The sequence below is a fragment of the Zootoca vivipara genome, chromosome 2 (genome assembly GCF_965207765.1).
Source record: "Zootoca vivipara chromosome 2, rZooViv2.hap1.1, whole genome shotgun sequence".
Classification (NCBI taxonomy): domain Eukaryota; kingdom Metazoa; phylum Chordata; class Lepidosauria; order Squamata; family Lacertidae; genus Zootoca; species Zootoca vivipara.
Window position 1 is genome coordinate 86514029 of NC_142584.1, and position 285847 is coordinate 86799875.

Genomic DNA, 285847 nt, shown 5'->3' on the forward strand with positions numbered 1-285847 from the left:
CATGTCCCAGTTTGGTCCTAACTCCCGGTCCTAAACTCCCAGCCCTGTTAGGCACAACTCCACGCTGACTCTGCCAGTTGCATGCTTACTGTAAGTGTTTGTAGTTCGATTCATCATTGCATTAAATGGGGGCCTACCTGTAAAGCTTATGCCAGATCTATTTCTTGAGCCACACCAGGGTTACACAATACTCCAGGCTAAGTACATTTAAGGGCTCATCCACACTTATGACTCCTCCAAATTGACCGATTGAGCTTTAAGAGCGGGTTTTCACTGGGAAGGCTCCAGGGCGGAAAAGAAAAGCTCAGATAAAGAGCTTTTAAATGTGGACCTGGGCCTGGAAAGAGCCAGGGGCAGATCTACTATGAAACTAATGAGGCTTAAGCTTCAGGGCTCCTAATCCCAGAAGGGCCCTGTAAGTGACTTTAGGCCACCTTGCATTTTTTTTTTTTTAAAAAAAATGCTTTTTAAGGTGCATCTCACATTTTCTTACTTTTCATGCACCACATACCCTGTTTCCCGGAAAATAAGACATACCCATAAAATAAGTCGTAGTAGGATTTCTAAGCATTTGTGCAATATAAGCCATACCCCGAAAATAAGACATAGTGATAGGCGCAGAAAATAAGACATAGTGATAGACCAGTGATTTTGACATGTGAGATAACCCAGTACAGCAAATTTAATCAAAATCTATGATGTAGTTGGTGATTTTTAAAAATGTGATCTGTAGTGGAACAAATGCCTGTTGTCTTTGTCCATTGAGTTTTCTTGGCAGGGATACTGGACTGGCTTGCCAGTTCCTTCTCCAGGTGGATCACGTTTAGTCAAAACTCTCCACTATGACCTGTCCATCTTGGGTGGCCCTGCATGGCATAGCTCATAGCTTCTCTGAGTTATTCAAGCCCCTTCGCCACGACAAGGCATTGATCCATGAAGGGGTAATGTGGTTGCTGACCTTGAGCCAGACATCTTGGAGAGTGAAGTCAAATGGGCCTTAGAAAGCACTGCTAATAACAAGGCCAGTGGAAGTGATGATATTCCAGCTGAACTATTTAAAATTTTAAAAGATGATGCTGTTAAGGTGCTACACCCAATATGCCAGCAAGTTTGGAAAACTCGGCAATGGCCAGAGGATTGGAGAAGATCAGTCTACATCCCAATCCCAAAGAAGGGCAGTGCCAAAGAATGCTCCAACTACCGCACAATTGCCCTCATTTCACACGCTAGCACGACAAGGTTGTATATTGTCTCCCTACTTATTTAACTTATATGCAGAATTGATCATGCGAAAGGCTGGACTAGATGAATTCCAAGCCGGAATTAAGATTGCTGGAAGAAATATCAACAACCTCAGATATGCAGATGACACAACCTTGATGGCAGAAAGTGAGGAGGAATTAAAGAACCTTTTAACGAGGGTGAAAGAGGAGAGCGCAAAATATGGTCTGAAGCTCAACATCAAAAAAACCAAGATCATGGCCACTGGTCCCATCACCTCCTGGCAAATAGAAGGGGAAGAAATGGAGGCAGTGAGAGATTTTACTTTCTTGGGCTCCTTGATCACTGCAGATGGTGACAGCAGACACGAAATTAAAAGGCACCTGCTTCTTGGGAGAAAAGCAATGACAAACCTAGACAGCATCTTAAAAAGCAGAGACATTACCTTGCCAACAAAGGTCCGTATAGTTAAAGCTATGGTTTTCCCAGTAGTGATGTATGGAAGTGAGAGCTGGACCATAAAGAAGGCTGATCGCCGAAGAATTGATGCTTTTGAATTATGGTGCTGGAGGAGACTCTTGAGAGTCCCATGGACTGCAAGAAGATCAAACCTCTCCATTCTGAAGGAAATCAGCCCTGAGTGTTCACTGGAAGGACAGATCGTGAAGCTGAGGCTCCAATACTTTGGCCACCTCATGAGAAGAGAAGACTCCCTGGAAAAAACCCTGATGTTGGGAAAGATTGAGGGCACAAGGAGAAGGGGACGACAGAGGACGAGATGGTTGGACAGTGTTCTCGAAGCTACGAACATGAGTTTGACCAAACTGCGGGAGGCAGTGCAAGACAGGAATGCCTGGCGTGCTATGGTCCATGGGGTCACGAAGAGTCGGACACGACTAAACGACTAAACAACAACAAGTGGAACAAATCCACTGAAGAAGGCAGCAGTGGTTACCCAGACCTCACTGCTGGTTGCGAAGCCCCCCCCCCCCAAAAAAAATGTAGGTCCGCCACTCAGCGGAGCAAAGCTTAAGTGTAGATAAGCTGTGTCTGTAACCAAGGAAGAAACTCTAAAACCTGTCCATCAAATAAACATATCCTAAGACAGAGCCAGTGTGGTATAGTGGTTAAGAGCGATAGACTTGTAATCTGGGGAACCGGGTTCGCGTCTCTGCTCCTCCACATGCAGCTGCTGGGTGACCTTGGGCTAGCCACACTTCTCTAAAATCTCTCAGCCCCACCCACCTCACAGGGTGTCTGTTGTGGGGAAGGAGGGGGAAGGAGATCATTAGCCGCTTTGAGACTCCTTCAGCTAGTGATAGAGCAGGATATCAAATCCAAACTCTTCTTCTTCTTCTTAGGATTTATAGGAGTCCCAGGGCTCTGAACACAGCACTAACACTTAGGGTTTTTGTGAAGAGCGATGCCTCAGTTACTTTCAGAGAGGTAGCTGTTCTGCTCTGTGGCAGCACAAACAAGGAAAGTTCTTGAAACACCTCATGCCATCATAAATTGTTTAAAGCTTTCACATATTACAGTCCACTTCAGATGCATGAAATGAGATGTCGTCTGACGAAGCAGACTTCACTCCACCAAAGCTTTTGCCATCATAAATTTGTTAGCCTTTGAGATGCTAAAAACACATTAATTACTGAAAATATATGGACTGCCAACCACTCAGAGCAGCTTCACGGGTCAACATGGAGCAGACACAGTGGTAGTGGAGAAGTACGTTGCTCTCCTCACCACCAAGTAGGCTCAAAAATGAGCAGCAGCTTCCGCTTACTTGGTTTTCTGTCCCTTAAACTCCAGCCATTTCCCCATACATTTAGTTGCCTCCAGCTCCTCTGAGGAACAAGTCAGATACTACAGTCTGGGTGACGTCATCAACATATGCAGTTGCAGGCTCTGCTCTCTATAGTCCTGAAATTTCATTTCCTCAGAGACCCACTGAAGGCCTAGTCTGAGCATTTCTTAGAAGGCTGTTAGGCTTCTAATTTTAATTAAAAACAGGTTATGCAGCTGGGCGAATGGACATGGAGGTATTTTAGATACCGTGTTTCTCACATTTTAAGGCGTCCCTATAAAATAAGACATGGCACGATTTTCTGGAGGCAATAAAATATAAGGCATCCCCCAAAAATAAGACATGCTGAGTGGGAGCAGTGGTGGGAGCAGGTCTGCATGGCGCTTTTGCAGCGTGCGCCTCGCCGAGCGCTGCTGTTTCTCCCGGGTCCCGCTCAGTCGGGACTCTGCGCGGTGCGCGCTACTGTCCTTGCCGGCTCCCGCTGAGTCGGGGCTCGGCACAGCGCACGCAGCTGTCTTTGCCGGCTCTTTCTTGAATGAATCCCCCACCCCAAATTCGACCAAGCCCAGAACAGCCTGCCAATCACACCAACGTGCAACCAACGTCGCTTGCTCCCAGCGGCCGTGAAGGGGCGGGGCTCCGCTCGTGAGCAGGCCGGGGGGAGGGTGAGAACAGAAGCGGCCATTGGGTGAGAGGCGTTTCGCGCCTGAAATGGCCGCCGCCGCCGAACAATGGACGAGCCTATGGCGGGAGCAGGGCCCACCGCGGCCGGTCCTGTCGCCATGGGTGGGGAAAATGAGGCTGAAAGCCGGCAAGGCCCCGCGGACCGGGCCGACGGAGAGTCGCGGCTCAACCTGTTGGACACTTGCGGGGTGTGCGGCCAGAACATCCAGAGCCGGCGGCCCAAGCTGCTGCCGTGCCTCCACTCGTTCTGTGTGCGCTGCCTACCCCCTCCGCATCGCTACCTCATGCTGCCGCCTTCCGCTGCACCTTCGCTGGGCGCTGGCGGCCCCAAAGACCCGCCGCTGCCTCCGCCATTGCCTTTGCTTCAGCCTTCCCCGGCCCCCTCGTCGCCCGTCGCCACGCCGCCCTCGCCGCTGCACTGCAACCCGGGTAAGGAAGCCCGCGCGGCGGCCGTGTAACGACTGGGGGGTGAGGAGGAGAAGAGCTCGTAGTTATCTCAGAGAGGGAAAGCCCCGACCCAGCGGGAGCCGGCAAGGGCAGCAGCGCGCGCCGCACCGAGCCCGACCCAGCAAAACTCTGAAAGCTTAATACCAGTAAAAAATTAAAAAGCTTAACAAAAAAAATAAGACATCCCCTGAAAATAAGCCATGGCAGGTTTTTTTGGAGTAAAAATAAATATAAGACATGACTTAAAATGTGAGAAACACGGTAGTACCTGTTTTAAATATATTTCAAACTCAAGGTTTTGTTTGCTTAATAAATTATTTCAACAAAACATTTAATAAACTATTACAACGAAACATTAAATACAGTTTCCCATGTCAATTGTCAGATAATAGTACACATAGAAGAGAATAACACATCAATAAACCATACAAAATGTATAGTGGCGTCGGGGGGGGGGGGGACGGCAATCAAATCACAAGCAGAATCCCACCCCTCCCAGATTCGACTGATGTACCTAATTCAGAGACTTATGTTGCCTACTTTACTTCCTGAATAAAAAACCCCACAGATGCCTTTATCATTTTATGGGGGAAAGTCCATTTTAGAATGGAGTTTGTTGTACCATTGACTCCATTCATAGTGGGTGTCTATATGCACAGCCTGAAGGACAGCTCAGTCTGCAGAGCATGAGAGTTGTAACCTCAAAGTCATGGGTTTGAGCCCCACATGGGGCAAAACAATTCCTGCATTTCAGGGGATTGGCTTAGATGACCCTTGTGGTCCTTTCCAACACTACAATTCTATGATTCTAAAAAAAAAAAGAGTGTTCTACATTGCTGAGAGCCCCTTTGTCCTCTGCAGTACTTAGCGATGGGGCATTTGCACTGTTAAGGCTTGTTCATGTATGAGTTCATGTGTACCCCTGGGCTTCTCTACAGTTAATGTTGGCTGAATATTTAAAATCACACTGTTGAAAAGGATGTTCTGTATGTGGCATTAGATCTGCAAAGATCCATACACATACACTCGTGCATGTGTGAACCAGCCGTGGATATTTTTCCACCTGCAGCAAAATTGCCGATCTCTGGAAACAGAGAAGAGGCAGGGAGAAGCTGAAATTCTGCCTTTCTCAACAAGTTAAGTACATTGCTTTGACCTACTCAACTGTACAGTATATCATTCCTATTAACTACCTAGAAGCTTCAGCTGTAACGTCGCACAGACTACTGGGGGGTAAGCAGACACCATCCTCCACTGCTAAAAGATGTGCCCTTGTAGAACAACCCTTGATTGAGTTTTGTTAATTAGTCCCGTGTCATTCTTTCCTTAGGACTGGAAGATTGCCACATAATTTCAGCTTAGCTCTATTTCACCCAAACGGCATTTATCATTGTTCTAATTAACAAGGGCAAAGGAGGAAATGAATGCATCACAGCCGGGGCCACACTCAGGTTTCAAGGAAGCCTTTAGCAGGAGTAAAGACAATGCAGGACAAAAATCAAATACTTCATTTTGCAAGGACTTTACACCTTAGTTTACCCAAAGCGGCAGCCGGGGGGGGAGGGGGCCTTTGTTCAACTCTCTGGGCAGTCAACCAACCTGGCAGGGTGAAACTTAGAGATGAGAAACTTGAGTTCAACTTTACTTCTATAATGAAACTGTGTAGCTCTGGGCACCCTCTCATCTCTTGGTTATGAGGTTATGGTGATGCTTCTTGTATAGGAACCAGAGGTGCCAGCTTGCAAGAGCAATTGGGAGGCCAATGTTGCACGGGCAATGTCAGGAGGTTGTGAGGAGCTGAATGCAGAAATAGCGTGGCTTCAATGGCTGGCAGCTCCTCCTCCTCCGCCTCCTTCTGGAGCCCCCCACTGGCAAGGGGCTGCCTGGACTCCCCCTTCCCCTCTGCGGCAGGAGGAGGAGCCGCCCTACCAATTCTCCGGGGTGTGTGGGGGGGTGTCCCCCTCCCCCAAAATGGCTTGGCCTCCCTGAGTCGGCACCCCTAATAGGAACACCTTTTATACCGTAGATATAACACCCTCCTAACAGTACAGTGGTACCTCTGGTTAAAAACCTAATTCGTTTCAGAGGTCTGTTCTTAACCTGAAACTGCTCTTAACCTGAAGCACCACTTTAGCTAATGGGGCCTCCTGCTGCCGCCGCGCCGCCAGAGCACAATTTCTGTTCTCATCCTGAAGCAAAGTTCTTAACCTGAGGTACTATTTCTGGGTTAGCGAAGTATGTAACCTGAAGCGTTTGTAACCTGAAGCATTTGTAACCCGAGGTACCACTGTACAGTGGATTCTCGCTCCCTCTTGCTCACTAGCCATGAGGGCAGCTCCAAGGATTTGGGCACACGTGATTTTCATGTATATGTGGAACTCTTGGAAACGAACCCCAGCATAAGATGTGATTGTACTGCCTACAGAATGGTTGCGACGTCACAGCAAAATTAAACATGGAGTCAGAGCAAGCTGACCTTGTTCAACTTACTTTTGTTGTGGCAAATGAACCCCGTGAATACTTGACTACGTGAAAAGGGGAAAGCTTGTAACTTGCTTCTTGCTGGCCAGGGCGGCTGTCTTTGTTCCACTGGCCAGCTTTCTCCAGGATGCCCTGCTTCTTGTCTGCCCTGGCATCTTTGCCCTTCAGTGGGCTGCTTCCTTCAGTTTCACAGGCACGCTGGCTGGCCTCCATCCAAGAGTTTGGCCAACATCGCCGCAACAGCATGTGCTTGTATGCAAGCTTGCGCCTACGAAACTGGGTTCTAGCACTTTTAACACACTGCAGATTCTCATCAGAGGAATGTAAGCTCTCGTGCTGTCATAATACAAGTCACTGCGGAAACATCCGATCCAGCACTTTCTGCTTCAATTTGCAGCTTTGGGAAAAGTTTAATATTTCAGACCTCCATGGCAGGAAGCTGGGCCCTTTCCAGCGTTCCCCACACTGTCAAGTTTCGACACTGTTGAGAAGTAGCTCCTAATCACAACTAAGGCGCTTGCAGCATTGAGCAAGGCAAACAGATGGGAGTCCTTCATTTGGCATCCAAGACTTAACGTTTGCTGGATTTTGCCTTAGGTTTTTTGCTCACAGCTTTTGGTTTCTCCTCCTTAGCATCTGTTGAAAAGACTGGGGATGGGGAGCAGGGAGAGAGGAGAGAAACACAGATGAGTTCATTTTCTTTTGTTTACAAGAGAAACAGTGCCATATTAGGCTATTTAATCTCCCTCCCACCCCTCTATCAGCCAGTAGGCCTAATTTGTCAATCAAAACCGTAACACACTGATGCAGAGCTAGACTTGCCTCCAGTAGTTTAGATGGGCAGTCTTTCGTGCAAAATCAAGGAGGTTAATGGGCCATCGGATCTTGGGAACTTAACACAGTCAAGTATCGGTGTCTGAATAATTTAGAACTGGAGCCTGATGAGACCAATTCAGTAAGCCTCTCATAACCCAGTAGGGTAACACTCCCCGTCCCCCCAAAAGAGCCAATTCAGTGTCTGGGAGTACATCAGTCAGAACTTAAGCTGCCTGGTTGAGAGAGTGGCCAAGAACATGTTTTATTGGCTGCCACTGATTTAACAACTAAGCCTGTTCTAGGAAGAGAGAGATTTGGTAATTGTTGTGCACTAGAACCCCCTGAAATGTGTCAGATGTGGGGCTTGAAAGTTGTTTGAAAGCTGCAGCTCGTCCAGATTTCTGGAGTTAGCTAAGGAGAACACAAAACAGCCAATCTTAATGTGAGTAAATAAACCCTAAAAAGCCCTTAATGGTTTGATTCTGGGATACCTGGGTGAGCATATTCCCCCCATATATCCCTTCCTATTCATTAAGATCTAGCACAGATAATGTTCAAATATTTCCATCTTCTATCAGGTTGGTGGTCATCATAAAGAGGGCTTTCTCTGCCGTGGCTAGGACTGGTCGATGGGCACTAGGAGCTTACACACATTTCCCTTTCCTCTGCTCTTTCCAGGCACAGTCCATGATTTAATGCTCTCTGTCTGAGCAACCCCTCCTGCCCCTACAAGCTTTCCCCATGAAAACCTGCTCTTTAAGGCTGAATTGGAGCAAACCGCAATCAGCAGAAAACTCTGGTTGCCTTTTGTTGCGCTTCAGCTTTAAAGAGCAGGTTTTTGCAGAGAACACTCCGGAGCAACAACAACAAAGTGGGGCTTTCAGACCCAGAGCTTTAAAGCACAGAACTTGTGCCAGGAAAAAGTGGAGCAAAGGATAAGTGTAGATAAGCCCTAGAATGAGAAAAGATGAATTCAGTCCAAGAAAAAACAGTCCATAACATCCCCCTGCTTGGGAAGAGGGAGCAAAATGGTGGGTTTAACAGCTGCATGGATCCCTTTATATTATGTTGATCCTACCACCATTCTCTGAAGTCAGAGAAAGCCAAAATCATTTGCCCTTGTTTTGCCACATGGCTAGAAATTTGGTGGCACTGAAGAGCAGTTGCTCTCTGTATTACAGAAATCATAGGCAGATTGGGGAGGCTAGTGCTCAAAACACAGAGACAGATTTTGGGATAAAGGGAGCAGAAATGCATAGGGTTGTTTCTATTCTGCAGTTGATGCCCGGTACGTAAGGCAGCACCCGGAGAATATTAGTCTTTTAGTAATAGAAAGTAAAATAAAAGTCAAGAGCTTAGGACTCTAAAAATGAAACATCAGAAACAGCGACTGTAAGGCAGGTACTTAAGGCAGGTCTGAATTTTCCTGTCCAGTTCTTTGTCCATGCATAGGACAAGTAAAGGCATAAAAGGGCCAGATAAAGAATTCAGTTTGAATCCAGCTGACACCAGATTACTTTTTTTCATTGGTTCAGGCTCCATCTCCAGCACTATGTCACATTGGGTGCCTGCGTATTCAAGGCAGCCTTGGCAGGATGGACCTTGTAGCTCCTTAGAATGCCAATAAGAAGTTTTGGTGCCTCGCCCGATCCACAAACCTAGCAAAGCATCATATTCAGTCATTTTCACTAGTCTTTGCCAAGGCTATTATTCACACAAGATCAATACTCCAGGGACAAACGGAAGAGAAACAGGGTTCTCTGGCAGATGTCTTTTGCCTTGAACTACTGCGCAACTGGCAAAGCAGTCTCCATCACTGCAGCTTCATCCTTGGAAAAGACTTGTTGACTTCTACAGAGCCACAGCAGCTCTGCCAAAACAATAATGGCAGCACTAACTGGACCACTTTCTCAAGACTTTTTACTTGCCTAGCCCAGCTTCCATGGCAGTAACTCATGCCAGTGCCTTCTTGCCTACCTTAATAGAATTAGCCTTTCTTATCATAAAATAAAATTGCACAAACAGACCTTTTTGCTTTCAGAGCAAGTTTGCTTTCTTCCCTTCCTCTTTCCTCACTTTCCTCTTAATGCTTCTGATTAGCATCTTAATTGAGAGGGCTGCAGTGGCAGCTGCTAATTATTCTCCTTCAAGTCAGTGTGCCAGCGTGATTACGAACAGGTGGCATTGGGGCTGAATTTAGTTTGCCAGCTCACTTGCAAACAGGAGTGTGGGTGAGGAAGGAGGGAAAGGATAATTAGAGAACTCAACAATAAAAGAGAATTCTTAAGGGGCTTGTTCTAGTCACCACCTTTAAACCGGAACAAACTGTACCAGGAATTACCTTGCAGGGCCACTGCTGCTGTCGCCGCCCCTCTTCTGAGAGCATCTCCGCATCAACCATATGTAGCATGGGGCGGGGGCTTTTATCTGTGCTGGACAAAGTTTCACCTGCTAGATTTCTGTGTGGTGGCTGTAGTTAAAGTCACCAGAAACTTTTCTTTTCTTTTTCAACTGATAGGTGTGTGTTTTCATATCAGGGTGCTTCAGTGTCAGGAAAACTGGCACCTGATTAATTAGAACAAGTCACTAGCCTACTTCAAGCCTTCTTCAACCTGGTATGCTCCGGATATTATTGGCTCCCACCAGCCCCAGACAGCATGCCCAATGGTCAGGAATGATGGGAGTTATAGTCCAAAACAAAGGAGCAATCAAGTTAAGAAGGGTGCCTTCTCAAAGCCTGGTAAATGTTTGCCCGGCTGTGGGAAGGAGGCATGAGGGCTCTCACAGAGTCCTAGAGGCCTCTAACTTCCTTCACGAAGCCGGACATGCTCTTACCGAGCTTTGTGAAGGACCCTGCCAGAGCCTCACAACTCCTTCCTAAAGCCCACTTAAGTCAGTGCTGTGGAGGCAATGCATACCATAGCAGCTTTTAAAGGGAAATTCCCTTATGCTGAATAGGCTTCCTCGCGAGAAAAGGGAAAACTTGACAGCTATGGCCTTTACATTGGTGTGTCTCTTCCTTTCCAGACACTCCCAGTCCACTCTGCCTCCCACTGGGTTTTCATCCCAAGTGTCAGAATTCCACAGCCAGTGAGCATGCTCAGTCCTCATTGGGCTGCTTCGGGGCTCCCCCTCCCTCTTGAGTTTTTCCCTTTTTTTTCTTCTTTTTAAAAATTGTACTTCTGCAAAGCTCAGAGTGATGCTGAACCTGTTGACATCTCCTTCTTGAACATCACTGAGACAAATGAATTAGGATATGGAGTGTGGTTGTTTTCCACACTCACACACACAAACAAACCCCAGTGTATTCATCTAAATGTGTGGCTGCTCTAGAGAACATTTTGAATCTGAACTCTTTCCGTCTGAAATGGATGTGATAATAGGTGCAGCTCACATGAACCAAGTATTCATTGAAAGATGGGCTGCCTGTCCCTTTAACAGTTCTGGGCACCAGGAGGCCATGCAGCTGTGTTGTCCCTCCTCCTGTTCCACAATTTCAAGGATCTCTTTGGACACTCCGCTCCTTCCCCATCTGTAGCTGGAAGGATTTTGCTTCCGCCCCACAGCTAGCAGAGGGGAAAGGGGTAGACCAGGCATCCCCAAACTTTGGCCCTCCAGATGTTTTGGACTACAATTCCCATCTTCCCAGACCACTGGTCCTGTTAACTAGGGATCATGGGAGTTGTAGGCCAAAACATCTGGAGGGCCAAAGTTTGGGGGTGCCTGGGGTAGACGAAGAGGCGACTACCACAGAACTATTAAAGGGACAGGCAACCTAAATGTTGTCTGCACGCAATAGCGGCATGTAAACAAGGCCTTGGGGATATGTAAGATACATGGGATATTAAAATCCCTTCACAAACCTGATTTTAATCTCTCAGAGTTACGTCTGTGGCATTTTCAGAAAGCGCTCTGAGACGTTACAGTATGGATTACCGCAAGCGACTAGCAGTAAGGTGGCATGTGGAAATTCAAATGTGTGGCATTTTGCATTCTAATTGGAATCTGTTTTATAGTGTAATTAGTTTTAATGGCACTGTTTCCTGATCAAGTGCTTTGAATGGAGGTGAGGGAAATGCAAGAATACATAAATAATTAGGACTGCAAGTCCTATGTGCATTTACTTGGGAGTGAGCCCTGTTGAACAGAGTTGGACATACTGCCAAATAAACCAAATAAAGCAGGGGTGGGGAACCTCAGGCCCAGGGCTGAATCTGGCCCTTGAGATTCTCCACAGGCTTTGCCCCCTCTATAGACCACACCTCTCACTGGGCCTAGTCCCTCCGGCTTACACACCCTCTTCGAGTGCTTTTGCTTGACTGGCATGTGTCCCTCAGAAGGTTGGTCAAGAGGGAATGCGGCCCTCCAGTTTAAGAAGTTTCCCACTCTTGTAATAAACAACAGCAGCATCAGAAAGTGGTGCATTAATTGGGTTGAGGAGGATTTATTACATAACAGACTATGATAACAACATCCCCGCCCAGTGTTACCATGTTGTCTTGGGAAATCATAGAGTAGCCGTGAAATCTGGGGGACCTATTAGGGCAGCTGCTGTAAGAGATCCAAACCAGAGGCACTCCCTTCTTGCTGGAATGTGTACTCACAGCAGGCTTTGCATATGCGAGTGATTCTCGGTTTTGTTGGGTCATGGGAGCCTTGTGGGTGGATTGTCAAGCTGCCAGAGAGTGCATGGAGATAGCAGAACAAGTAGGAAGAGAAGAAACTTCTGGGTCACCAGGAATTTCCTAAATAACATAGACAGAATTCCTCCACTTGTGAGTTCCCATTGAGTATCAACCACTGGTTGGAGTAAGGTTGCCAGATGTATCCTGCTTTAAAGGATCTTTCTATCCAGAACTTATTGGTCCTGCTGTAAGTTCATGCTTTTGTAGCATGTAATGAACACCCCATATTGTGAACTCCACACAGTTCCAAAGCAGCCTCTTATATTGAAAAGTTTGATCTGGCAGCCTTGGGTGTAAGGATTGTTCTGGAAATGTACTGTATGTAAAAACTGAGCAGAGATGGCAAAAGTATATATACTGGGGGAGAAGAGCAACTGCCTGTCTCTTTGCGTGCTCCTTCCCATCTTCATGCTCTCTGTGAACCTAATTCAAACCCTTCTTAGAAACACATGCAATGGAGTCCCTTTGCTAGCAGTGGCAATGCAATCCACAAAACAGCACTTAGGAAATGTAAATTCAAACAGAATCCAAAAGCCTGTTTGATACAGAACAGAGAATGTTTGCATCCCTCTCCTCTCTCTCTCTCTCTCTCTCTCTCTCTCTCTCTCACACACACACACACACACACACACACACAGAACCATAGCTGAAGATGTAATGAGTGTTCATCTTACATGGCCCTTAGATTCTGTTTCGACAAACCATACCAGACTTCCTCAGATTATGAGAAGCAGATGGCTCAAGTTGCTAGCAGAAGTCACGTTCTGAGAAGACAGGAGTCTGAGGCTGCTTGGCCCATGATACTTTACTGCCTGAAGTGGAGCACTACATAAGTCGTCATCCCCCACACTGGAGCAAACAATTATTTTATTTTTAATCACTCTGCACCGTTTAGATATCAGTTACTGCCTTCATCTATATCCTTTTAAATTCTGTCACCTGAAACTGCCTGCTTCAGCTTGCCGCACGGTAGTCCTGGTTTGGCTTATTAACTACCCTTTTAAACATAAAAAACATGATTCCATGCAACTATGGTACCTGTTCCCTCCTCATGCAGTAGTTATATATAATAGTTTGTTCCTTACATAGTAGTTCCATGAACCCCTTATAGAGGGTATGAGCCGATAACCGCCTGGTCACCTACCATCATAGGCTCAGATTGTATATATGTGTGGATAAACCATATAGCATAAAGACACCACAGTCTCCGGTGTGCCTCATTTTTCGAAGGAAACACATAGGGTAAAGTGCAGCTGAGCTGCTGGAATCTCACCCTGCTGTGGAGATTCGGGCAGTGTGTAATAATATGTTTGGTGGACACCCTCCTAAAGGACAGCAGGGTGTCTAACACGGCACCTAAGAAACTGTTCCATTAGCCAGAGCTTCTCAGCCTCCAAGCACTTAGCTGGAAGAGCTCCAATTGAGGGTTGATCGGTGGTCCCTGAGCCAATAGAGTGGTCTGAACTGGTAAATGATTGCCTTGTAACATCCACAACCCAGGTGGGAAAATAGAGAATGGGGAGGAAATAAAGGATCTTTTTTTTGGGGGGGGAATAGAAGCAGAGAGAAGCAGAGGGAGAAACTAGCACTAACACACAATTAGAGAACAACCCAACAATAAACGGGGAGGAGGGCACACAAAGACAAAAGCTAGAACTGAAAAGGAAACACACACTCATAGCAAAGATGCTCAGAATTGGGATTCCCCCCCCCCCACAGTGATAAAAAGGTCCAGGCGGTCACAGCCACAGGCAGGAAGATCTGTAGTGTGGGATGAATTAAAACGCTGCAGGGTTTTTCCTATCCAGTGGGAGGCATCATCCTCAATACTGAATGTCCTCCAGCCTAATCTGGCAAATATTTTGTTCAGAACTGTGGCTCATAAACAGCCTCACTCTTTTCTGTTGCAAGAGAAGACTGTGATTTTTCTTAGCCTGGGCCTCTGGATTCTGAAATGAGGAGCAAAACAGAAAAGTGGTTGCTATAGTGACTAGGCCTTGTCCAAGCTAGGTCACAATAGACCACAGTGTGAAGAAGGTTTAAAGTTGGATACTTCTAGTGGCTCTGAGTCCAGAGTGTACCCTGATAAGACCCTGGAATCATATCAGTTTCTCCCCCACCCCAAAGGGAGGGCCATTAGCACAGGGGGAGAAATGGCTCCTAAGAAGCAGCGAACCAATAGTTCCCCTGAACCGAAATCATCAGGGGGAGGAAATTTACCACAGGTATTGGAAACCATGCTAAAACACAGGAGATGCTTCAGTTTTAAAACTGGGAATGAAGAGGTTGGAAACTCTAGTATTGGAAGCCGAACAGAGAAAATCATAAGGAGCTTTCTGGAAGCCACACAGTGAATTCAAACATCTGGATGCACTAAGAGAGATGCGAGAATTGGGAGATGCAGCAGTCTGAAGAAGCAAAGTGGCAGCTAGAAACTGCCAAGTACAGCATCCACAGCCAGCAGCATCTTTGGATGAGGACAGAGATAACATTTGTAGAGCAGTGGGGCTGTACTAGAAGCACCCACAGTGAGTTCAATACAAACATACCTTTTCTATTTAAGGCTTGGCCTCGTTAAAAATACAAATTGTGATTTTGCAGAGGAAAGTCAGTGGTGAATAAACAGCACCAAATGCTTAGCTGGTAAACCTTAGCTGTTGTGATGTCACCTAGATATTTTCCTCCACCCACCAGTAGTTTTGCAATTATTATTTTTAATGGCATTTTAAAATTTACATGTAAATGTAACATTTTAAAATAAGGCAAAAGATGAACATGCAGATAAAAATGGCATTTATTTTAGAAATAACAAGGAGGGTGGCCTGCATGAAACAAGGAGGAAATAAGACTGACAGCTGGGCCAGAATTCAACTTGATAGAATGTACATAGGCCATTTAGATCAGGCATAGGCAACCTTAGCTCTCCATATGTTTTGGAACTACAACTAAAAAAAAGCATGATAAATGCAAGAGCGTTCAAGTTTTCCCCACTTTTCCTTTGGAAAAGGATGGATGAAATTCAGGAAAGCATATGTCTTATTTGAGGTATAAAATAGAGGAAGCGGTAGCTTGGAGAAGGTTTGAGGAAGAGAGAAGGGTTATCACCACCTAAGGTTCCATAAGGCCATAAGAAAAGTTATGTTAGATCAAACCAGAAATCCATTTAAGCAACATCCTATTTCCAACAAGGGTGAGCTAGATGTTTTAGGTTCCCTACAAACAGCAGCACAACTCCAGGGTTTATGCCTACTACATGTACTGTAACCTCTGGACATTCAGGTCATCACTGTTAGACCTACTCTCTATGGTTTTGCCTGTTTCCCTTTTGTCTCATCCCTCATGTATTGGAGCAATTTAACATGGCTGTCAAACAAAGTTGGAGATGACCTAATTTTCTCAGGAATTGAAATACTGAATTCCAGAAGAACAACCGATCTGCAGAGTAAGGGAAATCTGGCTTGTTTTTGAGGGTTGCTTCCTTAATAGTGCCAGCTGGGAATGAACAGCACAGGCTTGGAAAATGTCCACATGGCAGGGCACTACATGATCAGCCACGACACACAGTACAGAGAGGTGGCACCGACAAACTATTTAATGGAAGCCATTCCAGCTTCTTTGGTGTGACGAAAGCAACAAAAAAAAATTTTTATTAAAAAAAAGGGGTGCATGAGCTTTCATATGTAGACAGACAAATTAAGTGGGTGGATGACATAAGAGAATGCAGGAAAGCAAATGCAGGTCACCTGATAAAATAAATCAGAATAGTGGTAGATAGTTCAGGAATAACAAAGAAGAAGAAGAAGAAGAAGAAGAAGAAGAAGAAGAAGAAGAAGAAGAAGAAGAAGAAGAAGAAGAAGAAGAAGAAGAAGAAGAAGAAGAAGAAGAAGAAAGGAGGAGGAGGAGGAGGAGGAGGAGGAGGAGGAGGAGGAGGAGGAGGAGGAGGAGGAGGAGTAGTTTGGATTTGATATCCCACTTTATCACTACCTGAAGGAGTCTCTAAGCAGCTAACATTCTCCTCTCCCTTCCTCTCAGTGGGGCTGAGAGACTTCAAAGAAGTGTGACTAGCCCAAGGTCACCCAGCAGCTGCATGTGGAGGAGCGGAGACACGAACCCGGTTCCCCAGATTACGAGTCTACCGCTCTTAATGGGTCAGAACAGACCATGAAACTCTTGGGCCAGCCAATATCTCTTAGCCTAACCCACAAGACAGGATTGTGGAGGGGAGAATGGGAGCATGGAAGAAATCTGTGCAACAACGTGAGCTTCTAGGAGGAAGGGATGCTCCTCTTAATTATTAAATAATTATTTTATGCCTAGATGAATGTAAGGCAGCAGCTGAAGAACCAGCTCTGGGACCTTGGTATCTCTACTCTCCTTGGTTTAATTATGTGGCAGACTGGTGGTGACTGCTACTCTTAGTCCTAATATAGTCCTAATTTTGCAATGTACGGTAGTTGCCCAGACAAGTAATGTGCACAAAAATGCATACACCAAGGTAAAGTATACACTAAAACTCACATACCATGTTTCCTCGAAAATAAGACACTCTCTTATATTTATTTTTCCTCAAGAAGACACACTATGGCTTATTTTCAGGGGATGTCTTATTTTTTTAATTACACATCCAGCCTCGTGTCTTCCTTGGCACCCTCCAGAACTGCGCCTATCACTACGTCTTATTTTCGGGGTATGGCTTATATTGCGCAAATGCTTAGAAATCCTGCTATGGCTTATTTTATGGGTATGTCTTCTTTTCGGGGAAACAAGGTAGTAGTGAAAATAATATGCATAACTATATTAGAGGAAATTGCTTTGCATAGATGAATAGATAGATAGATAGATAGATAGATAGATGGCAAAATTGCAAACAAAACCACGTGTGTTAGGACAAAATGGCTAATGAATTTTGGCATTTTTCTCTGCTCTGCATTTTAAAAGCCTTTTGCATTAGGGGTAGGAGAGTCCTATGCCTTGGGCTGTATGCGGCGAACTCTTCATTCTAGTTTTTCTGGCACTGTATTTCCTCTTTGGAGAATTTTAAGTAAGGAGTCTGCATTTAGCTCTGCTATTTACAGCATGGATCCCAGCAGTTATAGATAAATCCGTAAGACTGTCGGAAAACTCAATTTAATGCCCTGGGTGATTAATTGTGAAAATTAATCAATCAAAGTTTAAATGCCACCCCACCCCCCATATATTTCATAATACACCTTTCTACGAATAAAATTTGAGATAAAATATTTCCAGGCAATACTGAAAAGTATTCGGTTCACCTCCATTCCTCCTAGAAATTACCCCTCTTATGTGCGAAACAGTAATTAGGTGCCAGCTTAAGTAAAGAGAGCTTAACATGTAGAAATGTCAGTAAAATTAATGAGAGGGGCTGCCCTTGCAAATAGTTCCTTATTGCAGATTTAATTTTTGTGCTTCTTGCTACCTTCCCCTATCACTCCCCGCAAAGCTGCCTAGGATTAAAAACCAGAGAGAGGATCATCATGTTGCACAGAAGTAGTCTCCAGCATTGATAATGCAGAAGAGAGAGAAAGAGACTTTTTTATTTTTTTTATAAAAAAAACTGAGCTAAAAATAAAGTTTCAAATACTTCAGTACAATTACACTATGCCATCTTGCGGCTCCTCAAACATATGTCAAAATCTCAGTCCATATGCTCAGTTGGTTTGCTTGTTATAGAGTGAGGAATAGCTAGCTGCCCATTAATCCTCTCAAGAGGGAGTGTTGGCCAAGAACTTCCGACTTGGGCAGCCGCCAAATGGTATTGCAGCTGAAAACAAGAAAGGTGCCCGCTGGAGACTGGTAAGAAACTCAAGGTCAGAAGCTGTGTGGTCTGTGTGGGGAAATGGGAAGGGAGAGGAAAGGAGAAAAACGAGGCCACGTGACAATCTGTATATGCTACCATGGAAACGTCTCACGCAGCACGAAGAAGACATTGCAAAGTCTCTGCTGACTAAGATTCTCCTAGTCTAGGCCTTTTCTTGAATCATTTACGTGTGGTGCCTGGAGGCAACAAAACAAAGAAGATAGGTGGGAAAACAAATACCATTCTGTCTCCCAGTCTCTCCCCCCCCCAATACTTTATTTAAAATTTGACAATAACAAACAATAACATCTGACCTCTCTCTTGCAAGGATTACCAAGGCTCAACCACTCATACAGGCTTAGGATAATTATGACTATCTTCTAGATGGGCAGGCTGCAGGCCTCTAATCTGAAAGGCTGTCAGATGACAGGCCTTTATTTTAGAATATCCTTCTCTTTTTTGAAAAGCTGTCCAGTCCAAGATTGACTTTAGATAAAGAATCATGAAATGGGACAGCAAGAGTCTTGACGTTGCCCTTCAACAGTTGGCAGAACCTAATCAGCACGCTGAACTAGCAACACAAATTGACTTCCCCATTCCAGTAAGAGGCACCGTATTTCTAGTTAAATTATAGGAATTATGTCTAAATCAGTGTCTTTACAAATGCAATTACCATTTCCAAATTTTATGCAAATTGGTATTCTTTGCTGTCCTCTTTTTTTGGGGAAGCGAATCCTCCTTTCTGGCAATGCAAAACTGGACACCCAATACAGGCTTCTGCTGCAAAATTTTAACGGTTTCTTCCAGTGCGCTCACACAGCCTGCTTGCATAGCTGCCAAGTCTCCCATTTTTCGCGGGAAACCCCCGGATTTTAATCCGTTTCCCGCTGTTATCCCAAATAGAAAAAAATCCCGGAAATCTCCCGGATTTCCTACCTTGCCTTTTTTGGCCACTGCCCCCATTGTTCTCCAGCATTCATGTATATCCATCCATTGCACGCAAACTCTTGTCCGCTGCATCCCTGCCTTCTGTCCCAGAAGTCCTTGAACCCCTCAGGTGGTCTCTTGTTTTCAGACAACCCCCTGGTGGGGACCTGCATGAAGTGTTTGGCTGTTCCCTTTAATCACAAGATACATTTTTGCTTTGTTTTTACATAGGCTGTTTTCTCTCCTGTCTGCCTTTCTTTTTCCGCTCTTTTCCCTTGAACGGTCTCGTCTCCTGTCTATCTTTCACCCCCTATCTCCCCTTCTACAGTTTCCTCTTCCTTCTGCCTTTTGTACTCTCTCCCTCTTTCTGGCTTGCCACTGCGGTGGTTGTGCCCCAGACCATTCCATCCTATTCCCCTGCCTCTTCCCCCTCCCTCGTTGTCTTCACTGGGGCAGCACAAATCCCCTTTGTAGCTTACCTCTTTCCCCCCTGCACCATCCATCTTCTTCCCTCATAGCTCTCTCCTCGCCCTCCAAAGTGTTCTGGTTTCATTGTATTTTCTGTCTTCCTCCCCTGTTGCTCCTGTCCACTTCCCCACTGAAATCTGGGTCAGGCACTCCCACGTTGCATCGTTTCAACTGCTGGATATTCTCTGCCTCCACCCAGCTTGAGACAACCCTACACAGCTTGTAACACCTCTGTGTTACTTTGGAAGGCCTGAGGAGCCACCCTGAGGTGAAACCCGTCCACATGGCTTCCGTTCACAACTTCTCTTGCCCACAGGCACTTCTGACCCCTGAGAAGCCTTTCTGGAGGATTAGGAGACCTTCCTGAACAATGTGGGACAGGGTGCTGAATTATTACAAAAGACGGGAATAGAAGATTTTCCTTCCTTGAACTTGTTAACTTGGAACCCAAACCAAGGCACAATTGAACCCCCACCCCCAGCTTCGCCCTGTGGCCCACCTCACGTTATTCATGAGGTCCTCCAGAAAGGGAGGGACCATCGTTCAGTGCTAGAGCATCTACTTTCCATGAAGAAGGTCCCAAGTTCAATCCACAGCATCTCCTGGCAGGACTGGGAGAGGACCCTGTCTGAAACCCTGGAGAGCCACAGCCAATCAGTGTGGGCAAGATTGAGCTAGATGGACCAATGGTCTGACTACAGCAGCTTCCTGTGTTCCTAAGCTTTCTGTGAGCTGCTACAAGGACAGAGTGGAAAGGAAACTTTCCTTCTGCTAATTTTTCTTAGGATCCATTGTTTTTATTGTTTTCTATCATCTATCCTGGGAATGTCACTTGGCTCTGAAGGTGTTGGTTATAATTTTTTAGGAAGAAACAAAGGCAAATGCAGTACATGCCTGAAGTGAAATGTAAATCCTGCCTGCTATGATTTGCACTGACAGCATGTGGGCACTGGCATTGTGGTATACCACAGTTTTATTGCATTGAAAGTTGAAGCAATCTGAAGGCCAACCCACTTCATGCTACAAAAGAGATGTCCTGCTTTTCCTATTTGCCCAAACTCCCAGTTCACAAAAGTGAGTTTCAAATTATACATTTTTCTTTGATTAGGCTTCCGTAAATTAAGCTTTGATAAGTCTCTCTACATAATAAGAAATGAGCAACAACAGCGACGATGAAAACAAAACAGGTCTCTTCGCTACGCATGAATGTTCAGCTGTTCATTCTATACAAATCTCAGAAAAGAATCTAGGAGGAAAATGGAAAATTTTACCATGGCAATGCATCCACCAGGACAGCCAATTGGCCCCAGACAACCTTATGTACACTGGCCATATGACGGAAGACGGAAATCGGGTGCAAATGCTGCACCAAGCAGGTAAGTCAATTTGCAGGGAATATATGGTTATAGAGGCAGGCATATTAGGGCCATGAACTCATGCGACATCGCAGCCGTGGGCCTGAGTTGATTTGCGCCACAAATATATATACAGGCTCATTTCTCTGATAGCAGCTGTCAGAAAATGGAAGACTCCATTCTGCCCGGCCAGGTGAGTTGCAGGTGGCATGCTGCGGAGAGTGATAAAGACGGCAGGGGTGAAAAGAATGTGGTCATGCAAATGAAACAGTCTGAAGCCCGAGGTTTCCTTGGTAGATCTATGAAGGGGAAACCTGGCTTGTGGAGACGGTGGAAGTCTCTGTCTTAGTGCCTGCAGACGTGTCTTCCTCAGCCAACGGATTCTTTCCACAACAGAGAGTGCTGATCATACAGTTACGGAACTGTAAACAAACAAACAAACAAAATCAGCATGTGGAGCTTATGCCAATACATCACTGACGTATCTGGGCATCAGGAAAGGCCATTCAGACCAGTGTTTCCTGAATTTGGAACTCCAGCTGTATTTGGACTACAATTCCCATCACCCCTGGCCACTGGTCTCACTAGCTAGGGATGATGGGAGTTGTAGTCCAAAAACAGCTAGAAAGAGACCCAAGTTTGGGAAACCCTGATTTAGACAATGGCTACACAAATCATCTAAAGTTGAATTCACTGTACCTTACATTGTTCTTCTGTCACTGTAATCCTACATTAAAAAAAAAAAGCTTTGTCTTGCCCCTCTCTGTCTAATCACATAGTGAAAGCTATACTGTATTTTAAAGCAAGTGAAAACCCCCTGGGACCCATATGTTGATTCCCTGGCACAACGCAGCTCCCAGGGAAGTAATTGATAATACTGTAATTCATAGTCTGAGAAATGCTTAGGCTTAGTCCTGTTGCCGTAAATGCTTCACAAATGGTGAGAGTCATTAGGAGCTTGCTGTTTTAATTTTTAAAAATGGGTGAGAAGGGGGACAGGCTTTTTGGCAACCAACAGAGAGCAAGTATCATCCTTGAGATAATGTGAGAACATCCTCTCCAGTCCCTTGCAGCACGGTTCTATTTTAAAACAGATGATTAGGGATTTTTTCACATTAACCATCAGCACCTGCATCAAGACGCATTATATTCGGGCACATTAATAAGAAGCAAAACGCAGTAAAGATAAATTTAGCACATGAGCTAAAGAGCCTGGTTCAAATCTCAGCTCAGCAACACAATCACTTAGGGGAAGCCACCGTCTCTCAGCGTCCCTCCACTTCACATTTGTAATACGGGGGTAATAAAAATGGCCTACCTTGCAGGGTTTGCCACACGAATTATTAAGCTAATGTATATAAGGAAGCACTTTAAGCACTTAGGGAGAGTGCCATAAACTCTTCAAGTATTGTTATATTGTTGGAAAGCCAGGGCAACGTTGCCAAGTTACCTGTCTGTTCATTAAGATGTAAATCACTGGGTTGTAGATAGCAGAGCTCTTGGCAAAGAAGGCTGGGATGGTCATAAACACAGGGCCGAAGTCTGACCCTTGGTGAGTGAAGATGTAGAAAGCAACACTGGCGTAGGGCACCCAGCAAACAAGGAAGGAAATGACCATGATGACAACCATGCGGGTGACTTCTTTCTCGGCTTTCTGGGTAGTGGCAGACTCCTGCTGCTGAGCCGCTGCCTAAAAGCATGACAACAGAGGGTGGTCAAGACTAGGCAACAGGACTATTTGGGAATGAGCAGCTAATCACCGGAACAGAAACTAGCAGCATTCCAGTGCAGTGGGGGGGTGATATAGCTCTGGGTGGGCTTGTTTAGTTGCTGTAGTTAAAAGGTTCTGGGCCTCCATTCTGTTACATCCCAAAGAATAACAGTTGGTTCCCTTCGTTGTGAAGCTGGTGCCCAATCCTTTTTCAGAAGCAAGGGACATTCTAAAACTCTATTACAATATGTTGAATTGTTAAGGCCGGCATTGGAGGGAAGAGCAGGCAGCAGGGATGTGAAAAAACTGCATGGGGTTTCTTAGTTGTTGAAAATCGCAGTTTGATTCCCCGCCCCCAATATTTATTTATATTCTGTTTTGTAACCAGGTGCATGGGCAGCATTGAGAAGGGCTTACAGCATTTAAGGAGAACTAAAGCTTTCTTTAGCCATCTCACCCCTTGCTTTTTCCTGCAAGACCAATTGCAGTAGTTAACAGTCGTCAACAGGTTTACCACTCCTATCAGCCAATCACCCATTCCCACCACCCTTCTGAGTAATACCCCCACACACCCTCTGACTATACATAAGGGTCTGGTGACTTCTGTTTCAGTGTATCTGAAGAAGTGTGCATGCACATGAAACCTCATACCTATGACAAACTTAGTTGGTCTCTAAGGTGCTACTGGAAGGAATTTTTTTTATTTTTTGTTTCGACTACGTCAGACCAACACGGCTACCTACCTGTAGCTAAGTAAAGGACACGGGTGGCGCTGTGGTCTAAACCACTGAGTCTAGGGCTTGCTGATTGGAAGGTCGGCAGTTTGAATCCCCACAACAGGGTGAGCTCCCGTTGCTCTGTCCCAGCTCCTGCCAACCCAGCAGTTCAAAAGCATGTCAAAGGCAAGTAGATAAATAGGTACCACTCCAGCGGGAAGGTAAATGGCGTTTCCATGCGCTGCTCTGGTTCACCAGAAGCAGCTTAGTCATGCTGGCCACATGACCTGGAAGCTGTCTGCGGACAAATGCTGGCTCCCTCGGCCTATAGACCGAGATGAGCGCCACAATCCCAGAGTCGTCCGTGACTGGACCTTTACCTTTAAGTAAACTATATATGCAACATTCCGCAATTATTGCTGTGGTTATGTTTCAGAAGTGAACTAAAGGTACAAAGTCAAAAACTTGGATTATCCTGACACCTCCATTGTGGAGTCTCCTTGCACTGGGCTGGGAATGATGAAGTCAGGAGAAATGTTTTCAGCCTTGACAGGTTTGTGCTGGGGAAGGGAGAAGAGTTTTATCTTTTTGTAGGGTCACCCACCTGTTTTACGGTGCAGACAAGGCGACCGTAGCAGAAGAATATGATAGTCAAAGGTGTGACAAAGTGCACCATAAACATGTAGATGACAAAGGATTCATTGTGAACTTCCGGGTTCGGTGTATAATAATCAACTCCACACGAGCACTGCATCCCTTCTGGGATATACCTGCAGTTAAACCAAAAGAGTTAGTGGGTGGGATTGTAGTCTATTGTGTGTGCCCCACTTCCACAAGTGTTGAGAATCTCCAGCCATAGCAGCTACCTAGGTCTGGTTTAATTTGGAAGAAGAGAACACAGTCGCAGTGGGTTTTTATTTTGTAATTTTTGGGTTTGTAAACAGAGCATAGCTTTGGGGTAAACATCTTAACACTCCAATAGCTTTAAATTGTAGCATTCATTCATTCAATGCTTTAACAGTATAAATAAACTTCAACTTGTGCAAATTTCAGTTGCCAGGATGCTCACTGGAGGAAGATGGTTTCAGCATACTACAATGGTCTTTGCCCCTACTGCATTGGCTGCCAATTAGTTTCTGGGTCCAATTAAAGTGCTGGTTTTGACTTTGGCAAAGTATGCCTTTGCCAAAATGGCTCTCACCTTCCAGAAGTATCTCCAGTCAGTGTGGGCCATTTATCTGTCATTTCCCCCAACAAATAACACCCCTCACCTCTGATCATTAAGGAATGCTAACTAGTTGTTCGGGCCCCATTATCCCTCTCCTATTCAAACCCCCCCCCCCTAATTTACAGCAGTCTGTATTACTGCAAGGAATTTGATGCATACCTACCTTGACCATCCAAGGAGAGGAGGACCAGCACATGCCAAGGCCATGATCCAAGTGAAACTCACCCCTATGATGGCATGGGTCCCACTAAAACGGAAATTGCTCATGGGCTTGCAGACCACCACGTATCTTTCAACAGCCAGGACAACCAGAGACCACAGGCCTATCTCACCTGTAAGAGAACATAAGAAGCATCTGTCAACAAGGTGGGGGGGGGGGAGAGAGAGGGGGGGGAGAAGATGAGAAGGAGAGGGAGAGATGGAAAAGCCACCCCCTCAAGCAACTCAACAGGTTCCTCTTTTTCTTGTGATTCTTCATATATTATTGGACTCCAATTCTCATCCACTCCAGTCAGCATGACCAAAGGCTGGGCATGATAGTTGTTGTGCAAAATGATTGGAGGGCATCGGGTTCCACCTCCCTGTCCTATGGTCTGCTCAGCACCATACTACATGTCTGATCAGATCCCTCTTTAGTTCCCTCATTCTTCAGGTTCACACAAGACTGTGGCAAATTCATGCACTTAAGCTCAGAGGATGAGAGAGCTGAACCCTCTTCATGCCTATCATTGATCAATTCATTTGTAACATTTTTATACTTGTTGTTGTTGTTTAGTCGTTTAGTCGTATCCGACTCTTTGTGACCCCATGGACCATAGCACGCCAGGCACTCCTGTCTTCCACTGCCTCCCGCAGTTTGGTCAAACTCATGTTTGTAGCTTCGAGAACACTGTCCAACCATCTCGTCCTCTGTCGTCCCCTTCTCCTTGTGCCCTCCATCTTTCCCAACATCAGGGTCTTTTCCAGGGAGTCTTCTCTTCTCATGAGGTGGCCAAAGTATTGGAGCCTCAGCTTCACGATATGTCCTTCCAGTGAGCACTCAGGGCTGATTTCCTTCAGAATGGATAGGTTTGATCTTCTTGCAGTCCATGATGGGACTCTCAAGAGTCTCATCCAATATTTCACTCACATAGCTTACATCCCTATAGCTCCTTTCCTCAAGTGCTTCTCTCTCAATCAGGTACACTTTCCAGCAGAGTCCAGGGGAGGAAAAGGGGGCACCGGGGGCCAGATTATATAGGGAGGAAAGTGTTGAGGAAGATGTTGCTTTCCTCTCTCGTGACATTAGACTTCCACCACTTGTTTTGTATGTGATGTAGGCAAATCTGAGTTTGTTCTATTCACTCATTTACTAATATATTTTATTTAAAACAAGCATGCCTCATGCTTCAACACAGCTGCCCAAGGTGACTCACAACAGAGTTATTGAATCCATTATATGTAGTAACGATTCAAAGCCCAACAAAACAGATCAAAACACAGGCTACATGAAAAAAAACCCAGCATGACGAAAACCAACACAGCTCTGCTGCCTTAAGCACCATTCCACATTTGTTTTGATCCTTTCTTAAAGGATGCTGTGGCATCCCACCGTTCTGCTCCTGGCATTTTTCAGCCCTTGGAGAGCAGGCTGAATGCAGGATACACCTCCCAGTGAGGGACGCTTGAGAGGTAAGGACCTGAGTCACATAATTCTTGATCAAAAGTTTATTTTCTCTGCTGCCTGCCTGTAGCCAAACAATAACCTGGGAATAGCCACATATTTGAAGCTTCACTTTTTTTACAAACCTCAATGAAATGAATGGGCTTGTAGGGAAACGGCACTGGGTGGACCTTGCCCACAGCAAGACACTTTGAAAGTGAATAGTGAAGGGAATAAAACTTGCATTTTTGCCCTCCTTGATAATGGATAAAGACCGCCTAAAGAGACTTGAGCCAATTTGGTCGTGTTTGTTTGCTTTTTGCTGGTTTATTTTATTTCAAATTTAGGTCTTCTCTACCCTAAGGACTCTATGTCAAGTGGAAAACCAAGTAGAAATAAAATAAAAGATAACATCACATAATCAAAATGACCGAGAGATGATGATTGAAACTGACTTGAGCACAGAAAGAGGTTTTGGTCTACATTTTGTTAACAACTTAATTCCGTTCCTGATTTACACGTGGAATAAAAGATGCCTTAGCTAAAGCCCTGCCATTTCAGCTAAGGTGTGAGATCTTACAAGATACCATCTCCGGAGGCTCTCGGCATGTCTTCCACCAAAACCATGAGAAAAATCAAGACTGCAAACTTTATAAAACAGGGGAAGTAGGCATAGTGCTCAGAACCATATACAGGTGAAACTCGGAAAATTAGAATATCATCGAAAAGTGCATTTATTTCAGTAATACAACTTATTATTTTTTCTTTTTCTTTTTACAAATGCTTTCTTTTGGAAATTCCACAGTAATAAAACAAATAGTTACAATAATACAAAAAAAAACATCGCTATTACTTTTCATTAATTACATTCCATTTATAATTGACCCGCCTAATGACAAACAATTACAATTACAACAAATAAAGGCATCTATCTCATATATTGGTTTCACCTTTTAAGTTGCATTACTGAAATAAATGCACTTTTCGACGATATTCTAATTTACTGAGTTTCACCTGTATCACATTGCACTTTTGAAGTTGAACCTAGTTTTAACCATTTGCCAGCATGATCAGAAGCTTGGTTTCCCATCCATTCTATTAACATTATTCCAGCATGGTTAACTTAGCTCAGGTATGCAACACAAGAAGGCTATGTAGAATTTCTGAATAGTACTAGCTTTTGGAATTCTGTTGAAGAATGAAGAATGAAGTCATGTTATAATCTAGCTGAGATTTCTGCATTGCAGGGGTTGGACTAGATGACCAGGGGTCTCTTCCACCTATACACTTCTGTAAGATCTTAAATAGGAACTTATGTCTACAGTGAATTCATTGTGGCACGATACTTGAAGGAAAACTTAAAACAGACCTACCGCCCATTGTAGCAAAGAAGCCTTCAATGTTGCACCCTACCGTTCCAAAAATGAAATATCCATTCATAGATGTGTACATGGTAGTGGTGAAGCCTATTAAGACCATGAAGAGATTGGCTATGGCCAAATTTAAAAGGATGTAGTTCAGAGGAGTTCTGAGTTTCTTGTGCTGGACTGTGACAAAGAGAGTCAGGAAGTTGATTGGGAATCCCAGAAGAATCAGAAGAAACATGTAGGCTGCCAACGCAGAGAACTTCCATGGTTCTGCCAAATAGTACTGAGGATACACATATGGATTCCGAACAACACCAGTCTTGTTGGACATGGGGACATAAAAATTTTCACCTTCTGTTCCATTCATGGTGGCAGCTCTGTAGGTATTTGCCTTCTTCAACAAGTATAGATCTCTGTATTTCTCTATAAATCTCCTCCTTTGCTGGACTGTTCCAAGCTAAGCTAGCACTGTTCCTTTTATAAAACACCACCACAGGTAAGCCCTGCGTTATTGATGTCAGCACAATTTAGACTTGGGTCAACATTAATCATAATAATCCACGCTAAGATTGGAACTGATAATTCTCTGCTGGGGTGACGCTCAGGTAGTCCTTGTGTTACAAAGCTGCTGGAAGAACAGGTGTGTGTGTGTGTGTGTGTGTGTGTGTGTGTGTGTGTGTGTGTGTTTGACAGAGTTCTTAGATATAACACAAAGATGTCAAATAGGATAAAGGAAATAACCAGTTACCTGCTTGGCTTCAAGAGGCTGCTCTCTGCCTTTTACTTCAGCTGGAGAAGTATCGTTTCTGGAAAACCAGGTTTCCTTTGGAAGGAAGTTCCAGGGACATAGCTGCATGCCTTTGCTGATCGTATCTGTGTAGCTAGCCTAGGAAGACTTTTTCTGCTTCTGAATGTAATCTCAGTTATACAGCCCTTAAGGCAATAGCAATAGGTCTATTTATACAATAGACAACTGAGTTGAATCCACTTCAAAGTTGGTTTAAATGCAATAGATTCCCCGAAAGAATCCTTGGAATCATGCAAATGCTCAGATTGCTTTTGTTACACATTCCCAGTCCCTTACATTCCTCAAGCTCCTGTGTGCATGCAGGAGCTGTGGCCGGGAAATGGGAATGAAACTGTTCCACACTTGTGCCACAGAAACACCTTGCATTTCAATATGCATGCACACTATCCATCATTTATAATGTGCCTCCCAACCATATCCGAAATAGAAAGCCCCTGTAGAAACCCAAATGCAGAACTATCAATAAAACCACGTAATAAAAATCGGCATTAAAACATCATAACAATAAACAGTCGTAAAAATCAGCAGTAAAGTTGCAGCACTGAAATAATAAAGCCGTGCTTTGTACATAAATTGACAGGGCACAATCTACTTGCATGGTGGGTGAAGTACCCTTGGATGGGTGCTCTATAGTATTTTATACTGGTTCCTTTCTAGTGCCACAATTCTAAGTTTAAATAAAATGCACGTATTAACAGTAGGAACAAGAGTTAATTTATTGGTAAACACTTTCATGTCATGATTTGAACCAATGCACTCTGATTTCTTCAGCAGACAACTGATTCCCCCCAAGAAAGACTCAAAATGCAAGGTCATGGCTTTGTCCTCCGCAAGAGACCACAGGACCATGTGTGGGACAGGAAGCTTGCAGACCTGACTTCCCACTTTGATGGAAGGGGGTGTCTAATTGGGAAACTGTGTACAGGAATGCTCCCCCTGCTACATAGCTGGTCCAAGGGCATGGGATCTGCTATGTGCACATGACCCAGATACCTAATACTTAGCTGTTACATAGATCTGGCATTGTGGGATTAAAGGTTTTATCTTTCAGATGGGCAAACGGACTATATTAAGATTGAATAAGCCATTGCTGAGGTGGACAGAGCTCGCTGCCAAAACTGCATCATGCCAGGACTCCGCCCCAGTCGTCCTTAAGGAATCCTTATATGGCTGGAATATGGAGAGGTTGAGTAAGGCTTTGGTGGGACATTTGCTAACGGTGGAACGATTAACCATAGCAAAACACTGGAGAGATCTAACAGGTACAACAATGGAGTATTGTGTTGATGGGGAAACCGACTCAAAAACTTAGGAATGCTTTGAGGTCAATCAAAGACAATAAAGTTTGTTAACAAAACCAATAGAATCTAAATTGTAAATGCACAATGGCTTATTTACACAGAATATGGTTTATTATCACATCATTACAACTTTCCTTAACTCACTGCACTATGTCTGCAATATTGTCACTACTATGCAGAATAACTGTAGCTTCTGTATGAAGGCCTAGTCAATCAATCAATCAATCAATCAATCATCAATCTTTATTGCGGCCAAAGACCAGACAGATGAGGGCCTATTAATTTTCTTTAGCTTTTCACTTCTAAGAGCTTTTTTTTGTAATGAGAGCAGTAGATATTTGTTTGGCTATATGGTTTGAAAGGCAAGTATTTTCTTTTAAGTGCACCACCCACATCCACAAAGTGGGAAAGGGGAAATAAAGCAAATCAGACTGACTAAGGATGCTTTTATTAGATTGCTCGTTTGGTCCATATATGAATAATGATGATGAGTGGTGCCAAAGTTAATATTTTAACATCTATGAGCTACCACTACAGATTTTAAAAAGCTCTTTTTAGATTAAGCATGACATATTTATATATTATCAGAACTTCTGACAGTCCGAGCAGTTATGAAGATCCAAAAGACACCTTTGATGTTATATGGCAAGTCTGGCGCCAAAACATGTCAAGGCTCCATGTATATTTATGACAGCACTGTCTAAACTTTGCAATGTCTTGCCTTACTGATTTTTCAAAGGCTATCGCTGGTCTTGGACCCCTGAACTGTGTGAGATTTCAAGAGAGCAGTCTTGCCAGCAGGCACACAGTCCGACTGACTCTTGGATCTCCTGACTTGGGCAGACCAGGTCTGCCTATCATCCTGTGATCCTTGCCTCCCTCTGGCATACTCCTGACAGATCATAATGGAAGGATGTGTTTGATACTGTTTTAACATTTTGATATTTGCTGCCCTAGTTTCCTTCGGGATGAGGGGGTGGAATAGAAATTTAATAAATATCAAATCAAACAAGATCTCAGTATTACGTTTGTCTCATTCAGATGCTCTTTTTTTTGCGTTAGTTTCCAGTGTTCCCTGCTCCTTCCCTTCCAAATGTTGAAGCATCTCTGTTCACCTGCCTTTGGCTTGTTGCCTCATTACTCTCATCTTTCCCCTTCCCCTCCTGAACAACCTTTAGTAATTTGCCTTTTATTTTACTTTATCAATAAAACCTCATTTTTTTGGAAGAGCTCTGGCCTAGTCTCTGGTCTGAAGAACTGACCAGTACAATTCCCAATTTGCTGACCAGCCCACATGGCTGTAGCTTTGGCTACTGCCGATGCTCACAGCTGGAATATGCAGCACCTGTTAAAAAACATGTATTGTTGATTGACACTTGAAATTTATTCAATCTTGCTACAGTTACCTTAGCTGCTGGACCATCATCCCCTAGCATGCTGGCTGAGGCTGATGGAAGTTGGAGTCCAACAACGTCTAGAGCACCGCAGGCTTCCCATCTTTGCTTTATAACCATCAGTGTGTCTTCGACAATGTCTGTATTGAAGTTCAGTGTTTCAGCTAATGGAAGCAGCTTAACTATTTGGGGACACAACTCATTCTTCCGTCTGAGTCATATTTACAAATGTCACATTATTGTTTGCTTCTAATCATCAGAGTGTCTTCAAACTACACACACACACACACACACACACACACACACACACACACCAAAGTTCAGCTCTGTAAATGATGTCAAAGTACTTAAATCCTTTTGGCTTCTATTTCATCCCCCACATCTCAAGATGTCGTTTGCTTAATGTTTTCATAATTAGGGTGCCTACAGATGTGGCAAATGTCAGGTCTTTGGGTCACGCTGAAGGACCCTAATGATTCTGATACCTCAAAATAAATGACAGCTTTTGTCACTTGAATTCTATGGAACTCCCACTACAATAATTCTTTTCTAAATAACAGGAAGCATTTGGCAGTAAATAAGACCTTGAAAAAGAAATGTCCTTTGTGTAAGTACAGTTATTTTGTCAAAATTGTGGAAGCCCATTTTTCATAATAGCAGTTCAGAGAGAGACAGAGAACAAATACGGGGGGAAAGGACACAGGTTTCTTTTAAAAAGAGATGTTTTATTGAAAATCGTCATAAAACCCAAATGCTAAGGAGCCAATCCAGAACTAGTGCTAGCAGGTGCAAAACTAGCATATTTTCTTCAGGCAGAATCTCACCCTAAAAGGTTAGCAGTGACAAATTGACAGGCTGTTGTGAAAATGTCAAGAATACATTCTAGCATTACGCAAGGGGGGCTGCTTAATAGAAAAAATATAGCTCCATAGATCCTCTCTTCTGTTTAACTCTGTAGCCGTACAAATCACCCACCAGTCATACAAATTCTGCAGTTACACTTGTTAAAAATAAATATATATGTATACATTTCTCTTGGGGCTAAAACAAAACTTGGCATGTGCCAGTTTCATATACAAAGAGTAAGAAAGCAGGAATATCATATATAATTTTCTTTTTTATACTCTGCCATCAAACAAGCTGTTAAGAAAGCCTAATGGACCTCAGGAACACTTTACAGAAACCAAGCAGCAGGATGCATGAGCGTCTGCTTTCCCTCACTGGCTGGAGTCATCTGTCTTCCTCCGACAATATGGGCAACAGTTATGTTGCAGCACCAGGAGTTCGTAATCTTCTGAATGAAACATCTGTAAATGAAGGTTGCAGATGTCAGGTGTGACTCAATTTAAGCCACAGTGTAGGAAGAAACTGAGTGGACGGGACTGCTCTAAGAGCATTTTTGGTGCCTTCTCCATTTGCATTAACATGCACGTAAACTACAACACTCTTATGACTCTGGTAACATCAGCCATATCCCCAGGAGCTCATTCACCTGCACATTCTCCCACATAACATATGTCAACAATGCACGTCTAATGTTTCCATTGAGCAGGCATGTCAGTCTCTATGAAAGACAATAAAGGGAGGCAAGTCTGACATCAAAAACTAGCAAAAACGATTGACTGGTTAGACGTGTATCTTCTGGGCACCCAAATCAGGATTAACATCCGCTGTCATATAACCTCATTGTTGTATAACCTGATTTGCAGATAAACCAGAAAGAACACACAATAAAGAGTGGAGGCTGTATAATGTGTGCTTAAGTTTTGTGCAAGCAAATCAAGGCAAATGCTCAATAAACAGGTCATCTGGAGGAGCCCTGAATACAGTCAGAAAAAGAGGAGGCAACCCCCAAACAGAAGTGCAATTTATGATCCACTTTGGTACAACTTGGCTGCTTCATTTAGGTCTCCCAAAGGCTTCACAGCAGCCACAAAGTGATGCTTTGCCTTGCCACTTATGTAGTAAATTTAATTTTAAGGCTTTTAACTTAATTTTTAAACATTAAAATTAATTAGTGCCACAGGTATATTTACAATTAAGCAGCAGTGTATGAGGGAGGGCTTTTTTTAAAAAAAAATCCTGTACTATTTTATTTGGTGGAACAACTGCATATTTATCAGACTCTCCTGAAGTAAAATATTGCCCTTACCTGAAAGCAGAAAGGACACATGGTAATGGGATTATCTGGTAGCAGGGACCGGAAGTACTGCCACTGTAACGGCTTGGGCCAGCGTTTAACCAACACATCTCTCCTGCTCATTGACCCGAGAACTGCGCGGTTCACGACCACAGGGACAAATTCCGACCCCCCTTGCTGCAGGAAACAAGTGATTGAGAAAAGGAAAAACATGTTTGAACTTGGTAGATCACTGGAAAGGCAATGCTTTCCCCCCCCTCCCCCCAGGAAGTATGAGGTTCTTTTGGGGGGAAATAATCTGCATATATTAAAACAGCAATAGCACTGAGTTATCAGTTTCTTTTCAGTTCTGTATTTAGTCCTGGAAATATTCCTAGTCCTGGAGAGCTTGCACGTGTCCTCTTGCAACGCAGTGCTGGGAAGCACTGAATCACAGAATTATAGAATTGTAGAGTTGGAAGGGAATTCAGGATCATCTAGTCCAACCCCCTGCAATGCAAGAATCTCAAGTAGATCATACATGACAGATGGCCATTCAACCTCTGCTTTAAAATCCTCCAATGCAGGAGTCCACAACCCTCCTGAGGGAGTCAGTTCCACTGTCAAACAGCTCTTACTGCCGAAGTTATTTAATATTTTTGTATCTTTATTTTATATCTAATTATGATTTATGTGGAAATTGTTCAATTTGGTTGTGTACTCTTTGTATATTATATTTATTGTTTATGACTACTTTTGTTAGGTCTGTAATTATGTATTTTTTCATCTTGTAAGCCGCCCGTTTCTCTAACAAACAGTAACGAACGTTTGCCTGCAGGGTGTCCAGCCGCCTCTACAGCCTTTCACTGAAGTTCACCTCTCCAAATTTTAAAGAAAAAAATAATTGGGGTAGATATTTCTAAAATAAATCAATAATCTTATGTGATTGGGGTTTGTTTGGTTTAAAAACAACAACAACCAGGAATGAAATCTGCAGAGGCATAGTGGATATATCTCCTTGAACATGGCAATCCTATTGAGGCTTCCTGGGTAGGAGGGAGGAGAATTCAAGGCAGAAGAAATGGCAGTTCCTCAGCTCTGCTGGGCTTGTGCACATGTGTGCACTTTCTTCTTCTTCTTTGCTGGGTTCTTAAATAAAATAAAACCTGAAATAACTGTGCCAACTCTTGGCCTGACATACTGTAGGTTTTCCTCCCATTCCAGGTGCATGGTCAGAGAGTAAGTGGGTTTTGGATCTCTGATCTGCTCCTGGCATGCCTCTGGAGTGCTCCCTTTTTGCCCTTACCTCACTCAGCTACAGCAGTGGACCTTGCCAGCAGCCCACCAGGGAAACCTCTAGCAGTGAACCTCCCTGTGAGACAATGGAGAGGAAGGATTGCCATATCCAGTGGCCTCCCAGCCACCCTTCTTGGCGGCTCAGGATGGCTCCTTCAATGAATTTTAATGAGTTTTCTTGCAATTTTGGCCATTTGACTCAAATAAGCAATTCTCAGCTGGGTCTTACACTCCACCAGTTGAGGGATTAAGAAACAGAATCATAGAATCATAGAGTTGGAAGAGACCACAAGGGTCATCCAGTCCAACCCCCTGCCAAGCAGGAAACACCATCAAAGCATTCCTGACAGATGGCTGTCAAGACTCCGCTTAAAGACCTCCAAAGGAGACACCACCACACTCCTTGGCAGCAAGTTCCACTGTCAAACAGCTCTTACTGTCAGGAATTTCTTCCTAATGTTTAGGTGGAATCTTCTTTCTTGTAGCTTGAATCCATTGCTCTGTGTCCGCTTCTCTGGAGCAGCAGAAAACACCCTTTCTCCCTCCTCTCTATGACATCCTTTTATATATTTGAACATGGCTATCATATCATCCCTTAACCTTCTCTTCTCCAGGCTAAACATACCCAGCTCCCTAAGCCGTTCCTCATAAGGCATCGTTTCCAGGCCTTTGACCATTTTGGTTGCCCTCCTCTGGACACGTTCCAGCTTGTCAGTATCCTTCTTGAACTGTGGTGCCCAGAACTGGACACAGTACTCCAGGTAAGGTCTGACCAGAGCAGAATACAGTGGTACTATTACTTCCCTTGATCTAGATGCTATACTCCTATTGATGCAGCCCAGAATTGCATTGGCTTTTTTAGCTGCTGCATCATACTGTTGACTCATGTCAAGTTTGTGGTCTACCAAGACTCCTAGTCAAGGGAAAGCTGTATCTGGTGGAGTAAGGTAGAGAAAGTTTATGGGAAATTACAAAATATTTACAGATGGAATGAAGATGTGACACGAAGAGAACATTTGCTGGTAGGAAATCCATACTAGGTGCTCTTTGCAGCACAAAGCAAAACAAAAAACAAAGGTGAAGAGATTTGGGGGAAAGACATTTTCTAACCTCAAAGCTCAGTTTTGCTGTAAATGGGTCATCCTCTTCGATCTCATCTGCTTTGTAAAGAAGTCTCATTGTCTGCACATCTAGGAACATTTGTTAGGGAAGAATTACACAGAAGTCGGGAGTGCAAAGGGAGAGCACCTGTGGGGTGTTCGGATTTCTATTCTCCGCATGTCCAATGGTGAAAAACTCATACATTATGATAGAAACCCTGGCTTATGATCAAAACTGCATATAAGTCTTGATCAGGATGCAGAAGGCTTGCCTCACTGTGTTCGAGAGCAGCAGATTATGGAAAACAAACACGCACAAGTTATTCCATAGTTAGTCCTTTGAACAAGGATGCTTAATAGGCTAACTCTCAACCTTTCTCCCAACATGCATTCAAAGTGTTATTCTAATTATTTCCCATTCCCAGTTTTCTTCTGTATACTGCTACACACAGCATCCTGCCTCAACATGGATCTCAATCTCTCTGGCTTCATGCCTTTATACGGCAGCCAGTAGAATGAGACTCCCAAAGTGAATGGCCCGTTAAAATGGCAAGTTCTGGCAATGCTATCAATAATGGTGGAGTTCAAAGAAAGCCCGGTCTTGTCTTGCTTGGCTGGAGGCTGGAGGCTTGAAAAATAAAAAAGTAGTTTCTTTAAAGTCTGTTAGGGAAACAATTATTTTAAGTCCTAACAGTTTGATGTGATTGTTCAAACAAAAAGGATTTAAAATATATTAAATTTGCACAGTGGGGTTTTTTTCCCTGTTGCGGGGGCTGGATAGGCTCAGCCCAGTGCAGGCATGGAAACTTCTCCAATGTAACAGATGTTAATCTAGGACTGCAGCAGAGCACTGATACTCATTTACCTTAACCTTTATCTGTGCATGTAAACCTGAACACTGTGTAGCATGCTAAATAACCGAGTATCAGAGGTGAAAGCACTGTAGCTAAAAATATCTTTTTAAAGAAGTGCATGAGGTTGGGGAGAGGGAAGGAAGTGGGGAGCGGGGAGGGAGACTAAGGATTTGTACTGTTCTATTGTAATACAGTGGTACCTCGGTTTATGAACACAATTGGTTCCGGAAGTCTGTTCATAAACTGAAGCGTTCATAAACTGAAGCGAACTTTCCCATTGAAAGTAATGGAAAGTGAATTAATCCGTTCCAGACGGTCCACGGAGTAAGCGTTCATAAACTGAAGCAAACTTTCCCATTGAAAGTAATGGAAAGTGGATTAATCCGTTCCAGACGGGTCCGCGGAGTACTTAAACTGAAGCGTTCATAAACTGAAGCATGGGTGTAATTGGTTCCGGAAGTCTGTTCATAAACTGAAGCGTTCATAAACTGAAGCAAACTTTCCCATTGAAAGTAATGGAAAATGAATTAATCCGTTCCAGATGGGTCTGCGGCGTTCATAAACCGAAAATTCATAAACCGAGGTGTTCATAAACCGAGGTTCCACTGTACAGTAATGTGTAAACCCTAATAAACTATGTGGATTTAAAAAAAATAAAAATAAAAATTACAGTGTTACTATTTAGTTGTTCCAAACAAAACCTGGTATAGCACAAATGGTATACAGGCTCCAAGCTACTTTGGTTGTTTTGCTGCTGTAGGGAGCTAAGCTTTGGTTTGGCTTAGTGTGTCATCTGAACTTGGACTCGCATTTCGCGCTCTCTCCACAAATCGCAAGCTGTAAACCAAAGGACAACCCTTGGTTACAGCTTGTGGTTTGTCTGAAGAGAGTTAATCTATGACTTGAGGTTCAGAAAGCATACTAAGCCAAACCATGGTTTAGCTCAGAAAAGCACAAAGGCTAAATGATCAAGGAAGACCAAAGTGGCCACAATCTCTTCTCTGGAAGCCCACTATGCTCTCTTATGCTAAGACATGGTTTGGCTTAGCGTTACGTGTGAAAAAGGGAAGCGATATTTCCAAGAGTGAAAGGATACCATCACTCATCTGCTCTTGCCATTTATTGTCTCTTTTGTTGAGTCTCGGCACTTCTAGATCTATCAAAGCAACAGCTTCTTCATCAGTGATCCCCTCCTCTAAATAGAACTCAACCAGGTGTAAGACATCTGAAAAGGACAGAGGTGAAAACGAGACTTAGAAAATCCACAATGCCTGCTGCTTCCATTCAAGAGATAAGACATTGTTGTTACACACACACACACACACACACACACACACACACACACACACACACACAAATCTGTTAATAAAGAGCAGGCATCCCCAAACTGTGGCCCTCCAGATGTTTTGGCCTACAACTCCCATGATCCCTAGCTAACAGGACCAGTGGTCGGGGAAGATGGGAATTGGTAGTCCAAAACATCTGGAGGCCCGAAGTTTGGGGATGCCTGGTAAAGAGATTCATATAATTGGAAACCCACCTGAGGAAACACACACACACACACACACACTAGAAACAGGCACTGCACTGCCAAATACTCCTGTAAGAATGCAGAATCACAACAAATTAAGACTCCACAGATATCAGACATTTTTATCAGGAGAGCGGTAACATTTCAACGCACCATAAGAAGAAGCAGCGAAGACAAAGGGTTGCCTACAGTTAATACAGACGTTCCCCAGGTTGTTCAGCAATGGGTTGTGGGTGGAGCACCTGTAACACAGAGGCACAAGCTCCTGCAAAGAAGCACACAGAGGTTACTGCAAGCAAAAGAGCCCAGCTGAACATGTTGGGCAGAATCGTGAGAACAGTGGGGAGCCAGTCTGAGAACTCCTAATAAACCCTTCCCTAGCACCTCCTTATGCCCCCACCCACTCAAAAGATCTGCTTCAGAAAAATCAGGGGGCCTTCCAATGCAGCCTCGAAAACAAGGAACTGGGTTGAAGAGGGTAAATCCCCCAAGCCTGATGCTGGTGACGAAGAACTTAGATGCACCTGCAGGATTCTAGATTCCAGCTACTGAATCTGACCAGTTATCACTACAGTTATAGTATATATTTATTTTCACATCAAGCCAAAATGAGTACGTATATTGAAAGGTTCAGAATGGAAACATGTATCCTTAATCCTAAAATGACATCTTAAATTAAAAATATATCCCATGGATTCTGGAAAACATGCTCAGACTCTGGTGAACTTTCAGAAGAGAAAAATTTCCAGAGCAGACAGCAAATACTAACAAGGCTATAAGCATGTGCCATCATGCTTCTTGTTTGATGTGCTGAAGAGACCGTTAAGAACCATCCTTAGTAGATAGCAGCAATCAAGACATAATAAAGTAGAGGAGTTCATCTTTAATACAGAGGGCCCAGGCTGTTCAGGCCAAGCTTAGCTGAGTTTCAGTCTAGTTGAGAGACAGACACCTTTGGCAGGAAAACTTCTAAGTGAGTTACAACAAAGTGTAAAATCTCATGTCTGATATAAAGCACAGAAGTGAAATTATTCACCTTCTCTCCAAAAGCAGAAAAAGAAGGGCAGACACGCACACACACACCCTTTTTTAAACGACAAAATATCAGTGAGTAATGGAACTGAATGCCTCACAATGTGTCAGGATTTAGAAAGCAATCTAGGGGTAGCCATAGTGGTGCCTTCCAGGTGTTGCTGGACTACAACTCCCATCATCCCTGACCACTGACCAGGCTGGCTGAGGTTGACTGAAGCTGGCGTCCAACAACATCTGGATGGCAGCACATTTGCTACCACGGCATGAATACAAGGAGGAGATATATCTATTAATGGCTACTAGCCACATTCATCTGTAAAATATTGTATACATATGACTGTGTGTGAACTTCCCTGAAGCAGTCTGGCTATCCAATGTTGGCAGCCAAAAAACGATGCTGTATGAACCACTAGATGATCAGATCCACATGAGAATTCTCATTTTCTTAAGTTTCTTTACACAAAAAAAAGGGGGGGGAGAACAGAACCAAACATAAAATAGTGAAATTGGGGCCTTTAAACTTTCATAAATATTCTTCCAGTGTATGACTGCTTGAGTCATTAGATATTCCATTTTCAAACGTTGCAGCGTTAGATGAGTCCTATGCAACACACAACTCATTGCCAGAAAGATGTGAACAAAGGTTACTGAAACAGGTTTTTTGGCTCAGAGTCTTGATGAAACATGGGACCTTTGATTCATTCACTTCATGTCCTTTTAAATTGCACAATTACTTCAGGCAGCTATATGGATCTCCAGGGCCTTATTGTGTTTATATTATTTCAGGTGGCCAGATGGAGTGCATTTTTTCCTGTTCATTTAAGGTTAAGCATTTGCACCATACAATTTATTTTGATTTGCACGCCCCTTTAGATAGAATTTTATAGAACATTGGCGAGACTCAGACAATGAGTAAAAAGAGGAAGGCAAGCTTTTAAAAACATGATTTACAAAGAGTAACGAGTCCCAAGTGCTGGAAAAGGGGGGAACCTGACGAATGGGGTAGGCCCAAACATAAGAGACCAACTGTGAACAGTCCCAGAGAGAAGAAAGAAACTAAAGGCTTATAGGAATACATGAAAACAGAGCCCCTTAAGACTGCAACCTTGGAGTAAGCCCTACTAAGCTCAATGAACTTACTTCTGACTAGACATGATTGCACTGTTAGATGGACACTGTTCTGTTCCATTTGGAACGCTTAGGTGTTTTATTCTTGAACCACTTCTATCTGTTTTTATATTTGTATACTGTATCATTGCTATCCACCCAGGGAACTTATGGTGAAGGGCCGGCAAGATTATAAATAATGTTGTAAGTAAAATAAATAAGGTGAAGCATGCCACAGAGTGGTGGGAATAAGCAGCGCAACAGTAACAGCCAGGATACCGTAGCATGTGGAGATTAAGTGGGTGAGGCAGTTTCTTGAATGACATACGGTACATTTGAACAAGCAAAGCACCTATCTTCATTTTAATAAGGAGACGACATATAACATCATATTTTTTCTGCAGAAGCAGTGCATTTACTCACAACGCCTCTCAGATGATGTACACGTGCCAGTGTGGTCTCTTGTGTCATGTCAAATATGGGGGGGAAATGGGGAAAATACAAAATGGGAACTTACTTCACTGTCATGAAAAGGCTTGGACCGGATTGTCAGGCTTCCCAACTCAATTGATTTCTGAAATCTAGCTGGGATCTGCAGCCCCTGCAACTTGTCATAGGCATGACGAGCCAATTTATAAGCCCCCAGAGCTTTGCTCTGCTTTGCCAGGGCAAATAATGTATTGCTGTAATCAAATTAAGGAACAAAACATACATATGGCAAGCAGGAAAAAACCACATCATTGGTTTCAATCAGAGAAGCAATGTGCTTAAGCACAACCAAAGCCAGGGCTTGGAAGAGGCCTCCGCTGGAGAAGTCTGTTTACATAAGCATGTTTACATAAACAAAATGCGAAACAACTGCTAGATGGCTGAAAGGGATGGTGTTTTGAAAGAGAAATCCCATCAATATGAAGGGTGCTTATTTTAAATTAGTGATATTTGCACAGAGAAGAAGGGACACAGAGATAGATTTTCTTAAAGAACCTCCTTTTTTGTTGTTGGTCAAAATGCCTCTACCTTGCAACATAAATTACTGCATGCAAAAGGAAGCCAGCAGACAAGCATCACTACAGTCTGTTTTTCATACCAAAGTCCATTACAAAAAACAAGGCTGCTTCCTTCCAGTTGAAAGCTGATTAGACAGCCAGTGGGGCCAAATCTGCTGTCTAGATAAACTAAATGCATTTGACAGGAATTAACAGGCCTCAATTCAAATATTTTTACTTAAGCTGGGTTAACTGGACTTCACTGAACAGAAAAGAGCAAGAATGAAGGGGCAAGTTATGAGGCAAGCTTCAAGAAACTAAGCCACCCTAAAACCTTGGCCATCCTCTTATTGTAATGAAGCCTGCTTATCTTAGAAACTCAAAAATCCCAGGGAAAACACACCATGCAGCTTAAGCTTGATGTAATAATAATAATAATAATAATAATAATAATAATAATAATAATAATTATTTATTTATACCCCGCCCATCTGGCTGGGTTGCCCCAGCCACTCTGGGCGGCTTCCAACAGAAAAATGAAATAAAATAATCTATTAAACATTAAAAGCCTCCCTAAACAGGGCTGCCATCCTGAATTCAAGCTGGTCATAAATGTGGTCTGCGGAGACCAGGACCAAGCTACCAGAAAAGCAATTCTGGATAGAAATGAAGTTTCATATTTGGAGCCATGCCTAAATGAGGATTGTCAAGAGCCAGTCAAATCCATTTAGCTCAGCGCTGTCAACAATGTCAGTCGTGGCTCTCCAAGATTTCAAAAAGGAGTCTCTCCTAGACCTATCTGGAGATGCCAAGGATTGAACATGGGGCCTTTTGCATGTAAAGGAGATGCTCTGTCGCTAAGGCATGGTCCCTTTCCAAAGGAAGTGATAGGAAACAAGTTGTCCCACACATTCATCCATGGAGAGGTGGGAGGAAAGGCTCAGTTACATTCTAAACACGTGCCTGGACTTTGCATGCCTTGAACTAAACTGTACGGCCAGTCGAGAGACTCCTTATGGCAAGTGCAACATATCTACAGCCTTCACAATGACAAACCCCAGAAAGGTAACCATGCTGCAGCAAAGACAATGGTGAGTCGTGTGGCAACGTGAAGACTAACCACATTGTTGTGGCATAAGCTTCCCTGGGTCAGATCCAACTTCATCTGCCCAAGTGAAGGGCTAATTTTCTAAGCAACAGATTCAACAGGTTCACAGATGTTTCCAAAGCTATGCAGGAAGTGTTTTATGCTTCCAAGTGTTTAAAGAGGGTTGGGGGTTCAAACATCATACAGAGGATGGAATAGCAACATACTGTATTGATATTCTGTGTAATGCAGCTCTGAGAGAGCAAGGATCACATATATTTTTGCAGCACGCCAGTAACCGACAACACCAATGAGCCTTCTGCTTGGCCTGTCAGCTCTTGAATTTGGATTTTGCCTTTTAAAGGATACACTTTAGAAATTCCCAAAGGTGTTTCCTTGGTCAGGCTATGAAGTAAAAACCGAGACACATTAAAGAGTGTTTCAGGCAAGTAGTAATTGAAGGGTTCTTCCTGCAATGTTTAAAAAAAGAGAAAGAAAAAAGGTTAAGCTAATAAGGAAATGCACAGAATTAAGCATTAGTTGATCGCTATCTTGCCTCACACTGCTTTCCTTTATTCAGAAAGCAACAACACTTGAAGAATCCAAACAGATTAGATCTAATCTCATCTTTAAAGAAAGAGGCCACAAAGATAAGAGACACAGGGGACAATCTTATACCAGCCTCTCCATGAGAGGATATGCTGGGTAAGACACAAGAGGCCTAAGAAACACATTGCATCAGTTAACAGTCTTTTGAACGGTTTCAAAGGACAAAGAGTGAACTAACTGTGAAGCTCCATGTGAAAATCTTACAGTGCATTTGTGGATGAAGTGATAGGCATGATAAAGTTCTGCCAAGTGCTGGAAGTGGTGAAACTTCTGTAACATTTCAGTCTTCTGCTGCTCGTTGTCTGAGGGAGGGAAAGGCAGCATCAATATAAAACCTCTGATCAGTTGCCAACCTGCAGTGAGAGACTTACTCAAGAAAGATCACAGACCCATCCTGCTTATTGCCTTAACACCCCTAAGAGATTAGCACCACTGAGCAAGTGTGCCTCAAAGTATAGCTTATGTAGTTTGGTGAGCTTTATATGTCATTTTGGGCTTTAAAAGCAGGAAAATTAAGAAGACAAATGCATACCAGGGGCCATAGCTAATAGTGGAGCATATTTCTAGCAACACCATCTGCAGAAGCTATAACTAAAGGGAATAACATTTTCCATGTTTACATTTAGACTGAACAAGCATTTTTGGAATAATTTATACATTATCACCACTGCTGTAAAGGTTTACTTGGATGGCAGTCCCATTGTGTTCCATAGGGCTTTAAAAGGTAAAGGTAAAGGGGCCCCTGACCATCAGGTCCAGTCGGGTCCGACTCTGGGGTTGCGACGCTCATCTCGCTCTATAGCCCGAGGGAGCCGGCGTTTGTCCGCAGACAGCTTCCGGACTAAGCTGCTTCTGGCGAACCAGAGCAGCGCACAGAAACGCCGTTTACCTTCCCGCCGGAGCGGTCCCTATTTACTTTGCACTTTGATGTGTTTTCGAACTGCTAGGTGGGCAGGAGCTGGGACCGAGCAACGGGAGCTCACCCTGTTGCAGGGATTTGAACCGTCGACCTTCTGATCAGCAAGCCCTAGACTCTGCGGTTTAACCCACAGCGCCACCTGGGTCCCATAGGGCTTACTTCCATGTAAGTGTGCACAGGAAGGGCAGCGACTTTATTCTGTGAACAGTATTTTAAGAGTAGCTACTGGCAAAATGATACCAATGTTTGTACAGTGTTGATAAAAAAAATGCCTGCTCCGCCTTAATTTTGGGTCACACAAAGCTAGGGACAGACAGCATCTTAAGGTAGTGGGAATAATGAATATGGAGCCAAAACCAGCGGTCAGACTGACATGTTCCTGGGCAAATTGCTCTTTCCTGGTGTAAACCCTACTCTGTGAAACGGGAACAATTAGCTGCCTGCTTTATAAGATCACCTTATGCAATAATAATAATAATAATAATAATAATAATAATAATAATAATATTTTTTATTTATACCCTGCCCTCCCCAGCCAAGGCCGGGCTCAGAGCAGCTAACACCAAATATAAAACAACTAGTTAAAATACAATTCAACAACAAGACTAAATACATTAATATTAAAATTGTAAAAATTAGAAATTAGAAATTAAAAATGCAGCCTCATACAAAAGGGAAAAAGAAAGGGAAAATGGAGGAGGGAATCAGGTTGGCTCCAGGCCAAATGCCAGGCAGAACAACTCTGTCTTACAGGCCCTGCGGAAAGAAATCAGGTCCCGCAGGGCCCTAGTCTCAGGAGACAGAGCGTTGCACCAGGTCGGGGCCAGTGTTGAGAAGGCCCTGGTTCTAGTTGAGGCTAATCTGATTTCCTTCGGGCCCGGGACCTCTAGGGTGTTACTATTTATGGACCTTAAGGTCCTCCGCGGGGCATACCAGGAGAGACGGTCCCGTAAGTACAAGGGTCCTAGGCCGTGAAGGGCTTTAAAGAAATAGTTCAAGCTATTTTGTATGCAAAGGCTGCAATCCCAAGAGTACTCAGCAGGAAACTCAGTGGGACCTATCCTCAGTTAAACATGTTTGAGTTGGGTGTTGAGGCTGTGCTCCTCAGCACAGTTATCTACACATTAAATCCCCCCAAGCAAAGGATTGCTAACAGTGAGGTGTAAAGATTCATAAATGGTTTCTGAAACCTCCTCTCTTCTCCAGTAAAACTGACCAAGAGCATTTAAACTGAGAAACCTCTCCAGCGGCCCTAGTTTTGGAGCTTGCCCAACAGAGCCCTGGGCCCATGGCTCAGCTTCCCCAATGCTATTGCCAGAACAAGCATCACATTCTAGAGGAACTAATGAATGTCAACTTCTCTACCCTGTGAAAAGCCTTTCACTTTTAAAGACCAGTAGTTCTGAACTTTAGCCTTCTGGCCACCCATTGAGCAGCATGCTAAGGAATGATGTACGGCACATGTCATCAGCTGCAATGAGCCTTCCTAAATGAAGACCAAAACCCCAGCCCAAAACTTGTCCCCATATTTTGTGCCTGGGATATCGGAAGGGAAAGCATATGGATGGGGAAAAGAATCAAGTCCACAACAGCACCTCTCCTGACACTGACCTGTCAAGATGTTAAGATCTTTAAAGGTGGGGCCCTTACTGATGCTCTGATACCAAGGGATTGCACATTTAGCAGTAACATGGCATAGGGCCTTTTTGACATTGGCATCTGAGTTGTGGAATACTCTCAGCTTGGAGATTCCAGCTGACACCAACCGTAGTTTCTTTTTGGAAGCAACCCCAAAGGATTATGTTTCCACAGGCATCTGCATGATATCAACCCATGGAAATTTTGCTGGAACTTTATTGTTTTAACAGGAACTTTAATCATATTCATACTGTTGTATTTCCTGCTCTTGCTGTGTTTGTGGTATGATTCTAAACCACACCCTGGGATCAGTATATATAAAAAAGGGGCAGGAGACAAACATTTTAAATAAACGAACATTTTTTTAAGGTTCCCAAAGGAGGAATACCAGAAGAGCAAAAAGCCCGTGGAAGTGCAGGACTGTCGACAAGCCCTCCACCTTGAAATGAATAGGTGGGCATGACCAACCCCATGCTGTTCATTCAATCAGACTGAGCTTGGGCTTCCCCTAGCAGAGGTGTGTGCCTCCATGTTTTGAGAAACTGAAGTTACCTAGTTTCCTTAGAAGACATAGCTTGAGCTAGAGCTAAGAATGAGGTTTCTCTTCTCAGCCATACATGAAAAGATAAGATCATAATATGTGCAATATAACAAAACTCAAAAGTCTTGTACAACGCAATTCACAATGAGTTTCCAGTTAAGCCATCAGAGTTTGAGAGATGTTCTGCCTTCAGGCATGAACAGATTACATGTAAACTTGCTTGTATTTCCTTACCTTGAGCGATATCTAAACACTGCATGGATAGCATCCAGTAATAATATCCTGCATCATTGAATCGGCTTTCTACCACAGCGTTGCGAGTTAATTGTTCCAACACTTTTACGGCCTCGGTTTGCCTGCCAGCCTTGTGGAATGCTGCAAAGGGGGCCAAAATAAAGAAGATTTTACAAAGTGATTAAACCAATTAACTTGATTAAAATTAAGAACAGAGCCCACAACTAAACAAAGGAGCAGATGAAAGGGATTACACCCTAGTATTCTTCTCCATGTTTGTGGGGAAGTTAATGTAGCATTAGATACTTCAAAAATGTACTTTGTGGCTTTTGTGGTGTCTCGGGCTTCTTTCATGGACTTTGTGGGCACAACCCACCAAGAACTGCTGCTGCACAACTCCCATTTATTTCAAGGTTGCCTTCGTATGGTTTCTGAAAAGACCCATTGAAACCAATGAGATTGTGCAGCAGCACTAAATGGACTGAAAAGCAGTGAAGTGAGGAAAAATGTTATTGGGTGTTTTATCTAGCTAAGGGGCCAATCAAATTTATTTGTGTCTCAATAGCTGCAAAATAATTCTGATCAAAAGAAAGCCTACACATAAGAGATTTAATTCACACATGTGACAGCAGAGTCCTGATCCTTTCCTAACTGTTGCTTCCTGTTCATGGCTGAGAAACCCTGTCACTTAAAACACACACATCAACTTCCAAAGCAAGAAAGCCATTTGCCATTTAAAACCCGGTCCTTGCACCCAAGTTCAAAATGCAAAGTGCAAATAAGCTCAAAATATAAAGAGTCACTAGCTGAAATTAAAACTTGGTCCAGATTCTACTCAGTAATTATATGCTTTACAAAAGCTCAAAACAGAAATTTGAATGAGCTTTGAGGGCTAATTCACACTCTTACGTTATCTGTTAATGGTCTTGTTCCCATGTGCAACTTATACAACAGAACTGCTTATGAAAGGTAATACACAGAATTTGCTGCTCTACAAACTGCATTCTCATAGATTTTCATATCTGACTCATCACCGCCCTATGACTAGAGAAGCAATCCTCATGTGTTCCACTGATGAAGGACATGATGAAGGCTCATTATTACTTTTTTTGTTACTAAAGACTAGGTATGAATTTGCAAGACTGCCAAATGCTTTTCTAGCTCTCCTGAGGGCTGCTGCCATTCCAGTTACTGTATTCAGGCTGAGATAATCCTTTCCCCAATACCAGTACATGCCTTTTTAAAAAACAACAACAACAAAAACAGAATATATATGTGTCAAGTTATTATCAAGGACTGTCGGAACAGAAAGTGAGTAGAAACACTAGATGTAGAATCTACTTTTTTGTCTACTCTTTTTACTGAACTTATAATTTATTAAATTTGTTGCTAGTGTTAGTGACAACAAGAAGCTTGCCCAACAACTAAAGTAAAAATTGAATAAGATCCATTTAAGAGTCTTCTTTTGCTTTTAATGCAAATTTTAGCATCACTTTCAAAGAGACAGTGCTCCAATTTTTGTTCCTTGGAACTTTCCCAGGGCATGTTGAGTGCTATCAATATTTTAACACACACACACACACACACACACACACACACACACACACACACAGGCGTCCTACCTTTTTGGGCTTCTTCAAATCTATCATTTTCTGCCAGCCACTGAGCGTAAGGAACATAGACCTCATCCTTAAATCCAGGGTGCTTTTCACACAAAGCAAATGCCTAAGGACAGGAAAAAAATCATTCTTAACATGCTTGCTGAGAAACATAGCTGAACATAAATGATTTTCCAATTCACAAATACATCTGAGGAACTGTTCCTGATGGCAAATAAACAATGAAATCAAAGTGAAGTGGTTTGCCACATGTGGGTCTGGGGTTTCAGACCTGGTTTGCATTACAGTCAAGAACTGGTGCCTTGTGACAGAAATTTATCAACAGCACGCCATTTCAATAAGTAATGCTCCCCCCAGACAATTGAAAATGAATTCTGTAATCCAACCTTCCCCAACCTGGTGCCCTCCAGATACTTTGGGCTATGACTTCCATCATCTCTATCTGCCACTGAACAGAGAGGCCTATTCCTGAGTAAAAATGGGCTGCATAGATCCACTCAGATTTTGGGAAACTGCTTTAGTTCAGTCATACCAGAAAATCCTAAGGGCGGCTTTGCAGTTCCACACAACAGGGAGAGACGGCAAAAGGGTAGTGCGCTGTGTTAAGTTGAATGCCATCTCCCACGAACCATTCTCTCTTCCCCTCTGCTAACCTCTTTTTCTTGTGGCAAAATGAACCCCATGTGGCACAAAGATGTCACAGATCAGCATCTGAGGTAAATAGCTCACTGTAATTGAGGTATTCCTCAGGTGACAGGCTTCTCATGCAATTGGTTTATTTCTCCTCAAGTAGCAAGGTTACTCTGAAATGCATGATGGAACATTGACATGCACGCAACTTATATAAAAAGGAGAAATTTTGTTTATGCAATTGAAAAGATTTGAGGCCAAGGATATATCCAGGATGCAGATACCCAGGGGATGAAAAAAGAGTTGTACTTACCTCATCCCACTGCTGAGTTTCCACATGGAGCTGTATCAAGGCCTTCAAGTCCCCAATCTTTGTATAGGTTTCCGCTGCGTAGCCATGGTTAAATAGCTTTTTGAAATAGTAGGCACATTTTGTCAAAGGCTCGCGCTCAGCTTTATCCAGCTTCCGAGCAATATCAATCAATCTAGATGCAGAAGAAGAAGACCCATCAGCGGCTATAAACCTCTTAGTACTTGCTACCTCTTAAAAACATATGCATGCCATTTGTTGTCCAGAGTTCTAAGTATGAAGGCAAAGCACTTTTGCTTACATGTAGAGTCCAGCAAGTTCGTTGCCAAACTATAAACCTGCGTGTTCACCAGAAAGGACTCCTGGACTGCGAGCAAAAGCTTCCAGCTACAAAACTGCAACTTCTAGTGTGCATGGCACAGCCTTGCTACAGTTTGCAGCCTTGATGCCTTGATGCAGACTCTGGAATCCTATTAAAATCCTAAGAAATTCATATTTCATGCATGCTTTATCTTCAGCAGTGTTTTCTTAAGACTCCGAAACCAACATCCGACAAATCAGAGTAATTATAGATAACCTTGAAGAATGTCCTTATAATTGTTTTTGTAATTTTAATTTTTCATACCATGGTTTTGAATTCTTTTATCTGTTGCTACTCATTTGATATGCTCAGAGCCGCTTGGAACGCAATTTTGTGTAAAAGCAACCATACACAAAAGTACAAACGAATGAATGAATGCTTTGAAAACAGGGTTGCTGAACATGTAAATCACATCAGTACACAGGCACCATGATCTTCAACTATCTTCAGTTACAGATTTGTACTACAACTAGCACAACTGAGCCCCTAAGAAATTCAGGGGCGCTCTGCATCTCTCACTAGTTACAGACCCCATTCCCACTATGCCAATATAGGATTTCCCTCCCTCAACAGGTGCAACCCATAGAGTGAGCACAACCAGAAAAATTTCAGCAATATTTCTGCTGAAAGATGGCAGCATATAGCTCTGAAAAAACAAATCAAGACATACACATCAACCCAGCCCTGATCTCCGCTGATTTCTATGGCCTTCATGTGCTCGCCGGCAGTAATGTACATCTCCACAGCTGATTTGGGTTCATTGATGTTCTTGGCCCAGTCTGCTTGTTTTGTAATTAGCATCTTCGTATCTTTGGGATCTCCGGAGCCAAGGAATTCCTGAGAAAAGTGCAGGAGATGACAATCATGATGCTTCCTGTAGCATTCACTGTGCCAACTGCCCGTTCCAAATACCCATTTCCCTACCAACTCACTTTTCAATATACTCTGGTAACTTAATTGCAGTTTACATCACATGAGGAGTAAAAAAAAAGAAGAAGAAATTACTAAATCAACTGATTAGATTTAGGCATGACTGGTATTACAAAATACACAAGAACTCTCATAGTTTGAACACAGAAAAAAACAGAATGTCTGCAGAAAATTCTCTGGAGGAAAAACCAATGAAATATCAGTTTTTGCCCGCTTTCCATGACTTGCCAAGAACAACGTCTGTAAATAAAGTTAAAAGACAAGTGACAGTTTTCTCTAAACAGGTCAGTCTTACAATTTAAGAGGTCCTAAAGCCAATGGATTCAATTATGAAATCTAGTCAAAAACCATAATGGCAAATTTGGCTTACTCAACAGCTCTTAAGGAAAGGATTAGCAAACGTGTGAGACTAGAATGTGATAGTTGACCCAAACACTTCATTAAACACAACATTGCTTTTTACTGGTGTTCTCCTACGAGGGGCTCAGGAGACAGAGTGCTGGATTCTGACAAGGAAGGTCTCTCATCAAAGAGCCAGGAAACATGGTCTGCACACCTCATACTCCCGATTCAGTTTTTGGCATCTCCGTGGAGGGGCAACCGCCTGTGATTCTGTAAGTCACCAGGAGTTTCTACTCTCTCTCCCAGGTTCTACATTTACAAAATGGCAACCAAAGAGGCCTAAATTGCTAGACTGTTTTGAAAAATATGTATTACAAAGACCGTAAATCACTCTGATTTTTTAGAGAGATGTAACGTATTTGACACAAACCCCAGGTGTTACTAAAATACTTATGACACAGTAAAGGACAAGGGCCTGTGGCTGGGTACCTGTTGTGCTAGTTTATTGTTTGCTGCATGAAAAGGGCTGTGAATCTGACACATATCTAGCATACAACCCTATTAGTTGATACAGGATGGCTACAACCTATTGGGGTGTGTGTGGAGGGAACAGAGAAACACAGAAAAGAAACTGATCAGTTAGAAGGGCGCAAAAAGTGACAGAAATCCTATTGCTTGAAGCAGAGTAAGCACATACTTAGAATGGGACACAACTGCAATCAAGCCTGCAGGGAATCACATTGTGTTGGGTGAAATAGTGTCATAAGTCATCCTAGCACATCCCTGCAGCAGATTTGTGTTAATGTAATACAAGGGAGAAATATCCAGTTGCTAGATTGTACCACACTACAGCACTCTAAGGTAGAGCAGAACTAGGCAGAGATCAGACACAAAGTGGAATGAAGTAACAACTCTGAATTAGCTGTTCATGTGACTGGTATACAGCATCATTACAGCGATCGTGAGCCCAGAACAGCCATTTATGGAACATTCAATTCAATTCTGCTTAAGAACATCCTGCTGTTCTGTGGGGTCCAGTTAAAAATAAGAGCATTTTGTTTTATTTGACTGCGAAGAAGCCGAACCAAGAAATGAGACAGTGTTTGTTTTGTGTAATTGCGTTCTTTAGCTTAGATCACTGAAATAAATTAGAAGCAGAAAGTTCAGTTTCCTGAACTGCAATTAATTACTTGTGAGTTGACAGTAATGTGTGATTTGGTATACTGATAAGAAGTCTAAGGTCCCATATGAACATGATCTCCAGAGCTGTCCCCACAGAATAGGATTCCCCCCCCCCCAACTACAAACTGTCCAGGGTCGGTTGAAACTATCAAGGCTCAAGAGTCAGGTTCTGCAAATGTCTAGTAGCCTGAGGGTAGCAGGCAAAAAATAAGAATCTGCATACTCTTTTAAAAAGCAGTACTGGCAAACCAAAGTTCAACCACTGAATTAAATTGACTCTTTTGTCCATGAAGTTAACTTCATTACATGCAAATATGTGTAATGAAGCTCTGGCAGCTGTGTGATTTTTTTTTTTAAAAAAAAGGAACAGCAGATTTGAGGAGGGATTTGGAGTGGGGGAGAGACTGAGAGGATGGGGAAAGAGTTAAGTAATCCCTTATTGCTTCTTCATTCAGAGCTGCTATTTCTTTAACTTTAAATAAACAGACTGAAAACCCAACTTTCAGGGCTTAATGTGTGTAATATGTCATTAGCTTCTATATGAAGCTCTCCTACCCTGAAAAGATTTCATTTTACTCTAAGCTGGTTCAGCATTGTGAAAATTCATATTAGCATGATGACAAATTTCTACTCTATGAATTAGATTTATGCTTCAGAGGATTTTAAACACAAACCGATATTAAGACCTTGCAATTTTTAGTCTAACTTGCTAGAGAAAGGCAGTGTTGCTCAAACATTGACAATACCATCTGCATTTCAGATGACCTTTCGCCCCCACAGAAAAGAAATTTAGAAATATGTGCGCCAAGGCAAAGCTTATGTCCAGTAATGGATGGAGCAAGTCTGTAACGAGTGATTAATGAGACTATAAAGCGTACTGATTTTCAAGGTTTCTGATAAGAAAAATACCGCAGAAGACGTTAAAAGTCTGCAACATAAAACTTATGAAAGTGCATGTAAAACTGTCACATTCTTCATATTGTGTACAACTTATTTCTACATGGGAATTTGATTTGCAGACATATACAAAAACAACTTCAGGGTTCATTTACAGGATCAAAGGAATCAAAGATTATTTCAGAGGCTGTTAACTGGTATTGTGAAACTTGTTGAGATATAATGGGAATCCCAGTTTTTAAACCACACTCTTGCACAGTAATGCAGCACAATACCACCATGTAGGTTCCTAAGACCATACCAAGAACCCTGTTGGATCAAGTCAAAGGCCCACCTAGTCCAGCATCCTGTTCTCACAGGGGCCAACTAGATGCCCATGGGAAGCCTGGAAGCAGAACCTGAGTTCAATAGCACTCTCCCCGCTTGAGATTCCCAGCAACTAGTATCCAGAGGGACACTGCCTCCAACACTGGAGGAGGTAGTACACAACTATCATGGCTAGAAGCCATTGACAGCTCTATCCTCCAAGAATGTCTCTAACCCGTTTTTGAAACTGCCCAAATGGGTGGTCATCAATACATCCTGTGGGAGTGAATTCCATAGTTTAACTACGTGCTGTGTGGAAAAGTTCCTGAGAGGTTTAGTTACTTAGGTCAGTGATATTTACCAGGAGTTTCCAGAAAAGAAGAACCAAAGAAAATGCACGCGCCAAAAGGAAACTGCTTGATTCTTGGACGCCAGAGCCAGTTTAAATAAACACCCCATAAATCACATCCATGTACCTTTGCATAGTCAAACATGCGCAAGTCAGTGTACATATCAAGAGCCAGGTTCTCATGTCCACTTCTTTTGTACAGCTTGGCTGCTTCGTGGAACTTTCCTTGGTATGCATAAACATCGGCTAGAAACAAGTCATTGTTGCTCTCTCCACGCTTCTTCCTCTCCTTAAAAAAATAATAATAAAGGACAGGAAATGTTTTAGCAAACATAATCAGGCAGGAAACAAGATTGGCTAGAGCCACTGAAAATATTAAGCTGTGATTCACAAAGCTTTTAAACTGGATTACTGACACATAAACTGATTTAGCCCTGCTAACATCAATAGCACCATTAGTAAGCTTTCTATGTTAAGTCTCTCTCCAGCCCCGCCCATTCAATAGTACAGTAAAAAACAGAACATATCCCATTATAATACCGTATATAATTTAACTGAACATGAAAGTCAAGGCAAGCTCACACCTTAATGCAGTACCTAAGAACATCATAAAATGAGCCTGTTGGAGCAGGCTAATGGTCACATAGCATCCTGTTCCAACAGTGGCCAACTAGATGCCTGTGGGAAGCTTGCAAGTGAGACATGAGCACAACAGCCCACCTGAAATTCCCAGCAACTGGTATTCAAAGGCATAAGGCTTATGACACAGCAGTAAAGCACAGCCATTGAGGCTGCTAGCTGTTTATAGCCTTGTATTCTGTGAATTGGTCTAATCTTCTTTTAAAGCCATTCAAGTTGGTGCCCCTCACTGCCTCCTGGGAGAGTGCTAACCGTCATTTAACCATGGTCCGGGTGAAGAAGTATTTTATCTGTCTTGAAATTTCCAAGATGTTCCTAATGATATATTCCTATTATAAACCTATTTACCCCAAATTTCATTTCTAAAAATACTTTTAGTTCTCATAAAACTTCAGAACGAAAGGTCTCCAAATAAAGGAAACTCAAATTCATCATGTTTCTCATTCCTTATTATTTCTAATACAGGTTATATCATGAGGCAAACAGCTGCCTAAGATGTGGATTTCAGGAATAATAATAATTATTATTATTATAATTTATTTGTACCCTGCCCATCAAACATTAAAAACTTCCCTAAACAGGGCTGCCTTCAGATGTTTTCTAAAAGTCAGGTAGTTGTTTATTTCCTTGACATCTGATGGGAGGGTGTTCCACAAGAAGGGCGCCACTACCGAGAAGGCCCTCAGCCTGGTTCTGTTACCTCACTTCTCGCAGTGAGGGAACTGCCAGGATACTAGGTGACATCCAGCCAAGTCGTACTTGGAGGAGACCCATTGAAACCAATGGGCTCAAATTACTTAGGCAGTTTTCGGTGTGGATGTACACTGCGGATGACCAACCTTGAGTATCACCCACAGACTGGTGGAAAGGCTAAAGACAAAAAGGTTAATGACAGCTCTTTTGCAAAAGAAACTTTTGTACATCTCAGAATAAACATTTTGAAACATGTTCAAAGAACCACAGTTTAGCACTATCATGTGTTCCACCTCAAGAGAGCATGATGATAAATTTATCACATACAAGCAGTAGGCACATGCAGGTTTCCCAATGATAACCAAGATCTGAGAGGTGAGATCAATTCTACCTTGGCATGATATGGTGACAAATCCTATGCAGCACATGTCAAACCTTGTTCCTACCAATGCTTACTGCAATGTTGCTCTTGTCTACAGTCCAAGGCAAATGCAACTTCAAAAGGAATAGGATTCCATGGATACATTGCAATATATCAACACTTTCAGCATATTTGTGATGTTTGGTGTCTACCAACCAGACAAAAAAGGCTTATAAGGAAATGGCTGGAACCATCTAGAGCTCTTTCAGATAATAGTGCTGTCACATAAAGAGTCACATGAAGGACTGAGTTGAAACTTACTCAAATGAAATGGTGCCAGTCACTGAGGCAAAGAATGTAGTCTCTTTCAAACACAATGATTCATGATCAAAAAATTCTTGAGGAACTCACCAGCAAAGAGCACAGTACAAAAGGCAGCTAGATACTGAGCAAATCAGTACTGGAATAATCAGTACAGCAAAACACAAGTTGCTTTCATGCTTTTTATTATGGCTACAGAAGGACTCTCGGCCCCATTCTCCCGAAGGCAGCGGAGAGCGAGTGGATCACCAAGAAATAAAAGCAAATGTCATATCAGATGAAATGTTTCCCTGAGCTATAAATGTCTGAGACTGCGCTAGGATAACCCTCAATTATACAACTCAAGGAGTTAATAAATTGTTACCCAGCACCAATTGATAACTTGTAATTTAATGAAAGACTAAATACAGTGGGAAAGTGATCAGCCAAAGGTGCTGATCTACCAAACTTGTATTCTCACTGCCCTCCTGCGTGTCAATGAGAAATTATCCATTTGCAGTTGTTAAGAAGGCTCAACAGTTTCCACCTCCACTGTTCACATTGTATTCTTAGCATTTCTGAGTTAAGATCAGTTCATCATTATGGGTATCTTTTCCCAGGACAACCAATGAAGCCCCTTGGTGTGTCTTAAAATCAATGGCTGTACTGGTTTATGCATGAGAGAGATAACACAAAGAAACTAAGAAGTTGATCGAGATTGCCCAAAGCTCTGATACAAGCATGTTTGTCAATATGGCTTAAAATAACCATACTACTAAGAGGTCCACTATGGCAACTACATGAAGTAGACTTTGTTTTTAGCCTTTTCTGTTTTATCTGTGTTTTTGTATTTTTATCTGTAAGCTGCCTTGAGTCCCAATCTGGGGAAAAGGCAGGATATACCGTAAATAAAAATGATGATGATGATGATGGTGATACAGACATGCAAAATTGCTATGTAAAACAGTTTCCATGGCATGATAAATGTGAGTGTAAGAAGCAGGGCATTTGGTCAATGAAGTTTACAAATGTGACATTTGCAGCAAACCCTACTGATCCATGACTGGACTCTTCAGTCTACAGTGGAAATTGAAATGCAAATTAGTCTAAAAGGATCCTGCCAGTTGACTGCCTTACAAAGACAGATACATACATATGAAATGTTTGAATTTCAGGTGGCGCATTAGGATCCTGTTGTTCTGCAGAAGCCCCTTTGAAAATAATGCAAATTATGCCAGGGTCTTTGGATTATAAGGGACATGGGTGGCGCTCTTGGGCTTGCCGATCGGAAGGTCGGTGGTTCGAATCCCCGCAATGGGGTGAGCTCCCATTGTTCGGTCCCAGCTCCTGCCAACCTAGCAGTTTGAAAGCATGCCAGGGCAAGTAGATAGGTATTGCTGTGGCAGGAAGGTAAACGGCATTTCCGGGCGCTCTGGTTTCCGTCACAGTGTTCCGTTGAGCCAGAAGCAGCTTGGTCATGCTGGCCACATGACCCAGAAAGCTGTCTGTGGAAAAACGCTGGCTCCCTTGGCCTGAAAGCGAGATGAGTGCCGTACCCCATAGTCGCCTTTGACTGGACATAACTGTCCAGGAGTCATTTACCTTTACATTTTATCTACCTTTGAAGTGTGCATTTGAATTCATTGAAAAATCTCTGTTTTAACTTTTTAAAATATGTGAAAACAATTGTTAGGAGCAGTGCTATTTTTCTAGAAAAAGAAAAAGAGCTCACCATGAACGCCTCCCTTGCTCTCTTATAATGGCAATGGCGTCCACCTGAGAGGTGCCGCAACTGAGTTCTGGCTGAAAAAACGCCCCGGTTAGGAGCCCAGGTGATGTTTCTGAAGTGCCCTAGTTTGTGCCTGCAATTGTCCTCAACCTTTCTACCAAATTTAGCTATCCACTCCCTTTCTGCCCTGCTCACTTATTGCCCCATGAGTCCTGTCCTTCCTCTTTCTCCAGTACCTGCCAGGAAAGAAATACAAACTGAACACATTTGAAGAATGTGTATTATTTACATTTGTACTACTTGCTGACATGTGTGATTCTTGGCAAAGCTCTTACAACTTTGACAAGGTTATGGAAGGCACACAAAACGAATACAGAGACACGAGAATGAAAGGGAATTTCAAGTGTCTGGTAGCCTTTGATTTTATAGTATAATGCAGAGTTAATAACCAAGGTTGTAAACATCAGAAAGTAGTGGTGTTGCTTTTATTTCTATTTTAAAAATTAATGGTCACCATCTGCACTATCAGTTTGTTGTTATGGTGATCAACAGCATGGAAATGCCTATATTTTTTAATTAAGTACTTTGCATTTTTAATTTAATAGTTTCTAGTTAAGAAACATGGCACTGAGCATAACTTTTAAAAAAAAGTTGTTTCTGACAGACAGCTAAGAATAAATTTTAATGAAGAACTTTCAAAGTCACTACAATGGAATAAAAATATCCTTCAATGGGATGGCTACATCTACAATGAACTCTCCAACATGTCTCCCTCCCAGTGAAAAAAAATCTACATCTTCAGGAAGGACTAACCTTAATTGGTTGCCAGCTATCATTATCATATTATATTATCCCTGCCCATCTGATGAATGTTGTATTAGTGGAAATAAAACCACTTTCCTGTCATGGAAGGATGCTTTCTTGGAGGAAATGTGCACATTGTGTATGTGTGTGTGTGTGTGTGTGTGTGTGTGTGTGTGTGTGTGTGTGTTCACACTCATGCATATGCCTACACACAAGTGCTGTCAGAATCCAAACAATATCAGTGGCTGTTATAAGAATACCACATACTTTAAAAAGCAATGGCCTTAATAATATTACACAAATATTCTCAAAAATCTAAAAAGAATGACTTGGCAGACCACCTAGGTTTACCTCTCTAGCTGTTCAAAGTAGCACTTTGTCTTTCAATCCTGTCAGAACCAGCAGCGGGATCGAAAGATATTTGTGTTATTTAAGAAGCACAGTGTGCCACTTGCAAGCCTTTTATTCCTTAGTATTTTTGGCATTTACATCACTTATGCTGAAAGGTGGCCTGGCTATGTGCAAGAATTTAATAACTTGGTATCTTAGAACAAAGACTAAAATATACCACTCAATATGGTTCCTTTTGCATATCCCTCTTTGGAAAGGGGCATTTGCCACCCTACTCTTCTTCCCTTCGCTTCCCTTCCCTCTCCTCTAATCCTCCACAAACATCATTTGGAGATAGAAATGGACCCACGATTTACTTCAATTACCCACTAAACAATTTCAAACCCCATTCTCTCTGGCCTATTTCTCAGTATTCTACAAAGCAGCAATATTTAATTTGGAAAGCTGTCACTTTGTCCATTCCCACCCCCCCTCACCTCTCTTAACAGAATCAATCTCCAGGCATACCGAGCTGATCGTTCACAGGAACAGAAATACAGCCCTCCCCACTTGAGAAAAACTGGATATAGAGATTAAGAATTGGTCTGTAAAGAATCCTAACCAGAATGCTAAAAAGAAAGCGAATAAATAAATAATGAAAAACAGTGGGCCGTCCCTGCAAGGCCTTCCGCTTGCACAACTGAACTCCTCCTTCCTCTTCTTTCCCTGTGTCCTCCAGTTCCCACCTGGCTCACAATATGCCCTGGATGGTGAGGAAAATGCCAGGACAGAATTGAGGGACATTTGAAGGGAGGAGAGGGAGGTGATGTTCCACTTAACTGGAATTCCATTCAGGATTGGCACCATTTCCTTAGTAACTTAGGTACTTTATGGATGAAAATAATAACTGCTAGCAATGAATACTGCTGCGGCTTGTCAAGGGTTCAGTGCCTATCACCTAAACAGAAACAAATTATTACGAGAGGCGGAAAAAAACATGAATGTGATTGGTGGAACCAATTGACCGGCAGATAGCAGGCGTTAAGGATGCCATTTTCTGAACTCTTGCTGCATTTGCAGAGATCATGGTTTGGCATTAGCTAGAACTCTAAACCAAGTCACAGAGGCTGATTCCATTCTAAAGGTGTCCTGGAAATATTTGAAACAAGCAATGTAACACCCAGACTTGCTGAATGCTTAAATGTTACAAAGTCAGTAGCCCAGTTCAGATGCTGAATCCCCAGCTTGCTAAACCATAGTTTGTTGTTGTTGTTGTTGTTTAGTCGTTTAGTCGTGTCCGACTCTTCGTGACCCCATGGACCATAGCACGCCAGGCACTCCTGTCTTGCACTGCCTCCCGTAGTTTGGTCAAACTCATGTTCGTAGCTTCGAGAACACTGTCCAACCATCTTGTCCTCTGTCGTCCCCTTCTCCTAGTGCCCTCAATCTTTCCCAACATCAGGGTCTTTTCCAAGGATTCTTCTCTTCTCATGAGGTGGCCAAAGTATTGGAGCCTCAGCTTCACGATCTGTCCTTCCAGGGAGCACTCAGGGCTGATTTCCTTAAGAATTGATAGGTTTGATCTTCTAGCAGTCCATGGGACTCTCAAGAGTCTCCTCCAGCACCATAATTCAAAAGCATCAATTCTTCGGCGATCAGCCTTCTTTATGGTCCAGCTCTCACTTCCATACATCACTACTGGGAAAACCATAGCTTTAACTATACGGACCTTCGTCGGCAAGGTGATGTCTCTGCTTTTTAAGATGCTGTCTAGGTTTGTCATTGCTTTTCTCCCAAGAAGCAGGCGTCTTTTAATTTCGTGACTGCTGTCACCATCTGCAGTGATCAAGGAGCCCAAGAAAGTAAAATCTCTCACTGCCTCCATTTCTTCCCCTTCTATTTGCCAGGAGGTGATGGGACCAGTGGCCATGATCTTGGTTTTTTTGATGTTGAGCTTCAGACCATATTTTGCGCTCTCCTCTTTCACCCTCATTAAAAGGTTCTTTAATTCCTCCTCACTTTCTGCCATCAAGGTTGTGTCATCTGCATATCTGAGGTTGTTGATATTTCTTCCGGCAATCTTAATTCCTGCTTGGGATTCATCTAGTCCAGCCTTTCGCATGATGAATTCTGCATATAAGTTAAATAAGCAGGGAGACAATATACAACCTTGTCGTACTCCTTTCCCAATTTTGAACCAATCAGTTGTTCCATATCCAGTTCTAACTGTAGCTTCTTGTCCCACATAGAGATTTCTCAGGAGACAGATGAGGTGATCAGGCACTCCCATTTCTTTAAGAACTTGCCATAGTTTGCTGTGGTCGACACAGTCAAAGGCTTTTGCATAGTCAATGAAGCAGAAGTAGACGTTTTTCTGGAACTCTCTAGCTTTCTCCATAATCCAGCGCATGTTTGCTATTTGGTCTCTGGTTCCTCTGCCCTTTCGAAATCCAGCTTGCACTTCTGGGAGTTCTCGGTCCACATACTGCCTAAGCCTGCCTTGTAGAATTTTAAGCATGACCTTGCTAGCGTGTGAAATGAGCGCAATTGTGCGGTAGTTGGAGCATTCTTTGGCACTGCCCTTCTTTGGAATTGGGACGTAGACTGATCTTCTCCAATCCTCTGGCCATTGCTGAGTTTTCCAAACTTGCTGGCATATTGGGTGTAGCACCTTAACAGCATCATCTTTTAAAATTTTAAATAGTTCAGCTGGAATATCATCACTTATCATCACTAGTTTAGTAGCCAGGAATGAGCAATGAGAATGCATGTTGCCCTTGCCTCCACCCTTCCTTGGCATGTACATACTCATTTAAGCGATTAACTATTCTTGCCGAAACAGGGAACTGTGGATTAATACTAGCATATGAAGCAGGATCTTAAACCACATGCAACACTAAGCCATAGTTTAGTGTTGCATAGATAAGCCTCGATGAGCCTGAGCAAAGCATCAGTGTTGTGTTCACACAAACAGGAGGATGGCTACTGAGTTTACTTTCAGTCTCAAGGAATCTTGAGCTTGGTGTTTCCTGCAACCCAGGAAACCTGGTTCAAAACAATCAGCGGTTAATTAAACTGGACAGGTTCATAATCCACGGTTTGAAGCTGACTTGCTTAGCAACTAAACATTGTTTGTTTTAAACCAGGTTTCCTCATCTGCATGTAAAAATAAGCCAAGGTTCTTTGGAACTGAAAGTAAACTCAGCAGAATTCCTCCTCTCAGCAGCAGAGAGGAAGGGCTATTGAGCAAGGCTCATGCCGACCACAGGCTCCCTGAGGCTCGTCCATTTAGCAATAAAGAATGGTCTAGCACTATGTTTGTAGTTGGTTTAAGATCCTGGTTTGTAAACTGGCATTCCTCATTTTGGACAAAGCATTTAATTGCAGTTTAATTAAACCAGAATGTTTGCACTGGGGAAATAAGGAGGGAAGAAGCAAGGAAAGAAAGAGTGTGCAATCCTGTTGTTCGTTCCCAGGGATAAACTAGGGCAGCCCACAACAGAAATTACTTCATTCTGTCTACACTGATAGAGTTTTGCCTGCTTTCTATGCTGAAGAAACACATTGCTCACAGCTTTCCCAACATCATGTACTTTTACTGTAACTGGACGACCTAAAGAGAAACCAAGCAATATCCAAAGAAGTGTTTCAGTCAGTGAGGAAGCAAGTCTAGAATGAAATTCAGTCCACTTGTTCTGCACCTAAAGAGATATGCAAACACACCAAGTTGCATGTGAGTATATACAATTTTATTACATGTGGTTGTTGCTCCCTGCTCCTCAAATGTGCAAAAAACCGGCCTAGCAATTCCAAACCACGTGCAATTGCCCCACTTCAAGATCACAAAACCTAGCTGTACTAAAATCTATCAAATGGCTGTTGAAAGTTATGCTTATACCATCTGGATTAAAAAGAAAAATTAATTTGACAAGAACATAATGAAAAACAGGATTTGGCAAATGTTTCTCTCCAATTAGTGGCATGTTATTTATGAGGAGAAGGTTTAAAGTTATAGCATGCATATAGAATGCCAAATTACGAAGGAACGTAGGGTGCTGCCTTGTAACAAGTCAGACCATTGGTCTATCTAGCTTTCCAGTGTTCCAGGACAGGGACATTCCCAGCCCTACCAGGAAATGCCAAGGACTGTACCAGAGACTTCCCATGTGCGGAAGCAGCTGCTCTACCACTGAACTACAGCTCTTCTCTCTAAACTACCCACATTAAGCTAAACAACAGTGCACATATAGCCACTGTGGACTTACATTTTGAAGCACAGGGAATTACAAGATAGGGACTAATCTGTCATCCATCTCATGGGGTATCTAACATGAGGCAGGAGAGCCCGTTTTTGCTTCCACCTCTCTACAATTAATTTAGTGCTGAAGCCTTACAGCCCACCTTTTTTGTTGATTGTCAGTGTTTCGAATCAACAGAATAGCATCTTCTATTCTCTCCCTGCCTCCCAAGCTTTTCCTTCCTTAATGTAGCTCCCTCATGCATCTTGAGGATTTATCCTACAGGATACAGAATCTCCCCCCCCCCCATGTATCTTAAGGGTCTGTCTGACCGACAACCCTGCAAAGTATACCCCCTACTGCATTTTATCTTTTGAATAATCCTGCAAATTCATTGCCAGAGGACTAAAACAAATCTCAAAGGATAAAGGGTAGGGACAAATGACTAATTCTACAGATTCAGACTCATTTGAGAAGCCATTGCTCCACATCTCCCTTTACTTTAATGAGAGAAAGGCTAGATATATGCTCCAATGCAGAAGGCTGGATATATTTGTCATTTCCTGCCCTGAAGGGTCTTTCACAGCACCCTAATTGAATTCTATCAATTCTATCAATCAGTTTCTTCTATCAGAAGCATAGAAGCGAAACTGACAATGGCTGCTCAGCTGGAACTTGGGGTGGCGGTTGCAGCCCGGTGCGGCTGAGGCCCACTCCTGGAGCCATCCACACTGTGGCACTACTATTGGAGGACACCAGAGCCTCCCCCTGTGCCTTCACAGCTTAGCAGGACTTGCCCATTAGAATGGGCCAGAGTGACGGCTGGGGGGCAGGCTTGCAAATACTGGCAGCATCCAGAACCTCCCAGCTCAATTCAGCTTCCTGCTATCGAAAGTGGAGAAGTGAAACGGTCAAAGCTTTTTCACAACACTCTGAAAAGGGGGAGCACATAGCCTTCAAATGGAAAAAAAACAAACCCACACCTAAAACAAAATTAGCTTGATAGAATGGGAGGAGGCAGATTTACTGTTCTATGAATCATACAGCAGAGCAACAAATTAAAATGGTGCTGGGAGACAGTAACATCAAGTATCTTTAGATACACCAAGCATCTATATTCTGCACAAAAAGGGGGCACTACAGGTGCTGTATCAAGAAGTATTCAAAAAACACTGTGATTTGGGAGGTTAGGATAATGCAGCATCTCTGCAAATGACATGAAATGTCTGAATCTGGCACATTTATGGAAGATAAATCCATCAGTGGCTATTATCCATGCTAATTAAGTGGACCGTCCAAGTAAGCGGCAGCAGACCTTTGAAAACCAGTTGCTGGAGAGTTGATGCCCAGCTTGTGAGCTTCCTGAAATTGTCTGGGAAAATAGGGTGCTTGGCTGGAAGGAGCTTTGGTCTGAAGGAGCCAGCAGGGCTCTTCCCATGTGAAATGATTAGTAAAATATACCTTTACTGCATAAAACTGCAACTGAGTGGGAATTATTTAAAAGCACTATATGTGACCCTGGGACCCTGCTCTCTCTCTTTTCATTGGATCTGCCACAAGCAAGATAGCATACTGACCTAGCTTCAAAATAAGCCTAACACACTAACAGGGGACATTTACACAAGAAAGGTCTAAAATAGTTGCAACCATTTCAGTAGCCATTCTCAAACCTAGACTTTGCCATCCCCATCTCTACACACGAAAGTGATCTGCACAATTCGAGGTCCCTTGCCATTCATTTTCAGGCATCATAACTAACCCAGAGATCATGTACAGCAACAGGACAGATGGCGGGCTGATTCAATAACGCAAATACACTTTTGCTCTTTCGTAGTTTGTAAAAAGAATTATAACTGAGGCATTATTTCCTGCATCCAATGTCATCCATGACAGTAGTAAACTTCCTTAAAGCACCGTGATAGAACAAGGACATTTTTGCCACCAGTGGCTGCAGAGAGCAGACTGCATCCCTACACAAGAGACAGGAACCCCAATTAACATCTACATGAAGGATTCCCTTTAGACTTTTCATTGTAGACCCACATGTTTTACATTACTACGACATCCTACAGGAAGGTCAGAGTGGTGATAGATTTGCTTTTCCTTTAGATTCTTCTTAGTAATTATTCTATAATTAAAAAATCTATCAAGTCATGGGCTAGGAATTTGAACAGGTTAAGAGCGCAACATGAAAGTTGCAAGCCCCAAATTTTACTCCCATCTGTCACTGATTTGTCATGTGACCTTGGGCAAGTCACAGTGCCTCTGTGCCAGTTGCCTGGTCTGGAAAATGGAGATAAAAATAATTACCTATCTCAAGAGGGTGATGTAAGACTTAAATTAATTCCTATTTATAAAATACTTTGAAACAAGCCACAGGAATCTACAGCATTATAATTGAATAGTCAAGCCGTTCCCCATTTTTTCATTAAGTTTCTGTCATAAGAGTGGATCAAAGTCAATACATATCAATCATCACTCCAAATCAAAAATACTCAGCATTTTTTTTACTCTCAATAGATTCATTGTCCATTTAACATTCTGTTGTGTGGATACTGCACTAAGTAAGCTTTCCCCTTATTTTACATTTTGCATCCCCCTCTTTTTTCCTTTACCTCAATGCTGCTTATCAGTTCTAGATATTGAAGGTCTCGCACTCTGGTAAATGCCTATCGAAACAAAGAAACAAAAATGCATCAGCAATGTCCTAATATTTTGTAGGCAGTCAACAGGTATAATATGTTCCACATATACTTAGTTATGGTTACTTACTGTGTATACTAGACAAAAATTGATTACTGTGTACCACAAGTGGCAGTGAATTAGATTACTGTTTATACTTTTTGCATGAGCTAAATAAGGAGTTTTAAACAGAATATCTGATATGAACATACTGCATGCTGTGCAAAGCGTTGAGTTACACAGAGTCAGGGTTGAGACAAGGACATTTTAAAAATGCAGCTCTGTAATAAACTTAGCCTCATGTGTATAGATACGATATTAATTCAAGTGAAGGGGGAAATGTATTTGTGCAGGGTATAGCCTTTATTAAGAATGGGACCCCATGTGTCATGTACTCTTGGGACAAAACAACACACAAATCTGGCAGCAAAAAGAAGATGGAACTGCCTTAGTCATCACCATTGAGGATAAATTATAACCAATCTATAATAAGCAGGTATCATTAAAAAAAAAATAAGAACGTACAGCAGGTACTAAGATTGCATTGGCCAGAAACTGGAAAACAACAGGTCATACTTTAAAACAGGTCAGACCACTAATCTACTTTGTATTCAAAAGACGGAAGTATTGTAGGATCTCTTGAATGCACTAATTAAGTATGGGCATAGCCATGGAAAGATAATTGGTCTAACACTTGATCCCAAATGTATTAACTGGAAGCAAGTACCACTGAAATCAATGGGAATTTCTTGTGTGTAGTGACCACAATTCAGTGGGGCCCAAAAATAAACACACACCATCAGAGCTTTCCTTCCAGTTTTTGTTGCAGGAGGGCAGAGAGCCAAACACCTATCCAGCCCCTGCTATGGAACGGGGGTGGGGCGTGGGGAGGCAAAAATGAATAAATTAATACATTGCTGGGAATCCTAACAACACAGGCAGTTCCCGTTCACTGATCCTTTAGCTCATAGCTAAAGTTTAGGGGTCAAGGTACAAGGCCACAATCCTTAGCCCAATTAACACTTGCCAATGAAGTCGATTGGCATCTTCCCTTGCTGTTTCTCTTCAGTTGAAGATGAATTTCAGCAAGCTTTTATTGTATGTAGCTGATATACTGCTTTCATGTTCATGTTTGAATTGCTGCCCTTTGGTTACTTATCCTATATTACGGTCTTTAAAAAACTGTAATTTCTAAATATTGTAAGCAGCCATGAGTGGCACTTTTGCACCATAAAGGTGAGATATTGCAAATTCTTTAAGGGTTTTTTTTTTTTTACAATCAAGTGATGTACAAACTTTATGCATGCGGGCACACATACACACTTACTTTAAAACAAGCAAGCTTTTGACAAAGTCCATCACCAAGGATTCTTGAATGAACTTAGCCATTATAAGAAGTCTTATGGGTCAGTAACTGGTTAAAGAACAGGAAGCAGAGGATGTGGGATGGGCAGTTCTCACCATAGCTGCCAAGTTTTCCCTTTTCTCGCGAGGAAGCCTATTCAGCATAAGGGAAAATCCCTTAAAAAAAGGGATAACTTGGCAGCTATGGTTCTCACAATGGGTTCCCCAAGGTTAAAGTATTGGGATCAGTGGGATCAGTGCTAGGGGTAAGAAATGAGGTGGCCAAGTTTGCTGTCAAAAAAACCTATTCAGGATTGCAAACACAAAAAGGTGTGCCAAGAGCTCCAAAACGGATCTTTGACAAAGGCAAGAAGCAAACTAGAGGATCATGGGAGTAGCCTATTTCTAAATAGTTTGCTCCTGCCTTAACCAGAAGGTGCAGTCTAAACCTATGCTACCAGCCTTGCTAGCCAAAGGGAAATCTGGGTGATCCAGCTAACTTTAGACTACCGGTAACTTCTAGCCCAGGGATCAGCAAACTTTTTCAGCAGGGGACCGGTCCACTGTCCCTCAGACCTTGTGGGGGGCCGGACTATATTTTGGAAAAAATATGAATGAATTCCTATGCCCCACAAATAACCCAGAGATGCATTTCAAATAAAAGGACACATTCTACTCATGTAAAAACACCAGGCAGGCCCCACAAATAACCCAGAGATGCATTTTAAATAAAAGGACACTTTCTACTCATGTAAAAACATGCTGATTCCCGGACTGTCTGAGGGCCGGATTTAGGAGGTGATTGGGCTGCATCTGGCCCCCGGGCCTTAGTATGGGGACCCTGTTCTAGCCTTTCCTTTCTTGGAAAGGTGTCTATGGATGTAGTATTAAAGTGACTCTGGGCATTATGAATGAGATTCTCATTCCTTGACCTATTTCAATCTGATTTCAAATAGAGATACAGGACAAAGTCAGTTTTTGTAACTCTGGTGGAGAATCTGCTTCTGGAATATGTAATAATAATATCACTTTATTTAATATTATGGCAAGTTCTTCCTGAGTGAATGGAGCCACAGAGAATAATTTTAGGTGAAGCCAGTTTAGCAGCTTGGACACAAAGTTCTACAGATGTCAGTACTGTCTCCTATGTTGTTTAACAGCTATAAGAAACGAATGGAGGACACCACCTGATGCTTTAGAACAGGCATGCTCTGCATTTCACTAATAAACATCTACCGGTAGGAGTAGCTATCTTCAACTTAGATTAGTGCCCACAGTCAAATGGATGAGGCTCAACAACAGATGTTGAATGCAGACAAGAGGATGTTAATGTTTGTAATATGGATGCTCTTGGGGATATGATCTACTTGTGATTCATGGGACACTGGATCAGGTGTGCAATTTGTGGAAGCACCTGCATCCAAACATAGCACAGGGGGAAATGTAGTAGCTATGGCTAGGAGGTTCCTTTGTCAGCTAAACTGAGACACCTCCAGCATCGCTTCCTAAGAAACTGGAATTTAGCCACTGTCAGCCATGCCATTACAATAATGAGGGTTGACTAGGGTCAAGCACACTGCATGGGGCTCCCTTTAAAAATGGTTTTTAAGAAAAATGTATTTCAGTTCTTATCTTTCATCTTTATCTTTTTAATCTGTATGGGCTGCCTTGTGCACTGATAGGATAGCACATAAATTAAGAGGAGAAAAGTTCAATTAAAAAAAATCTCAAACCCTGTAGCATTTAATAATATAATCTGTGACATTTAAGAATATAATCTCAACAAACTAAGTAAGTCACAGCTATTTACATTTCTATAAACTGCTCAAATAAATGCAGTGATGGCTCCTCATTTATACAGATATTTAATCTAAAACAAATATATTGTGCTTACACAAGGATAGTTGTGTCTCTCATTTTATGTATTCAGGAAGCTGCTTTTCTTCATGCTAATCTGTTCTAATACTTAGTGGACAGGTTACTTAACATCTTCAAGATGGTAAAAACAACCTCCCTTTAAACTACTAGATCTAATACCCTTTCTTTGACCAAGTAACAGGATAAAAATGCTTTAAGAAATAAGAAGCATATATTGCGTTTTAGTCAGTGGTCGCATTCTAGGAAACACTCCTGCTTGCACAAGGCAAGGCTTTTGTTTTTCATCAATTGTCACTACAGCCCCGCCCCCATTGATAAAGCTGCTCTTGAGGGTCAGGTGAATCCTCTGGAACAGAATAGGATATGGTAAGGAGAGTTGCAGTAGGTGATGGTGGTATCAGTGAAAATCAGATGCCTCACCTCTAGGAACAGAAACATCTTTCACTATGGGACAAAATCTACTATTAATGAAAATTGTATCTAAACTCTGCTATCAAAACTCTGTGAAAATGATAATTAAGAAAGGAGGACACACATTTGAACAACTTGGTATTTAAGCAATACCTAGTCCTAATTTCAAAACGACCCCCTTTATTTAATAGAAGGTTGTTGAAGCAGAAAGACAAATGATGAAGAATGGTCCCAGGGCATGGTCTGAAGGGACACACCACAGCAACCATGTTGGAAGTGAAGTAGATCTGGTCAGTGCCTGAATGGGAGATCCTCTGGAAACTCCATGTACTCAACCTTGAATTCCATGACGGGACAAAGGTGGGCAATATATTTAATCAGCAAGTACATTTTCCCACGCTACATCAGAAATAACTTGAAAACAGGTTAAGTACAAATGTTAGGAAACACAATGTTACCTAGTCCTAACGGCAAGGGACTTTACATTAGAAGGAGAAGAGAAAGAAAATGTGCTATCGCTTATTAGGTTTGTTTACAATGTCCAAGGCCAAGCCCATGCAACTCCACACAGCCAGGATGAGAAGACACATGTGCTCCAGATGTTAAGAGAGTGCACACTGTCTGGAACATGTGAAGTATGTATACCCCCCCCCCCCCATAAACAAACACAGGAGGGCATTTATAAAGGCATTTATAAAGCTTTTCTGAATGAGAGAGAAATAGAATAAATGTCCATATTCAAAGCTAAAGCAGTTCATAAAAGAGAAAAGAAGACTGGCAAAGAAATTTGTAACTTTTTTTTTTTAAGCAGGCAGGCTTATTACGTTACAACAAAATAAATCTTTGCTGCCACATAGTGGTCAACACAGCCAAGGATGGGTGAATATGGGTGATTTTTTTCTACCCATAGAGAAAAGTGCTGTTCTAATTAAACTTACATTTAAATCATTACCTATCACTGGAATCCAGTTGGAATTTAACGATTCCTCATGCATTTAAAAGCCTGAGTAGTAAAATGTATGTGCTAACCCCTAGTCCATTAGATTTTCCGCATTCTGAACAGAAATAGAAGAGAACAAATGACATGTTTTCATCATTGTCAGGGATGCTGGTGGCTACCCTCGAGTAACGACGCTCCACACCGTCGTGTCTTTAAGACTTTTATTGGTGCATACTTATTTACAGTGCAAGAGATAAGAGAAACATGACTGTTCAGTCTTCATCAGAATCTCGCAATGGCGCTTTCCGGCTACGCGCCCAGCAAAGTAGTTTGGGAGCTGACACACCTCAAATCAGGCGTTGGGGGAAAAGGGCGCCTGTCCGATGCTCCTCCGCTGGCCATTTCCTGTATAGGAGCTCTACCCGTGTTTCTCCGAAAATAAGACACCATCTTATATTTATTTTTCCTCAAAAAACAAAACACTATGGCTTATTTTCAGGGGGTGTCTTATTTTTTTCCTCCTCCTCCTCCTCCTGCCGCGGCCGGCATTGCTGCTGCACCTATCACTATGTCTTATTTTCAGGGTATGGCTTATATTCCTTGAATGCTTAAAAATCCTGCTACGGCTTATTTTATGGCTATGTCTTATTTTCGGAGAAACATGGTAGGCTGCAGCTCTTGGATGCTGCCGGAGCCCTGTACCGACCTGCTCACTTCCTCCTGCCCTTCACTGGACCCACTGCTGGAGCTCTGACTGGTTGAAGAGCTGGACTTTATGATGGGGGGCTGTTCTCTGTAACTCTGCCCCCTTACAATCATGAATAATTTTTTTTAAGCACACAGCTCACAGTTCCTAGTGATACAGCTGGGTATGTATGTACAATTAGTCTACTCTAACTGCATGCTAATACAAATTGCAGAAGATTCAGATATGAAGCTGAAACACTTTACCTTTTTGGCAGTTTCAAATTCGAGTCCTTCTAAAGCCTCCATAGCCAGCTCTTTCCAATCTGTGTCAGTTACTCCTAAGCAAGCAATCTTATAGGCTTCTTTGAACATTTTTCTTTCCAAGTATTGATACATGGGTGCTGACTGCAAATTGAAAAACCAAAGTAAAGCATTAAGATATTAGTGCGGTTTCCTACACTTGATAAACTTCCTATCATATCACAGCGGCCATAACTATAGGGCAAACCTGCATTTCCCACTAAGATGCTATAAAGAAAATTTCAGACGCGGTAGAATACAATAAAATAATGTAGCCCCAATAATGTAGCCCTGGTGCCTCAATTTGGAAATTTGAATTCTATCATTTGCTGGATCAGGAACTGAAAGACATGCATCTGATTCAAATGTCCACTCGACTACAAACCAAATAATGAATGCCACCCATCTAAATGGCACTGCTTTCCATAGGTTTCATGTCTGAATGTGCATCTCCATCCACATTATGACAGAATAAATCACATATAAATACCATTTTAAGTGTGACTAGCTGGATCAGTGTTCTTTTTCTAAGAGCAGTATTCACTAAAGAAAGCTATTCAACAGATGTTTACCAAGAATTTTATACAAAACATCTCATGTGTAGGGAATTCCAAAACACATCCCCTGGCTAACTTGTTCTGTTGCCAAACTGCTCTTGCAGATAGCATTCTGTTTTCTCTCTGTCAAAGCAACAGAATGCAATTACTCCATCACCATTTACGGCAGCCTTTTAAATGTTTGAAAATTATTCCCACTTCATGATCCCCTTTAATATCCCTTTCCTTAAGGCTACGTTTGCACCCATCTATAATTTAAAAGATATTTTCAAGCAACTTCATTCTCCTTGTGCTAAAACAAATACATTCTTTAGTTGCTGGTGGGAAATCCATGTTACAAAGCAAGTGCTAACGTTCTCTGTGCTAATAAATAAATGAAAATGCATTCAACATTTTCTCCTGCCTCTTGTATTCTATGCTGTTTCATCTCTGCTAAACTTTTCTGCCTTCTCCAGCATGCTAATTTAATTGTGAAATGCAAATGTACACATCTATTTCTGTAATCATCTAGTTGAAAGATTCCTGCATGGGTCTAACCCAGCGGTCAGCAAACTTTTTCAGCAGGGGGCCAGACCACTGTCCCTCAGACCATGTGGTGGGCCGGAATATTTTTTTGGGGGGGGGGGGAATGAACGAATTCCTATGCCCCACAAATAACCTAGAGATGCATTTTAAATACAGAAAAAGGACACATTCTACTCATGTAAAAACACGCTGATTTCCAGACCGTCCGCAGGCCGGATTTAGAAGGCGATTGGGCCGGATCCGGCCCCCGGGCCTTAATTTGCCTACCCATGTTCTAACCAGTGCCAAACAACTGTATTTTTCCAATCCATTTCTGGCTGACAAGACAACCCAAATGGTAAAGAGTCTGGTGGCACCTTAAATGCCAGCAAATATATTACACATTTGCATTCGTGAACTAGGTACAGATACATGATGCGTTACCCCAAATTATAGATATACAAGTGAAACTCGGAAAATTAGAATATCGTCAAAAAGTGCATTTATTTCAGTAATGCAACTTAAAAGGTGAAACCAATATACTATATGAGATAGATGCATGACATGCAAAGCAAGATATGTCAAGCCTTTCCTTGTTGTAATTGTAATTATTTGTCGTGAGGCGGGTCAATTATAAATGGAATGTAATTAATAAAATGTAATAGTGATGTTTATTTTTGTAAAATAAAAAAATTCCTTCAGTAGCACCTTAAAGACCAACTAAGTTTTTATTTTGGTATGAGCTTTCGTGTGCATGCACACTTCTTTATTTTTGTATTATTGTAACTATTTGTTTTATTACTGTGGAATTTCCAAAATAAAGCATTTGTAAAAATTAAAAGAAAAATAAAAAATAATAAGTTGCATTACTGAAATAAATGCAAGCAAGCAAAGCAAGCAAGCAAAGATGTTTATTCGGCTGTACGCCCATCATAAAACACAACACAACAAAACAAATAAATAAAAACCGCAGACTCGTACAAACCACAGATAATATAACACAATTCACACCTCACAAGGACAAATATTAACAATTCAAAAACATATCTTGAAGGTTTAAGATTGAGATTAAAAAATTAGGCGCTAAACTAAAATCAATATCTGATGTCATTTTAAAAAAATTCTTGTTGTTGTTGTTTAGTCGTTTAGTCGTGTCCGACTCTTCATGACCCCATGGACCATAGCACGCCAGGCACTCCTGTCTTGCACTGCCTCCCGCAGTTTGGTCAAACTCATGTTCGTAGCTTCGAGAACACTGTCCAACCATCTTGTCCTCTGTCGTCCCCTTCTCCTAGTGCCCTCAATCTTTCCCAACATCAGGGTCTTTTCCAAGGATTCTTCTCTTCTCATGAGGTGGCCAAAGTATTGGAGCCTCAGCTTCACGATCTGTCCTTCCAGGGAGCACTCAGGGCTGATTTCCTTAAGAATGGATAGGTTTGATCTTCTAGCAGTCCATGGGACTCTCAAGAGTCTCCTCCAGCACCATAATTCAAAAGCATCAATTCTTCGGCGATCAGCCTTCCTTATGGTCCAGCTCTCACTTCCATACATCACTACTGGGAAAACCATAGCTTTAACTATACGGACCTTTGTCGGCAAGGTGATGTCTCTGCTTTTTAAGATGCTGTCTAGATTTGTCATTGCTTTTCTCCCAAGAAGCAGGCGTCTTTTAATTTCGTGACTGCTGTCACCATCTGCAGTGATCAAGGAGCCCAAGAAAGTAAAATCTCTCACTGCCTCCATTTCTTCCCCTTCTATTTGCCAGGAGGTGATGGGACCGGTGGCCATGATCTTGGTTTTTTTGATGTTGAGCTTCAGACCATATTTTGCGCTCTCCTCTTTCACCCTCATTAAAAGAATTAAAAAAATTCTTATAACTATCAATAATCAGCTAACATTCCATTCCGTCTCTTGTACGAGAGGACGGCTGTTAGGAATTTAGCAACCTGTAGAGTAATATAAGGGTCCACAACTTGAAGAACCCAGGCTAGCTGAAGGTCAACTGGATTGTCAGCCATAGGCTGGATTATGGAGTTTAATATACTAGCACGAGCCGAACTGTACATAGGGCAGATAAACATAACATGGTGTAAAGATTCAGTTGATTTCATTTCGCAAGCACACATTGAAGAGACTTGGCTCTTAGTAAATCTATGTCTCAGCACGTTAGTTGGAAAAACATTGAACCTAGCTTTAATGAAGGCATATTGATGAGACGCGGCCGTAAGCGTTGTTAAGTAGAACGGAGCACGGTAAATAGGGGTTATGCCGATATTTAACGGCGAGCAGACTCCCCCGCCAGCTAAACAATTTTGGTATAGCTCCGCATCATCCAACCTTTGGTTTATACACCTTTTTGCTGCATTTAGATCCAGTTTGAGCAATTCAGAGGGAGAGATCTCATAGGACAGCAATAAATGCACTTTTTGGTGATATTCTAATTTTCCGAGTTCCACCTGTATATTAGGAGTGGGGGACCCTTTTCAAGTCAAAGGTTGCATTGCCTCAGACGGAACCTCTTAGGGGCCACATTCCAGGGGTGGATGGGGCCATAAACAAAAGTGGGTGGGACATCAGATGAGTACAGCAGGCTACATTTCAGCCATGCAAAAGTCACCCATCTAGACATTACGGAGACATTACGGTATTTCAATTCAAGGATTCATTCAAGCCAGTCACAGAGCAGAACCAGTGAGGGGTGTGGCCTGGGGAGTGTCCTAAGAACCTTCGATGGTCATATTTGGTCCTGAGGCCAGTGTTCCCCACCCCTGGTGTACATGTATACTAAGGTAAGATTCAAAGAAGTGAGGTAAGAAGAAATGCAGAAAAGGATCTAATTAACAGGGCTCATTCACATTCACGGCTCTTGATGACACAGACTTCTTACCATTACTAAGCCAAGTAGCACATTGAGGGAGCAATGCTATGTACATGGAACTAAGGGAAAGCAAGCTAATGTAAATTAAGCCACAGTAAAGTTACACCGTATCCAAACTCAGCTAAGCAGCACGGCTGATCTGCTTATGTCTGGCAGAGGAAAAAGAAGTCTATAAACTAATGTTCTGTGGCCACGTCTTGTGATTGAGCTAAGTGGCCTTAGGATTCAGCCTGGGTCCCCTCTCCCTGGTCTCACCCCCACCAAGGCTCCAGAATGCCCCTTTTGCAGGACTTACACCAGACTTGGTTCTGCCAGCTGAGCATGCTATACCTGAGTATCTTCAGCTGAGCTTGGGTTGGAAACTTAACCCTGACTAAGCTGGACCTCTGCTGCACCCTAAACTACTCATTCCACTGGATCTTGCCACAGGATTGTCCCCTTAAGGTGCTAAAATCCTTTGTCTCAGTTCAATCCACAAGTGACATGATCGGACCTCTTAAGGTAAAGGTAAAGGTAAAGGGACCCCTGACCATTAGGTCCAGTCATGACCGACTCTGGGGTTGTGGCGCTCATCTCGCTTTATTGGCCGAGGAAGCTGGCGTACAGCTTCCAGGTCATGTGGCCAGCATGACAAAGCCACTTCTGGCGAACCAGAGCAGCACACGGAAACACCGTTTACCTTCCCGCCGGAGCGGTACCTATCTATCTACTTGCACTTTGACGTGCTTTCGAACTGCTAGGTGGGCAGGAGCTGGGACCGAGCAACGGGAGCTCACCCCATCGCGGGGATTCGAACCACCGACCTTCTGGTCAGCAAGCCCTAGGCTCTGTGGTTTAACCCATAGCACCACCCGCATCCCATATCAGACCTCTTAGCAGACTGTAATTCAGTAATTTTACTTTGCAGTCTCTGTTTTAAGTTCCTTTTCTTCAGGATGGCCACTTCAAGGGCATGTACATTGTCCCAGAATGCTGAAATGTCAGATTCATGTTGATTTATTCTTTTGTGCTCAATTTTTCCCTTTGCGTAGAAACTTGCCTAAATGGCATTTGCAACAATGCTGGCAAAGGTCCAGTTTATGATCAGTCATGAACCTCACATCCTCCTCTGCATGTCTACCATCTTTTGTATTTTTATATTTTTTCTCTATACACAATTAAAGTGTAAATAGAATTTTTGCTGAACTTTATAGTACACTCAGTCGAGATGATTTTCATTTCTAATCCTATCCTCCTATCCTATACTCCAAAATATAGATGGACACAAAGCGAAGACGTAATTGTGACAACTTTGTTGTCTGCTCTTATTCAAGTCATTATTTAAAAGGGTGGCCACCAGCTCCAAGCCAAAGCTCTATACAACCCCCTCAGTTTCTTTTCCTTTAAATGTAAGCCAAGTGGAAAACAAGTGCATTCCAAAATCCTTTAATTTTAAGTGGCATTTGCTAGATCTTTGATCATGTAAATGCAAAACAGCTAAATTTAAACCCCAGTTCTGCATTCTTTCTGCTAATGTTAGTCAGTTGTGAATGGACACAAAGTGCAAAATCAAGCACAAATTCCACCATCATACTTTTTAAAATTTTAAACAATACAAAGAAAGGCATTTCCAAAGAAGTCCCTACAAACTTAACGGTCTGGTTTGTGTCTCGCCTTAATAGGTTGAGATGTGCATGTACCTCAGGCCTGCCCACATTGTTCTCATGTTACCCCTTTTCCTTCTTAGCATGCCACAATTAACTCAGGAATTTTTCAGTTAATTATTTCCCTTTTTGTTCAGATCAAGAAACTATGGTTGCCAGGATACAAACAAGCAAGGATCTTAACCCAACATCAAACCGCGAGTTAAGACCATGACTTGTTTAAATTCTGGTAACCATAGTTTCCCCGCTTCAGGTAATGGATAACTATGATAAGCTGAAGACTTTTGAGTTAATTGCAGTGCACCAAGGAGGACGAAAGGCATGTCATAAGGGTGAAGTATATACTCACAAGGCTTAAGCATAGGTTTACTTATTGTAATAAATAAATAAATATTGTATTGTAATAAATACATCTGAACTTGGCCATTAAGTGAACTATTCCTGTAATCCAACACTGTGCAAGCAACCTTCCATTTGCGCAACCAGATTTTCCTTTCCTCTCTTCCCAATACCTGCAGTCCCCACAAACTTCTGGAACAGACTTTGGGGGTGCACAGAAGGTTGCAATGGGGATAAGTGGAAATCCTGCTGCAGAGGTCTGTTCCGCTGGTGGACTGACACCATTGGCTTTTACTTATTATACTAAATACTTCAGTGGCTCTATTGCTAGTACTTTCTATCATGCCCAAACAATTGAGAACACGGTTTTCTTAGGGACAAATCACATTTGTTGTTGATCTAAAATGTTTGAACAACACAACTGGTATCTGATGAAGTGTGCATGCACACGAAAGCTCATACCAAAATAAAAACTTAGTTGGTCTTTAAGGTGCTACTGAAGGAAATTTTTATTTTGTTACAACTGGTAATTGAACAAGTCACAAGCATTTGGCTGGAACTTCACCAAAACGAAAGAAAAAACAGAGAGAGAAAGTTACCTATAACTATAGTAATAGGATAGGAGAAACAGCAGAATAAAGTGAAAGCATGCCATGGAATAATACGTAATTGCAGTTGGTAATGCCAAATTTTACTAGTAGTTTTCTTGTCTACCTGTTTTTATTCTGTATTGTTGTGTCAAATGATTAACACAATAAACTTTCACCTACCTCTCATAGGACAGGGGAAACTATCTCTTTCTCCTCCAACCATAAAACTACAGACATTATTCATGAAAGGAAGGCCAAATGCTGGCGGAGAAATATTTTAAACAGAAAGTAGACATGTTTCAGGAGCACTTAAGATAATGCTAATGTGCTAATGCTAACATCAGCAACGAAAAGAATTAATGAACAAGATTAAAGATTACCTGGGGAACTTCAACAGCAGTCATGGAAAAAACATGGAGACAGAAAATTTTGGAACCATTGTATCCCACAACGAAGCCCTGAAGTTTCTGCTGATGGACAGGAAAGTTACTAGCTTTGATGTTGAGATATCCACCACCAGAGAAACAGAGCATGTCCTCACACTGTGTGTTCCAAGCCACACTGTTAGCGTTGGGTTCCTAGAGGATGATCAAACAACATGCAATACAAAAAAAAATGAATGGTCTTCATTTATGGTACATGATCATGCTTGAAGAAGGCCTGACGGGTCAACTTGGACTTCCTAGTGGGTCACTATTGATCCACTGGCCAGAGGTCCCCCATCCTCTTTTTAGTAGCTAAAAAGGTAAAGGGGCCCCTGACCATCAGGTCCAGTCGTGTCCGACTCTGGGATTGCGGCGCTCATCTCGCTCTATAGGCCAAGGGAGCCGGCGTTTCTCCACAGACAGCTTCCGGGTCATGTGGCCAGCATGACAAAGCTGCTTCTGGCGAACCAGAGCAGCGCACGGAAACGCCGTTTACCTTCCCGCCGGAGCGGTCCCTATTTATCTACTTGCACTTTTATGTGCTTTCGAACTGCTAGGTGGGCAGGAGCTGGGACCGAGCAACGGGAGCTCACCCCGTTGCAGGGATTCGAACCGCCAACCTTCTGATCAGCAAGCCCTAGGCTCTGTGGTTTAACCCAGAGCGCCACCTGGGTCTAACAACTCCTAATAACTATCCAAGCAGTCTCCTTTCTCATCCTTTTGGGAAACCTTTCTCTAAGCTACAGGGTGAGAAAGGAGCAGCCTGATAGAGCTATTTCTCTGATTTAGCTCTTTGCAATCATGTGGCTAGGGATAGACAAAGGAAGGGAAGGGATAGAGTTTCCAAATGTTTACCTGAAAGAGTAACTCTTTGGTGTTAATATCATACACTAGACAGGTGTCATTTTCATCAACCACTGCCAGCTTGTTTCGAGATGCACTCATATCCAAGCAGCGCACAGCTGTGGATTGTTTCAGCAAGACAATTGCAAAAGGATTGTCTACAAATATCTTTAGAATCTGGATGTGATTAAATTCAGAGGGTTAATAAAATACTTCTTAAAAGCAATACTATTCTTATTTGTCAGTCTCATGTGCTGGAGAATAAAAACTCCGGAGAATAATTAGTTTAGCAAATTTAAAGCAGACTGTTCGCTTTTGCCAATATTACTTCCTTGATTATAAATAATAATAAAAAATGAGGCAAGATGATGGCTAGGTTTAGGGTCACAAGAATCAGAAGCAAAAATTAACTTCACACTTTGATTCTCCTTCCCCAAATATACCAAAATGGCATTTAATATAATGAGGCCTAAAAGCAGAAACAGCTTTCTAGGTGGGGTGCATTAGTTTCCCAACAGGTGGGTCACTGTTGCAAAGTGGCAGGAAGGTTGATGTGGTGGGAACACACCTCAGAGCCAATCTGGCACAGTGCAACTGCACCCTGCCAATATCCCTGCCACTTTGCCTCTTCCCCTCTCCCCACTGGTAAGCAACAGCAACCAGCTTACCAGGAAGCTAGTGCAGTAACTTCATCCAAAGGAAAGAAGTGGCAAAGGAAGCTTTTGATTAACTGCCGCTTTCTGAGAACATGTAATTATTGGTAACCATCAAAAACAGAACGTGCAAAAAAACCAAATAACATGTCACTTAAAGAGCAGCCAAAGACACTAAGAAGCAAATATACAATTTCAGCCTATTGACTGGGCCCTTTAGCATCTAAATCATCTCCTTAATGTGTACAAATTTCACAAAATCCTATGAATCACAAAAAGTCACCTGGCCATTCTTTAGTCCCACTAAAAGTCCTTCTCGGCCTGGAGGTCCACCAATTACTTTTATGTACCGAATGAGAGACTCCATCAGCCACTCCCTTTCTTTTGTACCACTGAATGAGAGGCACTGGAGCCTTTTCTCCTAAAAAAGGGAAGAACATGTTACATTCTCATTTAAGTAATTCTCATATCTCTCAGCCTAACAGTGATGTACACATGCCAGGCCTTTTTAACGCTAGGCATTCAAGGTACAGATATCAGTCTGATTTTCAACTCATCAACCCCCCTTACATTGCAACAGGTGAGGAAAGTTTTACACGGGGGTGTAGTGAGTGGGGCCTTACGCCTGGGCGCATGATTCTGAGGGGCGCAAACCAAGCATGCCCCCCTGGGATCCCCATCCCACCCTGCCTGCCGCCAGGGGTCTCTGAGCCCCAGAGCCTGGCCTCACCACCGTGTCCCCCTCGTTGAATGGCTGCCTGGGCCAGCGTCGGGGGGATTTGCCTGCCAAGGGCCACATCAGCCAGCCGGGCTGCTCCCTGGGTGGGCGAGCAAGTGGCACGGCGTGGCTCCGCTTGGCTCTGGTGGCGAGGACAAGGTGGTGTGGAGGGCTCCGCGAACCCTCTGTATCCCTGGCACCAGCAAACAATACAACAACGCTGTTTTTACAGTATCTACAATTCTTCAAGGATTGGAAGTAAACATTAGAAATGTTTACAACCACAGATTATAATCTAATTATTCAAGACTGCATCAAAGCAGGACAGAATCCTCAGGTAAGACAAAAATAACTACCAGACAGCATTTAAAGGATAGCCACAGATTATTTTACCATCTAGATTGTTGTATTGAGTGTCTGCAGCAAACCATTTTAGTGTCTCCAAGAACAACTGTGTCAAAAGCAAGGACAGATTATTTCCTGGCTACATTTTATTCACATTCTGATAGCAACCAAATAAAAGGGATAATACTGCTATGGTTAAGGGTTGGAATCTAACCCCCAACGAAATGTTGATGTTTCTTTTAAATACCACATTTTGGGCAAGCTATGTATGTATTACATCTGGGATGGGACAGGTGAAAAAAAATATATGCACCAGCCATCTCTGAAATAAACTAGCTCATTATGGATGATTTCAGCCCAAGAAACCCTTATTAGTAAAAAATATTTCAATATGTGTATATAGTTCATTTTAAAGTATATATTTATTAATTACCTGGCATAAAATAATGTGCTCAGAACACACAACCAATAAGTTGCATTCAAACTTTTTTGCTATCTTTTCCTTCACACGATAATGCATGTCTGAAGAATCATCAGAATATAGCTCATAAATCTGGATTTTCTCTGGCAACTGGATTGCTAATCTGTTTTTGTATATCGCAATTTTCTTGACAAGCTCTCTGTTTTTAATGCGAACTGGAACGAAAGAAAAGAAAATAGTAAACTGATTTGCAGGGTTAAGTTAAAGTGCTTTAAATCCTACTGCAGCATTTATTTAGATTCATACGACACAAGACAGATATCTGGTGCCGATTATTAGAAGCCACTTATTACTAGTACTCATTCTTTTTACTAGTTTAAAAAGGTGTCGCTAATGTGACACTTGTAGGTACCACTGTGCCCACTAGTATTCCTATGGTGCCCATAAAAGGTTTCAACAACTATCCACCATCAATGAGAAACTGCTTCTTTTCCTGCTCTGTCTCTGGGTGCAATGAATCAGCCTGTTTGAATGCACATCCTTACAGATGCCCACATTTCATAATAGATGCTAGGATTGGACATCCACCCTCTCATCAGTTTCAAACAAAGGAGAGGTGCAAAGAACTTCTCTTTGTGAACAAGTGCTGTAGTGGCTAATGTAAGTGTCTTTCCCTCAATGTTGCAATGGATGGGCTGGTTTGGGGGCAGGAATATGCCCACATCCAGGGCCGGATTTAGGTTTGATAAGGCCCTAAGCTACTGAAGGTAATAGGGCCCTTTATATATGGTTACCAGATTTTTTTCAATGAATCCGGGGACACTTTTTTGCTGAGAGCTCTACGTAAAACATTTTCAGGCAAACTTTATTTATCTAGAAAACCACTTCTAGATTGTTGTTCAGCCCTAAAAAGGGCTCACAAAAATGTTTAGCACTGGAGAATTTGAAACATTATGATAATTTAACAGAACTAAGAGCAAGGATTAAAAGTAGAGAGAGTAGGAAACTTCATTAAAAGCCAGAGTGAGTATCTCAGGAATAGCACTAGTCTAACTTCTTTTGGGAAGTAATATTTAAGCTGAGCAGCCACCACAAAGAAGGCCCTGCCTTGACCACTTTTGGTGCCAAATAAAAAAGCAGGGCCTCCATTGATTGTTGTAACCTTCATACTCATGGTATAAAACAGCAGATCAATGTTTTCCATTTAAATACACTTTGTACTGTCAAATGTGCAGACAGCAATTAAGCTGTATCTATCCACCCAAGTTGAGAGACATGCCCCTCAAAAGCTACCTTTTTGCTCTGTGATGAGGTGCTGGACAATAACATCGGTCATACTGTCCCTGTAAGCATAGCGGTCCTTATAAAGGCCATGGACTGTGCTGAAAATCAGCTGATAAAATGAAATTGTTCCATCCTCGCATCCTACTGCCTGAAGAGAAAGCAAAAGATCACCAGAAGTCGAAAACCATATGGTTATGTATCTGAACCATCTGAAAAGGTGGCAACCTTCTTAGATTACTTGACCTTTTTAAAAGATCATTGTACCAAGTAAGAGGCAGATTTTGCCTTTCAAATAGACAAATCTGAACACGTAAGAGAAAAATGAAATGGAAAATGGTAGGAGACATTGGAGGCATTATTCATCTGTTATATGCCCCAATGTGCATGTTAGTTTTAAATCAGTATTATTAAAGTTAAGGCAAAATGCCAGAGAGCTCAGTGAATTTTCCTAGCACAAACCTGTTCTTAATCGTTACGTTATCTGGCTGTTAACTACATTTGTGGGAGACCTTAATCCACATGCCTTCCATTCGCCACCCACAGGAGAATGCAACAAATATGTCTGCCAAAAACAGGTGTCGTACGGCAACACCAGCTGTGAACAGCTGTGTTGTCCTGTTGACTGTATTCTCAGATTTGCCTCTCTTTGTAACGCATGAAATGGTCCCTGGGACACATGTTGTTCTAAGAACTGTAAAAAGCCACCTTCATGCCATTTGTTTTGCATGACAGTTGTACCTTGGAAGCTGAACGGAATACATTCTGAAAGTCCGTTCGACTTCCAAAACGTTTGACTTCCAAGCAGGGGTGTACGAAGTGGGGGGCAGAGGGGGCGGGCCATCCCAGGTGCCACTCTGGGTGTGGGTGTGGGTGTCAAGATGGCCCCTGCCTCCTCCCAGCTGTAGAGTGGTGTCCGTATGGGCTGCAGCTCCCATGCGCCATCCGCTGCTCTCGTGCGCCATCCATACGGGCTGAAAAAGAACTTTCGCAAACCGGAACACTCACTTCCGGGATTGCGGTGTTCAGGAGCCAAAACGTTCAACCGCTATGGTATTTGTCAACCAAGGTACGACTGTATGTCTCATGACTAACTTATCCCTCACATTTGATGGTTTTGGAACCAAGGAGCGTGGGAACAAAATCATGACCCCAAAGTGGGGGGGTCCCCTTGCAGTTCCACATGTGCAAGGGCTTTTACCAATTCACTCTTACCACGTAATTGGAATCTGGCTTCGCTTTACACGTCCACACCCACGTGTTCTGTTCCCCTATGGTGCCAAGGCGCACACCATCTTTCGTGTAGAGGGAGACTTGTTTGTCGGAGCCTCCAATTAAAATGTATTCTCCTTTTGAAAAATAGCTAACACAGCAGGGGTCAAAGTTCAGGACTCTGTCTTTTCCAATCTAGAACAATATGAAAGAAGACATCAGATATATATTTTTTTAAAGTTCATAGGTAACACAGTAATTAAATACATGTTCCTATTAAATCTGTCACATATCGCTGTTTGATCTCACAGGCTTTCCTTTTCCTTCCTTAATTAATGCTTTTAGGTTACAATCGGTCTTTAGCTCTGGTAGCAGGTGGCAAGTCTACCTCATATACCAGTTTTGTTCTTCAAACCAGTCAATGGAACCTGGTCAGGATACTCCCGTTCAGCAGTCCTTGGCTCTGAAGCACACGGCAATATTGACAAATGGCGCCACTCAGCACAGCTGTGGAGCTACCCTAATGCATACCTGGGAAACAGTACAGCTTGTACTGGCTAATGATCAAGGAGACAATGCTTTTTATCTCCTTAGCAACTTGCAAATCCAAGCCATGAGCTGCTAATGATTTATATAGAAAAATATAAATGCTTTACTGTACAAAGGGCCAGCAGGCAGGCCTATAATTTTAAAGTCACACCTTACTGGATAAGGGGAACTTTAAACTCAGTTCTTTCCCAGGAAGAAAATAAAAAGTGTACTTTCCAAGGCATTGTATTAATATAACACTTACTTGCTTGCCACTGAGCTGATAAAAGGAAAGCCTTTGTCCCCAATCTGCCACAGCTAAGATGTCATTGTGTTCATCTCTACCAAGCACAAAAGGAGAAGCCAATTATGATAGTTATAAACAGTTCTGATGAACTGCAAAGCAACAGATAGCCCCTAGTGTTCTCTGCTATGGCTGTCTGCTGTATAAACAGAGTTTTCTAATCCCTTTCCAACCAACCATCTGCCCCCAATTGCTCAGATGATGCAAAGGCAAAGAGGTCTGTGTTGTGTGGATGTGTGTAGTTTTTGAGAGAGATCACGAGGAGGGGTTCTTCAAACCCTTCCTGATTATCTCCTCCTCCCTCAGCTTAGCTGATACTACTGCGCAGCAATGAAGACAGGTGCATGGTCACACCTATTTTGGCTGCACTCACAAGTGGCATGCAGCACCTGGAAGGTTGGCTGGGTGGGGCTGTGACTCCTCAGTCTGGAAAGGAGTCTCCACCCCACCTTACCTAAAACTTGGAACCTTACCTAAAACTTGCTTGGAAATTAAGCAAAGAGTCTGCTGGTTTCTCTTTAAGGTTTCCAGACTCAAAGGAGAGCAGGGCAATTAAAGGCACAGAAGTCCTGTCCTCTATTGAGTCTGGCAACCCTACTCTTGACCCTCATTCTTATATATGTAGAGCTCCCTTTCAATTGCACAACTGCACACAAGTACAAAAGAAAAAAAACCCCAAATATACCTCTTATCCAGGCATCCCCAAACTGCGGCCCTCCAGATGCTTTGGCCTACAACTCCCATGATCCCTAGCTAAGAGGACCAATGGTCAGGGATGATGGGAATTGTAATCCAAAACATCTGGAGGGCCGAAGTTTGGGGATACCTGCTCTTATCCCACCATCTACAGAAGGCTGTTTTCCTTCAAAATGATCCTTGGCAAACTGCTGTTCAAACCCTTCTATTAAAATAAATTAAAATTCTGTCTATTAAAATAAATGCTATTTGGCCATAAGCCGTAGGAGTCAATCTATTCAAGTGGAAAAAATGCCAGTTTCTGATTAGCCGGGGGGGGGGGACCACGAGGGGCAACACTGTCGACCTGCATTAACTGTCCCTTTCAACAATTACCTGGAACTCCAGGAATCTCTTCAGACAACATCTGTGTGGCCTACAGATCCCTAGAGTCAAGTTGTGCTATACAAACATGGAAATTTTTGAAAACTTGAGTTCGAGAAAACATTCAACCTCTGTTGAAGACTGCCAGAACTTATGCTGAGAAATGTTGGATACTATCCTTAAGAGTCAAGAAATGGAGAAATTTGTTGGAAGGGAGAAGTATGGACAAACACTGTGAGGTCGCTTTAAGGGAACCTCAGGTGGTCACAAAATAGCCTGGTGAGCTGCTATCATCCAGTTTCCAGCAGGGCCCTTCCCTATCATCCAACAGTCTTCACAGGAGCCTCTATCTGCCCTGATGGGGGTTCCACTTTGCCTTGAGCGGAGTGGAGAAAAAAGAAATAGTCTGGTGAGTCACTATAATCCAGCTCCCAGTAATGGTCCCTCCCTTCTCTATCACCACAAAGTGCCCTGACGGGGAGCAGAGAGAAGCAATTACAGCTTTGTCTAAGTGGCTGTCTTTTCCATGTTATTACAACTTATTTTAAAAATTAACACCCAATGCTTATTGTTGTAGCAATCTCACATAAACTGCTTTGTGAAGTCCACCTGAAAAGCAGAATATAAATGCCACAAATATATAAATAAAATACTGTTCTGTTTATATACTGTGAACCAATAACTATAAACTGATAATGAGATAGAAACAAGCTAAGATTTAAATATACGTCTATGTTCATAGTATAGTCTTATATCTCTGGTTTTTCACTCACGAGCTGGCATTCCTAGGGCTCTCATCTTCCTCATGTTCTTCTTCCTCTGCCTCACTACCCTGACTACTGCATGTGATGGACTTCAGAACTGGTATATCCTCTAAACAGGCGTGACCTGCCTCCTCCTCCTCTTCGCTCTCTCTAGAACTCCAGAGATTCTCCCATCGACTGCAAATATCAATTGTTCATTCACATGACCTACTGCTACAAAACTCAAATTTCAAAACAGATTAGCCCAAGACCAGCTCTCCTGATGTTAAAAACACTTATCCCAGGTAGTTTTTGAAACTTTTCTTCCCCAGATTTACTAAAAGGGACAGCAAAACTTTTCTTCCCCAGATTTACTAAAAGGGACTCTTCAGTGCAAACTCCTTTAGTTGTCAGGCCTAGGAAAACATGACCCTCTGTGGGATAGAGAAGGATAAGGTTGAAGAAAATACCAGTAATTTGTCGTTCTTCAATGAAGTTGAATGTTGGAAGATTCAGGACAGGCAAAAGAAAGGACTTCTTTGCCCAGCACATAGTTAAAGTATGGAATTCACTTCCAAAGGATGCAGCAATAGCCACCAAATTTGGACTGCTTTAAAAGGGGATTGGACAAATTCATGGAGGATAAGACTATCCATAGCTACTAGTCATGATGGCTGTGTAACATCTTCAGTATTGGAGATTGTGTGCCTCTGAACACCCACTGCTAGAGAGCATGATGAGCAGGGAGAGGGCTATTGGACTTGTGCTACTTGGAAGCTTCCCAGAGGCATCTGGTTGGCTACTGTGAGAACAAGATGCTGGATTAGGCCTTTGGTTCTGGTTCAGTAGGGTTCTTCTTATATATGTTCTCAAAATACAGCTGTTTCCAAATACAGTCGTACCTTGGAAGTCGAACGGAATCTGTTCCGGAAGTCCGTTCAACTTCAAAAACGTTTGAAAACCAAAGCATGGCTTCTGATTGGCTGCAGGAAGCTCCTGCAGCCAATCGGAAGTGCCGGAAGCCCCGTCGGACGTTCGGCTTTCAAAAATAGTTTGCAAACCGGAACACTTACTTCCAGGTTTGTGGCGTTCGGGAGCAAAACGTTCGAGAACTGAGCTGTTCAAAAACCATGGTATGACTGTACTGAAATATGCAACAGTAGAAAACAGGGTATTAACTTCATATGAACCCTTAAACTGCTTATAATACTCTTTCGATGTATGCAGGTACATATACCAAGGAGCTAGAATTTGCTGCAGCTCCCTCTTGTGTGTACAAACAATGGTAAACGTGCAGTTGCTAACAAATAACATTTGATGCAACAGTCAATCCCTGCATATTCTAAATATACACCTCCTTCCCAACTTTGTATTACAAGCTCTAAAATTAACCAAACACATGCTTCTGAGATTATTATCTCTCAGGACACCTATGCAAATATTACCATAAACATTCATCAAAGCATTAAAGATCTTCCAGGAGCATTCTAAGAGCACTGGGTAGCTTTGGGGGGCTAGATTAAGTTTGAGGGTCAGAGTTTTATTATGCTTCCAGCTGTTTAATTTATATGAGATGGATTTTACATTTGCTTAAAAATCCAGTACATTATTTGAGTATATTGAATCTTTGACCCAGAGGGTTACACATAAGCAACAAACATCATTAAAAAGCCTTTAAATACATAAAATATATTTATATTTTATTAGAGTCTCAACAATCCAAGAATGCATTAAGCATTCTTCATTCCAAAGTCAACCTCCAACCCACATCTCAAGCAGACGAAGAGGGAGCTGATCAGTTACCATGTGCTTTATTTCTGTGGGCTTTTTTAAAGATTCAGGAACAGTTAATTGTAGCAACTACAGCAAGTAGCAATTTCTTTTAAATTGAAGAAAACTTAAGAATTTTTGTAGATATTGCCAAGAAAATGAAAGCATTAAACCAGTCTTCCGAGCTTCATAAAAATGATTTCTTATTAATGTTTATATAACTACTGTTAAAAGTCAAATGCACAGACTAGTGTGCAGACACGATCAAAGACAAACAACATAGGGAAAGGAACATTTACCTCGATGGATTCCAAGAAATGGACCACACAGGAGATAAAGATCCACCTGGTCGTTCAATTTTGACTTTTTCTTCACCATTTTTATTTCTTATGCTGACCACGCCATTGTACATCCCCAAAGCAAGGTACTGGCCATCATTAGTCCAACTGAGAAAGGGGAAGAATCATAACAGAGCAGTTTGAAAAAAATTCTCCTCTCCTCAACATTTGAGAGAGTCAAGAGGCCTATAGAAATTATACATTTTACTTAAGAGGTGGGCATAAAAGGCTCAAGAGGACACAAGGTACTCCCTGAACTCTTCCACTGCACTGACAAATATGGCTTTAAAGTATACATTTGCCCAACTGAACTGCAGCTACTTGTCGAGAAGGGGAGGACATGTTAATTAAGAATATGGAGCAGCAGCAGCATAAGGCAACCTCTGTTTAACTGAATAGTCATTTTGAAAGGTCGGCTTCCAGTTCCGCTCTGCCTTAATGGACGCAGCCCCCATGACAGAGGGAGATCATTAGCAAAGGAAATGGAATGTGGGGGGGCAGGGAGGCGCTGAATGCCAAAGCACTTTGCCTGCCGAAAACCCTCCAACGCCGCCATTAAGAAGCAGAGGTTCTCTTGTTAATTAGAGCTTAATTGGACTAAAGTACAGGCACACACTAGAAGAGATGAGATGACAAACTGCGGAACAAACCAATTGCAAGGACTTTAAGGTTTGAACTTGAGATAAGACTTCATTCGGTGCAAAAGATGGGGGGAGTCTACGGTTTATTTATTTAAAGTTTTATTCTCTACATTTATGATTCGGCAACCCCCCTCTCAATGTTAGTTCAAATAATATTTTTACAAGGGAGGATGGAAGAAATTGGATTATAAATACGAAATATAACATCAAACGGAACTGTGTGTAAAAAAAGGAAAAGGGGAGGGAAGCTCTATTTTGCAAAAGGTTTACGATGGAAACTTAAGAGCTGACTCTTCCCCATCCTTTCTTATTTACAAAATGAACTGAATAACGCTAAGAGGACTTGGAATTTAATTTAATTGGAAGAATAATTGCTCATATGTCTTCAGTTGGAAGGAAGGATGAAAGGAATCTGTGAACTGCCAAGGAACTGATACAGTTCCTTATTGAGTCATCTGCAGCTTGACAGACCACTCTTCCCAGGCTGGGAGGGAAAATGGTGACAAAGAGTTATTTACTGGGACAGAGTGACTTTTGCAGATGTTGTTAAAGTTGCAAAACAATGAAGCATGGGGCAAAGCGATGGAGAAAATTCTGGAATGACAATGGGATATCAGCTCCGTCCAAAGCATGATGGATAACAGCAACAACCGGGGGAAAGCAAGACATAACATCTTACAAGGAAAGGAAGAAACACCACAAACAGAATAACTGCAACACACAGGAAGAACAAGGATATAGTTTGAGTTCCTCATTTGTAGTTTTACAAATCATTTAAGGTGTCAACACAAATAGAAGTTATTAATATTGCAGTTGTTGTATAAGGGATTATTATTATGACCAGACTGTTATTGAAATTAATAAGATTTTGGAAAACAGAAATAAAGAAAATAATCAAACCATCAAATCTAGCATGCGGGAGCCACTTTATCTAAATTATATAATTTGGTATTTGAACGATTCGTATTAAAAATTGTATTATAAATTGGTATTGTTATAATGAGGCTATTATTGGACTGTAATTGAAAACTAATAAAAAATTATTATAAGATTATTTCGAAAGGTCTTCCACAAAATGTTAATGCCAACATATTCTTTATCTGAGAAAGCAAGCTATTCATACATATTTGTAGTGTTCTGTTCAATTTTGTACTGTTTTACGTGCTTTATAATTTAATGCTTTTATACGTTTCTTTAATTGCTTACTCTTTTGTTCCAACCCATCCTGGAACCTTAGCTTATAATTAAATGTATAATAAAATTCTACAAACCCATCAGAGGACAATTTTGCTGTCCATTCTATTGTCAATTTGTTTCAGTTTTGTTTTTACCTCTATTGCATGTTGCCTTGAGTTCTCAATCTTTCGTGTGGTAACTCATTAGATGTTTTAATATTTGCAATTACAAAATAACTACATTTGAGCGCAGTATTTACATACCTACAGCAGGTGATCTTATTGCTAACTTTATGTTTATTGACTGACTTCTGTTCAGGAGACCACAGACCTTGAAAATAACAACAGCATAGTGTTACCATCCAATTCATTCATCATTATAAGAAAACATTCACACCAACAACGAAGAGGGAATGTGAAAGAGAAGAGCTCCTATATCTTAACAAAATACAACTCCCCAAAGTCCTTCCCCTTGCCACATCTTATCTCTGCCAGCTTATGTGCTGCGTAACGGCTTTACATGATGATGATGATAATTTATTATTTATACCCCGCCCATCTGGCTGGGCTTCCCCAGCCACTCTGGGCGGCTTCCAACAGACATTAAAATACAATAATCTATTAACCATTAAAAGCTTCCCTAAACAAGGCTGCCTTCAGATGTCTCCTAAAAGTCTGCACCATCTGACCGCAGTGCCAAGGGACCACAGCGCAATGACAAAGCACATGCTTTGCACCAGAAGGTTCCACATCTAATAAGTTATCTCTTTGGTCAAAAGCATTCTACGTGGTAGATTATTTGAAACCAACTGTTGTATCTAAGTCTAGACCTAGCCAGAGTAGTTCCAATGAAATTAATGAGCATGATGAACACAGGTCTGTTAAAATCAACGGTTCTACTGGATCAGGCCAATGGCCCATCTAGTCCAGCATCCTGCTCTCATAGTGGCCAAGACTACCTGAGATCTGCCTGAGATCAGGGTCAGATAGACAGTCTGAGCTGTTGTACAGCAACTTCCTGTGGTCCTTGAACTGCTGGTACAGCACACATTGCATTTCTATCTGATCGATTCCTGACTGCTATGCGAAGTCATAGGATTTGGCCTGAAGAAACTAAGGATGAGGAAGACGTACCAAAATCACTGGAGGAGCAAGATGCCAATTGGTGAGTGACAGGATTGTAGGATACACTTTGTATGGAATCATTGTGCCTAAAACAAATTAACCAGAAACAAAATAAAAGTGGTTAGGCATAATAAACAAATAACTTTGGATATTTATTTTTTTAAGCCTCAATCAGGAGCTCAATGCAAATCAAACCAAAATCCAACAGGCTTTAAAAATAGTTCAGGTGCAATATGGTTATTTGAAAATATAAAGTGATTCAAGCATTGCGTGGGGTGAGGGGAAGAATAGAGAGATACTTCTATCATGATTCTCAATACTGCACCAGTGCTGGTTCAAAAGTCAGAGACCAGAGTCTCTTAAGCAAAACCATACCCCCACAGGCCTGCCTGGTTACCAAGACCCCATTCAGAGAACATTATTTGAGTGGTCCCCCTACCTTCAGAAAAGAGATGAGTGGCAGACCATGAAAAGAGCCTTTTCAGTTGTGGCATCCCAGTTCTAGAATGCTCAGTGGAAGTGCATTTGACTGGCATTGACTCTGCTGTCCTCTTGGTGGCACGGGAATACATTTTTATTTGCCCAAGCCTTTCTATGCTGGGTGTTAGTATAATGCTCTGATCTCAGCTCTCTTTCTGTTGGTACTATTTTACACAGTTCTTATTTATTCCTTGTTCTTTTAGCTTTTGCTATGTTAGCTGCTTTGAGAATTTTTACCTTATGAGTAAAATAAAAGTTTCTTAAATACATAAGACAAGGAAACAGTAATAGGCTGTTAATAACTAAAGCTTTACCTAGAACATATCAGCCCAGCAACTTATATTGTTATCCTTTAATGCTGAATAGAAGCACTTCAGGAAGTTATCTTGAAGAAGGAGTTACCTCTCCCCCCCCCCTCCTGTCCCCAGTAACATAATGTTTATTATGCAGAATTTACAGAAACAGTGCTGGGCCAATCTGCTTCTGTGATGTAAGTGAACAAGGAAAATAGGAGCACAATATCAGATCCAGAATGCATATGTACTATAACAGGCACGTCCAACAGGTAGATTGTGATCTACCAGTAGATCACTGGATGTCTGTGGTAGATCACAGCTAGATCACTGGCACCCCTAAAAAAAAGCTCACCCAAAATTTTCCTCCTCCCTAAAAAAAGCTGAACTATGACCTGAAGCCCTAAACAAAAATGGGCCTCCCTCCCTCTTAAAAGAAGCTCAACAAGTTTGCCCTAAACCCGAAAAAACAGGGCTTCCCTTCCTTACAAAAACTCAACAGCTTTGACCTGAACCCCCCAAAAGGGGGTAGATCACTCCCAGTTTTTAACTCTGTGAGTAGATTACAGTCTCTCGGGAGTTGGCCACCTCTGTACTACAGTGGTGCCTCGCTAGACAAAATTAATTCGTTCCACGGGTCTTTTCTTATAGCGAAAAATTTGTCTAGTGAATCCCCATAGGAATGCATTGAATATTTTTTGAATTTTCTTTTGCCCATAGGAACGCATTAATTGAATTTCAATGCATTCCTATGGGAAACCGCGATTCGCTAGACGAATCTTTCGTAAAACGCATTCGTCTAGCGAGGCAAGCTCCGCTCAAAAAATCCTTTCGTTAAGCGGAAATTTAGTTAAGCAGGGCATTCGTTAAGCGAGGCACCACTGTATAAGATTCAGAAGTGCAATAACTGGAGCGAAACCCTTTTGAGAGCGATGCAGTGAGAACAGTCCTCGCAACCTGTTCTCTCATTCTCCCATTAATCTGGTGAAGTGATGTAATGTCCTTTCTCTTTGCATGATTAGCTTCTTAACTGTGTTCATATTCCTTCTACTATTATTAATAATAGTGGCTGGAGTCCATACACAAAACTGATATTTAAGGCATGCAAAATAATCATGACGCAATCCACTTACGTGTACTTCAGGATACCTTCTAACTTTGAAGTCCAGATGATCACAGTTTTGTCTGCAGCTCCTGATGCAAAGCGCTTTCCTAGGGAATGTTATGGAAACTCACATAAGTTTATTGCAACTGGTAATCTAAAGCACACAGAAAAGCAATGACACTCTTTACTATTAGTTGAGTGCCTTCAGGTGAGCAAGAATCAAACCTGTATCTACAAATGTTTGCATACACTCTGGTCCGACATGAAACTCAGTACAGTATGGACTGTACTGATATTGTCTGGTAATACAAATTTTCTTCTTTAAAAATATTTATGAATAATAGACTGGATATAAATGCAAATGGCACTCTGTTCCTATGAAACCTGATCAAATGCTAATGGTTTGAAAAAATCCAGAAGGTTTAAGTTACCATCCTTGGCATAAGCTACACAGTACACTGTATCTTTATGTGCCTTCAAGGGCTGGATTAATGTTCCATCCGAAGTGTCATATACCTGTAGAGATAAAGTAAAGAGATAAGTCTAAGAATTAGGTGCACAAATTAACGCTATAGCCTTAGACAAACCAAGGCAGCTTCCTATGTTTCTCAGTCCAGATACAGGCTCTCTTCTGTTTATTCATTTTTTAAAAGTGGCAGTTACATGACTTCTAAAACATAACTCCAACAAATAATTTTCTTAATGGACTGACACATAGAAGCCAGCATTATAACAGGACAAACAGCCTAACCCTATTCTTTTCATATCCAGTGTGATTACAAATAAAGGCCACTGGGGATCCTGGGTTTGGTAAAGCAGAGTAGGGCTGGGCAGGTCTGTTCTGTTTCTTCTAGATACTGTACAAGAGTAAATTCCTGTGTTACAGCTTCTAGCCAGCGCCAGGCTGAGCTGACATTAGGATCAGTAAATCTGCTCCATGGGGCTTAGAAAGAAATGAAAGGTATCAAAAGGACAATCTAGCCCTGAAAAGTTATGAGAAAGTCTTATTTCAGCAAGCTCTGAATACCATTGTACCAACCCCTCCAAACCAATTTTCATAGTGCACACAGCAACCTCTTATCCAAGGAGTGTAGAGACTAGCCTTACATTTAATAAATCTCCTGACTATCATAAGCAAGACAAAATTCCATGGAGGTAAGTGCATGAAACTCCATACACCAGGAATGGGGAACCTGCAACCCTCCAGATATTGTTGAGCTATGCTTCCATCAGCCTCAGCTAGCATGGTCACTGGCCAAGGACAATGAAAGTTGTAGTCCAACAATATCCAGAGGTTCTCCTTCCCTGCCATACAGGTAAGCGAGCAGGCTGGCAGAGAAGAAATGAGTCTCTTTGTCCCACCTCTGCCAGTCTGCTTAGCTTCCATGTTAGTCACAAAAGAAGGGAAGTCCATCCCTCTTCCACAAACTCTTGCTAGGTGGCTTTTTTTTCTAGCAGAGGCTAGTACCCTGTATTTCCATACTGACCTGGAGAAGGGAACTTCCCCCTTCTCCATAGCCAGCATGTAAATTCAGGCCACCAGCCTTCACACATGAAAAACAAAAGCCACGGGCTAGTATCTTTATGGGCTTATTTGCAAGGCTGGTGTAGACCTACCTTTACTTAACTTCTTACATCATGTACTTAGAAACCATTCATAAATCCACACCAAGAAATTAGAGGCAAACTTTACAAATAAAGATGACAAACATTAGGAAATTGGGGGGGAAAGCATCTATGAAATATGCAGACAGATAATTTGGTGTATCTACTTAAAATAGCTTTGAGACTTCTTCCAGCTCAGCTTAATTTATCAAAACAAAGACAAGAGCCTTCTCTGTTTAAACATGTTAAATAGCTAAAAAAAAATAGCATTTAACATAGTCAAATTACATCACAGTTGTAAGATTTTTTTAAAAAATGTGTTACATTAAATAGAGAAGGGATAAGAGTTCTTTCAATAGATTACCATATGTGTTATAGTAAATAATAAAGAAATGAGTTCTTTTGATAAATTAATCTACCAATATTTCAAGATGTTAATTAACAAATGAGCGTAGGTGGGTGTTGTTTTTTTAAAAAAAGAAAACCTCATACCAGTAATCTGTTTCCTGCTGCAATTATTAGTTGAGTTCCATCAGGCTTAAAAGCAAGGTCATATATACTGTGAAAACAAAGGAAAGTTTTAAATGGCACACCAAACTCCTCGTATCCCCAATATTTTCCCATAGGGTACATAAAAAACAAGATCTCTAGATGTAGATCACCACACTACAGAATGAATATTTTAAAAAGAATTCAATTTGTGGGTGTAGGTTCAGAATTATATTCATATACCACAATTGTCATTTGTACATTTCCTCAATCAAACCATTTTCAAGACATTTCATATCTGCCAAATCAAAAGGCTGCAATTTACATACTCAAAGCATGGTACATCAAAACACTGACTTTATTCATTTAGCTATCTATGTTAAATGTACATATTCTAGACAAAACTGGGGATTATTCACCCACACAGTCAATAGTAAAAAAAATTAACATTTCAGCCAAACACTTGTTTTTATGGCTGTTGTAATTATTGTATATTATCTATTTATGTATCTTTTATTATTGCTTTATTTCATTGTTCTCTGCTGTGGTACTGAAGCATCCAATGAAATGTGAGTTATAATTACTTAGTAAGAATAAGAATTCAGAAAAGGGCAACCAAAATGATGAAGGGTCCCCAAAGGGAAAGGTTGCAGTATTTGGAACTTTTCAAGTTTCCAGAAAAGGTGATAAGTGACATGATAGACGTTTACACAATTACACATGGTATAAGGACAGTGGCTAGATACAGTACAGTATATGGTTTTTTCTCACACTCTTATACCCCTAGAAATCATGCTCAAGCTGAATTTTGGAAGATTCGTAACAGATGGAAGAGTGTGTGTTTTAATGCAGTGCAGTTAAACTATGACACTTGTTTCCACAGGGAGCAGTGATGGCCACCAACTTGGATGGCTTTAAAAGAGAATTAGACAAATTCATGGAGGACATGGCTTAGGCTATCAATGGTGACTGGCCAAGATGGCTACGTTCTACCTCCAATATCAGAAGCAATATGCCTCTGACTCTGAGTTGCTGGAAATCACAGGTGGGGAGAGTGCTGTTGCTGTCATGTCCTGCTGCAAAGGCGTCCGGTTGGCCACTGTGAGGAAAAGGTGGTGGATTACGGGAGGACAACGGTCTGACCCAGCAGTAATGGTGCTGGTGTGGCGATCAGGTGAGTCCCAACCCACCAGCTGAAGACCAATGTCACAAAGTGTACACAGATAGTACAAAAATAAATAAATACACCTCAATTAAACCAAAGCACAGTGGTACCTCGACTTACGAATGCATTGACTTCCGAAGGTTTTGACTTCCAAAGTCCGCTAAGCCGGAAGTATTTTCGCTGTGCAAAATCGCGCTTTGCACATGCTCAAAATGGACGCTTCGACTTACGAAGGATTCGACTTCCGAAGAGCGCCGTGGAACGGATCGCCTTCATAAGTCGAGGTACCACTGCATTTGAATTTTAATTATACTGTACTACCTACGGGGTTAGGGAAAAAAACGAACCTGCATCAACTGTTTATTTTGTTAAAGTGTCCTCATGAAAGCTTTACCCACCTGCCCAGTACAAGAACTGAGGCAGCGAGTAAAACAACCAGTATAGGCCATTGTGGACAATCTGGGATTTTTAATATTATTTATTTATTTATTACCATCTGGCTGGGTTCCAGTCCTACCGATGGAGCACCTAAGAACATCAGCTCAGCGGGGAAGATCTAAAGTTACATCAGCGGACACAACAAGACCGTCGAGGGGACCGAGAAGCCTCCTCTCCGCCTGAAAACAAGCTCCTTTGGGCAACAAATGCAGGTAAAGCACCTCCGGCTCTGGAAGGCGCACCCCCCCCCCGGTGAAACCTGCCAGGGTCCAGCTTTGTGTCCCTTCCACCAAAAGGGGAAACCCACGCGCTCCCTTTCTGCTGCAAAAGCATTATCTTAAAGAGCTTTATGGCTTCCAGTTTAAACGTGGAAGCATCTTTCTAAGTTGTTTTTGCTGCTCTAAGTTGTTTTTGCTGCTCATTTCCCTAGCGTTGCAGTTGGTTGCATTAACACATTTGCCTTCCGAAACGGAGTGGGTACGCTGCGGGGGGTTATGCAGCGCGCAGCTCAGAAAGAGTGGGATAAAATTGCATGCCGTCACCATGACGATTCGCTTACTGCTGGGGATGCTGGAAGGGAGAGCGAACCGAGGAGGCCTTTTTTATTTGCTGGAGGTCGAAGCCCCCACTTCATTCCTTCCTCTCCCCCACCGACCCGCTGCACCCTCCAGCCTTGTCAGAGGGAGGCGCCTCTTCTTACCACTGCTCGGCCTTATCTCTCCAGGTCAGCGCAGCTCGCATGTTTTCCCCTCCGGCGCATCCCCTTCGCGATCTCCCTGCCTGCCCCTCCCCCAGCGCCCAACTCCCACTTTCATTTATTTATTTATTTGTGTACATAGGACGCCGGGCTGCAACCCAAGGCAACACGCATGCGCAGTTTCCACGCGCCGCCCCCCTCCCCTCATTTTTTCCTTCCTTTTGCGAAGCGCCCTGCTTGTGCGCACGCGCAAAGTGCCTCTTGCGCATGTCTGAACTCTCCGCCAAGTTCCTCCCCGCCCCCCCGCCCCAACCATAGTTTCTAAGGCGCCCGGGGGAGGACGCGCAATATTAATATTAGGGGCGGGTGGAGAGAGGAGGAGCTTATGTCGAAAGTGCGCGTGCGCAAAAGCCCACTAAGGTTTCCTCGCGCTGCTCGCGAGGTTTGATCCCGGCGCGAAGCGGAGAGAGCGATCTCTTGGTTACTGTCATTGTGCAGGTTGGCGGCGCGCGTGTTAGGAATGCGCACGCGCCGTACGAGCAGGCGTGGGAGAATTTGCCGCCTTACAAGAGAGGGGAGGAAAGATGTCCTTGGCGCTAGTTCAAGGGGCAACGGGGCAGCCTGACGGCAGGTAAGGACTTAACGCCGGAAGGAGTGGCAAGGGCGGGGATTTTGAAACGTCCCCCTCGGCCATTTGCTTTGATCCTCCTTTGCAAGCAACTATTTTCACCCTCACCATCATCACCTTTCATTTGCATGCAGTGATGTCACAGCAGTTTGACAAATGGCACGCCTGCGTTCTGCTGTCTTGACATGACGGTCTTCTGTCTGACTGAGGGCTATGGCAATACTGCAAACCGGAATAAAGCCATAATTAACTTGTGCCGTTCCTGCCTTCCCACTGCTTTGCGTGCTCCCACCAAATGAGGAGGAAAGGTGGGCTGCTGCCTCCGAGGAGGCCTTCTCAGTGATGGCACCCTAGCTGTAGAAAATCCTCCCCAGAAAGGCTTGCCTGGCACCCTCTTCGTTTCCGGCACCAGTGGAGACCTCCTTATTCACCCAGACCTTTTAGGCAATTGGTGTTTCAAGCCAAAAAACAAAACCAGGGTTCTCCGTTGCTTAAGTTGTACCTTGTTTTTCTACATTTAGGTGCAAAATTTATTGCATCTTACTCTGCCAGAAATAAACCAGTTTTGGAACAACCGAAAAGGAAATATGGGGGAGATAAAAAAAAAGAACAGTTAAAATGATTGAGAGGTTAGAATGTTTATTTAAGGAAAGATTACAAAAAGGTGAAGCTTGTTTGATATTCTGATAATTCACTTTCAGTGTTACAGGTAATAGGCACATGACTGAAGATGCAAACAAAGAGAAAGGGCATCTTATAACAGCAGGAGGGGGATGTGTTGATCCCAAGGAGGAAGATACAGAGACCATCACAGAAAGTCTAGCGTGGTGCAAAGAGTCTGAAGCAACTGTATCTTTCCTGGCTCCTCTATGTCACAAAGCTGTTCCTGAAGGATGGGAAAGGATAATAAAGCAAAGACAGTCTGGCAAAACAAAAGGAAGATATGACATCTATTTTGTCAGGTACAGTAATGCTGATTGTAAATCTTGACATTGTACATCTTATGTCATCCAAATGATATTTTGGTGCACTGAGAGCCATAGAGTCATAATTATGTTTATAATAGGTAAAGGGGGACCCCTGACCATTAGGTCCAGTCGTGACCGACTGTGGGGTTGCAGTGCTCATCTCGCGTTATTGGCCGAGGGAGCCGTGTACAGCTTCCGGGTCATGTGGCCAGCATGACAAAGCTGCCTCTGGCGAACCAGAGCAGCACACGGAAACGCCGTTTACCTTCCTGCTGTAGTGGTACCTATTTATCTACTTGCACTTTGACGTGCTTTCGAATTGCTAGGTTGGCAGGAGCTGGGACTGAGCAACGGGAGCTCACCCCGTTGCGGGGATTCGAACCGCCAACCTTCTGATCGGCAAGCCCTAGGCTCTGTGGTTTAACCCACAGCGCCACCCGCATCCCTGTTTATCCCTGCATTATAATCACTTGCTCTTTGCCTCTCATCCGACTCAAAGTCTGCATTGTTGTAACCTGCCCCTGCTCCCATAGCTCTCCAGAGGCAGAGGGCATTGGACAGCTTTTTTCCAAGCAGTTTACCAAAGAATAATAGTGTTCAGCTGAGCAACAACTTCAAATCCTCCAGATAGCCTTCCCTCCTTCCTTCCTTCCTTTAAGATTAGAAACACATATCCAGTCAGGACACAGTTTTGTGTTCCCCTTTACTACTCCAACCAAGCGTCATGCTGATGGATTCTATGCTAAATAATGCATCTGTGTTTATAATATTTTCAAATACTAAGTTTGTCTTTATTTAAAATATGTGTATCTCATATTTCAGTTGCAATTCCCAAGGCAGCTGTACTTGCACCACTGTTTAACTGTAAACACATTTATAACAGCTTACAAATAGTTTAAGTATTGCAGCTTCAACTTTGATTTTCCAAAATATATGTATTTCTTTGAAAAATGTATAGTCTGTCTTTCCACAATATAATCTACAGGGTGGCTACAGTTGACAACTTGTATCCAACCCTTTCCATGTGAGAGTGGAATAAAAGTACACTCCTAAAATGGGACTTCACCATCCTCTCTGTCTCCCTGCTGACCCCTGCATGCCCTCAGAACCTGCTCTGACCCTCCAGAGCTGATTTTGGTGGTGCAGTTGCTGCAGTGGAGAGAAGAAGCAGGTGCAACATTCTGTTGTGCAACATTGCATTCCACTCAACGTTGCCCTTTGACTGCTTTTTACATGATGGTCTTTTTCCCTTTTAGTCCCCAAGGAATGAAGGTCAGATCCAGACGTGCACTTTTGGATTACTTTAAAAAGAACGGAGAGACTGTTCTTAAATTAGAGGACTTTGATTTTTCTGTCTCTGTTCGGGAGAGTATCCAATCAAGCACAAGGGCTCTGGGGTCAGAAGGACAAAACTGCATCACTAGCAGCCAGACTCTAGATCTTGGACCGCAGAGCAGTGAAGAAAAGCAAAATAAGATTTTGGAATTTCAAGCCAGTGCTGGTGAGCCCGATTTGCAGGATGGGTCCACTGCAGAGGACCCCTCAAAGGATTCATGTTTCAAAGCCCAAGAGAGGAGTGCTGCTGAGAGGAAGACTCCGATTAAGAAAGCTAAATGCGGTTCAGAAATGGGGAATCTGGATGATGCCTATAACACAAGACAGAGGAAACGACCCCCAAAAAGTCAAAGGGCAGAAACTGTTAAAAATCCCAGAAGAAAAAAAGATATATGCATTTTTAATAGTGTTCATAAAGTGTGCCAGAGAGGCTCAAGAAAAAGAAAAACATGCTTAAAGGACGAGCTGCTGGTTTCTGAACCAAAAGTGGATTTGCACGTTGCACCGGTAGCCGCTGTCTTGGAACACAAGTCAAGCACAGACGTTTTAAAATGTGATGAGGATTCCACCAGCGTAGTTTCTGTAGCAGTTGATGAAAACTTTTCAGAATTGGAAACCCAGAGAAACAGGGTGCCTTCAGGGAGCCAAGAGTTAAACATTGCTTCCAATATGGATGTTACTGACTCGCAGACCAGTGACGAGAGCCATTTCACATCAGTAAAAGGTATATTCTTCAGAGTGGAGCTCTTTTCTAAATTTCCTAAGGAGATAATCATAGGCCAGTGGTACAAATGAACTTTCTTTGCCTCATGCTCTATGCTTTTGGTGTGGCTAGTATTGTCTACCTGAGTGTGTTCACATGATTTTGCTGAATGTGACCGTCTAAGCACCTCTGTCTGGTCCTTGGGACTCTCTGCAGTCTGCCGTCCCCTGTCAGTGTCCCTGCATCCTCGGGTGCTTTTGCCTGGCTAGAATGTTTCCCTTTTTCCTTGAACCATAATAAATGCCTCTTGCTTGCCTGGATATGTCAGCTTCAAATCATGGCTTAATATCCTGGTTCTGAAGTCATTAACCATAGCTCCCTGTTCAGAAAAAAATGGGAAATCATAGTTAATGGAAGACTTCTTGATTTGTTCCCACTTGAAAAGGTGGTATTCTACTAACTCGTCCTATCAGTGCAAGGATTACTGCTAGAGTGACAGAAATCCCCCCCTCCAGTGTGTGCCCCATGTCACATTGCAATTGCAGATATTCTTGAGCTGATGGAACCCTGACTTAACACTACATTGGTTAAAGCCCAAAGGAAGAAGCAAATGGGCTTTGTGCACCACCAGAAGACTTATTCACATCTTTGCTTATTAAGCTGAGAAACGATCTTCCAAACATTGCCAGTGTAGTAGCTGGGATAGACTACAGTAGGCTCCCAATCCACCACTCTTTAATGATAGAATATCCTCTGTAAGAGAATGGCACATACAAAGATATAGTGCAGTACTTCGTTTTATACGAATTTGCAATGAATTATACATCTGCGTTTGTTTTTTACTTTGCTTTTCAACATTTTAGAGAACCATTTTCGAAGACCTCAAGTGGAGAGAAGGAAAACCAGCCCATATTTTTCTAGTAAATTCATTCAAGGAGGTAAAAAAACACTTTCTATGGAAATGCCTTGTGGGGGATTACAAGATTTAGCAATATAATTTGCACACCAATCCTACCCATATTTAAAGGTAAAGGTAAAGGGTACCCCTGACCGTTAAGGTCCAGCCACAGACAACTCTGGGGTTGCAGCACTCATCTTGCTCTATAGGCCAAGGGACCTGGCGTTTGTTCACAGACAGCTTCTGAGTCATGTGGCCAGCATGACTAAGCCACTTCTGGCGAACCAGAGCAGCATACGGAATCGCCGTTTACCTTCCCGCCGGAGCAGTACCTATTTATCTACTTGCACTGCATGCTTTCGAACTGCTAGGTTGGGAGGAGCTGGGACCTAACAACGGGAGCTCACCCTGTCGCAGGGACCTTCTGATCGCCAAGCCCTAGGCTCAGTGGTTTAGACCAAAGCACCACCCACGTCCCATATTTGGTCAGAAGTAAATCCAATGTATTTCTCACTTGCATAGCTAAGAGTACACACATTTACTTTGAAATAAGCCCACTTAACGTATTGGGACTTGGTTCCAAATAAAAGTGCTTTAGATTGTGATATAATTTATGTGAGGTTAGAAGAGATTACACAGCAACTATCGATAATTCTTACTCCTTTCCATGTAGTGGGTCAAATTAATGGGTCAGATTATTAGCAGCTTTTGGTTTATATGAGCACTTCATAAATGTTTGGAATTGGGAGAGTAAATTATATCTGAATAGTAAGGTATCCAATCAAAAAAGCTAACTGTGAGCCTAGGAAACTATGGTTTCTCACTATGTGAATAAGCCACTGTGAGACACTCTGCCTTGTGTGTTCTCTCTTTTTGTGCACCAGAGGCTATCTGAAGCTTCTTCCAATGTTAACCAAACCCTAGTTCCTCATTACAGTGAGACTTGGGGGAATTGTAGTTGTTTAAAACTCTTGCTTCAGAACACACTACAATCAAACTATGGTGACTGATATTGTAGAAGCCAACTTTAATAAGTGGGATTTAAACAAACCACAATTCCCAGTAAGGATTGCAGCCTTAGTTGGGCAAATGAAGATTAAGGCTTGCAACATGGACAGGCGTCTCTTAGATATTGTTCACTGCAGCTGATCCCACTGGGGCTCTTGAAAGAGCTCTTTCTCTACCAGTCTCCTTATAGCTGGAAGAGGCAGTCAAAACGATCCTCTTTCTGCTTTTGGCTATAGACACAGGCGGATTTAAGGAAAACAATGTATTTAAATAAAAGAGAGGCCATTGAATTTCACATTTTGATTCTCTGTATAGCTCCAAGCCCACCTAGAAGGAAGGCCTTTCGGAAATGGACTCCACCTCGTTCTCCTTTTAATTTGGTCCAAGAAACACTCTTTCATGATCCATGGAAACTTCTCATTGGAACTATATTTCTGAATAAGACCTCAGGTACAAGACTTATGTTCTCCCCTGCCCCCCGCCCAGCCCCTCACTTGCAAACACACCAGTGTTGAGCTGCTTTCCAGTTATACAGTCCCACACTGCTGCTAGGGAGCATTCATGAATCTCTTATGTGGGCAGAACTGATTACTTCAGTTTTTCCTGTGGGGGGCTGGCTAGGTGGTAAATGGCTCTGCTTGATTCACACACATTCCCCAGGAAGAGAGAAAAGGGCCAGTGTTGACCTTGACCTATGTGAAGTGGAAAAGGGGCTACTAAAATGATGACACCGTTTTTTGCAAGAGGGATTCCAACACATACTGGAACATTGGGTTTCTGCAGTTCTGTCATCCTAGTGCAACAAATACATTAAAAACACTGTTTTGTGGTTAGGAAAAGGATGGGAAATGCACTGAAAAGCATGGGATGAAATAATGACTAGTGGGAAGACATATGATGCAAATCAGTATGAATGTTTGTTGTTGTGTAGCTGCCCTTTAAACAAATCAGAATGAATGCTCAGTAAAGACTGCAGATAGTTTATCTTCATCTTAAGCTTTATGCATGCAAATCAGGATGAATGCTCAATAAGCAGATTGACTAGAATAAACCTAAATTTTGCCATTTGCTGAATGTATTATACAAGTTTGGGATCATGCACACCTTTAAAAATTGAAATGACACATCTTCTGTGTCAGTACTGAAACACAAAATATATTTCTGTGCCACGGGAGTTCTTCACACAACTCTTAATTTTCTCCTGTGGAAGTCATTTGATTGTAATGTGTAGTAAACACGTGTGTCTGTTTTGCAATACATACATGTGGCCAGAAGACACGTTGGCAGCAGGATTCATGCTAAGTGTGGAAGATTACGTGAAGCTGCTCGTTTGTCTTGTTACTTTTAGTAGCTGTTTCATGCGGTTAGACGTTATCTGTATTAGCAATTCAGCATATTTGCCTATGCCAGCTTTGCAAAGAAATTCAGTAGAAACCCTACTGTTCACTGTCTTACATCTGACTAGGTAAGATGGCCATCCCTGTGCTGTGGGAATTTTTCAAGAAATATCCTTCACCTGAAATAGCAAGAGCTGCAAACTGGAAGGAAATGTCAGAGTTGCTTAAACCTCTTGGCCTTTATGAACTCAGAGCAAAGACCATCATCAAATTTTCAGGTAGCAACTCTTGGCATGAAATGTGTGTTATAGCTTGTTTTAAAAAGAGTACATTATCTCCATAAAATCCTAATTATGGCCCTGCAGAGTAGATCAGTGTTGTTATTCTCATATTACAGATGGGAAGCCATGGCTGAGAGAGGGTGGCATATTAAAGGCCGCTTAGTGAATTCATGACTAAGACAAGATCTGGAGACTTTCCAGCTGCCCCTGAGCTCGAACATTAGAGGCTACGATCCAGAGGAATGAAAACACACATGCCCTGCGCATGAAACTGCATTTCTATTTTATTCTTTTACTAGTAGTTTCTTTTTCCAAGGTTGTCTCTATATAAGCTTGGATGTTCTTCAGATCCTTAGAACTAACACAAAATATATTTGAGAGATTTGGCATCAGTATTTTTTTTAACACTGCAATCCTATTCAGGTTTATATTCTACTGTGTTATGTGAGACTACCTCCTCAGTAAGTAGGTATAGATTTGGTACCTTGAAGGAACATTTGGAGGGGGAAGATTGGAGAACACTGTTGACTTCTCCCCTTTGAAAACCGCCCAAATTGAATTGCTGAACTACCCAAGCACAAAACTTCTTTTAAAGCAGTTTTGAGATGCTACCAAATGAGGACGTGGGGAAGCTTGGGGGGGGGGTATTTAAGCATTTATACGTTTGCTTTCTGCTGTAAAAAGGCTGCTGATCTTATTGACTGCCATTTAGATAACTGTTTAGAGAGCTACATCTGTGACACTACATTTTAATGTCTTCTATGCTGTGTCTTGCAGTTTAGAAAACAGAAACTCTAAACTTTATCTTTTATTTATAGATGCCATTCTAATCACTTCCGTCAGCATCAATGTAGCATGCTAGTAATACCTTGCTGTGATTCCTTGTACAGTATTATCAGCCTGCCAGGTGTTCTGTACCCAACACAGTGTGTCAGTTTGCAGCAGCCCTTAATAAACTACAGTGCCCAGAATACTTTGAAATAAAAAATGTGTTTCAAGGGTGCTTTAAAGGTGTAGTGCGTACATAGCCTAAGTCATGTTTTCACAAATTTTAAAGGTGAATTTAATGAATCCAGTCTTGGATCTTTTATTGTACTTTTTTTGTTGTTCCATAGATGAATACTTGGTCAAACAGTGGAGGTATCCTATTGAGTTGCATGGGATTGGAAAATATGGAAACGACTCTTACAGGATCTTTTGCATCAATGAGTGGAAAGAGGTAACTGATGCTGACATTTTCTTAAATCAATGAAAGATTATAAAGTATTCTACTTTTGATTTTTGTAATCCTTGTTGAATGAATAACATCTGATACCCTTTTCAATGTGTTGTGGGAGTGGATGGATGGGGTTATTGGTTTGTTGTTGTTGTTGTTATTATTATGTATTTTGTGGTTTTTATCTCTTATTGTGAACCGCGCTGGCAGAGCGTGCCTCTCCGCAAAGCTGAGATGGCTCTGCTTCACTTCTGTCCCTCTCATGTAAATGAGCCTGAACCAGAACTGCACAAAGCAAGTGGGTACAGTCATCCAGCCCTGTGATCTGCATTGCAGCAATAGTCTCAGAAACAGCATTGTGATGGGGTGGGTGTGCAGAGTCCCATGTATCCTTCCTGCTGCACTGCCATTGGGCTGCGCTCATGCCTTGCAGGCATCAGAGTAGAGGAGAAAGCTGGACTATCCCCAACCATTTCACCCTTCACTGTGAAGATTCAGAGTTGCCTTGTATTGTAGTAGCAAACACAATTGCAGCGTGAGCATATTCCTATTGACCCAAAAGTAAGCCCAAAGCTGTTCAGTGGGACTTATTTCCAAGTAAATTTACATGAAATTATGACAATGAGCCAAAGAATAGTTTCCATTTGTGTGCTTGAGACTCTGAGCTTAATGCAAATTTTGTATTTCTTAATTAAAATGGTTAACATCCTGATTCTTTTTCAGGTACAGCCACAAGACCATAAGCTGAATGTATATCATGCCTGGCTGTGGGAAAATCATGATAAACTGAATATTAATTAATGTATAGCTCTGTGTAGGTATAATATCTACTGGGTTTTTTTTTAAATATCAAACTCAATCATCTCTCTTGGTTACTATAAATGTAAACACTTTAATATATATGTTTGTATATTGGACACTGTGTATTAAATTTTAGCATTGGTTTATGTACATAATCCTGCAGACCTTTTGTAATTAAAGTTGAATAAGACTTGTGTTAATATTAAGTGTTTATTGTTTCTAAATTATTCAGTCCTTCAACACTGCAAATACCAAACAACCTTAGTAACTTTACTAGAATGCAACATAATTGCAGAATAATCCTCCAATTTGTTCTACAATAGATGCAGTTCTGTATTGTTTTTACTGAAGTTCCTATAGCATATAATATTAGATTGTTACAAATTCAATATATAGGAACTTCTCTGAACGTCACCGACTAAGTCATAATTGGAGTAGACCCACTGAAATAAATGGAGCTAAGCCATGGTTTTATATCTACCCATTTAACCATAAGAAATAATTTCAACTGATTCTTAAATAAATCCTTATTTGTAACAATAAAACACATTATTAGCAAACTCTTTCCTCCTATTTCCTCCCAATTCTCTCAATTAATAGGTCCTGCCCAGGACAAACTTCTTAAGCACAGATTTCTAGCTAATTGAATACTGCACAACACATAGTTTGGTTTAGGATTATGTCCAAATCCCTCACTCATGGTTTGTCCTGCTTCAAATAAACCACTTAGCTGTAAACAAGGTTTGTTCTTAGCCATAGCTCATGGTTTGTCTGGGGTGACAAACCAGAAACCCAGGTTTGGGCATAATACCAAGGCAAACCATAGCTTAGTGCTGGGCAGTATGGTGGCAGCAAGACTGAGAGAGGAATGCAGTACTTGCTATTTTTGCTCCAGGAATCCACATTTGCTGAGCTGTGCTTAGGCGTGGATTGCAAACTGCTTGGGAAATGGACTTCTGGTCTCACAAACAAGGCTTCATTTTGCTCACAGGCTTTCTTGCTCCCCAAAATATGCTCCTGGAGGAGCACAGAAGACCATGGGGGCAAGGAGGGGAAAGAAATTATGTTTGATGGTACAACATTGAATCTCACGTGTTGTTGTTTTTTGCCTGCCTTTTATTTATGGTGGGGCCATTTTTGCTCACTGATAATCAAACATTGTTCAAAGAAAAATCACAAAGAATCTTGGTCCACAAAGACTAATTTACTCTTGCATAAGCTATCATGGGTCATAGCTCACTGCATTTTTGAAGGTTCCATGCCATGAAGGGGTATAACATAATAAATTAATCCTTAAGAAGCTTCAAGACTCTTGGGCACATTTTCTGCAGCAAATGAACATGGCAAAGAAAACTGCAAAGAGCAGTGTTTGTTAGAGTGAAAACATCTAATTTCCTTAAATAAAAGTAAGTGGCCTTAATAGAAAATATAGTTCCAAATGGCTGATTGTGGCAACCTGCTGATTCTGTGAGTTCACCCTATCTGTATTTGAAAGCAATAATAAAAAGAGGAAAAATAAAATTACAAGAGAATAAAATAATCATATAAAACTTGGAAAAGAATGAGTGCCATAAAATATATTTCATAGTGGAATACAAAGTTTTCATTGGTACTTAACATACGAAATATTCATGAATGTTGCCAAAGAAACATATTTAGTGGGACTGTCCCAGCAATGAGATGGTTTGTTTTTTATATAGCCAAACAATTTCATGATGGGCAGTGTTCATGCTCTAGAATTTAGGAGCTGCAGGATGAATAGTGAAGTAGACAGGGGTGCAAACTTGGAATAAAATATGGGGAGGGGGGAGGCCTGCCCCGCAAAATTGGATCACATGACATGGCACAAACACTTTGAATGGCACTGCCCATCAACTGGAGGTGGGTGGGCTCCCTCAAATATTTTAGGGGGGGCGAAGACCCGTCAGCTCCTAAGAGTTGGCTCCTATGGAAATAGGGTTGCCATACGTCTGGAATTTGCCGGTTATATACGGAATACCGCTGTCTCTAACGGCATCCTGGTGGAATTGGATTGGATGCCCAGGAAACTTCGGGTGTGCGGCAGCCCATGCCGATTTTCCATAAAAATAGCTCAGAAACGGCAGGGGGTGGGGGTGGGGAGTTAAAAAAAAAGTTCAACAACTTTGCCCAAGAAAGCTCCGGATTTTCACTGTTTGAAATATGGCAACCGACTATGAAAAAGTCGCTCTGGGAAGCTTACTCTTGCTCGGCCAGCTGCATAGACGCGGAAGTACAGAAACCGATTTAAGTGTTAACTTGTGCTTCACCTTGAGAGCTACGCGCATTCCCCGCTGACTTCAGTGGGATTTTGCCTGCCTTTTTTTTTGCGGGCAAACCAAAAGCCTGCGCCACGTCCACTCTCCTTCCCGCTTTACGGGCCACGTCTCGAGAATCCCCTATCCAGGCGCAAGAGCGACGCCGAGCCATTCATTGCCGCGCAGGATTGGCGCGAGCTGCTTCCCAGGGTTGCCGACACAACGTTCGGGCCGGCGTCTCTCGGCCAATCAGCTGCCGGCGGCCGCGGCTGTTGCCTTGGCGCCCGCCAAAATGCAACTCTTGCCTTGTGCTCTAACGCATATGCGTAAGAAAGAACAACGCGGACCTTGCCCTTTTGCTACCAGGGCCGCTTGAGGGCTACAGGAGAGAAAGAAGGGGTTCGTCCTCTGCTTCTTCTTTCCTCTCTGCCGATCTGAGATGAGAAGAAGGCTTTTTTTCTGAGTTTCTTCTGAAAAACCCACCGGACGAGTTTTTCGTTAAGGAGGCGTCCGATTGTACACCGAAATGTCGACCAAAATGGACCAGATGAGCTGGTCCTCGCCAACATCAGGCGCTCGGCGTGGATCGCGGCAATTTAGCATTTCATCGCAACAACCTCGGCTAAGTGTCCTTTCTTCGCCCAAGAGGTTTGTAGACTGCTACATGAGGCCTTGCGGAGCCCGTTTCGCACAGATAACTCTTTATAAACAACTAGTTCAGTAGGGGTTTTTTGGACGTGAATTCAGTAGTGCAGTACTTAGGAACTGTTAGTGTTTATTGGAGATGGCCAATGGGGTGCCCTCACGATGGGCCCAAAGTTGTCAACTAAAAGGTATCTAAGCAAGTTACATAGAAAAACTCATACATAAATAAATTATAAAACAGAACAGGGAAGCATTCATATAAAACATCAACATTCCTTACAGCATATAAAAGACAATAACCCCCCCCCCAAGAGGTTGTTCTTTGCTTGTAAAGAAATAGGGGTAGACTAATTTTAGTATTGTAAAATCTGGTTTGTTTTTCCTTATGAAAGAAGGGTGTGTAGATATGTAAAAAACCTTTAAAACTGGCAATCTTAACTATCTGGTACAATTTACCAAGTAGTTCTTTCTTTCTTTCTCACGAGCATAGTGTGGGATTTGGCTTTTAAGTTGCTTCCTGCTATTATACAATGGCACTGAGTGAGCAACTGAAAGAGGCATTCTTTCTGTACTGTACACTGATGTTTCCCAGAGCATGATAGCTGAGACACAGGGCCACAATCACCCAGCAGGCAACCCAAGCTGAGGTGTCAGACTTTGAAGACACCTGTTCTGGGTTGTCTTCTCAACTATCCGCTCATTGGGCGAAACAAGTAACACATGTAGTTCCTATGCCATGAATAAATGCAGTCCTTCCCCATGAATTTATTGTTCTATATACGACAGTAATGCGCCATGCACGCAAATTGCACATTGAAGTAATGAAATGTGGTGCCCAGCTTATGGATGCTGGGGGGGGGGGGCAATTAGGTATGAGAGCCCTTTAAGAAATCTGCAAGCTCCAGCCCCCTGTAGTTTTTGTCAAATTACTGTCCCCCTCTCCATCCCTTTCTAAAAACAATAGTGGGTGAGGCCATCACATAAAGTAAGCAATCCCGTCCTCCTCCCCCCGCCGCCGCCGCCACACACATATATTAATCTGAACACTGGTTACATGCAATATTTTTTTTAATAAACAAACAAGCACGTTTTGTTATACGCCAAACAGTTTATCTAGTATGTGTTCAGTAAGAGAAAGAACTGCCCAGCCATAGAGACACTCCAGCCCCTTCTGTTTCTTCATTTTTTTTATTTTATTATTTTTTTCTGTTTGTTCATTAGCCATTACTATGGTGTGTCTCAGAGAGAGCCTGTAATTGTGCCCTTGTGTAACTGTGATTGAATGGTCAGATCAAACACAGTGCAGAAAGAGCAGAATTATCCATTCCTGGTGGAGGTCTAATGGAAAGAGACTTATCTTTGAGGGGGAGGGATATAAAACAAGCTTTCGTTTTATTGGGGTAAATTTAACTTCCTCATCCCTTCGTTCAGCGAAGGCGAAGCTATGTCAAATGAAGCATCGTGCGAAGACTCCCCCGCCGAAAACCTGGACTGGGTTTTAGATCACTGCTTTCAACAGTTCAAGATCAGAGAGGCTTATCCACATTTTTTCCTCAAAGTGAAAGCAAGCAGATTCGGGCCCCCCAGATCTCGACGTCGCATTCTCATCGCCCCTCCTATGGGTGAAATGGCGGTTCGCGGGCCCAGGCCTCACCCGCCTGAACTTCCCGCTCCAGAGCAGAAACCTGTGGACTCAGGAAAACCTCCAGAGGTTGAAGATAAAACCGCTCTGAAAGAGGAGGCAGACCTGCAAGAGCTGGAAGCTTGGATCATGGGAAGAATAGAACTGCAGAATCTGCTGAACTGTGTGGACCTTGAGGAGTGGCTTATGAGGAAAGAGCCCATCAGTGAGCAGGAACAAAATGTGCTGAGGAGGATACAAGAATACAAGGAAGCATTGAAGACTAAAGTGCAAGCCAAGTTGTGGGAAGATGACACCCTTGAGGTAAGTGGTGGAGGCTGGTCCTTTTGGGGCTAGTGTGGCAGGGCACCCCCCCCCCATCTTTGCCTGCCCTCAGCTAGCCCCCACCTGCCTGCCTTCTTACTTACAGTTAGCCCAGGATGTTGGCTCCGACTGCCTGATTCCCTCTCCTTCTGTTTTAGGTGTGACCAATGTATGTGCTGTCACACACACAATGCCAAACCCGGAAGTAACCCAGAAACGTCATAAAGACGTCACTAAAAGGGTAGTACTGGGTGTTTGGAGACTTTTTCAGTGGGTTTGCAGTTTTACGCAAGAGCGCAATGATCCGGAACGCACCCCCTCCCCGGGGCCGGGTAAATTAGGGATTGCCTGTGTGACAGAGTGTTGGAACTTATTAGGAACTTGCAAGTTCATAGTGCCACAGAGAGCCACAGCTGGCCTCAACAACTCAGCTGTTTTGAGATTTAAGGCAGTTTTGCTCCCTGTGTGCTATCTCGTAGAATTCTCTAGGGAGTTTCAGTTTTGAATAGGGGGAGAAATACATAATTTGTTGATGGGTTGGGATAAATATTCTACTTATAAGGTTTCTGCCTGTGTCTTAGCAGCTCAGCAGATCGGACAAATTTGACTGACTGACTGATTTAAGGTACTGAAGACCGTAAAGACCCGAAATGGAGGTTTTCATTTCCCCCATCTCAGCTATTACTCTTTCACAATATCCATTAACAAAAATAGAACAATGTAACAAATATAACAACAAGGTCATACACACACACACACACACACACACACACACACACACATACATATGAAAGGTTAAAAACCTTTGCACCAGGAAGGATATTGGGGGGGGGGGAGAGAGCGAGTCTCTGTTGCCAAGCAGCTAACCTTAACCCTCTCCTGCCACAATCCCATCAAGCATAGATCCTGATTAGGGCAGGATGAGGACAGGGATGTGCAGCCAATGGGCATTTTGTTAAGGTACAGTCATACATCGGTTTAAGTACGCCTCGGTTTGAGTACTTTCAGGTTAAGTACTCTGCAGACCCGTCTGGAATGGATTAATCCACTTTCCATTACTTTCAATGGGAACGTTCGCTTCAGGTTAAGTACGCTTCAGGTTAAGTACAGACTTCCGGAACCAATTGTGTACTTAAACCGAGGTACCACTGTAATGCAATATGCATGGACATGTGTATCTGGAAGCAAAAGTAGACACAGTTTTTTTACAGTGTATCCTCTTCAATGGGATGTGAATGTATATATACAGACAGCGACTGTTTTAGGTGCGTCCAATATGTGTGTGACCGTGCATGCATGCATCGCGCCAAACCTGGAAGTGACCCGGAAGCGTCAGGAAAAGGGCAGGGTGGGGCGGGGTGTTTGCAGACTTTTTCAATGGTGGTTCTTCAAATATACTCAATTTCACTTAAATGTGCAGTGCCTTGCAACAAACCCCATGTTAATTGGGAATTGCCTGCCACATTCTGCCTCAACTCATCACCCGCAACTCCACAAACTGCATTTGGCTCAGGGGAACAGGCTTGTTTTGCAATCCTGGCCAGTAAGAAAACTTGCAGCATGACAGGGAGTTCAGCTTGCTCACCTGATCAAAAGGGACACTTAACTGTTCCCTCTTTTCAGAGTCAATGGGAATTGTTTTTCTTGCCGTCAACATCAACACATCGCCAGCTCTTATTGGCTACATGGCTTCATAATGTTGTGTTCATTGTGATGACTGATTGGCTGGTTCTTTTGTGTTCCTATGACCAATGAGAACGTTTCTTCTTCGCAGGAAGAAAGTTTTACATGTCTTTTTCCATCCCTGCCCAATGTTTTTCAGAATGTGATACCGAAGCCACCACACAAGATTGTCGTCCCTCGTATCCACGCTCCTTTCCCCAAGTCGCTCATGACGCTGCAAAACCTTCTGCACAAGCAGAAACTCAAGCTGGTGGACCTCTTTAAGAAATCAGACATCACCAAGACGATGAGGTTCAAGAGAGACGACTTCATTAAAATAATCCAAGAAGTAAGTGGCAAAGACTACTTATAAACCATGTCCATGTTTAGACAGAGAGATTGGGTAGATGTTCCTGGGTGGGGATTTTCGGTTGTTGCTTCCCAGCCATGGGAATCACACATTCAACCCTTTTTCGCACACTTGATTCCTTTTACGTTGAAGGATGTGTGCACAGCTTCTATATGCTTATGCTCCTAGCCAGGGCACAGGCATCCTCTTGCACAGCAACTACTGTACATCATTTCACTTGCTGCTAACAGGGGCACACACAGTACGGATGCTGAAGGATTTCAGTGGGTCAGCATTTGAATATAACGGGTTCTGAATTCTCCTTCCCGGGCGAATACGCTGATCGAAATGAAATCACCCTTTCGGTTTTCGCACTTTGCTGATATGGTTCTCGGCACAAAAACTATATCAAAAAATATACATTAAAATTAAGCACATACACTGGTGCCTCGCTAGACGAATTTAATTCGTTCCACGGGTCAATTCTTATAACGAAAAATTTGTCTAGCGAATCCCATAGGAATGCATTGAATTTTATTTTATTTTATTTTTTGCCCATAGGAACGCATTAATTGAATTCCAGTGCATTCCTATGGGAAACCGCAATTCGCTAGACGAATTTTTCGTAATGCGAATTCATGTAGCGAGGCAACCTCTGCTCGAAAAATCCTTTCGTTAAGCGAAAAATTCGTCTTGCAGGGCGTTCATCTAGCGAGGCACCACTGTACTAGGTTAAAATGCATACTTAATGTGTATTTTTAGGATATAATGCATTTCAAACGTGCATATTTTGTGAAGAACGTACAAAGATAAGGCAGATGATTGCAATAAGGAGTGACTCTTTCTCTTCAGTTTGGTGGTCACATATCTTCAATCTTACTGTGATTGGACCTGATGATTACAGTTTTGATTTTATACTTGTTTACAGACCAACATTCCTCTCAGTACAACTGACCTGGAAGAGGTGGTCACCTACCTCATGATGTCAAAGAAAGTGAATTATATAAGCAATGATGACCTGGTTCAGTGTCAGAAAATATGGACAGATAACATAAGAGACCAATGGAGGCAGCCTAAAGAATCAAAGCCAGGTAAACAAACAAGCAAAAGTGTTAGGACATGGTTCTGTTGTCTTGACGTCGCTAACGGGGGATGAAGTTTTCAGCTTCAGTTGCTGGTGGTTGTAATAAAGGTTATCACAGGAATTCCTTGTACAAAAAAATTAAGTTGGGACTCCAGTGTGTATCGTAGCAATTTATCCTGCACCTCCAAGGATTTCTAAGAGCCTTGCTAACCCAAGCTGATTACAGATGGGAATGAAAGGCATGTTTGGCCTACATGTTTGAAAGGTGTGTTTGAATCATATCTGAATAACTTTTCATCTCCAGCAGCAATGGTCTTGCGGCGTCAGTATTCACGTAAAATAATTGAGTGGCATGACTGGGCCAACCCAGGGCCGGTGCTAGGGTTTTTTGCGCCCTAGGCGAGATCACCTTCTCCCCCCCCCCAATTTCCCAGATGAAATAAAAAAATAGGGGAAAAAATAAAAAAAATAGAAAATAGAAAAAATAAAAAGTAGAAAAAATAAAATAAAAAGAGAGTTCCTTGGTTGTTGGTGAGGGGAAGGGGTAAAAAGCAGTCTCTTTACCTTGTCAGCTAGCAGCCTTCCCTGTTTCTGGCGCGGCCTTCCCCTGCTTCCTCTGGAGCCCAATCTCGGCGTGCTAGCTGCTGGAGGAGTAGGCCCGGCTTGAGCGAGCGAGCAGGGAGGGCCCCGTCCCTAGGCCCGGGCTGGGTGGCGCAAGGCGCCAGGGCGCCTGGCCATCAGGGGCACGGAAGGAGCGCCGAACTCAGCGGCTTCAGGTGGGCGGCGGGCAGGCTGGCCAGCGCCCCCTCCATTTTGGCACCCTAGGCAGCTGCCTAGTTCGCCTTAATGGATGCGCCGGCCCTGGGCCATCCAGCAAACCATGCCAGCGGGGGGTGGGGAGGCCACCCTCAGTTTTCAGTCCATGCTTTCGCTCTTCTTCAAAAGATACTCTGCTGTCCAATACAATATCTTGTAAGGCTGCCATCCTAGCCCATAGTCAGAAGCTAAGGAGCTGCCGCTGCAGTTCTTCCACTCCTGCTGGCCAGGGACAAAGGTGCAGGGAAAAGTGCCCCTTTGCTGTGCCAACTCCAAGGAAACCCCAACAAATGCAATTTAGAGTCAAAAGTACAGGCTTTTTATGTCAAGAGCTGTATTTCCTTCAGTGGTGTGTGTGTAATCTGTTAGGGGCTGCAGGCCAGTAGAGGTGGAGCCAGAGGCAAAAGCGTTCTGAATTAATATCAGAAATAAGGGCTGCTTTGTTTTGGTTTTCACCATAGCTACCTGCTTTGGACTTGAGGACCCTTTGGGTCCCTTCCAATTCCACAGTTCTATGAGTCTGTACCTCAGATTAGAATTCCCAGTGCAGTGCAGATGCTCCCAGAAGTAAGCCGTACTGGATTTGAGGTGATTACTCTCAAATAAGTATTTCAAGGGAATTGCTTTCTTTTAATACAACAGGCCAGAATTGTCAGTTTGCATTTCTTAGTGCAGAAAGTATTGATCTTTTCTAATTAATTCAATAGGGTTCTGGAGGATTCTCTGTGTGAAAGAAACAAGCAGAAGGTTACTGATGTGAGGGTTATTCCTTCTGAGAAGCTGAGGACAGATGGTTTAAACTGGTTCTCTTATCTCTTTCAGTCAATGTCACGCTGGCTATAAAAGTATTAGGGCCAGAAGGAGCCTGGGTTTCTCTTTCTCTTTCTATCTCTTTTCCTTCGGGTGTGGTGTTCTGTACATAGTATGCTTAGTGTTAAGGTTTAGGCTTATTATAAGTTATTGTAAGTTTAAGTTAAGTCTGCTGCAGCTGGATTTCTTATGGACTGTGCCAATCCTGAATGTATTGGATTTGTGACCATTATGTTCATTTGCCTTCAGTAGCAGTAAAGCTCTGCTGGATTCAATATTAATTGCCTCTGGTCTATTTTTGGGGAATCCTGCAACGTGTTTTAAGTTTTTACTCTACTAACTAAACATTGGAGTTCTGCTCTGGATCAATACTGAGTAGAATTTCATGACAAGAATGGCTACTGTTCACTTTGAAGAGCCCTGTGAGGAAAAATATCTCATGAAGTCGTCCCATGAAGAGAGAGAATGAGCCAGCATGAGGGAAAAGGCATTCAACTGTCAGGCGATAGGTGCTTGCTGGTGGTCACGGCGCAGATTTCGTGTGTGTGAGGAATTCTGACAGGTTTATAATGCAGTGTCTCTTTCCCCCTTTCTCTCCTTCTGAAAGAAGCAGAAGAGCTCCCACCTTCCGCACCACACAAGTCTTGTAGGAAAAGCGTTACATTCTCCAAACATGGTGAAGCAAAGATATGCCGGCTTGAAGTTCCCCCCATCAACACCGAAGTAGACCGCAGGCGTCTAACTTATAATCAGATGGAGGAAGCTGGGAAAAGATACCGGGAAATGAAACGGCGGGCTAAGGTACCGTGTTTCTGCGGCAGAACTCTTTGCACCTTTGTTCTCTTGCTTTGACTCTGGAGGCCATAAGTAGTGATCCCTCTTTCAAGCCACCTTCGACGCTGTAAAAAGAAATGTCGAGTTACTCCTCGAACGCTGTCTTACTCTGTCGAGTTGGCCCCAAACCTTGGGTTTTGCAAGTTAGACTTACTCCATTCACAGCAGTGAGTCAAATCCCCCTGCTAACTGGACGCTCCTTTCAGCAATTTCTCTTTCCATTTTCTGTCCCCAGCATTACCTTCCACACTCATTCCCCCTTCCCTCAGAGCAGATTTTGGGGTCACTAAAAGGCTGCAGGAGGAAGGGAGAAGTTTTTTGGGGGGGAAGCTTTTCGGACCATTTTCAGGTACCTTTTCACAGATCGGGGGTGGGAACTCATGTCCCTCCAGTTGTTGTCGTTGAACTCCAACTCCCACCATCCTTGACTGTTGGCCATGCTGGCTGGGGCTGATGGGACTTGGAGTGCAGCAACACCGGCTGGGACACAGGCTCCCCACCCCGACAGCAGTCTTTCCTCAGGGTTAGAAAGGTCAGGAATGCATAAGGTCATGACTGGGAAACCTGCTGTTGAACCAATAATCCCATCATCCCTGGCCATCAGTCCTGTTGATTAGAATTGAGAGGAGTTGCTGTCCCGACAATATCTGGAGGACCACACTTCCCCGCAAGCCCAGTATTAGTAGGTCCTTTAATTCTCAGCGGCGTTGAGATGTTTTGTAACAACAGAGGCAATGTCTTTCCGTTGCAGAGAAAGACCAACCCCATAGAGTACGCAGAACAGTGTCAGCTTGTAAAATCCGGAGACGCGGTTGTGGACGGCCACTGCTTTCCGAGCACCATCCAGGGTGAAATGGGAGAGCTGGTGGACAAACACCGGATGGCTTGCCACCTGGTCTACACTCAGTGTCTCAAGCTGTGTGAAAAATACGGCATCCCGCTTACCGAGAAGATGCTGAAAAGGGGTATGGTGAAACAAGGGGACTGGAGGGAGTGCTGTATATATATCATCAAAGCAGGGTGGTATTTACACTGGCTCAGGGTCGGAGTCACCTGCTAACCCCCCCCCCCCCCCAAAAAAATACCTAGGCAGAATAACACTGTTACGTAGTTGTTCTAAGGTTTGGTGGATGGTGGATCTGGTATAACAAAGAATACAGTTGACTCAGGTTACAACCCTAAACCCACTTGCTTAGGGAGTTGTGTTCTAGCGGACTTATTTCCGAGTAAAGATTGTGTAGGGCTTCACTGCGGAACTTAACATACAGCCTGTTGGTATCCTGCGATTCCATACAAGTGCTCCACAAGCACACCAACTTGGCTGCATTTCTTGATCTTAGGAAGGTAGGCTTTAGAGCGCGGGCAATGCCCATCCAAGTTCTGTAAGCTAGGGAAAGGGGAGAGGGAGATTGGCTGATGCAGAGTTATGCCAGCAACACCCAATTAAATCAGATGAACCGGCTCGTGTTGGGCTCTTTCAGGCAAGCTGTCTGCTCTAGAGGTCTACCACTCAAGTGAGTCATGGGAAAATCCACAAGTTGCTTGAACCTACCTAGGATTATTTTTATAGCTAAGGTAGAAATGTCACTGTTATGTGGGTTGACTGTAATGCCCCACTTATTTCTTTCTTTTAAAATTTTCGTTTTCTGTACCATCAGCGTTGCTCTACCCACCGGACAAAATTGTAAGAGAGGGGAACCATTTCCGCAGGATGAGACAACCTGGAGGTTATTATGACCAATCTATGTACCGATCAAGATTGCTGTCAGAACAATCAAGCACTTCGGGAGACAAAAAAAGGTTTGTTTGGTTTTTGTTTTTGTTTTGAAGTCAAGAAGATATACAAATAGGTTTGGTTTGGTTTGGTTTGAAGATAATATCCTATTACAGTTCCTGTACAATCAGCAGAGAAGTCCTTGCAAATTCTCATGCTGGAATTTCCTTGCTGCAACCAAAGCCAGGCAACTGAGCATTTTGAATCGATTGGGCACTTTCAGTCCACAGCTCCCTGGCTTAATTGTCCATTGTCCATGGGTGTTCTGGGCAACTTTCACAGGGAATATAGGCTGTTAGCTGCATAAGGTTAGGGTGCCTGGTTTTGAGCCAGTGTGGTGTAGTGGTTAAGAGTGGTAGACCCGTAATCTGGGGAGCCGGGTTCGCGTCCCCGCACCTCCACATGCAGCTGCTGGGTGACCTTGGGCTAGTCACACTTCTCTGAAGTCTCTCAGCCCCACCCACCTCACAGAGTGTTTGTTGTGGGGGAGGAAGGGAAAGGAGAATGTTAGCCACTTTGAGACTCCTTTGGGTAGTGATAAAGCGGGATATCAACCCAAACTCTTCTTCTTCTTCTTGACTGGAGTACCATACAGTGGTACCTTAGGTTACAGACGCTTCAGGTTACAGACTCCGCTAACCCAGAAAGAGTACCTCGGGTTAAGAATTTTGCTTCAGGATGAGAACAGAAATCGTGTGGCGGCGGCAGGAGGCCCCATTAGCTAAAGTGGTACCTCAGGTTAAGAACCGTTTCAGGTTAAGAACGGACCTCCAGAACGAATTAAGTTCTTAACCCGAGGTACCACTGTACCTTAATGCAGCCCCAAGAACTGCGGGAAATGCTCCTGAGGCTTGAACAGCACCAAGGCTTGAAGTAAGTGAGGGGGTGGACTTTGAGCATCGGATGCCTCACCTGGTACGAGCAAAAGCAACGGCACTAGCTGATGCAAAGTCCAGAACGCTGGACTGGAAGGTCTTAGGATTTCTATGCCACATCCATGCCCCTGCTTCAGAGCACAGCCTGCCTACGGCCTCCAATACTGTGTCACTGGCTTAAAATCATTTCCTCAGCCACATTTGAACAACAGCATTTTTGCTGCTTTGCTGCTGCAAAAATAGTAGGAGGCTTGCGGACAAACGCTGTTCTGGGTGTTTTCTTGTCTTCTCCCTCTATTCCCCTCTTGGTGTCTCTAAACAAATTGTTTATCCTTCTCCCATAGAAAGAAGACGACAGAGGTTAAGAAGCCAGAGGTCCAAAAAACAGACAAGAGCCTTAACACCCGCTATAAGTCATACAGAGAGTTTTGGAAAGTAATGAAGTATGTGTTCAATCTGCTGGGAGTTATCCTAGATTTTTACCGGTGCTTGCAATATAGAGCTGTTCCATTGAGTTTGGCCCCCTCAGGCTGCAATCCTGCCCATGTCTACTCGGAAGCAGTAAGTGTGGTGAGGATTGCAGCTTTATTCTTTCACAGCCTTACTGCCCCTTCCTATGGAAGTTGACCTGGTCACTCTGCAAAAGCTGATTGGTGTCTTGTCTTAGTGAGGACGAAAAGCCACTTCTCGGGCCTCTGTCTCTAAACCACATGGCACAAATGTTTAGCTCACATAAAAGTAGAGGCAGGGCTATTGGGTTTTTATTTTGATTATGTATTTTGTAGTTTCATATTTTGATTTTATTCTGTGAAGTGCCCTGAGACCTCTGGGTATAGGGCAGTATATAAATTCAAAGAAAAAAAAACCCTCTCCCATACAGGCTGCCTCTTTTTTGCTTATTAAATTTGTATACCACCCTATACTCATACATCTCAATGTGGTTCACAACATAAAATTACAATGTAAAAAACACAAGAAACTGATGGGAGGCATTCCTGTGCCGCTGAGGACACTGAGAAAACTGTAAGTGTCCGGTTGCTGCTCTGCGGCTGCACCCTTACCTGCCCTCGCATCAGATGCCACGTAGGACATTTGATGTGGGACAAGCAAGCATAGTTTGGAAAACAGCCTTGTGAGCCAAATGAGGTCTCCCGCTGTCCCTAAGCAGGCCCACAGGCTGGACATTCCTTGATTAGCAGCAGGCCCCTCTGCAGTTGCCTGTTCACAGGTTCGGTTTGTGGTTCCACTGCTTCGCAATCAGATGTTTTTTCCCTCAGTGGAGCAGCTTTGCCAGTCTGCAGAGGAAATAAATCCATGTGCAGGCGTGGTTTGAATCCAAAACGCGCCTGCAAACTGACCAGTCAGCTGATCGGCGCAGGCAGCAAGCCCCTTCAAAGTGGCCTCAGGTGATGGCCTCAGGTGCTTGATGGAAGGAGGGCCAGTTCGCAATCCGGTCCTTGGGCTGAAAGCAAGCTCCCCACTCCTGTTTTGCGTCAGCCTGCTGGCTGCTCCCTCTATTCTGGAGGCTGAGGTGTTGCTTCCCACCACCAGTGCAGACACGGGGAAGAGTGTTCGCAGGGCGAGTGTTCAGAATAAGTCAGGGACTTGTCCGGTGATCAGTGCTGGCAGAACCGGTTGCTACTGCCTTCTCTTTGAATTCAGCCACTGCATTCAGTGAGCATGCTTCAGTCAGTGTGAATGAGTGCATAATATTTCCACGTGTGTTACACGTGGTACGCTTGCTACGCTTGCTTCCAGGGATTAGCTCTGGAATCGGGCTGAAATATTTCAGATTTACTGTTTGGATAGAAATAGGTGTTGGGTCTGGGGCTCCTCTATCTGTCAGTCGACTGTTCACCAGATTTCTCCTTTCCAGCTTGGCCACCTCTAAGCTCACAGTGGATTTCTTTTTGCAGGCCTTACACAAAAAAAGCGCTTCCTCCAGATAATTATTTCACTGGTTATCACGTAACCTTAGCTGAATCAATGGGCATACTTGTGGAACAATATGTGGAAAGGTATGGCACACAATGTTTCTTCTTTTCTTTTAGAAGAGTTTTTTAAAACAATTCGTACCTGAAGGAATTTCCTCATGCAGCCTTTTGATTTAAAGGTTTGGTTGGCCTCCTCCCTTCCCTCTCCTCACTTTTTCCCCACTCTGCTTTGGTTTCTTCCCGTTCCTAGGTTTAACAAGAATATTCTTTAACTCTGCTTCACTCTTTTATTCTCTCCCTGCTTGTGTGCATTCCCTCAAACTCCTCATCCCATCTTTATTTAAGGCTGTGTCCACACCATGCTTTTAAAGCACCGTGGTATCACTGTAAACAGTCAAAAGAATCCTGAGAACTGTGGTCGCTAAGGGTGCTAAGAGTTGTTCCCTTCACAGAGCTACAGTTTTCAGAGTCACCTGCAAATCGGAGTTGCACTCTGAGAATTGTAGCTCTGTGAGAAGAATAGGGGTATCCTTACAACTCAGCACCCTTAACAAAACACGGTCCCCAGGATTCTGTAGGTATGGCTGTTAAAGTGGTGTAATAATGCTATAAATGTCAGGATGGTGCCTGCCATCTCCATCATCTGGGGATCCTTAGATCTAGATTGTTTTCACACACTAAAACCACATCCTGTAGAATTCTATCAGTTGTATTTGATCTGCGCAATCATCATGAATTTCAGGAACCAAAATGCTTTTTCTGTGCAGCCAGAGCAGGAGCAGTCACCATTAAGGAAAAGAGGTTGGAATAGGCACAGAGAGAGGGGGGGAAGAGAGAGAAGACTCTCCCTGGATCAAGTGACTTTTCCCCCTTAAGTTCTCAAAGCTCTTAACCTAGCTCAAGGTTGTCATCTGAATGAGCCAGATGTTTAAATGAGAACCAATCACAGTCAGTCCACCATTTGAAAAATAAGACTTAAGAGCCATCTTGCCCAAAAATGGCAACTAGACATTCAATTTTGGTGACTGTAACCTTGTTTTAAGGCATCATTTGGCGACTAGCTTATATATCTGAGTTTCTAACGCTACTCTACTCCAAAGCTAGGCCTCCTTTCCATTTTACGTAGACTTGCGTATTTTCATATTGTACAATATTTTCATGAAGCCTGAATATTGTGGTTGTGCGTTGGTTTGTTTTTTCACACTAACAGTATTTCCTTGGATTTTGTTTTCAGTGAGCTAAGGAAGATGTTTGCCCACCTGAATCCCAAGACTGACCCAAATAATTTCTGGCCAGGACATCTTCTTAGCCAACTGCGTCTCTTTCTACCCGAGGAAGCCCGTGACAACGGGAATGCTATATTCAGCCACGTCCCTCGCACGTCCCCAGCCTATCCTGCAAGATACAATCCTGACCGCAGCTGGCCAGTCAATGACCAGGGATACGTGTTGTACGGGGATCCAGAATCCCAAAAGCGTAATTATTATATTTGACAGTGTTTCAAAATGTTCCAGAACACTGACATTTCATGAGCACATGACTACTCCGGCGGATCTGCTGTGAAAAGCCAATATCCTAAGCAAAACAAGGACATGGTAAGAAGATTGCAGTGAAAGATGGATGGCAACAGTCTTGTTTGGTTAAAGGGGTTTTTCAGGGCTGTCAGTAAACTAATAATAATAATAATAATAATAATAATAATAATAATAATAATATACATCTGGCTTCCCCAGCACTCTGGGTGGCTCCCAACATAATATTAATAATAATTAAAAAATGAAAAAACATCAAACATTAAAAACTTCCCTAAACAGGGCTTCCTTCAGATATTTTCTAAAAGTCATGTGCCCCAACTGCATTTTCTAACTTTAGGCATTCCGAAGATGAGGAAGTAAATGCATGGGTTTAGGGGGCCTGCTTGCTAGGTCCCCCAGACCCCATTGCTGATTTTGTCACCCTTGTATTATCTCAGTATTTTCCAAACTTGGGTCTCCACCTGTTTTTGGACTACAATTCCCATCATCCCTGACCATGGGTCCTGCTAGCTAGGGGTGATGGGAATTGTAGTCCAAAAACGGGCAGAGACCTAATTTTGGGAAACACCAGGAGTGTTTATGTATCTATGGAGAATCAGGGTTCTTAAATGTATGGGGAGACTCTACAGGTACAGAAGGCTGGTCCCAGGTTCTAGCACAGGGATAGGCATCCTGGGGCCTTCCAGGTGTCGTTTGGCCCCCAAGTCCATCAGCTCCAGCTAGCATGGCCAGTGATCAGGGATGACAGGAGCTGTAGTTCCACAACACCTGGAAGACCACTGATCCCCCCTCCTTGTTCAAATATTACTGGAGGTGTTTAGAGAATTCTCTTTATCCAATAATTTTATACATCACAGTCAAGGCCCTCTCTTGGTCACCTCCCAGCACCCTGGCAAATTGAAAAGCTCAAAAGGCTCTTAGCCTTTTCTTATAGGAAAGGTGACCTGATTAATTGGTCCCTGAAATTCCTCTTTCTACACCTTTTCCATCACTTTGGAGTCCTAGAATGGGCTCGTGCCTTGCTTCCAAGCGTGATGCAAAGTGCTGGCATTAACTGAAACGTCCTAATTTGCTCAGGATCCAAGGGCCTTAAACTTGGGTGGTCAGACATCAGGCATGCAGGATCTGTTTTGGGGAAGAGCTGTAGATCTGTGGTAGAGCACATGCTCTGCATGCCAAAAGTGCCAGGTGACACCCATGGCATCTGCAGAAAGGACAAAGACGTGTGCCTTTAACCCTGGAGAGGCACTAGCATCCATGTAGGCAACAGCTAAATGGACCAATTGTCTGGCTCAGTATAAAACAGGTCTTTATATTTCACAAACTAGAGGGTGAAATAGTAGCTGGGGGGAAGGGGGAGACATTGAAATTAACGGGCATGACTGTTACTTCCATTCATTTCAACTGGTTTACTCTGAGTAAAACTTAGTTGAATGCCCCCGAGCACATGCTCAGCCCAGGAATTTGCCCCAGAGCTAAACTCACAATCCTTTAATACAAAAACACCTGATTCTTCCATAATCTTTATTTTAGCACATAGTTTGGGGTAGGGGGAGTCTTAGTTGTTGCTATAGTTAAAACAGTTGGGAGCCAGAAACATTTGCAAAATCATCCAGAGGTCCACCAGTAGATCGTCATGTTCCTTCTTTGTACTTCTGCCTTAAGGATCACTGCATGAATGAGCAATCGGCTTAAGATCTGCCTTAGAGGTTCCCCACTGGGCAATGTGAGGCGGGTGGTGACTATTGACAGCGCCTTCTGTGTGGTGGCTTCCTATCTTTAAAATTCTATCCCCGGGGTGTTTTTCTAACATCAAGTCTTCTCTTTTTTGTGCCCTTTTATTTTCCCAGGCCTTTGTGTTTTAAGTCTCCTTTTATTGGTTTCACTATTTTCTTAAAAGGTTTGTTGCTCTTTGTTTCTTGCTTGTATTATGATATTATTATTATTATTATTATTATTATTATTATTATTATTATTTTGTAAGCTACTTTGGAAGTCCTTGAACAGGTGAATGGAAAAAAGTGTAATGCTATATATATATATATATATATATATATATATATATATATTCCTTTTTATGGGCAATCAGAACAGTATGTAGTATTCAAAATCCAGTCACATTATAGATATGTATAAAGGTATTATAATCCCAGCAGGTTTTTTCAGTCTCTTTCCTATTAATCTCTAGTACTGAATGCATTTTTTCCAAACAGCAGCCACACTGTTGATCTTTCACTTAACTATCCACTATAACTACAAGATCTCTTTCCTAGTTTCTAATGGTCAGTTTAGATCAGGCATCCCCAAACTTCAGCCCTCCAGATGTTTTGGACTACAATTCCCATCTTCCCCAACCACCGGTCCTGTTAGCTAGGGATCATGGGAGTTGTAGGCCAAAACATCTGGAGGGCCGCAATTTGGGGGTGCCTGGTTTAGATCCTATAAGCATATATTGGCTATGGTAACCCATGACACTTGTCGGGACGCAAGTGGTGCTGTGGGTTAAACCACAGAGCCTAGGGCTTGCCGATCAGAAGGTCGGCGGTTCGAATCCCTGCGACGGGGTGAGCTCCCGTTGCTCGGTCCCAGCTCCTGCCAACCTAGCAGTTCGAAAGCACCTCAAGGTGCTAGTAGATAAATAGGAACCGCTACAGCGGGAAGGTAAATGGTGTTTCTGTGTGCTGCTCTGGTTCGCCAGAAGCGGCTTTGTCATGCTGGCCACATGACCTGGAAGCTGTACACCGGGCATAGCTGTCAATTACTCCCTTTTTTTTAAGGGAAACTCCCTTATGCTGAATAGGCTTCCTCACGAGAAAGGGGAAAACTTGACAGCCATGACGCCGGCTCCCTCGGCCAATAACGTGAAATGAGTGTCGCAACCCCAGAGTCGGTCACGACTGGACCCAATGGCCAGGGCCCTTTACCTTTACCTTTTAACCCATGACACTTAGCCAAACAATGGCTATTAGGCATGTACAAGTGTGCGGAGACTGACAGCAGTACTCACAGCTGCTTAGCTTCTGCTGCCATGCAACCCAGAGCTAAGCCGCAATCTCCCCCAGAAAATAGCACAAACAATAAGCCAAGAACAAAGCTTGACTTGTCAAGCAAGACAAAACAGCCCAGGTATAGATGTAACACTAAGCCAAACCTTGGCAGCAGCAGGACCCAGGGACAGCAACCACAATCCCACGCATTTGCTAGTTCATGCTATTCACATTGTGGAGTTGGGGGGTGCACTGTTGTTGCACCTCTTTCTGCTTACTTATACTGAATCTCTTACCAGTTTGTTGCCTGTTCAGCATCAGGAACTCTGTAATTATTCACAGTCTGCATGCCTTTAAAGCAAATTTGAATCACAAGCAATTCTGGGCACTGTATTTCACCCCTCACAGAGTTACAGTTCCCAGAAACCTTTAACAAACTCCAGTCCCAAGAATTCTTTGAGGGAAAGAAAATGCCTCAAATGTGGTTCAAAGCCATAGTGTGTACACAGTCAACTGCTAATCGCTGTGCCAGACACTGTCTAATAGGTATTCCTTTTCTGGACGTTCCAGTAGCAATGGCAACTCTTCCTGGATAAAGAAATGCACCTCCCATTGCAAATTGTTATTGCAGTAGAGTGTTAACAAAATACAGTATCCCCCAATAAAATGCTTGGCACCCCTTAAAACAAATGGTTTATTTACTGAGTTAAGAAATTGTATTCAAAGCCTGTTCGTCTAGAAGGGATTGCTCTTTACTGCTAGATCGCACAATAAACAATTGCCATATTTTCCCATGTGTAGGACTATATTTTCCCCCTATTTTTTCAAGTTTAAAATTGGGGGGTCGTCTTATACACGGATAGTGCATATGGGGGATTTCTTTATTTGGAGTCCCAAAAAATTGGGATTGTGTTATACATGGAAGAGGGGTGGTGGTGTTATACACGGAAAAATACAGTAAACTATTGCCAATATTCCAGCACCTTCAGAGTGCTTCAATGTGTGTAGAATGGAAGGGAACGTGAAATATCAGTTAGAAAAATATATACTTGATGACTTCTGATACTGAAGGTTGGATTAATTTTGTGCAAATAAAAGAGGGCTGCCAATTCCAAATAAGGTTGCCAGTGGCTACACATAAAAAATGCTTTGGTATATACAGTATTTGGGGTGGGAAATTCCAGCACCCATCAAGCTCTCCTTATATTTTCAAAGGCAGGTTTTGCATCTATTATCTAAAACTGCACCATTTCCCTAGAGGATTTTCAAGGCAGGTTGCTTGTTCTCCACATAGTACCATGGGAGCTAATGAATGCAAATCAATTTCATGTAGACTATCTAAGTGAACTTCATGAGAATCTGCCTTGCCAAACCCCAGTGCTGCAAAATTTTAAGCACATCTCTTTTAATATGAAACCCAGACACAGGGATAAGCAGGAAATTCTGAATCATCAACAAGCATGTCTTCCAAGAGATGATTATCATAACTAAGAACCTGTTCCCTGTGTGAACCTGACAGCAAATCCCATTGACCTTGATGGGATTTGCTTTTGAGGAGACTTGTCCAAGATTGTGCACACTGCAAATGTACAATGGTCTGTGTAATAGTCTGTTTTTAAACTCATAAAACTGGTCCCTTTGGAAGACGAGCGTTTTATTTACCAGAAAACTGCCGTAGAAGAAATAGGGTTGATTTGTTTTTTTAATGCGGGGGCGGGTGAAACTTCCGAACAAATCCACGAGGCGGTCAGAACCAACCGCAGCAGCTACGGCATGGAGATGGCGCCTGCACTACCCATGTATGACCACCAGGTGACCCTGTGGCAGCAGCACCTGCTCAAGCTCCCCACCACTCAATTCCTAGACTTTATGAGTAGACTGATACACGGGATTTCACTTCCGATTCGTTTAGCCGCACTACCACCACGCCATAATTTCTGCTTCTACTTTTTATTCATGGTTAAACATGAAGCTGTCCAATCCTTGCCAAAACCTTCAATTCCTTCGTTGCTATCTATGGGCACGCTTTTGTTAGAGGGAAGCATTTTTTTAAAAAAAGCTTTCATGCGAACCCGAAATTTTCCCGCCCAGGTTTCTCTACAACTTTCTTATTTCTGAGCTCCTGCCCCTCTGCTACAGCTTGCCGGAAGTGACGTTTACAGGTCCTCAATATCCCTAGCTAACCTCACAGATGCTAATATGATAAGTAAAGTCTGAAATATTCAGCCAGGACGTTTTTCGATAATAAAATACACGTTAGGGTTCTGTTTAGGAGGACCAGAGGCTTGAGTGACTCCGCCTTTATATTCTTCCGTATCTTCGGTGTGGCTCTCACCAGATCTGCCAGGACCCTACAGCGGTGTCCCATCAACCCTTGCGGCTTCCGTCTTCGCTCTTTCTCTCCGCGCTCCCTCCCTGCGCGGGTGCCGCCATTCTCCAGCAGGTAAGTCCGGGAGATCCGTTGTCATCCTTGCCGGGAGAGGCTCCTGAGAGAGGCTTGCCGCTTCCAGGGGCAGCTTGGAGGCCTTCTCTGCCGGTGCCGGTCGCTATTTCCAGGCGCGCTGGGGGGCGAGGAGTTTGGGGGCGCTCTTGGGGCGAAGCTCGGTTTCCCTTTGCCGAGCTAACTTGGCATGGAGAGGGCGAGAGGCGAGGGCAAAGCAGACAAGCACAAGGGCCTGAAAGCTTAGCCCTCGCTCGCCAGAGAAGCACAATGGGTCCGTGGTGGTCCATGGAGGAGAAACTGGACAGAACTCCTAATAGGGTTTGAGCTTTTCTGACAAGTAAATCTTCATCGAAGGTGGAAGCCTTGATTTTAAATAAAGAAGCTGCTCGCTAACTGAGCTTTTTCGCCGCGGATAATTCAGCTTTCTAAATCGACCTTTTCAACACAGCGCTTAGCACAGTCTTGATGTGCATAAGGTTGCGGCCCTGATTTACCTCAGCTGGATTTTTGTGAATGCGCGCGCACGTGCAAAATGCAGCTCCTTTGGCATAATCTTTTAACAGTGGCATTTATTCGGAAGTCAGTTTTATCGGGAAATCTCATAAAGGTGTAGCAGATGAATGTATATTTGTTAATAGACACGAGTAACTTGGGTTCATTAATTTCGGGGGCCCTGCTGAGTAAAACTTGGTTGGATGCAACCCATAAATATTTCATAAGTGTGAACACTTGTGTATCATCCACCTTCAGTCAGCGTGCGAAGTGGGATTAAGTTACTGCCCCTCCCACAGCCTCCATATATTTGGTGGAAGGTGTGAGGATTCTACTTGGGTACAATTGTAGGCCCAGTTGGGGAGCTTGGCCAGCAGCCACAATTCCAAGTGATGGAATACACAAATAGAACATCATGAGAAAAAGACTGCAGTACAGTTAGTTACCATTTTGAATCAGCCCAGCCCGCTTGTATTATATCTGATTAATGTTACTAATTTTATGAAATATTTTTTAAAATGGAAAACAACATGGAAAGATAATAGCAAGAGGATAATTTCTGTGAAATCTTGAACCTCATTTTACTAGCAATGGGTTTACTTACAGCATATGTTACACAAGCAAAGCCCAATAATAATATGTATTTTAGGCCTAGGACATTACTACATTTTAAAAAGGTTTCTCTACTCTAAATAGATGTGGGAGAAAATAATTCAGAGGTTCTGCTTAGGGAAGCTTTTAATGTTTAATAAATTACTGTATTTTAATACTTCTGTTGGAAGCCGCCCAGAGTGGCTGGGGAAACCCAGCCAGATGGGCGGGGTATAATATATTATTATTACTATTAATTTGATTACCTCCCAGGATCGCATCTGGAGAGCTTTTCATACTCTTCCAGCTTTGGACATGGTAGGGAGAGGAGATGCGCTGCTACAGGGTGGTTTTATTTGGGGGGGGGTAATTATTGCCTATAGTGTGTTGATTCCTTAGGTATGCTCTGTTTTTGTTAGACACTATGCCGGCCCTCAGACCCCTCATCAAGCCTAAGATCGTCAAGAAGAGGACCAAGAAGTTCATCCGCCATCAATCTGATCGCTATGTCAAAATTAAGGTAAGGTGTCCTTTTGATGAATCACCAGATATTAAAATACTCAAGTGCCAGCTTGTGTTTTGGTTTTGCAGCACTGGCATGGTAATGTATTAGATCTCTGAAAAGATGCTGCAGCTGTTGAGGCTTTGATATTCTTTCTTCCTTGTTTTTCTATAGCGTAACTGGCGGAAGCCCAGAGGTATTGACAACAGAGTCCGCAGAAGGTTCAAGGGCCAAATCTTGATGCCCAACATTGGGTATGGTAGCAGTAAGAAGACAAAGCACATGTTGCCTTCAGGATTCAGAAAGTTCCTTGTCCACAACGTCAAAGAGCTGGAGGTGCTGATGATGAGCAACAAGTGAGTTTGAAAAGGGATTCAGGGATGCCATGTTGTGTTTGAAGATTTCTGGCTTGGTTGCAGGAGTGGTAGTCACTGAATGGAAAAAGATTTTGGGAGTTGTGGGATCTAGCTCATCTCTCATACACCTCTGTTTTTCTTTCCTTGATGGGATACTGCTACTAGCCATCGCTTCCCCATCCATTTCTTTTGTTTTTCCTTTTGGATCTTCCACTTTTCCTATCTAGGATTAGAACTCAATCTGTCACTGCTGGAAGGTTTACCACTAGAAAATCTTGTATATTACAATATTAATATTTCTTTAATGTCATAATGCTGAGGAGAGAAAGATTGTTTTTGCACTTGGGAAGGTCATTGCATTCTTTAAAGTGTTCAAAGTACAGCAGAGTATCAGATGGTACCATTTAGGTATCTGCCTCAAATATAATTCTGTAGGAGTTTAGGGGCTGTTGAAATTTGATGTAGGGAAATCCTGGTTCAGATTCCTGTTAGGCAGCCTGGGACAGGTTCTCTGTAAACTCTACCAAAGTGTTAATAGGCTAAAATGTCCCAGCTCTTTGAGGAGGGTTATAATCTCCTATTGACTCTCCAGTATCAGCTCAGTCAAATGGGGAACAGCACAGCTCAGGCAGGTTTTCTTACTGGACCCAATCAAAATTGCATAACTATACTGCTGTTTTCCATTCACACCAGTGGGTAGTCTTTGGTGTTGTGGTCCCTCCCTTCAAATTACTCCCCTGCCCTTGACTGTCTTTCCCCAGTCTTGACTATACGAGTGGGTATTTCTGTACCTGTGGGCCCAATCAAGGCTTGTGCTCTTGGGGAAAGGGGACAGCATCCATTTCTATTAAGGCTGTTTTTTGGTATAGTTCTTGTGCAAAACCTCTGTTAAAATGTTAAAATCCAGGTACATCTACTGCAGTTAGTCTCCAAGGTAATCTCTTACAATGTTGTAATCTTGAGAACATAGTTCCTCTGAACTGGGTTGTTGGAATTTCAGTGTGCCTTCAGCAAGCAGTGGAAATACAGTGGTACCTCGGGTTACAAACACTTCAGGTTACAGACTCCGCTAACCCAGAAATAGTACCTCGGGTTAAGAACTTTGCTTCAGGATTGGAACAGAAATTTTGCTCCGGCGGCACAGCAGCAGCAGGAGTCCCCATTAGCTAAAGTGGTGTCTCAGGTTAAGAACAGACCTCCGGAAAGAATTAAGTTCTTAACCAGAGGTACCACTGTAGGGACACACTCATTGTTTGGACCATTGAAAAGAACAACTCGGGTGTAGCAATAAAGACCACCCACAGAAACATCACACCCATTACAACCTGGCCACCAAAAAAAGTACTTCCAAACTTGCACAGCAGTGATGACTGCAGTGGTATAATGTGTTGTTTTTACATAATGAATTTTCTGTGGCAAGACAAAATAAGATTAAATCTAAAATTGTATGCTGGGATTTTGATGACGTTGCATGGATGCTATGAAAACCTGAGCAGCACCTGCTGCACAATAATCCTCCATCTGGACTGTCCTTGGAGAACAATGTCCTTAGGAGCTAAGCACCCCATGGTCAACCTTGATCTGGAAGCTCCTTGCACATTATTTCCTTCAGTCTTCCAATTCAGTTAACCCCACAGGAGAACGTTTAAGCCAGTGTGTGGTATTGTAATAAATGAATCCCTTACTCTTTCTGGAGTCTTCAAGTTGCATTTGGAACAGAAAAACTAGGCAGTCCTTTTGGAAGCATACTGCTTCCACATACTGTAATCTAAATGCCTCCAACCCCCATGTCAAAAGTATCCTGTGGAAAGTGGCATTTGAATGCAAAGGCCATTTCTCCTACACGTGGACTTTAACAAAGACATGATGTTTTTGACATAATAGTACGGTAGTATTTCAACATAGTGTCCCACCTGCAGGTGGAACATTCACATTAGGACTATTGTGCATTTTTCCTGAATATGTGATTACCCCCTGCTTTGCTCAGTACATACTTGACTACTTCACAGACCTCCAGCATTTAAGATTCTCACTCTGCCTTTCCTAGAATTAGATTTAGCATGGTAATGAATGTTCGTGACACAATGCCATTATCTTTTATCAGGTCCTATTGTGCAGAGATTGCTCACAATGTTTCATCCAAGAATCGGAAGGTAATTGTGGAAAGAGCAGCTCAGCTTGCTATCAAAGTCACCAATCCAAATGCCAGACTGCGCAGTGAGGAAAATGAATAAATAGTTGCTCTTGTACAACTGTATTTAATAAAAAGTTTAAAAAAATAAAGTGTTGGAAAACTGATGTTCCTGCTGTGAGGGTATATAGAAGCAATTTTTGTAACTTCATATGAAGATCAATTGTTAGAAAGGTAGTAATATTTTATAAACTACTGCCATCTGCTAACAGGTACTGTATTTACAAACCCACCCAATTTCAATTTGCTATCATGGAAGAGGTGTACATTAGCAATGAGAAAAAAACGGGAGTTCTTAAGTCACTAAGCTGTATCTGCTCAAGGTAAATTCACAGCTTGCTTTAAAACATACATCTTAAAAAGAGTGACTGTGCCAAACAGATATACCTCCTTTGGAACCAGCTGCAGTGCAAGCTCTTTTGCATAGTATGTGAAATGGTAATTACTAAGGTGTTCTGCTCTGAGCAGTTGGGGAAGGGCCATAGCTCAGTGCTGGAGCTCATGACTAGCATTCAGAAAATGCCAGGTTCAATCCTTGGCATCTGTCGGTAGGGGCTGGGAGGGAACCCGGTTGCGACCTAGATGGACCATACCTGTTTATTCTTAGTCTCTGTGTTGTGATCTTTCCTGCTTCCTCACTTGAAGAAAGCAGATGCTGCTTAAAATTTAGAATATAACCTCAAATCTTGTACAACCCTACATTCTGTTTTATCCAAGTAGAGAACACAAGCTTAGTCGTTGCTGGATGGGTAGAATATTGGGTACCTTGGAACTTCCATATCTGCATAGTAACAAGCAGTATTTTTGGAGCAACTAACTTCAACCAGAAAGTTCTCTCTCCTTAAAAAGATCAACTTGCAAGAAAAGAAAGATGCAACTGAATCAATACTGCTGATACATTTATGATCTTTATTTTCATCAGATGTGTTTCATGTAGAACAAAAAAGGTGACACCCTGTTTTATAAATAGAGCACTTTAGTGATTCACAGACTGACTCAAATGGGGAAAAAATCCTATGTGAAGCTTAATAATCCACGGTTGCAAGAAATTAACATTTTCTCTGCTGTACTGTCAGATTTAAATAGCAGTATGTTGATGTTAGCATTTTTAACCAGATGGTGCAATTTCATTATTAAATACTTCATACCAGAGAGATCAATGGTTCTTGGGAGTGACATGCTAACTTTTTGTATTTTAAAATGCTTTGGTATCAAGCTTTCATTGGGGGGGGGGATAGTAAATACCCAGCTGCTGCATTTAAGAGGTATGTGGTAACAGACGAATATTAAGCATAAGGCATTCCATCATGGAAGACAGTTGGGTTACTTTCATAGTTTAGCACTTCAGTTCACCTGCTACTATGAAAGTCACTCAAGTCAGTGTAAAATTAGCAGAGATAAAATTCACTAATTGAGGCAGTTATGAGATATTTGTAGCCATTGACTAATGGCTTGAGCATAGCATAACTTCATTTATCACTGTTCTATAAAATTGCATGATAGTGTCACCACATCAGTGATTGCAAATATAGTCTATGCACAACTTTTGGCAAAAAATCATGATTGTGTATTTGAGCTAAAGAATAAGTGACCTTAAAAGTGGTGTTACCCTATTGATCAACAGGCCTTACTGTCACTTTTATGTTTCTAAAATCATGCCTGTTTATATAGAAAGTTGCCATTTTTAAAATGACATCTGCATCTAAAATCAGCTATAGAATATGATTGTCCACCCTCAGCATAGTGGAGTGTAAGGAGGAGGAGAAGATTGGGAGTTCTAGCTCAAGTCCATTAATTCTGCAGCAGACAATGAAGTAGAATCCTTTTGAATGCTTTCAAAAAGTGAAGACATTTCAGGATTTGCTCTGATCTGAGAATAAAATTCTGCCATCACAGGGCTTTTATCTACATCAGGGATGGTCAATAAGGCAGCTACTGCCCTCATTGCTGAGCGTTTCAGTTCATCTTGCTTCTCAAATTCCTGTTTCACAGAGCCAGCTTTTACCTAAGAAAAATGTATTTAAGAAAAATAAGACGTTTTTAAAATGACCTTCAGGCAGAACAAAAATACGTTAATAAAAATCAAACTGACTGGCAATCCTGTAACTGCAGAAATTGCATTGAGCAAGCAGAAGTCTTTGTGTGAGAGGAACAGCAGCACTGAATAAAACAGATCTTACAATGGCTTATATAGCAGAGATTTTCAACCTTTTTGAGTCCACAGCTCCCTTGGCCAACTGCATTCTTTCTACGGCACCACTGTGGGACTCAGGAGCCCAATTACATCACCATTTGCTTGCAGAGTTGGCAGCCTCTCATCCTTTTTCAAAGACCCTCCTTGTGGAGTGTTCACTCAGCCTCTAACCTCTCCTTGGGTGTCTTCTGGGCAGCTGCTACTGCCACCACTGGTCTCAGAGTCTCCCCTGTTCTCTGAATTCCCCCCGCCCCCTGCTCCAAAGAGGTTCCTCCCAGAGGCACCATTTGCCTGCGGAGCTAATAGCCAGGGCTACTGCAACATTGATGCTTTTGCATTATGGTGCTGGAGGAGACTCTTGAGAGTTCCATGGACTGCAAGAAGATCAAACCTATCCATTCTGAAGGAAATCAGCCCTGAGTGCTCACTGGAGGGACAGATCGTGAAGCTGAGGCTCCAATACTTTGGGCCACCTCATGAGAAGAGAAGACTCCCTGGAAAAGACCCTGATGTTGGGAAAGATGGGCACAAGGAGAAGGGGACGACAGAGGACGAGATGGTTGGACAATTCAAAGCTTGTCAATTTTGACAATCTTGAACAATTCAAAGCTACGAACATGAGTCTGACCGAACTGCAGGAGGCAGTGCAAGACAGAAGTGCCTGGCGTGCTCTGGTCCATGGGGTCGCGAAGAGTCAGACATGACTAAACAAAAACAACTGCAACAAACATCTGTGCAAGCAAGCCTTGGGGAGGTAGAGATGTGTGAGGGCATCTGAGGGAGGGAAGGAAAGAGGGACAGAGGCCAGTGTTGCCCAGGGCATCCAGATCATTCAAGGCACCCCAGGGTGCCACAGCACACATAACTGGCTTACAGGGTTGCTCTCCAGATGTTGGGACTCCCAACTCCCATCAGTCCCAGCCAGCAGATCTAGAGGTCAGGGAATACAGGAATTGTATTCCAGCAACCTCTGGAGGGCCAAAGGTTAGCTATCCCTGGCTTACAGCAATGAAAGGTAGGTATCCTGTCTAGCCTGAGAATGGAAGGCAGGAGATCAAACAGACCTGGAAGCAAACTGCTCAAGGAAATGAAATATTTGAGCTTTCCTAGTATATTACCTTTGTAGAGCAAGTTGCTCGCAGGGGTTCAACAAGCCGTTCTAATCTTTGTAGGACTGCATTAGGACAGAGTGTTGAAAGGCGAGCCAGCATAATGAAAGTCAGCATCTTAAAAAAAATATATATGGGGGAGAAAATTGAAAAGGTTGCATGAACTATTTCCCCCCTGAAGATTTTCACTGCTACAATTTCCAGTAACTTACGATCACTTTCACACAACAGGTTCAAGGAACCATCATCAGCCTCAAATGCATCACTGCACCAAAGTTCCCATTGTATTTTAAAATGATGGATTTTTCTATGATAAACCAGGGAAGCAAATGACAAAACTCCATTGTTCGGCTGTTTCCCTACTCCTACAAACTCCGCAAGAATGGCAGTGAGTTGCAGGCTGGCAACACTTCCACCCTACTCTCCCCTTCCTATGTAGAAGTGATGTCCAAACATTGATGATCTGGGTTTCAAAACCACTAAAAGGGCTCATGTTTAAACAACACCCAGGTTTTAGGCATTCACTTGTGCACAGGGAGGAAGAAAACAGCCTTGTTCTCTATATGGCGTGGGGAGGTGAGTAACCTCCAAACAGCCCTTAGCGAAGTAGTAACATGAAATAAGCTGTGCTGCTAATGAAAAGGAAGTAGTTACCCTGATGTCATAATGATCTTTCAAGCCATCCTCCACGTGATTCAAGTACTCGTAAATGTCTAGTCTGTCAAGGCAGCTTTCCAAAAGTGTGTACATGCACTCGAAAGCAGCTTTCCTTACATCAAGGCCATCATCTACCGTGTGTTTGAATGGCCCCATTTCTACCTAAAAGAAGAAAAAGGGGAAATGCTATTATATCTGGTCATTCAAAGAGACAAGAGCTTTCCAGTAGGCAATATCTGCATGACACCAGCATCAACAACATTTAAATCCTCTTTTCTATATCCGCTGCCGTCTCAAATATTCCCCAGAATAGACACAGTCTCTACCCTGAACAGTGAACTATTCCACATAGTTGCCCTGAGGCTACAATCCTAAAAACACCGGGAAGGAAGTTCAGTTTAACACTGAAACTTAAGTGCATAGGATTGCGGTGAAAAGCTTAAAACAAGTTGTGCCACATGGAGAGAACATAATTTCTTGAATTTTAGAAATCATTAGAAGGGATGCCAAAAATTATATGTGATGAAGTGAACAGAACTAACTTCTGCTAAAGTTTACATGTGCTATTAGACTTTTCTACCCAACCAGTAATAATCACAAATGTCTGCACTCCCCTGCTATACAAAATTTAAAAGCCCATTTATCCTTATCCTGATTATTGCCTATTTATGTTGGTAATTACTTTTGACATTAAAGCAAAGACATTATCAGCAAAGCATTTTTAATGTGTGTGTAAGCTGGGGTTTGTCAGCTTCAGTTGTCAGAAAAACATGCTACTTCATGCTACTCATAAAGGGCATTAAAATGCCATAGGGCCCATGAAACTAGAAGCCAAACCACATTTTCCTCTCTTTTTTTTTTACAGTGAAATTGCTAAACCAAATGTCAGTCTATGCATTCTGTTTATGCAATATATGCAGACTTTAGGCAAACAGAACTATGGAGTTAAACCAGATAAATCCACACACTTTACAGGAAAAAGCCAGATCACAATACGAAACTGAAATGGATAATATTTTCTACATGGGTCCATACCTCCCGTATCAGTTCCCGTCTAATCTTGGTTTCATTATACAGGTGGGGCAGTACTGTACTGAGCTGGTCTCTGATCAGAGTAGGTTTGTTGTGAGCAGCAGAATTAAACATAGCTAAAGCAACACGTCGAACATTCAAGTCGGGATCCTGAAGTGTTTTTAAGAAGTCACCTGCATAGTAATAGTACAAAAAGCAGCTTTTACTTTAAAAGCAGTAGTACTCTGCTAACTTAACACGTATTTCAAGACTCACAATATTTGTCAAAAAGGTAATAGTTTCAAAACTGGCTGGGAAACAGCAATTGGTCACCTTGTCGCAGATGTGGAAGAAAATATTCTCACAAGATCCAGCATGTTCCTTTCATCAGCATGGGGACGTCACTATGAAATAACAGTCTCACTCCATAAAAGAGTCACACTCACCCCATCAACTGAGTCACACCTACAGAAACTGTGAAAACAAGGTGTTGGCATTGTAGAAACAAGCCACCTTAAACCCTCTTTTCTATACTCCTCACCCTGATGCCCTCCAGATGTTTTGGACTACAACTTCATTAGCCCTAGCCAGCATGCGGCTAATCCAATAACATTGGGAGGGCACAAGGTTGAGCAAGCCTGCAGTGACTAGACTAGCTGCACCTGTTATTAACACCATTCCCTTTTTCCTTCATTCTCTGAAAATTAAAACTGGAAATGGAACTCAAATGTATTAGAATTGTCAGAATATATAGCGGCAAGCAATTTCTTTTTGACAAACCTGATAATTCAGTATTGAAATTAGCAGCCTCCACATAAACTGAACTGCAGATGAGAAGTTTTGTCCAAAGCAAGATCTGTGCATGGCTGGAACTGGCTTCCACTCAGACCACAGGACTTTGCCTTTGTCTTCTCGTAAGCCCTCAAAAGTCTGATATAAAGGAGTTAAGGGATTCCCCAGAGCAGAGGGCTGTGCAGAGAAAGCCAAGGTCCTGTTGTATGAGCAAAAAGTCGTCTTGTAGAACCTTTGTTTCCATCCATGATTTTTAAAAATTTCTCTTAATTCTCCACCTATGAGGTGGCTCCAAAAACAACTAAATTCACCCACCCTTAATCAATAATAGATTACTGTAGAAATAACCAAGCCATGTATAGAAACAAACAAGTTCCTGCACAAGGAGCATCTCCATGACATAAAGGTAAAGGTAAAGGGACCCCTGACCATTAGGTCCAGTCATGACCGACTCTGGGGTTGCGCGCTCATCTCGCATTATTAGCCGAGGGAGCCCCGGCGTATAGCTTCCAGGTCATGTGGCCAGCATGACAAAGCCGCTTCTGGCAAACCAGAGCAGCACATGGAAACGCCGTTTACCTTCCCGCTGTAGCGGTTCCTATTTATCTACTTGCATTTTGACGCGCTTTCAAACTGCTAGGTTGGCAGGAGCTCACCCCGTCACAGGGATTCGAACCGCCAACCTTCTGATCAGCAAGCCCTAGGCTCAGTGGTTTAACCCACAGCGCCACCTGGGTCCCTTGGTGGTCCTTCGAGCCGACATAACCAGCACCAAAGGACCGGGGGGGGCACTCCTATCATCAGGGTTGTTTTGAGTTGTGCTCTGGCACCATGTGTGTAATATCCGCAATGTAATCAGTGCTCTTCAAGTCCCCCATTAAACCAGGGAGGAGGAACCAGGAGTAAACTCAATCCCAGTATGCCTTTCTCTGCGCTAAAGCATAATGGCTAATATATTGAGGGGGCCTTCTAAAGCATGAATTCAGCCTTGCAGTTCCACTGATTGTGATTAAAGAACTCCACCCCTAGATTCTTTATTTTTGAGTAAATGGGAATTGCAGGCAGTTGAAGCAAACCTCTTGCACAGCCACTGTGTATTTGTTAATCGTAACAAAACACTGCCTGGTATTCTGATCGCCCAGGGAGGTTTCTGTATGAAACAAATATTTACCTATGCATCCTTTAAGAAGGGGATCGATGGGCTGTGGATGATCTGAAATGGTGAATTTGATTGCAGTTACAACTGTGCTTCGAGCATATGGTGAACCTGCAATCAAAACAGAGGAAAGAATTGTCCTAAGAAAGGAGCATAGAGATCAGATAACAACATTTTATTAAGACTGCTATTCAAATTCTGCCACTGCAAAAGACACAGACAGACAGACAGACAGACAGACAGACAGACAGACAGACACACACACACACACACACACACACACACAAACTAAGCCAGCAAACGGTAATATTAAGTGTGCATGACATACCTTTTTTGGTACTCTTTTTTGGTACTCAAGTGATGTTACCAGCTGGAGGACTAAAACTATAACTTTACATTCATCTCCCTGCTTAAGCCACTTGGCAGACAGCTGCAGTTTAAGCAGGGTGGTCATCTAATGGTCTAATGAAATAAAAATTTTATGCAGGCTAGCAGCAGCTGCACACTGTCAGATGAAGGTAGTATAAAGTGACAAACAAAAATGCTTAATAGTATGAGCAGAATTTTACCAGGAACATTTAGCCTGGCAAAGTAATACTGTATTGTCTAAAATGGGATTTAAAAAACCTTCCCAGTGCTTTATTCCCCAACATCAACACTGGTTTAAAGAAAAGAAAACCTCCGTTTAATTGCATTCTGGAAGCCCACACCTCTGTGATGACTCCTTAATTTCTGTCTCTGCATTAGTCACAGAGATAAGAGCCTACACCCATTTTCTGCAATGCAGAAAATTCCCTCCCAGATGAAGCCCCTTGAAATGGGGAATATAGCCATTGCTCCCCCATTATATAAAGATAGTCATCCACAGAGCTGCACTCAGACGATTCTGTCAATAGCAAGCCCAAATGAAATTGGAGCCCTCTTCCACAGCATGCTTATTTTATATACAGTGGTACCTCAGTTTACGAACTTAATCCGTTCCTGAAGTCTGTTCTTAAAACCAAATCCGTTCTTAAACCAAGGCACGCTTTCCCTAATGAGGCCTCCCGCCGCCGGTGCCCTTCCACCGTTCGGCTTCCGTTCGTAGACTGAGGTAAAGTTCGCAAACCAGAACGCTACTTCCGGTTTTGCAGAGTTCGTAAACTGAATAGCTCATTAGCAGGACTGTTTGTAAACCGAGGTACCACTGTATAGACGTATTTCTATAATGTATCACAAAATAGCAAGGCAGCGCACTGATAAACATACTTTGGGGGGGGGGATTACAGATGATTTTTAAGGTGACTTGGCCTAATGGTTAATCCAGAACTCCCCGTTATATTTGACACCCCTCTGTTAGGCAAATGTTAAGACATCTGAAGAAAACCTACTTTGTTAATACTCTACAGAATATGTTTTCATTAGGAACGTACAAATGTAGAAGAGAACGAGTGTTTGCCCTTTTAAATAAAAGCCTTAGTTTCCCCCCCCTCTTAAATAAAGTCATCTAAATCCCAGGATAGTCCCCCCCCACCCTTTTTTGTTCCCATTTTGTTCTCCTAGCTGGAATCTCTCTCTTGCCTTTTCTCCTCCGAAGCTACACACACATCAATATACAGAAGAGCCAACCAACAAATTATTATAATTTACTGCAACACCTAGCAGCCATCCACTATTATAAGAATGAATGCAAATGCATAGTTTTTAATAAGTTTCATGAGTTTTAGCTGAGTTGTTATGCACAGAGAGCTCTTTGATTAAGCCATCTATAAATCCCTCTAAATAAAATAACACCAACCAAAATCACTCTTATCTACTGGAGAGGGAGTCCCTGCCACTAGTTCCAGCTTTAAGGCCTGCCCATGGGGACCCCACCTTGGGGGCTTCTACCACCTGAGGTGGTGGCTTCATGAGTGGGCTGCCCTTGCTTCCACAGCACTGGCTCAATGACAGGAGTCATGAAAGGTATAGAGGGGGCTTAGTGCCAACAGCATCTCAATACTGCTACAGTTGGGCTTGGCCTCGCCGTTACCTGATGTCAGCTGCTTTTTCAACCTGGGCAGCAGCTGAGAAGGATTCACCACCGTCAGTTTCCCCAGGCACTCGGCGACTACGTTGCGGGTCCCTTCCTCAGTGCATTCGCAGTGCTTGAAGAGCAGGGCCCAGATGTCCTCCACGTAGGGTTTCAGGCTCTCTCCCGGAGAGGAGCTGATGACTTCCTTCAAGGAGTGGAGCAGCAAGTACTGCCGTTTAGGCTGGCCTCCAATCTCTTTGAGCATGAAGGGAAGGTACTCTTTAAGGCTGCCCGCACTGATGTTTCCCAGAGCGTAGGAAGCTGCCGATTTCACCTCTTCGCTGGGCGAAGCGAACGCATCCAATATCACGGCTTTGAGCTCCTTCTGAGCGCTGAGGTTCGTGGTGCGTCCTATTTCGGCCAGTGAAAGGAAAGCCAACATTTTGACAGCAGCGCTGGACTTGGGATTCTTCACATCCTGAATGAACTGGTTGACCACCCCGGGCGCTTCTTTGGGGCACACGGAAGAAAGGGCCGCCACGCACTTGGCAACAGAGTGAAAGGCCTGCTTATGTAAATTTGCAGATGCCCCGCCAGGGCTCGAAGTGTATATAGGGAGAGTCAGCTGCTTCATCAGTTCCGCATAACTCATGTGGACTGTCTTAGTTACAACCAACGCTTGGAAGAAGTCCACAATGGCTTTCAGGGCCCCGCCTTGCATCAGTGGCGAGTAAACAAGCTGAAAGAGTCCCGAGAGAACTGTGCCACTGATCTTGGACAGGGACGAGGGATAAACCTTAGCTAAGGTTGTAAGGAACACGATAGCCACCTGAGAAACGTGCATATCGTTCTCACTGATTAAATCAGGGAGCTCTACTAGAACACATTCAATCATGGCCGGCTTGAGGCTGTCGCTGTAGTTCTTGATCAAGATGTCGAGAGCCGCCAAGGTACTCAGTTTCAAGGCACGCTGATTCTTTCGCAAGAAGGAAGCCAAAATGGGGAATCCTTCTGCAAGAACGGGCCTCAGGTCTATTCTGAGTGGGGAGCTAGCAATTAAAGTTAGCGCTTTGACTGTGGTAAGTCGGGTTATTTCGTTTTTCAGCCTCTCCAGGAAAATCTTCAAGGTTGGCTGGAGATCACTGCTTAGGTAATCTCCAAGGTTGCAAACAATCTGCCCCATGCAAGAGATGGCCCGTTCTTTCACCTCCTGGTCAATGTCAGCAGCTTTCAGCCTCTTCAGAGTAGCAGAGAAGAGCTCCCTCACATAGGGCTTGGCATCAAATGTACAAGGCACATCCAGGGGCCGGATGATTTTCACCAGCTGCTGTGTAACCAGCAGAGCTTCTGAAGTTATCTTGTAAAAGGGATCCCCTATGCAAATCACAACGGGGGGCAACAGGGCCTTCACATGTGGGTGGAACACATCCCGGGAGTGGTTGCAAAGGACGACGTGAAGGAAAGACAGCGTATCAATCTTCATGTTGGAGGAGCTGGATTTATCAGTCAGGGAGAAGACAATGCCTGTTCGGAGAAAGTATTAGTCAGCTTGGTTCTATTTTTAGAATACAAAGTTAGCTTCAGACAGAATTAAACTCATACAAAAGAGAATGGGCAGGGTGGGGATTTAGTCACAGATAAATTTGCATTCTTTAATAATTTGCACCTTCCGCACAATTTGTTTCCTGTACAAATCCCTTTGGGTGCCTTATAATAGCTTACAGAAGTCATTCCCCTACTATATAGCTCCTCAGAGGGCAGGTAACTCTTCTCTCTCTCCACACTCCAATTCTATCTAAAGCAAAGGTGTGCTGGAACAAGCTCTCCTCAGAGCTGGTCACCTATCACGTCTATGCCAGTGACAGCTCTGAGCAAACACTCTGGCTTGAAGTGATGCGTGCCTCCACTTTGTATGAGAATTTTAGGTAAGAAAGGCAATTTGCCCCCAACCCATGAAGTTCAAATGGGTTTTTAAAGGAGTAGATGGTACCAACTCTTGGCTTCTGCAAAGCCAATGGCAAAATACCCACCGACTTGTTCTGAAGGAGCAGAAGGTTAGCTATGTACGTAAAAGAAGCCACTGTCATATGGTTTAGGTGCATCACATTTGAGAATGAAAAATATTCTATACTGAAAACCTTTTGCCCTGCTAGGTCCCCTCCCTCCTGACAAGTTTTACCAGGTACTAGTGCAGGTATGTGATCTGCAAGGCAACCAGGAAGAACATTAGCCAGTTCTGTCAGGAGAGTGAAGCACCCCTGTCTTGACTTGACACTCTTCTCTTTGAGCTGCTTGTGCAAGGCCTTGACGATGTTTGGAACCTGTAAGGTTAGAAAGAAACTCATTAGTAACCCAACACGAAGCTAAAGAAGCAAGTGATCCAAGTCTAAGACTGGGCATTAATCTTTTAGTATGGAATGGGAAGGGGAGCTAATTTGCAAATGGTTTCTGTTATGCAGGAAAGGTTAGTCGTGGATTGTTTCTTCATAATATTCATCTAGGTGGACATGGGTGAGCTTCTCAGAGCGGGGCAGGAAGCAAACATATAGGGGATCCAATTCTTTTCAGATAAAAAGTTTTTCACATGAACTATTATCCCAAAGGTATCTTTTTTAAACAACAAGTGTACTGTGTGTCCAAACTTTTAGACAGGAGCCATTTTTAAAACTTCAGATCCACCAGAACATTCGCCCAAGATCCACAAAGTAGGATCATTCAAATCAAGTACTGTATATTTCAAATCAGTGCATGCCCTATCTCTGCAGGCACTCAATAGCCACAGACCCCATTGCTATCAAGCTGAGATATGAATTCAGAAAGTGAAACACAACTTTTAAATGGCAGCTAACATTTTGCTCACTTCAGAATAGTAGCTGCTTTGCTACAGCTGCTAGAGAAATCATATTGTTTTGTAAACAATGCAGTGGGTTATTTTCTTATTTCATTTTCACAGCACACCACATTTTCATAAGCTGACCGAAGACCCAATTACATGAGTGTTTTGGCACACCATTAATCATGCTGCATATTACCTTTCAAGTGGCAGAGCATATGCCCACACCGCCTGGGGTGGGCGCATGGGGCGCACCCTGGAGGGAGGCAGGGGGCAGAGCCCACCTCCCACATACCACAATTCAGGAGAGGAGAGGAGTGGCGAAACCGCCACTGACTCTCTTCCTGCTCTCCACCCCTGGGTCACACCTGACCCAGGAGCCATTTTAAAAACTTTCCTCCAAGGTGTCTGCAGATAGGAGGAGCTCATCCACAAAATATAGGTGAAACTCGGAAAATTAAAATATTGTCGAAAAGTGTATTTATTTTAGCACGCACCTTAAAAGGTGAAACCAATATATGAGAATGAGATAGATGCATGACATGTAAAGCAAGATATGTCAAGCCTTTATTTGTTGTAGTTGTAATTATTTGCCGTTAGGCGGGTCAATTATAAATGGAATGTAATTAATGAAATGTAATAGCGATGTTTATTTTTGTTTATTGCTGTATTATTGTAACTACAGTATTTTTTTTATTACTGTGGAATTTCCAAAAGAAAGCATTTGTAAAATAATAATAATAATAATGTTGCATTACTGAAATAAATACACTTTTCGACGATATTCTAATTTTCCGAGTTTCACCTGTAGCAGGCTGCATTTTCCTGTTGCTGCTGCCTATCTACTTATGGAACCAGATCATCATATCAGAGCAAGCTTGTTCCTCATCAGTTATCTTAAGGGCAACAGAGCTCCATTTGAACCAAGCCAGTGAGTCTAATGTAAGTTCATTGTTTTGAAACCACCTTGTTAAGCCAGGGATAAGGAATCTTTGGCCTTCCAGCTCCCATCAGTCCCAGCCAGCATGGTCAATGGTCAGAAATGATGGGAGTAGTTCAGCAAAATCTGGAGGGTCACAAGTTCCCCATCTCTGTGCGAGGCAGGGTCATCTCTTCAGACCCCTGGCTCCCTGCTCCATCAACTCACCTGGTTCTGGAGCATGGTGAGAGGTATATCCTCCTTGCCTGCCTCATCTGAAGCATGCAACCAACTCTGAATGGGCAGCGTTTGCTTCAACAAAGATATATAAGCACAGAAGATGTCTGCTTTAACATTCTCCTCCCTTTCCTTGAACCTGCTTATTAAAGCCGGCGAGAGTGTTTTGTAGAAATCCTGCAGGAGGTCATGCCTGGTGCTGACAATAGCCTCAAGGCACTTCGCCGCAGACCTGCGAACTTTCCAGCTAATGTCGTCATCATCACTGTACTCATCATCACTTTCTAAGGAGGAAAAGTGGAAAACCAAGCATTAGAAAAGTGGGAAAGTAGGGCTTGATTACTTTAGGGTGTAACAGGTCTACATCCCATTTCTCTTTTTCAAAGAAACCCAAGACAGACAACGGGACAATAAATCATTGCTTCAAATCTTTCCGTAACACTGCAGTACAATAGGATTTTGATAGTTTTCCGTCCAGTTAGAATTACAAGAACAAGAGAAGGGGAATCACTCTCTTTCCTTCTGCTAGCTGCTGGGTAGACTGGCCTCTCAGTGGATCCTGCTACGGAGGAACAGAGAGTTGAGAAATAGCCAGTCTCAGTCAACACAATGGAAAGAAGCTTGCTATCTATCCCTCTCTCATTCAAACAACTGCAGGGGAAAGTAGGCACTGGAGGACTTTTCTGAGAAACAGGAGCCAAGTGGCCATTGATTATAGCTAAGCCAGGCCTCAACTGCCTCTCCTGCTTAAAAATGAAAATAATTCAGTTCAGTTGATCCATTTAAACCCATCTTGCAGATGCTCCAAAATTCAACTTGGACATGTTTTTGGAGAGTTAATTAACAGTTACTTCAAAAGCGATGAACACGCTGTTTTCATGTTCTGCTGACCATGGAAAGATGGTAGCCTCTGGGCTGGATGGCTCAGGAAAGAGACAGAGAGGGTTGAAAGGACTGTTCAGGATACTGAGGGGGCAGCCCAGGCTTCTCTGAATATACCACCATCAGATTTCTAAGCATGCCGTACCTTGTTCCTCATCCTCCCCATTTTCAGTTTCCATCATTTCTTCTTCATCCTCCTCCTCGTTGTCATAGTTGTAGTTTGGGTCATAAGTGATATATTTGAGACACAATCCTGTCACACTAGGAAGGTGAGGGCCAATTTCTTTTGGACACCTTTGAAAGCAGCAAGAAAAGCTCAAATGAAAATGGAATAAAATACCTAATTCAATAAATAGTGTTCTCCATACAACCAATTAATACCAGTCTCTGCCACCCCCAAGGCTTGAAACACCATACATCAGTTTCAAAAACTTCACCATACTTCTTAATCAATTGTGATTGATTGCAATTATGAGGTCTCAAATGCACACATGACCCTCTTGAAGCACTGCCTATTCATTTAAACAAAAAGGCCAGATTCACACGCACAAAGGAATATGCATGCAATCGGGGTTCTACTGAAATCAATTTGGAAACTGATATTTGCATAAAATCATTATCTGGACCAGATACGATTCCGCAACTGGACCACTCTAGGCAGGATCACAGGAGAGGTTCGGTGTGTCAAAATTTCCCTTGATTAACAGTTATACAAAGCACAAGATCTCTTTTCATAATGCCCGATTCAATCTCACTCTATTCCTGTCTTTTTTAAATGACATAAGCCCTCTTCTTCATTTTATTTAACCTTTAGAACAATGAGGAAAAGGAAGTTATAATCTTCCCTGAAAACAAACTATTGTGGATTTCAGTTGCAGAAACATAACTGAAGTTTCAATTATTTTAGAACTGCGACTCTTCACTGCAAAATTTCCAGATCCACCAGATGTGTCCCGCTTGATAGGTCTCCATTCAATTGTAGGTCCCTTTCCAGCAGGTGTGGTTATGTCACATAAGGAAGTCATTACACAGGTATGCAAGGGGGCCGGCCTACCATCTAGAAAACATCACTGGAGGGCTCCTGAGACACATTTCCCTTAACCAGAATAAAATCAGATCAGACAGCACAGATTTCTGGATAGCAGCTCATTGGAAAGCAGACCCTTCACAACCCCCACCCCACCCCCCCAAAAAATACACAAAGCAACATTGCATGCTGAACTTTGCATGTCACAGAAAACCAGACCATGATAAACATACACAAACCTTCTCACGAAAGACTCAAAGGCCTGGAAACAATATTCCCTCAGCTCATCATCCTCAACGTTGCAGTACTGAACAATTAAGGGGATCATCTTTTCCAGATAGTCTCCTAGAAGACAGCAAAGGAGTGAACCATTAAACATAATTTTCCTAGGCCTAGTGAGTAATCAGGGGGCTCCTGATAGTGCTGGAAGTAAAATCTGAAATATCATCTGTTTTTCAGACATAATGCATAACTATCTCTACAACATGAAAGGGAGCCCATATCCAGTGACACAGCAGTACAATGGTCGTTTGCATGTTAGAAATCAATAGATCTGGGACCATATAAATCCAAGAAAATAGTAGCAGCCGCAGTGAGAATCTCCCCTTCACCCTCTATTTATTTATTTATTTATTGCTTACAATTATCCATATGGAGCATTTTCCCAACTACCTGTAGATGGGCTCATTTGTTGGAGCCACCTGAATTGCTCTGTTCTGTATATATCTTTGACACTTTCTTCACTCCTATTCTTTGCTAGTGGCCTGTTAGAATCTTAGGCCAGAAAGCTGGGCTCTCATATACCTGGGCTTCTTCCAGCCCCATTGATCCTATAAAAGGTTCTTCGCTTACCCAAGCAATAAAGACTGCCTTTGGCTCCTGCTTACACCGTAACATACTCCAGGCTGCTACAGCAGGAAAAGATGTTATGGTAGTACAACTAGATCACAAAGATATTGACTCAGGAGTTCAAGATAGGGCCAGGTAAAAAATCCCACCTCACTAGGGAAATGAAACCAAGTGCTTGGGGGAAAATATAGGCAAAGAAATCCACTTGGATAACAGCAGTCCCAAGTGGCAAAGCCTTCACAAAACAAGACTTACCTATGCGGTGCCCAGCCTGCCTGCTGATTCCAGCAATACACTGGATATATGTTCTGGTGGTAGATGTGGAGTTGTTTCTCTTCAGCTCTGCTAAGAGGTGCTCCATAAGCTCTGCAAAGATGTTCCCATTGCAAGTCAAAACCAAGTGGCCAAGGGCAATGATGGCCCTTTTGCGCACGGCCAACCTGGGACTCATCAGCTGAGGAAGGAGGCAGTTCAGGATTGAGGAATGGAAGGAATACAGAGTCCCCCCTAACCTGCAGCCATGGGCAAGAGACACAAGAGACTCATGTCAGCATAATTCCTCGCCAAATAGCGGCCACATAAACACCACGAAGGAACAACTTGCTAGCACTTCTCTACATCTTTCTACAACAAAATGAGGAACAGAATTCACATATTTTCCTATCAACACAGTTTTTAAGAACAAGTTCATTAAAACCGAGTTATGAATACTGCCTGAACTGATTTGTCTCTAATGTGTCATTCGCTTGGTGCCAGAGAAATAACACACTTTGTAAAGCACAATAATGCTTCTGTGCTCTTCAGCTCTAGAAGGCTGCTGCAGATACAACCTACTACACAACTGTTTGAAACATTTTCTTTATACCTGCTCAAAATATCTGACAAGATGTCAAGAGCTTCAAGCTGCACAGAGACATCTTCTTGCTTTCCAATGGCTCCAGTAAGCTGGGCTGTGATTTTTTTGCATACGTTGGCTGTCATAGTGGAACCTATTAGGGTGGGGGAGAAAACCAGAATTAAGGGGTGGATGAATGAAACTTTATTTGCGTCAGCCATCGGCCATAGCAACAACAAAAAAGTGATATACACGGAACAAAATAAAAAGTCGATTCTATAAAACACAGTTTAGGTTCCTGAATCAGGAGTCAAATTTGTTGTTGTTTAGTCATTTATTTGTGCCCGACTCTTCGTGACCCCATGGACCAGCACGCCAGGCAGTCAAATAGTGGACCTTATTCTGATTGCCCCAGCTAGAAACCTGGCAACTTTTGCAGTCATCTGCTCCTCTTGATTTGCCAGGAGAAACGACACTGTGGCAGTGGTTGGGCGACCCGGAATGGTCAACAAAAGAGGGGAATTAAGGGGTTTGAAAAAGAACAAGGAAATATATCCGGCCATGCTTCAAATGAAGATTATCTCCCTTCAACTACGACAATTTTTAGTCAGAGTGGCGTGATTTGCATTAAGTCCCAGTGTAATTTTCAACCATTTCATTTCTAGCTTTAAAAGTAAAACAAACCCTTTCCACTCAGGACATAAATGCATTTCTATTTAATAGCTTCTAGCATTTGGAAAAGGAATTTTACAAAACTTCAAATAGGAGAGTTCAGGTTTTGGTTTTGTGCGTTTTACCTGTAGATGGAGGAGGCAACTCAGAAATGACTGTCTTCAGCCCAATACTGGAGATGTCCCGGAGCTGTTCCTTATCCGATAACATGTTTGTACACAGCGTATCAACAATTGTTTCCACCTGATATTCTTTCACTTTGCTCACCAAAGGGCCCAAACTGCAATGCCAGGGTGAGGGGGTGGCAAGGAAGAAAGAGATAAGAGGTATAACACATGAAATAAAGTTGTTCCCAATAGAAATCTTTTGCAGACAAGGCTTGGAAGATGACAGCTAGAAAGGAAATACTCCTGGGAGCAAACATAGGAACAAGGGGCATCTTTCACAAGGCAACACCGGGAGATGGCAAGTCAAGCAAAAAATAAAATAAAATACAGTTTTCTGTGCAAGCAAATAAGCACACACATATGCTGTAGGGTCATCCATAATCCCCTCAAGGGTTGTGTCTGTGGACAGGATCAGCAGGCAAAGCCACAAACACATTGTGTGAAATAGCAAGTTTTCATACATGGTGAAAAGCAAAATAGAAGACGGCATAGCCTATGCAAAACCTGTCCGAGCCTCCTTTGGATTACTTAGCAGTTTTATGTTAAAAACCCAAAGTACTGCTGTAGCTGATGTAGAGGGGTCTTACCATTTGACGGCCAGGTTTTGCACCTCCCCATTTTTGTCTTCGAGTAATTTTAGAAGCATTTTCACAACTTTTTTCTCACTGTCTTCGTCTAGCTTTATGGAATCTTTCTGCAGTTCCATCATCAGGTCATTGGTAGCCATAAACCTGGGGACACACACACATCAGCAATAGGTTGTATTGATTGGTGGAAGCAGCTCCATTTTAAAAGGGTCAACTGCAGAATGGAAGATTAAAATCCATAGAGCTGGAGTGCAAGGAAGAACAAACCTTTACTGTATTACTGTATTTCTGTATTTTAGTGTTTTGTTGGAAGCCGCCCAGAGTGGCTGGGCGAACCCGGCCAGATGGGCGGGGTATAAATAATAAATTATTATTATATTATTATTCTTTACCAGCAGTAACTAATCCATAGCTTGCCTACAAGTTAAATCAATATACAGAATCCCCTTAACTAAAGATAATATGGAAGCAAAGGATTTACTTACCTAGCTTAAACCATTAAAAAAAACAACAACTCAATCTTCCCAACACAACCACACACTTAATTCTGAACATACTGTATGACTGGAGAGATGTGCATGATTTAAGTATTTACAGCAGCAAAACACCAATGGGACAATGGCATACTCCATCTGTTGCACAAAAGTGTGAAGCAGCTCTGAAAGTCTTCACTAGCTGAAATAGCGATATTTATCTTCCCATCTATTCTCAAGTGCACGGTTTACAATTTGAGAATGCTAAGTATTCTCCTTCATTAACAGAACGCTACGGGTGCTAGCTTATACCAAAGTGCTATGCCAGACACTGTTCTTATTAACTGTTCTTATTAATAAATAGTTAAAAGGATTTCTGTTAAGTTTGTTCTTCCTTGAGCCACAGTGCCAAATCTGGTTCCTACGCTGGTTAGACTGGGGGCTAACATGACATTCAAAGATTTCCCGCCGACAAAGGTCTGTATAGTTAAAGCTATGGTTTTCCCAGTAGTGATGTATGGAAGTGAGAGCTGGACCATAAAGAAGGCTGATCGCCGAAGAATTGATGCTTTTGAATTGTGGTGCTGGAGGAGACTCTTGAGAGTCCCATGGACTGCAAGAAGATCAAACCTATCCATTCTTAAGGAAATCAGCCCTGAGTGCTCCCTGGAAGGACAGATCGTGAAGCTGAGGCTCCAATACTTTGGCCACATCATGAGAAGAGAAGAATCCTTGGAAAAGACCCTGATGTTGGGAAAGATTGAGGGCACTAGGAGAAGGGGACGTCAGAGGACAAGATGGTTGGACAGTGTTCTTGAAGCTACGAACATGAGTTTGACCAAACTGCGGGAGGCAGTGCAAGACAGGAGTGCCTGGCGTGCTATGGTCCATGGGGTCACGAAGAGTCGGACACGACTAAACGACTAAACAACAACATGCCAGACACAAAGCCAGCACTTTATCAACTGGTGCTGGAAGAGGCAGTGCTACACATAAACAAAACTTGGTCCACACCTCTGTGTTTAATACTGGCACTTCCCTAGAGATACTAATACCTATTGCAAAACATAATTTCTCCGGGATCATGTACAAAGTGCAGCTCCCAATGCTGCATAATCTCCAGCCCTAAAGAGCCATTCTTAATGTACCATTTATCTTTGCTTGAGAATCATTAGCACATCATTGGACAGGGCAGAGGAAGCTGTTAATATTTGGCAAAATCAGATGTGAAAGACTTCAAAGCTTTCAATGAGGGATCAGCCTTGAGAATTGGGACAGGATTTTCTACATATGTGAGGAGAGGGTGAAAATTCACAGAAAGGCATGATTTGCAAACACTCTATATATAAAAATGAACAAGTAGCGTACAGGGAGCAGACCCAGGCACACCAAAGAGCTGACCATTTCAATGGCACCCACAAGGTGTTCACTAGGAACCTGTGTTGCTACAGGTAAGGCGTTATCACCATGCTAGTATTCATAGGCCAAGCCTGGCTTGTGAATTCCTCACAGCTGTTCTGTACCATAAACTATGCTGCCTAAACTTCTCTCTATTGCCTTCTCTGCATTTTTAAAGGTAAAGGTAAAGGGGCTCCTGACCATTAGGTCCAGTCGTGACCGACTCTGGGGTTGCGGCGCACATCTCGCGTTATTGGCCGAGGGAGCCGGCGTACAGCTTCCAGATCATGTGGCCAGCATGACAAAGCCGCTCCTGGCGAACCAGAGCAGCACACAGAAGCGCCGTTTACCTTCCCGCCGGAGTGGTACCTATTTATCTACTTGCACTTTGACGTTCTTTCGAACTGCTAGGTTGGCAGGAGCAGGGACCAAGCAATGGGAGCTCACCCCGTCGCAGGGATTCGAACTGCCGACCTTCTGATTGGCAAGCCCTAGGCTCCGTGGTTTTTTTTACACTCTTCCATATCGATATCCAGGGCTCTTTCTTTCCAGCCAGAGCTCACTGGAGCTCATTTCCAGCACCTCTTTTTCTAGAAAAGTAGCATTGTCTAAATCCACTTTGGGGAGAAGAGGTGGAAATGAAAGGCTTCCTTATGAACCTAGAGTTATTTGAAATGTATATGAAAAGCCCCAATCAACCTCTCCTACCTAGCTCTTTCCCCCTTTGCTGCTGTTGCAAAAAACATGAACAGGGAAGTGGGGAAAGAGAAGAGGAAAAAAGAGGAGCTCTTCCCACGCATACTTCCTGGAAAGGGCAGACAGAGCCAAAGAAGTGTGCAGTATGTGGAAACATGAATGCATTGGGCCTATTGCTCCTACATTAGTCCTGCAGCTGCCTCACCACCACCATTATGAAACTAGTCACCAACCGCGATATTATCCACTGTGTTAGCTGCAAGCCTCACAGGTACCGTAGGATCTTCAAAAATTAGGTATATAAGGCTGAAATCTTATATACTCTTACCAGGGAGTACGTTCCACTGAATTCAATAGGACTTACTTCTGAATAGACCTAGATAGGATTGTGCTGTAGGTCAGCATCAATATACTGTACCTGTTTTTTGTGTTTGCTGCAAACCTTATAGGTATATCCAGGCCCACACCTCACCTGAGTATAGTGACTCCACGTGGCATTGATGAGATCACCCAACACTCACTGCTGTGCCAATGTGATGCCTTTGGCCTGCTCCTAACGCCTCAGAGTGGGATGTTCTATCAGAGTAGAAGTCATTACTCTTCATCCTCATCACACATGGACTAATCACAGAACCTCACAAGTTTATGCCTTAAAGCTGCCACCTAGACACACCTACTCGGAAGCAAGTTCCAATGAAATCAGTTGTGCTTTGTTCAGAATATATCTTATTTAAGATCAGAATATAAGAACCTTAAAAAAAACTTGTTTGGAGTTAATTATCCCATTAAGGTTTTATCTAAAATATGTAATAACTACAGTATTGCTTCTGAAGACTTTTTTTAAAAAAGGACTTCTGCTTAAAACTGGAATCCCAAAAGAGTTGCTCTCTCAGTTGTAAGTAACCACCAGAAATAAGGTTAAAATAGTAAGCTTTCAAAATACACAACTCAGATATATAATTGAGACACTGTGAAAAATGAATAAAACTGGTTCAGGGCCTTTAATAAATTCACAGTGCAAATGGAGGCTTGCTGCCTCAGAAGGCAGCCCCGGTGGATTCAATAGGGCTTACTCCTATGTAAGTGTTTACAGGAACACTTTATTTCTAACACATATTATACACACAGTAAAATAATAAGTTTACTGTATAAACTATTATGTTTATTCACCAGGACATCACCACACTGAAATGTAAACATACTTCAATATCATCCCCCGAAATAGAATCGAATTCTATTCATGAGTTGTCAAGTATAAATCACACTGGTATTAGAAGCTGATAAGACACCATACCAGCCCAATACCATTGGCACATCTAGCACATGGTAGATACCCTGATTCCTCCTCACAATTTTGAACATACAACGTATTTTGTTGCATCCTTCAAGTACAGGTAAGTCATCTTGGAGCAGTCTTGCCCTCCAGCAGGATAAACCAGAATCCTAGTGCTTGGATTTAGACCAATTTAGGCCATACATTCCATGGAAATCAAAGGGATCTCCTTCATTCCTTCCCTCTCGGGAATGTTCAACTCTATTATGGTAGCACCATACTCTGGAGGGCAGAGCTACATATCCTCTTTTACACCGTTGGTGGCTGGTTTCCCACCCACTCCTCTTACTTAGTCATATAGCGATTCCTTCAAATATACATTCTATGCAGCCGTAACCTACAGCCCCGTTTTCAGCTGCTGGTTGCAAGACTTGAATGCATCTTCTTCCAGTTACAACTGAACTTCAGTTTGCTTTCCCCCCAAACACTAGGTGCTTACCGTAGTTGGCTATTAATCCCCAGCTCTGCGAGATCAGATTTGTTTCTCTTAAAAAATGCATTGAAGGCGACCAATCGTCTCCCAAATGGTAACAGCTGATTAGGAAGATTCCCCACCCACTCCCACCATGGCCCACTGCAGATTTCTAGCAGCAGTGCATCTCTACCTCGGTCTCGGAGGGGGAACATAAAAGGTTATCATAACAGCAGCTACCCAAGACTGAGTGAGAAATTTTAGGACGGTAATAGTCTCCTTCCCAACCCTGGAAGCCTGCAGTACGTTTCATATCCGTCTTATTAGTCCTGTCTAATACAGCACACACTACAGGCCCCGTAGTATAGGGGGGAGGGGCGATATTGCACTGACTACAGCCAGTGAGCCTCCTTGGTTCACATCATCCCCTTTATAAGGATGTTCTTTTTCAGGCATCGGTATTTTTTTAAAAAAACTCCCCCTCTTCCACAACCCCCTCCCTCTAAAAGGTTTGCAAGCAAACACACACACACACACACACGTGTGTGCAATCCAAAAAGCCCACAACATACCAAACCTCAAAACATGACTTTACAACATGCACCCACGCGTAATATTATATGCACTAAACGCTACCAAAGCTCGGGTCCTACCTAAAATCTTTGTCGGTGGATGTCATCTTCTCCAAAAGGTTGGAGATGTGATAGGATATGTTAGTCATCTTGGACAGCTGGCCTTGGAAGACGATCTCTCCTGTTTAGCCTGTTTTAAAATATTATTTAGGTGTTCAGGAAGGAGTTGAAGTTTCTTGCTGCCCTAAGAAGGGGTTCCTTCTGCTGTAGATCTGCATGGAGAATATGGCGACAGGAGGGACACCGTGAGACGGGGGTAGTGTTTTTCCTCTCTCTCCTACCCCCTCCCCTGGTTAGAAGTCGCTGGAAAAGCTGAGCCCCTTCACTGTTATCATAGGATATATATAGCCTATAGTCGGGGCTACGGCTGGGCCAAGGGCGCCACCTACTGGCAGATATCCGCAGCCTCTCAAGTTACAGGAGAGGGGGGAAGAGAAGGCAGCAGCTGCTGCGCGTCTTTTCACCCCATTCCAGAAGGATGCTCTGCTATATTGCTGCAGTGAGACTGCAGGTGTTTGCTAACATCCTGCATCTTCTTGCAATGAAAGAGGCACCAGCGATACATCACCCGCTCCGAGCTGGGTGCGTGGTGGGGTCAGCTGAAATTAATAGATGGCATAGGGGTGGGCTTGTCTTGAATATCAACTTCTCTCTAGAAATTAATCAACCCTTCCCCCAAATGGAAGAACAGGCACAACTACTCATTGTCTGCACAGCGCTTTCTAAATTGAAGAAGAAATAATATGCAATATTATTATTATTTTTTAAAATCCTACATGCAAGCTGAGATCTCTGAAGGAATAAATCTAAAATTCTTTAAGTGAAATAGTATAGAAAAGGAGAAGGGTTGTAGCTTCATGGTAGAGCATCTGCTTTGGTATGCAAGAGGTCCCAAGTTCAGTCCTTGGCATCTCCAGGATATGTTTCCTACCTGAAACCCTGAAGAGTCGCTGCCAGGCAGTGTCAACAATATTAATCCAGATGAACTAATGGCCTGACTCGGCGTATGGCAGCTTCCTATGTTCCTATGGAAGCGGTTTACTTATAAATTACTTACGAACCAATCCCCTGAAAAATTTGGCATAGCTAAACCTACTGAAACAAACTGGCTTTTGTAGCAGAACTCTGCATAGGACCAGGTTGTCAACAGGGATTTCAATGGGAAAGTATTGCTGGGTCCTCTTGCCCTCACCCATAACCTTTCTTGGTAAGCCATTTTTATTTCTATTGTACAGATTAGGAACGGTGAATTTCCCAAGGCCATATAATCCATCCATGGCAGAGGAAGTACCTTAGCACAATCCTGTGTGTGTGTATACCGGTACTCAGAAGTAAGTCTCTCCGAGTGCAATGGGACTTACTCACAAGTAAGTGCATGTAGGACCGATAGCCACAAACCGATTTTCTAGTGGCAACTTACACTAGCTCTGTGACTGATTTAACTTGTATCTAGAATCTACTTACCTGGTGTCAGATACAGTGGTACCTTGGGTTAAGAACTTAAATCATTCCGGAGGTCCGTTCTTAACCTGAAACTGTTCTTAATGTAAGGTACCACTTTAGCTAAGGGGGCCTCCCGCTGCTGCCATGCCGCCGTTGTGCGATTTCTGTTCTCATCCTCAAGCAAAGCTCTTAACCCGAGGTACTATTTCTGGGTTAGCGGAGTCTGTGACCTGAAGCATCTGTAACCCGAGGTACCACTGTACTGTACAAACCCCTGCCCAGAGAACATGCTTTTCCAGCGCTTTCAAAACGTTCTCATTGCAGGTTACAAACTGAAAATATTTAATGATTGCAAACAAATAAACCACTCTACTCTTTGAAATGAACATTAAGTTACTGCTACTTGTTTGCTGATTTGTGGGCTCAACTTTCCGCATACGATACAGCTTACAGTACACAAAACTGATCAGTATAAGTTTAGTATTTTGTTGGAATAAATTTTCATTTCTATGGGAAGCAATATATAATATGAATTTGGAAAAAATATGAAAAGACTGTTTACAGAGGGTCATTTGAACACAAGTTCTCTTATTCTGAAGAGTCTTTGGTGAGGTACTTTATCAAAAGCTTTTTGAAAGTCTAAGAACACAATGTTGGTAGGATCATCTCTATCTATATGCTTGTTGACACTGTCAAACAACTTTCTTAAAGTTTTGTGAGGCAGGACTTACCCTTGCAGAACCCATGTGGATTCTACTTCTGCAGCACTTGATCTTCTAGATCAGGCATCCCCAAACTTCGGCCCTCCAGATGTTTTGGACTACAATTCCCATCATCCCTGACCACTGGTCCTGTTAGCTAGGGATCATGGGAGTTGTAGGCCAAAACATCTGGAGGGCCGCAGTTTGGGGGTGCCTGTTCTAGATGCTTGGTAGTTCAATCTTTAACAATACTTTCCACCATTTTTCTTTCCACATATATTAAACTAACTGTCTGGTAAACTCTCAGATCCCCCTACTTTCCAGTCCGCAGGTGTGGTGGGGCTGACAAATTGCATATTATTATTTTTTGTAAGATCAGCAATCTGACTGTTGAGTTCTCTCCAGTGGATGCCATCCAGACCCAGAGATTTGAGAGTTTTTCTATTGCCAAAAAGTCCTAGAATTATTGCAGTGCTATTTGCCTCAGTTTCTCATTCTTGAAGAAGTTCATTCAGGCACAGAGGTTGTATCCTACATCTGCTGTGAAGAAGAAAGCAATTTCAGCTTCTCTTGCATACGTTCACTCCAATATACAAATGCATAGCCCATTTTTAGCTTCTTAGCAGCAGTTATGAGGCATGGCACGATTGCCCTTGGGAGCCAGCGAAGTGCATTTGTAGGTGGCAGGCTCAAATGTTGTTTTCAGCCACTGTGCTCACTTTGAGTAAATCACCCTTGCCCTACCTCGTAGGGAAATCGCAAGGAGTTGGGCGGGAGAGAGAAACAATGCCAGTATAATTCCCTTTGAGGGGGAAAGCTTCATTTTTGGGGGGGGGGCAAAGAAGCCGCCATGGCCAGTGGCTGAATTAAAAGAGAGGACGGACTGCCAAGGGTCAGGGGCGGCGCCAAGGGAAAGCGGCCTCCACCCGTGAGGAGCCGATGGGAAAGAAGGGCGGAACGAGCGGCAAGCGGAACCTTTGCGCGTTCAGCAGGAAGACCTTTATTTTCCCGGCCGGGAGGCCTTCGTCGTGGGACGCGCGTCTCGGCGGCGGTTTGCCACGTCTGTGAGCGGCTGAGAGCGAGAGAGCGGCTGGTGCAGCTGGAGACCCTCCTCCGCCCCGGCCGTCACCATGGTGAGGGGGCGCTCCGAGAGGGATAAAGAGGGGCCGTGGCCCAGTTCCCTGCTTCCCGCGCTGAGCTATTCGGGGTGCGGTGGGTGCCTGGGCGGGGGTGGGGAGGACGCGCTTCCCTGGTACTGGACGTGGGGCTGCTCCTAGTAACGGGGTATCCTCGCACACCTTTTCCCAAGGGATGTCAAGCCTGCGAAGGGTCCCCACCGCCGCCACCCACCACACATGAGATTTCGGGAAGCTTTTAATATTTGATGAATTAATTGTATTTTAATATTTTTGCTGGAAGCCGCCCAGAGTGTCTGGGGAAACCCAGCCAGATGGGCAGGGTATACATACTGTATGTATGTATAAATAAATAAATATTATTTATTATAAATTATCGATTGATTGATTGAGGGGGGGGCTGCTCGGCGGAAAGCGCCGTCGCCCACTCCCGGGCTGAGCCCCATCTCCTGAGCTGGCCACATATTCCCCAACAGGGACACCCTAGTTTACTTGTTACACCCCTGTTTTCCCACACGAGGAGGGTCAGTGAGCGTGACACATAACACACACACCCGGTTTTACGTCGCCGAAGGATTGGCTTTTCTTGTTTGGTGCGTTTACTTTCGCAGTAGCTGCGACGCTTTAAAAACAAAAGGTGTCTGTTAAGAACAAATCCTACCCAAGGTCTGGGTCAGCTCCAAAGGGTTTGATATCTTGTCTCTAACAGGAAGCCCACAACCAGGACATGACGGCAGTAGTGCTTAGCTTCCCCGCCCCCCACTGCTCCCACATTAACAGACGTGTTTCCTGGAGGTTCCATTTAACTGCCATATTAAATAACTGCTGAAGGATCTATTGTCCATGCTTTTGCCTAATTCCCCTTTAAATAATCTAAGTCAGGAGACTTACCCCAAGTGTGGGGCCTGATCCAGCCAGCTGCAAAAAGAAGAAAAAATAAATAAAGTTGGTAGTGCTGGGGTGAATGGAGCCCAGTGCCTATAAATATGTGGTGGATAAAGCTACTAGGGTTTACTAGTCGTGGTTATTTAATCTCTAGTATCAGAGACAGTTTGTCTCTGAATTAGTTGCAGAGAATCTTGGTGGAAGTTCAGTTGTGCTCATGTCCTTCTTGTGGGAATCTTATAGGTATCTCACTGGCTACTGCAAGAACAGAAAGCTGGATTAGATAGGCCTTTAGACCAGGCATCCCCAAATTTTGGCCCTCCAGATGTTTTGGACTACAATTCCCATCACCCCTGACCACTGGTCCTGTTAGCTAGGGATCATGGGAGTTGTAGGCCAAAACATCTGGAGGGCCCCAGTTTGGGGATGCCTGCTTTAGACTGATCTAGCAGGGTTCATCTTATGTTGTTATATATATTTACAGTGCAGCAGGAAGCTTTCAAAAGTGCAAGTTTTAACTTGCTATATCACATTCTACCTCTACTGATCTCAGTTTGATGTCAATGAGGTTCCACAGGTTGTTGAGTTCAGAAAGTGATTGTACACATGTGGATGCTGCAAAGTCACCTGAGGGTTAAATCAATTTTAACTTTAGGGACACCCACTAAACAATGCAGTCAACCCTTACAGAAAAATGTGAAGCAAAAGATGATGGCATGTTTTAATCATTGAGTGAAAATCTAGGGTCTGATATTTATTTTAAAATGTCTTGCTGTATATTTTCCTACTAGGTGTCTGTAATTAATACAGTGGACACTTCTCATGAGGACATGATTGTAAGTATTTGCTTTTTTTAAAAAATTATATATCTCCCGTCAGAAAAGAGAGAAATTGGCATAATTAACTTTATTTTAAAAGAATGAAGCAAATGACAGAACATTTGTCCTAAGCAATTTCTTCCAGAACTGTGCTCTGTCATAATTCCCATTTGTGTCAGTCAGGACTTAGTGTTGTGTACATATGGTGTGAAAAGCTGTTAATGGCAATCTTGCTACAAGCTTTATCCAGGGTAAATACCGGTAATAGATACTTTCTGAGTGAGTAGTAAGTAGTTTTCCAATCCTGCTCCTACCGTTAACTTACGTGTATTCCGGCGTATAAGACGACTGGGTGTATAAGATGACCCCAACTTTTCCAGTTAAAATATAGACTTTGGGATATACTCGCCATATTAATAAGACGACCCGGCATATAAGACGACCCCCGACTTTTGAGAAGATTTTCCTGGGTTAAAAAGTCTTATACGCAGGAATATACAGTAGTTTACTATTTGGTACAGGTTCTATTCTATATTATTGCAGCTTAGCCATGTTGTATCAAAATAGCAGATAATGTTGTGGCATAAAGTTAACATGACCTTCCCAATTGCTTTATACTCTCCATCCTTAAATTTTACCTATTCCCACTAGAAGCTGAGGTGGTCAGGGCAATTTCTGCCTTCTTGAGACTCTAGCCCCGTTTTGCCTGATAGTCATCACTATCTCAGTCTGGTACGATATTGGTTGCATTTGGGTTTTCCAGGAAAATGCTGTGTGATCACACTTTTTCATCTTACTGCACTGTGATATTCAGCATTTTAACATTTGGATTTGTTGCTTTTGAGATTTTTAAAAAACCTGTTGTATTAATTAATTCAGAATTTATAGATGATCATGAAAACTTCTTTATTACTTTCCAGCATGATGCTCAGATGGATTATTATGGCATGCGGTTGGCAACTTGTTCCTCAGACAGATCAGTGAAAATATTTGATGTAAGGAATGGAGGGCAAATTCTCATAGCTGACTTAAGAGGGTGAGTCAATTAAAGAGAACATAATCCTATGACATTTCCCCAATTTCAGCTTCTGCTTAGGGATACAATTAATGGCTTTGGGGGCAGAGTGGTGAAAACTTAATGTGCTTTGTTTACATACACAATGTTCCATTTGCTTTACAATGTGTTCCTTGAAAGCTGTTTAACAAAACACTTCTTTGAAAGTGTATCATTTATGATTGGCTAAAATAAGCCTCAGAATTACTTACATGCCTCTTATTTTGCAATTTTCAATTACCACAGTCTGAGGGAGGGGAAACCTTTTTCTTTCATTTCTTTGGGGGTATGTATTGGGACTGCAGCATGCCAGCACAATCTCCTTTTCTGACACCCCTTTCCTCTCCCTTTCTGTCCTACCATGCCCAGCACACTGCTAGGAAGGAGGGACAGATCACACTCAAAAGGGGGCTTTCTTCCCCTCCTTCCACCACTCTACTGATTTCAGCCTTTCCCCCCCTATTTTTCCTTCCTTGCCAGAGCTCCTTGCCAGATCAGTTGCAAAAGGCTTCTCTCTTCCCCCTCCATTGCTCTGTCTGTTTAATCTCCCCTTCAATTTGCCCTCATGAAATTAGACCAAGGACTGTACAAAATTAATCTAAGGACTACATGAACTGTCAGGCTTCATGTTCCCAATCCCTAATTTACTAGGAAGGGGAGGGAGATTTCAGCATACAATCATCAGGAATAGTGGTGGGGCAGAGGAAAGAGTGAGAGAATGAACAGCAGAGGAGCTGTAGTAAATAAGGCATTGGGCATAATGAGTACTTCCCTTGGTTGAGGAACTAGAGAGCTGAAATATTTATTTTAGAAGACTTTGGATGAAAGGGATTTTAAAAGAGAAAGAGGATTCTGTGGAATTTGTTGTTAATTTGGCTTATTTTTCCAGCAAATCCCTTGCCCCTGTTTCCTAGACAGTGACTATTTTTGTAACTGAAAATTCCATATTTTTCCCTTTATAAAAATGAATGGAAAGATACTGAATTTCTGACTACAAAATATCACTTTGATATTTTAGTGGTAATATGTATCTATAACTGAATATGACACTGAATGGCTTGTAAATGCTCTTGATAATAAAGTCTTGGTGCACTAATATCCCCCCCCCCAAAATTAATTCTGCTTTTTGTAGACACGAAGGCCCTGTGTGGCAGGTGGCTTGGGCTCATCCCATGTATGGAAACATCCTGGCTTCCTGTTCCTATGACAGGAAGGTTATTATCTGGAAGGAGGAGAATGGTACTTGGGAAAAGGCACATGAATACACAGGGCACGATTCTTCAGGTACTGGCTGTTCTTCCTGCTAGCTGGCTGAGTACAGTTGTACCTTGGAAGTTGAACAGCCTAGTTCTCTAACATTTCGGCTCCCGATCGAAACCCGGAAGTGACTGTTCCAGTTTCCAAACATTCTTTTGGAAGCTTCCTGCAGCCAATCGGAAGCCGCTCTTTGGTTTTCGAACGTTCTGGAAGTCAAACGGACTTCCGGAACAGATTCCGTTCGACTTCCAGGGTACGACTGTACTTTGTTGCTTCAGTTATAATTTTCATGCATTGATTAGAAGCTTCATGTAATCATGCTGATCCCAGATCTTTGTTTGGTCTTCCTTAATTGAGCCTACTGTTGCATGTCCGTTGTCCTTTTCTGTGTAATGTTCTATTAAAGACCGAACTTCACAGACAGTGAAAGTACAATAATTTATTTAGGAAATAAAACCATACCAACTGGAATGGTGATGGCATTTTATTGCATTTTGTTATCATTCTGATTGTGAGCCAGTTTGAATGGATCTTTGTCTAGGAATGCGGCATTAAAAAAATCTCTGTTATTACAATGCAACTGTGTGCTATAAACCGCATTTCCAGATGTTACATTTTACTAATTTTGGTAATGCATTTCCAAGAATCAATAAATTATGTACTGTCTTAAGTGCAGTCACAGAGAAATCTACCATCTAAAATTCCTAAAACTTAGTTGCTATTTAAAAACAAAACATTTAAGCATAATGTGACAGAGTTTTAATCCACTTAACAAGCGCAGGCTTCTGCTCTGATTGCCTCAGTCATTGCTGACAAATCTATTAAGGTCAAGGACACGGGTGGTGCTGTGGGTTAAACCACAGAGCCTAGGGCTTGCCGATCAAAAGGTCGGCAGTTCGAATCCCCGCGACAGGGTGAGCTCCCGTTGTTTGGTCCCTGCTCCTGCCAACCTAGCAGTTCGAAAGCACGTCAAAGTGCAAGTAGATAAATAGGAAGGTAAACGGCGGGAAGGTAAACGGCGTTTCCATGTGCTGCTCTGGTTCACCAGAAGTGGCTTAGTCATGCTGGCCACATAACCTGGGAGCTGTACGCCGGCTCCCTCGGCCAGTAAAGCGAGATGAGCACTGCAACCCCAGAGTCGTCTGCGACTGGACCTAATGGTCAGGGGTCCCTTTACACATGAATTCCCCTCAACTTTTAAGTAGTCTTTATAAATAATTCAACCAATTTTTGTGTTTTCTGGCAGTGAATTCTGTATGTTGGGCACCACAAGACTTTGGCTTGATCCTGGCTTGCGGCAGCTCTGATGGGGCCATCTCTCTGCTAAGCTGCAGTGGTGATGGAACATGGGAAGTGAAAAAAATCAGCAATGCACATACAGTGAGTAATTTTAATGGGATTCTTTTATTGTGTATTTCAAATATGGATGTTTATTTTAATGTTTGTGCAACAATTTTATTCTTTGTAAACTGCATAGAAACCTGTTTTGACATTAAGTTGCATATAATAATCAATTTTATTGCAGAAAGTTTTGCTACTCTGTAGTACTGAACTGAAGTTAAAATGAAAAGCCGCATATGGGAAGGCCCATATTCCAGTGGTTAGGGTGCATACGTGGAAGAAGACAGTCCAAAGTTCAGTTGCTGATGTTTCCATTTAAGAAAATCCTGGTAACAGGACTGGAAAAGATGTCTGCCTTAAAATACTTTAAAAAGCAGAGAACTGGTGCTAGTACAATAGGCAGTAGCTGTCTAGATCGACTGGCAGTGAAAGGCAGTTTCATAGGTCCAAACAAATAAAATGAAAAAGTTAGCATTGACTCAGGGCCTTCATTTCTCGACATAATTGTAGTGTTCTGTTTAACATGAAGTATTCAGAATAGCATGATAAAGGGTATGCTTAGTATGCTACTTCAGTAAGTATCCTGTCATTATGTTAGTTGTGTTAAGAAATATTTGGATGCTTGCTTTGGCTGCAAATAGGAAGAAACTGCATAAATTTGTGTTCTTGCATAGATTGGCTGCAATGCTGTTAGCTGGGCCCCTGCAGTTGTACCAGGAAGCCTTATAGAACCGCCGTCAAGCCAAAAACCAAACTACATTAAGCGTTTTGCATCGGGCGGCTGTGATAACCTTATCAAGATTTGGAAGTAAGTTTTCCTGACAATTTACCTAAAGTCTTCCTATATGACAGGCCTTTCTTTATATTTCCTCTTTTCAACCTCCCGCCACCCACACTCCTCCCAAGGTATTAAAATTGCTTTAAAAGGCTTGATTTCTGACTCTAACCTCGCTCACTCACGCTCATTCCATGTCAATCCGTGCACTTCCATGCCTTGGAGTCAAAATGTCTTTATCTGGAGTTTCAAACAGCAGCTGTCTTCTGAAGAGACTTACAAAAAAATTACCTCCATATTCACAGGCAGCTTCAAATTTGGCATGGGAAGCTGCTGTTTAAAACAGAAAGTCCTACAAAACCCGTGTTATAAATGAAGTGGGTTGTCAGAATAAGGCTTTATGAAATTCTTCTCCTTTATGTTTCTTGGGTATGGGATCAGCCTGCTATTTGTAGTGTTGCTTTGACAGAATGGCTGTCCCAACTTTAGGTTTTTGCTGTTGTTTTGTGAAAGGTTAGCATATTTTATTGTTATTACTGTTATTGTTTAAATTTATATAGTCATCCGTAGATCTCAGGGCATTTCACAACATATAATTACTATATAAAAAGCACAAAATACATAATTAAATATAAGAAGGAAAACAAACCAAGAATCCCCCCCATCCCATGATACATTTTTTAAAAGGTTTTTTATTAAGTCAAATACAATCTATGTTCTACTAATAAATTTGTGGATGTTTATTCAAAACCTGCCAAGGTCCAAGTCTTTTTGTTTTTCTTTTTAAATGATTTGTAAATAGTTCCCATTCTTCTTGAAGTCACAGGTTGTCCTTCTCACGTAGTTTATATTGCCAATTCCGCATAGCTCATAAGTTTTTCTTGCCATTGTTCTTTCATTGGGACTTCCTCATTCTTCCATCCTTGTGCTAACAAGACTCTTGCCGCTGTTGTAGCATACATGAATATATTCTTTGTTTTCTTTAGCAGGTCTTGTCCTAAAATCCCTAACAAAAATGCTTCTTTTTTTTTAAATAAATGTCATTTTGAACATTTTTTTTTTAGTTCATTGTATATCATCTCCCAATTTTTTAAAATTTCTCTACATTCCCACCACATATGATACAAGGTACCTTCTTTTTCTTTACATTTCCAACCATCCCATGATACATTTAAAAGGACATGGGATGTCAATCAGCCAAAGGCCTGCTTGAAGAAAAACGTTTTCGCCTGGTGCCTAAAGGTGTATAATGAATACGCAAAGTGAATCTCCCTGGGGAGAGCATCCCACAAACAGGAAGCTTGTTCTCATATTGGCCAGACCTCTCATGGAAGGAAGCACATGAAAAAAGAGCCTCAGAGGATGATCTCAGGGTCTGAGAAGGTTCATATGGAGAGAGGCAGTCCTTGAGTTATTGTGGCCCTGAGCCATTTAAGGCATTATAGGTTAAATTGGGCCCAGATAACTGGCAGCCAGGATTACAACACTATAACAAGCTTCTGCATGGGAAATACGGTGAGAAGATGTTTTGTTTTGCTCTTTCTAAATTTGCACCTTTCTCCCTCGAATCCTGCCAGAGAAGAAGATGGCCAGTGGAAAGAAGAACAAAAACTTGAAGCTCACAGTGACTGGGTCAGAGATGTAGCCTGGGCCCCCTCCATAGGCTTGCCAACAAGTACTATTGCCAGCTGCTCACAGGTATATATCGAATGGCTGAATGGAGTAAATGATATACAGTTACTTTTCACATAACATTGAGCTACTATAGGCAAAGAAAGCTCCCGAGACCACCACCCTCTGCTTAGAAGCTGTCGTTGGATCCAGAGTTTCCATAAGTGAAACTCGGCTAATAGAAAGTTATTTGGAAGATAGGGTTGGGGGGGAGAGAGATGTAGTTTTCACCAATTCTTCCCTTCCCCTGTATCTCCCCAAAATCAGAGTAGTATGGAAAGTGGTGCAGAAGGCTTCAGGAAGAAGGGGAGATCAGCAGAATCACTTCCCCAAGCCTTCCTCCTCCAGGAGTCTCTGCTAGATCTCAGGCCCTACAGCAACTGGAAAGAGTCTGGATCCAACTGACTTTTTTTAAAAAAAAATCATATATTTTAGTTTCACTTTATTTCACCTAGCAAAAGATGTCCCTCTCACTGATCTATAAAATTCATAATCTAAAAGTGCAATTGCTGATTTATCAGTACACTGCTGACATGGCGTATACATCCAACAGGCTAGTTTGGGTAGCTCCGCAATTGATAACCGAGTCAAGCTTGCGGGAATTCATTGTGGCGCAGTCCTTTCTGGGCTGTACCACTTAGTCTTCAGATTTGGGGTTCCATATTTGATGTGCCATGTAAAAATAAAAATAATCTCCCTGCATACGGAAAGCTGGCATGTTAAAAGTTTTCAGTGATATTTATTTAAAAATAGTAAAAGTAAGCCTTCCATGTTCAGTTGTACAATGGCACACTTAAAGTTTGAAACAGTATAATCCAGGTAAAACCTATCCAGGGATGGGGAACTTTGCCCTCCAGATGTTGTTTGACACCAACTCCCACCAACCCCTGACAGTAGGGCCAATGGTCAGGAATGATGGGAATTGTAACACTCTATGTATTTTATACTACAAGTTTCTCACCTCTGACCTGTGTCAATATGCTATGTCTGTAAACTTGCTTGTTGGGAAATGTATACAATATTTTTATGGGCCAACAATTATGGGCTTCTAAATGGTGCAGCCACATGCCTTTGGGATGCTGCCTGAGTGGTTCTGAAAATAAGATGCCCTTGATAAGGAGGCCTTGCTGAATGTGAGCTTGCCCTTGTCCTTACAGCTTTGCTTGTTGTTTTTCTAGGATGGCAGAGTGTTTATCTGGATGTGTGATGATCCCTCTGGAAATTCATGGTCACCAAAATTGCTACACAAGTTCAATGATGTAGTCTGGCATGTTAGCTGGTCCATTACTGCAAATATTCTTGCTGTGTCTGGAGGAGATAATAAAGTGAGTGTAAAGCATTTTATTCTTATACTTTCAGTCACATGGCCATATGCAGGTATCAATCTAACTAGTTCTTATGCTCATGAGATCCAAATTTTTCAGTTCTGATCCTTATTTGTAATCAGAGAATAAACCAGCTTTCCAATTTGGATATATCAGGAAACTAAATTAACAAATGGCTGCATTTCAGTGTGAGAAACGGAGGAGGAGAGTGCACAAACCCAAGGTTTCTTCTTGTTTTATAAAGATAAGGTTTATAATACCAAGATCATCATATCTAAACCAGGCCTATATCTTCCTAGGTTCTAGCAGTGTGTGAGAGGGGGGATCTACTTTTTCTATAAATTTAATAACTTTTTTTAAAGTTAAAAACAGACATCAGTTAACCATATTTTCACTAAGTTGTATTGACTTTAGCGATGTTGGAAGAACGTTGTAAATTTAAACATTAGCTTGCCTTGTGTGAATTTAATTGAATCTGTTTGGAGTGGGAATACTATGCTGCCTCAAATATGAAATGACTGGCAACCATTGGCAAGGGGAAATTTTCAGAATAAACTCATGTTGCCAAGTGCAGTGGATTCTAAAACCTGGGCAAGAACTAAACACTCTTATTCTGATCTTTTACAGGTAACTTTATGGAAAGAATCTGTAGATGGACAGTGGGCGTGCATCAGCGATGTTAATAAGGGCCAGGGTGCAGTATCTGCTATTACAGAAGGGCAACAGAATGAACAGTGACAAATGGGTTAACATCAATCCCAAATTATCAATGCAAGGAAATAGACATGATTTTTACTACTTTTCTTATTAAACCAAATTTATTTGATCTGGCACAAGCAAAGCTAACTGGTTGCAGGAAAGCTATACATACCATAGCATTTTGCCTTAATTGACACTTGGTAAAATTCAAGGCAAACTGTACATCAAAAGGTATTGCTCAGTTGCAGTGAGATTTTTTCTTTTAAGCATCACTTCATTTTCTTCTTTAATTTGCTGGGGAACTCTTGATAAGCCTTCCATTAACTCCTCTCCATTAGGAGGAGAGGAAAAGTTTCTATGGATCAATATCTCTCTTTCAGAATGACTTGTTTTACTTACTACAGTCTTCTTATCATTTAAAGCCTGGTAATGTTTTCTCTTTCAACAAAAAGAAAGAAACTCTGCATCAGATACCTAATACAGAATTTGAACTTAAGCAAGAGAGATGGAGACTGCCATTTACACATGGAGAAGGATTACCAGAAATTCAAAGTTGCTTTTGTTCTACAGTTTGCCCTTCTATTAGTTGCAAGTACTTGTGAAATTGACCTCCAAAATATTATCAAGCTAATAAACTCTAAGCCACTTTGTGTACCTCTTTTTGTTTAAAAGAAAAAATAAAGTCTGATCAAAACAATCTCAAATGTTTGGAAAGAAGGCTACTTTTTTACAGAGGTTATTTTATATATTTACTCCCCCTGTAAATATGTATCATCAAGTTATTGGTCCAAAGCCTGCTTTTCCTTTTAACCAAAGGGTTGCTTCATAAAGAAGTAGAGTGAGAACAGCAAGAGCTTAAGAAGAGCAAAATCTTTCTGTGTGACAGAGAAGGAGATGGGGCGACAGTAAACGCTGACCGAGTTAAAAGTATTAAGAGCCAGATTTGAGGACAGCGATCATTTCTTAAGCAGGCTAGTTCTTTTCAGCCTCCTATTCTGCTTCGGTCAGATATCATGGGCAGTAATGTGTCTGCATCTGGGCACTGCAGTTTTAGAAGGGTATCAACAATCTGGAATGTGTATAGAGAAGGAAGCCAAATGAAGGCAAGGAGTCTGGAGAACAAGTCCTATGGTGAAAAGTTGAAGGAGTTTGAGAAGAGATGTGATATGATGTTCATCTATCATACAGATGTTGGGGCCATTTTTTCTGATGCTCCAGAGGGTAGGACCTGAAGCAACAAATTTAAACACAGGGTGAGTTTCTGCCTGTCAGTTGTTGTAGGAGTGAATTACCTGTGTCAGCACAGGATTGAACTACCGTACTTTTCTGTGTATAAGACTATGCTAAAAAGTGGGGGTCATCTTATACATGGGTAGTGCATAGGGTGGACGGTTGATTGGTTGCTGCTGCGACTGTCAACAACTATTGTGTGTGTTATTGGTTGCTGCGTCAATGGGTGGTGTTGATTGGCCGACGCTCCGGCAGTTGGGCGGGCGATTGACAGCCTCTACTGGTGATGGGACAGACGGGAGGCAGATTTTGCGACATGTGCGGGTGGATGAGCGATTTTCAGCACACACACACCCAAAAAAAGCTCAACAACTGTGTGCCATCTCCCCCATTTTCTTAAATTTGAGTCCCCAAAAATAGTGGGTGTCTTATACATGGGTGTGTCTTATAGATGGCTCTACCTGGTGCAAAAAGCTGTGGATAGACTGCTGATGGAGTGCTCAAAAGCTTGCACTGGCTGCATACCAGGCCAGGTTCAGGGCTCGTGTGTTAATTTACAAGGCCCTTGACAACTTGGGTGCAGGATACCTCAAGGACTGTCTGATTCATTGTAACCCTGTCTGATCACTGAGGTCTTCAGAGGAGTCGCTGTTAGTGCCCCCCCATGGCAAGGATGCATGGCTTATATCAGGGGTCAGCAAACTTTTTCAGCAGGGTGCCGGTCCACTGTCCCTCAGACCTTGTGGGGGGCCGGTCTGTATATTAGGGAAGAGGGAAAAAAGAATGAATTCCTATGCCCCACAAATAACCCAGAGATGCATTTTAAATAAAAGCACACATTCTACTCATGTAAAAACACACTGATTCCCGGACCGTCCACGAGCTGGATTTAGAAGGCGATTGGGCCGGATCCGGCCCCCGGGCCTTAGTTTGCCTGGCCATGGCTTATATCAACCAGCAGCTGTGCATTCATGTGGGTCTACTTTTATGGAACTCCATTCCAGCTGCGAAAAATAGGCCCCTTCCCTTTTTGAACATCTAATGCCTACTGAAGCAGCCACTTTATCTGAATTCTGATGTTAATAGTTTTCACTGATTTTTATCCTTATTGTGTGTTGTCTGTATACCACGTAGAGAAGATAGTAATTGAGCAGTGTATAAATTGCTTGAGTTGTGAGCAGAGAGGTGCCTTGTTCAAATCTCACCTCAGCTGTGAACACACATGCAATCCTATGCATACGCACACAAAGGTAAGACCCCTTAAGCTCGGTGGAGCTTCCAGGAAAGTGAGCATAGGATTGCAGACATGAGCAACTGCAGCATTAGGCTGAACAGGCTCCTGTAAGGATTTTGATATAATGTATGTGATGTGGGTGACCGGGTCTACCGCGCTGGTGGAGAGGCGCAGAAACCTCAAGCTGCGAGGTTTCTGGCATCACGGAGGGGGGGGGATTCCGCGGGAGCCACGCGGATCTCCACAAGAACCCCGGGTAGAGCATCCCGGGGGCGATGTGTTTTGACCACTTTACATCCCTCATACCTTCATAATGCCCTACGTACCCAAGCTGGATACAATTATATTAAAACAATATAAAAGCAAATCAAGCCACAAAGCCAACGATAAAAAGCAAGAGCAGTTAAGATCAGCAACAGCAAAATAAACCAATGACCTTCACTGGCTGATGGAAGATCACCAAAGAGCTGGCTCAGTGGGGGCCCCCAGAAGGCGAATGCCAAATCCGCTGCTAAATTTGCTATAAGCTTTATTTGTACATATCTCAGATTTGAGAAGTTTTCTCCCTTTATAGATGTTGGCTTAAACACTTAACAACTGTAACATTCTGTTTCAATGGGGGCATACATATAAGATCTCTAAGGTCAGTATTTCTGAGAACACTTCTAGATCAAGCTATTATGTCAGTGCCATAGCAAAGATAGATGCTTTCAGCTGATAAATGTTGCCCTCTTGCCCCTGAAACCCAGCCCAAAGGAATGCTTTGTTTTAATAGCAAAACCTTCACAAAAGGTCAGGTTTACTTGTTACCCTTCTGTCTACAGTTTCCACCATTAGCTCAGAATCTGATCACCCAGGCCATATGTCTCTGTTTTTTTTTTTTAAGGTACGAAAAATGGAATGGAAAAATCTACCATGCTGGAAAAAGCACAATCTTCCCTCCCTAAAGAGGGAGGCATATTTGCCAGTGTTGTGATTGTACCTTAATATTCAATTTAAAAAAACACCTATGGTGCTGTGGAACATACCGTATTAGGCAATTTGCTAGGTAATACATTGAGGGTCTTTAATAGAGTGTTCTGCTGCATGAAAAATGATTTATTGCCTTCTGTTGATAGCAGATTTGCAATCCTACTTATTCTTCAGTTCAAAAGAACTTACTTCCAAAAGGAAGCTTAGGATCACAGCCAAACTATAAGAAGTAACGGGGAAAACCCAAGAACTGTTTTTTGAGTAGTTTGGATCAGTTTAACCATATTGAAACTATCACACAAACAGGGAAACGAAAGAGGAATATGCAGAATTTCTCACATAACCAAAAAAAACGTTCTCTAGTTTAAAAAATTGTATTTTTGTCATATAGCTAAATATGTTGTAGACATTCCTACCTTCAAAGCAGTTCACGAAAGCACTACAACTAAAAAATGGCAACAAAATAAAACCAGCATCATTTGGAAGGAGGGGGGTGAATCTTAAAACTAAAAGCTAGGTGATTTTTTTAAAAGTCGTAACAGCATGTCAAAGGCTTAAAAGCGTAATGCCCAAATGAACTTCTCTGTTGTTGTTGTTTAGTCGTTTAGTCGTGTCCGACTCTTCGTGACCCCATGGAACATAGCACGCCAGGCACTCCTGTCTTGCACTGCCTCCCGCAGTTTGGTCAAACTCATGTTCGTAGCTTCGAGAACACTGTCCAACCATCTCGTCCTCTGTCGTCCCCTTCTCCTAGGGAGAGAACTTCTCTAGGGAGTGAATTGGTTGTGGCAACAGAAAAGTCATGGCGTCTCCAAAATAACCCTGGGAACTGTAGTTTGTTTAGGCCTTTGTTAACAAACTACAGTTCCCAGGATTCGTTGAAGCAAGTTGTTCCTTAAAGTGGTATAAAGAGAACTTTAGATGCATGGTGTGGATGTGACACTAGTCTCATGGCGCATGCAGCTGTAACTCTGAATGAGATTGGATGCAGAGCAAGGCCCTAATAGACAGGAAGGATTCTATGGGAAGAGGTGGTGCTTTCAAATATCCTGGCCTCATACTATTTAAGATTTGGGTTGTAAGAACCAACAGGTCCTACACACCACGATAATGATAATTATCTTGATTGTCAATAGATCAACATGGCACAGCCCCTTCCCATCCCACCCACTAGTGAAGTAGTCTCCAACTTTTTCAGACTTGGGATCCACCTTCAACCCAAACTTTGCATTTGGAAACCCAATTCTTATTCAGACCATATATTTGTATAGTGTTGGTGCTGCTGACTGTTGTGAACAACCTTGGATCACATTGTGAAGTGGGTCCTGGTCCACCTGTTGAAGAGCAATGCACAAAAGGAGAGGCAGGAGGGGAGGCAGGGAGAAATGAGAAGGATCCAGACTTAGGCTTGCTCTGGCTCAACTGATAATGATCTCCGAGGATCTCTAGTAGCGTATTTCCCCAAAACTGGATTTTCAGAAGCCATCAACCAATGCTGCAAGTTCAGGAAGAAGGGCATTGGGAGCACAAGAGTGAGGAATTGATTTGCATCATATTTCTGTATGGAGCTTTCCATTTCTGAAGGTATCTGTGGGTATCATATAACTTACCTGAGTAACTTACCTGCTAAAATCTAATTAATGCATTAAAAGGTTAATACCATAGAGTATGCTGTCCTACCAGGGACCCAGGTGGTGCTGTGGGCTAAACCACTGAGCCTAGGGCCTGCTGATCAGAAGGTCGGCGGTTCAAATCCCTGTGTCGGGGTGAGTTCCCGTTGCTTGGTCCCAGCTCCTGCCAACCTAGCAGTTCGAAAGCACATAAAAATGCAAGTAGATAAATAGGAACCGCTATAGCGGGAAGGTAAACGGCGTTTCCATGTGCTGCTCTGGTTTGCCATAAGCGGCTGTGTCATGCTGGCCACATGACCTAGAAGCTATACGCCGGCTCCCTCGGCCAATAATGCGAGATGAGCGCGCAACCCCAGAGTCGGTCACAACTGGACCTAATGGTCAGGGGTCCCTTTACCTTTACTTTAAGCTGTCCTACCAGGCTTAGCTATGTCACTTTCATCTTTACCTTGGGAGGAAATAGGTAATCAAGCCTAGTACCTGAGCAGCTCAGCATGTGAAGAGGTTTGAGCAGGTTGCTGCAACTCAACTGCATGGCTCTCACTAGCCATTTTGGTGTTCCTATATCAATAATTTGGAATTTTTACCACTTTGCAACCAAGCAAGTTTTATTGCCTGTGCAACTTTTCTGAATCTGATCTTTGGATAGTTTGTAAGTAAACCATTTTTTTAACTTGCCAAACATGTGGTCTTTTCCTATGCTGGGGTAAGAGGGAGACTTCTTTTCAAGGGGACATTTTGGAACTCAAGAGGGGCACATTTTAAAGGTCTAACTGCCTATATGTCCACATTTTGTTTTGCGGCATATTTTGTGGCATTAAATCTGCACGGGGGGTCTCTCGCCAAAGAATAGTACTTGTCTCCAACTTGGATCTTGCTACCCAGGAATTCTCTCTCTCTAAACAAAAATTTTAGGGGTGCTCTAATTTTGACTCAAGAAAATCACCATAGTGGTTTTATAGTTCAAATTGGGATTCACAAAATGTTATGGGCTATGTGTCCCCTTGTGACTCCCCAGAAAAAACTGTGTGTGCGCGCGCACGCGCCAGCTGTATCTTATTATTGTCCTCTTGCTATATACAAATTATTAGACAAATCAGATTTTTTCAAAAACATTAGTTTCTTGAAGCTAATGCATTAAATGCATTTTCTTATGTTTACTGTTTAACTTAATTGAAATGTGTTTCCAAGGAATGCCTAATACTACTTGGACTGAAAGGTATTATGTACACAAAGCAAACATTACTGATGACTATTTAAAGGCTTTCAACACTGCTCTCCATTAATTCATACGTGCAGGAAGTATTGGTAAGACGTTTTTCTGCCTCTTGCTTAGCATTGCTTTACATTGTTAAAAACATATACAGTACTGAGTTCATTAATGTATGGGGATCCTGGCTCTATGTGCCAAATTTTATTAAATGAAGGACTAATTAAAACTTTAGCAGTTCATGTGACTCACCTATTGAGTTTAAAACAAATAGTTTATTTTAGAATGCACCAGTTTTCTTTGTGTTGCAGGTCGATACAGCTTGAATCACAGGCATCTTTTAAAGACAACCATGTTTATCAGAAACATGGTGGTAGGAATGCTTCTTATCTGTTCTCTCTGGACAGAGACCACCACAGCCGGTTCCAGTTTTTTAAGTCCTGAACAACCAAAATCTCAGGTAAATGCCGAACACATTGCTATGGCTCCACAGTGATACTTTATAAAAAGGTGTTTCATCCTGGACAGTTAATCATTTGCCTGTTGGGTTTGCATGTGATTTGTTTTTAGCAGAGAAAAGTCTCCCCAAAACCTACAACAAAGTTCCATCGCCGAGATGCAGAAACATTTTTGGATGTTCATGGAAGTGAGACTGAGAGGGACAACAATGGAATAGAAATAAAGGTAACTACTCCATACCCTCCAACATTTCTCCAATAAAAATAGGGACATCCTAAGGAAAAGTGGGATCAAATCAGATACCAGGACAGCTTCTCTAAACCAGGGATGTCCCTGGAAAATAGGGACACTTAGAGCAGGGGTCCCCAAACTTACCCGGCTTTGGGCCGGATGCCCACTGCGCCGATTGCGTGGTGGGCCAGAGGGTGGGGGAGTGCGCACGGCTGTGTGCGCCCATGCGCAAACACTATTTCTGGCACACTCCCGACTTCAAAAGTGCCGGAAATAGCTTGTGCGCATTTGCAGAAGCCTCCTCCGACCCGGAAGTACACCGGAAATGATGCTTGCGCGTGCACACAAGCTATTTCCGGCGCTTTTCCGGGTCAGAAGTCGGCAGCCGCGCCGCGCCATGCTGGTAAGAGCGGGTGGCGGCAGCGGGGGTCCCCGGGGGCCGCATAAAAGAGCATTGGGGGCCATATGTGGGCCCCGGGCCGTAGTCTGGGGTTCCCTGACTTAGAGGGTCTGCTACTCCCCACGCCTGCTGCCCCAAATCAACTTGTCCCATACAAATTAAGAGTAAAACATTTCCCCTCCTCCCAAAACATTTTACTGTACATAGTATCTTAACAAAAGGGGGGGGCGGCATTAGACATAACATTTAGCATTTTCATGTACAAATAGTCACTGCCCAAAATCATACTCCAGCCAGAGATCAGTGCATATACAGATAACCTCATGCGCAGGGATATGATTATGGGTAAACCAAAGGGCCAGAACCTTGAATCTTTTATGCTGGGTCTCGGATCTCTTGCCTTTCTACTCACTTTTAAAACTTTTATTTTTCATTTGCTTACAGGGCAGATAGGGGTTGTAACTGAAGTCATTTTAGTATTTAGTATCTAGACACTGAACAGGATTCTTATTTGCAACAAGAATGAGATAATGAAGGACAGTACCCAGAAACTACTCTCCGTACAGTATATGAAAACGGGACATTCTTTACCACCTAATTTGGTATTTAGGTTTTCCAATAACCTTGAGAGAAGAAGGTACGAACAGAAGAGTCGGATAAGCTTTGCTGATAACTGGCTGCTTTACATTCTTGCTGCGTCTGAAACAAAACAATGTCCTTGTGGCATGGATAAACGTTCTGTGGCTCTCTGTATATATTGCCGAGATAGAGCAGGGTCTGGTCTGTCTAAACCAGGCTTCCTCAAACTCGGCCCTCCAGATGTTTTTGAGACTACAATTCCCATCATCCCTGCTAGCTAGGGATCCTGGGAGTTACAGGCCAAAAACATCTGGAGGGCCGAGGTTGAGGAAGCCTGGTCTATACAGTCTTGTCATACTATGTCCAGGATAGTGTCAAATGCCTGTTCCCAGAACATTCTGACAGTATCACAGGGCCACCACAGGTAAAATAGGGATTTCCAGTCTCTCTTGGACCAAGAACACAATGAAGTCATGCATGCAGGAATAAGGTGCGATGTCTGCAGAAATGACTTGTGCACTGCAGATGAGTTTGTCCATAAAAAGTGTTTCAGACTAGTTTCTGAAAGGGAAGCTCTTATGTGGCAGCTTCCCACACAGTTCTTAACCCTTCCATATTGGCCACAAAGCTCCAAATGTAACAAATTATAAATACAGTGGTACCTCTACTTACGAATAACTCTACTTACGAATGTTTCTACATTCTACATTCTACGAATGGAGCTCCGTCCGCCATCTTGGATGCGGTTTATTATTATTATTATTATTATTATTATTATTATTATTATTATTATTATTAATTTTAACGTCCTGCAACTTTTCTTAGTTCACTGTTCCCTTTGAAATTGGCATGAAAATCTCAGAAGATCAGTACAAAGACTATGGCCCAATACTGGAGAAGCTTCTGGAAGACATACTTGTTGAAGGCAATAAAGGTAACATTTCCTCATTCAAGGAACCAGGGTTCTTACCCAAATTCAATCCACAAGGTATTTGGAGATCAACTTAAATAGTAATAATAATATACCCCGTATAACACAACTTGAATATCCTCCCCTAAGTGTACATCAGTCCATGCAGGTGAAAGATCATAGCAGTGATAAAACAATGACATCAGCTGCAAAGGCAACTAACTCAATGCATTCTCTGCTTTTGTACAAGCTGTAGGCTCCTTTCAATCTACTTGATAAATATACTGTATCAGCTGTTTCTAGCCTAGGTCATCAGAGATTAAGGCTGCACATGAATGCACATCTACATGCGAGTAAGTTTTGGTGATCAAACAGAACTTGCTTGAGTATATTATGCTTAGGATCTGGTTGCACACCAACAATCCTAAATAGTTACTAGAGAATATTTCTCTTAAACCAGTGCTTGTAAGTAAATATGCTTAGATAGGACTGTACGCATGAATATTTTTGGATTATGCATTCAGAATAACTAGAAGGGCACCATGTTTTTCATTTGTAAATCTCGTGCATTTTCAACACCCATGTCATGATTTAATCATATTTTGAATGTATGGGACTTGTAATCTTAGTGGCAAAATGAGCTCCAGCCTTCCATTTTTGTTCCCTAAGGGTTCCAGACTATGCCTTAAGATACTGTATTTAGAAACCTAAGATCTATTTCTTAAGAAGAATCTTAATACAATAAAGCTGTTTAGAGGTGTAGCACCAGTACATTTGAAATACGGTGTACATTTCTCGTTGCCCCATCTCTAAAAAGACAACTAAATTGATTGATTTCAAACATCTTGACTGCAAGAAAAAGTCTAAGCATTAATACATTTTTGTTTAGAAAAATAAAATGCAATAGGGCGTGGGAAAAAAGGCATGATGGTTATGTACAGAGCCGTAGCTAGGTGATCTTGTGCCCCTGGCAGAACCATCCAGATTGCGCCCCCTAGCCACGGTCAAATTAGATCTTCTTTCCACCTCTTCTCCAACCCCCAACCCCCCCCCCAAATTCAATTCACCCTCTATTTAAAACCATTTCTCCTGAGGCAATAATCAATATATTTATGGACATATTTTTAGCCGATTTTGCACACACACCCAATCGCCTGCTCCCCTGGCAGGGGCCCACCTTGCCACCCCCTAGCTACGGCCCTGGTTATGTAGCACGAAGAGGGAAAGAAAATGTTAGTATACAGTTATATGGAACTGCCAGAGGCTTTTCCACCCAGGTGCTTAAGGTTATGCACATTTTTTGTGCATAAGCAACGGTTATTGGCACCAGATTGGAAGTGGTGGTGGTGCAGGGGACCCAATCTAAACAATGTATCAGGAAATCCTGTTGGCATCCCTGTAGGGTAGCACTCCTGCTAAAAGACCAAGTGTTCTATCAGTAAAGTCACCTATTAATGCAAGAACTTCTGCTGATGCAACAAGACTTCCTATGTCTTGTCTATATCTGCCCTAGTGGGTTGGGGAAACCCCCATAACTAAGAACAGATTTATTATTATTATTTTGCTGAAGTGTTCTCTACCCGCTTTACTGCTACTGATCCCATAGAGTTAACACTTTATGTATGGGGACAATATATATATAGCTTCTCATGTCTACCTTCATTCATATATTACTTGCTCTTTTAACAGGTAGAGCCTTGAAAGTCATTTTACATCAACATAGCTTTTTTATATTAACTACTGCCCTGTTGACCTTTTCAGAAAGCCAAGAAACAGAGTGAAAAAAATTGAAAATCAAGATGGTGGAGTTAACATAACAACTTTACATTGAAACAAGTTTCATGCTTTGAATTCAACTGCTTCAAATCTTACTTTATGCTGACATACCTAATAAATGCCTTTATTACAGAATGTTAAAAGCGTATCTGGCAACTTATTGGAAGATTCTGTGATGGCAAAGCTACAGAGCTTTTTAAGGAAATAAAATAAAATATGCAAATAAGAGGATAGTGGAAAGATTGTAATCAGGGAAAAGAGCTGGGAGACTAGAATGAATTTAGCTAGATACTGTACTATTGATTGCCTCATGCATTTGTTGCAGAAGAATATTTGAGCTTGTGCTTATTTATCAGTTTCTAAAACAGTGTGGAATTAATTTTAAGGAACTATATAACAGTGAAGCAAATAACACATTCTTTCATCAAAGGAAGAACTGTGTTGATACTAGGGAATACAATTGCTACCACAAAAAAAGGATGAGGCTTCCTGTAGTCTGGATCACAGCCGTAACTCTGCAAAGAATGACATTTTTGTTGTATGTTGCATGCACTTCAAAAAAGAAAGTCAAGGGACTCCTAAATTCTACTTTAAGGCAATTGAGCCCATTAGTATATCATGCTAAAGTATACTATGTCCCATGCAGACATACTAGCTCCTAAGAAGATTGCAGCCTGGGCTTTTTAGGTCAGCACAGCATGGCAGTGAAGCAAAGGTTTGGCTTAACATGCTGTCCAAACCTGGTTTCATAGTTATGGTCTTTCCTCCTTAACTGTGTTTTGTAGTTGAGGTTTGTCCTATGGTTAACCCTGACCCTACAGATTGTGATTGAGGAGAGACATTAACCATATTTCTGGGTTAGACCACCAATAGCATCCTGCACTGCCCTAAAAAGCCTGGGGAGGAGCAAAGTGGGTCACCAGAACCTGCTGGATCAGGCCAGTCGCCCATCTAGTCCAGCATCCTGTTCTCACAGTAGCCAACCAGATGCCTGTGGAAAACCCACAAGCGGAGCCTTGCCACAAGAACACTCTCTTCTCCTGTGGTCTCCAGCAGCTGATTTTCAGAAGCATAGCGCCTCCAACCAGAGCGCCAAATCATTCATGTGGTTACAGTAAGCCAAATCTGGGCTTGAGAGTTTCAAGGTCTCAAACAGCCAAGTTTGTGCTCTGGTGGTGTCTTAAAAGATAGGAAAGCGAGAGCTGTCTTATGACTGGAAAGGGACAGCATGGTTTTATTATTCCTGCATATAAACATACATACATACACACATACACCTCACACACGTGTGCAGAAGGAAAAAGTTACTTAGGATGCTATTTTCACAAACATTAGGAAACACTTTTAATAAAACAAACAGAAGTCTATACAGAAGGACCTTTCCATGTAACATGAAGACACTGCTGAACTGAAGGCAAAGGAAGGGCAGAGAACAACAATGTTGGCTTTCCATGTTATTGGTTGCAATACTTTAATTTCTTGCCCATGAGTCATGTATATAATCAACATGTATGAATATTTATATAAAAATATGTTTATTTACAAGTAATCTTTTCAAAGTCCAAATAATACATAATAGAACAATATAGAAACATGGAATCATTTTTCTTTATTAAAAAGGAAACAATGCAGAGGTTAAAACTGCCTAATTAAAACAAAAACAAACCATGGTTTCCCACAAAATAATCTTGAGAGCCCATTTCACTCCCTTGCTTTGTTTAATTACTTTGTGTGTGCTTCAGTTTCTGAAGAACCCAGTATATCTAGAGTAGCCTTCCTCACCCTAAGGCTCTCCCGATGCTGTTGGGACTCCAGCTCCCATCAGTCCCAGCCAGCACGGGAGTGGTGGTCAAACAACATGCAAATGACACCAGATTAGAGATTAGATCTAGAGTATTTTACAGCCCTTTCAGTATCTCTGAGTTGTTATGCAAATTCAGTTCAGTTTAAGGTTCTTGCCATATAATTTATAGACATCCTTAGAAATGATCCTTTGTGCTAATGCATATTGGGGGGGGGGGGAATTACTATCATATATTGGTAATGTATGTCATTACTTCTTTGAGTATATTCATGCTATACCAAATGGAAGGTTTTTAACTAAGAATATACGGTATTGCAGTTACATGGACTGCTGCTTCAAGAGAAATAATCAGACAATTTAGGAGCACTTTCTCTTTTAAAGCTAAGCCTCACCTTACCAGGGGTAGCCATCAGGGTCCACTGCCCATCATTCCTAGTCACTGGCCATGGTGGCTGGAGCTGATGGAAGTTGGAGTCCCAACAGCGTTTGGAGAGCACCATATTGACTACCCTGTACTAAGGCATACCTGGCTTTCTCCTTTCTATTGGAAACTGGCCTTCTAAAAATAATCTCCTTCAGATACATTTTTAAAAAAGCAAATAAAAATTAAAAAAAATCAATATGCTGACAATTTTTTGGCTGCCCAAGATAATTAAAAATTAAAAAAGAAAGCCACTCTTAAGAATAAAATCAACACTAAGGCACCTTAAAAGGAATGGAACAAATAGCAGAAGGGAGGGGAAGCAGCAGGAAAAGGTGTGAACTTTAAAGGACTGTGGTTCAAAATTAAGCACTTGTTAATATTTTCCTTGTTTCCAGAAGTCACAATATCCAAGCTGGTCAACATTATTGTGCAAGTTCCAAATTTATATTTACATAAAAAGTATTCCCTCATCAGCTCTTTTCCACACTCCCTTGTGCTTCCCTACAAGTCATATACTCTTTTTGTGTTTTGTCTTAGAATGCCTAACATGGCAGGCAATGACACTTCCTTGAGCTGAGCAATCTCTTTCACGGTGTGCAGAGCTACTCCTGGATGTGAATACTGGCATACAGTTTTGGGAACCTGGAAAAAGAAGCAGCAGAGTTTTAGGAGATAAGGCTATTGTCTGCATTTGTGCCTTCAATATTTCACATTTAACAAACTCCCATCCATCTTTGATTCCATTATCTTTGAGTATTTCTGACCATGGGATCTCACCCAGCAGAATCATAGGATGGTAGAGTTGGGACCACAAGGATCATCCAGTCCAGGCATCCCCAAACTTCGGCCCTCCAGATGTTTTGGACTACAATTCCCATCTTCCCTGACCACTGGTCCTGTTAGCTAGGGATCATGGGAGTTGTAGGCCAAAACATCTGGAGGGCTGCAGTTTGGGGATGCCTGATCTAGTCCATCCAGTTCAACTCTCTGCTGTGCAGGAATATTTTGCCCAACATGGGGCTCAAACCCATGATCCTGAGATTAAGAGTCTCATGCTCTACCAACTGAGCTATCCCTCAGTAGCTCCTTTAGCTTTTTGAAATCAGCCTTCTTAAATTCCAGATGGTATGTCAGACCTCCTGCAGCTGCTTCTTTCTTGTAGTTTTCTTGCTCATTAACAGGTTTCTGTAGCACCACCTCAGTTTCCTGCGCTACTATCCCCAGTACCAGGTGTTTCCCTGTCATCTGTAATATTGTCTCTCTCCCCCCCTCAGGATTTACTTTAAGCTCTTCTGATCAGGTTTGTGAGACTCTTAGTCAACACATTCTTGCCAACCATTGTGAGGTGCAGCCTATCTCTTGACAGAAGTCCTTCCTCGATGAAGCGGAGACCATGGTCCAAGACCCCAAAGCTTTCCTGACAACCCCACCTGTGTGGGCAGTGATTGACTTTTGATATTTCCCCCTCTCTTCCTGGGCCATGACTTTCAACAGGAAGGAGTGATAAAAAAAAAACCCACTGCATTACACTATATGAAGCGCCTGCTTAACCTTAAACCATTAACATTTTCTTTCATACTACACCCTAAAACATGAAAGGACGTTTTTTTAAATGAAGTATTAATCAGCACACAATAAAGGGACAAAGGATTGCAAATAAAACAAAATACCTTACCTGCCTAGGAAGGAAATATGGCGCATCTGTTTCTACAACTATTCTACTTAAAGGGATTTTCTGAACTGAATCTCTAGCCTCTGTAGCAGATGGATATGTCAGCAATGCTGTGAATCCAACAGTAAGATTTGGAAAGTAGTCCAGCAATGGTTCTATGGCACTGTACCTGCCAGTAAAGCAATGCCTAAGATAGAGAAAACAATGGTCATTCTGCAACATATGATGGCCAACCAGCAACAGGAAAGCAGTAATGCTAGCCATACTAAAGACCACACAGCAAGCTGAACACTGAATGGTGGCTGCTATGTTGTTAATTTCTTCTTGGAATAAAAGCCACACTTCAGCTAAAATTTGTTGTGGAAGGTGCAGGTTATAATTTTAATACAGTGGTCCCTCGACTTTCGCATTACTCGGCATCCGAAGTTTTCGACGACTTACGAACAGGAAAAATGGCCGCACACTTACAAATTTTTCTACATCCGAACGGAAACAATATTTAAATGCAGTTTCCTCGACTTACAAATTTTTCCGAATATTTTTTTTCCTATGGGAAACCACTTTTCAACTTACGAACTTTTTGACCTACGAATGTGCATTCGGAACGGATTAAGTTCGTAAGTCGAGGGACCACTGTACTATATTCAAGGAATTACCGAATCTAGTTTCAATGAAATAGAGACCTTCGAAGCATTCAAGTTATGTCTTAATTTTCACTTGTGATTTTAGAATGCTGGTCTGAAAAATTAAATGGTAACTTTTTTAAATAGAAAGGGAGATTGCTCAGGTGTCCATAAATCTCTGGCCTATTCTATTCTATATACTGTTACTGTTACTACTACTACCATTAATAACAACAACAACAACAACAACAACAACTTATTTATACACTGCAACAGCAACTTATTTATACACTGCCTTTTTCCCTGACAGGAAATCATGGCAGCTTACAGATAAAATAAGAACAGCTAAAAATGCTGGGGTGGGTGGGAACAATAATTAAAAAACAATTAAACATCCAACACATATCTTTATGAGAGGTCTACTAAAAACATACAATCACAACACAAACTGCATGGCACCAGCCCCCACATTAAAAGCAGCCAGTTCCCCAAAGCATGTTCGAACAAGAAAGTATTCACTTGCCAGTGGAAAGACAAGGAGTGAGCCAGCCTAACTTTTTTAGGGTGGAAGTTTCGAAGTCTGGGAGCAGCCACCGAGAAGGCCCTCTCCTGCATCCCCACTAAGCATGCCTGAGGGTGGCAGGACCAGGGGAAGGGCCTCCCCCAAGGATCTCAGAACCCAAGCGGGCTTCTATGAGGGAATACATTCTTTCAGATAGCTTGTACCTAAGCCCTATACTGTACATCTTTGTAAGTTATAACCAGGGAATCACAGCCATACAGATTTTTAGGACCTCTGGCCTTCAGCTACTTTTTAATGTCAAGGATGGGTAGACTTAAAAGTATTTAATACAATTACCTGTGAATCTTGTAGTCTTTGGGTACACATTTTTTCATGATTTCCAACAAGTCATCATCAGCATCTCTGCAGTGAATTACCAATGGTTTCCTTAAGGAAACAGCAAGATTCAGTTGCCTTTCAAATACCTGAAGCAAGCAAGAAAGGAGTATATCTTCAAATGCTATTAGAACTGCTCCGAGAACAAAAATGTAAGATGCGTGGAAAACAATCTAGTACCTCACTCCACCACTACCATTTATAATCTTACTACTTTTATCAACACAGTCCATTTTGTTAGGGAGTGGGGGGACATAAGAGAGAGAACTGTCCAGGAGCACATTTTCATTTATTTCATTTAAAAAGACATTAAAGGAGTAGACTGGCTGAGCTTCAGTGTCAGTATTGTACATGATGCTGATGCAATTAGGAAACACCACGTACAAAACGGAAAGTAATATGAATAATTTAACATTGGATAAACAGATCAAATTGTAGATACTGACACGTTCAATAGATTTCCACATGCAACAGCTGCTGTAGGAAAGGAAGGCAATTTTTACCAGTTCCTCTTCCTTCCTGCAGCTTCCTAGCCACTGAACAGCTGCTCAATAAAACTTAGGGACTCTTCAAAAGAGCCCTAGGGGGTTGCAAGGGGGGAAACCAGTAACTTTGGATCCAAGCCGTTCAATCTATAGTTCTGTGTCTGCAGCAAGTTTTTCGAACATGTTTTGTTGAGAATTGTTCTTTTGCAACCAAGTGAAATTACACACGATGATGCATTTTTCTTGCATTCTTCCTGCTCTGACCACTTACCTGAGCTATCGACCAAACATTTCTGCTAGTAGGTTGTTTGCTACCATGTACCATTGCAATACTACTTTTGGATGTAGAAATCACTTGCTGCTGAAATTCCATAATATGGGATATGTCTCTTTTGCTAATGTATTCAAACCAAAGCCTATTACGAGTGATTAGATAACAGAAATGCTTAGAATTATTTCAGCTACATATCACCCCCATGTTTTAGGTCAGCACTGCACGTTAATAAATTTAATTAGCCCTACAAAAATGATTTAGCAACCAATCCTCTTATTCTGTGGACTGCAATATACTCCGAGCAATGGACTTAAAAGGGTTTTTTTCCCCAAAAGAAAGCTACTATCATCTCAACTTAGTGGGCTTTTTGAACAACTCACAACTTTACAGACCAATGACATCGTACGAAGTGAATGACGTTTCTTCACAAATCTTGAGACATTGAGCACAAAAAGTAACAGCACTCTCCTTTACCTTATGCTGCGTTGAGACCTCAGTGCTACATTTATAAGAGTAATCCAGCCCCATTTCTCCAAAGGCAATAGCTTTGGGGTGCCTCATTGCCTGTAAGATACTTCTTTCATGAAGGTCTGTGTAATAACGTGCAAAGTGAGGATGACAACCAAATGCCCCCCAAACCATGTCTTCCTTTAATAAATCTTCCCATAAGTAGTTGTTCAATGTACGAGGATCACAAAAGTCAGCTATACATCCCTGAAATTCTTTAGGAAAGCTGCTACTGTAAGTCTTTCGAAACTTAGAAAAAGTGCCCCTGAAAGCTGTCTTTGTATATAACATATCCAAATGGCAGTGGGTATCAATAAACCCTTCTTTTAAATATTTAGGCAGGTCATCAGGCAAATCCTGGTTTACACATTGATTGACAAAAGACTCTGACTTGCGACGAGGTGTGGAAAAAATAGGAACACATGATGCTAGTTCTTTACTCCGTCGTCTGTTTTTCTCATCGACCAGCTGAGAACCAAGTGACCGGGGCCTAACACGCATACAAGGTTCTTTATCCTTTGGTGTAGTTGATGGACTATCAGCTGAGGTATCTAATGAAACATCACAAAGATGGGAGGCATATGAGGTATCTTCAGAAGAAAATGAAAAAGGAGAACAATCCACTGGCTTGCTGCAGCTTGTCCAATACTTTGTATAGTCACTCATCCTGCGATTGTACAAATGAGAAGGATACTTCACCAACTCTGTTGCCAACAGTGTTTTGGCGTCCATTGTTTTTGGTGTACTGTGGTTTGGGATAGAATCCTCCTGGGAGAAAGTACTTGGTGGTTCTGCATCCTCCATGTCAGACCAATCACTTTCAGCCGAGGACTCTCTTTCTTTCCCCATTAACTGCAAGCCATGAAATAAAATAAAATGAGAAAATCAATTCAGCTTGGTTATCTCGCATCTGATTAGTTTAAATTATATGCAAGGGAAGATGACCAGGTCACAGGAGAAGACAACAAAAATACAAGAGGTATGCAGATTTTGTTTTTAAAAGAAAAATACAACATGGATCTCCAGCTAATCTGTTAGGCTTGCCATGCCTATACTGGTTTATAACAAAAGTAAAGGAAGATATGAGGGATTTTTGTATAATTAAAGCAACAATATGTGAAAAATGCTTAAGAATTGTAACAGGCCATTCAGCCAATTGGTAGAAAATGCACATTGAAATAAAAGCATGTTAGTCTTGTAGTTTGTTATTCACAGAGGGCAAACACCACTTTATTTTGGGTTATTTGGTAGTTGACCACAAAAGGCAAGTAAAATTTGAGGATCACTGAAGACTTCTGTATTGATGAGCAATGCTATATGGGACACAATTTATTAGTATGAGTGTCATCCAGAAAAGGCCACATGGCAATAAAGAGGATGAAATCAGTTTTGTGCATCGCTACATGGCAACTTCTAAGTTAACAGAATTCAGAAAACTATCTCTGAATCCTGAATCGTACAAACAACAAAGGTTGCATTTGTAACTACGTACTATTTTGTCCTACATCTTCCACCTCTGAAAACTGCTACTAAACATTTCTACAACCATTTGGAAGGATTCTGTGTTTAAATTGCACCTTTTAGTAAGTTAAATTTAAGTTTAGTTTAAGTTTCCTTAAACTACATTCTTTTCCTACTAGCTTAAGGATGAATCCTTGAAGCTATCTTAAGAATTTCTCAAACTTTTGGGAATGTGTTTACTTTTAAGTGCTGGCTGTTCATTTGTGTGAAATCAATTACATTCCAGGAACATTTAGCTACGGTTTCATTTTGAAAACCTTATTCCACAACAGAATGCCTCACCTTCTCATTTACTTCTGAACTGTGGTCATCCACAAACACAGGTTTTGGAGAAGATTCTACAATAACTGTCCTCTGGAAATTCACAAACTCCTTTGCAGCAGTACCACAATGTGCATCAGATGAACTGGGGCAAACATATTTTTCTTTTGGCACAGTTTTCTGCTTTGTGAAGGTACTGTTGTATTTTGTCATAGTTTTCTCACTGCTGCAACCCTGCTTGAACAGTTCTTCACCTTCATACTTGGACACTTCAGACACACTTCTCAGCTGGTTTCCTGGTCTCCCATATTCCTTTTTAGATAGACTGGCACAGGCATTTTCTTCATCAGTTTTACTTTGCTGATTGGTGGACTCTTGCTTATATTTTTGTTCTCCGTCAACCTGTAAAAGGTTAGGTGTGCTTTTAAATTTATCATCTGATCTGCAATGCTCTCTGCAATCTTTTTTTTTACTCCGTCCAACAGAAATGTTGGTGTCTTTTGGCTCCTTTTCCATTTCTAGTTCATCTTCAAATCTTGATAATGCAGACCTTGATAATGTATACCTTGAGCTGCCCGCTGGTCTAGGAGCCTCTTTCCCACTATGCCTAGAAATACTATTTTCTTCTTTTGCAGCAACTTTCTGAAAGATCGACTCCTGCTTAATTTCCGGTTCATCTTCAAATTTTGTTAATGTATGAATGTGCCTTGAGTTGCCACCTGGTTTGGAAGCCACTTTCCCACTATGCCTAGAGGTTTTCTTTTCTTCTTTTGCAGCAGCTTTCTGGAAGACAGACTCCTGTTCAACTTCTGGTTCATCTTCAGCTCTTGATAATGCATGAATATGCCTCAAGCTACCCTTTGATCTGGAAGCCTCTTTCCCACAATGCCTAGAGATATTATGTTCATCTTCTGCAGCAGCTTTCTGAAAGGTGGACTCCTGTTTAAAGTCTTTTTCTCTTTCTGAACTTGAAACGACAGATACACGTCTTGAGCTGCCATCTAACCTATGAGACTCTTTTCTATCCTGCCTGATAGAAATATTAATGTGCTCTTTTTCTATGGTTTTCAGACAGTTTGACTCTTTTCCAGGTTGCTGCTCTCCAAGTTTTGATGCTATTGAGGGGCGTCTCAGGTGGCCAGCTGATTCAGATGCCACTTTTTTAGGAAGGCTTTCTTCCAGGGTTCCATTTGGAGGTGCCGTCTCCCTTCTAGGTCGCAGTGGTCCCCCAAGTATAGCAAGCAGAGCTTTGCGGTATATTAGTCGAGATCCTTGGTCCTGATCTTTCATTCTCCTCCTGCCACATTCAGCACCTGCTTCCTTTGAAGCACCTTTTCTTTCTGTGCTTGGTGTGAGGCTTGGACCTGTTTCACTGCAGTCATCTTGTTTAATCTAAACAGTAAATAACAGTGTAAACTTCATACAACATACCTAGTATCCCTTTCACAGAAATGATATCTTCACATTGTAGGTTAAAAAGGCCAGCCTAAAAGAACCATACAATAGTTTGCAAAAAAAGAAGAAGAGGAGGATTTTGGTTCTGACAAATTAATCCTAAGCAATTGGACATAAATTAACCAATTTCTGAAAACCTATCTTCAAGAAGTATGAAAAGCTATCAAGGATGCTCCCCTAAGGCTGCAATCCTAAGGGGCAGAGAGAGAAAAAAAGTGTGGTTTAACCACCATATCCAAAGCACTGCAGGATCCACACTGCTACTGATTCCCATTGGCTAGATTTCTCATTGGAAACAGTATGAGATAAATTCACAGGGCAGACTTACACCAGGTCCCATGTGGGAATATATCTCTCTCCAGTTTGGAGGCACATCAAAGGTGCTGAGAAGACTGTAAATCCAAAGACTCAAAAGTATTTCGCAGGCCTTCCCTAACATGCCCACAAACAGCTTAAACATGTCCCATTTGGCCCAACAACTACAAGAGGGCCAGAGTCATAGAGGTTTCTGTGGCACTGGAATCAGACATAAGTTGTGGCACTGGAGAAGCTCCAATATATCCTGCTCCCTCTAAGACACTTCCCAAGGGACAAAGAATTGCAACCTGAATACATTTTATTTAAATATTCATACAATTTCTATGCTACCCTTAAAAAAAAATTCCCAAGGTAGGATTTTATCATCCGATAAAAATTGTAACAAAAACACACAAGTACATTATAAACTTGTGTGTTTTTGTTACAATTTTTATCATGGATGATAAAATCCTACCTTGGGATTTATTTATTTTTTTAAAAACACAAGTACATTATAAACGGGACCCAGGTGGCGCTGTGGTTAAACCACTGAACCTAGGGCTTGCTGATCAGAAGGTTGGCAGTTCGAATCCCTGTGACGGGGTGAGCTCCCATTGCTTGGTCCCAGCTCCTGCCAACCTAGCAGTTCGAAAGCACGTCAAAATGCAAGTAGATAAATAGGAACTGCTACAGCGGGAAGGTAAATGGCGTTTCCATGTGCTACTCAGGTTTGCCAGAAGCGGCTTTGTCATGCTGGCCACATGCACATGACCTGGAAGCTATACGCTGGCTCCCTCAGCCAATAATGCGAGATGAGCGCGCAACCCCAGAGTCGGTCACGACTGGACCTAATGGTCAGGGGTCCCTTTACCTTTACACATTATAAACAAATGCAATTCCCCTCAATCCCACCCGATATTCCAATATTTGTCATCACTTATCTACCTTTTGTTTCAAGGATTCTCCAGGCGAAGACGTCACATTTTCCTCAGACATGTCACAGGCAGGACGTTTTACAAGGAACAGTTTATTGGAAAGAGGGTGGTCCGGGCTCTCTCTAACCATGCTGTCAATTCCATCATTCGTTTCAATCTCATCAGAGGAAGAATCCGCTGTGGTGAATGAAGTTCTTGAGAACGCTTTATAAGACTCTGGAGCTTTCCTGAATGTAGCCGCCTCAATGTATGTAGCAGACCTACTGCTAGGGGAAGGCTGTGACGGCACCTCTTTGGCGAGTCTGCGATATTTGGCGGGTGATCCAATAGACAAGCTGTCCCACTCTATTTTACGCCTCCTGTTTGGCTGCATTGAGGCTGGATTATCTTGAGCATGAAAAGAGAGAAAAGCCAGACTTTTAACACATACACGCTGCCCAAACTTGCGCCGCAGAGAGGCCGCACATTTATGAACGTGTGAGAACAGCAACGAAACATATTATTTTTAAAGTATGAACTTATGCATGTGTGTGTGTGTGTGTGCAAAGAAAACTGGAGAACACACAATCATGCTCCCCCACTTCCACCACGCAGTACCCACGGCCAGGCTAGCGCCAACAGAACTCAGGTACCTGTGCTTATCAGGCGCAGCAAGGCCCTGATCCACCCATGTCACCAGCAACTCGCCAGGGCTCCTCTTTCTATCCCTCCCTCCTTCAAGAGCTGCCCAAACAACACCCATAAAGGAGGAACAGAAGAGGCCGGAGCTCCCAGCCTGTCTTCGGTGGGAAGCAGGAATGCGGGAGGGCGGGCGGGGGCGGGGCAGTTGACAGGAGCCACAGCCCGCCTAACGCCGGGAAGCGGAGCAGAGAGGCAGGGAGGCCAGGAAGAGATTTCCTCAGGGGTGGCAAGGGGCCTCCCTCCTTGCCAAGCGCCGGCAGCCATTGGCAGGCTTCGGCGGGGCCCCCGCCCCTTCGGAGACGACGACGCCTTCTTTTCCTCCCCGCGGCAACCCCCCCTTGGGGGAACATTGCCCCACGCGCGGCTTCCACTTTTCAAACTATGACGGTTGGCAGTTACAAGGCCGCGCGGCGCCTCCCTCTCCCCGCGCCCCGGGTCCCACTCTCGTCGCTCAGTACAGTACCGTGCGCGCCTCCTCTCGCTCGCAGCCGCCCTGTTCTGCACAAAGCTTAGGGGCGGCACCCGAACACCGGGAGAAGGGGAGGGGGGAAAGCTGTTGGACAGGCTCGCCTTCTGATTGGGTGAGAGGAGGGTTAGGGGGCGGGCGCGTGGCCTGGACCAGGGGTCCGCGTGACTGAAGCGAAGGGCAGCAGAACGGGAAGAGGAAGCGAGCTTGGCGGAGTGGGGGCGGGGTAGAAGAAGCGCGCTTGCGCAACCTTTTCGACTGCTGGTTAAGGTTGGGCGTGTACGGGGCCGGGCCGGCCGGCGAAGACCACCCCCTCCGAGAGAGGCTGTACTCTACAAAACGCCCAATTCCGTGGGGAATTGTGGCCGGTTGTGGTATTCAGATATTTCTATGTAACGAGATGATCACTGGGGCCTTAGTCACGTGCTGAGAGCAAACAATTGGGATCCAAGCAACCCCATCTACAGAGACACATAGATCATTGAACTTGCTAGGGCCCTGTAGAGTATAAACATACAAGGCACTTTTCCATAGTGAGGCCCTAAGTGAGCAACTACTTAGGCTACTGAAATTCAATCCCCTTATTGGTTTTTTTTATATTATTATTCCTTTAGACTTTGGGGAGATAGCTATATATGCATAGCTGCCAAGTTATCCCTTTTTTAAAGGGATTTTCCCTTATGCTGAATAGGCTTCCTCGCGAGAAAAGGGAAAACTTGGCAGCTATGTATATGACCCACACTTGACTTCTCAGCATTGTGGAATTTTGACCTTTTTAACCGCTTGAAATGTTGTGAAGATGGTTTTTGAAATGTTATTGTTGAATTTTACTGTGTACTGTATTGTACTTTATGGGATTGTGTGCTGCAACCCGCTAGGGGTCCTGATAGATGTTGTTGTTGTTTAGTCGTTGTTATGTACTGAGCTGAATCCTAGAACAATAGGATTCAGAATCAGCGGGAGCTACCCAATCCAACTCCAGGTGGAAGTGAATCCGCAACCTGATTGGCCTGCTGGAGCAGCCAATCAGGCGGCTGGCAGAAGTGAATCTGCTACCTGATTGGCCTGTAGGAGCAGCCAATCAGGCTGCAGGCAGAAGTCAATCCACAATATAATTGGCCCACAGGTGTAGCCCTGAAGTAGCCAATCACGCAAGGCCCATTGTGTAAATAATGTATATAAGCAGATGGTTTTGGGAAAAGAGCCATTCTTCTTCTCCTCTTCTCCTTGATGACTATGAGCTGAATAAAGAGCATGAAATTCACTCTCGACTCCGAGTACATTTCACTGGCGACGAAGGTGGGATCCTGCTGAGCTGACCGCCACCACGCACTGCACCGCAGCACCGCCACCTGCTGCACCGCTGCATCGCACCGTGCATCCAGGCTTCAGCTCCAGGACCCAAGGAACCCAGAATGGCAACCGACAGCAGCTTCTCGCCATTCAAACCAGCATCAGGAGACTGGGAAGGGTACGCCGCCCGTTTCAACTTCCTCCTGCAAGCGAAAGAAGTCACCAACGATGCCATGAAGAGGGCGACATTCTTCAGCGTCTGTGGAGAGGAGACGTTTGAAATCGCCCGGGCTCTCCTTGCACCTAGAGATGTCGCTACCGTCTCTTACAAAACAATAATGGAACGGCTGAAGGAGCACTTCTCACCACAGCCCTCGGTGGTAGCTTGCCGAAATGCCTTCTACGCAAAGCGGCAAGCCCCGGGGGAAACCATAACTGGGTTTGTGACCTCCCTCCGCCAAGCCGCCCGGCTATGCAACTTCTCAGAGTTGGAGAACATGCTTCGTGACCGCCTCGTCGGTGGCCTGAGGAACGAGATGTTGCAACGACGCCTCTACGCAAAAAAAGACCTCACGTTCCAGATTGCTCTGGAGGAAGCCCTGGCAACCGAAGCCGCCGAGAGGTCAACGCAAGAGGCACGACCGGCCCCGCCATCCCAACCGAGGGTCTACCACGAAGACCTCACCGACGAATCCGAATCTGACAGGGAGGAAGTACACCGAGTACAGCGGCGCACTCAAGCAGCACACACACCACAGCAGCCTCGACGAGAAGGAGGGAACTGTGCAAGCTGCGGGGAGAACCACGAGAGGAGGACCTGTCGTTTCCGCAACGCAGAGTGCAGGCAGTGCCGAAAATTGGGACACATCGCCCGGGTGTGTCGGGCTCGACTCACCCGTCGACAAGCATCAGATGACCGACCCAGGAGCCCCAGGTCACACGGCACCATGCACCAAGGCAACTCGACGGAGATCACGGACTACCAGGTATTCCAGTTGCCCCATCCCAGCACAGAGAAAATTTATATAGAGGTACAGATAGAGGGAGCCCCATGCCGCATGGAGCTGGACACGGGTTCAACTCTATCCATAATCTCGGCCCGAACATTAAGGGAACTGTGCCCTAATGGGGGTCCCAAACTAAGGCCGGCCCCATTCACCCTCCGGGACTTCCAGAAACGTAAGGTCCCTACAATGGGGGTGGGGACCTTCAGGGTGCAATATCGAGGGCGAAAGCAACAATTGGACTTGCTGGTAGTTAAGGGCCCCTACGTTAGCTTACTGGGACTGGCATGGTTTGGACCTCTGGGGCTAGCCGTTACCGGGGTGAACCGCACTAGCTTACAAGTGGACGTGGACGCCATATGCAAAGAGTTTCCAGGGGTTTTCGATGGGGCATTGGGACGATATACAGGACCCCCCATTGCCCTACAGCTAGACCCCGCTGTACGACCCATCAGGCACAAGGCCCGCCGGGTCCCGTTCACCCTGAAACCCCGCATAGACGAGGAATTGGACCGGCTCGTGGAGCAAGGAGTGCTGGAGCCGGTGCCCAACGCCCCCTGGGAAACTCCAATTGTCACACCCGTCAAGCCTAACGGTTCGGTCCGCATCTGTGCAGACTACAAATGCACCATAAACAAGGCTCTCACGGCCCATGCATACCCAGTGCCAGTGGTCAGCCATGTCCTCGCCACCCTGGCTGGGTCAAAAATCTTTGGCAAACTGGACTTGGCCCAAGCGTATCAACAGTTGCCTGTGGACGAAGCCACAGCAGAGGCTCAGACGATTGTGACGCACAGAGGGGCATTCAGAGTAAAGCGGCTGCAATTTGGCGTTAGCGTGGCACCAGGCATATTCCAGAATCTAATGGACTCTCTCCTTAAAGGGATTCCTGGCGTCACCCCCTTCTTCGATGATGTACTGATCGCCGGGCCCACACCAGAGGAATTTGAGGACCGCCTCCGCTCCGTCCTGCACCGTTTCCAGACGGCGGGCCTCAAGGTGAAGCGGGAAAAGTGTTTACTGGGAGTGCCGCAGGTGGACTTTCTGGGATTTAAGGTGGACGCAGAAGGGGTCCATCCAACCGGTGACAAGGTACGGGCCATTTGTGAGGCCCCAGCGCCCAAGAGCAAGCCCGAACTTCAGTCATTCTTGGGACTATTGAACTTTTACCATGCCTTCCTTCCCCATAAGGCAGCGGTAGCGGAGCCCCTACACAGACTCCTAGATAAAAGGGCCCCTTGGGTGTGGGGCCAGCGACAAAGGGCCGCATTCCAGGCAGTCAAGGACTTGCTCGTCTCGAACTCGGTCTTGGCACACTTCGACGAGAGGCTGCCAGTGGTGCTGGCATGCGACGCCTCTCCCTATGGCATCGGCGCTGTCCTGGGACACCAACTCCCGGATGGAAGAGAGGTGCCGGTGGCATACTTCTCCCAGACGCTTGCTGCAGCCGAACGAAACTACTCACAGATTGACAAGGAGGGTCTGGCAATCGTGAAGGGCGTAAAAAAATTCCATGATTTCTTGTACGGCCGGCCCTTTACCATAGTGACTGACCACAAGCCGTTGCTTGGCCTGTTTGCCCCCGAGAAGCAGACCCCCCAAGTGTTGTCTCCACGTGTCCTCAGGTGGTCAATTTTCCTTGCCGGCTACCAGTATGCACTAATCCACCGCCCTGGGAAGGCGATGGGCCACGCAGACGCCCTCAGCAGGCTACCACTACCAGAAACAGGCCCCGACCCAGCGCCTGCGCAAGAGGTTATGACCCTGGAGCTGCTTCCCGACCGACCCATTCAGGCACAAGAAGTTGCGCACCATTCCACAAAAGATAGGGTCATCTCCCGGGTCCTGGACTGGGTGTGGCGAGGATGGCCCAGCAGCAGCCCCGGGCCAGAATTCGCTGGCTACACAAACCGCAAACATGAACTGTCGGCCCACAAGGGGTGCCTGTTATGGGGAAGCAGGGTTGTTGTTCCCCAGCCCCTCCGCAAAAGGGTCCTCACAGCCCTACACGAGACACACCCAGGGGTAGTGAGGATGAAGGCCCTTGCCAGGAGTTATGTGTGGTGGCCGGGGATTGACAGAGAGATAGAGGCCTGGGTCCAACACTGCCAGACCTGCCAAGAATCCCGCCCGGATCCCCCAAGGGCCCCAGTCCAGCCCTGGGAGTCCGCCCGACATCCATGGTCACGCTTGCACGTGGACTTCGCTGGCCCCTTCCAGGGAAAAACATTCTTCATAGTGGTGGATTCCTACACCAAATGGCTGGAGGTCGCACTGGTACCGTCCACTTCTACGGCGGCAGCCATCCGGGTACTACGTAAGCTTTTTGCAACCCACGGGCTCCCTGACACCCTCGTCTCGGACAATGGAACCGCATTCACGTCAGAGGAGTTCCAGATCTTCACAGCGCAGAACGCCATCCGCCACATCCGCTCAGCACCATTCCACCCTGCCACCAATGGCCAAGCGGAGCGCATGGTGCGGACCACCAAGGACAGCCTCCGCCGCATGACACAAGGGGACTGGGAATACCGCCTTGCCGCATTTCTTCTAGCACAGCACAGCACCCCAAGCACAACGACGGGCCGGAGCCCAGCTGAACTACTAATGGGCCGGCGCCTTGCAACTAGACTGGACCGACTTCACCCCGACAGAGCTCAGGATGAGGTAGTGGTGGGGAAAGGCAGGAACCCCCGGACATTTGTGGCCCAGGACGCAGTGTACGCAAAGAATTTTGGGGCAGGCCCAGCATGGGTACCCGCCACAGTCACCAAGGTGACCGGTCCCGTGTCGTACGAGGTACTAACGGAAGGGGGGCAATGTTGGCGCCGCCACTGCGACCAGCTACGGCGACGATTCCCAGGAGGAACCCGGGAGGAGAGCGGGACAGAGGGGTCCCAAGGGGACAGCAGGGCAGTGAGGCCTGTAGAGCGAGAGGGGTGGACAGGGGAAGCAGAAGCAGTAGGCACAGAGGGGCGCCCCGAGGCTGGAAGGACACCGGAACCAGAGCCACAACCTAGTGGTTCAGTGGCGCCAGACCAGACAGCCCCGGCACAGCCAGCAGCCTCGGAACACGAGCCAGAACCAGAACCCCTGACCAAGGAACACCCCAGGCCACAACGCACACGGAGGCGGCCAGCAGACCTTGGGGACTACGAATGCAACTTCCCGGGCAGGACTGGAACTTAGAGGGGAGGGGTGTTGTGTACTGAGCTGAATCCTAGAACAATAGGATTCAGAATCAGCGGGAGCTACCCAATCCAACTCCAGGTGGAAGTGAATCCGCAACCTGATTGGCCTGCTGGAGCAGCCAATCAGGCGGCTGGCAGAAGTGAATCTGCTACCTGATTGGCCTGTAGGAGCAGCCAATCAGGCTGCAGGCAGAAGTCAATCCACAATATAATTGGCCCACAGGTGTAGCCCTGAAGTAGCCAATCACGCAAGGCCCATTGTGTAAATAATGTATATAAGCAGATGGTTTTGGGAAAAGAGCCATTCTTCTTCTCCTCTTCTCCTTGATGACTATGAGCTGAATAAAGAGCATGAAATTCACTCTCGACTCCGAGTACATTTCAGTCGTGTCCGACTCTTCGTGACCCCATGGACCAGAGCACGCCAGGCACTCCTGTCTTCTTCTGCCTCCCGCAGTTTGGTCAAACTCATGTTCATAGCTTCAAGAACACTGTCCAGCCATCTTGTCCTCTGTCGTCCCCTTCTCCTTGTGCCCTCCATCTTTCCCAACATCAGGGTCTTTTCCAGGGAGTCTTCTCTTCTCATGAGGTGGCCAAAGTATTGTAGCCTCAGCTACAATATAGATGTAAGAGCAGGCTATTATAAACAACAAATTTATGTTCAGTACCATAAACAGTGACACATATAACTAGAGAAAGAATTTATATGGAGACATAACACCGCTTAAACCATTAAAAGGACCACATTCACAAAAACGGCCTTTCTCAATAATTTATTTCAAATGTATAATGAGCTTCAAGCATTTGGAGCAATGAACCTGAAAAGATATATTACAATGATGAGTTATGGAGCTTAAAGGGTTGGGGATATACAGTATAGCTATTCAATAAAGCCATAGAACAGCATAATAATCTATTTCTGTCTTCTCTTTGGATGCTTCAGACCACAAGCTTATACAAATTTACTTAGAAGTAAGCCGCACTGAACTTAAGACTTGTGTACTGAAAAATAAGTGCCATTAAGATTGCACTGCAAGACTTGCCTCTGCCTCGCCCAAAAGATCCAGCAAGTAAAATTATTAATGCCAAAAAGGATAGAACATGATGAATGCAAATATGCTTCAAAACTTAGTTTTTTTAAAAAAATATCAAAGTTCTGAAAATGCAAAAAATACAAAATATGCTACAAAATATTTCCAATATATTCATTAATAGCTTCAAAAGGTCAACACTGTCAGTGAATAAATAGTTTTATAATAATACCATTAGCTTACTAGCAAACTTAAACCCCCAAATCACCAATACAGCATTTATATTGTCTATACACCCATTCCTTTCAACCACCTACCATTAGGAGGTAAATAATGCAGTTTTGCAGAAGAAGCAAAAGCTTGTTGCTACATTAAACAGAAGTACCAAGTCTGTCAGCTAGAGTAATCTTGGATTTAGAACTGCTTAATTTAGAACTGCTTAGTATTGAAATATGTCTCGTTCGCAGGATTTTGCCAAATTTGGGCTACAATATTAATGTACCTGGTATTATGTCCTATTGAACTCAGTGGAACTGCATTGCTACTGTGAGTTACTGTATTCTGAATTATATTTCTAAGAAATGTACAAACCAGACAGTCCTGCAAAACGTATATTATTTTAGCTGCTATAGATGCATTTTAAATTTAGAGCAATCAGAACTCTGACCAGTTTTGTCTGCTTGGATGCAAAGCACATCAGTTCTGTATATATTGCATCAGACTAGGGTAACCTATGTTCAAACCTCCTTGTCTATGAAGTTCACTGAGGTGACTTTGGGCCAGTCACCATCCCTCAATGTAACCTAACTTGCAGAGATGTGATGATAAAAGGTAGGGGAAGAAGCATGTGTGCTGTCTTGAGTAATTGGATATACATGTAAGAAATGAATAAATAAAATTAATCTAAATACGAATTGCATTCTGACCATAGCATTTCCTTAAGCAAGTAACTTGAGTCTTCATATTGTAAAGAAGAATTCTCTTGCCATGTCAGAGCTGTGAATATAATCTTGACACTAATCGCCTCAAGTTGATGCTCTCCCCATCCTATCCATATCTTGTATAGGTACCCAATGTAACTTCAAAAAATGCATTGTGCTTTTGTTTCTACTTCCAATAAAGTTTAATCTGCAAACTGCATGGATGATGATTTAGTTACATCAAATCTTCAAAGAGTTCACAAGTATTTATCTTATTTTCTTCATACAGTAAAAACCGTTCCATCATTTTCTTCTTTTTATCGTTGATTCTTATTTCTTTCACCCCTGCTGAAAGAAAGCGCAAACAAGCAATGTAATATCGTGGCATTACAAATAATGTATACAATCACTTACTAATTACTGAGGTAAAAGTTGTTTTGAATAAACTATAGAATGTTGATTTTCTTTAAGTTAACATGAAGGAATTGCTGAAAAGTTGCTTATACTTAGGAGGAGCTAACCTGTGGCCCTCCAGCTATTGTTTACAGCCTCTTGTCCATTACTAATTCCAGGCACTTTTTCAGACCCTCGCCTCTTGGGTTTAATGTAAAGGAGAGATAAATCTGGATGTCATTGGCATACTCATGACGCCATTGCCCAATCCCTGGATGATCTGTCCTAGGGATTTCATGTTATACAGCAGGAGAGACTACTGCTACGGAATCCATTCCCCCCCCCCCAAGAGTTGATTTGTGGGTTTTTTTAAAAAAAACTGAGGGCTGCTACAAAATCAAAACTATTGCAGAATAAGTGAAGTATGATGACAACATGAAACCCATCAGCACATTCTAAATGATACCAAAATGGTGTTAATTACATGTCACATAATTTAGCTCTGACAGTCCAGGTCACAGTATAATTCTGAAGTTGCCTACTTTTGTTTTAATAGAACTTGCTGCTCCATGTGCTTGGAACTATCATAGAACCCTTGCATGATACCACTTCTCTTACTCTTTCAAATCCCTCCTATAGGCCCACTTTTTCCATAAAGCCATTGACACATCTTTCTAGTTCCCAAGCCTTAATGAAATACTGTAACTAAACATAAGCAATAGCATCTGAAACAGCCACATATTCCTCCCCCGTTCATCCACTTCTCTCACCTGCTCTTGTCTGCCCTGTGGCCAATTTTAGACTGTGAGGTTTTCAGGGCAGGGCAGGTATCATATTGTCATGCAAACTGATGAAATAATATTTGTATTTCTGTTACTATATACTTCATAAATGGCTCCTAATTTTCCTCAAAGAATATTTAAAAGTTACCTTGTTACCTTGTGAAGAACAGGCAGCACCAGAGCTTTCCGTATTTGTATTTGATGGAGTCGTTTTATTTAAAGAAGCAGTTGTTTCTAGTTGCTCCTTATTAGAGTCCATATTTTTTGTTGAGAAGACACTGCTATATTCTGAATCCTTTCCCAGAGGCTTTGTGGGGGAAATATTTTCTAGGTATTGAGAGTTGTTGCTTGGTGGCTGGCAGGCGGCGGCAGTAGCAGCATCTTTAGGGTCCCACGAAAAGTTACTTGATTCATCTGACTCACAAGGGACCCGTAATATCTGCCCAGAGTATGTTTCAGGAGACATGGTGTTCATCGAAGGTGGCAGCAAATCTCCACAGTTCAAAGACCCAGGATTCACTTCATTTGAGAAACCAAAATGAAGGGGGCTGGCTGGCTCATCGTTTTCTTCTGGAGTATTCATGGAGAGTCCACGGTATCTGCTCCACTCGGGCATTTTCTGACACTGTATTTGATGATCTGCCATTTCAATTATTTCATGCACCTGGTTTTTTTTTTAACAGCAACGTTAAAACAGCTCATTCAGATTTTCCTCATGAAAAGAAAGCAACTGCTTCTTTCAATATTTGCTGTAGGGACACACACACTTTAGTAAACAGGGAGGGAAAGCAAGAAAATGAAAGGGGTGGGACTTTGCCTGCTGGCTCCATCCATGACACTGCATGTCTTTCTGGCCTCATCTCCAGCGTACATCCACTGTATAGTAAGGGATGCCCACCAACACACAGGAGCCCCAGTTGTGTAAAATGCCTCCAACTGCATGTGTGTAGGTGACCCTTTGCAGATGTCCAGACAAACTCATAAAGATCAGAGGTGTAGGAGCAGCAGGTAAGAAGTCAGGCCAAGGGGTTGCGATCTCAACCCGCTCCATGTGTGATCCCTCATCCCTACACCCACCCCATTAATGAAGAGGGATATGGTTTATAGACATATTATGAGGGCTGGCATTCTAGCAACGAGTCTGGAGTGTTATGCTGTCACCTAGTCACCAGCAAGACAGCCTATATCTATTGCTGTGGGGGATGGTTGCCCCCTGCCCTACATCTGTTGGCCTCAATCCTTTATAGATGTATGGTCTGCCCACCATGTGGAAAAAAACAGGCACAATCTTACATCCACCTTCTCTACAATGATCTAAGTCACTGTTTGTGTAGCACCATGGTGCTTACTGTGGTAAATGCATAAAAAGTGAAGAAAAGGTCTGTGTTTGCAGACTGGTTTCCCTTCAGATCAAATAAATCTTTAGTGTTTTATCTGTTGTCGTGTTTCGTGGCTTTATTGCAACAGATATTTTCATTATTCTATAAGCCGTCTCGTGAATCTTTTCATTAAGAAGCAGGGTATAAACAAACAAATGTCCCTAAAGTCTGGGGATATATATCTTCCTGTCACTCTTTGCAGCTAAGACCAGGGTGTGTACAGTACTCGTGGCATCCAATAAATCAAGAATCTGTTCTGTGTGCTGATTTTGCACAAAGTAGCTCCCCCACCCCAAATAATAGCCAGATGCAGGACAACAGCAGAGACACAGACCTGCATTACTCAGCTGCAAAGCTATAAGAATGCAGGGCAAAGCTTTGCTGTTGTAGCAGGAAGTGGAAAGAGAAGTACACGTACCTCTGCCATGTTAACTTTCTTTTTCCGCAGGCAAACACAGGAAGCAGTGGCCAACCAAACAGCAGTCATTTCTGGTAAGTGACCTGCATGCTTGTCTTGATATTTGTGACATATTTCTGTGGCAGCAAGTCTTTCAAAGGTTTTCTCCTCCTTAGAACTGGATAGTTCCTTTGCCACCTGGATTTCATCAAGGAAGACGTCTTTCTATGGAATAAAATGAGAAGGAGAAATGCAATGTGCCAGCCCCTTTTTGTACAAGAACAGTATTAAGCTGGCTGGCTCATTCAGATGACTGCATCAATATTATACTATGAAGCAGAGGATAGTATTCATATTTAATTTTCATATAATTAAGGCAGGTCATACAAAAAAATAAATGGCAAGGTCATGAGAACTGAAAAACTACTATGGATTAGTTCTAGCAACATAGGCTTGCTCTCTAAGGGTTTGTCCACACTTTCGACTGCCCTGTGCCTAGAAAGCACAGGTCCAATAAGTTTTCTGTTTGCCCCATCCCTTGCCTGGGGAAAACCAACTCTTTAGCACTGAATCAGAGGCAGCAAATATCAATCTGCAGAAAACCCGATTAATGTGTGCTATGATTCAATGTGTGCTATGGACAGTGTTCTCGAAGCTACAAACATGAGTTTGACCAAACTGCGGGAGGCAGTGCAAGACAGGAGTGCCTGGCGTGCTATGGTCCATGGGGTCACGAAGAGTCGGACACGTTGTTTTTATTTTGATTATATATTTTGTGGTTTTATATTTTGATTTTGTTCTGTGAAACCACCCTGAGACCTCTGGGTATAGGGCAGTATATAAATTAAATAAATAATAATTTTAAAAAAAGTAGAGAAGATCATTCTGGCATATGCTGCAGAACTGATCTGCATAGGAAAACATATTTTGGCATAAGGATTGTATTCTTTGGACCAGGTTGAAGATCTTCTATCGGGAATGATCCTGCTTCAAGCACCAAAACACACACACACACACACACTTAACTTACCAGGTAAAAAGGATGCCTTCCTTCATCCATTGCCTTCATGCCAGTCAGTATCTCTGCTAAAACCTTGAAAACATTGTTTTTATAATTACATACTTTTTAGAATGGATTATTCCTTAAGATCAAAGGAATATCAGTATTCATTCTCTGCGTTCAAACGAGATGTCCATTAAGCAAACAGTCATTACAAGTAGTGCAATTACTATATTCAGGGATGTGTATATTGCACAGCTTCTGAACTGAAGTAAACAAATAAATTCATTGTTCAGAGAATTTAAAATCTGTGGATAAAGGATGCCAATGTGCAGGTGGATGTTTAATATTGCCTAATGTATTCTTCTGACAGTCGGAGCCACTAAGAACACTGAAACCCTGCCTCTGAAACATTGGCAATTCTTACTTAGCCCTTTTCCTGACCTCACCAAGGATTGCCTCCAGCACTTTTAGTCTGTTTTCACAACCATTCACACCAATTGAAGGTGTTCACATGACTCAGGCCCCAAATACCTGTGCTCATAGTTGCTAAGAACACTTTCCTATTGGATGTCTCAAGTTATAGTCATAACATTGGTTAACGTGCATTTAAAATGCATGCAACTGATGACTGCTGAGGCCTAAGGTCTAGAATTCATGCAATAATGAATCAATGGGTTACAGTACTATATAAATTAAATTTGGACTTTGGTATGGGCTGCCATACCAAAAAGGTTGCAAACCACTGGTGTTGGTTACACCACTCAGTGTAAGTGTTTGAATTAGTTTAGCTCAGCATTATCTACTCTGACTCACAGCTTCCATCCTAGATCTCAGGCAGAGCTCTTTACCAGCCCCATTAGCAAAAAAAAAAAATAAATCACTAGAGATGTCTAGAATAGAATCTGGCTTTTTGCCTGCAAGGAGTGTGTCATATCACTGATCTATGACCTATAATTCTCCAGACCCAGAGTCTGATTTTAAAATAAATTGACAATATGCAGCTAACCCATTTGGAGAAAGCAATATATGAAATTTGCTTCCATGAAACTTCCCAAACTCCTGATGAGAGGATCATATACTGTATAGCATTGCACACAACAGGTGGGCAACTTACTATTCCACAACCAAATATGTCCACTTTTTCTGTTAGCTGCCCATGCCTGACAAAATCCTCCGGGAAGTAAGTGAGAGAAGCTTGCAAGACTTTGGTTTTCATCACAGAGCGCTCTGATTTTTTCTCTGCAGGCTGCAACCTGAGACCAGAATGTCCAAGTTGTGGTGCAAAGTTTTCATCCAATAAGACATTGGAACTGTGCAAGCAAGATAAGAAGTACAAGTAAAACATCAGTGACAACATTGGCTTTCAACTAGTGCCACAGCAATACCTATGTTGGAATACAGAAATAGCATGACAAATATCTAGTAAGACAATAAAGAAATGCCTCCCACCCCCCAGTGGCATGCTTGGATGAAATATGGGTCTCTGTCTTGCATACAGTCACCAATATGGCATCCATAAGACTTAACATCTATACATATATTTGTCTTGGAAGGCTGTGTTTGGCAATTATTTTCTAAAGTTTCAATAAAGTTTATAAAAGAAAAGAAAATCGAAGTGTAATGCAATATTTGCCTTGATTAAAACATATAAATGAAACTTAATAAAAAAATATGGGTCTCAGTTCTGAAGACTACTGAGCTACAGGAAGTAAGTAGTCATTCACATCTGAAAGTGAAAATGTAGCTTGGGATAATGCAAACTAATTTAAGTACCCCTTTAATTAATAAGAGTGTCCTGACAAAGTGCTAATACTGCAAAGGTATACTAAGGCAGAAATGGTATCAGTCTTACTGAACTGCAGTATTTTATTTATACCTATTTTCCTGTGAATTGTAGGGCAAATAATATATCACCCCAAACGGTGCATTTTGCAAAACCTGGATCCTAAGAAAATGTGAATCTAGTTGAACATTTGTAGCAATAATTGGTGGCTAGAAGAAATGAATGTTACTCTTCTGGCATCCACTGATTCTTCCCTGTAAGTGTCCTATAGTCATTGCTCCCTGGGCTTACTTTTGACTGGGATGGAAATGGTCTAAAACCAGCAAAGGATAATCAGCCAGTGACAAAGGATTCCTCCCACTTCCACGCTGCCTGCAGATTCTGCAATGCCAAACGCTCCCTCAGCCAGCCAAATGAGGGAAACATGTAGTTTTCATTTGCAATAAGTACACTACTTGATGTTAAATCTGTTCTAATTCTGATTTCCAGTCCTAGCAAAAGAAAGCAGTATTTCAAAGAAGTAGAACACAGAAAGTTCCAGTAAGTGCGCAAAGATATCTAATCCTATCACAAACACATTTCAAGCTTATTGCTCTTCAATACAGCCGAATTATAACTGTAGTACAAAGCAAGAGACGCTGTAGGCATTGTCCATCATTGCACAAATAGTCTGCAATTATGTATGCTTTGCTATACAAAAACCAACAATGAACTGAAATGGAACCAATTTCTATTCTTGTCTTGCAACAAAATCTTTAACTAATTGAAAATGTTCACCAGCTTATATATAAATTGATGGCATAAAGAAGAGAACGGTGTTTTAAAGTCAGCTCCCCACCTTTTCACATTCCCATGAATAATTCCTAAGTGATGCAAGTGCCGAACAGCTTGAACAAGTCCCAAAGAAATTTTGATGCGTATTTCCCATGTTAATGGTTCAGAACCGCCCTGCAACAGAAGGGTAGAGATTGTGTGACCATCAATGTACCTTCCTCTGTAGAAGTAATCAAGCTCTCTGCTGGCCCAAATTTTCTGATAGGTGGACAATTAAATCTCATGCTGGTTCAATGCAGGAATCAAACAATTTGCAGGACTGTATTTTAAAATACAGGCATGGATTTGTCTGGTTGTTGGTTCATTAGGGGAATAAGTCCAAAGGTAACAGCAGTACAATACCTAATAAAAGTCATTACGCTGCTGTTACTTTTGGATTGATTATCTGAGCAGAACAGATTTTGAACTCCAATACTGCACAGATTCCGTAACTGGGCATCAAGAGAACTATGCTGAGCACATCCTAGGACTGGCCAGTCCTTATGGTATATCCCCCCTTTAATCAGTAGATTCCATGCTACACCCTGCTTTTTTAACCTCACCCACCCCCAGTTTTCAAAAAATGTTGGCTCAGGTGGAGGCTGCTACTCTTCACAAATCACAAGTCCAAAGAACTAGTCATACACTTATTTAGTTTCTTAAACCACAAGCAGAAGCTGACAGACAAATCCTGACCTGACTCACCTTGTGGCAGTATATATTTTCCCTACATAAAAGTAAGTGTAACCTTTTCAATACCTGACGCAGGCAAATGTTTGAACTTCTTTCTGCCCCTACACCAATTACTCACAGGCCAATTACCTTTGGGAAAGGGCCCGTAGTCCAGCGGCAGAGCGTCTCCTTTACACGCTGAAGGTCCCAAGTTCAACCCCCAACATCTCTAGGTAGGGCTGGGAATGTCCCCTGCCTGAAACCCTGGACAGCTGCTGCCAGTCCATGTGGACAGCACTGAGCTAGATGGACCAATGACCGGAGCTGTGTACAAACCAGACACTTAAAGCACACAGCTACACAGACAAATGAATCCTGGGAACTGCAGTTTACTCCCTCAGCAAATTATAATTCCTGGAACCCTTAACAAACTACAGTTCCCAGGATGCTTTGGTGGGGGGGAGAGAGAATGTGCTTTAAATGTATGGTATGCATGCAGACAATGTGTTACAAAAAGAATGTGGGTCAGCATGGCTACTTGGCTTAATATTCATTGATTCAATAGTCCCACGCCATCTCAAAAGTTCTGAGCAATATAAATAAGGTAAAGGGACCCCTGACCATTAGGTCCAGTTGTGACCGACTCTGGGGTTGCGGTGCTCATCTTGCGTTATTGGCCGAGGGAGCCAGCATACAGCTTCCAGGTCATGCGGCCAGCATGACTAAGCCGCTTCTGGCAAACCAGAGCAGCACATGGAAACGCCACTTACCTTCCCTATTTATCTACTTGCACTTTGATGTGCTTTCGAACTGCTAGGTTGGCAGGAGCAGGGACCAAGCAACGGGAGCTCACCCCGTCGCGGGGATTCGAACCGCCGACCTTCTGATCGTCAAGCCCTAGGCTCCGTGGTTTAACCCACAGCGCCACCCGCGTCCATGAGCAATATATATATATACACACATATAATTACATTTAAAGGAGACTTAATTTAAAGTCCTAAAAACAAAGACCTACATTGGCTCCCAGTACATTTCTGAGCACAATTCAAAGTGTTGGTGCTGACCTTTAAAGCCCCAAATGGCCTCAGCCCAGTATACCTGAAGGAGCGTCTCCACCCCCATCGCTCAGCCCGGATACTGAGGTCCAGCACCCAGGGCTTTATGGTGTGAGAAGTTTGGTTACAGGAAGCAGGCAGAGGGCCTTCTTGGTAGTGGTGCCCGCCCTGTGGAATGCCCTCCCATCAGATGTCAAGGAAATAAACAACTGACTTTTAGAAGACATCTGAAGGCAGCCCTGTTTAGGGAAGTTTTTAATGTTTGATGTTTTATTGTGTTTTTAATATTCTGTTGGGAGCTGCCTAGAGTGGCTGGGGAAATGTAGCCAGATGGGCGGGGTATAAATATTTATTTATTTATTTATTTATTTTATTGCTGAAAAGGAGAAGGTCCAACCTCCTTTGGCTAGCAGCTGGTGCCACGGTGTTCTTGTTCTTGCCTTCATCTCTACAGCTACAGTGATTGGCAACTGACTGGCCACTGCAGCTGCTTTCTTTCTAAAAGGAACAGGGAAGCAGGCTCCCCGAGCAGCTGTTTGTAAAATGGTGAGAGTGGCCCGTGACTGTGGCCAAAGTGCCTTTCCTCTCATCTGTGCAGCCAGGGCAACATTAGCATCGTCCAAGGATAGCCATATGGTGCTCCTCCAGTTGCTGTGGACCACAACTCCTTTCAGCCCCAGTCAGCAAGACCAGCTGCCGGGGATCATGGGAGTTGTTGTGCAGCAACATCTGGAGGGCACCCTGTTGGCTAATCCTGGTATAGTACATTAGAGAGTGTCAACTTTTAACACAGTATTTTTGTAGAACTGTGACACAGCATGCAACAGCAAACTGGTTGCTTACCTGACAGTGCAGTCTGTCCATCAACGATCCATTAGGCATGTAAGGGTATATCAGGCACTGAAATCCACTTTCTACAGTAAAGCCTAACAGCCGCAGAATGTTAAGATGGCAACTCCTAAAGGGTATTTGGACAGATATGTGAGAAAACGTAATGTACCAGAATTTAAGACACCTACTTAAGAACATAAGAAGGGCCCTGCTGGACCTGAGCAAAACAGCACTCTGAACCTGCGATTCTCAGCAACTGTCATTCAGAGGCATGCTGCAACAGTGGTGGTAAGTGATGGGGGTAGATTTCCTGTTCTGCCTCAGGCGGCAAAATGGGTTATGCCAGCCCTGATCTTCACAGTTCGGTATGCAATCCTTTCGGTCAGTAGAGAGTACTAAGTCTTGGATGTTTCAGATGTTTCCCTCGCTCTACACACTGCCATGTGAGATTAGAACGGAAATATGCCTCAGGCTCATGGCTCATGCACTCCCCCACCTCAATTCATCACTACTGCTTCCTGCCCTGCACATGAAGTAAACTAACCGGTCAAGGGCTTCTGCTCCAACTACTGAAATGACTTTCAAAGTCTAAAAATATGTGTGTGTGTGTCAACGACCCTTCTGACATGCTTATATTTACATTACAACTTCACCGCTATGTTAAAACTGAACTGAAGTGTTTTAGGCAACACGGGGGCTTATTTTTACATACAGACCATAGTGGAGAGATCCATCAAATTGTGCATACAAACACACATACCTACTTTTCTACTGCATGCTACAGGAGGACCACAAAATTATTTCTTATAGTTACTAAGAGCTGGTATCTGTATTGAATCTGAAATTGTTTTTACATACGAAGTGTGTGCGAGGAGGCAGACAGACAGATAGATAGATATGGGATTTTAAAAACGGTTTTTATTGTTAACATTTTTACTGTGAGATCACTTGGAGATATTTCATGGGAAGTGATTCATAAATGGAATCAAATACAGTAAATAAATAAACCGTTGCATCTTAGTGCATTTGTTAAGGGTGTGCATCAGTTCGTGTACCCTGAATTACAGGGACAATCTAGGTGAGTCGGAGAAGGGCCTCATGCTTTCGACCAGGGATTCCTTGAGCTATTGGCTGTCCAGAAAATGCACATCTGTTTCCCTTGCAAGCGGACTGGGGAAATGCCCAGAGCTTGAGTGCAGTGGACATAATGGAGAAAATCTTTGATTCTGACAGACGAGTCTAGCTTTTAATCGCAGTTAATTATTTTCAAAGATTTTACAACAAGCAAAGGCACATCAATGAATATTCAAAGACTGCGTAACAGCCTGGAATGTGTGCATTTGAGTTACAAGAGAAATACCAAAACAGCCTCCACTTACTTACCATTCTCCGTCCTGTAATGGTAAATTTCACACACACACACACACACACACACACACACACACACACACACACACACAAACACACACACTGCTGCAGGGGCTAAAAGATCCAATGCCTCCTAGAGCTTCTTCTAAAAAATATATATGCTTATTTGCATAATTCAAACACAAAGTAAACTGAAGCCATTTGAGCAGACACCATCAAGTTTTATGTAGCTACATACCGGAAGCAGATCTGTACCTCTGTACGAAATAGTTTTTGTGTCTGATTTTGCTGTGAAGCATAAAAAGAGAATACATTTAATTCTTGCCCCAATGGTCAACTCAGTTTAAATGATGAATAATATACAACCACTGTCCGCTATCCATATACCCACTGTCCGCTATCTTAAGCAGATAATTAAGCTTCAGTAGCACTAATCTGAGCCTAATATTAAAATGCTGAGTTGAGAATGGTGGCGATGCAGTTGGTATTTTAACTTTGATATCTTTTAATTTAATCAGTATACCAACCCCTTAGAAATCTCCTCTTTGTGAAGAATAAGAATAAGAAGAAGGTATGATTTATACCCCACCTCATCTGGCTGGGTTTCCTCAGCCACTCTGGGCGGCTCCCAACAGAATATTAAAGTGAGAAAACAGCAAACATTATAAGCTGCCCTAAACAGGGCTGCCTTCAGATGTCTTCTAAAAGAGACAGTTGTTTATTTCCTTGACATCTGATGGGAGGGTGCCACTACCAAGAAGGCCCTCTGCCTGGTTCCCATGCCTTACAAATGTCATACAATCCATACAGGGGATATCCAACTAAGTGCCATGAGCCCTATGGAAGTGTCACAGAGGGGGGTGATCAGAGCTGGAGGATGAGTGGGAGGAACTCAAAGAGCTGGTGCTGGAAAATCTTGGGGAATGTCCCAGTGTGTTTCAGGTTATCATTTCCAAAACTCAATAGGTGTCTGATCCGGGGGGGGGGGGAACCCAGTGGCCTCGGGCATGGAGAGGAAGACCCCAGGGAAGGATCAGGCAGTTAGCAGAGGAGCATCCCATCCCTCCAGATACACCCAGTTCACTGCCTTCTGCTGAGTCTTTGGCACCTCCTTCTGCCACTCAGGTGTGTGTGTCCTCCCCAATATCTCAGGACTCCAGCTGCTTGCTGTGCTAACAGCTGTGCCCACTCAAAAAGAAAGTGTGTGGAGCGGAGCATGTTGCTTGCTGGATCAACATCTTAGCATGTCCTTAGCCATGCATTTAGCCTTACATGTACTTGCTTGCACTTCTAACCTGTCAGACTGGTTAGGGCAGGGGTCCCCAAACTAAGGCCCGGGGGCCGGATGCGGCCCAATCGCCTTCTAAATCCAGCCCGCGGACGGACCGGGAATCAGCAAGTTTTTACATGAGTAGAATGTGTCCCTTTATTTAAAATGCATCTCTGTGTTATTTGTGGGGCATAGGAATTCGTTCATATTTTTTTCCTTCAAAATATAGTCCGGCCCCCCACAAGGTCTGAGGGACAGTGGACCGGCCCCCTGCTGAAAAAGTTTGCTGACCCCTGGGTTAGGGCCTCAACACTAAGCCATCCTCTCTGTGTGGTTATCATTCTTTCCATAGGATTTTCCAATTCTGTGCTTGTGGGTTTTGACCAAATCAACAGAGGTCTTAAGAGTGGGGGGTTGGGGGGAGTCTCAAGAATCCACTGTAAGAATTCAGTGGTGCACCTATTTCTAACCAGCTTTTCTAATTTTTTGTTGAATTCATGGCTTAAATGAAGAAAGTCACCTACCTCTTTTAGTCTTTTAACCACGTATAAATTGTTGTCCCTGCAACCTTTGTAGGCAGTGGCAAACATGCCTTCACTAATTCGGTTTTCCTCACTGAAGCCACTGGTGACAGCTTCCACTTCTTCTGGAGCCCACAAAAGGCTTGCAGTGAGGAGATTAGGAATAGCTTCCTGTTGAGGGATGGAAGAACTGCCAGGCTAGAGATTTCAGAGAGAGAAGACACAGCAGGGTTACTCCACTGAATACCACCAAGGCGGTGCCAGAAATGCTATTTCCACACCCGTCAAACCACAGACCCATTGCTACTTGACCCTGAAGGTACAGTATATGAAATGACACTTTTATGGGCAAATAGCACCTGGGGAGGGAGGGAGAATTTCAATGGGAAATCACTGCTGTGCTCTGATCCACTTCAAGAGGACACTGAATCAAGGCGCCACGTGGCTTCTTTTCTTTTAAGCAACAGTGGCTAGTTTAGTCATGAGTGAATAATATAACATGTAGTTTGGTCCTTGCTTATTCCTGACAAGTTACAAAAATATGTAAAATATCGGACATGATTTTTTTTTAAAAAACTATTTCTTATTTATATGTATAAATCTGCACCCAAACCAACAAGTTCACATTCAAACAAGAACAAGGATTTTTGACTGAAAATTAGGAAGAACTTGGGTGCAAGCCGTTTTGATAGCAGGACAGACTGCCTCAGAGAGGGTTTTTTTTTTTTTAAACAGAGCCCAGGTGGCTGCCTATCAGGACTGTTGTAGCAACAGATGCCCTGCACTTTCAGTGGGGTCAACTGGATGATTTTTAAGGTTCCCTTCTAAATCTATGAATCTAACATTTACCTTGACACTTGGCAATACTGGTGGATTTGAACGTAAAGAATGTGGAAGGTCCATAGAAGTTGGAGGTGGGGATAGAGGAAGCAAATGTGCATCTGGTTTTAGAGCAGGATCTGAAAGTGACAAAAATAGGTACTTTAAGAACAGGCCATTTGTGCAACCTCGAGGGCCCCACAAGGAATAGATTTGTTTTGTTCGGAACATCTGTGTCCGCTGAAGAAAACCACAGGGTTAGAAGTCCTCCAGCAGTTCACACCAGCTGTTCCAACAAAAGAACACATTATCATGTTCTCTGCCACTCTGATCCTCTACATGTTTGCTTGGAAGTAATGTCCACAGAGTGAAATGGAACATTCTCTGCTATCAATGTGGTTACATATCACCTGACCATTTTGTAGCTTTTCAGGCATACTGTATTGCTTGAGGGGAAACCTTAAGACATTTTTTTTAAGTACAGTATTACAAACCACTTCATGGTTGCTTAGCTGTAGAGTTTATTTTTACTTTATGTTTTTTTAAAAATGTGTTCAGATTAAGATGGTAAATATCACTACAGTCGTACCTTGGAAGTCGAAAGGAATCCATTCCAGAAGTCTCTTTGACTTCCAAAACGTTCGAAAACCAAAGTGCAGCTTCTGATTGGCTTCAGGAAGCTCCTGCAGCCAATCGGAAGCTGCGGAAGCCCCGCCAGAAGTTTGGCTTCCAAAAATAGTTCGCAAACCAGAACAGTCACGGTTTGCGATGTTTTGGAGTCAAAACATTCAGGAACTAAGCTGTTTGACTTCCAAAGTACAACTGTATTACAGTACTATTATTTCATAAAATTTATATACTGCTTGACTGTAGAAAACCACAAAGCGGTTTACAAAAAGATATAGTCAATTACGAACAGCACATAACTGTTTAGAGCATTATTTAGTCAAAAGTAAATTAAACACAGGGTTGGGAAAACCTGTGATGCTCTACATGTTGTTGGACTACAACTCCTGTCAGCCCAAACCATTGATGCTGCTGATGAGAGATAGAGTTCAATAACATCTGGAGGGCCACCTGCTCCCCACCGCTGGTTTAAATGGCCAAGTCTCCCAGTAACTCACAAAAAGGTAAGGGCCTATTATTTTCCCAATGAGCACCCAAATATTTATTTCAGGAAATTTAAATATGCACATCATTTATTTGATGAAGCATACAATTATTTTGCCATTTAAACTCAGGTACTATGTGTAAGATGCAATGACCCTCCTTTGATGGAGGAAGAGGTTAGGTCAGGCATCCCCAAACTTCGGCCCTCCAGATGTTTTGGACTACAATTCCCATCATCCCTGAACACTGGTCCTCTTAGCTAGGGATCATGGGAGTTGTAGGCCAAAACATCTGGAGGGCCGCAGTTTGGGGATGCCTGGGTTAGGTGCTACTATATTCAGGGATCTTGTACCTTCAACAGTCACATAGAAAAAAGAACTTTTGAGCCTTTCTCAGCTCTGCAGCAACTGCTGAAATTCTCTTTTACACAACTATTAAATGACCAGGCTCAGTATTGCATCTGTAGAATTATTGCAACACAGACAACATTCTCACTTCTTCCAAAAGAATCAAAGGTTAAGTAAACAGTCAGCTGCCGAGAATACTCAGAACTTTATTGAAACTTGACACATGACACATTTGGGAATTAAGTCATTGCACACATGTGGTTAACACCAGTTGAGAACCACTTCCCTGTACAAGTTCAACAAAGTTTGAAAACATTTTTGTTTTGTTTTTGTTTTCATCCCTACCTGTATTGTACCTGAATTTGGCAGTGCTGGCATTTCTGTCTCACCTGCTGTGGGCTTATTTTTGTTCCCAGTTGGATGCAGTGATGCATTTTCCTGTTGAGGGGTCTCTAAAGGAGTCCTTGCAGAATCAGTGGGCAACGAAAGTGACTTCCCTGTGAAAGCAGCATCAAAACACACGCGGAGTGAATATACCACACAGAGTTAAAGTAGCAGGATACGGACCAGACTTACATAGAGAAATGGAAACGTGACTCAGGCTGTGTTTGCGTTTTCAGTTCCTGTGCACTTGCAGATTCCCAGTGCTGTTCTAATCTGTGTTCAAATGTCATCCAAAATGCATATGCATCCTGTACTTCCCTTTTATTTTATAAAATACTACTGTCTGATGTGTTTTTTTCTCAAACCAGCTTGGAGTCCTTATCATAGCTGCCAAGTTATCCCTTTTTTAAAGGGATTTCCCCTTATGCTGAATAGGCTTCCTCGCGAGAAAAGGGAAAACTTGGCAGCTATGGTCCTTATGTCAAGCTTCCTCAAACTTGGCCCTCCAGATGTTTTGAGACTACAATTCCCATCATCCCTGAGCACTGGCCCTGCTAGCTAGGGATCATGGGAGTTGTAGGCCAAAAACATCTGGAGGGCCAAGGCTGAGGAAGCCTGCTAAGTGGTTCCTACACATGGGGCAGCAGGGGAACACACAGAACTTGAGCTTTGGTAATGTGAACATACCCTCAGGTGGAGTTCTCCGCTCAAAGAGATGCGGAGGAAACTCACTTGTGCTGTAGCCACAGGGTGGAACCTTTCAAATGCGGAAGACGGCCATGGCCACCATTTGTTAATTACATATGTAGCCCACTCTTCCTCTAAGGAGCAGAGGGCCACATTTGGGCTTGCAGGAAACCTGTGAGGTAGTTAGCCTGTGAAGACACCAGTGAGCTTATCAGCACAGCAAGGAGGGACTGGAAGCTTCATTTCCTCCAGCGTTTGCTTCACTACAGTGGTACCTCGGGTTAAGAACTTAATTCGTTCCGGAGGTCTGTTCTTAACCTGAAACTGTTAACCTGAGGTACCACTTTAGCTAATGGGGCCTCCTGCTGCCGCCGCACCACTACTGCATGATTTCTGTTCTCATCCTGAAGCAAAGCTCTTAACCTGAGGTACTATTTCTGGGTTAGCGGAGTCTGTAACCTGAAGTATCTGTAACACGAGGCACCACATATACGGCTATGGCCACTGACTCATAGGAGATATTCCAACTTTGAGGATTATTCCCCAACCGCCCAGTAGCTTCAAAACCTGAATGCTGGCCTTTGTTCTGGTATTCACTGAAGCAGCCTAAAACAAATTCTGTGGGCAGCTAAGGTGTTCAAGGTTTAGGTTTCCTAAAGCAAAGGAAAGTACCATTCCACAAAAACGATTAAGCACTTTTAAATCCTGTTGACTTAGGTGGGGGGGGATTAAGTTCAGCATGTGCTCAAATCTCTCTCATTGAAATCAATGGTGTTAAATTTTGACTAGACTATGCTCTAAATGTTGAAAAACTGGGAAAGGGGTGGGGAAGGGTAGGAAGAGAGCCACTTGTTGGAGATGTTAAATTTGGTACTTCAGTGGTCTTCTCACACCTGTCTTAAAAACCTTTAATAATTTTCCAGTTTATACTTCCTTATAGCTGTCTTTTCATTTATGCTTCCTGTTATAATAATAATAATAATAATAATAATAATAATAATAATAATAATAAATTATTATTATTATTTATACCCCACCCATCTGGCTGGGTTTCCCCAGCCACTCTGGGCGGCTTCCAACAGAAATATTAAAATACAATAATTTATTAAACATTAAAAGCTTCCCTAAACAGTTGGCTGCTATATTTGTTGCATATAAATTTCAAATATTGATATACATCCTTGACTGGGGGTGGGTGGGTGGTAATCTTTCCAGCAACAAAATTCTGTACAGTAGTTGAAATGCAGAACTTCTTTAAGCACAACTGCTATTTTGGGAAAGACATTTGGATTCCCTGCAATGAATAGCAGCAGCACATTTACTGCACAGCAAACCATCTCATAAGGTGTTTTATGGTTGTGTCTAATGCTTTTATTGTTCTTTGCCAACTTTTAAATTATCTTTATATTGTAGGTTATTGTTTCTACGATTTGTCTGGGATTTCTTTTTAATGCAAGTTTCTTAGAAAAGCAGAGAAGAAGTAATTTACATAAATATATTTTTGAGGGGAGAAACAGATTAATTCGTTCCTCCTTCCCTCCCCGCAGCAAGTAAGACCACGCTGGAGGAAAACTGGTCACCTGCCCTTCTGAGCATACTTTGGAAATTCAATAATTACATCATAAAATCAACAACTTAAAAAGAGAGAGGAAGAGAGAAAGAGAAAGATTGAGAGAGGGAAAATCACCATATATTGAATTCACTTAAATCCAGTAGAGATTTCTGACACTATCCTCAAGGCAAGGAAGCAATAAAAAGAGTCAAGCATAATCATCTATGATATGACAACGATACAATGCACCTAGAAATATTTCACCTGTACTAATTAGTTGTTTGCTTTGGATGACTACCGGTAAGTGCAACCCTATAAATCAGAGGTATGGAACCTTTCCCAACCTGAGGGCCGCTTTCCCTTCTGGACAACCTGGCAGGGGCCACATTCCAGTGGTGGTCAGGGCCTGAGGTAAGAAGTTTGCTTATGTATGTGTATTTGATCAAATTAACATAGGTGTTGGGGTCGTTTTGATGTTGAGAGTCCACACTGGTAATTTTATTACCACTAATAGGAGGAAGAGCATAACTATTTATTCTTACACACACATATAGCCTTGTACAACCTGGTTCCCTCCAAATGTTTTGGACTATAACTCCCATAATCCTTGACCACTAGTCATGCTGGTTGCCACATCTGGAGGACACCAGGTTGGAGAAGGCTGATGCAGTGGTACCTTGGTTTAAGTACTCAATTGGTTCCGGGGAGCCATTCACTCCCCGAAAATTACTTAAACCGAGCGGCACTTCTGCACATGCACGCGCTGCGGAACCCGGAAGTAAACACTTCCGGGGCCACGGAGTACTCAGACTGAAAGTACTCAAACCGCAGCGGATGTAAACCAAGGTATGACTATATAAAGGTGTACACACACACACAGTTATTGCTTGTGCAATGTTTATGCAATCTCTCCGCCCCCCCCCCCAAGCAGTCAAGATCTCACTCATCCAGCCCTTCTTCCCATCAGTACCACACTGGTTGGTCTAGAGGTATATATTCCAACAGAACTGCTAACAGGAGGAAGAAGGTATTGTTATGAGTTTGTGGGCGACAGACCTTTTAACCCCTGAACCCAGCAAACCGTTCAAATATAAACCAGGCTGGCTTACTGATGAAGTAATCACCTGGAGAGATGGCCATTAACAGTGGACAAAGAGAAGGGTGATGAGCCATTAAGAAACGCATTGGTTTTTGTTTAGTCGTGTCCAACTCTTCATGACCCCATGGACCATAGCACACCAGGCACTCCTGTCTTCCACTGCCTCCCGCAGTTTGGTCAAACTCATGTTCGTAGCTTCGAGAACACTGTCCAACCATCTCATCCTCTGTCGTCCCCTTCTCCTAGTAGTGCCCTCAATCTTTCCCAATATCAGGGTCTTTTCCAGGGAGTCTTCTCTTCTCATGAGGTGGCCAAAGTATTGGAGCCTCAGCTTCAGGATCTGTCCTTCCAGTGAGCACTCAGGGCTGATTTCCTTCAGAATGGATAGGTTTGATCTTCTTGCAGTCCATGGGACTCTCAAGAGTCTCCTCCAGCAGCATAATTCAAAAGCATCAATTCTTCAGCGATCAGCAAAGCTAAAACAACTATGTACCAGGCAGCAAACGGGTGGAGCAGAACACACTGCCAGTTTCTAGGAGGGAGTTTCAGGATTGCAGTTGGGGATGATGTAAACTGAAGGGGGGGGGAAGAGTTGCAGTTTGCAAGTGGTGGCAGGCTGGAAAAAGCAAGAGTCAGAGCACAATGTAGGTTGACAGTTTGAATCTAAGGCTGCAGCTATGGGAGAAACTCAACCTGCTTGGAATGCAATGCTTTGAACCCCTCCATTGTAGGCTCAGGTTGTAAATATGTGTAAGTCTCTGCTGTGCCTCATTGTCCAAAAGGAAACTCAGACCTTGGTGGGTAAAGAGCGCCTGAAACTCCCTGGAATCCCACACTGCTGTGGAGATTCGGGGTGGCATGTAACAGCACAGTATGCTGGTTTTGCCGCTTTCCAAAAAATCACGCATGAGCTCTGCTTTCCTTCCTTAGAAGTCTGCAGAGGTCCATAGTGGAAGTGCCTATGTTGAGTCAGTGGTGTAGCTAGCCGCTTGGGCCCCCAGGGCAGGGGCGTGCCCGGCCTGCCCCCCCCCCAAGCTATGCCTCTGTGTTGAGTTGCACTAAGTCTCACAGAGATAGGGATGGGGCAGGATCAAACACAGACCAAGGACATTGGCAAAGCCTTACTTGGCCAAGTTGCTTATACAATTGATTTTTTTACTAGAGACTCAAAAAGACAGGAAAACACTCCAGAAAGAGAAATGTGATATGAAGACCATGAACTGCAATTCTCCTTAGAATTTGCTTTTAAAATATAATTTATTATTTCGGATACAGGTAGGTAGTCGTGTTGGCACACAAAAGCTCATACCAAAATAAAAACTTAGTTGGTCTTTAAGGTGCTACTGAAGGAATTTTTTTATTTTATTATTTCGGATTAACACTGCCAAGCTTTTGTTTGCAGGATTGTGGTTTTATTATGAGTGATATTGATACGTGTTTATCACTGGTAGGGAGGGTTTGAGTTTTGTCTCAGTTTTATAGTTATGAAAGATTCTCTCCTTTACTTCTTTTTATTTATGTTAACACAATGTGTGTTTACTATGTTTAGGGAACCTTCACAAATTCATCTTAATTTTTTTATACTAGGTCCTGCTGCTGTCAAATTGCAGTGCAAGGAATGAGTGGCAATCTCTTAAATTGTTGAGGGGAGTATCATGAATCGCTTATTTGTTCAGAGCATAATGAATTAGCTGTAAGGTATCAAAATGAATGTTTAACCAGTTTACATACAGCCAGGAATGATTTTGTATGGGAGTTCCATTCCTGGCCCACGCATGCATCAGTGGAGAATGCATAAGCCCACCTTGCCCCCATTCTGCCCTGTTATAGTCAATTTAAAAATATTTTGAATAATAATTTATTTTTTATACCCCACCCATCTGGCTGGGTTTCCCCAGCCACTCTGGGCGGCTTCCAACTGAATATTAAAAGCACAATACAGCAGTAAACATTAAACATTTCCCTAAGCAGGACTGCCTTCAGATGTCTTTTAAAAGTAAAATAGTTGCTTATTGCCTTGACATCTGATGGGAGGGCGATCCACAGGGCGTTCCTCATCATATAATGTAAAATAATGATTGCTGTTATGTATGTAGGTGTCAGGAGTCCAGTTCCTGGCTTGATAACACAGTAAACATAGGTAATTAAAAAGGAATATTTATTGCAAAAACAAACAGATAGCTCTGGATGGCTCTAATGAAACCACCGACATTATCACTCAGGATGACCCTTCTGAAGGCTCCTTCTGGTTCCTACAGAATATATTGAACCACCGCCCCTTAAGTCTCTTGTTTTGCTTCCTGTCAAACAGCCCTCCGATTCGACGACTTTTAGGAGAGATTGGATCAGCTCCAACCTCTTCCAGTTCTTACAGACTGCTTCCATCTCTGTTCGCGCCTGTTTGAGCTTCCTGAGAGCTTTGACTGTGTTCCAGCCCGCTCTCAGTCATTCCCTTGGCAACTGGCATTCTAAGGTCCGGGAGAGTCTGCACTGACTGCTGTTCAGCCTGCGTCAATTCTAAACCTCTCTATTTTGCAGCCAGCTGTAAAGTTCCACTAGTGCTGGCTCATTCCTGACACCAGGCATTGTTGTAGGCCAAAGCCAGATTGTATGTATGACATTGCAGACCTCATGAACCCGCCTACACTTCAATTGCCACAACATAAGCAAAAATGTGTGCATCGCTCTTTGCAGTTATTGTTGATGTTGTTGTTTTTTAAAAAAAGGGAGAATAATAATAATAATTTATTATTTATACCCCACCCATCTGGCTGGGCTTCCCCTGCCACTCTGGGCGGCTTCCAACAAACATTAAAATATATCAAATATCACAGATTAAAAACTTTCCTAAACAGGGGAAGTACTTTAGGTATTTTCTAAATGTCAGGTAGTTGTTTATCTCTCTGACCTCTGATGGGAGGGTGTTCCACAGGGCGGGTGCCACTACCGAGAAGGCCCTCTGCCTGGTTCCCTGTAGCTTTGCTTCTCGCAGTGAGGGAACCGCCAGAAGGCCCTCGGCACTGGACCTCAGTGTCTGGGCAGAACAATGGGGGTGGAGACGCTCCTTCAGGTATACTGGACCGAGGCCATTTAGGGCTTTAAAAGTCAGCACCAACACTTTGAATTGTGCTCAGAAACGTACTGGGAGCCAACGTAGGTCTTTCAAGACCGGTGTTATGTGGTCTCGGCGGCCGCTCCCAGTCACCAGTCTAGCTGCCGCATTCTGGATTAGTTGTAGTTTCTGGGTCACCTTCAAAGGTAGCCCCACATAGAGCGCATTGCTGTAATCCAAGCGAGAGATAACAATAATATTTTAATAAACTGGACTTTAACAGTATCTCTCCTGAAGCCAGAGGTTTAAGACTACTGAGCCACTTGCAATCATAAAAGATAATGAGGATCGGTACAACCCCGTGTTTGCTTTCAACATTTTCCTAATTAAGGTACAGTACACATCAGGAGCACACGGACTCAGCTAAACTGAGTTGATTCAATCCTTTCAGCTGGATCCAAATAAATTTCCCTTGAGGAAAGCAAAGAGGAACAGCAAATATAATTCTTTGGCTGGTGTCTCCGATATTTTTGCAGAGGCCAGCTAGTCCCTCTGCTAAGGCCTTCTTTGTGTGCCCCAAGCAAACATAACAACATTGGTGTAGCTATTGACATCTTTAATGAAGTGCTACATTCCTTGTAGTGAACTTTAAAAAAATCTGAAGAAAGAAATCCCATGCTGCTAAAGGAATATGAAACCTGGTTGAATAGATCCTCTCCACTATATGCCAAAAATGTTTAGAAGTATAGATGTATGTAAAAAGCAGGAAGAGCAGGTTATTTTTCTCAAAGAGGTAAACTGGCATGCTTTATATGCTAGGATTACGTACTCAGAAACACTGTTCACATTTTCCAGGAGTGAATCAGTGTGAATTACAACAGATAATAGAATTCTTTTTCTCTGCATCAGGGATGAGAGTGCACAGAGAGCAATATGATTTGGAAAAGTAACTGGAACAATTAAATTTTCAGCATGGGCTGTCAAATCACTGCAATGGTCATACTGGTTGGCCTGTTTAAGGTCTGGGCAATAACGAGTTTCCATTTTTAAAAATGTTAGTTTAAAACTAAAAATAATTGCAATTTAAATATGCAGTTTCATTTGCACCCTGGCACCTCAGAGTTAGCATGAACAATGAAGCTACTTAAAAAAATTCCTTCAGTTAGCACCTTAAAGACCAACTAAGTTTTTATTTGGGTGCATGCACACGAAAGCTCATACCAAAATAAAAACTTAGTTGGTCTTTAAGGTGCTACTGAAGGATTTTTTTTATTTTGCTTCGACTCAGACCAACACGGCTACCTACCTGTAATGAAGCTACTGTTAATGCAGCTTCTTGTTTTGTACTCCTAGGTGGATTCGGCAAAAACAGTGGATCAAGACTGGCAGTGGAAAACCCAGTATGGCCCACTAAGCCATTTTCATCAAACCACAATACTTGTTCCACACCCAACATCCAATGAGTTCCGGACGGTGCATTGCCAAGGGAGGCTTGCTGCCACCTGGCACAGGCTGTGCTACAGAATTCCCCTTGGGGAACTCCACAATGCAGCCAATCCCAGAAAACAGCAGAGCTGAAAGGGGAGCTTGAAGTCAGTGCCTATCAACTGATTGGTGGCAACTTCAAGCACTACTTGACTGGACTTGGATTCTCCTTCCTAGCATGGCTTGCTAGAGTGGGTCACTTGACACCCTAGTGACGTTAGGTGGCTGATAGGTAGGTGAGCCCCAGCCACCCAACCAAAACGGGCAGCCAAGGGTGGGGGATTCTAGAACCGGCTCAATGGAACCCTAAGTACAACTAACCCAAATCCTATTTGTGCCTGCTCAAAGGTACTGTAAGCCCAACTAAGTTCAACTGAACTCACTCCCAGGAAAGTGCATACAGGTCTACAGTGTTATTCTGGATGTAACCCAGAATCCAATCCCAACAGTGTTGACATATGTTCTAGAAAATACCACATACAACAAAACAGCAAATAGGTCCTGCGGTATACTCTAGTAGCACATTGTGTATTGTGTGTGCTTTATTGTTCAATGGGTATGCGCTGGGTGCAGGTCTGTTGTGCTAACTGGCTCCCACTGTGGGTGGGCATCATGTGGGTGTCATAGACGGCCCTGTCCCTGACTAATGGAATTTGGCGGTGTATCTAGATATGCGGAGGGCATACCCAGCATTGTTAAGCCATTTTGCATTTTCTTGTTGGGTGTTTTTCCTTTCTGCACTTGGTCTCAGCAAGTACAGGATAGGGCAGACACTCCACTGAGATAATAGCAATGTATCTCCCTGCCCTGAAAGGTGGATCTAGGGGAGTGTGACTGGTTCGGTCGCACTGGGTGCTGAGCTTCTGGGGTACCGCAACTATGAAGTCCAATGGAAGGTAAGAGGCGGGGGGAGCCAGATTTCAGCATCACACAGGGTGCCACTGAAATTTGAAACACCAAGGGCTACCACTGCTGTCCTCCCCCTATAATCGATGTATAAGATTGTTCTGTCAGCCTGATGACACCCTTTTCTTTTTCTTTCACCACCAGAAAGCAATGCTCTGCTGGCATGCTAGAAGTAAATTAACTGGGGAATTCTAGATTTTGCAATGAAGAACAGCAGCATAATAGGCAAGCCATGAGTCACCACTGTCCATTCTTCCTCTAGCTGCTAGTGTCTCACATTAGCATTGAAGGCACACTACCGTATTGTCTAATCATGGTTTTGCAACAATTTTGAAACCAGTGGATGATAGATTTTTTTTAAATGAAAAGACTGAAAACATCCCAGAAAAGACAGCATGTTTCCTGTCTAATTTTTGAAATTTATCACTATGGGCATTTCTACATGAACACAATCTCTTCCTAGTATAGTATACATATGTATATACATATTTTAAAAAGTTTACAGGAAATTTAAATCAGGTGTACCCAATTTGCATCACTCTCAATGGCCACATTCACATTATTTTTCATTCAAAAAAGGACAGTGCAGAGGAATTTGTATATGCTATGATGAGCCCAAATGAAAATGGTGTTAACAGAAAATGAGTTAAAGCAAAAGCTGGTCTAAAATATTTTAAAGAGAAAATTATTTTATGTGGTTAGCATGGCAGCCCTTTTCTTTCCACCTCTTCTTTCCCCTTTCAAAGAAAGGCTACTTCCCTTTCTTATCCAATGTGCAAGTGTGAAAGCAGTGAAGGGGGGATGTATATCACTAAATCATATTTCTATGTACAAAAAAAATGTACAGTATTCAGCCTTCACTGAAATATGGATACTGTAATTGTGAAGGGGCCATACACACCTGTGTGTGTGTGGCAGGGGAGTTCCACAACGTAAGGTTTCCACAGAGAAGGCTCATTGTCTGACTGCCTTAGCTTCACAGGAACTGTGGTTAGTTTCAGGGAGGTAGCCGTGTTGGTCTGATGTAGTCAAAACAAAATAAAAAATCCTTCCATTAGCACCCTAGAGACCAACTAAGTTTGTCATAGGTATGAGCTTTCGTGTGCATCAATGCTAATGTGAGACACTAGCAGCTAGAGGAAGAATGGACAGTGGCGACTCATGGCTTGCCTATTATGCTGCTGTTCTTTAAAAATATTTTTTTTGTGTGTGGTTAGTTTAAATTTTAAAATCACATTTGGAAGTATACACTCTCCTCTGGTGTACAAAAGAGGAGGGGGGAAGCCTGAAGCTTTCTGCGGTTCATGCTCATAATGGAAAACCGTAGTTCCTGTTACATCTGAACCCAACCCTGTTGTCTATACAGACATACCTAGAAACAATGGTTCTTGTACCCTGGGTATTTTTTCCTGCTCCAGGGAAGCCAACAATGTAGTATAAACACTAACAACTGGGAAACACTGGCCTGCGAGCGCTCCAGTTGGAGAACAGCCTTTACCAAAGGTGTCATGGGCTTTGAAGAAACTCGCTCTCAGGACGGAAGGGAGAAGCGTGCTAAGAGGAAGGCACGCTTGGCAAATCCACACCGTGATCAACCCCTGCCTGGAAACCAGTGTCCCCACTGTGGAAGGACGAGTGGATCCAGAATTGGCCTCCACAGTCCCTTATGGACCCATTGTTAAAACCGTGTTTATGGAAGACAATCTTACTCGGCTACGAGTGATCGCCAAAGAAGAAGAAGATCAACAAACAGAAAGGAAAAAAAGAACAGATAAAGAAAAGCAACCAACTTAACTAAAACTGCCAACCAACAGCAGGGAAAAGCAATCAACCTGACAAACCAAAGGTCTGCCTAAAAAAAAACACCTTTGTCATCAGGTAAGAAGGGCTATAAAAGGCCACGCTAGGAAGGCATAAATAATAAACAAAACATAATACAGCAAAAAACATTTCAGTGTATCCTCAATCCCCAACAGAACAGCTACTATTCAAGATTCGAGGAAGCTACATATTCGTCAAGGATACCGTACAAACTACAATCAGCCCAATTCATTTTCCCCTTCTAAGCCTTCCATCTTGCTTTTCCAACTAAAATGTAACATTCCACAGACCACTGAGGAATGCTCAGTTTTCACAGGGCTGTTTTTTCCCTCCAGTGCACGCCCCATTTTGGTGTTGTTTTTTTAAAAAAATATGTTTCATACTTTGGCATATCATGAGCTTTACATAAGCATACAAACATCTTCCACTTGTTTCTCAGTCATCTGGTTTTAGCTCAAAACCTGTCAACACAAAACCTCCCGAGTTTGCTATTAGAGAGAAGCAGTGAAACCCCTAACAAAATATTGCTTGGATTTTTATTTCTGGCAACTGGTATTCAGAAGCATTACTGTCTCCAACCATCATGGCTAGTAGCCTTCAACAGCCATCTCCTCCATTAATTTTTCTAATCTTCTAAAGCCATCTAAGGTGGCCATCAATGCGCCATAGGTGAACAAGTTCAAAAGTTTAACTACCATATATCTGTCCTGGTTCTTCCAACATTCAGCTTCACTCATTTCCTGCTCCTTCCCCCTCCCCTTTCCTTTGCATGGCCTCAAGCATACCGTATGTACATTTCCTGTTTTCTGTTTGTGGTACCCTAGTTCTTTGCTCTCAGGGTTCACCTAAGCACGCTCCTTTTTTGCTTAGTAACCCAATTTTGGCTGCAAAACCAGCAGCCCCTGCTGGAACGGAGTTCAGTGTTAGAAGGAATGACAATGGCAACTGGAGTTGACGAACAAGCTTTTCACTAAGTGGTTATAAACAACTGCTAGGTAGTTGCAGAGAAAGAAGTCCAGCTACTCACAGTTTGCAATTACTTGTGCTGCCCGATAGAGCTGAAGTTCTTGCAGAAGTTCCAACAACTGCTGGACAGTTGCGAGTCTCACTCCCCACCACCACATCAGCTCTCTTGTTATACTGATTCCTGCCTTCTCCATGCACTTGATTTTTCTCAGCTCGGTCTGGTCAGTTATCACATAGGATGCTAAAAGAAAACCAGGCAGATTCAGTTCAGAAGTAAAATACAAGGCATCACAAGTGTATCTTAAGGAGAAACCCACATTCCCTTTCGTATGAATTTGGCACCCTTTCCCCACCCCACCCCACCCCCCATAATTAGGGCAGGGTTGCCATATGTCCAACAACTTTTCTGTGTGGATTTTCACTGTTTGAAATATGGCAACCCTAAATTTGAGAGGTATTTGTACACATGCAAACCAAGCATTTATCTTTCACATCATTAATCCCTCAAGGAATGCAGTCCAGCAACTCCCACCTCTTGACTCATATTGCACAGTGAATGAAAAGGAAAGCCTCAAACACATCCTGCTGCTCTATACACAAGGCAGCTTCATTCTTTCCAAGGAAGAACAGAAATGTGATAACCCATGCAAAAATGTTGGCAGGTAAGGGATTCTTAGGTTAATTCTAATCGAGAGTCCACTACCTTAAATTTTTGTAAAAAGCACCAAACCTGGTGATAGAGATGGAAAAAAATTAACACAAGAGTCCTTCACTATAAACAGTAGCAAGCATAGGTGTTTGTTTCTATGACAATGCCTCAAGGCTGCATTCTTTGGATGACTTACTACTCCTGAAGCTTCAGAATAAACAGTGTGGGACAAACAGTTGTAGGATTGCAGGTTTTTGCATCAGAAGCTAGACAGAGGTACTTTTTATGTGAATATTGAATTTTTGATTGGTGTAACCCAGACTTAGTGATCTTAAGGTGCAGGGTAGACAATTAGGCAACCAACCAACCAACTAACAATCACATTCAGCCACAGTTTTGTTGTCCCAGGCTCGATTCCCCCCGGCATGGGATCACAATACAAGGTTTTCTGTGCAGTGTAGCTTGCAAGGACTAATCATTCAGTGCATTAGGAAAATACTCCATGACATTGTCAGGTATGCTTTTACAGGTATCTGCATTTTTCTTTCCAAACAGCTAACAGTAGCTGCGAGGAAGAGAAAGATAACAAAAAAAAATTGTATTCCACAAAATATACTGCACTGACATAAAAACCCACATGAAATCTAACCTCCCTGGCTTTTCACACTCATGATGTATAATGTTATGAAGCTGTGGGTTCAAGACACCCTAATTCCAGATCAAGTTAGTGTTGACATTTAATTAAGGTGTGCTAGATTTTAATTAAGGCTTCCATGTAAAACTGTGTGTCAGACTACCAAGTGCCAGAATCTAAGTTGGACCTGTGTGCATTAGTGTTTATTAAAAAATATGTGCTATAGTCTAGACACTTCAAATCCTTCTAATGCAATTTAGGCAAACTGCTTAAACTGCGTATTTTTCAACTATTTAATCCTAGGCAACCAACACGTGTAAAAGCTAATTTCCTTTGAAATAATAGCCTGGGGGTAATGAGCCATCTAGCACATCAAAGGAGTCGGGCCTCTCCCTGTGTTACAAAAAACTAGAGCTTAGGTTAGCAAAGGGTTTTAGAGAGTAAGCCAGAGTTATGCAATGGAGTTAGTAAGCAGTGGGCAAGAGAGAGGGAGGGGGCAAAGGCAGAGAAATGGTTGGTGTCTGTTTAAGACTAAAGCTGCTGTGGCTATAGAAGAAGCCCAAACCTCTTGGAATGTGAATGCTCTGCGCTCCCTCCATCTAGACTCACATTGTATATAGGTGCAAATAAGCCATATATCATAAAGACACCACAGCCTCCACTGTGCCTCATTTCCAAAAGAAAGCACAGACCCTGGCAAGTGTGCCTGGTGCCCCTGGAATCTCACACTGCTCAGAGATTGGGGCAGCACATAACAATATTTTTAGGACCCAACTTATTGCTGTTATTATAAGGTTTTTGAATGGTTTTTAACACTGTGTTTTAATTGCTGTAACTTGCACCTTAGGGCGCAGGGCATGTGATAAATAATACAGTTTAGCCAGAGCAGACCATTAGATTCATAGCTGTCAACTTTCGGATTTGAAAATAAGGGATCAGCAGCCTCACCTGTCCACTTCCGGATTTGAAAATAAGGGATCAGCAGCCTCACCTGTCCCGGGGACAGTCTACGGTATATCTAACAATCCAGGATAGCAGCGGGAAAGCGCATTGGAATAAGGGAATTTCCAGCAAAAAAAAAGGGAAAGTTGACAGCTGTGGCTTGGAATAAGGGAGTTTCCCGCACAAAAAGGAAGGGTTGGCAGCTATGCATTAGATTACATCCAGTGCTCCTTCGCAATATTGCACAACAGTGTCAAGGGTCTCTCTAGTTTTGCATCACACTTCCTCTGATGGTCAACCAGACACTTCCCAGAAGCCCATAAAAAGGACTTATGGTCACAGCTCTCACATTGTTACTCTTAATCTCAGGGTTGTGGGTTTAAGCCTCACATTGGGCAAAAGATCCCTGCATTGCAGGGGTTTGGACTAGATAACCCTCATGGTCCCTTCCAACTCTACAATTCCATGACGCTGTCTCTGTATCCATCTTTTCCACACCAATATCCCTCCCTTCACAGCCAGGCAGAAAAAGTGGCTTCACACCAAGTCAGCCCATCAGTATACAGCTCTCCAGGATTTCAGGCAAGACAGAACCTTTCCCAGCTCTACCTGGAGATGCCAGGGATTGGGAAGTACTAAATCACAGGACCAATAGGTGCTGTTTAGCAGTAATGTTCAGGTGCAGGGCAAGAGCAGTAAGAATTGCGTACAGAGGGTAGGAACAGAACATGGAAGGACTTGACAAGTTGGATAAATGCACTATAGCTTTAAAAATGCTTCAGATGAATTATTTTGCCAGAATATGTTTTAACAGTGATATTTTAAATGGATGTACTTATTTGAAAAAATTGTTTTATCAGTCACCTTGTAATCTGCTCTGATGCTTTGGAAAGCTAAATAAACCAATGTCTAACCTAATGTTCGATTACAGAGTTTAATGTGACAGCACACAGTTTAATCCATAAATCTGGGGCCTGTATGATGTGTGGAGTCCTTACGTGCCAGACAGAAGTGCTTCAGTGAAGTATGAAGGGCTGCCACAGGTTCCCCTATTGGCAAGCACTGTCCTTTCACTTTCCATATGACAAATGCAGCAGGTGTGTCCCTATGTTTTAGCTGAACCCTGAATCAACTATCCCTGGGACCCTTTTTCTCCAAGAAGCAACAAGTTTCATGGCACAGTAGAGAATCAGACCCAGCAGCTTTTGAACTCTACCTGTGCCATCAAACCTGTGGCTTTTTGGAGAAGGATTCAGGGTTCATCTAAAACATAGTGACACCTGTGCTTGTCATAGATCTATCTGTCTATCTATCTCCTTAAAACCAGCACTCCCTCCACCACCGGGGGCTCCGGATGTGACTCCCCCCTCTTGCTGGGCCACATCCCTTAACTTGCTCCCGCCGATGGGAGCTGAAGTCGCCCAACATCCGACGGGCCAAAAAAGTTGCCCAGCGACTCCCGAACCCGGCGCTGCTGCTGCTCCCCCACCCGCCAGGCGACGAGATCCTGGGCGCGCGGCTCACCAAAGCGCATCCAGTCGTAGTCGTTGAGGCAGTCCATCTTCTGACAGAAATCCTCCAGCACCCAGGCGGGCATGCTGTGGATGTAAGGAGACTGCGCAGCAGAACTGCCCAAGGAAAGCGGCGTCGAGGGATATTGCGGCTGCTGCTGCTGCTGCAGGGCCATGTCTTTCTCCTGCTGTGTCACAGCCGCGGGAATTCCCCTCTCTTCTCCTTTGGCCATCGACTGCTGTCCACCCAAAGGCCTGAAGGAGGAAAGAAATGGGTTTCTTTTTTCTCCTTGACTCCAGTCAGCAAATCTGGTCTTCTCGCCCTTCTCCTCCCCGTCTGAAGAAGGAGCCACTCCTCGCTTCTCAAAACTTGTCTGCGGCTTTATTTTTTTCTATCAAACTCCGCCCTGTCCTGCCCCATTTCCCGACGCCGGGGAGTTCTTCTCTCAACGACGTCAGGGCGAGACTGGCTCGCTTCCCTTCTTCGAGGACTGCGCGCTTGTTCCCACTTTGCGCTCCAGCGGCCGGACTGTTGATTAACCAACTCGCACCTGATTTTTCCCATCCGATCGGTGCGCCGCAGTAAAAACAAGGGAACGGACTGATCTCGCTGGGGCCTCGACTTCCTTGGCTTCAGGGCATGTGTGGTTTTAAAAAAGGAAAGGTTAATAAATAAAATAAATAGGGAGGGAAAGAGGTGCACGATTGTGAACAGACGAGCAAATTATTCTGGCGAGAAACTTAGCTCCGGGAAACAATCAATTGGTTGTGTGTTGAAGGAGTCCTGCCTGAGGAGCTAGGATGGGCGAATCTTGGAGGGAAAACCCAGTCAGATGGGTGGGGTGTATTTATTATTATTATTATTATGATTTAAACTGAAGTGTGCAATCTTTTAATTTCTTTTTAAAACCTAAAATGGGGAAAATATAGGACAGAAAACAGTAGTGACTAATTGGTTTAATTGTGCAGAAGGAAAACCATGCAAGTAACATGCCGCCCAATTTTTCAGCAAGAAGCAGCAAAAGGGTGGCACCAAAAAGTCGAGAGAAAAAAATAGGAAAAGAAGCAGGTGGTAGGAAAACAATTTAGACTGCAGCCCTTTCCACATTGCTAGAGCAGGCCTCATTCAAACCAATGGGGTTTACTTCTGAGTAGGCATGCATAGGCTTGCACTGTTATTGTAGCAAGCCCACTTTTTTACAATATGAAGCCCATCCTTAGATGCAATGGTCAAAACAAGCAAATAAACCGAGGAACAAAAATTAAAAGGTATGGTATTAGAATGAAGCATAGTTTTGTTCTAAGCTGTTCGCCTATCCATTCTGATGTATTCAGGACTAGTCCAAGACATTTTGTTTACACGGCTGAAGGGCAAGATGGCAACCCTGCACCCCATGTACCAGTCAGCCTGATTTGCAATCTAATCTTCACCACAAGTGACAGGCCACTATTCTCCACTACAGCTGAGGACAGGAGGTTAACTTGGTTAGGATGCATGTGGTACATATAGCTCTGCCCTCCAACACCTCTGTGCCATTCCTTTGCTTCTGCTGCCTGAGGCAGCCACCCCACTGTCTAATGCAGGGGTCCCCAAACTAAGGCCCAGGGGCCGGATGCGGCCCAATCGCCTTCTAAATCCGGCCCGCAGACAGTCCGGGAATCAGCATGTTTTTACATGAGTAGTTTGTGTCCTTTTATTTAAAATGCATCTCTGGGTTATTTGTGGGGCATAGGAATTCGTTCATATTTTTTAAAAAAATATAGTCCGGTCCCCCACAAGGTCTAAGGGACAGTGGACCGGCCCCCTGCTGAAAAAGTTTGCTGACCCCTTGTCTAATGGTAGGACTGACCCTGATTTAGTAAATCCATTGTAATACACGGTTTGCTTCTGCATGTAAAACTTTCACACTTCTGGTTATGAAAAGTACAGAAACATAAATTGTGTGCCATTAAAATAGTCTATGAAAAATATTACAAATAGAATATTCTAATATTGTACATAATCTAATACAGAATCTCTTACATATTTTTCCTTCTCCAACATCAAGAATCACGTTGGGAGTGCTTAGATGTGAATACTTTTTGAGTAAAAAGATTATTGCTGATTTTAACCTAATTCTTGCTTATACACAAGGATCTTCAGCCGAGATTTATTTTTTAAAAAGGAAACCGATTCCAGACTAACAGCAATCCATCAATCTTTATTGCGGTCAAAGACAGCACAATCCTAACCATGCCTTCTCTGAAGTAAGTGCTATTGAATTCAATGTAGCATACTCCCGTGGAAGTGGGATTAGGATGACAGCCATTCCATTTTAGATACCCATGTAATGTTTAAGATAACAAACACACCAGCCTGAAGTCTAAGACTCTCAAGCCTGCACTGTTTTAAGAAAAGAAAATTGCAAAGGCAAAGGGAGAAATGACTCCTACATCAAAAATGCATCTGAATATCCCTCCATCTGTTCCATAGGCAATCCACATTGAAACATTGGTTAAGAAAAGGAAGCTGCTCTTCCTCTTGGTCATTTCTGGCAGTTGGCAGACCATGAAACTCAATCTCAGGGTCATGGGTTCAAGCCCCATGTTGGGCAAAAGATTCCTACACTGCAGGGGATGGGACAAAATGACCCTCATGATCCCTTCCAACTCTACAGTTTTATGATTCTAAGAAAAAGGGGGGAAGTCATTGCTAAATAAGACATTGAAAAGGGAATAACACATTACCACCAACGAAACAAAATATATGAAATGAAACTGAGAGTCACACATGAACTTTAAGAAAAGAACTGGCATGCATCCTAGTATATTCTATTAGCAAACATAATGGCTGCCACTATTGCTTACATATAATAAAGTATCAGACAAAGGAAAGAATGGGGGAAATAACAGTGCTGCAATTAAGGGGGGGAAAGCTTTAATGCCTCATAGGTTCAAATAATAATAATACATGAAATGGCATTATATGGAATGCTGAGCAATAGCTGAATACATATTAAAAGCAATGTTTAAACATCAAAATTGCAATTCTAATAATCTGGTCTTGGTAGCTGTCAGCATAATCTGGTCTAGGTATTTATCAGAAACAAAGAACCATATAAATCTAACAATGCTCCAAATGTGGCCCAGCATGTTCAAAAATTCAGATACAAAATTGAAAGCTTAGCTACTGCAATCTATCTTGCATGGAATTCATATTCACAGACTTTCTTCTTCATTTTGCTATTTTTGATTCTTCCTTTAGACCTGGAAGAACAGACAGAAGCCCCCAAGGAATCCCAGGAACCGTAGGTCTGTTAAGGATGCTGGGAACTGTATCTCTGTGAGGGGTAAACCTTGTCTCTTCCCTCCTCTTGTGTGCACATATTTGTCTGGCAACATCAAAAGTACAGATTTATCATATATACAGAAATCCTTCTATCTTTTTAGAAAGAAATTTACAAAGTATACAAAAAAGTTAGTACACACCTACATCACAAACCAGTGACTTTACAAAAGGTAACAATTTACAACACATTCAGTACACTGCAATGTCTTCAACAAGTTCATTTCACAGTAGTCCTGTTAAGATACTTGGAAATAACTGTACAAGATCAACTGGTAAAAATGTTGGGTTGACACCCAACAACCAAAAAATTGTAATAGTTGCAAACACAGGATATTGGAAAATAGGAAAATAGTGTCCCACTGATCATCTGTGTAGCTCAAAACAAAAATATGTTCTAAAGTAGTCAGCTTCATAACTGTTGCCTCAAAATTTTGCAGATAATTTTAAAGAAGGCAATACAGTATATAGCTTGGGGGGTGTTAAAAAAGAGTAGCAAATAATGAATTTGATGGGTTATTTATTGGAACCTCTAAGAGAGACAGCATATTCTTTTCATACTTAAAAATTCACCTTCAATGCAATAGCAAGCTTTGAATGAGGGTGAAATTGTGATCTGAGGAAAAAAAACTTTGCCTGCACCACAGAGCTGCCAGGCTCTTTCTTTAGCTGAAGTGGGAACAGTAGCAGCTCCCATCACACCAAAATTCCCGTAACAGCATAGACAAACATAGGGCAAATGTGTGAGAGAGTGCAGTTCCTGCATACTCGGAGTATATTGTTACACCATGGGAAATAATGACCTGTAGGAAACCACTGGCACAAGAAAAAGTAAATCCAGAGAGTTCTAATTTACAGTATTTAATCTGAATTATTTTTGGGGGGGAATGGAGAGACCAAGTTGCAGTTTAAGGATAATTTATCATTTGGTATAATTAAATTAAAGTTGCTCAAATTCCAAAGACCACACATACAGGGTGTTTTCTAAACACATATAATAAAATGATACTTTAAATAAGTGGAAAATCACATAAAATGGCTTTTGCCAATCTAATCTATCAAATGACCTAGGTGTTTGTATTTGGTCTAATGTAAAATACAATTTGTATAGGTTTTCCCAGGACAGGATGTCGTCGAGTATTTTCAGCTGCAGCATTCTACCACTTTGCCTCATTGTCCCATGGCTTTGTCTCTAAGTTATGAAGTTACAAGTTCTAAACCAAAGCAATGTCTGCTTCCTAAAACACTATGGAATGTTAATGCCTTTTCAGTTCATACAGCAGTAAATGTTTCTTATACCCAACAATTTATTAGTAAGAGTAGTTTTCCACTGATGACCCTTCAACTCTATTCCTTAGCCTATCATTCGTTTCCAGAGAAAGCCGCTGAAGATCCTTCCTAATATCTGGATGATCTTCTAAATCTTCATATAGTGACCGAACAATGTCTAATTTCCTGTAGTCCACTGGTTTTACTAAAGCACGGACAACTTGGAGACATCTTTCCTTCAGAGTGTACACTGCAAAGAGATAGTAAAGTGAGATTTTAAATGTCATGCTGAAGATATTGAGGCATGGATCATAAATACCTGAATACCATAATGTTTTGCTAATCAATAAGAAAAAGAAATACAATTCATGTTTTTCTTAATCTGATACACCAGAGATGGGGAAACTGTGGCCCTACAGATGTCACTGGACTACAACTCCCATCCTCACTGACCACTGGCCATGCCAGCTGGGGCTAATGGTTACTGTACCCCAACATCTGGAAGGCCTACTCCTGTACTATAAAAACATGAAGCATTATGAAAGCACAGAATGAGAAACTATACAAGTAACCTTTAATAGCAGCAACTGGAATACACTGCTTGAGAAACATCACTTTTTAATTTCTGAAATGCCCCATTACTGGCTTTTCTTATGGTTAAGATAAAATGATTTAAAATGATTTGTAACCGGACAGAATTGGGAGCATCTTAAATGAACCTTGGGTAGGTGGGAAGGACTGTTTTGAGGATGTCAAACTGCTACAAATAAACATAATCAAACATTTTACTTTATTACTAGTCAAATGGGACTAGTATAATTGCACAACATTATTCACAGTGTAAGGAGATAAAGACATTAGTATTATAATTGGATTATTTTTACCTGGTAGTGTAATATTTGCAAATACAGGCTGCCCATTCATATTGCGGGTAGCCACAAACAGCTCTGCTTGGTTGACAAGAAGACTATCATCTGTCCCAGCATCTCTGAACAGCCAAAGATGTTCTAGAAAACAAATCACATATGAAATTAGGGCATAAGAGCATAAAAAGAGTCCCGCTGGATCAGCCCAAAGGCCCATCTAGTCCAGCATTCTGTTCTCACAGTGGCCAACCAGATGCCCATGAGAAGCCAGAAATGAAGGGCAGTATAGAAATTTAATAAACAAATTTTAAAAACAAACAAATAAGCAGGATCTGAGCTCAACAGCCCAGCAATTTTTACAGACCGATTCCAAATGGTATGCAACTACTGATGAGTCGAATGCGGTTCACTGAAGTTTATGTCTGTAAATGAAAGTTGCAAAAAGAATGCAGAAAAGGCTATAGAGTACTGTACTGGGCTTAAAGAAAAACAAATGAGCAGCTGCACAAGGATACAGTATTCCTATCAATAAATAAATAAATAAATAAAATAATAATAATAATAATAATAATAATAATATATTATTTATATCCCATCTGACTGGGTTGTCTGTCACTCTGGTCAGCTTCCAACCCAATATAAAAGCACAACTAAACACCAAGCATAAAAAAAACTTCCTGATACAGGGCTGCCTTCAGATGTCTACGGAAGGTCATATAATTGTTTATCTCTTTGACATATGAAGGGAATCAGACTTCTTGCATTGAGGGAACCGCCAGAAGCTGGACCTCGGCTCCCTCGATGGACATGGGGTTGGAGAGTTCTTTTAGGTATCCAGGGGCGAGGCCGTTCAGGGCTTTAAAGGTCAACAACACCAACACTTAGAATTGTGCTCGGAAATGTACTGGGAGCCAATGCAGGCTCACAGTCCTCAGTCTGGCAGCTGCATTCTGGATCAGCTGAAAGTTTCCGAATCACTTTAGCCACACATCACAGCTGCTCCCACCACTTTTCTCGGGCCGAAAGGAGGTCTTAAGAGAGATCCAGCCAGCTGTGCTCTTCTGCACACAGAAGTGGCCATCCAAAACCGCTGCCTTCGAGGCAGTCCAGCCCTCCTTACTCCACAGAGGCAACCTGGCCAAACCACCCCACTCTGGTGTCTCCCCAATTCCTGCATCTGCCACACCACTTTCTAACCTAACCCTACTCCGGGCCCTTCCGCTCCCGGCTCCTCGCACGGCCGAGGCCCTTCTAACGTCTGAGGGAAGAGGGAGCAGAAGGCCGGCTGCAGGCGCAGGTTTCGCTGGAAGGTTCGCGCCAGGAAGCTCCACCTGTTGAATATCTGACCACCCTTTAGGCACCGAAGCTGCGCAGTCCCTACGGAGCGCAGGGCGGAGATGCCTTCCTTAGCTGCCCCCGTCGCCCTTCTTCTTCTCCCCGTTATATTACCCACCCAGGTAGCTGTGCATCCGTCGGCCCGTGCCGGGCTTCAAGCTCGGGTAGGAGCGCGGCTTCCCCTCGAAGTCCAGCCAGACGGGGCTCACCAGGCGGGGGCTGCGGTTACAGAAAATGACCTGGCAAGGTTCCCGAGTGTTCACCGAGCGCAGGCGCCCCAAAGCCTCTCCTGCCCCTCTCTCCTCGTCCTCCTCCCCGGGTTTCTGCGGCATCCTGACGACTCGGAACCACACGAAACGGCACCTCCGCCGCGCAGCCCAAGTGAAGCGGAGGCCTACCACACCGGGCCTAGACGCGCGCAGGCAGCCATTGCTTTGTAGAGGCTGGGGGGGGGGGACCAGAGCAACACTACGCATGCGCACCCTCAGCGGCCATTGTTTTGTGGGGGAGCCGGAGAGGCGGGCGCCGCCGCCGCCGCCGCTCACCTCTTCTGGGCGCCTGCGCAGTTCGGCGTTTCGTTTGTTTAGGGGGCGGAAGGGTCTATGTTGTGCCCTTAGCTTCATGCCAAGCCAGTTTATGGTATGATCATTTCATAATTAGCCGTTTTGAAAATGGTAAATTGAGGCTTTTCTCTCTTTTTTGCGGGGTGGGGGTGGGGTAAAACTTCCATTAAAACCGATAAGGGAGGGGAAGGGATTGGGGTGGGATGTTAACCTCAGGAAATAGAGAGTAGATACGGCTGGGGAAATTCGAGTGTCCTCAATGAGTCGCTCTATATAATGTGTGCGTGTCAAAAGCAGAACGTTGATATGCAAATACGGCTGCAGGCGCATTGTATGACCTCTTTTCGAGAAGTAGAACAATCCATTGGTTTCGAGCACATAGCGATGGTTTCCCTTTTAGCTAAGAAGATTTGTATGACGATATTGGTAGCGTCCTTACACTGCTGCTTTATAAATTTCCATTAAATTCAATAGTGCTTACTCCCAGGTCAGTGAGTATACACTTACCACAGCAGTCAACAACATGCCCCAAAAAGGATGCTGCCTCCAATCCCGGAAGTGGCATATAATCGTCATGAGTAGCAGCCATTAATAACCTTATCCTTCATGAATTTGACCAATTCCCCTTTTAGGATTCCTAGATTTCATATAAGCAGCTGAAGCCTGGTGATGGACTGGAGAAACTTTTATTGTATCCACTGCAGTAAAGGTTTATTCTTCCTTGTACATCCACACATTGATGTTCTGTTTATTTCAGGCATTTACTTATTGTCCCATTCTGATAAAGGTCTTTGGAAATAAAAAATGGACTAGGATGGGGAGTTGCATAATCTCTGCACAAACAGATCAGCATGGATGTGCAATTAACTGTAGAATATAACTGTTGTGCAAACAAATCAGAATGTATAAGCAGGCTGTTTGGAGAAGGGTCGGGTTAAAGTATCTCTTTTACAGTGCAATCCTATGCATCATGGGGTCTTAGTACCCTATGTCACCAAGAGCAGACAGTATTAGTTCAGAATCATGCTGCAGCCTTTTTTGTGTGTGCATTCTCTGTGAAACATGGTTGCAGTTCTTTGATGACCACTTTAGCCTTTATTGATAGTGGGGCAAATATATAGAATCATCGAGTTCGAAGAGACCACAAGGGCCAGTCCAACCCCCTGCCAAGCAGGAAACAACATCAAAGCATTCTTGACATATGGCTGTCAAGCCTCCGCTTAAAGACCTCCAAAGAAGGAGACTCCACCACACTCCTTGGTAGCAAATTCCACTGCCAAACAGCTCTTACTGTCAGGAAGTTCTTCCTAATGTTTAGGTGGAATCTTCTTTCTTGTAGTTTGAATCCATTGCTCCGTGTCCGCTTCTCTGGAGCAGCAGAAAACAACCTTTCTCCCTCCTCTATGTGACATCCTTTTATATATTTGAACATGGCTATCATATCACCCCTTAACCTTCTCTTCTCCAGGCTAAACATACCCAGCTCCCTAAGCCGTTCCTCATAAGGCATCGTTTCCAGGCCTTTGACCATTTTGGTTGCCCTCTTCTGGACACGTTCCAGCTTGTCAGTATCCTTCTTGAACTGTGGTGCCCAGAACTGGACACAGTACTCCAGGTGAGGTCTGACCAGAGCAGAATACTGTGGTACTATATTACTTCCCTTGATCTAGATCAGGCATCCCCAGACTTCGGCCCTCCAGATGTTTTGGACTACAATTCCCATCTTCCCCAACCACTGGTCCTGTTAGCTAGGGATCATGGGAGTTGTAGGCCAAAACATCTGGAGGGCCGCAGTTTGGGGATGCCTGATCTAGATGCTATACTCCTATTGATGCAGCCCAGAATTGCATTGGCTTTTTTAGCTGCTGCAGCCATATCTCAAAAGGTAGGATAATTCCAAGATGATAATCTTCAATTTACATAACATTTTCATAGCTTCAGGCCTAAATTTAGCAGAATTTCCTGCTGTTGTAGCATAGCACTTCTTTGTTCAGCTACAGAGGCCTCTCTTGGTGTTTCCAGAGGTGGATGATTTAGTAGCACCCAATCATTGTTCTTCTTTAAACTAGAAGTGGATTAGCAGCTGTTCTTCCAAATCTATGTGATCTGCCCCATTTCCCACAGGCTCAAATGTTGAGGTGGGTTGAATTTTCATTGGGACCATGCTGCCCTTTTATCCATTCCCAATCATGGACCCCCCCCCAAAAAAAAATTCAAGATAGAGTGCTGATGTGCTCAGGTCCTGCTTACAGACTTTCCATTGGCATCTTGTTGGCCACTGTGAGAACAGGATGCTGGAGTGGATGGGCCACTGGCCTGATCCAGCAGGGCTATTCGCATGTTCTAAAAATCTTTAAAAGCAATGTTATTTGGAAAGGTAATGCTAATTGCACAGAGTTGATTCCTAGAGGGAGCAGGGAGATACACAGAAGGACATGACTAGAGCATACTAGCAACTAGCAACCTGTACAGTATAGTCAGAATTTCAGAAATGTTATGGAAACCAGCTATTGTGGGTTGCTGTGGGTGTTTTTTAAAAAATAAAAAAATTAAACGTCATATTTCCTGAGTCTGATTAGGGAAGGTGTTGGAGCAGAACATTATGGTGGCTATGTCATGCGGATGCCTGCACATTTTTACAGGGTGAAAAGGGAACAAAGCAAAGCCTGATTTAACAGCAGTAAGCCTGGCAATTTCCTTTTCATTGGGATGGTTTTTGTTGCTGCCTCCTGTATAATGTTACGAGCCTCCATCCCAATGAAAAGGAAATGCAAGAAAGCAAAGTGGCTGTCCAACGAGGCCTTACAAATAGCAGGAGAGAGAAGTCAAGCAAAATGCGATGGAGATAGTGAAAGATACAGGAAATAGAATGCAGATTTTTTTTAAAAAAAAAAAGCAAGGAGAGACAAGGGGGCCTTCTTAAATGAGCAATGCAAAGAAATAGAGGAAAACAACAGAATGTGAAAAACCAGAGATCTGTTCAAGAAAATTGGAGATATGAAAGGAACATTTCGTACAAAGATTACCATAATAAAGGACAAAAGTGGAAGGGACCTAACAGAAGCAGAGGACATCAAGAAGAGGTGGCAAGAATACACAGAGGAATTATACCAGAAAGATATGGATGTCTCGTACACACCAGGTACTGTGGTTGCTGACCTTGAGCCAGACATCCTAGAGAGTGAAATCAAATGGGCCTTAGAAAGCACTGCTAATAACAAGGCCAGTGGAAGTGATGATATTCCAGCTGAACTATTTAAAATGTTAAAAGATGATGCTGTTAACGTGCTACACTCAATATGCCAGCAAGTTTGGAAAACTCAGCAGTAGCCAGAGGATTGGAGAAGATCAATCTACATCCCAATCCCAAAGAAGGGCAGTGCCAAATAATGCTCCAACTACCGCACAATTGCTCTCATTTCACACGCTAGCAAGGTTATGCTCAAAATTCTACAAGGCAGGCTTAAGCAGTATGTGGACCGAGAACTCCCAGGAGTGCAAGCTGGATTTCGAAGGGACAGAGGAAACAGAGACCAAATTGCAAACCTGCGCTGGATTATGGAGAAAGCTAGAGAGTTCCAGAAAAACATCTACTTCTGCTTCATTGACTATGCAAAAGCATTTGACTCCTGTCGACGACAGCAAACTGTGGCAAGTTCTTAAAGAAATGGGAGTGCCTGATCACCTCATCTGTCTTCTGAGAAATCTCTATGTGGGACAAGAAGCTACAGTTAGAACTGGATACAGAACAACTGATTGGTTCAAAATTGGGAAAGGAGTACGACAAGGCTGTATATTGCCTCCATGCTTATTTAACTTATATGCAGAATTCATCATGTGAAAGGCTGGACTGGATGAATCCCAAGCCAGAATTAGGATTGCCGGAAGAAATATCAACAACCTCAGATATGCTGATGATGGCAGAAAGTGAGGAGGAATTAAAGAACCTTTTAATGAGGGTGAAAGAGGAGAGCGCAAAATATGGTCTGAAGCTCAACATCAAAAAAAACCAAGATCAGGGCCACTGGTCCCATCACCTCCTGGCAAATAGAAGGGGAAGAAATTGAGGCAGTGAGAGATTTTACTTTCTTGGGTTCCATGATCACTGCAGATGGTGACAGCAGTCATGAAATTAAAAGACGCCTGGTTCTTGGGAGAAAAGCAATGACAAACCTAGACAGCATCTTAAAAAGCAGTGACATCACTTTGCCGACAAAGGTCCGTATAGTTAAAGCTATGGTTTTCCCAGTAGTGATGTATGGAAGTGAGAGCTGGACCATAAAGAAGGCTGATCGCCGAAGAATTGATGCTTTTGAATTATGGTGCTGGAGGAGACTCTTGAGAGTCCCATAGACTGCAAGAAGATCAAACCTATCCATTCTGAAGGAAATCAGCCCTGAGTGCTCACTGGAAGGACAGATCCTGAAGCTGAGGCTCCAATACTTTGGCCACCTCATGAGAAGAGAAGACTCCCTGGAAAATACCCTGATGCTGGGAAAGATTGAGGGCACCAGGAGAAGGGGACGACAGAGGACAAGATGGTTGGACAGTGTTCTCGAACCTATGAATATGAGTTTGACCAAGCTGCGGGAGGCAGTGGATGATAGGAGTGCCTGGCGTGCTCTGGTCCATGGGGTCATGAAGAGTCGGAAACGAATAAACAACAACAAAGCTTGGCAATGAAGAAATGAAGGGATTTTGTTTGTATGGAAATAGAATGAATTAATCTGAATGCTATTAGCAATGAGGTATGTGGGTGGGAGGTGCCAACTTTAAAACCTGTTTTTAGCACTGAAGTTTGGTTGGTGATTCATATGTATAATTGGTATATATTAATCAGTTTGCCCCATCTGTGTACACAGTGCTTTTGGAAATTAATCTATATCCAATTGTAAGAATGACGTGCTATTTGCTTTCTCATTTCAGTCAAATCTTCTGCATAGATTTTAAAAGGCATCCAAGTGCAGTCATTCTTTGCTTGTTTTACAGAGCATCATACTGTGTTAGTGGGTATTGTTTTTCTAAAACATGTTTTTATTTACTTTTTTTTGCTTCAAAACAGTTTGATTTGTAAAGGTCTTTAATTTCAAGATTTAATGGAACTTGCATAAGCAGTGTTCTGAGATCTGAATTCACAACAAAGGAAATCCTCTGAATTCAGGCTGGAATTCTGTGTATGCTTATGTGGGAGGTAAATGAATTTACATCTGAGTATATATGCACCGGCTCCCTTGACCAATAATGCGAGATGAGCGCCGCAACCCCAGAGTTGGTCACGACTGGACCTAATGGTCAGGGGTCCCTTTACCTTTACCTATATATGCACAGGGTTGCACTTTAAATGCCGGAACATAGGATGACCATCTATCCCAACTTAGTCATGAACTTGGGGCAAGTACAAATGACTAGGTACCAAATGGTAATTGATCCCATGACATAGGCGTAACCACTTTGGAAGTCAATCAGTACAGTAAGTATTGCCCCTGATAAATTAGGAGAATTTTGCTACAAGTCAAAAACCTAAACAAACAGAAAAAAATTCACTACTTGGTGGGAATTGGATGACACAAGAAGACTGGCTTACGAAGATCCAGAACATATGAAACATGTTGATAATCTACCCTGAGTTTGTTTCCTTTAAAAATAACAGCAGCAGAGAAAATTGTAATCTGGATTGAGATTTTAATATATGGGGAAGGAAGATTAGACTCTTTCCCTGATCCATTTTCCTACCAAAATTCACGACTCTCCAAAGTGCCATTGCAGCAAATGCCATTTGTCAGGGCATATATCAGCTTTAGGGAGTTACTTGGTTGAAAAATAGTTCAGGAAAGGTAGGAATGTTTGAGGAACTTCCTTTCTGTTACTTTCAATTGAACTCCCACCTGAATTATGGTTGTAACCTGGGAGTGCTCCTTGATTCAACATCATCACTGGAAGCCCCATATGTCATCCACGGCAAGTAGTGCCTATTTTCAGCTCCAGTCATTATGCCAGCTATGTTCAATCATAGATGAAGCTAGCCTTGCTATAGTAACCCATGCTCAGGTAATGTGATTAGACTACTGTAATTACCTATACAGTACTTAAGGCCACCTTGAAGGTACTGCAGAACACATCTACAAAAACTGGCAGTGTTGTTGGCATCCATCTGTTTCAGGAGACAATGGAATAACAAGAGACTGATACAGGAGAGACATGTTTTATTGTAGGTGGGGCAGATGAAGGCGTCCAGTTTTGCTGCTGGAGGTGCACTCCCCTGCAGCTATCACAGTGAGAAAATCATGTCGACTGTTGACCTCTGAGCTTTATAGCTGCATTGTGATTTGGGATAGACCCTGTCAGCAAGTAACTGTAATCTGCTGAGAATTCCATGGCAAAGATTTTCCCCACAGTACTCAGCAGGGAGATTCCACGGTACAGTGGTACCTTGGTTCCCAAACTTAATCCATTCCAGAAGTCTGTTCCAAAACCAAAGCGTTCTAAAACCAAGTCATTCTTTCCCACAGAAAGTAATGCAAAATAGATTGATCTGTTCCAGTCTTTTAAAAACAACCTCTAAAACAGCAATTTAACATGAATTTTACTATTTAATGAGACCACTGATCCATAAAATGAAAGGAATAATCAATGTACTGTGCTATAAAATAAATAAGGCAGTATTGTAGATGATAAAAATTAAAATTATTATTTTTCCTTCCGTGCACTGATAGTCATTGTTTGATGGGGGGCAGTCACACAATCAATAAATCAGTAGCTGAACTGGGTTCCAAACAGTCACAAAAGCAAGTCACAAAAATGAAGTCGCAAGCCACAGTCATAAGTCTGTCCCATAAAACGAAGAACAAGTCACAGTAAAAAATAAAAACAACAAAAAAACCACACAAACAAAAACACAAAAAATAGCAAAAACAAAAGCTCCAAATATCACCTCTGTGTTGCGTGGATGCTCGGGACTCCACAGCAGACAGACTCCACAGGAAGCCTCCGATTAGCAGCAGGGGCCTCAATTTACAAACGAAAACATTCGACAGGACTCAGAACAAGGCAAAGCTCACCTACTTCTGGGCTTGCAGCAACATTCTATTTCCAAGTTGTTCATAAACTAAGGCCAGGCATCCCCAAACTTTGGCCCTCCAAATGTTTTGGACTACAATTCCCATCATCCCTGACCACTGGTCCTGTTAGCTAGGGATCATGGGAGTTGTAGCCCAAAACATCTGGAGGGCCGCAGTTTGGGGATGCCTGAACTAAGCTGTTCTAAAACCAAGGTACCACTGTACTCTCCTTCCTGTTAAAACCCATCCCACATAGTGGCAAGATCCTGAAACTTTGGGAAATTCTCCTTAAAATGATCTAAGACATGTTTAGGAACGATGAGTCTGTAGGTTGACATTTAATGGAATTACCCCATGACTTCAAGGTGTGATGTGTACGCAGCTTTAGAGTTAAGAGAATAGAGCCATGGAAAGGCCATATGGTTCAACCTTGTAACCAACCAGATACAATATTCACAACAGAAAATATAATCTGGGGACCACAGCTGAGGAGCCTGCCAAGCTGTCAACATCTGTGGACAAGTCACGCCAGGGAGCCAAGTCACATGCACCAGTGATGGGTGACACTAATAATAAATTAATTTATATGCCACTCATCTCCTCTGGGCCTCAGAGCTCCTCCTACATTCAGAGTTCCTTCTGGGATGAGGCCACCGTGGGTCAGGCCGGAGGGTGTTGTTGGGGTGTGTGGATGTGTCTCCCCTTGTTCTGCATCTTGCTCCCCTGCCTGCTCCTTTAGCTGCTTGATAGAATCATAGCATGGTAGAGTTGGAAGGGATGCCAAGGGTCATCTAGTCCAACCCCCGGCAATGCCAGGAACCTGCCCACAGCCAGCCCTGGCTGGGCTCCAAATTCTGACCATCTTCTTAGTAGCCGGATGCACAGACCCCTTGCAATTCTGCATGGGGTAGAGAAAGGGGAGAGAAACGTTTTGCTCTTTGATATGAGAGCCACACCATGCAGCCCTGTCAATATCTCAAGGGCCATCACAGGGAGGAGGAAGCTTGTTTCCTCCTCCTCCAGAGGCCCTTAGGACCTGAAGCCATGGATTCAAGTTACAAGAAAGGAAATTCCGATAGTTGGAGGTTTTTGAGCAGAGGTGGGATGCCCATCTGACATGGATGCTTTAGCTGAGATTCCTGCATTGGGGGAGGGGGGTTGGACTAGATGACCCTCAGGATCCCTCCAAACTCAACAGTTCTTTGATCCTAGGATTAAAAGTGCATCCAATGAGCATTTAAAGCACATGACATCTGCCAAATGATCCTGGGCATTGTAGCTTCCCTGTCACAGAACTACAATTCCCAGAACCCCCGACAAACTACAATTCCCAAGATCGTTTGTGGGAAGACACTTGCTTTTTAGAACAGGGAGAACCTGCAGCTCACTTCCCCCAATTTCCTAGGAAGCAGGAACAGGAAGCTTATGTGGTTCTAATAGGTTGACTTGACAGAGCAGGATGTAGAAAGTATTGCTCCAAAAGTTGGGTTTCTTCCCTCCCTCTGTGGAGTGGTGGCAAGAGCCCAAGGGGTTCCAGGCTCTCACGTTTGGAGAACTGAGACATGGCAGAGACTGTTGTAGCTTTAGGAAAGAGTACAGCAGGGTCCTTTCAAGAGGGACTTGTTCCCCACAGCAGGGCAGCTAGCCTTCCCAAGTTGGATTCCACTCTCCTCCTCCTTGTCTGCACCCCTTTCTCAAAGCCTCTTTTCCTGCCACCTCACACCCAGTTATCCTGGCCCCCTTCCAGATCCCCCGTCTCTGTTCACACCGCAGGGCAAGGGAGAATGACTTCTCTTGCATTTCCAGTTAATCTCTCAGGGGCCTTGAATTGTTTAATGACCCTTGCAACTTGTATTTCTCCCTTCAAAACCCAAATAACCCCAAATTCTACCATTTATCGATTTCCAGGGTTGAGTGGGATCCCCCCTAAATCTATATATTTTTAAAAAAGTGTAATAGGATAATTAAGGTGATATTAGAATTCCAAAGGAAATGTCAAGCAGGGAGGGAGGGAGGGAGGGGGAAGAGAGAGTGGAATTCTGGTGGAGAAATTTGGAGGCTTGGAAAAGGAGTTTGAATGTTGCGAGAGTGTTGAGAGTGGGTTCTAGAAGGGGGGCACTTGATGGAGGACCTGAAGCTGGGCAGGTCAGCTATTCAGCTTAGGATCAATAGGCCATTCGCCATTGCCCAGGGCATGTGGCTGTTCCGTGACAAGAGGGGCTCTGCCGGCTGCCTGGGAACAGAATTCCCTCAATTTAGGAGAGCCACAGAGCTAGCGCTTGGCTTGTACTGCTAAGGCCCAGATGCCTCATATCACCCCCTCCAATTACCTAGAAAGCTGCTTTACTGGACCTGGGCTATACCTGATTGTCTTCTTCTCAAGCAACTTAAAAATGTAATGCTGGTGATCAACGAAATAGGTTTAAAGACTCTCTCAAGGCTAATCTCAAAAGAAATGTAGTATAAACAATTGGGAAAGGCTGGCCTGTGGGCACTCCGGAGAACAGCCTTTACCAAAGGTGTCATGGACTTTGAAGACGCTCAAAATCAGGACGAAAGAAACGAGCCAAGAAGGCAGCACGTTCGGCAAACCCTCACTGCGATCGACTCCCGCCAGGAAACCTATGTCCCCACTGTGGAAGGACCTGTGGACCCAGAATTGGCCTCCACAGTCCATTATGGACTCACTGTTAAAATCACAGGTAGGTAGCCGTGTTGGTCTGAGTCGAAGCAAAATAAAAAAATTCCTTCAGTAGCACCTTAAAGACCAACTAAGTTTATATTTTGGTATGAGCTTTCGTGTGCATGCACACTTCTTCAGATACCTGAAGAAGTGTGCATGCACACGAAAGCTCATACCAAAATATAAACTTAGTTGGTCTTTAAGGTGCTACTGAAGGAATTTTTTTATTTTGTTAAAATCACGTTCATGGAAGACAATCTTACTCGGCTACGTGTGATTGCCAAAGAAGATCATAGAAATTGGGGGGCTATGACATTTTTAAAGGGCATGGACTTAATGGAAAATCCTCATGGGAAGATGTCTTGTATGTCTATGCTCCCCCAACTTGGAGAGTGGTTGGTCCAACACTTCCACCGTCGTGCTCCCCGAAAGGCGGCACCCATCCAGCAGGTGGAGGTGTACCTTGGGGAGGGGATAGTGTCATGGGGCAGGAATCAGCTTCACCTGCTGAACAGCAACCTGAAGGGGGAGTGACTTTACCTACAGCTTCAAAGACTCAAAGGAGAAAGTGCTGATGAGAACCAGCTGGCTTCAGCCATCTTAACCAGAGCTCCCAGCAGCAGGCAGAGAAGGAAAGAAAACTGCTTGTTACTTTTTCTTTTTAACAATCTTTCTTTCTTTTTCTATTCTTTCTTTTTAACAATCTTTATCACAATATATTATTTAATCTTTGGCATATCGAAAGCAACCAATTCCTCCAATTTCTTTATTGAGTTTTAACCTACGCCAGTGATGCCCTACTCCTCTTGTCAGGGACTGGCACATTCAGACAGCATGTGTGACATCCCGGAGGACATGCAAGGGATTGAGCAGTATGAATACCTCCAGCGACTTGGAAGGCCTTTACAATCCAGAAAGACTGGAATGCCACGGATGACGGAATCTCGCTCTAGTCTTGTCCATCAGCTTGGGTGCTGGCGACGGAGACCATTCTCTTGAAGCGTGGCCCTGTGGAGGAAGGACTTGGTATCCACCTGGCAGACGTGGGGAATGGCTGCCCAGTGCCCCTGCCCTGCCATTGCTCCCAAAGAAAGCTTGGCCCACCCACTTCAAGACGAGAGCATCTCTTTTCTGCTCTCATGCAAGAAGATTCTTCTTCCGTTCTCTGTTGACACTCAACTTGTAGGGTGTTCTCCCAGCCCCATGCAAATCTTTCCTTCCTCTTACCTGGTCTTTTTATAAGGGTGACTTCAGCAACAGCCACAGGGGACAGCGTTCCTACGACTCCCCAATCATGTTTTAGAAGAACTCCTACCTTCCTTCCCTCTGCTCCAGTACCTGAGGGTCATCACATCTCTCCAGGGATTTGGCCAGAACAAGGTAAATGTTGGGGAAAGGCTCCCTCCTTGCAAAGAAAACTGAGACATCAGCAGGTGCCTGGCTCCCAACCATGCTAGCACCAGTCTGGCGCATGAGGGTGGGGCACATGGGAAGGAAGCATTCCTATACAGTACAGTGGTACCTCTAGTTACGAACTTAATTCGTTCCAGAGGTCCGTTCTTAACCTGAAACTGTTCCTAACTAGAGGCATGCTTTCGCTAATGGGGCCTCTTGCTGCCGCTGTGTCACTGGCACACGATTTCCGTTCTCATCCTAGCGGGAAAGTTCTCAACTCGAGGTAACTCTTCCAGGTTAGCAGAGTTTGTAACCTGAAGCGTTTGTGACTTGAAGTACCACTGTAATATGGGGCACTCAATTGGCATTTCCATCTACCTGATATTTCTGGGTCTTCTGGGTGTTTTCCGGTTGTTATTCTGTCTCTCACAGCTACAATAAACCTACCACTAAAATTATGGAGTGGTCATTTCTTCGCCAGAGGGCAAATGGGCAAATTTAGCAGGGGATCAAATACCCCCCCCCCCACTGTACAGTGGTACCTCTACTTACAAATAACTCTACTTACGAATTTTTCTACTTACAAATGGAGCTCCGTCCGCCATCTTGGATGCGGTTTAGATATGATTTTTTCAACTTACGAATTTTTAGAAAGGGTTGCTTCGACTTACGAATTTTTCCTCCCAATGCATTCCTATGGGATAAGAATTACAATTTTTTTCAACTTACAAATGTGTGTTCGGAACGCATTAAATTCGTAAGTAGAGGTACCACTGTATAAGCTAATTGTCAAATGGCACCTTAAACATAGGTTACAGTCGCCACAATGGGATGTCCAGGGGGCTTATCAACAGTGGGGTTTGTTATAATTATTACAGTGGTACCTCAGGTTAAGAACTTAATTCGTTCTGAAACCTGAAACTGTTCTTAACCTGAGGTACCACTTTAGCTAATGGGGCCTCCCGCTGCCGCCCCACGATTTCTGTTCTCATCCTGAAGCATCTGAAGTTCTTAACCTGAGGTACTATTTCTGGGTTAGCGGAGTCTGTAACCTGAAGCGTCTGTAACCCGAGGTGCCACTGTAATTTCATTATAAAGAAAAAAAATCTCAAAGCAGTTTACAACATATTAAAGCATCAAGTAAAACAATCCAGAATAAAACGAATCTGAATTCCAAGGAAAATATTTCAGATCCTTCTCTAAGTGATATTTTGTTTTCCCCATATTTATATAGCTGTCCAATAGCAGTAGTACTCTAGGAAGCTAGTGTGGTGTATTGGTTATAGTGTAGGACTAAGACCCATGAGATCAGGGTTCAAATCCTCGCTTAGTCATGAAGCTCACGGGGTGACCTTGGGTCAGTCACAGTCTCTTAACCTACCTCACAGGGTTGTTGTAGGGACTGAATGAGAAGGGGGGGGTGAACCATGTACTCTTTGGAGAAAAAGTTGGGATATTAATGCAGTAAATAAACTCTTCTGCTTACCTGCTTAAGAAAGCTGGAGGGGCCAGCATGTAGATATCAGTCACCAACCTGGTACCCAGAGTTCTCCATGTGGGCACAATCGGACTTGCGCCAGTCGTAAAACGCGCCTGGGGAATTTCGAACACTCACCAGAACTGACAGTAATATATTTTAATGAGATGTTTTAAATTCTGCCTTTAAAAAATGAATGCTTCAGATTTTTTATGCTGGTTTTAATGTATGTGTTATTAATTTATTGTTGTATGTCACTTTGAGTTAGTTTTTTTTGGGGGGGGGGGAGAAGCAGGGTTATTATTTATTTTTAACTTGAAAGTTTTATGAGTCACCCCCTGGAGGTTTCAACAATTGTATCATTATGTTTAAAATACTGCAGGCTTGGGCCTTAGACTCAAGGATCACTTGAGCTAGTCATAAATATGGATGAATAGATGATAGACTTCCACTGATAATCTTTGTAGCTTAAGAAATTATTAAATATAGTTTCCTGAAAAGAAACTACTAACCTCCTTTTATGTGACCCAAGTGAACAGCAGAACAAAAAGCAAATTGCTCTGGTAAAAACTTTATTACACAGAGGTAAAATTATAACATCAAATATCAATGCTACAACAACAGTGAGAAACACCAAAGTAACCCCCCATAGATAGGAAAGAAATGGCAACCTGGGAGGGCAAAAGTGTTCTAATGACACAGAAAGAGCTACCTTTTTACAGTAATTGGAACAGTGCTGGTGCTTTATTTCTCATGAAAGAACTTAATCCATAGCCTTTTACAGCTGCATGTAGCTCACCTCTTATCTCACAAGACTTAATTCCTCTTCCCCTCTTAAACCTTTAGCTCAAAATCTGAATTAAAAATTTCAAGCATGTATAATATGTTTCATCCCCCTAAATGCTTTCTAGACTGAAGAACAGTGCATTCAACATTATATTTTAGAGTAGTATTTTAGCTACCTGTATTCTTTTCAAGCTCACAGGAAAAGGCTCCCAAATTTCACAAATCAGTTTCAGTACACATATAAACAATGGACACAACCCATTGGCAACATCTCTTGAACACAGCTGTAATAAACCTTGGTCAGTGGATGGTGCATAAGCATCATTATAGGTTACTGTTAGGGAACTTTTGAGCATATTATTTGTTAGGATATGACATAACTAGCTATATTATCAGGTTAAATTCAACCACACTAAATATTCTCATCTAAATCTATCTCGTGCCAAAAACCAACAGTAGTAGTACACGGGGAAGGCTATTACAGCATTTTTCAAGTCTTATTCCAAATCAAAACCATGACTACAGAAATATGCTGAGGCTGATAGAACACATTCTCAGCAATATACATGGCAGATCAAAGTAAACAAGTGAACTGAGGCATAAATTGAGGTAGCAGGTGAGAAAACAGGCAGCACTATTGAGCTCTGAAGTTGTTGAACAAATGGATTCTGGGATACAGCTTATCATATAATGAACAGAAGCAACAAACTAGTTGCCTATTTTTTGGCAACTAAACAAAACAACATGGAGGTGCTTCTCCAATGGCAAAATATTTTCATCTTAAATTAGCTGTCCTGTAGTAGGAAACAGGATAACTTGCTCTATGAATACAAAAAATACATTTGCACCCAAACTGAAACAGTAACTCAGGTTCACAGGCACATTGAAGAGTTACTAGTTTCATTAATAAATTGGCTATACTTTTCTATTTAAGCCCTGAAAACTTCTTCAAGAGCTTCTAGTTAGGTATGACACAACTGATCCTTGGGACCAGCAGGCTTGCTCACTTGCTCCTATTTTTTTACTCCATTTGATATCATAAGGATGGGTTGACTCAGAATCACAGGGAAACAAACAAATAGCCCTCAGAAATGTAGAAGAGTGCATGTGTGGTCAGTAAATTAATCAAGATGTTACCAGTATCATCTCGTCTCTAAATTTTTTCTGCACAGCGTTTCAAAAGGTACACAGCAGCATGGAGTCCCCCAACATTCACCCAGATGGTGTGAGACTTTCGCCATAGGTGTCCCATTTTTGACAAGGCCTGAAATACAAACGAGTGGCAAGTTTCTCTTGACAAGCAGAATTGAAAGTTACATATAGTTTTCCATTTTCACTTGCTATTGAAAATGTGCCCATTTGTCACTTACTTCAGCCCCTATCTGGAACTCTTTTTTTTTTAGTCAGCCACATAGCGTATCAGAAAAATCAGTTTCTCCCTCTGTCCGCCCCCCTTCTTGGCTTTTGGGGGGGGGGCTGAGGGTGAGGGAGCCCTTTATCCTTAGTTTAAAAGCACAATTTGGGATCTAGAATAATATATATTACAGAGAGAGTTAGTCTTTTCTAAATGTAAGAGAGTTAGTCTTTTCTAAATGGCAGCAAATTGCTCTATATTTAAACAAGAATACAGTGGTACCTCGGTTTGCGACCACAATTTGTTCCAGGGAGCCGGTCACTCCCAGAGTTCTTTGCTCCCCGAGGCCTGCTTCTGCGCATGCGCGAAGCGCCGATAGAGCGCTTCTGTGCACGCACGCGCTGCGCAGATCGCTTCTGCGCATCCGAGCGCCGCGGAACCTGAATGTAAACACTTCCAGGTCCGCTGTGGTTGGAAACCGAAGCGGTCGCTCCCGAGGTGGTCGCAAACCGAGGTACCACTGTATTTGACTTTCAGTTCTGTCAGCATTTATCCTAGATAACAGCAAAACCATTGTCCTGCCTTCAGCAGTGAAGAGCAAACGGCACTGTTAACAAATGCCTGGGGGTTAGCTAGCCACTACCTACCTTAGCAAAGCATTTCCTATCTTGAGTCAGCAGCACAGCTCTGCCAGTCCTTGGTCTGCAGATCCGGCCCATCTCCATAAGGCAGGATGGGTAGAGATCCCAGTTCTTTTTCTTAGACCCTATCCTAGAGTGAAATTGAGAAGCAACAGAAAGGAAACTTAGAAGTACAAATAGTGCAGAGTTGGGCAACTTCCAAGAGACTGCGATCTACTCACAGAGTTAAAAACGATCTACCTATTGGACATGCCTGAAATAGTCTACAGTATTGTCCAGTATTTCTTGCCCATAGTAGTGAGTTTATCCATATGCTTAATCAACTACGACTCCTTTCAAATTAACAAGGCGGAATGGGGAGAGAATCCAAGCCTTTCATACTGCCTTGCTTTTAATAAATTATTGAATGAACATTGCGTAGACTGGGTTGCATGAATACAAGTGAAGAATAAGGTCTCCAGTTTGGAATCCGGTTGGTTATGTAGAACCCTGATAATCTCAGATTTAACTAAACTTCAAAAAAGATTTCTAGACGGTAGAATAATCCATTTGCTCCTCCCTTATAAGCAATTTTTAAGCATCTTAAAGCAAGGGATCTCCTGAGCAAATACTGAATATTTGCAGGGAAAGTTCCTCCCATCTCAAGGTGCAAAAGAGAAATTGCTATGGAGCTATTTTAACACTAAAAACAATGCTGAAAAATCAGCCACGTATGACGAAAAAATGGGCCCAACAATGGCTTAGAAATCTGCACATGTTTCTAAAGAAGATTATGAACCTATCTAAGACAATTTCACTGCAGAATGGATTAATAAAACAATTGCCGTACTTTTCCGTGTATAAGACTTTTTTTAAACTAAAAAATCATGTTAAAAAGAGGGAGGGTAGTCTTATACACGGGGGCAATCTCCCCCCATTTTCTTCATTTTGAGTCCCCCCAAATAGTCTTATACATGGGGATGTATTATACACGGAAAAATACAATAAATATTACAATAAATTTCTGAATCCAGAAATAGGAATACTTAGAAGATTTAAAGCAATGGCAAAATACCTGTTGAGCCAAAATTGTGGAAACCTTTTGGAAAAAGTGTATGTTCGAGGTTTGATGGCTCATACCACCATTTTTTTTGGGGGGGGGAGTAATACCATAAAATTATATCAATGGAAAGATAATTTAATGAAGAATGTAATGCAATAACTTTTATGAAGGATTATTTATTAAAACAAGATTGACACCCGATTGGCTCTCTAAACATTCCTTTTTGGTTATTTGGTTATATCTTTTGATAGAATAAAGATAATTGAACAAACCTTGTTGCATTACATTCTTCATTAACAAGCCACGTGGCATGTTCAGCTCTAAGGCATGTTCGAAAACTGAAGCATTTACTTCTGGGTTTATGGTAAAAACTGAAATGTTCGCCAACGAAGACGTTAGAGAATAAGGTACCAGTGAACACATCTTTTGGAACTGCTCTCAAATACAAACTTTTTTGAAATTTGTACAGATTGTATTTTTGGTATGTTGGAATACCACATACCTTTAGAAGTTAAAATACTGTTACTTGGGTATCTGAATGATGTTATCCAGGAAAATGGCTGATAAATATTATTCAATCTTGTAACTGCTGTGAATGTTATGGCCAAAAACTGGAAAAATGTTTATCTCCTACTTTATGTGCATGGCTTGAAAAAAATCTGATCTATAGCAACAATGATTACATAAACTTATTGTAAAATAATACATATAAAGCAGCTTAATCTGTTCATAGCAAAATTGTGGGTTTTCTTCATAATATTTTGGAATAAGCTTAATGATAATGTTCAACCTTATGTTGCTTTCAGCCTTTTGCAATATTATAAAAGGAATAAAGATCAAGACCCACAGATGTGTTGACCATCAACTGAGCAGAGATGGAGACCTACAGAAATGCAATCGTTTTCAATTTGGTAACTCTACAATGTAGCTCTACACTCAAATTCAGCAATTCCTTCCTAGTTTGGAAGCTTCATTGTCCCTGTAAGGCTCTGGATCAGAGAGACAGCTGTAAAACACCCATCATTTACCTCTTTCCAAATGGCATATCTGTTACAATGACATCCACAGAGCCAGTCCTCAGAGGTAGAGAACAGATATCCCACTGAATACTATCTATAGGTTTGCCTGCAGGTGTGCTGTGAAGAACAAAAAACCAGGTCAGTTAAGGAGTTAGTACTTGGAAGAAATTTTTCATACCATACCAACAATCCCAAGCTAATGAACTGGGAAGCATTTTTAAAATATCTAAGTGACTATGAAAAAGTTACTCAAACAAAAGGCAAAAGAAATATATGGCATAAACCACCACTGGGGAGGTATTTCCCACCTTTCTTTACTTTGAATTTGCTTCAGTAAAGAGGCGATATTATTTGCTGTTCTCTTCACAGCCTGTGGATTGTTATCCCCAGCCATATGGTAGCAGTTAGGCCATTCAGTAGCCCCCTATCAATGAGAAAGAAACAGCAAACTTAGCAGCAATGCAAGAACCCAACTGAAATCTAATTCTAAGAGATAACATCTATGAATGCATTATATGGCACAAATTATCATCAGGGGAACTGATCCTTAGTCCACCACCCCAAGTAAGGGGGGGGGGATTTCTCTGCTGCAGTGCCAAGGAAATCCCAAGGGTCAAACAAACAGAAAGCAGATGAGCAATCCACCCACTTAAAATGACTTTACACAGGAACTTGCACAGAGCTGTGGTATCTCATACAGGACCAGCATTGCAGTAATACTGGCCTATCTCATAGGGGTGCTACAAAGATTTCCAAGACTACATTAAAGATGACCAAGCACTTACAAAACATATAAATACTTAATCATAGTTGTGGAAGTAGAAATGGCTTATACATCATGCTATCCTGAGGATGGGCAACTTATCTCGTCAAATTGTTTACCCAACACAGCATAAGGAATCAAAGTTTACAATCCTAATCAAACAAGGGAGTAAATCCTTTTGACCCAGTCTGATTTCCATGTAGAGACATTTAAGATTGCTTTGTCACCCTTATGTTCCAGTACACCAAATCCAAACAATGTGTTGCAATAATACACCAACATGCCAGGACATTTCTGGGACTTCAAGGGATTAGGCGGTTTCGTAGTTTACTATCAAATCTGAAGATATTACTACTAATAAATAATAATAATTCTATTATTTGCACCCTGCCCATCAGACTGCTTTGCCCCAGATTGTCAGTAGACATGGTGCAATCCTATGCATGTCTAAGAAGAACCTAGTACCACTGGATTTAACGGTACTTACTTCCTGATAAGTGGGTATAGCGTTGCAACCCAAGCTGGGTGAGGTATTTTATGCTTTACTTTAAAACTGAAAAGATAAAAAGCCACAGTACCTCTATTGGTATAGCACCTGTACCACACATTGGATCAATTATTATGTCTGCTGGCTGAAGATCACAAAGCCTAAACAAAATTAGGACCAAAGTTTGTATAATAAAGACAAAGGCAAAATATAAAAATATAAAAAATATTATAACAAACATAAAAAAATTAAAACAATGCTGCTTCTTTGAAAAATACATCCAACTTCCCCTTTTGAATTTCTGGGCAGAAATCAAGGGCAAAGTGTAAGACAGTGAATCACACAAAAGACACTATCAAGTACATGTCTGATCTTAAAAATCCCAAGCATACTGTAACTAATGAATATGGTCCCTATACCGTAGGCTGTAGCAGTGTTTCCCAACCTTGTGCCTCCAGCTATTTTCGGACTACAATTCCCATCATTCCTGACCACTGGTCTTGCTAGCTAGGGATGATGGGAGTTGTAGTCCCAAAACATCTGGAGGCACAAGGTTGGGAAACACTGGGCTGTAGGACATAATAGAAAAAAAATTAATACACTTAAAAACATTAAAATATTTTTTTATATATAAAAAGGGGAACAGATACACAGGAGTATTTCATTTAAGGAGGATTATTTCTAGAGGAAAGGAGTTCCACACTCAGGAACTGACCACAAGAAATACTTAATTTGAGGCAGTTTAAAAGTAGCAGAATATGTAGAACATACGGTTTAAGCGATCTTGCAACTGTTCCAGTATCCTTACCTGAGCATACCATAAGCTAGAGTGGATCGAAGAGTTGTGGGTCCAAAATGGGTAATATTTCTTCTATGAAGACTCTCTTCTGTTAAGGCAATCCCCACTACCACTTCATTATTGTGGATGTTGAGGAGAACCTAGAGTAAAAGTCCCTTACATTTAACACAGATATTCCCCCTTACACTGTAGGTAAACAATGATATATACACAAAAAACAGAATAGACTACCTCACTGAAGTGCTAATGTAGAATTTTTCTAAAATTCTATACTTTAAAGGGCTATCTTCCATAGTCCTCCTATACTTGGGAGATGAACAATCTGACCCACATAATCTGTTTAGTCTCCCAAGATCTAGTTCATCCTTCGCTACCTGTCCCTTCCAACAGCTATGACAGGATAGCTGAAATAGGAAAACAGCTAAAACATCCCAGGCTAGGAATTCTAGGAATTAGAAATCCTGAGGTCATAGGAGCCATAGGCTGGGCCCCCGTGAAGTTGATAGGCATTGCCATTAAAAAATGGGGTGTGTGCACTGTGTCACATGATTGATTATGCGGGGCGGGGCTTACCTGGGCCCCCACAATATTTTATTCAAGTTGGCACCCCTGCCTGAGGTAATGCAAAGAAAGCAATGACCATCCACTGGTGTATTTTTGCTATGTGAAGTGGAGTCTGAGGTGGGGGAACCTAGGAAAACATATGCCAACCACTAAAATATACAGCAATCCAACTAATTCTTAGAACATTGATCCTCCCCACTTTTGCAGATTACAAGGAAGTAAGATAAAAAACACTATATCCAACCTCCACTACGTTTCCTTGTAACATAGAATGAGGTATCTTGCGGTTGGGAAAACTTGAGACCATTAGTCAGCACTTGATTGCCAGTCATTCCAACCCTAAATCTCTCGAACTGGGAAGGCTACATTACATCTAATGTAAAAGATGCAATTTTAGACTGGCCAGTATATGTGACCAGTGGTCCCAGTATGAAATCTCAACATAATTTAATACTAACTTGGCCATCTCCATTTTAGTTTGAGCTGGTTCAGACATCAAGATAAAGAAAAACTATGGTTTTCCATGATGGTAACAGAACACAGCAAGCCTTGGGCTTCAATGCTCCCCCCACTCTCCGTTCTTCCTTTGGCACAGCTGCAAGATCAGGTGTTTTCACTTCTGTTGTTGTTGTATTTTTGTTAACTGTAGCTTGTCTTTTATCCAAACACAACAGGCTCTGGCTAATCTTAATTATGACTTTGAAGCTAGCTTGTTCCAAATAAGCCATTGTTAAGATAACCCCAATTCAGGGTTACGGCATAATGTTAAAATTGCAGTTAATAGCACACAGAAGCAAAAACTTTGATCACATGAACTTCATCATAATGTCTGAAGCAGACTACTGCTTATTGCTAAAACATGTAAATCCTGTCATATTTTAACCCACCCCTACTATTAATGCAGTAATAGTAATAATATTTTAATGGGGGGGGGGAAGTATGCTGCACCTCCACATCAAAATTTGTCATGTCTGCTTTCCACTGAAAGAAATCTTGCACAGCTCCTCCAAAATCTCTTGCCGCCTCATTTGATTTGAAGCTGTGGTTATCACCAGCTCTGTTGCATGTTACCCGGAACTTCAGCGTCTCAGCTTTCATTTCACACTTCTTGCAGTCACCTGATTCATTTTTGCTTTCGCCATTGGATGTCAACTCTTCTTTAGAATCAGACAGTTCATCATCACCTGGTTGCACAATTTCATCTGTATTTTCTGGGTCTCGGACATCAGTAGCATCGAAAACATTTTGCACAGGTTCGTGCAGTTTTTTATCAACAGCTTGCTCTCTGCTCCCATCATCCTCTTGCTTCTCTTTCTTTGCATTGGTTTGATTGCCCTTTTTCCGCCTCGTTTTTCTTTTCTTAAGGCTTGTATTTAACCTCCACACATCCAAAGGGTCCGTCCATGGCAGTTTCTTAACCAAGTCTTCTAAATCCTTTAGAGCTTCATCCTAAAACATATCAGGATAAAGTATCCATAAAAGTCATTTAATACAACCAATTCTTTTCTATGTTTGCTAAATTTCAGAGGAGTAGCTGAGTTTATCTGGAGCACCTGCGGCCCTGTTGCGGATATGGGACATTAGAGATTGGACCTACAATGGTGGAAGTTTAGATACGTGAAATGGTTCGTGTATGTCATTAAGCTTTCAACCCCATTCACCAACAGCCACACCTTCATATCACATAGACAACTACAGAAATTATCCTGTATTTAAAAAGCACTCTCTCATGTGGCACAGATAGGGTGTGTTCAGAAAGAAAACAATGTTCTGCAGTTCTTTAGAATACTTTTATAGGGTATCAACATCATCAGATGTGTCAAAGAGGCAGCAAAAGTGGTGGGTACATATACACAATAAGAAAAACAACAAGCAACAATTTTTTGCTGCAAACGACTAACTAGGCTACCTCTTTACATACTGATACATACAAGGAGATAGAGAAGAAAGAGAAACAACCTACCTTGGTTTCCTTGAATTGATAATCTTTGAATTCTTGAACAACAACAAATAAGTTGTCCACAGATCTTAACTGGTGAACCTAAATGAAATTAGAGATAATCTTTTTCAATGCTGTATTCTCCTTTTCTGATATTTGTAGCTTGTACTTAAGTTCTGTAGTAGATCAACCATTTGTAGTGGCTGCCTTTATCTTAAACAATGTAAAACAAAACATGTGTCTGAGGGCATTTCATGTCTTGAGGATATTTTGTGTTATATCACTGTAAACTTTAAATACAACTTTTTGTTTCATTTTTGTAGCTTCTATTTGCATACATGCATAAATAAGGCACATGTACCTCTCTTCAGAATTAAGTGTGATATGCTTTAGTCCTATATCTACTTACTTGGGAGTAAGCCTCATAGGACACAATGTAGATGTGTAAGGATTGACATAGAAGTACCATTATTTCAAAATAAAACACAGACAACTCCCTTTCCCCCCCTGGGGTTGAATTATGGGTCATTGTGCACGCCAGCGATCACACATAAGCATGTTGTGCCCCCTCCCCATTCCAGGGCCAAAAATGACACATACACCGGCGGTTGCTCATCAGACGCACGCAAAATGGTTGCTGCTGGTATTTGGCTGTTTCCGCCCCCCACTCCTCAGTTTTGATTTTCTTTCCCATATAATTTTTACTGGTTTTCATGTAAATACAAGGAAAGTTTCCTTGCTCCACAAATACTTTTTTAAAAAATGAAGGAAATGTACATATCAGTAACTGCAAGGAGTACAACACCCTCAAACAATCAAATAGCTAACAGGATATATTATTCAAATAATTAAATCTGCAAACCTTTGGAAGGCTGATTACGGGAATTTCAAAATAGATTTTCCCTCGGTCCTTGCTAATTGTAGACTTTGATGCTAGCTTCTCTTGTACTTCATCCGCTGCAGTTAGTTCAAAGCCAGTTGGCACTGTAGCTCCAATAGTGACCACAATATCTTTAGGGATTGCATCAGGATTGGCTTCTCTGTGCTCACCTAACGGCTTGCATGAATCACCAATGTTCACTTCAGATAACACAGCAGCAGCATCTTCAACTCCAGACATTCTGCTAGCATATATGGCCTGCACAGAGGCTTGTTTTAGAAGAACTTCTGTAAAGGAAAATAAGTCTTTAAGCAAATCAGTAAATGTAATTCAAGTAATTCACATGTTGAGGTATTTGAAACAGTAAACAGTACAGATTCCAAAGCCATTTCTTCTTCCATATTTATAGGTGTATTACAATTTAAAAGGTGATTTTGTAACAAACAGCACATCTTTTTATGTAGAGCCATCTGATCCCACTGAATTTGGTTGACTTACTTCCAAATTAGCATTCACAGGATTGCTGCCTAAATTTCAAACAAGTCATAATCTCAATATAATTTATTTTTATTTATTTTAAAAATATTTATAGACCACTATTTCATTAAAAGGATTAAAGCAGTTTACAACAAAAATACCGTACATAAAACCATTCAGTAAAAACATACAGGCAACCCCCCCCATTTATGTGGGGGTTACATTCTGAGGTACATCTATACACCATTGAAAAAGCCCACAAACACCCTATTCCACCCCTGCCCTATTTTGTGACATTTTCAGGTCACTTCTGGGTTTGGGCTGATGCTTGTATGTGCTGTCACACACATACTGAATGTGCATAAAGGGGAAGTTGCCTGTATTAAAAAGTTAGTAACAGATATATGGTAAATTAACCATTGTGGAAAGGTGTCTTCCTAATTGCTTGCATAGGCCTGGCAGAATAAAGATGTTTTTAGCAGGCATACAAAAGTTAAAACAGCAAGCATCTGCTGAATGTCTATTGGCAGAGCATTCCACAATACTGGGACAATGACATGACAGGTTCTATTTCATGTTGTTTTAAAGTGAGCCTCGCCAACTCAAGGAATGAGCAACAATGCTCCTACAGATTATCTCAGTGATCGAGCTAATATTGAAAGGTTCAGGTGATTCCTGAGGTATCCTATATCTAAGTAGTTCAGGGCTTTGCAAATTAATACAAGGATAAGGCTCCTCTGACAATAACACTCTATAAACACATGATTGTGTTTCATTTCTATTTTAATTATTCCCACTTATCTGCTTATTCAGATACTTGCACAAAAAATAAAACTCTGTGAAACCTGATAAATATATAGCCCAATAAAAGGTATATTGGATACTAGCAATCTTTATTGGCAACAGCTTTCTATTTGATATTTCTTCATGCCAAATTACAGCCAAACTCAACACTCCTAAGTACAGTTACTTAAGAGGAGGTAGCATTCAACATGGCGGAAATATATCACTGAGTTACACACCCAAATAAATGGAATTAACATGCACAAGTAATTGAATTGGGGCCCTACTGGGATGAACCTAGGGCTGGCGAAGGCCCTACTGAATCCTAAGCCAGTCAAGTCCCAAAGAGGGACCCAGTCCAGGTCCACTGCTGCACCAGTGTGGAGCAGGCACAACTAAAAACACAACCAAATACCGGTATTCCAAAGGTTACAAGGTCTTGCGCAGCTTGGTGCTAGCTAGATTATCTTTGAACTGCTTCCTTCCATCCTGCCCAGCTCACTCACTAAAGTTATCATCAGAAGCTTTTCTAGCTGTAACACCATGGTGACCAAAAGGAGAACCTTCTCTGTGGTTGGCTCCACACTGTGTAACTACTAACTTTTAGAGATGTGTCAGGCATCCATGGTGCAGGTGTTGCACCAGCTGCTAAAAACTTCATGCCAGCATTCCTGGTCACCGATTCCTATTACCAGTACTATTGAACTTTGGAAATCTGTTTATAAATGCCCTGGCTTTATTTTGCAAACCACCTTGTTTTTATAAAAAAGGAAGTCTATAAATGGTTTAAATAAATAAATCTGCTGCCACATTCTATTCTGGTTGGGAGGAACTTTAGAACTTTGTGAGTCCCACTAGACATAGTGGAACTTCTATTCATGTGTGCACATACAGTAAAATGTTTAAAAATATGTTTAAGCCTTTCCCTGAAATTAATGGGACTTAAAAGCAGTTACAGCTACTAGTCACAGTATAACAGAAAAAGAAGTAACACAATGAATTATCATCATTACATATTTATTTATACCCCACCGTTTTCCCTGACGGGACTCAAGGCTGCTTACAGATACTGTAAAAACAATAATCACTAAAAACATTTAAAAATCATTAAAAAAACAATCAAACATTAATAAAATTAATGCTATACTGTATACAGTACATCAGGCATCCCCAAACTGCGGCCCTCCAGATGTTTTGGCCTACAACTCCCATGATCCCTAGCTAACAGGACCAGTGGTCAGGGAAGATGGGAATTGTTGTCCAAAACATCTGGAGGGCCGAAGTTTGGGGATGCCTGCAGTACATGAACCACTGAGTCTTGCAGGAGAGTATAGGGCTCCTAAAAAAACATGATCCACGTAAAGCTAAGCACTGATTGCCTCATAATAAAATAAAATAAATCCTTCCAGTGGCACCTTAGAGACCAGCTAAGTTTGTCATTAGTATGAGCTTTCCTAACAATTACAAACTTAGTTGGTCTCTAAGGTGCTACTGGAAGGATTTTTTTTTATTTTGTTTCGACTACATCAGACAAACACGGCTACCTACCTCATAATAAAGTTAAGCATACTGTATTCTTAAGTCTCTTCCTATTTGAATAAATAGGTTTAAAATGCTTAAATCTGGATGAATCGTGGCATATAAAATATCCTGGCCCTAGGTAATGCAGAAGTACGTTTAATTTGAGATGAGACACACGGATAATTCCTTTCAAACCTTTTGTGTGTGTGATAGAAATGATGCTACCTTATTTTTAGAACGACGATAAAACTCAAATATCCACAACTTCCCAAGAGTGACACCCACAAACCCGGAAAAGTTAACTACTGTACTGAAATAGTACCAAAGTCCGAAAGGAATAGCATAGAAGAAAAGTTTCTCGTGTCTTACAAGGAAGGAGGGGGCAGGGAAAGAAGGGCCTTCCCTTCCGAGCCCGTTTCGCGTCGCCTTCGCGGTCCGGGCGCCGCCGAGAGGGAGAACGGGGGCCGCTCGAAAGGTAAGACACACACAGGCACAAATTCTTTCAAATTCTTCTCTCAGGTCAGGCAACTGCCGGGCCCGTTTCCCGCTCCCCTCAGCCGCAACGGCAGGAACATCCGACCCGGCCTGCGCACGAGGAGCACTGGAAATTTCTTCCGGGGAAAAGAAAAGGAGCGCGCTCGCTCGCAAGCACTTCCTGCAGAGCGAACTGAGTCGGAGCCGCTACGGCGAGGCGCCCGCTCTGCTCTCGCGCTCACGGCGGCGGCGCAACTCTGCCGCCTGTAGGAGAGCTCGCGCTCAACGGCTACATCGGCCTGCGTTGCTATGGAAACCGCCCCGACCTCGCGCGAGACCAAGGCCTTTGTTTTTAAAGGGGTGCACGTTTGTTTCCTTATGAGTGCCAGATTGACGTATGAGCTAAGCGTATAGTTTAGGGCTCTACTCTCTTGGGGGCTCCAAAAAAATTTAAAGAAAAAAAAACCTGGTTGTACATTTCCAAAATATAAGATAAAAAAAAAACCCTACATACAGCAACAGTGTTTTGTGTTGTGTAGGCTCCTATGATGTAAGTAATGGGCCCCGCCTGCTCCCTAAAATATCACTGGTTTGCTCATTTCTATATATAGGGTGCCTACATTCTGCATGGACTGGTTGCGTTTCAGTTCGAGCAATTACTTTGATAAAATACATACTTTATTATGTGCAAATAGCTTTAGATACCTACGGTATTAGGTCCATAAATGACCATATAGCATATATTCAACACAAAAAACCAGCAACAATTTGTTGTTGACAAAGGACAGCTGGACATATAAAGGGCCCTATTACCTTCAGTTGCTTAGGGCCTCATCAAACCTAAATCTGGCACTGCGTATGATCCTATATAATACTAAGCCGAGATCCCGTTGGAGCCCCAGCATCGCCTTATTTGCCCTCTGCGAGCAACAACAGTGTGGTTGCATTTGCATTTACTGTGGGGAGCAAGTCCCACTGCACTGGGCAAGGTTTGCTCCCAATCCAACATTATATTTGCACAACCTTTGTCGCCAGGTTCTGTCGTTGCAGCAGTGTGGATCTGTCCCCCGACCTATGTTCGTTGCTTTGTGACAGGGTCTGCAACAGGGATGGAGAACGCTTGGCCCTCCAGGTGTTATTATTATTTATTAAATTTCTAAATCAGGCTTCATCCCAAAATCACTTTGGGTTATATAGAATCACAAAAATGTGTAACATAGTAACAAACAAAATACTGTAATCCCTTCCCCCTCAGGCTGTAAGGCCATAGATTGCCTAATTAGCCAAAGGTCTGGGAGAAGAGGGATGTTTTTGCTGGGTGCCTAAAGATAAGCACAGTAATGAAGGTGCCAGGTGAGCCTCCCTGGGGAGAGCATGCCACAAGTGGGGAACCACCACAGAAAAGGCCCAGTCTCTTGTGGCCGCCCTCTGGACCTCATCTGGAGGAGGCACAAAAAGAAGGGCCTCAGATGATGATCGCTTGGTCTAGATCACTTAATATGGGGAAATGCGGTCCCTGAAGTATTACAGATGTTGCTGCACCACAATATGCATCATGCCAGACTGGGTGGGGAAATAGCAAACTTCTGACTAAGTTCACCTACATACATTTGTTTAAGTTGCTTAAGTTATCTGTGTCCTGCTTTTCAAACAAGGTTCAAAGTGCCTAACAGAGAAATAAAAAAATATAACAAATAAAAACACATGGGCATAGCAGTGCCAAAAGGGGGTAGTGAAGTGGCTTATGGTCCCCCAAAGCCCTGCTGGCTTGTGCTGGCCATGACAGGTGGTGGGCTTGTGTGCCATTTTACTTCTTTTTATGTAGCAGATCTCCATTCTGAAAAATTAACAGCGCTGACAATGGCGTGGGAGGGATATAACCAAGCCAGCTCCAAGCTAGTGGATGAGCCTCTAGGAAGAATGGCCGTGAATCTAAGGCTGACTCTGCCACACACCTGTTTTGTGGCCTAATGCAAATTATTCCCAATGAAAACAGCACCAGCAGTCTATCTGCACTAAGGCTGACTAACTTGTAGCAGGGGCGTAGTGCCGTCTGCCAGCGCCCAGGCAGGTTGCATGTGCATACGTGCCGGGGTGGGCGGAACACATTCACCCAGCCCTCGCTGCTGCCGGGAGGGTGCGGGGCATGGAGGGTGTTCTTCACCCTTCACTCTCTCCACCCCCTGCTGCTGACGGTGGGCGCTCGCACACCTGATCTCTGTGGGAGGGGGGTGCCCGGTTCACCCAATGTGCACCAGGGCAACAGCCCCCCGTCACCCCCACATTATGCCACTGTCTCCCTGGTGTTGGATACAAACACCCATCAGCCCCAGTTGGCATGGCCAATGGTTAGGAATGATGTGAGCTGTAGTCCACAACATTTGAAGGGCCACAGATTCCTCCCCTCTGAACCACTTCCATGGGCATAATAGGAGCCTTCAGCAGCCATGTTCCTCTTCCTAAACTCCAGCCTAATGCCTCCAGCCAGATTTGGGGATTAAGGTTGTTCTGTAAACTATTTTCCTATGTATGTAAAATGCAAGGCTGTCATCACGCTACAGTTTGTGCGGCTTCCAATATGAAGACACATCAACTCCAGCATGACAACAGGCAGATAAGAAAGCAAGCAGCAGCTGGCCCAGGTGAGTTTATCAAAGGGGAGAAAGGGCAGCACCCCCACCTCTGACTTAAAGGTGGAAATAACTCGCAGTCTCAATTTTCAGATGCAGAAAGCAAGTTTGATATATTGAAATCCAAACATTTTAAAGAACACAGTAGTCACAGTAACAAGAAAAATGCTACATGTAATGTAATGCTACACATATAATACTGTAATTTCATATATGTAGACAGGTCCTGGTCTATATTTTTAAAATGTTTTATTTCTTCTAGTAGTCCTTTTCTTCATATATTCCTTTCAGTGGTTTTTAGGGTCATATAGCGCATTTTTGTTTTTTAAAAAATGCACTCAAAGGTGATTGCACCAAGGTGATGCACCAAAAAAGCATTTTAATTGCAGCCACCTGTGGCTGTTTGCAATGAGGAAATGATGAGTGGGGAAAGGGATAAGCATGCCTCCTGCTCGCCTTTCTCCCCTATCAATTGCACCCTCACAAAGGGGCTGTTGAAACAAGAAACGGGGAGCTGATCTGCAGCTACATGTGCCTGTGTGTAATATGTGCTTTGGCTCTCGGGATGCTCACTGAATGATTTAACATGTGTGTCCAGGGTCAGCATTCATCACATCTTCAGAAGTCTGGGGGAAATGGGTTGTACCAAAATGGAGGCAATTATAATCTGAGAATATGTTCCAACAGAATGAAGACTAGTTTATCAATTAGAATTCCACCAGGAAAATAAACAGGTGTTGACTTTAGCAGAGAGTCATGTGATTTGTTAAAGGATTGCTCCAAATATTGCTCCAAGTCTGAAATGCTCATTTTACTTCAGCTTGATTCCCTCAAAGCTGATACAGTCATATCTTTGTTTATGAACGCTTCAGTTTAAGTACTCCGCGGACCCGTCTGGAACGGATTAATCCACTTTCCATTACTTTCAATGGGAAAGTTCGCTTCAGGTTAAGTACGCTTCAGGTTAAGTACAGACTTCTGGAACCAATTGTGTACTTAAGCCAAGGTAAAAGGTAAAGGTAAAGGGACCCCTGACCATTAGGTCCAGTCGTGACCGACTCTGGGGTTGCGCGGTCATCTCGCATTATTGGCCGAGGGAGCCGGCGTATAGCTTCCAGGTCATGTGGCCAGCATGACAAAGCCGCTTCTGGCAAACCAGAGCAGCACATGGAAACGCCGTTTACCTTCCCGCTGTAGCGGTTCCTATTTATCTACTTGCATTTTGACGTGCTTTCGGACTGCTAGGTACCACTGTGTTTATTCTGTGGATGATACTGAATGGCTCACTAGAGGGCAGTATTGCATGAATATATCAATCATAAACCTCACAACCACATCAATAGGTCCTGCTAATTAGTACCCAGGGTAAAACCAGCAGAGTGGGCTGAGATTTTAATTTTGGAGGGCTTTGAACATCTAATACTCTTACTGAGGACAACTCTCCATGATATTTACCATCTAATAGGTCTGTTAGGTCAGTTTAGCAGTTGTAAAACAAGTGTGGCCCACTAAATAAAAAGAAAAGCTGTAGTGTAGAGTTCTTCTGTTCATGACTACAGGCATCCCCTAGGATACCCCATTCCACTCTCCTCGGTTTTCCATTTTTCTTTGCCAATTGATAACATGCCTTGGCCACTGAACATTCCTCATTGGGCTCTGGCTTTTTTTTTAAAGAAAAACACCACCAATGTTTTGTGCCTCAAATGTATCCCTCACTTCCTCTCCCCACTGTCCTCACTCATCTCCCCACTCATTTTACCTTATGTTTCTTGCTTCTTTCCACCTTTTCCACTTCCACCTCTGTCAGCCATATCTCCCCACCCTCTCTAAGTACCGGTAAGTGGCTTGGTTTGGTGGCCTGTTGACTCCCAGATTTTATATTTTCTCATTACCACATGCTTGTGCAATCTACAGTAGCTGTTCTCTGTTTTTAAAGGATGTTGCCCCATAAGCTTGGGTTGGGGGATCCCTTTTTAAAAAAATTATAAGCCATTAACTCATGCTGGGGGACCAAACAGGGGCCAGTAGGCTTTTCTTAATCCATGGTCCCTGCTAAGGCTGCCCCGTGTTGCCGCCTCAGTCTTCAGCCAATTTCACAATCTCGCTTTCTTTCTGCCACCACCTTCAGATAATAAAGTCCAGCATTTCTAGTCACACTTTAATCAAAGGTAGTCTGATAAGATTCCAAAATGGCATCAGTTGTAACCTGTGCTCAGGTTTGACTATATGCTATCTTAAAAGCAAGGCATAGGATTACCTTGTCCTTATCAGGCCCATGATGAGAAAATATATCCCTGTTGTCAACGCAATCAAATTAAAGACTCCACTCACTTAATATATATGGCTTCTTCATCAACTTTTGCAGTGTAATGGTCTCAATAGCATTTTTTAAATTTCAAATGCAGAGGGTTTCAGGCTGGAAATATCTCCTTTCTAATATTTAGACGATGTAGAGGAATGGCAGCCCTTGTTGGCTCTTGAACAATGTGAAAACGTGTACTGTGCCAAGAGGAACTATACCAAGCCAAATATTAGGAAAAATTATTGTCTCAAGCGGTTGGTTTCAGATGGTTTTGTAGCATTCTGATCCAAATGATTATGTACTCAGAGCCATTGTTAATCAAGCAGCTTGTGTAGACAGCTTTCGCAGTGTGCCATTGATGAGGGGGGCTGGCATATATAGCCTTGGAGAAACTGTACATTGCAACGCCAAGACTGTTAGAAGTACTTCTGCAATCAAAGACTCTTATACTCCAGTAGTCTGTTTATGAATGATGGTGTAAAACTGTTGTAATTTTAACTCATCTTCCAGTTAGTCAAACAGATATGGTAGCACAAAGCTGCTAGTCAGTTTTTCTGTCCTGGCAAGACTAGCTCCAATGAATGAATCTCTCTGTGTATCCTTTATTCACCAATAAAATGGGAACATAAGCTTATCTCATCTCATTTTGGAAACTGGGCACTTGAGAATTTTAAATTATTCTCTGTTCAGCATAAAAAATTACCACTGTGAAACAGAGACATGCTAAAAAGAATGAAGCACTTATGATTGACAAAAAAAATTGAAGGTCAACATTAAGAAATAAAATACAGCAATTAGGAACTAACTTATAGCAGCCTCAAGGAATCCCTGTTGGAGTTAGAGAACAAATGAGAATGGAAGCTGTGAGGCATACAAGCAATGTCATTAAACAGAAAGACAAATACCAAGCACCTTAAGGTGAAGAATTGTTTCCATGACAACAGATTGCTGCTGGAGCTATTTCTTTAAAAAATTATGATGATCTTTCTGTCTGTTTGGTTGCTACAGTCTAGGCCTCCATGTTCAGGAAAATTATGCTGATGAACAGGAAAGGTATATCATCATCTTGAGTTGTTGTTTTTACAACCATAGTCCTAAACACTTGCTTCTTATTGGAAGCTTGCTATAGTTAAAAGGATATGAGGAAGTGATGCAGTGTAGGAGGGAGGGAAACAAAAAACAAACAAACCCCAAGATATGTTTTATAGTTTTAGGGTTGCCATACATCCAGAATTTCCCAGCCATAACCGAAATACTGCAGTTGGAAGCAGTGTCTGGGTGGAAATCGCTGAAATGTATGAAATATGCTCCTGATTTGTCTGGGAGAGTTAAACCAGGAACCTGGATTCACACATAACACTAAGCCAAACCATAGCTTAGCTAACAGCAATGGGGCAGTAGCGGTAGTACTTACCTACCTACCTACTCTGTAATAACAAACGTCAAATTCCACTCCAATGGGTTCTGCTAGACCCAGGCTACTACTACTACTATTCAGTTTCACTTATTCTCTGTGAGCACTAAACAATAACCTAGGAGTTGTGGGATAGAAGAGTGGTACGAAGCCAGCTAGATACAGATGTTACCTTTAACAAATGTATTTATGCTTATTTGTTACAAGATTATTAAGTGCACAGGCTTATCTGGTTATTTTTAAAATACTGCATATTTAAACGAGCACACACTTTGTTAACTTGATACTGCCCTTTTAAATACCAACAGCTTCTATTCAACTACATATTCATGATATACTAAGACAGCTCGAAGTAAGCAGTTAGTTACCCTATAAAAACTCCTTAGCTAAAATGCTCCCTGTATCTCTCTACGCACCCCAATTAAACTTCATTAACCACTATCATTGAGGGCTGGGCTGGAAGCCTTTTCCCCAGCACTTTACTGGCCTATTAAACCACAAGCTGGTCTGGCTCTACTACCCTGGAAATCTTCCCTATGGTCCTGCGACCAGCCACTAGAGACTAATGTCCCAAGCTGCTTCTCACTTCTCCCCAGTTTCTCCCTTTCTCTCTCCCATCTAAGCCAAGCGATTCAATTGGCCCCAGCAAGTCTCTGGCCATCCTGATACATTTCAATTGGGGTTTTGGCCCAGAAACTGCTTTGGACTCTCTGCACAATAATCTCTGTCAGGAGAAAGATGGAGGAAATGTGTTACTGTTAATTCTCCTCAATCTCTCAGCAGCTGGGGTGGGTGGCACTGATTTCCAATGGTCCTGGTCCTGGATGGTCATTTCCAGAGGGTGATGCTTGGGCTGGGGGTTGGCCCTGTGTAGTCTCCAATGTGGGGTTCCTCAGGGCTCCATTTTATCCACCATGCTGTTTAACATGTACATGAAACCACTGAACTTCTGGAGTTATGGAGCTCTACTTCTCCATTATATCTGCAGGTGTGGCAGTGGATGTGCTGGACCAGGCATCCCCAAACTGCAGCCCTCCAGATGTTTTGGCCTACAACTCCCATGATCCCTAGCTAACAGGACCAGTGGTCGGGGAAGATGGGAATTGTAGTCCAAAACATTTGGAGGGCTGAAGTTTGGGGATGCCTGTGCTGGACCATTGCCTTGCCTTGGCAATGGACAAGATGAGGGCCAACAAGCTGAAGCTCAATCCAGCTAAGACTGAGGCATGGCTAGTGGGTGGTTCACTATACCACATGGCTGGGAGGTTGCTTGCTCTTGATGGGGTTATATTCCCTTTGAAGGAGTGGGACTTGGGAACATAGCTTGAGAGTACTCCTGGATCCTTTGCTTTTGCTTGAGGTTCAGATTACCTTGGTTGTGCAGAGTGCTTTCCATCAGCTTTAGCTGGTGTCCCAGCTGCATCCCTATCTGGACAGGGATAGCCTAACTTCCGTTGCCTGTGCTCTGAACCTCTAGGTTTGTTGTTGTTTAGTCGTTTAGTTGTGTCTGACTCTTCGTGACCCCGTGGACCAGAGCACGCCAGTCACTCCTGTCTTCCACTGCCTTCCACAGTTTGGTCAAACTCATGTTGGTAGCTTTGAGAACACTGTCCAACCATCTTGTCCTCTGTTGTCCCCTTGTGCCCTCCATCTTTCTCCTTGTGCCCTCCATCTTTCCCAGCATCAGGGTATTTTCCAGGGAGTATTCTCTTCTGATGATGTGGCCAAAACCTCCAGGTTAGTTTACTGCAAAGCGTTATGTGTGGGACTGCCCCTGAAAATGGTTTGTAAACTTCAACTGGTGTGGTATTTGGTAGCCAGGTTGCTCACGTGATCATCATCTGAGGCCTGCCTTTGTGTGCCCTCACCATGAGAGAAGCCTGGGGGGAGTAACATGAGAACAAGCCTTTTCTGAGGTGGCTCCCCATTGGTGGCTTGCCTGGGGCCTTCATTACATATCTTTAGGCACCATGCAAAAACATTTCTCTATTACCAGGCCTTTGGCTTATTGGTTTGTTTATTTTATTTTATTATGTATTTTGTGTTCTCATTTTGTATTTTTATGTTGTAAACTGCCCTGTGATCTTTGGATGAAGGGCAGTATACAAATCTAATAAATACCAATTATTATTATTATTATTATTAGTAGTAGTAGTAGTAAGCTACTCTACCTGCCTCTGAGATCTTCCTTCTTCTTCCCTGGTCCTCTTCCATCTTCATCTTCTAGATGACTACATGAACACCAAGCTCCAACATCGCTAACTAACTCCCTGCTGATCAGCACCCAATTCATATATACACTTCCTCTGGCTCCTCTAGTTCAGCTCCAGCCAATCACACTGTCTAACTGGAAATTCCATACTGCCCTCCACCAATCAAAATATGCCTGCCTTCTCTCCTTTCCCCCCTTCTTCATACAGAGAATTCTGACACCAAACCTTCCTTGCATGTGACTCCAAGCGACAGTTAAACTGATTTTTACAGGACCAGACAAATACATTTCAAGACAAATGTCACTATGCATTTGTCTATGCACAATACACATTCAAATGAACAGGATTTCTCCATAACATCTAAAGAAGGTGGGCCGGGGAAAACAGTTAACAGCACAACCCTTAACCATTTTACAGCAAGAAGTAAATTCTATTGAATTCAATGGGTTTACTCCCAGTTGAGTGGAATGATGATTGCAGTCAAAGCACAGTATCTAAAATTACCTAACTGCACCAATGACTGTCAGGGGCTGTAAATCTTATTGCTGTTCCAGCAAGGGAGGAGGCATGCTTAATCATTTCCATACTGTTTTTCGGGTCAAAGTATACTTGATGCATATTTGGCATTCAACGTTTGATTTGAAATATTCTTTATAATTTGGTGTTTATACCACTGGATAGGCAACACAGGCATTTTTAAATGCCCCAAGCATGGTGCTGTTTCAAACCACACCCACCATCAAATAATTAGACTTTATACCTTGGACATTTTTTAATATAGACGTAGTTTACGATTATTATGCAGAGGATCAACTGCTGACTGTGTACAGCTACTGTAATGTGATGGTGCCATATTTCTCTATATTTTCCTCTGTTCTATTGTAAAAACTTCAATTGCTTCATTATTGCCGTATTATTTGGCACCAAGGAAGCCATTTACAACAGAGCACCATTATAGCTGTGCTAATTGAAAACCAGTTTGGACAGCTATAATTTAAAATTGCTGACAACTGATTTCCAAAGCGCCCCCCCTTTTTAGTATATCATAGGTGGGTGGGTTTATTTTAAAAAAACCCACCAAATGATTATCTAGTAATATAACTTTACAGACTAGAAGTTGCAATGTCTCAAAATAGTGGTTTTAAAAATACTTAATGAAGCTATGGAAGCTACAAATTATTTTCTATGAGCCAGCTTGAATGGAGACGAGACTGGAACTTACCAGGAAGAAGAATCCCCTTTCTTCCACCTGTTCTAACTGAACAAAGAGCTCTGTGTAACTCAAAAGCTTTCTTAAAGAAACAAAGTTATATGAGCTATAGCTCCACCCATCACCATAAGATGGTCACCTTTGGGTGGCTTTTAACATACCTCCCCACTTTAAAAAGAGTGGCAAACCACCAGTTTATTCTAAACATTTTAGTGTTGTTTCTCACCACCCCAATCTCCAAGCGGTGTGAGATTCAAGGGGTTCCAGGCGCTTACTCAGGGTTCATGTTTCCTTGAGAATTAAGGCACAGTGGAGACTGTGATGTCTTTAGGATATATGGTTTATTTACACACATATACAACCCGACCCTACGATGGAGGGGTTCACAGCATCAACACCCTAAAGGGTCTTGTTTCTCCCATAGCCACAGCCCTGGATTCAAGCTGAGATCTACCATTTCTCTACCTCTCTGACTTTCCCGCTTGCTGCCTTGCTTCTCAGTCATATAACTCAGTCATATCCCCTCTCTACTCTAAATTCTGCCTTTATCTGTTGAGGGATGGGGGCGCCAGCCATTTGCCATCTTGCACAAGCTGTTTGATGCTTCATTCTCTAAATAGCCCGTGACCCAGGAGGCTAGCCTGACTTAATTAGCTTTTAATACTTGCTAAATCCAGGGATTAGAAGTGTCTAGCGCTCATTTTAACACCCCAAGCCTTGATTAAATTCTAACACTTACTGGATGCAGGAATTCAGAAGTGTCTGGCACCCACAAACTCATGACAGTATGTTGGATATATGAGGTAGCATGGCAATAAAATAGCTGCAGTTAACATGATGCCCTCCAGATGTTGCTGAACTACAACTCTCAGCACACCTGGCTTCTGGCCATGCTGACTGGTTTTCATGGAAGTTGGAGTCCAACAGCATCTCAAGGGCTGATTTTAATGCTGCCCCTTGATCATTTCCTATCCAGACAGGCTCTGAAAAAAAAAACATGTATGGGAAAAAGATAGTTTAGAGCCATTTCAGAGAAGAACAAACTGGAACAGCTATCCCTGCTATACTTGCACGTCTAATGCAGTTTATTTATTCACTAGTCTGGAATTCGAGGAGTAGATATGGAACCAGCTGGAACTGCTATGGGAGTGAAAGGAACCTGCCTTCATTTAAAACCATGCCAGGTATTCACATATCATATTGCTGGACTATTTTTTACAAAAAGTATTAAATGTTGATAGGGTGATACGAACTCTGGTTGGAGGACGGGCACCTTTTCTGCCCATAATTTCCTCATTTTCATAGGAACAAAGTTGTTTCCCCCCCTTACCAGTTCATTAGCGCCATGCATCAAAACTCTAGGACTGAAAGGTACATTGGGGTGGAATTTTATTTTGACAGCTATCAGCTCTTTGGAGACTCCTGTTCAAAAGTATTTTGATATAATGTTTAGGCTGTTTGTGGCTTCAGATCTGTTCATGATGAAATTCCAGGTAATGTTTCATAGTCTTGGCTTCTGGCCTCTTATTAGTTCTAAAAAATATTGGCATTTGATCCTTTAAATAGGTGATATGAGACGTCTGCTTTCAGTATTTTAAGACAGCATCTATGAATGTTTCTCGTTTTACATTGGAACCTGGGGAAATATAGCAGAGACTTCCTGCTAGATAGTCTGGCTGCAGCAAGAACCTATTTTCTTAGGCTGTGTACGCATTACCAGCTTACTACTGGTTTACTCCTCTCCAGTGTGTTTCCACTGCTGGTGTTTAGAGCTGAGTACACATGACATAGCCATAATCCAGGTGTATCCTGTAGTTTCTTGAGAAATACTCCAGTTTGATGTGTTTCCCCTCAAACCAGCTTCCATTCAATTTAATTACGCAAACCATGGTTCTAGTTACAGGTAGGTAGCCGTGTTGGTCTGAGTCGAAATAAATAAAAAAATTCCTTCAGTAGCACCTTAAAGACCAACTAAGTTTTTATTTTGGTATCAGCTTTCGTGTGCATGCACATTTCATCAGATATCTGACCCACCCACACTGAAACTATCTGATGAAGTGTGCATGCACACGAAAGCTCATACCAAAATAAAAACTTAGTTGGTCTTTAAGGTGCTACTGAAGGAATTTTTTTATTTTGTTTACGCAAACCATGGTTAAGCTGAGTTCAGACATGTGTACATGTGCAGAGGATAGTTTGTGGGGTTGCAGGGAAACAAGGTAATATGCACCTCCACCTCCTTTCTGGTGTGTACGTAAGTGCAAATATGACTTATAACAGCAGGTGTACATACAGGGTATGTTATACCCTAACTGTTGGCTGGTTCACATGGTGGGGTTTTTTTTAACTCTCAAGAGAATTTGCTGGATAAGTTTAGCAGTTGAGCTAGCCTAGGACTCACATTCAGACACATTTGACTTTGGGTAGAACTATGCATATGTATACAGAGTGGGGGCAGAGAGAAAAAACAAACAAACAACTGCTTAGGGGATAATTTCTGAATGAAAAAACTAGTGGTGGTAGGGAAAGTGGAGGGATGAGGGTGCTTAGCACTTTCTCTGCCAGCCATTCAAGCATACTTTACTTCTCCATCCAAGCATACTTTACTTCCACAGGATTCCAAACACTGGGAGGCAAATTTAAACATGCACTTGGAATTCAGGAGGGGTGCAAAAGCAAACTGGAGCAGAGAAGTAGAAGCTAGGGAAAGGTGAATTGCCCCCCCCCCCCAAACCTCACTGGTTCTCCACTAAAAATTATCCTCTCAAAGCATTTTCTCCCTAGGAAGTTGGTTCTTTGTTACATGCATAAATATGTAATGTGTAGCTCTGCTCTTTTCCACTTCTGTCTTCTTGGAGGTAACACTTCATCAGCACAGGGTCTTACAGTACAAATGAAGCACAGGGATTGTTAAGCACATATTTTTGCAGAGCTGAACATGCATCGGATGTGCTCTGATACAGCTACTGTAGTCTATTCTGCACCTGATGCCAGTGACGCAGGTTCCTGTACCCTTAAATGGTGCAGCCAAGGGGGTGGATGCAATGGGCACATCCTCCTACATAAACTAGTTCCTGTACTCATACCCTGAATTTTTCAGCAGAAAATCAGGATGCATGTCAGCTGGTATAGCTGGTTGGCCTGCGCAGGAGAACAGCACCAAAAGACATGTGACCCAGCTGGTCGCCTTCCCTGCCACAGCCCCCACCTGGCAGCTTCTCACTCTATTCCCTCCTCGCTCTCTTCCTCCACCCACACTGAAACGTATGCCACCATGACAGTGGCAGTGGCTTGGGCGACAGCAGAGAGGGGCCAGAAAGAGTGTCATGCATGTCCACCATCTCCACTCCACCGGAGAACTGCCTCCCCCATGCATAAGGGTTCTGCTTCAGGAAAGTTCCCCTGCTAAGCACAAGTGCCGGCTGCAAGCGCGGGCTCATCCTCCTCCTCCCATGGTCAGCAGTGTGCCGGGGGGGGGGGGGGAATAGAACATCCCTGGATGAAATCAGAAGCCAGGACTGCTTCTGTAATTCTGTGAATGTCTTGGGAAAATATGGACACTTGAGGGGTATGTGTTTTTTTGTTTTTGTTTTTTGGAAGCACAGCCTAGTATCTTTTGCAAAGTTAGGCTGCAAACACGTGTGTGTGTGTGTGTGTGTGCGCACACACACACACACACACACACACACACACACACAATTTAATGCACACCCCTTTCCCCAAGGAATCCTGGAAACTGCAGTGTGCCCCTCAAAGAAAAACAATTCCCAGCCCCCTTAACAAACAAAAGGTCCCAGGATTTTGTGTGTGTGTGTGTGTGTGTGTGTGTGTGTGTGTGTGTGTAAGTGTGTAATTCTGTGCTTTAAATGTATATGAAAATTATGTGTGTTTTCTGGCATGTATATTCACAACCACATTATAATTAGTGTTGCCCCAAGGCAGTAATGCTTTGGTTTGGGCAGCCTAGACTATAATAGTCTCCTTTCCTTTGTCCTGCAGAGAGAAATTTGATGTATACCAAACCCATAACTGTTGTGAGAATGAATGAAGTTAATTAGTCTAAGTCACTTTGTGTATTAAAAAAGTTATAGGGGTTACAGACCAGTAGTCACTTGAATACCTTAGTTTGCTTCTGTTAAAAAAAGGAGTATTATCCAACAGCAAATGTGATAAGACAATCTACCCTGAACTTTAGGACTAGGATGGCCTTTTAATCTACATACACAAGTTACATCTCAGTCAAAGCCTTTCAGGGTTTTAAAATGCCTTATGAAAATGACTGTGTCCAGCTTACTTGGACTGCTGCCAACTATTGGACAGGAGATATTCATGTAGTGCCTGTTTAAAGTGACAACTAATTGTCACATATTCTATAGCCAAAACAGGACTACTGAGAAGCAAGAGGCAGGTACAGTGGTACCTCACAAGATGAAATTAATTCGTTTCACGAGTCATTTTGTATTGCGAAAATTTCGTCTTGCGAAGCACGGTTTCCCATAGGAATGCATTGAAATTTAATTAATGCGTTCCTATGGAGGGAAAATAGCGCAAAAAAAAGGCACCAACGCACCCGCCACAGCCGGATGTTTTAAAGGCTCTGGGGAGGGGGAAGCAGGAGGAGGGCCAGGGAGAGGCTCCCTCCCTCCTTCCTCAGCAGCCGGACCCTCGCGCCCAACCAGACAGACAGCCCATTCGCACGCAGGCAGGCAGGCTGTCTGTCTGGTTGGCCTCTCCCGTTCGCGCACACGCAGTTCTCCTGTGGGGCTCCACTCCCTCGGGGTTCTGCAGGCGAGAGTGAGGGGGGATCCGGCTGCTGCTCGGCTGCCGCAGCCGTTTCAATGCGGCGCTGGAGGAGGCTCGGCCTGACTTTCTCCTCCCCGTGGCGGCCCTGCCCTGCTTCGTCTTGCAAAGTTTTCTATGGCACGGCCATAGAAAACTCGGTTTTGCGAGTCTGCCAAAAAAATTGCAAAACGTTTTCGTCTTGCGATTTTTTCGTGCTGCACGGCGTTCGTCTAGCGAGGTACCACTGTACCAGCAGAATCAGGAGGTGGGGGGGGAGTGAGGAGAAAAAAACCTTAAGTGAGCAACCTCATTCCCTCAACGGAACAACATGGACCGAGCATACTTTGTGGCCACAGAACACAGGCTGAAGGCGGGGCAGAAAACTAAGGGGGAGGAAGGGGGACGGAATAGAGTATCCTAAAAAGAGGCAAAGTTGGTGGAACCCTGAACAGGAGCACTCCACTTGCTAAGTTTACACAAAGCAGCTTCTACCTCAGGTAAAAAAAAAAGGGGGGGAGTCCCTTTTCTCTATTATTAACTGAAGAAATGCCCAAAAGGAACTAGAGCAAAGCTTTCCAAACTTTTCAAGTTGGTGACACGCTTTTTGGACATGCATCATTTTGCGACACAGTATTCAGTTTTCATCATTTCACAACACAGTAATTCAGTTTTACTAGCAAACCGGAGGTTAAACTAACTCTTTCCAGCCCCAGGAGGAGCGCGGGGAGTGTTTGTGTGAGATACCTACTACACATTGCAGCTGACACACTAATGTGTCACGATACATAGTTTGGAAAGCTCCGAACTAGAGGCTAAACTGGCTTGTTCATGTACCTTCGTAGTTCTGGAGAAAAGAAGACTACCGGGGCTCAAGTTGAGTTAGGGCTGCTACATCAGCCACTATAATTTATGAGCATGGTAACATTGATTTTACAATATATGAAAGCAGAACATTGATCTTCTTGCCTTCTCCCCCTTCTTGCCATCTTCTTATGCATATTTCTCTCCCCCCCCCCAAGTGCATTGATTTCTGAGCTCAGTGGTTGAGCCGTTGAATGAATCACAGATTTACAGCGCTGAGCTCTGCTGTGCAATTGAACACAGGGAAGGAAGTTCAATCAGGGTCTAATCAGAGATCTACTCTCCAAAAAAAAAACAACCTCCTGACTGCATCACAATTAGATTAATCAGAGCTTGAGAATATTTTCTGACCTCTGCAGCTGAAGCAGATGCAACACAGCGAAGGCTTTTTGCTTAGAAAATGAAGACCTACTGAGTTGCAACTGAGGTGAAGGGATAAAGCACCCATCTTAGTCACCATTCAGCACAGAATATTAATACACTTACCTTCTGATTAGGGTGGAGCTCTGCCTGGGAACACAATGGCACTAAAATATGAAAGTTCTATGTTGAATTTTTCCTGAGAATTCAATTATTATTCTTTTAAAAAGTAAAACCTGGATTTGTGTATTGTTTCTTTTTTATATATGCGTGAATTTCCACTTGTGATGGCCCATGTTCTGTTGAATAGCTACGGTAGAATCATTAAAGTTGGCAGCAGAATGTTTTATGTTGCTTTTCCTCCAGAAGGCCTAATCACTCTTGAGAACAAAACATTAAATTGGACTGCCAGTGTTGCCAGAATCCCAAAAGATGGGCACTTAATTTGCATCTAATTTAACTATTATTTGCATACTTTGATGTCAGAATGGCATTTGCTCAAGCAATTATTGCTGCCTAGATATAATCCCAATTTTTCACATACATAGTCTGTCTACAGTGCCTTCTGTCCTTTCCCTCTGGAGGGAATAGCTAGGAATCTGTACTACATTATCAGATGCCAGCGACCATACACCCTCTCCACCCTAACACACTGAACTTTTATGGTAGGCTTTTATGGTAAACCTCTTTTGGCATGGGAGCTAATCTTTACTCCAAAGCAGTGTGTAAATGTAGGGTGGAGTCTTTGTGCATCTGAAGGACATAGAATCCAGCGGATGGCTCCACAAATAGTAGAGGGGAGGTCATTTTTACTGATTCCTTGCCCCCCTGCAGCTCCCAAAACCCAAACACTGGCTCCGGAGAGTTGGGGGCACCGTCCACTGTTGTATCTCCAACATTAGGAAGTTTATTAAAGATACTGAGCCTCAAAGCAAGGCCTATTATGAGTACCTTATGCGTAGGTAGGTGCAAAGCTAAGGTACTCATTGTCTGGAACTCCTTTTAACTGGTGCTTTGACGAAGGGCGAGTCCAAGCCATTCTTCTGCCCGAGGTGGAGCTACCAAAATCAGCCACCTGAGTTGGTCACCTCACTCTGGCTACTGGCAGGGCCAGCCCAAGGCAGGTCCAAAATGCATCTTCCTGGGAAAAGCAGCTGCAGTTTGAAAGCTCAGAATACGAACTAGCTGAAAGTAAAGAGCATTCTCTGTATTCTAGGAACACCCCAACAACACACATTACTCATTACAAACAGAAAACGGTTAAAAGCTCAGGGAGGATGAGGATTAATACAGATCTGTTTTTGTCCTCCCATAGCTTCACTCCTCAGGACTGGAAAGCTACTTATCGGCTCCAAGCAGAAATCAACACCCTTGCGAGGTTTGGCAGGAAGTTCGCTTTAAAAAACCATTTACAGTAGGAGATTTCCCTTTGTGTAGAAACTGCTAGATTCGAGGGAGAGGAATGCAGCCAGGCTCAGATGCAGAATTGTTTGTGCTCAGTGGATGGGAAAAGTGAATGAGTGCGGATGGGTCGGGGGAGGACTGTAACACGGCCAGAGAGTCTGTAAGAAGAAAGAGCTGTTTGGCATCTGGCTTCCTGAAGCTCGGCTGCCTCTCTCTCTCTTGCCTTGTCTGCCGTATCAAATAGCTTTTTGAATGCAACGTTCAGTGAACCAAAATACATTTCAAGATCTTACGTGGGGGAGCCTTGCCCCGAACTGAAGTAAGTGGTGGAACTCTCATTAATTTCAAAGCAAGGTAGAAGGAAGGGGAAGAGGCCTTTTGTCATCGTCCCCCACATTTTTTGCCTTTGTTTTCCCCTCCTCCTCCTCCATGCTCTGAAAATCATGGCTCATATCCATCTCGGGTGGTATTTGAATAACTGCTCTGCTGTGATCTGCATCACAAAAGTGCCTTTAAAAGCAAGTCAAGCGAGCAACACAGCGCTTGTCAGGGCTCCATTGCTTCCTCTCCCACTTTGATTTCTCCTCCCTCGAGACCAACTGCAAATCCGCCAGGCATCCAGATTTTGTTTGACAGAACATGGAAGTGTTGGAAACAGAAACGTGGCGTCTTTGCAGCAGGAAACTATGGGTATTTTCATTTGCTGTGTGCTCATGAGACACACAGGGTGGGTAGGGGGGGGGAGGGGTGAATAGTCAGTCGTTACAATTCTATAGATATCCGGAGAACTGTTTTCAGGGGACGAATCCAAATTTCCAAGAATGTACAGGTCATAGGACTGGTGCATGTAAAAGTTGGCAAGGCCAGCAAATGCTTCCCTCTAGTTCAGGCATGCCCATTTCCATGAGTGGACCGCTGAGTCACTTGATTTGGCAGGGCATTTGGGATGCGGGTGGTGCTGTGGTCTAAACCACTGAGCCTCTTGGGCTTGCCGATCAGAAGGTCGGCAGTTCGAATCCCCGGGACGGGGTGAGCTCCTGTTGCTTGGTCCCAGCTCCTGCCAACCTAGCAGTTCGAAAGCGCGCCAAAAAGTGCAAGTAGATAAATAGGTACCGCTCCGGCAGGAAGGTAAACAGCGTTTCCGTGCACTGCTTTGGTTTTGGTGTTCTGTTGCGCCAGTAGCGGCTTAGTCATGCTGGCCACATGACCCGGAAAAACTGTCTGCGGACAAATGCCGCCTCCCTCGGCCTGTAAAGTGAGATGAGCACCGCAACCCCAGAGTCATCTGCAACTGGACTTAACTGTCAGGGGTCCTTTACCTTTACCTTTTTACCTGAGGGGTGTTGAGCACCAAAGCTGCTGTGTAGCTACAGTTATACTGAAGTGCTGATTTGGGGCTATCACATCAGCCACTACGTCTTGCTGTATTCTGCTGAATCATAAGCATAGCTGCCAAGTCATCCCTTTTTTAAAGGGATTTTCCCTTATGCTGAATAGGCTTCCTCGTGAGAAAAGGGAAAACTTGGCAGCTATGCATAAGACAATTCAACACATTCCGCAATGTGCTCTAATGTAACTCCTTGTGAAAAGAAACAGGCCATCGGCTGGACTGGCTGCTTTTAATCCAGGTGATCCACACTGCATCCTGTGATCGACCGATGTTCCCTTCCGCTTGGTACTCTCTGCCCAGTTTCCCACCCATCCACCTGCTTGCTACCTCCCTGAACCATGGTGGTACCTTATGTCATCACCTCCAGAATGAGAGCTGATTTTTTGGTGAGAGAATGGAAGAATATCCTTCTATATGTGTTGTCCTAAAACCACTTTGTGTGGATCCAAGGTAAATAATCATAGCTCCAGTTTCTTAGCAGACAAGGAAGAAGCAGCATCATAGAGGATTTAACCACTTCCCCAACAATGGCAACAAAGAGTAAAGGGGAGTAAAGGGGAATTAATGTTTATACAATATTTCGAACGAGGGCAGAGACTTCCATGGAGTTGTGGATACTGCAGTATAAAAGTCCTATGATGGCCCAGGGGCTGATAAAATTCTGCCATGCTCTGTAGGTTGCACAAAGTGCATCAGGTACAGTTAATAATAATGTGGAATTATAACTTAATTATGGTTGGAATTTAGTGAGAAGATCTTTTTTTGTAATTAGTCAAACTTAGTTTTTACCAGCGATTCAGCACAATGCATGTCTGTATCTATCTCCCCCCATAGAAATTACAGAATACAATAACAGGCTGGAAAATCTGCCCTCTCCTAAGAGGAAAAGAATAAATTAAGACAAATTTTATACCAGGATAAAAATTATTTATAACATTCTGAACATCAGGTTGAACTGAGAGATAGCCAACCAAACAGACTTTACTGGGGAATGGGAGAGAGAGAAAAAACAGTATCCTGTTAATAATGCTGCCATGCCCAGCACGCAGGAAGTGATTGATGGTTATTGGCACAACACATGTTAATTAAACAGATGGGTCCTATGAATTCCTTCATATTTCCTGTTCCAAGGCCAGGAGAAGACCAGTTGAGAATTGTTAAAAATTTCATATTTGTGCTGATAGCACCCATAAAGACCATATTGATGGTATTTAAATGTAGTGGGAGAGTCTCTCCATATAAACTAGGAAAAATTACATTGTGAATAATGCCCTGGTGTCATTCATCCAGTATATTTCTCTGGGGAGTTTCCTTCTATTTGCAACAAGGCTCCTTCAGTATTAAACGGGAAAGGTTGATTTCAGAGTTCTGTGTTGAGGAAATTTTTGAGCACGTTCACTGCCTGCTAATAAGCCAGTCTCTTATTACTCATGCGACTGTTGGCTTTGTCAGGTAATCAAAACCTTACAACATTGTTGAAAACTTCCTACATACAGCACTGAAAAATGAGCGTGGGTTAAGTGCATTTTTAGATGCTGAGTGAAGATAAAATGAGATTGGCAGACCGTAAGAGCAGCACTCAAGGCCTATTAAAACCCTTCATGCAAAGTTCTTGATTCTTAACTTAAGAGCTTGTTGGAATTATATTTGTTAATCCTATGTATACATGGTTAAAGGGGTTATATGATAGCAAACCAACCTAAACTTTCCAACCACGGCTGCACCCAGACAAAACACTTTTTGAGTCAAGAATGAAGTGATGGCAAACGCTTCTATATACAGTCATACCTCGGTTTATGTCTGCTGCGGTTTGAGTACTCTCGGTTTGAGTACTCCGCGGCCCCGGAAGTGTTTACTTCTGGGTTCCGTGGTGCACGCATGTGCAGAAGCGATCTATGCAGCGTGCACATGCGCAGAAGTGATCTGTGTGGCACGCGCATGCGCAGAAGCGCTCTATCAGCGTTTCACGCACGCTATCGGCACTCGGTTTAAGTAGTTTTGGCGTAGCGAATGGCTCCCCGGCACCAATTAGGTACTTAAACCGAGGTACCACTGTATAGTGAAGTACAGTGGTACCTTGGATTACGAACTTAATCCGTTCCAGAAGTCCGTTCTTAAACCAAAGCATTCTTAAACCAAGGCGTGCTTTCCCAAAGCAGCGGGGAACTCAATTTACAAATGGAACACACTCAACAGGAAGCAAAACATGTTCTTATTCCAAGGCAAAGTTCACAAACCAAAACACCTACTTCCAGGTTTGCAGAGTTCTTAACCCAAGTTGTTCATAAACTAAGGTGTTCTTAAACCAGGTACCACTGTAGCAGCAGCAGCAGCAGCAGCAATAATAATAATAATAATAATAATAATAATAATAATAATAATAATAATATTTATACCCCACCCAACTGGCTGGATTTCCCCAGCCACTCTGGGTGACTTCCAACAAAATATCAAAAATACAATAAATCATCAAACATAAAAAACTTCCCTAAACAGGGCTGCCTTCAGATGTCTTCTAAGAGTCAGATAGTTGTTTATTTCCTGGACATCTGATGGGAGGGCGTAAAATCTGTTTTACAAAAGGAACCCAAACAGAATTGTCTTAAAGAAAGCGTGCCATGTGTCCCACAAGACTTGCCCCACTTCGAACATTCAGATAAGGGCAGTGTGGGGTAGCTCATGATAACTGACTTGTATACAGTAGATTTGTATGCTAAGAGATATATGATAAAATGTTATGTAGCTAAGGAGATATTTATAAGGTGTAAGGTAAGGAGTGAGAGCAAGTGGGGGGAGAGGGGGTGGAATGAAGGAGTGTGTCATGTGTTGATTTGCTGAGGGTGGAGTGTGACAGTTAGAAGAGGGGTGCGAGAAGAAAGGGGAGAGTTGGATTTGTGGTACCCTCATTGATACTGCAAAGGCTGCAGCCTCCTACGTGATTGGATGGAACCATTAGCCATCAGGTTTTATGCACATTTTCTCAACATTAAATTTATTTCATTCTTTATTACAGCCTTGTGCTAACCATCTGATGAAAAACCTTTCAACCATGAAAGGCCAAGTGTCTCAGGCCTCAGGGTTGGGGTAAGAACTATCACACAGAACGTAGCTAGGATTGTAAATAAGGCAGGACACACTGGCATTTTTACTGTCAATTAAAGGTTCCTTTGAATTTATTCATGAAGTACTGCAAGTGAGAAAGTAAGTGGTATATTAATTTGTTGATTTTGTTGCTCCATAGCAGTGACCAGAGGAGAAATGACTGCTGAGAGGAGTGCAGAGAGAAGAAACGCCATGGTGCATCTACAGCAGCACAACCAGATGCCTTCATCTGCCCCAGCTGCAACAAAACATGTCTCTCCTATATCGGTCTCTACAGCCACAGCAGGCACTGTGACTCTCCAATGGTTAACTTCATCCCCAAAGGCACACTCCTCTGTTGTCTCCTGAAGCAAATGGATGCCAACCCTATTGTTAATATAAGACTTTGAGACCTGTATTGAAACCAGGCAGAACCATTTATGAGTCTGCCTGGAAAATATTATAACTACCAACAACAAGAAGAAAAGTGAACCAGGACAAATGCAAACTATTCTCTCTTAAGAGGCAGCATCAGAATCCACACACAATGCAATAGGTGAACATCATTAAATGCCCAAGGGTCCACAATTGATAAGATAAGATAGATAGTACTTTATTGTCATTGTACATAGTACAACGAAATTGAATGTCATCCCATAAAAAACTAAACAAAAACACAATTACAGCCACACACACACAAACACATACATACACACCCATCACAACTCCCCAGGATCATATTATTTAGTTACAGCATTTAAGATGGTTATAGCTCTTGGATTGTTGTTGTTGTTTAGTCATTTAGTCGTGTCCGACTCTTCGTGACCGACTCTTCTTGGATAGAAACTGTTTCTTGGATAGAAACTGTTTTTTAATCTATTCATTCTTGATTTAATTGTTCTGTATCTCTTGCCCGAAGGCAACGGTGCAAAAAGACTATATCCAGGACTATATCCTGGATATAGTCCTCAAATATTACAGTCACACCCTCCTTCAATACAGTTCACTAACAACTTAGTTTCCTCAAAATAATCTGATGGCCTGGGGGTGACAAAGGTAATCAACAGCTAGGAGCTAGGGATAGTTAGGAGCGTGTATAATTTGTCTTGTATTGCCCAGGTTCTTCTCAAAATCAGTCACGGCCGGTGCCCATTGGGACTGGTGGAGCAGAAGTCAGGGAGGCCAATAGTAAGCTGAACCACAGGCAGTGACAGGCAGAACCACCCCTGGTTGGCAGACTGAGGTTGGTGGAGTAGAGCCCCATTTGCCCTTATGGACCAGCCTCCATTGTTCAAAACACTGTCTCCATTTCCTGTTTACTATTTAAATCTAATGCTTCCAGAGCTGTTCATCTGCAAACTGTGTTTGCAATAGAGATGCATTTCACATTTAATCACAATAAACATAAATGATACAAAACCAACTAGGAGCCTTCTGAAAGCTGGGAGATCATTTCTTAACAAACCATCTTAATATTTAAAAGGTAAAGGTAAAGGACCCCTGGACGGTTAAGTCCAGTCAAAGATGACTATGGGGTTGTGGCACTCATCTCGCTTTCAGGCCAAGGGAGCTGGTGATTGTCCACAGACAGCTTTCCGGGTCATGTGGGCCAGCATGACTAAACCGCTTCTGGCACAATGGAACACTGTGATGAGTACCAGAGTGCAAGGAAACATTGTTTTCCTTCCCGCCGCAGCGGTACGTATTTATCTACTTGCACTGGCGTGCTTTCAAACTGCTAGGTTGGCAGGAGCTGGGACCAAGCAATAGGAGCTTTACCTTTATCTTAATATTTTAAAGTGATAGTGTATGCAAGACAACCAAGGTAATTGAGGTTTTTTTTAAACTTGAAAGCCATGTATATATGAAAAGGGAATAATATGATCCATGTGTCAATAAGATCAAAGAGATGTCTGGAAAAAGTGTGTGCATGTAGGGAATAATTTTTCTTTTTTGCTGCAACCATATGTAACTCTGAACCTTCATAAAACACTCACATCACCAGAAAGCACTTATAGGGTAATTTGGAGTGAAAGAAATTGTCAGTTTGAGAAGGACATAAACGCACCTTCATTTTTCCAGCATTGCATGTCCTTTTGCTTTTGGCTCTATAAATGGGAGAAAGGTGGGATATACATTTTTGATGGGGGACAGATGGAAATAAACCTGGGATAAAGACTAAGATTGGGGTCGGGGCAGTAAATGAGGGACTGAGGAGGAAGTCCTATTCTCTCATCTGATTCCAAATCCTGCCGTAGCATTCATAGAACACGTTGGCATTGCTAATGGGTG

General features: G+C 42.8%; 12 protein-coding genes and 1 long non-coding RNA gene across 25 annotated transcripts; 6 read left to right on the forward strand and 7 right to left on the reverse strand.

Annotated features, from left to right (window-relative positions):
* Nucleotides 1-20309: 20309 nt before the first annotated feature.
* On the reverse strand, nt 20310-27868 carry RHO (rhodopsin). The gene is made up of 5 exons (XM_035106546.3): nt 27380-27868; nt 24528-24696; nt 23741-23906; nt 22160-22399; nt 20310-21131 (listed from the first exon to the last, which is right to left on the reverse strand). Exons 1-5 carry the CDS (start codon nt 27738-27740, stop codon nt 21009-21011), a joined length of 1059 nt encoding a protein of 352 aa, XP_034962437.1. The 5' UTR covers nt 27741-27868; the 3' UTR covers nt 20310-21008.
* A 3712-nt stretch (nt 27869-31580) lies between these two features.
* IFT122 (intraflagellar transport 122) lies at nt 31581-96776 on the reverse strand. 4 transcript variants are annotated; one of them, XM_088662356.1, is made up of 30 exons: nt 96562-96776; nt 94262-94328; nt 92596-92680; nt 92193-92271; nt 90296-90372; nt 89426-89492; nt 87307-87453; nt 85268-85435; nt 83397-83472; nt 82607-82798; nt 81404-81542; nt 80123-80325; nt 78910-79047; nt 77986-78150; nt 77086-77283; nt 70159-70299; nt 64568-64621; nt 52986-53147; nt 49523-49689; nt 48495-48666; nt 47555-47657; nt 45933-46073; nt 42805-42902; nt 42361-42461; nt 40436-40601; nt 37930-38041; nt 37342-37470; nt 35402-35481; nt 33029-33193; nt 31581-32183 (listed from the first exon to the last, which is right to left on the reverse strand). In XM_088662356.1, the coding sequence occupies exons 1-30, from the start codon at nt 96600-96602 to the stop codon at nt 32094-32096; spliced, it is 3723 nt and encodes a 1240-aa protein (XP_088518482.1). In that variant the 5' UTR covers nt 96603-96776; the 3' UTR covers nt 31581-32093. The 4 variants fall into 4 exon arrangements, with proteins under 4 accessions (XP_088518482.1, XP_088518478.1, XP_088518481.1 ...); XM_088662352.1 differs by lacking the exon at nt 85268-85435; XM_088662355.1 differs by lacking the exons at nt 85268-85435; nt 96562-96776 and adding an exon at nt 96421-96531.
* Nucleotides 95946-105933, forward strand: MBD4 (methyl-CpG binding domain 4, DNA glycosylase). Of its 3 annotated transcripts, XM_060271377.2 has the most exons (9): nt 95950-96073; nt 97057-97189; nt 97888-98148; nt 99411-100213; nt 101056-101130; nt 102414-102548; nt 103564-103713; nt 104832-104935; nt 105656-105933. In XM_060271377.2, the coding sequence occupies exons 2-9, from the start codon at nt 97143-97145 to the stop codon at nt 105731-105733; spliced, it is 1653 nt and encodes a 550-aa protein (XP_060127360.1). In that variant the 5' UTR covers nt 95950-96073; nt 97057-97142; the 3' UTR covers nt 105734-105933. The 3 variants fall into 3 exon arrangements, with proteins under 3 accessions (XP_034962443.2, XP_060127360.1, XP_088518483.1); XM_035106552.3 differs by lacking the exon at nt 97057-97189 and having other exon boundaries at nt 95946-96073; XM_088662357.1 differs by lacking the exon at nt 95950-96073 and having other exon boundaries at nt 96944-97189; nt 97896-98148.
* A 2408-nt stretch (nt 105934-108341) lies between these two features.
* On the forward strand, nt 108342-122371 carry EFCAB12 (EF-hand calcium binding domain 12). Of its 3 annotated transcripts, none has more exons than XM_035108090.3 (10): nt 108342-108657; nt 110086-110599; nt 112422-112610; nt 113539-113701; nt 115928-116121; nt 116906-117119; nt 117813-117954; nt 119148-119246; nt 120720-120821; nt 121972-122371. In XM_035108090.3, the coding sequence occupies exons 1-10, from the start codon at nt 108536-108538 to the stop codon at nt 122228-122230; spliced, it is 1998 nt and encodes a 665-aa protein (XP_034963981.3). In that variant the 5' UTR covers nt 108342-108535; the 3' UTR covers nt 122231-122371. The 3 variants fall into 3 exon arrangements, with proteins under 3 accessions (XP_034963981.3, XP_034963982.3, XP_034963983.3); XM_035108091.3 differs by having other exon boundaries at nt 108387-108657; nt 115931-116121; XM_035108092.3 differs by having other exon boundaries at nt 108387-108657; nt 115934-116121.
* Nucleotides 122372-127669: 5298 nt separating this feature from the next.
* RPL32 (ribosomal protein L32) lies at nt 127670-131941 on the forward strand. Its single transcript, XM_035106558.3, has 4 exons — nt 127670-127702; nt 129205-129305; nt 129462-129643; nt 131748-131941. The coding sequence occupies exons 2-4, from the start codon at nt 129210-129212 to the stop codon at nt 131875-131877; spliced, it is 408 nt and encodes a 135-aa protein (XP_034962449.1). The 5' UTR covers nt 127670-127702; nt 129205-129209; the 3' UTR covers nt 131878-131941.
* A 469-nt stretch (nt 131942-132410) lies between these two features.
* LOC118080783 (cullin-associated NEDD8-dissociated protein 1) lies at nt 132411-155026 on the reverse strand. The gene is made up of 15 exons (XM_035106556.3): nt 154720-155026; nt 149755-149898; nt 149126-149280; nt 148359-148482; nt 147749-148005; nt 146884-146989; nt 145763-145911; nt 144727-145019; nt 142926-143067; nt 140765-142270; nt 138769-138864; nt 136830-136999; nt 135792-135956; nt 135147-135254; nt 132411-133839 (listed from the first exon to the last, which is right to left on the reverse strand). Exons 1-15 carry the CDS (start codon nt 154785-154787, stop codon nt 133612-133614), a joined length of 3711 nt encoding a protein of 1236 aa, XP_034962447.3. The 5' UTR covers nt 154788-155026; the 3' UTR covers nt 132411-133611.
* A 2857-nt stretch (nt 155027-157883) lies between these two features.
* On the forward strand, nt 157884-168500 carry SEC13 (SEC13 homolog, nuclear pore and COPII component). The gene is made up of 9 exons (XM_035106559.3): nt 157884-157975; nt 159655-159699; nt 160602-160717; nt 161868-162019; nt 163239-163372; nt 164008-164141; nt 165686-165806; nt 166958-167104; nt 167732-168500. The coding sequence occupies exons 1-9, from the start codon at nt 157973-157975 to the stop codon at nt 167840-167842; spliced, it is 963 nt and encodes a 320-aa protein (XP_034962450.1). The 5' UTR covers nt 157884-157972; the 3' UTR covers nt 167843-168500.
* GHRL (ghrelin and obestatin prepropeptide) lies at nt 167829-178578 on the forward strand. The gene is made up of 5 exons (XM_035106562.3): nt 167829-169056; nt 174392-174540; nt 174651-174764; nt 176575-176683; nt 178421-178578. The coding sequence occupies exons 2-5, from the start codon at nt 174433-174435 to the stop codon at nt 178438-178440; spliced, it is 351 nt and encodes a 116-aa protein (XP_034962453.1). The 5' UTR covers nt 167829-169056; nt 174392-174432; the 3' UTR covers nt 178441-178578.
* Nucleotides 178579-179754: 1176 nt separating this feature from the next.
* On the reverse strand, nt 179755-190774 carry TATDN2 (TatD DNase domain containing 2). 2 transcript variants are annotated; one of them, XM_035106560.3, is made up of 7 exons: nt 190736-190774; nt 189602-189978; nt 186926-188296; nt 185090-185974; nt 183818-183945; nt 182339-182522; nt 179755-181305 (listed from the first exon to the last, which is right to left on the reverse strand). In XM_035106560.3, exons 2-7 carry the CDS (start codon nt 189962-189964, stop codon nt 181165-181167), a joined length of 3072 nt encoding a protein of 1023 aa, XP_034962451.1. In that variant the 5' UTR covers nt 189965-189978; nt 190736-190774; the 3' UTR covers nt 179755-181164. The 2 variants fall into 2 exon arrangements, with proteins under 2 accessions (XP_034962451.1, XP_034962452.1); XM_035106561.3 differs by lacking the exon at nt 190736-190774 and adding an exon at nt 190224-190655.
* A 6210-nt stretch (nt 190775-196984) lies between these two features.
* Nucleotides 196985-229103, reverse strand: IRAK2 (interleukin 1 receptor associated kinase 2). 5 transcript variants are annotated; one of them, XR_015948261.1, is made up of 14 exons: nt 228422-229103; nt 224734-224913; nt 213110-213217; nt 211294-211403; nt 210448-210642; nt 208892-208941; nt 207298-207412; nt 204753-204862; nt 203246-203441; nt 202159-202221; nt 201150-201353; nt 199501-200016; nt 199341-199417; nt 198356-198522 (listed from the first exon to the last, which is right to left on the reverse strand). XR_015948261.1 is itself a non-coding variant. In XM_035106564.3 (13 exons), exons 1-13 carry the CDS (start codon nt 228639-228641, stop codon nt 198413-198415), a joined length of 2169 nt encoding a protein of 722 aa, XP_034962455.3. In that variant the 5' UTR covers nt 228642-229103; the 3' UTR covers nt 196985-198412. The 5 variants fall into 5 exon arrangements, 4 of the variants coding, with proteins under 4 accessions (XP_034962455.3, XP_034962454.3, XP_034962457.3 ...); XM_035106564.3 differs by lacking the exon at nt 199341-199417 and having other exon boundaries at nt 196985-198522; nt 199509-200016; XM_035106563.3 differs by lacking the exon at nt 199341-199417 and having other exon boundaries at nt 196985-198525; nt 199509-200016.
* Nucleotides 229104-230589: 1486 nt separating this feature from the next.
* On the reverse strand, nt 230590-235647 carry VHL (von Hippel-Lindau tumor suppressor). The gene is made up of 3 exons (XM_035106568.3): nt 235322-235647; nt 233887-234009; nt 230590-233252 (listed from the first exon to the last, which is right to left on the reverse strand). The coding sequence occupies exons 1-3, from the start codon at nt 235533-235535 to the stop codon at nt 233044-233046; spliced, it is 546 nt and encodes a 181-aa protein (XP_034962459.1). The 5' UTR covers nt 235536-235647; the 3' UTR covers nt 230590-233043.
* A 13287-nt stretch (nt 235648-248934) lies between these two features.
* On the reverse strand, nt 248935-262201 carry THUMPD3 (THUMP domain 3 tRNA guanosine methyltransferase). The gene is made up of 10 exons (XM_035106569.3): nt 261804-262201; nt 258636-258940; nt 257798-257875; nt 256783-257283; nt 255280-255410; nt 254563-254632; nt 253530-253645; nt 253231-253338; nt 251167-251290; nt 248935-250429 (listed from the first exon to the last, which is right to left on the reverse strand). Exons 2-10 carry the CDS (start codon nt 258891-258893, stop codon nt 250319-250321), a joined length of 1497 nt encoding a protein of 498 aa, XP_034962460.3. The 5' UTR covers nt 258894-258940; nt 261804-262201; the 3' UTR covers nt 248935-250318.
* Nucleotides 262202-279236: 17035 nt separating this feature from the next.
* Nucleotides 279237-284976, forward strand: LOC148686954 (uncharacterized). Its single transcript, XR_015948262.1, has 2 exons — nt 279237-279403; nt 283716-284976. It is a non-coding gene; the product is annotated as an uncharacterized LOC148686954 (long non-coding RNA).
* Nucleotides 284977-285847: the final 871 nt, after the last annotated feature.

Bases quoted from the DNA above. Each gene is read 5' to 3' on its own strand.
- RHO (XM_035106546.3), bottom strand. From the start codon at position 27,740: ATGAATGGAACAGAAGGTGAAAATTTTTATGTCCCCATGTCCAACAAG. The intron at 23,907-24,527 runs GTAGGTATGCAT...GTTTAACTGCAG, and splicing joins CCTCTCCTTGGATGGTCAAG to GTATATCCCAGAAGGGATGC. The intron at 22,400-23,740 runs GTGGGTGACCCT...TCATGCTTTTAG, and splicing joins TTGTCTGCACCGTAAAACAG to GCAGCGGCTCAGCAGCAGGA.
- IFT122 (XM_088662356.1), bottom strand. From the start codon at position 96,602: ATGCGAGCTGCGCTGACCTGGAGAGATAAGGCCGAGCAGTG. The intron at 38,042-40,435 runs GTAAGTTCCCAT...GCTTCTTTGCAG, and splicing joins AGCCTTTTCATGACAGTGAA to GAGCTTGTGCCTCTGTGTTA. The intron at 32,184-33,028 runs GTAAGGGCAATA...CTTCATTTACAG, and splicing joins TGTGTCCTTTCTGCTTTCAG to ATGTTTCATTCAGAAGATTA.
- MBD4 (XM_060271377.2), top strand. From the start codon at position 97,143: ATGTCCTTGGCGCTAGTTCAAGGGGCAACGGGGCAGCCTGACGGCAG. The intron at 101,131-102,413 runs GTAAAAAAACAC...TTCTCTGTATAG, and splicing joins TAGTAAATTCATTCAAGGAG to CTCCAAGCCCACCTAGAAGG. The intron at 103,714-104,831 runs GTAGCAACTCTT...GTTGTTCCATAG, and splicing joins GACCATCATCAAATTTTCAG to ATGAATACTTGGTCAAACAG.
- EFCAB12 (XM_035108090.3), top strand. From the start codon at position 108,536: ATGTCGACCAAAATGGACCAGATGAGCTGGTCCTCGCCAACATCAGGC. The intron at 112,611-113,538 runs GTAAGTGGCAAA...ACTTGTTTACAG, and splicing joins TCATTAAAATAATCCAAGAA to ACCAACATTCCTCTCAGTAC. The intron at 116,122-116,905 runs GTACCGTGTTTC...TTTCCGTTGCAG, and splicing joins AAATGAAACGGCGGGCTAAG to AGAAAGACCAACCCCATAGA.
- RPL32 (XM_035106558.3), top strand. From the start codon at position 129,210: ATGCCGGCCCTCAGACCCCTCATCAAGCCTAAGATCGTCAAGAAGAGG. The intron at 129,306-129,461 runs GTAAGGTGTCCT...GTTTTTCTATAG, and splicing joins ATCGCTATGTCAAAATTAAG to CGTAACTGGCGGAAGCCCAG. The intron at 129,644-131,747 runs GTGAGTTTGAAA...ATCTTTTATCAG, and splicing joins GTGCTGATGATGAGCAACAA to GTCCTATTGTGCAGAGATTG.
- LOC118080783 (XM_035106556.3), bottom strand. From the start codon at position 154,787: ATGACTAACATATCCTATCACATCTCCAACCTTTTGGAGAAGATGACA. The intron at 148,483-149,125 runs GTAAAACGCACA...CCACCCTAATAG, and splicing joins GTTGCCTCCTCCATCTACAG to GTTCCACTATGACAGCCAAC. The intron at 137,000-138,768 runs GTAAATATTTGT...ATTACTATGCAG, and splicing joins CCTTCTTAAAGGATGCATAG to GTGACTTCTTAAAAACACTT.
- SEC13 (XM_035106559.3), top strand. The intron at 160,718-161,867 runs GTGAGTCAATTA...TGCTTTTTGTAG, and splicing joins CTCATAGCTGACTTAAGAGG to ACACGAAGGCCCTGTGTGGC. The intron at 162,020-163,238 runs GTACTGGCTGTT...GTTTTCTGGCAG, and splicing joins CACAGGGCACGATTCTTCAG to TGAATTCTGTATGTTGGGCA.
- GHRL (XM_035106562.3), top strand. From the start codon at position 174,433: ATGTTTATCAGAAACATGGTGGTAGGAATGCTTCTTATCTGTTCTCTC. The intron at 174,541-174,650 runs GTAAATGCCGAA...ATTTGTTTTTAG, and splicing joins CTGAACAACCAAAATCTCAG to CAGAGAAAAGTCTCCCCAAA. The intron at 174,765-176,574 runs GTAACTACTCCA...AACTTTTCTTAG, and splicing joins ACAATGGAATAGAAATAAAG to TTCACTGTTCCCTTTGAAAT.
- TATDN2 (XM_035106560.3), bottom strand. From the start codon at position 189,964: ATGCAGCCAAACAGGAGGCGTAAAATAGAGTGGGACAGCTTGTCTATT. The intron at 185,975-186,925 runs GTGAGGCATTCT...CATGGCTTGCAG, and splicing joins GTTCAGAAGTAAATGAGAAG to TTAATGGGGAAAGAAAGAGA. The intron at 183,946-185,089 runs GTAAAGGAGAGT...TGCTTGCTTCAG, and splicing joins AGGTCTCAACGCAGCATAAG to GTATTTGAAAGGCAACTGAA.
- IRAK2 (XM_035106563.3), bottom strand. From the start codon at position 228,641: ATGGCCAAAGGAGAAGAGAGGGGAATTCCCGCGGCTGTGACACAGCAG. The intron at 208,942-210,447 runs GTAGGTGACTTT...TATGCTTCACAG, and splicing joins TGGTTAAAAGACTAAAAGAG to CAAAATCAGACACAAAAACT. The intron at 204,863-207,297 runs GTAAGCAACCAG...CTTCTGTTGCAG, and splicing joins TGGACAGACTGCACTGTCAG to GGCGGTTCTGAACCATTAAC.
- VHL (XM_035106568.3), bottom strand. From the start codon at position 235,535: ATGCCGCAGAAACCCGGGGAGGAGGACGAGGAGAGAGGGGCAGGAGAG. The intron at 234,010-235,321 runs GTGGGTAATATA...TTTGTTTTCTAG, and splicing joins ACGGATGCACAGCTACCTGG to AACATCTTTGGCTGTTCAGA. The intron at 233,253-233,886 runs GTAAAAATAATC...ATCTCTTTGCAG, and splicing joins TGCAAATATTACACTACCAG to TGTACACTCTGAAGGAAAGA.
- THUMPD3 (XM_035106569.3), bottom strand. From the start codon at position 258,893: ATGTCTGGAGTTGAAGATGCTGCTGCTGTGTTATCTGAAGTGAACATT. The intron at 257,284-257,797 runs GTAGGTTGTTTC...GATATGTTTTAG, and splicing joins ATCAATTCAAGGAAACCAAG to GATGAAGCTCTAAAGGATTT. The intron at 250,430-251,166 runs GTAGGTAGTGGC...TTTGTATTTCAG, and splicing joins ATAGGAAATGCTTTGCTAAG to GCCTTGTCAAAAATGGGACA.